Source organism: Dermacentor andersoni, chromosome 6, assembly GCF_023375885.2.
Source record: "Dermacentor andersoni chromosome 6, qqDerAnde1_hic_scaffold, whole genome shotgun sequence".
NCBI lineage: Eukaryota > Metazoa > Arthropoda > Arachnida > Ixodida > Ixodidae > Dermacentor > Dermacentor andersoni.
Window position 1 is genome coordinate 107,430,523 of NC_092819.1, and position 288,358 is coordinate 107,718,880.

At 47.3% G+C, this 288,358-nt stretch overlaps 3 protein-coding genes, 1 long non-coding RNA gene and 11 other non-coding genes across 16 annotated transcripts; 7 read left to right on the forward strand and 8 right to left on the reverse strand.

The window, feature by feature from the left end:
* Positions 1–38,380: 38,380 nt before the first annotated feature.
* LOC126522325 (glutathione S-transferase B-like) lies at positions 38,381–168,182 on the forward strand. 2 transcript variants are annotated; one of them, XM_050171054.3, is made up of 4 exons: positions 38,381–38,870; positions 96,769–96,982; positions 131,243–131,434; positions 167,849–168,182. In XM_050171054.3, exons 1-4 carry the CDS (start codon positions 38,773–38,775, stop codon positions 168,038–168,040), a joined length of 696 nt encoding a protein of 231 aa, XP_050027011.1. In that variant the 5' UTR covers positions 38,381–38,772; the 3' UTR covers positions 168,041–168,182. The 2 variants fall into 2 exon arrangements, with proteins under 2 accessions (XP_050027011.1, XP_050027012.1); XM_050171055.3 differs by lacking the exon at positions 167,849–168,182 and adding an exon at positions 135,024–135,368 and having other exon boundaries at positions 38,408–38,870.
* LOC140219000 (uncharacterized) lies at positions 58,515–63,222 on the forward strand. Its single transcript, XR_011895253.1, has 3 exons — positions 58,515–58,584; positions 60,185–60,313; positions 63,118–63,222. It is a non-coding gene; the product is annotated as an uncharacterized lncRNA (long non-coding RNA).
* Positions 83,141–87,921, reverse strand: LOC129382430 (uncharacterized). The gene is made up of 3 exons (XM_055066346.1): positions 87,208–87,921; positions 84,471–84,678; positions 83,141–83,620 (listed from the first exon to the last, which is right to left on the reverse strand). Exons 1-3 carry the CDS (start codon positions 87,664–87,666, stop codon positions 83,229–83,231), a joined length of 1,059 nt encoding a protein of 352 aa, XP_054922321.1. The 5' UTR covers positions 87,667–87,921; the 3' UTR covers positions 83,141–83,228.
* On the reverse strand, positions 145,705–145,794 carry TRNAY-GUA (transfer RNA tyrosine (anticodon GUA)). Its single transcript is given in 2 exon segments — positions 145,705–145,740; positions 145,758–145,794. It is a non-coding gene; the product is annotated as a tRNA-Tyr (tRNA).
* On the reverse strand, positions 156,542–156,633 carry TRNAY-GUA (transfer RNA tyrosine (anticodon GUA)). The gene is given in 2 exon segments: positions 156,542–156,577; positions 156,597–156,633. It is a non-coding gene; the product is annotated as a tRNA-Tyr (tRNA).
* Positions 168,183–170,934: 2,752 nt separating the features above from the next.
* Positions 170,935–171,026, reverse strand: TRNAF-GAA (transfer RNA phenylalanine (anticodon GAA)). Its single transcript is given in 2 exon segments — positions 170,935–170,970; positions 170,990–171,026. It is a non-coding gene; the product is annotated as a tRNA-Phe (tRNA).
* A 6,052-nt stretch (positions 171,027–177,078) lies between these two features.
* On the forward strand, positions 177,079–177,151 carry TRNAA-AGC (transfer RNA alanine (anticodon AGC)). The gene has a single exon. It is a non-coding gene; the product is annotated as a tRNA-Ala (tRNA).
* A 379-nt stretch (positions 177,152–177,530) lies between these two features.
* TRNAY-GUA (transfer RNA tyrosine (anticodon GUA)) lies at positions 177,531–177,620 on the reverse strand. The gene is given in 2 exon segments: positions 177,531–177,566; positions 177,584–177,620. It is a non-coding gene; the product is annotated as a tRNA-Tyr (tRNA).
* A 14,934-nt stretch (positions 177,621–192,554) lies between these two features.
* On the forward strand, positions 192,555–192,644 carry TRNAY-GUA (transfer RNA tyrosine (anticodon GUA)). The gene is given in 2 exon segments: positions 192,555–192,591; positions 192,609–192,644. It is a non-coding gene; the product is annotated as a tRNA-Tyr (tRNA).
* A 5,441-nt stretch (positions 192,645–198,085) lies between these two features.
* On the reverse strand, positions 198,086–198,158 carry TRNAA-AGC (transfer RNA alanine (anticodon AGC)). Its single transcript has one exon. It is a non-coding gene; the product is annotated as a tRNA-Ala (tRNA).
* Positions 198,159–240,111: 41,953 nt separating this feature from the next.
* Positions 240,112–240,184, forward strand: TRNAA-AGC (transfer RNA alanine (anticodon AGC)). Its single transcript has one exon. It is a non-coding gene; the product is annotated as a tRNA-Ala (tRNA).
* Positions 240,185–247,810: 7,626 nt separating this feature from the next.
* On the reverse strand, positions 247,811–247,900 carry TRNAY-GUA (transfer RNA tyrosine (anticodon GUA)). The gene is given in 2 exon segments: positions 247,811–247,846; positions 247,864–247,900. It is a non-coding gene; the product is annotated as a tRNA-Tyr (tRNA).
* A 3,003-nt stretch (positions 247,901–250,903) lies between these two features.
* Positions 250,904–253,002, forward strand: LOC140218783 (uncharacterized). Its single transcript, XM_072288542.1, has one exon. The coding sequence runs from the start codon at positions 250,933–250,935 to the stop codon at positions 252,298–252,300; it is 1,368 nt and encodes a 455-aa protein (XP_072144643.1). The 5' UTR covers positions 250,904–250,932; the 3' UTR covers positions 252,301–253,002.
* Positions 252,404–252,476, forward strand: TRNAA-AGC (transfer RNA alanine (anticodon AGC)). The gene has a single exon. It is a non-coding gene; the product is annotated as a tRNA-Ala (tRNA).
* Positions 253,003–255,979: 2,977 nt separating the features above from the next.
* Positions 255,980–256,069, reverse strand: TRNAY-GUA (transfer RNA tyrosine (anticodon GUA)). The gene is given in 2 exon segments: positions 255,980–256,015; positions 256,033–256,069. It is a non-coding gene; the product is annotated as a tRNA-Tyr (tRNA).
* Positions 256,070–288,358: the final 32,289 nt, after the last annotated feature.

Here is a 288,358-nt window from a genome sequence, read left to right on the forward strand (position 1 = left end):
TCTAGCACCGACAGCCGGCCCCGGAACTGCAGGCGCATGCCCTCGGGCAACAGCAGCATATAAGCGTACAGCCGTAACCCAGGCATCAGCCCCGGGGCACAGCGCGGCACCCGCCCGGGCCTGTGCCAGCTGTTCACGTAGCTGGTCAGCACGACCACACTGCCGCGCCGCCACCGCTCTCATGCCGAAACACTCCTGCATAGGCTGCCTCAGATGACCTAGAATTTGAGACCGGTAAACATTAGTCACTTTGCAATTAGTATCAAACAAAATGTCCGTAATCTGTTTCTGTACCGCGACGGCGCGATGAAACGACGCCGTCAGTGCGCTGTCTACCCGGCTGCACTTTCACAATTGCTGATAGGTACAAGAGGGCGTGGCGCTTTTCACGGCGCTCGACGTTTCTGTGCGGGCACGAGTAAAAGCGAGTGCGAGAAAGAAAACCTGGGGGCCTTTGCTCCTTGAATATGTGAGTCTGCCTAGGCACAGTGGATGAGGTTTCTTCGCGCGTGTTGTATGAGTTTGTTTTCAAGGCATGCCGGCATTGCGGAGTACGGTCCAGTTCGTTTACGCTCCGCCGCTGGCTGCCCACGCGGTGAGGCAGTGGACACGGATGCCCCATTTGGTGATCGCTGTGTCTGAAGGGGCAAAGTCTTGACTGGTGTTGTATAAGTCGCTGGTCGCTTTTTTAGTCGCGACAATATATTGCATTTTTACAAGCACTGCTCCAGGAGGGCACATGTAACCGGTAAACGGAGGTCTCAGGAGAGCACCTGAGTTTATATTAAAGCAGGCGGCGCACCCAACCACCCAAGTGGTAGCGGGGCACCCAAGCGGTAGCGGGGGAATCAAAGCTCGAAGCAGGACGGCCCGTGGGTTGGGGTCGCGGCGGCCGAGGCGTACCAGAGGGTGCTCGCATAACAAATTTGCTGTCCGCCATAGCGGACAGCCGATCTTATACTTCCCTGGAACGCGCAGGCCTCTGAGTGCCCCAACCCACGGACCAGTCCGGGTTCTAGCTTTGATGTCCCCGTTGCCGCTTTGGTGTTCTGGAGGCGCCGCCAATAATGCGAAATAATGACACGTTCTTTTAATTAGTAACAAACACGCTTGAATAAATATAATTGAGCCGAGCCGCCAGCTTGCGATGCTAAGTTCAGCACTACCGCTCCGCGAATTCTGCCAGCACGCCTAGGGACAAGCGCATACAACACACGCTAAGAAACTCCTCCGTGCCTAGGCACTGTCGTATATTCAGGGAGCAAAAGTCCCCGCATTTTCTCTCTCACACCCGCTCCTACTCGCGCATACACGCAAACGTCCGTCGTCGCCCAAAGTGCGACGCCCCGCTGTATCTACTACCAATTGGAAATACGCTACCCGTCTCTGCTCGGAGGAGGTCAGCTCTGCATCGCCCGGCCGCGCACCGCGATAGCAGCAGGGGGCCCCCAACGCCAGACTCAAGTACCCCATCGTGGATCACGCGATCCCCGTCCGAAGAAAAAACGGAGTCGTCCGAGCGCGGCGAAGACCTAGACGATGGGGAATCGCTCCCGGCGGGCAGTCCAGTGGCAGGAGGCCGATCAGCAGCCTCACCGCGCTTGTGGTTATGAGCCATGAGCCAAGCTGCCAATCGAAGGCCTGCTGCCAAACAGCGATTTTAAACAATGATACCGCCTCCGGGCGCGAAATTCCGCCACGGCCGCGAGCAGCGAACGCTTATGAGGGCTGGTCGACGGAAAAGTGCGCGGCGGAATAGGAAAAACCTGACGTTTTCGATGAAACAGCGGGGAACGAAGCGGCCAACAAACAGGAGCGCCTGGAGTCGGCTCGAGACATTCGAGGCACCAGATGGTGCGGTGAGCATTATTGTCTCCGCAAAGGACGAAGTCTTCGGTGATACGTTGGGCTAGCTGCAGCAGGCACTTGGGATCCCAGGGCCGGCACGTTCGAATATACACGCTGGCCACGGTGGAGTCAGTGCCTCTAAGACACACCCGGACAACAGAGCATTCGAGTGGTCCTCCAGTCAGATCTGCCACGTCGACCTCAGCTTGCAGCACGTACGCCCGCACGTACACCGCGCAGCGGGGAAGTCCCTGTGGATGTTCTTTGTTGAGACAAGGGGTCGCCGTGCAACGATGAAGCGTACACGAGGTGCGGCTGCTGTAGCCCACATAGCCAGGTAAACGCAAATCATCTGCAGTTGCGTACACCTCCTGCACAGCAAGTAAGTCGTAGTCGCTCTGCTGGAGGTGCAAGGACAGGTCTGCTTGCCACCGCCGCAACGAGTGAGTGTTCCGCTCAAGCACGCTTGGCCGCTGGCAATCGTTCCCAGCTGAGATGTTACCCAAGGTGGCTCTGCTGAGCAGGATGCCCACCTGCCTGGAGGCAGACTGAGCACAACTTGTTATCGGCTGGCAGCAGGTCAGCAACAGCCCCCAGAAGGAGCCTTAGGCTGGTGGTCTCAGAGTGCTGCTCAGAAGTGTGGCTAGGCGGCGCCATAGCAGTGGGGACTGGGGGTGCGCCTGCCCCCTGTGGGGGGCCGCTTTGCGCTCTAGCTTCTGACCGCGCTGGGTTACTTTCGACGAGCTGATTTTGGCGGAGCCGGTGGCCACAGCTGCATAGCCGGGGCGCGCCACCGTCTCCAGTGCATGGACCACCGAAGTGGTAAAGGAGGCTTGTGTCTTGTTGGAAGCACACATATGTGGGTCATATGTGGGCATGTGGTTCGGCGCTGTAGCCTTTATCGTTGCTATATGCCTCTGAGCCTGCGGCAGCTTACAGGGAGGGGCATCGGTAGCGCGTGCGCCTCCGTAGTTCAATCACGTCGGCTTGGCTGTGCACTGGTGATACCTCGCAGGATGACCACCACGCCGCAGGCACCGCTCTGGCCATTTGCACCGCGCGCGTCACGTGGCTATAACGCCCGCACCGCCGGCACTGCAAGGGCTATGGCCACGGCGGCCGCAAATCAAAAGACAACTAGAAATGGAGGATGCAGGCTGGGGGCCCTAGGGCGGCGAAGCGCAGGGTCAGGGTGTGACCATACCGCTTGACCGCCGTCACCGTCAAGCCCGAGGTCACTACGACCAACCGAGTCTAGTCGGAGGTCACCGTCAATGCCATGCACCGTTTCCGTGCTCTAGCAACTGTTTGAAGGGAGGCGAGCATTGACAGCGATCCCGGCGAGCTCGATCATAGCCAGCAGGATCTCTAGCCGCGCGGGTGCTCCGGCATCAACTGCCACAATGTTGGCCGCTGGCGCTTGTTTCCTCGACTCCAGGCAGTGCGGAGAGCGCTTGCGCAGTGGCGAGGCAAGAGGTTGGGTGAAGTGAAGCTGCCGCAGATGTTGCTTGAAGATGCCGGCTTGAAGTGGGCCGTGCCAGCGAAGCTGGGTGCAGGCGCGCCAGCTCCTGTGGTCCCAGCAGCAACAGTAACAGCTGGTAGGCGGGAACCAGCGTTGGCAGCAGGCACCCCGGTAGCAGGCATTGTTGCAGCAGCTGGTCCCGAGTGGTGCGCGGCAGAGACCGCACCAGCAACGATCCCTTCTCGTGTTGATGCGAGCAGGCGGCGTTTCTGCTTGCGTGAGATGACGTTTTTGAAGATCTCTTCATCCTGGAGCTCCGCGGCAGGCGGGCTGCTCTGGTTCTGCTTTGTATTGGCCGTGCCGTCGTCGGAATGTTCTACAGAGTCAGCCGCCGACATCACGGCATTTCCGTAGATGGGCGGCACTGGAGGGGGCAATGATTCTTCAGAAGCTGTCGCCGCTAGCTTTCGCGGGGCCTCGTCATCGCTGCATGAGTCGCTCGGGTGCGAGCGCTTGCGTTAAGGCGAGGTGTCTATTGTGTCATTATCGTCATCCGAATCCGGGAGTGGAGCGCTCGTTAGCTCGCTGGCTTCCGCAGCTGGGAAAGCGCTAACGGTAGCACTCACGATGACGGTGGTAGCTACAGAGTTCGTAGAAGCATGGGAGTGCTCGGCGTCTCACGGCAGTGCAATCACCGACGCAGCAGCAGGTTGGATCAGCGAAGCAGCGTCTGTAGTGGCGTCCGCAGCCGCGTTGCGAAAGTTGGCAGCCAGTGGTGCAGGTAGGCACTCAGTCGGTCAAGGCTTTCTTGACCTTTTTACGTGGCAGTGGCCTCTTAGAAAGACTAAAATGATCCCGTCCCTTTTTAACGCGACAGCGTTAAGGAGCTCGTGTCGCAGAAAAGCCGGTGTCGTCGGCGTCGGCGTCGTTGGCCGTGAGCGATAAATCTCAGCAGGCACTTCATGAATAAAAAACAACTTGCAAGGTGGGCTGGGTGGGAATCGAACCAGGGTCTCCGGAGTGTGAGACGGAGACGTTACCACTGAGCCACAAGTTTTTTTTTCTTTATTACCGGCTTGGCAAGTACATACAAATATTGTCAAATAAAATCGAATGTTAAAACGTCTAGTCGTTACTAAGACTGACGTGTCATGTTAAAATGGCTTCATCGAAGCCAAACTGTCCAACACTGAAAGCCAATTTGGCGGATCACTCAGCAGTTTCAACACTTCGCGTGTATAATTAACGTTCTCAGTAAAATAATACATTGCTGACCTTGCATCAACATCAGCATTGCGTACAGCCATACGAGTTCGCCACACACTTTTCATACACAATAGCATCAACATGTCCACCGGCACACCGTCAGGTTCAGCACATGCTAAAAACCTTATTCCGAACGCAGTGATAGGAAGCTCCTTTTTTAATGTTCTTTGCAGGATGTCCCAAAGAAAGCGGGCATCGTGGCAGTCAAGAAAAATATGTTCGACAGTTTCTTCCTTGTTACATATAAGACAGTTGTCTGACCATGAGACAAACAAGCCCTTGCTTCTTATCCATGGCTTAACAGGCAGTGTGCCGGTATGCAGTTCGAAAAAGAATGATTTTGTGTTAGCTCGTACAGGCATATTATTGACAAAACATCTCGTTCAGGCCCTAAGTAATACATAGAACGATACACTGGTGTAGGTACAAACACTTCAACAAGATCCTTATACAATTGTTTTTGTGAGACTGCAAACAAGCAGTCTTTCGAAAAACGAGCGTTTAGAAGACGTATCGCCATGGAAACTTCACGCAGATAGCCCTTTAGTGCCATCGGTTTTATTGCGTGCGACGATACAACAAAATCAGGCAAAGCATCGCGCAATCTCACTTGGATTACCGTCCGCAGAAACCCATCGCTTTGGTCTCGGAAGAAAACAAATCTCGATACAAGTTGCTTGAAAAACAAATGCGTTAAACCAAGTCCCCCATTGCGCAATGTGTGAAACAAATTACTTCTGCTCGTGCGTTCCCACACCGAACCCCAAATAAACTCTGCAAACACTCTGTGTATTTTTTGAATTGAAGATCGGCTCATGCATAGCACCTGCAGGACGTAGAACACTTTAGCTACTAAAAAGATATTACATACTTTGGCCCTAGCAAACATAGAAAAGTTGTGGCCTCCCCATTTGTTAGTTTGCTCTTTCATTCCGTCTCTCTCGCTCGTCCAATATTCGATTGGCTCACGGTAGGCACTGAGCGGAACCCCAAGATAAGTGCCGGGTAATACACTCCACTGCATTTTGCAAAAGACTTCTGGTGCTTCTGACCAATTCCCGTGCCAAAGCCCTAAACATTTTGACCAACTTATGGCACTACCGGAAGCATTGCAAAAAGCTTGGGCTTCTCTCACAGCTTCTGCAATGCTCTGTTTATCGCGACAGAACACTGCTATGTCGTCGGCATAAGCTAAACCTTTTATTTCTCTACCAAGGAATGTGTACCCGCGAATATTATGGCTATGTAGTAACTTTAAACAGAAAGGTTCTAAATAAAGTGCAAAGAGCAAGGCCGAGGTCGGACAGCCTTGCTTTATGCTAGACATTACTGCAATCCGCCTGCTCAGTTTGTTGTTAATAATTAGGTTTGTGGTACAACCATCACACATCATTTTTACCCCGTCCAAAACGACTGATCCGACATTAACATAATCAAGAAGCATAAACAGGATTTCGTGGGACACACTGTCAAAAGCTTTGGCCAAATCTAGTTGTAGCATAGCTACATGATCTCCCATCGTATCGCAACATTCAAGTATGCTTCGCGCTATATGTATATTTGTGAAAATAGTCCTGCCTTTTATACCGCATGTCTGATGTGTACCTACTAGGGATTTGACTACACTTTGAAGGCGATGGGCGAGCACCTTCATAAATACTTTATAATCAATATTTGCTAAGCTTATTGGCCGGTAGGCCTCTGCGGATTGAAGTTTAATGTGGTCTGTTGATTTAGATATCAGTACTACGTGTGTCTGTCGGAAAGAAGGAGGCGTCCATTTTTGTTCGTAACACTTGGTTATGACGCGGTGCAGAGCCTCAGCCATTTCAACCTTGAAAATTTTATATATTGGTGCCCCAAGTCCGTCCGGTGCAGGCGATTTCCTTACACTAAGGTCATCTATGGCCTTTTCAATTTCTCCTACAGAAATCGGCCTCTCAAGGGCATCCTTAAGTTCACCATCAATTTTCGGCATAAGAGGTAAATATTCACTCTTAAACGCAGAGATCTCGCTTGTCCTCTTGCTTAGCAGCGTGCTATAGTAGTCAACGAAAGCACGTTCTATCATTTCCCCGTCATTTGTAAGCTGCCCTTGATAAACGATTTCTTTTACTTCCTTGGTCATAGCGTACCGCTTCTCTTCACTTAAAGCTCGCTTGGTGGGCGTTTCACCCAGCCATACACGTTCAGCGCGTGCTCTTAAAACCGCGCCACGATATCTCTCTTCATAAATCACTTCAAGTTTCACTTTAAGTTCTTTAATATCATGTGCAAATATACCAGCCTCGCCGCTTTCCATGTTCAACAGGTATGCTAACGTGCATTGTAGTTGCTTTTCTTCTTGCTTTTGTTTCTGCCGCAACACGCATGCTCTCTCTAAAGCAATTGTTTTCGCTTCGGTTTTGAACATCTCCCAAGCTTCTACAACATTTTTTGCATCCTCAAGAAGAACAGCGTCTAATTTCTCTTTTATTCTTTTAAGAAATACTTCATCTTGCATAAGGTTGTCGTTAAGTTTCCATAGGTGCCAATTAAATTTCTGTTCTTTCTTTTTCATACCTACCGTAACCGTTACCAAACAATGATCACTGAAACTGATACATTCTACACCATATTCAGAAAGTAGCGGAACTAAGTGAACAGGAACATAGATGCGGTCTAACCTTGAGTGGCTGTCTCCTTGAAAATGCGTATATTGCACATGACTGTAAGAACCAAGAACACTCGCAACATCCTCTAGATCAACATCACACAAAATTTCATGCAGAAGTGCGGCACCTTTATCTTGGCTAAGTTGCTTTTTCGATCGATCTATCGGCCGGCGTACACAATTGAAGTCGCCAAACATTAGAACGTGTCTTTCACACCGCAAGAAAGACCTCAGATAAACGAAAAATTGTTCACGTTCTCGAGCATTAATAGGGGCGTATACACAAACCGCCCGCCACAGCAATCCAGAAAAAGAAAAATCACAAATAAGCAAACGCCCCCCTTCACATGAAGTAACTTGTTGCTCTATTATCCCAATGCTATTTCTAATAAACAAAAGGCAGCCCCCAGAAGTACCACTCGCGTGGCAAACGCATACATTGTACTTATTTCTGAAAATTTCAACCAATCGAGCCGTTTTTTCTTCAGATTCAATTTTTGTTTCTTGGACAGCCATCAAATCAATGTCTTTTTCTAGTAACATACGACTTATCTGACACTGTCTTCGCCTCTGCGACAACCCTCTGACGTTTAATGTCGCCAAACGAAGCGGACTGGTGAGGTTGATAGCGTCTGCCATTGTTTTAGTTAGATTTAGGGTACGCCCCTACACAATTTTTCTTAGGAAACATACGGACTCTGGTATGCAGTGATGCTCGTTGAACATGGCCCTCCCTTTCGAGCCGACGACTGCCAACCCACGTAGTCGCAGGCCCATTCCCGATCAAAGATCGGGTTTTGGAAGTTCTTTCCGGGACACTACCTCCGCTAAGGCGGAGGTGGCCCGTGCAGCAGCCGTCTGTCTGGCGGCACGTTGAGTTTGACCTTCAACGTCCACCTTCGGCCTATCTGGGTCTTCTGTGCCGGTCTTTCGGTACCCGCGACGTCGGTGTCTCGGCTGCGGCCCTCAACATCGTCGCGCAACCGCTTTCCGGCACCCTTAGCGTTGGAAGTCATGTCCGTGCTCTCGGAGATGCTGACTGTCTCGTCAACCGCGGTGGTTGGGGTTGCTTGGATAGTTGAAGACGCACTCGTCGCCTCAACACCACTTTCCTTGACTTGAACCTTGGCAGGTGGAGGCGCAGAATCGGGCACGTTGCCCTTATCAGTCCCCTCCGAGTTCACCTTTTCGGTCTTCATTTCCAGAGATGTAGACTGAGCACCCGCACCTTCAGCTGCTTCCTTAGCGGCCTCCTCGGCATCCTCTTGATCCATAAGGAGCTCCGATGCGTCTTCGCTCCTGCCTGGACCAGCAACGTTGGCGTACGTTCTCACGCACTGGGTCTCGTCGTGGCTGAAGCGACGACACAGCCCATGGCGTGGAACCCGGCATTCTCGTCTAATGTGTCCGGTGCCACGGCACCGGAGGCAGAGGGGTGCTCTGCCCGGGACAATGACGAGAGCCAGGTCTTCCGCGACCCGAAGCTGATGTGGTAGTAACTCAGTAGTAACTTCGTAAATAAACAGCAAAAGAACGTAAAAGACATACATTAAGTGGGTATGCATAAGCTAAAACGATCCACAGAGCATTTCTGAAAAAGGCTAGTGTGTTGCGAAAAATTGTAGTTTTTTACGTTTTCTATAAAAACCAAGGATGTTGATCCGTCTAATAAATATATTATACTAATATAGTTATTTAGGAGGTTCCAAATTTGAAACTCCAGTAAGTTGCCCCAGTTCTGTCTGCTTTCGGAAATTTGCGCAACTAAATTGATAACGGGGTAGCGTCAGTGCATATGAAAACAAAATAATTCGGGGTTACTTTTAGTTTGAGAAAATATTACTTCTGATAAGTACAGGGAATATAAAGTTTGAAAAGATAATATCCGCGGCACTCAAGTAAATCTGAAGTATTGTCATGCTTTGATTTTCGATTATTCTTAATGCCTATCTTTTAAAGTATATACATGCTGTGCAATGCAGCTGCAGATGATACTCCCCACGCTAATAAACAATACTTCAATTGGAACGCTGTCGTTTTAGATTCATTGGCAACAATGCCCGATATCTGTTCAATAAATCAATCGACCGTGCTGTTTTACATGTAAGGTGATTCATGTGTAATGCCCATTTGAGGTTATTATAAAACGTTGCTCAAGTCCATTGATTCTCATAAACGTTCTCTGCGATCTATGAATTAAACAAATGTGTTTCAGAAACATTCGCTGGCTTGTTAGTGTTATGTTTTAGCTACATCTAAAATAAATCAATGAGCGTCACGTCACTTAGATAAGTGTTCAAGCTACGCATTTGCAGTTCAATTAGTGACGACAGTTTCACGAACCGACCATTACATTTGTATAGTCAGCAAAAACGACCATGTTACGGGTTCGATGAATACAAACAAAATCGTTTAAATATTAGAGGAAGAGTAGAGGACCCTGCGGCACACTAAAAATAACTCGATTTTTATGACAATACGATTTATTAGTGACAGAATGTTACTGTTTAGATCAACAACTTTGGAGAAGGTTTAGAGGTGGTGTGTCTAATGATGTAGCATGGTAATTGTCTCAAGTACGGTACATTTGAGGCAATCGAATGTTCTCCTGGAATATAAAAGCACACTTTAACTGTAAAGGTGTTCAGAGTTGCTGGCTAATTTTGTGCGGATATTTGGCAGCGCCGTTCTGAAATCTGTATTGCTTTGGTGTTAATAACATGTGCTTCTGTATATGACATATTATTAGAACTTCGATCACTTTCTCAATTATTTCACAAAAATATTGGGAAAATCAATATCGGCCGATAATTATTAATGCAGTTGAAATCACTCCCTTTCGCAAAGCAGAAGCTCTTACTATGTCCCTTTGTTCTGGAAGTATTCCAGTAGACAGTATCGCATTTTTCCGAGAGCTGAGTAGCTCACAAATGAGGTCAGAGACTGCTTTTAATGGCGTGAGCAGAGTGCCATCGCAACAGCAAGAGCATTGAGCCTTAAGGCTCTTAATTGTTTTTTAGTAGGGAGGGTACGATATATCAAAATTAAATATGGTACACCCCACTCGATATAGTTGATGCAGTGATCACTTCCTGCTAATGAAGATGTCTCGAAATTAAAAAAATATACGCATTGAACTCATCGGAAAGGGACATCCCAAAATATTTCTAGCCTCTAATTTTATTACATCTGGCATCCAGGTTTCAGTCCTGCTTAGTAATTTCTTAACTGCGCGCTATGTTTTTTTGTGAATCATGATGAATGTTAGCAAAATTGTTGGCTTAAATAATGCCAGGTTTCTTGAGATAAAGGTTATGTTTTGTCATTCTTTATTTCTTTAATACATCTATATCTCTAGGTGTTATCAATCAGGTAAATAGTGCGTTAGGAGCTTTAATTATTTCCAATAGATCGTTACCCATCCCAGGTTTTCTTGATTGCTTATTTCTTTTTATCGTCTTTCTTCAAAACGCGTTATTATTTGTTTAACAAGGTCGCGTACGAAATGTTAATGCTGTAAATATCCAGTATTTCTCCCCGGTTCATTCAAGGTGTGCTAACTGCTCACTGGAATTGATTACGGATCCCCAATACCCGACGCGAACCGGCACGTCGGTAGTCCGAGACACCACTCCGGACCTGGCGTTCGTCAAGAACGCCCCCGGAGCAGGATGGCAAAATTTGCAAGAGAACCTAGGCAGCGACCACTTCATTGTGGAGATTACCCTAACGATTAGCACAGCCTCTACCAGGGAATTTCAAGTGACGGATTGGGATGCCTTCCGGAAAATACGGAAGGCGGACCAGACCGACTACGATAATCTCGATAGTCTGTTCACAAGACTACAGAAGGACGTACAAGCTGCGACCAAGGTGGTTAAGACCGACCTAAAGGCAGATCGTATGGACGCGCGCCTTGCGCACCTCCTAGAAGCCAAAAACTCCATCCTGCGCCGCTGGAGAACGCACAGACTCCACCGCCGGCTTCGTAAGAAAATTGCGGAGCTCAATCGTACAATTGAAACTCATTCCATCGAACTGTCCAAACAACAATGGAATGAAGTGTGCTCCTCGGTTGATAGGCAGATGAGAACGGGGGGCAAATGGAACCTGCTCAAACACTTACTCGACGATTCGCAAACCAAAAGCAATCAGAGACTAGCCATCGATCGCATAGTTCATAATCAAAAGGCGGCGGGCGTATTTGAACACGTCCTTTTGCAAGAGTTGGCCGAAAAGTATCTTCCGCTGGGCCACTCCGGTGACGGTGATTATCCTTGTTATCAGGGGGGAGCGGAAGGGGAGCTCGACGCCCCCTTCACGGAATCCGAAATCTGGGAGGTGCTGCAAACCCTCAACGGTCGCTCTGCACCGGGCCCGGATGGCATCTCCAATAAGCTCCTCCGGAACTTGGACGAACAATCAGTTGCGCTGCTCACCGGGGAGGTCAATAAAATTTGGGAAACGGGCCTAGTCCCCGAGTCCTGGAAGACAGCCTCAGTGGTGCTCATCCCGAAACCAGGCTACCTCTTGCGCCGGAGAACATGCGGCCCATCTCGCTCATGTCCTGCGTGGGCAAGGTGGCCGAACATGTCATTCACAACCGTATATCTAGGCATATAGAAAATAATGAGTTATTCCCTCACAACATGGTCGGCTTTCGGCCGGCACTCTCCACACAGGACGTCATGTTACTTATAAAGAGGCAAATCGTTGATGTCGACACTAGAGACACTCGGGGCATCCTTGCTCTAGACTTGTCCAAGGCTTTTGATAACATCTCGCGCCGGTTCGTCCTAGACGCCATCTCAGATCTGGGCCTGGGGCCACGATTCCATGCGTACGTTAGCTCCTTCTTCAGGGATCGCAAGGCCACTGTCAAAATAGGGCTAATCAAATCGAAGGAATTTACATTGGGAACGAGAGGCACCCTGCAAGGGGCGGTCATCTCTCCCCTACTGTTTAACATCGCCATGAAGGGCCTCTCGGACAGACTGGCCACAGTAAGAGGAACGGGTCACGCCCTCTACGCGGATGATATTACCGTGTGGTGCATGGGAGGGTCTGACGCTGCAGTTGAGAGTGCGCTCCAAGAGGCGCTCGACATCACAGAACACTTCCTACTAGACACGGGCCTGAGTCTGTCACCAACCAAGTCCGAACTTCTATTGTATAGGCCCACCCGACGGGGGGTTAAGTGCTCCACACCCTAAGATCAAGTTCCCATAGCCCTCTATACGAGGGACGGACAACAAATTCACAGAGTGGATACTATCAGGGTCCTCGGACTCTTGCTGGAATCTCGCGGGGGCAACTCGCAGACTATAGCCCGCATTACTTCAAAGACGGAGAATATGCTTCGGCTTATCCTCAGGGTCTCGAACCGGAGAGGGGGTTTAAGCGAGAGCAATCTACTCAGACTCTACCACGCGTTTCTGATGAGCCACGTTAACTATGTAGCCTCCGCGTTGCGCTGGTCTAAACGGCATGAGGCCAAAATCGACGCCCTCATGCGCAAAAGCATCAAGCGCGTGCTGGGTTTACCACTCACTACCAGCACCGCGCGTCTGATGCAACTAGGCATGCACAACACCCTATCACAGGTGATCGCGGCCCAACGAGTGGCTCAAATAATTCGACTATCATCATCGCGAGCGGAGAGACGCATCCTCGAATCCATTGGATGCGGTCACCAGGAAATCACGGAGCGCAACGTGACCCTATCACCCATGGTCCGAGATACGTTCAAGGTAGATCCCATGCCACGTAACGTCCACCCTCAATACAATGTAGGGCGCCGGGTAGCCAGGGCTCGTTGCCTGTTAAAAGCGGCTGCTGCCACTCCGAATCTGGCATGTTTCGTTGACGCCGCCCAGTACGAGTGCTCTGATCACTATGCCGTAGTTTCGGTTGACTTCAATGGCACTCTGATTAATTCAGCATCCGTGCGGAAGGTTTTTTCAACAGTAGCCGAGCAGGTTGCTATAGCTATAGCACTGAAGGACCCTCTACATTCCAATATCTATACAGACTCCAGATCGGCAGCCCGAGCTTTCGCCTCCGGCTCGATCTCAAAGGAGGCGGCGGCCATCCTCGGCAGTGAGGGGGCTGCTGGTTTTCATAGCATCAAATGGTTCCCGGCCAATATGGGAATCAATGTACACTCTGAGCTTGTTAACGCCAATGAGTTGGCCCATGACTGTGCGCGAGGTCTTAAACACCGCGGCGGTTCAGGTGGACTCACGGGCGGCGACTTAGGGCTGTACAGAGATTCGCTTCTCACCTTCCATGAAATCTTGAAACATTATCAACTTGCTCGGCGGGCCTTTCCGCTACCACAGCCTAAACTTAATAGACCACAATCGTCGGCGTTTCGCATGCTTCAAACGGGGTCATTTCCCTCCAGGGGCAGATTCAGTCACTTCGCGCCTAATGTAGAACCCCACTGTCCAGACTGTGGGGAGGCGTACTGCTCCTTGTCCCATATGCTCTGGCAATGCCCTGCGTTACGCAGCTCATCGCTAACCACTCTAACCGACTGGTTGGCAGCCCTTAAGAGCGGCGACCTCTCAGAGCAACTACGGGCTGTCCAGAGGGCCTGCGACAGGGCGGAGGACCACGATCTTCCGACCCCGACGTGGGTGCGGCCCGCGACGGCTACGGGGACTCCCTGAAAAGGGAGGTACCCTAACGCCGGTTCCTCAGGACCATTAATAAAGTTCCTTGTCTGTCTGTCTGTCTGTCTTTCATTTACAACTTGCGCTGCTGCATCTTCTTTCTTTAGTGAGTATGAATTGGAAGGCTTCTTGGAACGAAACAAATAAGTTATAAGTGGCCAGTTATATCACGTAATAATCTGTTGTCATAGTTAACTTGATATCACAGCTTGTCAGACACATGTGTATTAGCACTTCACTGGAAAGTGTAATATGTGCGTACAGTGAAAACGGTATAAAATCAAGATGAGAGCGCTATGAAGGGGCCCACGTAACCTGAGACGAGATCTTAAAAATGAAACTTGAACCGAACGCATACTCATCGCACTGGCCTACACTTACTCTGGCAATTTTTTGTTTACCCCATAAAGCAGTCATTAGGTTATTTTACCAAACTTTTTTAATTATTGGCTGAAGACCCCAACTGTGATACACAGGTTTTGTAGAGTCCCTTCAGAATCTCCTGTGTGTCGTGACGTCACTATCGCTAGGGGCAGGCGTGCGCCTCCTGATTGGCTCGCGTGCGTGACGTCACTGTCGTCAAGTGCCGGTGTCGGGATGGTTCGGCGCCGCGCGGGATGACTCATCACGTCGGCACGCGTGGCGCCCGTGTGTTCGACGACGGTGCGCCCTGACGTCACTGTCGTCAGGCGCTTGAGGTGACCTCCTGATTGGGCGCTGTGTGGCCTGACGTTACTGTCGCGAGGCGCGCGTGGCGACCGTCTGCTTGGTGTGGTGTGGCGGCGGCAGCAGTTTACTTTGCGATATCGTGTGGGAAGGATGCCTCGTCTCGCCAAACAAGTGTCTCCCAACACGCGACGTGCGACAGCCGCTGAACGCAAGCGGCGCTCAAGAGAAGCTGAGCGCATGCATCAGGGCTGCGTGGCGCGTTCGACACCAGAGAGTCCAGGGACGCGACGGGCCAACGCAAGAGAGGCAAATGCGTTTGAAGAGACTCGCCGCATCTCGGGGTACCAAGGCAAATGAAGCTCGGAAGTGCCGTGACCGCCATCTTGCCGCACCAAGCCGAGCAAGTAGAAGTCAGTCGAGCGAAGTGGATAATGAGGATGGCCAACTACGCCCCGACACCGCCATGGAAGACGCGTCTCCTCCCGATCCACAAACGGCGCTGCAAAGCAGCCATCCTGGATGTGGACCCACTAAAGCACAAGGAGTTCCCTGGCCATGAGTTGCAAGCCGACATCCTCCCAGAGGACAGGTTTGAAATGATGGACTCAGAAGACGTCGAAAGGATAGACTTAGGCGTTAACGACGTTGCAGGCATTTAATAAACAAACATACACATAACAGTGTATGAATAATGAATACCTTCTTCCGCAAGCGAGATAACCGAAAGTGGACGTGGAGGAGACCGAACGGCGAGGCTAGAAATGAAATAGACTTCATACTCTGCGCAAACCCTGGCATCATACAAGATGTGGACGTGCTCAGCAAGGTGCGCTGCAGTGACCATAGGATGGTAAGAACTCGAATTAGCCTAGACCTGAGGAGGGAACGGAAGAAACTGGTACATAACAAGCCAATCAATCAGTTAGCGGTAAAAGGGAAAATAGAGGAATTCCAGATCAAGCTACAGAACAGGTATTCGGCTTTAACTCAGGAAGAGGACCTTAGTGTTGAAGCAATGAACGACAATCTTGTGAGCATCATTAAGGAGTGTGCAATAGAAGTAAGTGGTAACTCCGTTAGACAGGATACCAGTAAGCTATCGCAGGAGACGAAACATCTGATCAAGAAACGCCAATGTATGAAAGCCTCTAACCCTACAGCTAGAATAGAACTGGCAGAACTTTCGAAGTTAATCAACAAGCGTAAGACAGCTGACATAAGGAAGTATAATATGGATAGAATTGAGCATGCTCTCAGGAACGGAGGAAGCCTAAAAGCACTGAAGAAGAAACTGGGAATTGGCAAGAATCAGATGTATGCGTTAAGAGACAAAGCCGGCAATATCATTACTAATATGGATGAGATAGTTCAAGTGGCTGAGGAGTTCTATAGAGATTTACACAGTACCAGTGGCACCCACGACGATAATGGAAGAGAGAATAGTCTAGAGGAATTCGAAATCCCACAGGTAACACCGGAAGAAGTAAAGAAAGCCTTGGGAGCTATGCAAAGGGGGAAGGCAGCTGGGGAGGATCAGGTAACAGCAGATTTGTTGAAGGATGGTGGGCAGATTGTTTTAGAGAAACTGGCCACCCTGTATACGCAATGCCTCATGCCTTCGAGCGTACCCGAATCTTGGGAAAATGCTAACATAATCCTAATCCATAAGAAAGGGGACGCCAAAGACTTGAAAAATTATAAAACGATCAGTTTACTGTCCGTTGCCTACAAAGTATTTACTAAGGTAATTGCAAATAGAATCAGGAACACCTTAGACTTCCGTCAACCAAAGGACCAAGCCGGATTCCGTAAAGGCTACTCAACAATAGACCATATTCACACTATCAATCAGGTGACAGAAAATTGTGCGGAATATAACCAACCTTTATATATAGCTTTCATTGATTACGAGAAAGCGTTTGATTCAGTCGAAACCTCAGCAGTCATGGAGGCATTGCGGAATCAGGGTGTAGACGAGCCGTATGTAAAAATACTGAAAGATATCTAATGCGGCTCCACAGCCACCGTAGTCCTCCATAAAGAAAGCAACAAAATCCCAATAAAGAAAGGCGTCAGGCAGGGAGATACGATCTCTCCGATGCTATTCACAGCGTGTTTACAGGAGGTATTCAGAGACCTGGATTGGGAAGAATTGGGGATAAGAGTTGATGGAGAATACCTTAGTAACTTGCGATTCGCTGATGATATTGCCTTGCTTAGTAACTCAGGGGACCAACTGCAATGCATGCTCACTGACCTGGAGAAGCAAAGCCGAAGGGTGGGTCTAAAAATTAATCTGCAGAAAACTAAAGTAATGTTTAACAGTCTCGGAAGGGAACAGCAGTTTACAATAGGTAGTGAGGCACTGGAAGTGGTAAGGGAATACATCTACTTAGGACAGGTAGTGACTGCGGATCCGGATCATGAGACTGAAATAATCAGAAGAATAAGAATGGGCTGGGGTGCATTTGGCAGGCATTCTAAGATCATGAACAGCAGGTTGCCATTATCCCTCAAGAGGAAAGTTTATAACAGCTGTGTCTTACCAGTACTCACGTACGGGGCAGACACCTGGAGGCTTACGAAAAGGGTTCTGCTTAAATTGAGGACGACGCAACGAGCTATGGAAAGAAGAATGATAGGTGTAACTTTAAGGGATAAGAAAAGAGCAGATTGGGTGAGGGAACAAACGCGAGTTAATGATATCTTAGTTGAAATCAAGAAAAAGAAATGGGCATGGGCAGGACACGTAATGAGGCGGGAAGATAACCGATGGTCATTAAGAGTTACGGAATGGATTCCAAGGGAAGGAAAGCGTAGCAGAGGGCGGCAGAAAGTTAGGTGGGCGGATGAGATTAAGAAGTTTGCAGGGACAACATGGCCACAATTAGTACATGACCGGGGTTGTTGAAGAAGTATGGGAGAGGCCTTTGCCCTGCAGAGGGCGTAACGAGGCTGATGATGATGATGATGATAACATAACAGTGTAGAAGTTGTGTGCTTCCGCGGTATTTCCGACGCAACAAATCGCCATTGACAATGGTGTCGGGCTTCCGCCATTTCACAGTTGAGTCTCGACAAAGTGTCTTCCATTTTTTTTATCACGTGCGGGTGAATAAAAACGCATCGTGAAAATATGCAGCGTGTAAAATATTTACGCTTCGTTTAGATACCGTACATTGTCTTTTCGGCAGTCAGAAATGTCTGCTATCTATGGTGCGGATAGCCGTCGTTTAGAATCTTGCAACCAACCATAGAAACTTCAGCAATTGCATGGTATATCTGAAGCGCAGAAACAAAATGGCGCTTGGCGCGTCACGGCGGTTGCAACGCCACCCTGAGGAAGTTCGTCTAGTATGACAGGAACGTTACAGTCGAAAGATGGCCAAAGATTATTTCTTACAGGACAAGACGCTATTTCAAATACCTAAATTACACTGTACTGCATAATATATGGTGTCGAGAGTACGCATTTGTCAGTATAATTTCTGGCGAAATTAATACGTATGAAATGTCATTAAGACAAATGACATTAGGCCTGTCCGTGTAGTAGCGCGTAAATGGCGTTGCAAGTTATAGAGGCACTTAGCTGTCCTCACATGCATTGAATGCAAAAGCATGCTGAGTCTTCCACCAATACTTTGTACATGTGCTCGAATTATACAAAGCCAGTTTTTGAGGGTGGGCCAGTTGTGGGTAAACTTAATTTTCGAATAAGGTAAATTCGATTTTTGTGGATGTGGGCCACGGCATCCGTCGGACACCGTGGCTGTTCACCGTGGGATTTCGCAGTGCGAGCCGCAGCAGGTCCATGGCCTGGAACTTGACGTCATCACTTGGTCACATGGGTTTCGGTACCATCGTATGTTAACGCCGGACGCTAGTCACATTTTCCGCTTCATGGTGCATATAATGCTTTCGCATTGAAATTTCAGGCAATAACAAGTTCATGTCAAATGCAAACGAAAAACGGCTCTCTGATGATAGTGAACTAAAAAGGGAAGGATGCTTGATTCGGCAACCCATGAGGGGCACGGTGAAAGGTCATCAGGGGAGAGGGAGTGGGAAGCGAAAGATGAGAGTGAAAGAGGGAGGATGAGACCTTATAGATTCCGCTATGCGCGACAGCTGGCAGTCCTCAGCAAAGCGGCCAGCGTAGTAGCGGGCGATCATAGGGCGGCCATTCCAGTGGAATCTATAAACTCCAGCAGGCTTCGCAGTGCAGGGAGCCGGGGTCACACCGGGCACAGCAGGTCAGTCTTTGTGGCCGCTGGAAGGCTGTGATGTCTGTATGGGGTGATGACTATGGTGCATCCCTGCGCTAAGGATAGGCAGGCACAGGGAGGATACTCCACAATCTCGGAGTCTCTGCACCTCTTGCAGGCAGGTGACGTGGCGCGGCCTTTGGTGTACAGCCAGGCCACCGTTTAGGTGCAGCCAGTCCGCAAGCGCAGGAGCGTGGAACGGTCTCTTCTGGAGAGGCCGTTCTCTGGAAGCTGCTTGGGGGGGCTGCCACTAGCCACTCGAGGCTCCGGGTGAATATGAGCAGCAGGCACCGTAGCAGACATCTGGTGTAGTCCGAAGCTACTACCGTTCTGGTAACCGGGACTACATCGCGGTGGGCAGCTTCGGCGTAGGTATCCGCCTCCTCGTTACCAGCGATCCCGACATGTGAAGGCAGCCAGTGGAAGGACATAGAGATTCTGGCGGTGGCTAGAGCCTATATCTCGTGTAGTCCGAAGCCACTACCGCTCTAACAGGGACTTCATCGTGGTGGGTAGCTTTGCCGTAGGTATCAGTCTGCTCTTTACCGGCTATCCGGACGTGTGAGGGCAGCCAGTGGAAGGATGTAGAGATTGTGGTGGTGGCTAGAGCCGATAGCTGGGCAAGTAGCAGCACCCCTGTAATTCCTGTCTGCCGTTGGTTGACGAGGGCATGGAACGCTGGATTAAAGTTACCGACCACCGCCACCGGCTGCTGAGGAGGATGCTCAACAAGGAGGTCGGCAGCTAGGTGTAGCCCCGTGAGCTCAGCTGCAGTCGAACTGGCTGTAAAGGGGAGCCGGAACTACCTCAGACAGAAGAGGGCTGGAACTGTGCAGGCCACTGCTGCCTACCCGCTGGGGAGGACTGAACCATTCGTGAATACCAGGAGGTGTCCATCAAGCTCCTCCTTGTGCTTGCAGGCGGCCGCCTGCTGCAGCGCTGAGGCTGGTCCACTCCGCTAGGCTATCCCCTGGAGGAAGAGGTGCATGTCCCGAGGTCGGTGATGGGGAGGAGGAAGAGCCACTGCCATTGACAGGTGGGGAATTGTCTCCTCATAGAGGCGGCCCAGGCTGCCCATGCGTAAACAGGGCACACTCCGGAGCCAGGCTAGGGGACGCTGGCCATCTGGTGCGTGGTGTAGCCGGTCAATGTGCCCCAGTGCGCGCTGCAACATGACCAGTGAAAGTGGCCCTTCACCAGCCTGTGCCACTATTGCGGCAGTCGTGGAGTGCCTTGCAAGCGCCAGTACATTTCTGGGGGCTGTCCTGTGCAGGACCTCTAGTTGTCCTTTCCTGGCATGCGTCAGGGAAACCAGTGGCAGGGCATACAACAAGGAGGATGTCGCTGCAGCCTTGTTCAGGTGCAAGGGCCACTTGGCGGAGCTTACTCGGCCTTGCTGAAGGAGTCGGCCCACAGCTGCATACACTCGGCGCACCTTGGTGCGGAGGGCCTTTGTAGCCTGGATCCACATTAGCCGGTGGTCTACGGTGAGGCCAAGGTAGGTCCCCGCCTGCTTCCACGGAAGGGGGTTGGTGGCGATTTTCCGCTAGTGGATTCTGAGGCGGGAGGCGGCCCTTGAATTTATCAGTAAGGTTTATCAGTCTTTGTAGAAGAGACGGTTAGGCCGATGCTCTCCACGAATGTGGTCACGGCGTCCAGGGCCCTTGCAGTGATTTCCGGAAAATGTGAAGCCACCGCCTTGGTCTCCGGTCTAAGAGTTCTACATCATCAGCGTAGATGTAGCAATGTGTGTGGTACCGGGAGTTTGCCGGTAGTGCGGCTGGCAGACCTGCCATGGCTGCACTGAGCAGGAAGGGGCTCAGCACCGATTCTTGCGGTACGCCGGTGGCGATGGCTCAAGGGGCACTGAGCGCCTGACCGCCATACATGGAACGTTCTTCCCGCCAAGAAGGCGTAGACGAAGCGCCTGAGGCTGCGAGTAATGCCGAGGACATCTAAGAAGGCCTCGATGACCATGTGGGGCCGCTGTCATTTGCATCCTCCAGTGCGACCACGATGTCCGCGATTGAGTCGGCAGTGGAGCGGTGGCGCCGGAAGCTGGTTTGTTGCTCCGGGAAGTAGTGCATCTGCGCGGCGATCCATTCCATGCGTGCCACGACAATCCTCTCCTTCACCTTAGAGGAGGCGGGCGTCAGGGAGATTGGCCTGTATGAAGAAGGTGCCGCTGCAGGTTTCCGTGGCTTAAGGAGTGGCGTCACCGCCACGGTGAGCCAGCTGTGCGGGAGAGCCCCGGTGCCCCAGATGGTGTTGAAGTACTCCAAGAGACGATCTTCCGCTGCATCTTGCAGGTTCCGAAGCATCCGGAACGTGATTATATCGGCTCATTGAGCGCTCCGTCGCTTGCTTTGTCCTAGGGCAGCCTTCAATTCATGCCTCCGGATGGGCTAGCGGCAAAGAGCATCAATCTGCTCGAGCAAACATTTCGGGTGGTAACAAGCGGGGGGAGGAGCCGAGGCCCAGTAGCTGGCGGAGGGTGCATCCGCTGTATCAGGGGTTGGGAGGTAAACCGGTCGGCTAGTAACTTCCAGAGTTACTAGCCGTACAACCTCGTGTGCAACGCCAGCGGCTGACAACAGCTGGCGTTGTACACGAGGCTCTATTAGCAAGGCCCTGAGCAGGCGCCAGGCTCGGGCTCTGTCTGGTGGCCTGATCGTGGCACAGATGCCCCGCCAGCTTTGGCGCCTCCATTGCTGGCAGTGTCGTCTGTAGGTGAGGTCGTAGCTGGAGGTGGCGAATGTCTGGCGCTGAGTGGCCCTTCTGCGCAATGGACCAGACTGTGGCTGCCCGGCCGCTGTCCGCCACAAACTGCAGGAAGTCTCCGGTACTGGTGTCCTGCTGGCACAGCTTACGGAAGGCACTCCATTTCACTGTGGCGTACACCCGCGTCCTGGAGGTCTGGACCTTGAACGGGGCCAGCACGATGGGGAAGTGGTCGCACCCCCAGGTGTCCGTCTGCGTTGTCTAAGCGTATCGGCAGCCCTCAGTGGCCAGGCTCACGTCAAATGCTGTGCTGACAGCACGCGCTGTGCGGCGGACGACATTGAGAGCCCCGGTTTTGAGAATATTCAGACCCAGCTGGTTAACAAACTCCACAACGCTGATAACTCGCCCGCAGCAGGGCGTCTTCCCCAGATGGTGCTTACTTAGTTTAGATTTTTCCCCCAGTACGAAAAAGAACACAATGAGAAATGTGGGAGTAAGCCCGCCCCACCAGAAGGTATAACGGGCGGATGAATCCAATCATAAGATTAAAGAATAGGGATCGTCAGTGCTGAACTTCAAAAAATATTTAGAAACAAAACCCAATAAAAGATAAAAAGAAGGTTTGCGGAGCGGTAGCCAAATATGGAAGACGGAAGGGAGTTAGAATAAGGAGCAGGACGGGAGAAAAGGGCAGCGCGGATCAACCGAATAACGCGCTCCAGGAGAAAGGTAAGCTTCGGCAGTGATGTGCATTCATTGTGATGCTGCAGGTTTATTGCAGATATGATTTCAGATGGGGATGAGCCCGCTTTAGTCCAGATAGAATAGAGCAGTGGGCGCGCTCCATGCCGCAGGGGTTCTATGTACATCGCAAGTCGCCATGAGGAGGTGACCTGGCCGTCAGCAGCATTCACTGGTAATATGCCTGCAGGCGCAGAGAGCACGAGTACCGGGGCAGCCGCCGAGCAGGTGGACATTAAAGATGCGTGACAACAAAGACCGTAAAGCAGTAAGAAACGCAGCAGCGGAGGGTAAGCAAAAGAAGGCAATGCAGAGGGGGAAAAGGAAGGGAAGGTAATAGAGATGTAGCATGCAGTTAGCGCCATGAGACATGGGGTAGTCACCCCACCACGGTAGGCATGAGCAGTGCAGATGGCAGGGAACAGGCATGCAAAATATGAAAAAAAATAAACATGAATAAAATATCGTGAGATAAAGGAGGGGGAGACAGAAAGAGCCCATGGGGTAACAAAAGGAGTTAGTAGCTATCCGGAAAATTAGAGATGGTAGGGCGCAATGGGACAGAACTGACGATGGCATGAGCTAACTGCAGTAGCAAGGCTCGCTTTCGTTTGTTTTGAAGAAAAGCGGGGTAAGCCGACGGCGTCACATGTTGAATTACGAAAGTCGGCACACAGTTGAGCCACTATGTGCGCAGTACGTGGGCACGCGGAAAAATAATGTTGCGCCCACTCCCACTCTGCGCCACACGCACACAGATTTGTGGCACTAAGGTGAAATCGGTGTAAGTAATAGCGGAAGTGCCCATGCCCGGTTTGGGCGGAACCATCAGGGTATAGAACGGACACTGTTCACCCAGTTGTAAAGGCAGGTGCTCTTCGCCTCCCTCTGCCAGTATTGATGCCACTGGTTCGTGGCAATAGCACAAAACCTCGTTCTTATCGATCGCATCGAGAGAGCGCTTGAGCGAAGAGCAGCTGTAGTGCACGGAGACAAAGCGGCACCATCGGCAAGCTCATTCCCCAGCACGCCCGGATGTCCTGGTACGTGAAATAACAGAACACCAGGACCATTTCTTGCCAGGGAATGCAGCGCTCTTCTGATCCGCCGTGCCTGCTCACCCGCACCGTGCAGCCGCGACAAAGTCAGCAGCAATGAAAAGTCAGAGTATAAGTAGACTGTGGTGTGCAAGGTAGCAATATATGCGAGGGCCTCCTCAAAAGCACACATCTCAGTGCCGAACGCACTAGACGCATTGAGAACTTTAAACTTGCTTACACGGACAATGCGACCACACCGATCAAATGCGACAAACGCGGCGCCCGCTGCGGTGGTGGTGAAGGCACCGTCCGTGTAAACATGATGGACGGAGACCCGGGAAAGCGATTAGCTTGATCAGCGGTAAGTCGCGTGAAGTGAAAACGGAATTTCTCGCTAGGGTGCTCATTCCAAGGGTCACAGGAGAAGTCGATTTCGTTGGGTGCGAAAGTTGGAGGGCGATAGTGCATCACTTGGCGAAGGGTGAATAAAGAAAATTCCGCCGCCAAGCGATCCAGTTCCACAGTTAATGGAGCGCAATTGGCTAAGACATGAAGAGCCAACGTAGGCGTCATGTGATAGGCACCCGTCATGGCGACGAGAAGGGACCGCTGGGCGGATAAGACACGTGTGGTAAGGTGGACAGAGGGGAGAGAGGCCACCAAACTATAGACGCGTATGCAACTACAGGTAGCAAAACCTGTCTGTACAGCCGAGGAATAATTGCCGGAGGGAGCATGCGATGTAATCGGATAAAATTTTGTAATCGAACAGCCAATACCTCAGCTTTAGATTTAATATATTGAACGTGGGCAAAAAATTAAGTTTATCAACAAAAACAACACTAAGTAATTTGATGAGGTCTTTGCACTCCAAGAAAGCGCCATCCAAGCGGATGGACGGCCGCCGTTTAGTCGTTCCAATGTGGCCGTTTTTAAAAAAGACAAAAAAAAAAAAAACGATTTTGGATGACTTATTTGGACCTTATTCTGCCGAGACCAATTACAGACCAAGGTAAGGACCGATTCACTAAGGCCTGCAGTTGCAAACGCGTAGTACCAGTAATAAGTATAACTGCGTCATCCACATAGGCTTGTATGTGTACGCCCTCAGGAAGGTCAAGATCAGGTAGCGAATGAATAACGACATTCCATAAGAGTGGGCTGATAGGTGATCCCTGAGGAGTGCCAAGCGATGAGCGTGCTGTCACCTCTCCTGCATGCGATCGAAACACAATCGTTCGACCCGGCAGGAGGACTGAAGCAGGAGGTAGTGGTTGACAGGTCAACGGTGTTTGCGGAGGAAAAATAGGACCGCGTCGTGCCACACGCTGTCGAAGGCTCCTGTGAAGTCGAGGGAGATCAAGATAGCGGAAGTCTTAGTAGATTTTAGGTCGCACAGCCACTGACGCAGCCTATATAGTGCCTGAATGGCAACACGTGCATGGGTGAAGTCAAATTGGCGAGGATGGAGGAGGTGCCAGGTGTGTAAAATATAGTGTAACCGGGAATTGAGCAAACGTTCTTGAACCTTCCCAAAAAGAGAGTTCATCACGAGAGGCCTGTAAGCGGAGGCTAGGTGAAGGGGATGACCAGGCTTATGAGTAAAAATGATGCTGCCAATTTTCCAACAGGAGGGGAAGTGGCCCAGATTAAGAGCGCCGTTAAACACAGCCAAAAAAAGTAAGGATGTTGCTGAAATAGATGACGGACAAACATGCCGGTAAGGCCGTCCAGCCCCGGCGCCACACGAGAGTTACTCAGCGAAATAGCATGTTCGACCTCCGTCATGCTAAACTGACGGTCTTTATGCTGCCAAGGGTACGAGCATGTGGGGAGCCGCCTAAGGCGTTGATGGAAGTCGCTGTGAGTAGTAGGGTCGTCAGCCGTCACATGCTCTTGCAAGAGCAACGTGGCGGAGTCGAGAACAGAGACTGTCGATTCGTGAGAAGAGATAGCGAGTGGGGGAAGAGGTGTCGCTGCTGCGAGTTCGCCGAACGCCAGCTGAAAAGGCTTGCAAGAGGTTTTTCGGAGTAAGATCGCGACAGAGGGTCTTTTCAAAGCCATCCTTCGCTAGTCGGATGTTGTGTTTGTATACCGCGAAGGCGATGGCATACTGCCGCCTGAAAACCTCTCGTAGGGCAGGGCCTCTTGCTTGCTTAACCCGGCGCCGCATAGCGTGCACCCTCGACCGCTCCTCACCCAAATGCGGAGTCCCCCATGCGTTCGCCCGCTCACCTCGCTGGCGCACTACACGCATGTACTTGCGACAAGAAGAATTATAAACGCCTCAGTCCTCCGCTAACACCAAGTGCAGCGACAGGGCTGAGGAAAAGGCACAGCGACTTACACGGGCGAACCAAGCGGAGTTCTGCAAAACCTCAAGAAGCTGGCAGCGTGCGAAATTTGTTAAAGGCTTGACTGCTATGCCGGGAATGGTGGAAAGGAAGAAGTCAATGTATCGATGGCCCGATAGCGTGCTTGCATCCGATACAGCCAAACAATGCCGTTTCTGCGCCAATGGAATGGACACCATCGTGACATCTATCCACGAGCTGGCGTAGGGTGTGTCAAAAGTAGGGGGCGATAACGGGTCGTTCAATATGTGTAAACCATTGGCACTGACAAATTGTACAAGCTGGACGCCTCGTACGTCGCCAGCAACAGGGTCCCAGAGTTCATGCTTGGCATTAAAGTCCCCAGCAGGAATAATGTTCCGGGAGGAATAGCGGGAGAAACATTGCCAGTGCTCGTCTAATATAGGCTCGGTTGGTCGGTACGAGAGGGCATAGGTAGCCACAAGGATGAAATCCTGCCCCGGGCAGTCGCAGCTAATCGCGACGACATGCTGCGAGATATAAACCGGAAACATGTCAAAGCCGGGAGCCCGTGCCAGCAGCATTACGCACGGATTCATTGGAGCATTGAAAGTGGTAAAAGTGTGCGGCAAGTTGGCAATTTTGCTCTCTCGTATGCATGGTTAGGATGCTAGGGCGAGCGCAAATCCACCCCGATCCATGTAATCTACCAACACCTTGGTCGCACCGAGGAAGTGGTCGATGTTGACTTGGAGAAATTTGATGGCAGGTGTAGAAGCCATGATCGTTTGAGAAACGCTTAAGCCAGGAAAGTAGATCTTACCACCAGAACCACACCCGAGAGCTTATGCTCACATAAGCCCCATTGAGGAGACGGCACAAATCATAGCGTAAAGCCAAAGGAGGGGTAAAGGCAGAAAAAAACCACGGAAGTGCATCGAGCACAAGCACAGGCAGAAGCGTGAAAGAAAAAAGGAGGACGGATGAACTAGTGAGGAGAAAGAAGCAAGATGAAGGATCGCACCAAACGCCGAGAGGAGAAACGAGTAGATAAAGCAAAGAGTCCTGCCCAAGACAGAGGGGGGGGAGAGGGAGGGGGAGGGGTCGACAGCCCCAACCGCGCACGCGATCTCAGCGGACGCATCCACCGAAGTACGCGTGCGCGGAATCCGCCAATCACCACCACCGCACCGAGACGGCCGCGCAGCGCTCCAGGAGCAATGTTGATAATTTAAATGTTGATAGAGCTATCCATAGTCCGTCCTAGTCCGCATGCGGGCGATTCGGCTAGCGAAAAGAGGGCAAAGGCGATCCCCAGTGGGATGGGAGCTTGGTCGACCAGCTCTCCCGCACTCATTGCAACACACTGCCGCATCGCCCATGCGGACAGTGCATTGCGCGCCAAGATGCGGACCCGCACACAACGTACATAGAGTCATAGCCGCCTGCTGTCGCACTGGACAAGCACGACGAGGATGGCCATACGTCGCACAGGACGTGCAAGTGGGGACATGTAGATTCTCAACCACAGCCGCTGACGTCCATCCCACCATGATTCGGCCGCGGCTCAGAAGCGAGCGGAATGCAGGAGGATCGACCTCCAACACGTGTGAGAAGTCCCGCGAGCACTCTTTAAAGGACACGCGCACGGAGCACAGGGAAGCATATAAATTTAAACCTGGATTGCGTGCATTCAGTTGTGCAATCAGGTTAGAGGCGGGGATATGCGGATCGACCCCCGTTAACTTAACATGCGGTTTCCTTTTTTGCGCCAGTGCAATATACATAGAGGTGTTGGTTACAGGGTTGATTTAAAGAGCAACCTTGAGGCTGTCAATAGAAGTCTTCTCGTTCGAGAGAATCATGAGTCCGTGGGGCAGTTCCTGACAGTTATGTCGCCTAAGAAGTTTCTTTTAGTGGGCCTATATTGGATTTTAACGCGGTGGTGAGGTGCTGCGTGGCGTTGGAGGTGGGTCCGAATGGTGTCAAAAACATGATACGGGCGTGCTCTCGCCTGACGGGAGCGTCGACGGCATCCTCGGCCGAGACGGGTGCCGTGACCGCCGCAGCTAGCACCGACGGTTCTAGCACCGACAGCCGGCCCCGGAACTGCAGGCGCATGCCCTCGGGCAACAGCAGCATATAAGCGTACAGCCGTAACCCAGGCATCAGCCCCGGGGCACAGCGCGGCACCCGCCCGGGCCTGTGCCAGCTGTTCACGTAGCTGGTCAGCACGACCACACTGCCGCGCCGCCACCGCTCTCATGCCGAAACACTCCTGCATAGGCTGCCTCAGATGACCTAGAATTTGAGACCGGTAAACATTAGTCACTTTGCAATTAGTATCAAACAAAATGTCCGTAATCTGTTTCTGTACCGCGACGGCGCGATGAAACGACGCCGTCAGTGCGCTGTCTACCCGGCTGCACTTTCACAATTGCTGATAGGTACAAGAGGGCGTGGCGCTTTTCACGGCGCTCGACGTTTCTGTGCGGGCACGAGTAAAAGCGAGTGCGAGAAAGAAAACCTGGGGGCCTTTGCTCCTTGAATATGTGAGTCTGCCTAGGCACAGTGGATGAGGTTTCTTCGCGCGTGTTGTATGAGTTTGTTTTCAAGGCATGCCGGCATTGCGGAGTACGGTCCAGTTCGTTTACGCTCCGCCGCTGGCTGCCCACGCGGTGAGGCAGTGGACACGGATGCCCCATTTGGTGATCGCTGTGTCTGAAGGGGCAAAGTCTTGACTGGTGTTGTATAAGTCGCTGGTCGCTTTTTTAGTCGCGACAATATATTGCATTTTTACAAGCACTGCTCCAGGAGGGCACATGTAACCGGTAAACGGAGGTCTCAGGAGAGCACCTGAGTTTATATTAAAGCAGGCGGCGCACCCAACCACCCAAGTGGTAGCGGGGCACCCAAGCGGTAGCGGGGGAATCAAAGCTCGAAGCAGGACGGCCCGTGGGTTGGGGTCGCGGCGGCCGAGGCGTACCAGAGGGTGCTCGCATAACAAATTTGCTGTCCGCGATAGCGGACAGCCGATCTTATACTTCCCTGGAACGCGCAGGCCTCTGAGTGCCCCAACCCACGGACCAGTCCGGGTTCTAGCTTTGATGTCCCCGTTGCCGCTTTGGTGTTCTGGAGGCGCCGCCAATAATGCGAAATAATGACACGTTCTTTTAATTAGTAACAAACACGCTTGAATAAATATAATTGAGCCGAGCCGCCAGCTTGCGATGCTAAGTTCAGCACTACCGCTCCGCGAATTCTGCCAGCACGCCTAGGGACAAGCGCATACAACACACGCTAAGAAACTCCTCCGTGCCTAGGCACTGTCGTATATTCAGGGAGCAAAAGTCCCCGCATTTTCTCTCTCACACCCGCTCCTACTCGCGCATACACGCAAACGTCCGTCGTCGCCCAAAGTGCGACGCCCCGCTGTATCTACTACCAATTGGAAATACGCTACCCGTCTCTGCTCGGAGGAGGTCAGCTCTGCATCGCCCGGCCGCGCACCGCGATAGCAGCAGGGGGCCCCCAACGCCAGACTCAAGTACCCCATCGTGGATCACGCGATCCCCGTCCGAAGAAAAAACGGAGTCGTCCGAGCGCGGCGAAGACCTAGACGATGGGGAATCGCTCCCGGCGGGCAGTCCAGTGGCAGGAGGCCGATCAGCAGCCTCACCGCGCTTGTGGTTATGAGCCATGAGCCAAGCTGCCAATCGAAGGCCTGCTGCCAAACAGCGATTTTAAACAATGATACCGCCTCCGGGCGCGAAATTCCGCCACGGCCGCGAGCAGCGAACGCTTATGAGGGCTGGTCGACGGAAAAGTGCGCGGCGGAATAGGAAAAACCTGACGTTTTCGATGAAACAGCGGGGAACGAAGCGGCCAACAAACAGGAGCGCCTGGAGTCGGCTCGAGACATTCGAGGCACCAGATGGTGCGGTGAGCATTATTGTCTCCGCAAAGGACGAAGTCTTCGGTGATACGTTGGGCTAGCTGCAGCAGGCACTTGGGATCCCAGGGCCGGCACGTTCGAATATACACGCTGGCCACGGTGGAGTCAGTGCCTCTAAGACACACCCGGACAACAGAGCATTCGAGTGGTCCTCCAGTCAGATCTGCCACGTCGACCTCAGCTTGCAGCACGTACGCCCGCACGTACACCGCGCAGCGGGGAAGTCCCTGTGGATGTTCTTTGTTGAGACAAGGGGTCGCCGTGCAACGATGAAGCGTACACGAGGTGCGGCTGCTGTAGCCCACATAGCCAGGTAAACGCAAATCATCTGCAGTTGCGTACACCTCCTGCACAGCAAGTAAGTCGTAGTCGCTCTGCTGGAGGTGCAAGGACAGGTCTGCTTGCCACCGCCGCAACGAGTGAGTGTTCCGCTCAAGCACGCTTGGCCGCTGGCAATCGTTCCCAGCTGAGATGTTACCCAAGGTGGCTCTGCTGAGCAGGATGCCCACCTGCCTGGAGGCAGACTGAGCACAACTTGTTATCGGCTGGCAGCAGGTCAGCAACAGCCCCCAGAAGGAGCCTTAGGCTGGTGGTCTCAGAGTGCTGCTCAGAAGTGTGGCTAGGCGGCGCCATAGCAGTGGGGACTGGGGGTGCGCCTGCCCCCTGTGGGGGGCCGCTTTGCGCTCTAGCTTCTGACCGCGCTGGGTTACTTTCGACGAGCTGATTTTGGCGGAGCCGGTGGCCACAGCTGCATAGCCGGGGCGCGCCACCGTCTCCAGTGCATGGACCACCGAAGTGGTAAAGGAGGCTTGTGTCTTGTTGGAAGCACACATATGTGGGTCATATGTGGGCATGTGGTTCGGCGCTGTAGCCTTTATCGTTGCTATATGCCTCTGAGCCTGCGGCAGCTTACAGGGAGGGGCATCGGTAGCGCGTGCGCCTCCGTAGTTCAATCACGTCGGCTTGGCTGTGCACTGGTGATACCTCGCAGGATGACCACCACGCCGCAGGCACCGCTCTGGCCATTTGCACCGCGCGCGTCACGTGGCTATAACGCCCGCACCGCCGGCACTGCAAGGGCTATGGCCACGGCGGCCGCAAATCAAAAGACAACTAGAAATGGAGGATGCAGGCTGGGGGCCCTAGGGCGGCGAAGCGCAGGGTCAGGGTGTGACCGTACCGCTTGACCGCCGTCACCGTCAAGCCCGAGGTCACTACGACCAACCGGGTCTAGTCGGAGGTCACCGTCAATGCCATGCACCGTTTCCGTGCTCTAGCAACTGTTTGAAGGGAGGCGAGCATTGACAGCGATCCCGGCGAGCTCGATCATAGCCAGCAGGATCTCTAGCCGCGCGGGTGCTGCGGCATCAACTGCCACAATGTTGGCCGCTGGCGCTTGTTTCCTCGACTCCAGGCAGTGCGGAGAGCGCTTGCGCAGTGGCGAGGCAAGAGGTTGGGTGAAGTGAAGCTGCCGCAGATGTTGCTTGAAGATGCCGGCTTGAAGTGGGCCGTGCCAGCGAAGCTGGGTGCAGGCGCGCCAGCTCCTGTGGTCCCAGCAGCAACAGTAACAGCTGGTAGGCGGGAACCAGCGTTGGCAGCAGGCACCCCGGTAGCAGGCATTGTTGCAGCAGCTGGTCCCGAGTGGTGCGCGGCAGAGACCGCACCAGCAACGATCCCTTCTCGTGTTGATGCGAGCAGGCGGCGTTTCTGCTTGCGTGAGATGACGTTTTTGAAGATCTCTTCATCCTGGAGCTCCGCGGCAGGCGGGCTGCTCTGGTTCTGCTTTGTATTGGCCGTGCCGTCGTCGGAATGTTCTACAGAGTCAGCCGCCGACATCACGGCATTTCCGTAGATGGGCGGCACTGGAGGGGGCAATGATTCTTCAGAAGCTGTCGCCGCTAGCTTTCGCGGGGCCTCGTCATCGCTGCATGAGTCGCTCGGGTGCGAGCGCTTGCGTTAAGGCGAGGTGTCTATTGTGTCATTATCGTCATCCGAATCCGGGAGTGGAGCGCTCGTTAGCTCGCTGGCTTCCGCAGCTGGGAAAGCGCTAACGGTAGCACTCACGATGACGGTGGTAGCTACAGAGTTCGTAGAAGCATGGGAGTGCTCGGCGTCTCACGGCAGTGCAATCACCGACGCAGCAGCAGGTTGGATCAGCGAAGCAGCGTCTGTAGTGGCGTCCGCAGCCGCGTTGCGAAAGTTGGCAGCCAGTGGTGCAGGTAGGCACTCAGTCGGTCAAGGCTTTCTTGACCTTTTTACGTGGCAGTCGCCTCTTAGAAAGACTAAAATGATCCCGTCCCTTTTTAACGCGACAGCGTTAAGGAGCTCGTGTCGCAGAAAAGCCGGTGTCGTCGGCGTCGGCGTCGTTGGCCGTGAGCGATAAATCTCAGCAGGCACTTCATGAATAAAAAACAACTTGCAAGGTGGGCTGGGTGGGAATCGAACCAGGGTCTCCGGAGTGTGAGACGGAGACGTTACCACTGAGCCACAAGTTTTTTTTTCTTTATTACCGGCTTGGCAAGTACATACAAATATTGTCAAATAAAATCGAATGTTAAAACGTCTAGTCGTTACTAAGACTGACGTGTCATGTTAAAATGGCTTCATCGAAGCCAAACTGTCCAACACTGAAAGCCAATTTGGCGGATCACTCAGCAGTTTCAACACTTCGCGTGTATAATTAACGTTCTCAGTAAAATAATACATTGCTGACCTTGCATCAACATCAGCATTGCGTACAGCCATACGAGTTCGCCACACACTTTTCATACACAATAGCATCAACATGTCCACCGGCACACCGTCAGGTTCAGCACATGCTAAAAACCTTATTCCGAACGCAGTGATAGGAAGCTCCTTTTTTAATGTTCTTTGCAGGATGTCCCAAAGAAAGCGGGCATCGTGGCAGTCAAGAAAAATATGTTCGACAGTTTCTTCCTTGTTACATATAAGACAGTTGTCTGACCATGGGACAAACAAGCCCTTGCTTCTTATCCATGGCTTAACAGGCAGTGTGCCGGTATGCAGTTCGAAAAAGAATGATTTTGTGTTAGCTCGTACAGGCATATTATTGACAAAACATCTCGTTCAGGCCCTAAGTAATACATAGAACGATACACTGGTGTAGGTACAAACACTTCAACAAGATCCTTATACAATTGTTTTTGTGAGACTGCAAACAAGCAGTCTTTCGAAAAACGAGCGTTTAGAAGACGTATCGCCATGGAAACTTCACGCAGATAGCCCTTTAGTGCCATCGGTTTTATTGCGTGCGACGATACAACAAAATCAGGCAAAGCATCGCGCAATCTCACTTGGATTACCGTCCGCAGAAACCCATCGCTTTGGTCTCGGAAGAAAACAAATCTCGATACAAGTTGCTTGAAAAACAAATGCGTTAAACCAAGTCCCCCATTGCGCAATGTGTGAAACAAATTACTTCTGCTCGTGCGTTCCCACACCGAACCCCAAATAAACTCTGCAAACACTCTGTGTATTTTTTGAATTGAAGATCGGCTCATGCATAGCACCTGCAGGACGTAGAACACTTTAGCTACTAAAAAGATATTACATACTTTGGCCCTAGCAAACATAGAAAAGTTGTGGCCTCCCCATTTGTTAGTTTGCTCTTTCATTCCGTCTCTCTCGCTCGTCCAATATTCGATTGGCTCACGGTAGGCACTGAGCGGAACCCCAAGATAAGTGCCGGGTAATACACTCCACTGCATTTTGCAAAAGACTTCTGGTGCATCTGACCAATTCCCGTGCCAAAGCCCTAAACATTTTGACCAACTTATGGCACTACCGGAAGCATTGCAAAAAGCTTGGGCTTCTCTCACAGCTTCTGCAATGCTCTGTTTATCGCGACAGAACACTGCTATGTCGTCGGCATAAGCTAAACCTTTTATTTCTCTACCAAGGAATGTGTACCCGCGAATATTATGGCTATGTAGTAACTTTAAACAGAAAGGTTCTAAATAAAGTGCAAAGAGCAAGGCCGAGGTCGGACAGCCTTGCTTTATGCTAGACATTACTGCAATCCGCCTGCTCAGTTTGTTGTTAATAATTAGGTTTGTGGTACAACCATCACACATCATTTTTACCCCGTCCAAAACGACTGATCCGACATTAACATAATCAAGAAGCATAAACAGGATTTCGTGGGACACACTGTCAAAAGCTTTGGCCAAATCTAGTTGTAGCATAGCTACATGATCTCCCATCGTATCGCAACATTCAAGTATGCTTCGCGCTATATGTATATTTGTGAAAATAGTCCTGCCTTTTATACCGCATGTCTGATGTGTACCTACTAGGGATTTGACTACACTTTGAAGGCGATGGGCGAGCACCTTCATAAATACTTTATAATCAATATTTGCTAAGCTTATTGGCCGGTAGGCCTCTGCGGATTGAAGTTTAATGTGGTCTGTTGATTTAGATATCAGTACTACGTGTGTCTGTCGGAAAGAAGGAGGCGTCCATTTTTGTTCGTAACACTTGGTTATGACGCGGTGCAGAGCCTCAGCCATTTCAACCTTGAAAATTTTATATATTGGTGCCCCAAGTCCGTCCGGTGCAGGCGATTTCCTTACACTAAGGTCATCTATGGCCTTTTCAATTTCTCCTACAGAAATCGGCCTCTCAAGGGCATCCTTAAGTTCACCATCAATTTTCGGCATAAGAGGTAAATATTCACTCTTAAACGCAGAGATCTCGCTTGTCCTCTTGCTTAGCAGCGTGCTATAGTAGTCAACGAAAGCACGTTCTATCATTTCCCCGTCATTTGTAAGCTGCCCTTGATAAACGATTTCTTTTACTTCCTTGGTCATAGCGTACCGCTTCTCTTCACTTAAAGCTCGCTTGGTGGGCGTTTCACCCAGCCATACACGTTCAGCGCGTGCTCTTAAAACCGCGCCACGATATCTCTCTTCATAAATCACTTCAAGTTTCACTTTAAGTTCTTTAATATCATGTGCAAATATACCAGCCTCGCCGCTTTCCATGTTCAACAGGTATGCTAACGTGCATTGTAGTTGCTTTTCTTCTTGCTTTTGTTTCTGCCGCAACACGCATGCTCTCTCTAAAGCAATTGTTTTCGCTTCGGTTTTGAACATCTCCCAAGCTTCTACAACATTTTTTGCATCCTCAAGAAGAACAGCGTCTAATTTCTCTTTTATTCTTTTAAGAAATACTTCATCTTGCATAAGGTTGTCGTTAAGTTTCCATAGGTGCCAATTAAATTTCTGTTCTTTCTTTTTCATACCTACCGTAACCGTTACCAAACAATGATCACTGAAACTGATACATTCTACACCATATTCAGAAAGTAGCGGAACTAAGTGAACAGGAACATAGATGCGGTCTAACCTTGAGTGGCTGTCTCCTTGAAAATGCGTATATTGCACATGACTGTAAGAACCAAGAACACTCGCAACATCCTCTAGATCAACATCACACAAAATTTCATGCAGAAGTGCGGCACCTTTATCTTGGCTAAGTTGCTTTTTCGATCGATCTATCGGCCGGCGTACACAATTGAAGTCGCCAAACATTAGAACGTGTCTTTCACACCGCAAGAAAGACCTCAGATAAACGAAAAATTGTTCACGTTCTCGAGCATTAATAGGGGCGTATACACAAACCGCCCGCCACAGCAATCCAGAAAAAGAAAAATCACAAATAAGCAAACGCCCCCCTTCACATGAAGTAACTTGTTGCTCTATTATCCCAATGCTATTTCTAATAAACAAAAGGCAGCCCCCAGAAGTACCACTCGCGTGGCAAACGCATACATTGTACTTATTTCTGAAAATTTCAACCAATCGAGCCGTTTTTTCTTCAGATTCAATTTTTGTTTCTTGGACAGCCATCAAATCAATGTCTTTTTCTAGTAACATACGACTTATCTGACACTGTCTTCGCCTCTGCGACAACCCTCTGACGTTTAATGTCGCCAAACGAAGCGGACTGGTGAGGTTGATAGCGTCTGCCATTGTTTTAGTTAGATTTAGGGTACGCCCCTACACAATTTTTCTTAGGAAACATACGGACTCTGGTATGCAGTGATGCTCGTTGAACATGGCCCTCCCTTTCGAGCCGACGACTGCCAACCCACGTAGTCGCAGGCCCATTCCCGATCAAAGATCGGGTTTTGGAAGTTCTTTCCGGGACACTACCTCCGCTAAGGCGGAGGTGGCCCGTGCAGCAGCCGTCTGTCTGGCGGCACGTTGAGTTTGACCTTCAACGTCCACCTTCGGCCTATCTGGGTCTTCTGTGCCGGTCTTTCGGTACCCGCGACGTCGGTGTCTCGGCTGCGGCCCTCAACATCGTCGCGCAACCGCTTTCCGGCACCCTTAGCGTTGGAAGTCATGTCCGTGCTCTCGGAGATGCTGACTGTCTCGTCAACCGCGGTGGTTGGGGTTGCTTGGATAGTTGAAGACGCACTCGTCGCCTCAACACCACTTTCCTTGACTTGAACCTTGGCAGGTGGAGGCGCAGAATCGGGCACGTTGCCCTTATCAGTCCCCTCCGAGTTCACCTTTTCGGTCTTCATTTCCAGAGATGTAGACTGAGCACCCGCACCTTCAGCTGCTTCCTTAGCGGCCTCCTCGGCATCCTCTTGATCCATAAGGAGCTCCGATGCGTCTTCGCTCCTGCCTGGACCAGCAACGTTGGCGTACGTTCTCACGCACTGGGTCTCGTCGTGGCTGAAGCGACGACACAGCCCATGGCGTGGAACCCGGCATTCTCGTCTAATGTGTCCGGTGCCACGGCACCGGAGGCAGAGGGGTGCTCTGCCCGGGACAATGACGAGAGCCAGGTCTTCCGCGACCCGAAGCTGATGTGGTAGGTCGTCCGCTGTCATTCCGGGCTTGAGTTTAAGGACCACAGACCGTGTCGTGGTTCCTTTGTCGTTGCAGCCTTGTACTTTCCACTTCTCCCTCGTCACTTCGGTCACTCTCCCGAACGGTGCCAACGCTGTTCGGACGTCTTCATCGAGAACACCGTGCAGCAGCCAGAAGAGCTTGAGCCTGACACCCTGATTGCACGGGTCAATGACCACGCATCGATGTTCTTTAACAAGAAATGCTTCAGCGTCAAGTATCTTCTTTTTTGCCGCCTCGTTCGACAAAGTTACGGCCCACACATGATTCATCTGATAAGCCCCGAGGGCCACCACTTCCGGCAGCAGCATCAGTCTTGAAAGCGCGTCTCTGAAGTGCTCAACACGGTAAGGCCGTGCTTTAACTTCGCCGTGGATAAAAATAGTGTTCAAAACACTAGCACCTGAAGGAAGGTGTGGTAGAACCATCTGGTAGTCCGGAGAAGGCTTTTCCGTTGACCGGGAACCGCGGCCAAGGGCCGCTGTAACCGCTCCTGGGGAGCAAGACATTCCGCGTCCGTTCACTGCGGTGGCCGGAAGTGGACTAACTGAGCCACGAGTTCGATGCTTCAAAGCGGTACAAAAGCGCCTCTAGTGAACGCGGTGTTGCCTTAGAAACGAGCTGTTTCTAAGGCTCAGGCGTGCGTCGCTTGCTCAGGCGCACATTTCGTTGTCGCGCCGAACGCTGCGTTGCTCGACGCTCACCGCGTCCAATGCGGGGCGCGTAGTCGCTGCGCCGTGGCGCGTCTTACACCCCTTGGCGGGTCGACGGGAACGCTGTCGGTTCCACTCTTGAAGGCGAAGCTTAAGCGTCCTCCAATTTTTTTTCACGCCATTCTTTTTGTACCCGCTCTTCTTTCCGTCTTCCCCTTTCCCTTCCCCCAATGCACAGTAGCGAATCGGAGGCTTTAGCTCCAACCCATTTCCGCGGCGTGCTGCTGTTTCTGGTGCTCTTTCTCTCCCCCTACTTTCATTCCCTACCCCCTGTGCAGCCCGGTTGAGGTGTCCTCTGCTGAGAGACAGTTACTGCGCTGCACTTTACCCCAACCTTTCCTCCCCATCATCTAGAATCTCCTTCTCTCTCTCTCTTTAACTCCGGTTAACCTCCCTGCCTTTCTCTCATTTGGATCTCTCTCTCTCTCAGTTGTGGCAGGCGTTCCTCATTTTTCGGTCTCGTCGGCCATCGACGCTGCTGGGGGCGGACGAGTCCGGCTCCATCGTTTTGGCTGAAGGGGTGGCGCTAAGCATAGAGTTTCTCACTATAACACCTAGAGGGTAATCTGGCACCACCGTCTATGGGAGGTTCTTAAGGGGGCACCGTGCCGTCATGGGAATGACGGTATATGTGTCTGCGAAGCTCAAGTTGGCTGGTGTTGTAAGAGGCTTCGTCTAAAATGTGGATATGGCTACGCAAATAACGCGTTCTCAAAGTAAAATCTTCATAAAATGTTTCCATTCACGCATATTGCATCGTTACTCACCCACGATGCATGACCAAGCGAAGAAAAGCAAGAACAGACGACCAACTGTTTCAAATCGAGCGCGAACCTTGTCGTCTGTGCTCCAACTTTAGCGGCCCGCTGATACATTTTACGTAACATGTAGTCGTACACACAATAACAAGTTCTCATAGTTAAACAAAACATGTTTTCGCGTAATAATAAAGCTGAAACAGCTTTTCACGTGCTGTTCTAGTAGAAAATAAATCATTGTGACAGACGGAACGGTACTTGCCAAGCGCGTCTTCAAGGTGTCCTGTCTCTACGAGAACGATGCCAATTCGAATCCGCAATATACCGGCATTCCCATGCATACCACAGCGCAGCAGCGCCAGATTTTCCTCTAGGTAATGTAGTGAGAAACTCTATGGCGCTAAGTAAGCCCTGGTGTCGGTTGAAGTTAAAACAACAGTATACGTGTGGTCGACTGTATTCCACCACTTGGCAGTCCGAAGAGTGCGGTGAAAACACTGCGCATAGAGGGAGCCAGGACGCGACTGGCGTTGCGCAGAGGAACGCAGAAACAGCAGAGCAGGCTCTGCCGTGACCTCTTCCATCGGTGGCTCAAACAAGACTGTAACGGCTCTCCATACGGGCTCTTTGTGACGGTGCCTGCAGAAAGGCGCGTGGGGCCGCTTCCGCCGATCGCTGAAAAGGGGGAGAGCACAGGAGCGCGGCGTCGACAGACAACGCAACGGGCGTCGGTTCCAGCTGTCATCTCGCGCGGAATATTTGCAGAAACCGACGTGACCGCGCCAGCGAGAAGGCAGTTATGGCGCCAAGCGTGCTCGGCTACTGGGACATCCGAGGCCTCGGCGAGCCCATCCGCTACTTGCTGGCCCACGCCGGAGTTCCCTACGAGGACAAGAGGTAAGGTACACATGGATGTTTATGGCTGTCTTATTTCGTAGTGGCAGCTAGAAGTGCTTTGTGCTTCGCGCGTTCCTCGCCCGCTTCTCTGCGAACCTGCCGTGAAGTTTGAAACGCTGACGATGTAGGCATCGATAATTTCGAAGTGTCATTATATCTTTGTGTTTTGCGCGTTTTTACCGTTTTATTGCCTGGTTTCCTGTTTCTCAAAATGCATTCTTCTTTATGGGCTATATGGGCACTTTTCCCGCCCCTCCACTCAATAATGTTCTCACGTGTACCGTGATAGTATTAAACATAATTAATGAATATAACTCACACCGTGCAAGCCCATAGCCGGAAGCTTTTGAGTAGATCGTGATTCAGCACGATGTTGTTTAGGCACACACGTAGCTTCTCTTAAAGGAGTTCTAAGGATGGCTATCAAGTTCAGCTGCAGTAGCATTTATGTATATGTCTGATCAGCTCACTCTTATCATTGGCCTAGGATTGACATGCACAAAACAGAAAAATACTAATTTAGGGAACCTCATTGCATGAAGGCTCTCTAAATAAATACGTGTGGCTAAAGCCTTTGAAGTTACCGAAACATTTTCTGGCGAAGTCACTCATTTTGAGAACATAATTCGGTTCAGGGAAGTGCGTATATAAAAACATTACATTCCGTTCGAAATGAACCAAAGAAACCTCCTGGGGAGGTTGAGCAACTATTTCCTCGACAATACGGCGTCATTGCAAGTTAATACAATGAATGCCATGATGTCACACTGATGTACCGGCGCTACGGTTTGGGCCCAAATTTGAAGAAAGGGAAGCCTGGCTTTCGTGTTCATTTTTAGTAATCAGTGTTCTCGCTCCTAAGAATGAAACATTGTTCTGGAGAACATCTTACCAAGCTAAACTATCTTATGCACACATTCTTTTTAGTATCCCTGCAAGGAGAATTCACGAGACGTACCGAAGAGTGGAATCCCTTCTGAGGTCGAGGTTGACGTTGTTCAGCGGCGCACAAAGTCATACCGAGCATCAGAACGCCTCAGCTTCGCGTAAACAGCGAGCGGTGCTGTGAGATGCCGCTAGGTCCAAGAAGAAATCGCAGATTAGCTCCGTCATATAGTTCGCCTTCTGACATACCATGACTAGGGCTATGCTGCGTGCAAGTATGCTGCATGCACGAAGTCTCAGAGACGAAAATTTGTAGGGAACCTCAATTTACAGGTTTTTCACCCGCTAGCTGCCCTACAAATTATATTAATTCCAGATGAATGACACTGAACTAGCTGTGGACCGAGCATAATGTTTCCGCTTGTTGCAAATTCACTGACCGTACCGCCGTGCCATAGGCAAGCGTATGTCAACGCCGAACTGCCTGTCAGAGAAGAGCGGCACATTCCCAGTTGCAAGTGCCCAGTGCGCCAAGTTGGCGTGAAAGACGGTCATTGTAAAACTGACGCATGTCGAATGGCACGTACTCTCTGACGCAAGTTGACGTCAAGCAGATTCGTCGAAGAGTGCCACATACCCCGAGTTACATACCCGGGGACCCAAGTTGGTCAGGCGATTGGTTTTGAACCCGATTCCCTCAGTACAGGAGTCGGATATTATTGCTTTGCCCATTTAAATTTTTTTGTTGTTGATAGAAGAAGTTTATTTTATTTACCACATAAGTACACTGATTTAACCATGACAATCCGGATAATCGCCACAGACTACATCAAAGATTGGAGCCTAATATGAAATTTAGTCTACGACCCAAGATTCCGCGCAGCTGTGCCAGCCTCCTGCACAGACTTAGGCTGGGGGTGGCGTTTATGCGCGGGTAGGTGCACTTCATGCAATGCACCCAGTCACCAGACTGTGAACTGTGCAATATGAAAGATACTATATATCATGTGGCTGTGTGACTGCCCTCAGTACGCGGAAGAGCGTGAAAAATTGAAGAATGTCCTCGCGCTCCTCGGCAACCCACCTCGGTCGGAGGCCCTTGGTCAGACGTTAAATCGAGTTTTAAGGCTATCCAGGCCTTACTTGATTTTTAAAAAGCGCGGGCCTGTACTGTAGGCTTCAAGTTGTCCAAAGAGCTTACCATATGCTTTACATCTTTCCTTAACATCATCACCCATCATGCGCCTTTCTTCCCTCGTTCTTTCCCGCTTCCCCTTCCCCCAACGCGGAGTAGCTGGTTAGAGGAATGTACCTCAGGCCGACCTCTCCACATTTTGTATTGTCACGTGGTGGTGACGTTGAATAACACAGTAGCAATACTGTGAACGACAAAACAAACTTTTATTGGGCGAACCTGTGCCCACAAAACAGGCTACACTTATAGCACAACGATAGCGGCGAACACGCTCGGCGATCGTCGAAAATCTGATCAGCGGGTCAAGCGCGTCGGCTTTTATACAACAGTCGCCGAATGTTCCAGACTAATCGTTGGGATTCACAAAGTTCTACAACATTCGCGTCAGGCGAATAAATCAGATAACACAAGGTTCGGCGACAACAGACTGCGGATAGAAGCATCGATAACTTTCCAGAAACGTCGGATACATGCAGGCGCGTCCCTCGCTGTGCGATTACAGTTGTTAAGCGGCGAAATGTGGTCGGCCGATAAAGATAAGCACACGTGTCAATACCCCCCTCTTAAAAAGCATCGACCCGATGCTGCAAACAAGCGAAGTTAATAAACAAAAGCACTCGTAGCAAAGAAAAGAACAAAAATAACGAAGTTCGTCAGCGTCCGTAAAAGGGTTTAAGGCGCACCACGTGGACCACTTCAGATCGTGCGCGGCGCCGCTGTGAATGCGAAATGCCGTCTGGCACGACCTCATAGTCCAGAGCGCCAATACGTCTGATGACCTTGTAGGGTCCGAAATAGCGTCGGAGTAGTTTCTCACTGAGTCCTCGTCGGCGTATCGGGGTCCAGACCCAAACACGGTCGCCAGGCTGGTACTCGACGAAGCGTCGTCGGAGGTTGTACTGTCGGCTGTCGGTCCTCTGCTGGCTCTTGATTCGCAGGCGGGCGAGCTGTCGGGCTTCTTCGGCGCGCTGGAGATAGCTAGCGACGTCAACATTCTCTTCGTCAGTTACGTGCGGCAGCATGGCGTCAAGCGTCGTCGTCGGGTTCCTGCCGTAAACCAGCTTAAACGGCGTGATCTGTGTTGTTTCTTGCACCGCCATGTTGTACGCAAAGGTTACGTACGGCAGGATCGCGTCCCTCGTCTTGTGTTCGACGTCGACGTACATTGCTAGCATGTCGGCGAGGGTCTTGTTCAGGCGCTCCGTGAGACCATTCGTCTGCGGATGGTAGGCAGTTGTCCTTCTGTGGCTTGTCTGGCTGTACTGCAGAATGGCTTGGGTGAGCTCTGCTGTAAAAGCCGTTCCTCTGTCCGTGATGAGGACTTCTGGGGCACCATGTCGCAGCAGGATGTTCTCGACGAAAAATTTCGCCACTTCGGCTGCGCTGCCTTTTGGTAGAGCTTTAGTTTCAGCAAAGCGGGTGAGATAGTCCGTCGCCACGACGATCCACTTATTCCCGGATGTTGATATCGGAAACGGCCCCAACAAATCCATCCTAATCTGCTGGAATGGTCGGCGAGGAGGTTCGATCGGCTGTAGTAATCCTGCTGGCCTTGTCGGTGGTGGCTTGCGTCGTTGACAGTCTTGGCATGCCTTGACGTAACGGGCGACGTCGGCGGTCAGACGCGGCCAGTAATACCTTTCCTGTATTCTCGACAGCGTCCGGGAGAATCCGAGGTGCCCAGCGGTTGGATCGTCGTGTAGGGCGTGCAGCATTTCTGGACGCAGCGCTGACGGTACAACAAGAAGGTAGCTGGCGCGGACTGGTGAGAAGTTCTTCTTCACGAGCAGGTTGTTTTGTAGCGTGAACGACGACAACCCGCGCTTAAATGCCCTAGGGACAACGTCGGTGTTTCCTTCCAAATACTCGACGAGGCCTTTTAGCTCCGGGTCTGCTCGTTGCTGTTTAGTGAAGTCTTCCGCGCTTATCATTCCAAGGAAGGCGTCGTCATTCTCGTCGTCTTGCGGCGGCGGGTCAATGGGGGCGCGTGATAGGCAATCGGCATCGGAGTGTTTTCGCCCGGACTTGTAGGTTACAGTGATGTCGTATTCTTGTAGTCTGAGGCTCCACCGCGCCAGTCGTCCTGAACGATCCTTTATATTCGCTAGCCAACACAACGCGTGATGGTCACTGACGACTTTGAATGGTCTGCCATAAAGATAAGGGCGAAATTTAGCTGTAGCCCAAACGATGGCGAGGCATTCCTTTTCGGTCGTAGAATAGTTGCCTTCCGCTCTTGACAGCGACCGGGTAGCGTAAGCTATCACCTGTTCGACTCCGTTTCTCCTCTGGATAAGAACGGCACCGAGGCCTAGGCTACTGGCGTCAGTATGGATTTCGGTATCGGCGTACTCGTCGAAGTGCGCAAGTAGCGGCGGTGACTGCATGCGTCGTTTCAGTTCTTCAAATGCATCGGCCTGCGGCGTTTCCCACTTGAACTCAACATCACATTTAGTTAGACGGGTCAACGGCTCGGCGATGCGTGAAAAGTCCTTGACAAAGCGCCTGTAGTAGGCACACATGCCAAGGAATCTACGCACTGCCTTCTTGTTGATGGGTTGCGGGAACTGTGCGATTGCAGCTGTCTTTTGCGGGTCTGGACGGACACCAGATTTGCTGATTACGTGGCCTAGAACCAGAAGCTCATCGTAAGCGAAGCGGCATTTTTCCGGCTTCAGAGTAAGCCCTGACGACTTGATGGCCTCTAGTACTGTCGCAAGCCGCTTGAGGTGATCGTCGAAATTTCCGGCGAAGACGTCGACGTCATCCAAGTAAACGAGACAGGTCTGCCACTTCAATCCTGCTAATACTGTGTCCATGACGCGCTGGAACGTTGAAGGCGCCGAGCACAGTCCGAATGGCATAACCTTGAACTCGTAGAGGCCGTCTGGGGTGATGAAGGCGGTCTTTTCGCGATCCCTTTCGTCGACTTCTATTTGCCAGTAGCCAGACTTGAGGTCCATCGATGAGAAGTATTTAGCATTGCAGAGCCGATCCAATGCGTCGTCTATCCGTGGGAGGGGGTATACGTCTTTCTTCGTGATTTTGTTCAATCGACGATAATCGACGCAGAAATGTAGAGTTCCGTCCTTTTTCTTCACTAAAACAACTGGAGACGCCCACGGGCTTTTCGACGGCTGGATGATGTCATCGCGCAGCATTTCGTCGACTTGGTGTCTTATAGCTTCGCGTTCTCGCGCCGAAACTCTGTAAGGGCTCTGGCGGAGTGGTCGAGCGCACTCGTCGGTTATTATGCGATGCTTTGCGACTGGTGTTTGTCGAATCCTCGATGACGTCGAAAAGCAGTCTTTGTATCGTCGAAGCAGACTTCTGAGCTGTTGCTGCTTAATCGCGGGGAGACTTGGATTTATGTAGAAGTCTGGCTCGGGAACGACGGTCGTCGGGGTAGATGCGACAGAATCCGAGAGGACAAACGCATCACTGGTTTCCTGAATTTCCTCGATGTATGCGATCGTCGTGCCCTTGTTGATGTGCTTGAACTCCTGGCTGAAGTTTGTCAGCAACACCTTTGTGTTTCCTCCGTGAAGTCGAGCGATCCCTCTTGCGACGCCAATTTCACGGTCGAGCAGTAGACGTCTGTTGCCTTCGATGACGCCTTCTACGTCAGCGGGTGTTTCGGTGCCGACCGAAATGACAATGCTGGAGCGAGGCGGGATGCTCACATGATCTTCGAGCACACTCAAGGCGTGGTGACTACGAGGGCTCTCCGGCGGTATCACTTGATCTTCCGACAGTGTTATCGATTTCGACTTCAGGTCGATGACTGCGACATGTTGATTCAGGAAGTCCATGCCGAGAATGACGTCTCGTGAACACTGTTGGAGGATAACGAAGGTGGCAGGGTAAGTCCGGTCATGAACGGTAATTCTTGCCGTGCAGATTCCAGTTGGCGTAATGAGGTGTCCTCCAGCAGTTCGAATTTGAGTCTGAACCTTCTTCAACTGGGCGGCGATGCGTCCACTCATTACGGAGTAATCGGCTCCTGTGTCGACTAAGGCAGTGACTGCGTGGCCGTCGAGAAGTACGTCGAGGTCGGTGGTTCTTTGTTTGGCGTTGCAGTTGGGTCTTGGCGTCGGATCACGGCTGCGTCGCGTTGAACTGAAGCTGGAACGTCGCGTCGTCAAGTCGTCTTTCGTCGGTGTAGTCTTGGCTTCCTAGCTTCGCCGGGACGGCGGCGTGTCGTCATTAGGTCGTCGAGATGGTTTCTTCGTCGTCTTCGTCGGCGGCGGAGGATCTTCGTCAGTTCGACGAACAGCAACCGCACCTCCATCGGTTGCTGCTTTTAGTTTTCCGGATACGGGCTCGCTGACCGGCCCCGGGCTGGGCCAGTGCATGGTCGGCGCTGCGGCGACAGGTAGCGGCCTGGTGATTGCGAACGCGACGGTCGTCGAGAGCTCCACTGAGTAGCGGCGAGGTAGTCGGCGATATCGCGAGGGCGTTCACCTCGCTGCGGGCGCGAAGCATTGACGGCGAAACCTCGCAGTCCCATCTCCCGGTATGGGCATCGGCGATACACATGGCCGGCTTCTCCGCAGTGATAGCAGAGCGGACGGTGGTCGGGGGCTCGCCAAATGTCCGTCTTCCTCGCGTAGGTGCGCTGGGCGACGGGTGGGCGTGCTGGCGGCGGCGGCGGCGGACGACGGAATTGCGTCGTTGCAGGGCCCTGGCGTGGTCGCCGAGGGGGCTGATGGCGTGCGACGGCGGCGTATGTCATCGCTTCTGGCTGGGGCTGCGGTAATTGTGGTTGCAGCTCGGGAACTCCAAGCGATCGGTGCACCTCTTCTTTCACAATGTCGGCGATCGAAGCCACTTGGGGCTGCGACGAAGGCAGGACCTTGCGCAGTTCTTCGCGCACAATGGCCCTGATGGTCTCCTGGAGGTTGTCGGAATCCAGTCCTTGGATGGCGTACTGCGGCCTGAGCCCGTGGCGGTTATATGGCCGGGTGCGCATCTCCACAGTTTTCTCGATCGTCGATGCCTCTGCAGAAAACTCAGCTACGGTCTTCGGCGGGTTACGAATAAGTCCTGCGAAAAGTTCTTGCTTGACGCCCCGCATCAGGAAGCGAACTTTTTTCTCCTCCGACATTTCCGGGTCGGCGTGCCGGAAAAGACGGGCCATCTCCTCCGTGAAGATCGCGATCGTCCCGTTTGGCAGCTGCACTCGGGTTTCTAGTAGTGCTTGGGCTCGCTCTTTTCGCACGACGCTGGTAAACGTGTGCAAGAAGCCGCTTCGGAAAAGGTCCACGTCGTTAAGGTGGCTTCCCGATTCTCGAACCACGTCCTGGCGGCGTCTTCCAATGCGAAATAGACATGCCGCAGCTTGTCGTCGGTGTCCCAACTGTTAAACTTAGCGACCCTCTCATACGTTTTGCGCCAGGTTTCCGGGTCCTCGAATGTTGATCCGCGGAACGTCGGAGGTTCCCTGGGCTGCTGCAGCACGATGGGGGACGCTGGGGCTGCCATTGGGGTTGCCTTGTCCACAATCTTCTTGGTCTTCTCAGGTAGAAGTCCGTGCTCCGGGGGCAGCTGTTGAAGACGGCGGCTTGCTCGATGCTCCGGGACTACGTTGGTGTTCTCTTTGCGGTCCGGGCTTGGATCATGGCTTGTCGGCGGCGTCCGGTACATGAATGAAAAGCACCTCCACCAGATGTCACGTGGTGGTGACGTTGAATAACACAGTAGCAATACTGTGAACGACAAAACAAACTTTTATTGGGCGAACCTGTGCCCACAAAACAGGCTACACTTATAGCACAACGATAGCGGCGAACACGCTCGGCGATCGTCGAAAATCTGATCAGCGGGTCAAGCGCGTCGGCTTTTATACAACAGTCGTCGAATGTTCCAGACTAATCGTTGGGACCCGCATGCCTTCCACAAAGTTCTACAACATTCGCGTCAGGTGAATAAATCAGATAACACAAGGTTCGGCGACAACAGACTGCGGATAGAAGCATCGATAACTTTCCAGAAACGTCGGATACATGCAGGCGCGTCCCTCGCTGTGCGATTGCAGTTGTTAAGCGGCGAAATGTGGTCGGCCGATAAAGATAAGCACACGTGTCAGTGTCATTAAACCTTTCTCTCACTCTATGTCATGGATTATTCAGTGATCCCAGTTGGCGGGAAAGAGGCTAGGCGTGAACATAATAGAAAATACAGCAAACTGATTGAAGTTTCCAAAGAAGGCAAATACCACTAATACTCAAACACATTGAACTCCAGCTGACATCTGCGTAATGCGAAACACTCAAGGTTTATTTAGAGAATGACTCTTATGAATCACATAACTCTTCTGTAGCGAACGGCAAATGCTTTTACGGCCTGTTGCGAACTGACGTGGAGGGTTGCCTATGGGGTTGTTCGTTGTGGTTGTCTTTTTTTTTTTAATTGCGATAAAGGCTTGCCCTTAAGGCATAATTCTTGGAGCGTATATGTGTATGATATGTGTGCTGTGAGGCCTGCGTTGTGTATGAATTGAAGCAGTGTTTTGTGGAATCTGTTGTCATGTATCCAGCGGTCATAGCTGGTTGTCCCACTGTAGCAGAGGCCGGCTTGCAGTAGGAGACGCGAGCGTTCCGATTGTAAACCCGTACATGTCCATATTAGGTGGTATGCATCTGATTCCACCACAGGAATGGAGCAGTATGGACACGTAGCACCCAGTGGTAAATGCGACCAGTTCCACCTTGAGACAACAGCCGGTGTAAGGGCCACCCCGGCCCGAAGCATCCTAAGCACAACTTCCTCCGCCCTAGTAAGATGAAGGGGGAGGCAGCAGACACACGGTGGGATAAGAGCGCGTGTGCCCTGCCGGAGAACATTTTTACGGGCTCGCAGCGAGTTACGGGGTTGGGGTGGGAGGGGAATAGGTGGAGGATCAGGATTAGGAGGGCAGTGTGCCTGCTGGTCAGCAGCAATGTTGTGAGGGTTTGCTGAATGGCCTTGAATCCAGTGTACCTTGACGCAAGTAGCTGTCTTACTATTCATAGTGTGTATTCTCTCGCAGATTTCCATCGCCTTATCAACCTTCTTGAGTTCCTGAATAGCCGCTAAAGAATCAGTGAAGATATCTAGTTGCTTGATGGTAGGCACCTTAGATGTCGCATCTTGCAGAGCGTCGTGGATGGCTTAAAGTTCCATTACTAGAGCGCTGGCTTCCGTAGATAAATAGCGGTGGTGGCCGCTGATGAAATTATGCGTAGTACTCAGGAATGATGTCCTTCCGCCGTCTGGGAGAATGGCAGCATCCGTATAGACTTTGCAGGTGTTAACGCATGATGCATCGACGTTGTTGTGTTCGTCAATAATACCTGTTGTATCGCTGCGTCGTAACTTCGTTGGCTTATTAGTTGTGATGCTGGTGAATTCCCAGGGAGGCATTGGATAGGGCTGATTGCCAATCCGAGAGCCGCGGTGAAAATGAGCATGCAACGCAGCGACAGCCGGAATAAGTTGCTTTTTTATTTCACGTGCTTTTTCACGTTGCAAAATTAGCTCTGCAATGGTGTTGAGCTGGGCATGTTCCTGTAAGGTTGGTATCGGAGTGATGCGGGGCAGTGCTGTGATTGTGCGCATAGCATCGCCATTAATCGTCTCCAACTGTGCCAGCTGTGCCAAAGTCAGCCGTTGAAATTGTGCTTGATATAAAATTCGTGGCTGCAAGACTGCACGCACCAACCGTCGAGCTACGTCAGTACGAGCTCCAGCTGCTTTTGCTGCAATGCGACGAATAAGGTGAAGTGTTTTTGTCGAACTCTGTCTGGTTTTACGGAGCCAGTGTGACCACTGCCGGATTGGTGATTATCGAGACCCAGTATGCGGACCTCAGAAGCCTCAGGGATTGTCACTGCGCCGAGTCTAAATGTGAAGGGGTGCTGCGTGATTCTTGTGATTCTAGTGTATGAGGTTGGCGTTGGAACGATTAATTCAAGAGCAGCACATAACCAGTAGCACCTGCCCAGGTCTTTCGAGACCGAGCCACGAAAACGTTGAAATAGTTGTTACAAAAAACTGGGTTGAACTCATCAAGAATGCTGCGCATTAGCAGATGTATTTAAGGCTGTACCTGCGAACGTCCTGATGGGACTTAGCGTGGAGTCTGCCTACCTTTTGCCGCCAAGGTTCTGCGACCGACTTTCGAGCATCACGTTGTGCTTGAGCTCAAGGGCACTCCGTATTCCCGTCTAGTTTCTTACCTTGCCATACTTATGCGTATAACGACAGAAGAAGAATAAACTTTAAGTAAAGGAATGGCTTAGTGACTCAAGCAAGGGGATGGACAGTGTTAACCACGTGCGCAGCAGCTTTCGCCTTCATGGGTTACAGGAGTCTAACATGTGGCCGAACTTTACAGCGGGGCTGTATATGGCTAAGGCAAATCCGTTGTCCGCCAACAACCCGCGAATCCGTCGTCAGCGAGCAACCCGCGAGCTGACTCATTCTGCGCCCCTCGGCGCAACCGCGCGAACGCGCTCGTGTCACTGCTCACGCGTTCGTCGTCGTTATCTCCTTCCTCAGCTGGCTCCGCTGCCGCTCATCATTCCAACGTAGAATTTCATCTTTATTCTATCGTCGTAATGGAGAGGTCGCCCACCCGCAATATATGTTCTCGCTGGCGACTCTCAACGTCAGGTCGCTGCGTCTGCACACGACAGGCGTGGTCCACGACGCCCTGCTCCGACGCGTATCCCTCTTGTCTCTCAGAGACGTGGTCCGATTTCTTCGTTCTTGTCGACGGCTACACCGGCATCGCATGCGCCCGTCGAGTTTCCTCGTGAGCTCGCGGAGTTGCCATACACGTGAGGAACGACGTAGCCGCCTCCATGGGGCCGTACGACGTTTCGTCCACCACCTAAGAACTACAAAGCGCGGCGTTATGTGCCGGCGTGTGTGCCGTGAAGACCACTGACCGGATGGTTGTTGCCGCCGTGTACGTTAGACCTGCCTCTTCCAAGCACGACGCAGAGGACTTTATGAACGACCACTTTGGATGGCTCCTCCATCCGACCGATGACGATGAAACTCGAGTCCTCGTCGTTGGCGACTTCAACATGGACGTGTCGCGGCCAGATGGCAATTGGCTGCCCTGTTTACGCTTGAACGGTTCGGGCTACAGTGCTGCACTTATCCCAATGTGCCAACGACCACGAGGTGCTCGTGTTTGGACTTAACCTTCATCAAGAACCTGTCTATCGTCGTCACCGAATCCTTGGCCGTCTACCATATCAACCAGAAAGATATATTAACTTGCGTGAAATAATAAACAACACAAGAATATTTATGCACCTCTGTGCTGTACATTTTGATATACCATCTATTTAGCTGCGCTAGTCATCCACCTTCACAGAGTGGAATGGCTGTCGTATTTTTTTCATTGTGAAGAAGCCGCCCATATGGATGCCGAAAAGTATTGTTATTATTAGTGTTTGTGTTCGGCGTCCATTTTATCTTTGACTACGTATAATGACGACCTGACGAGTTCTCGTCACACTTCACGTCAGAATACAACAGATTGTCTGGTCGTTCGTCACTGGCGACGATGTGTCAAGACCTGGTTTGGCCTAGGTTATGGATATATATCTCTTACTCTCCACATTGCAGAGTCGTCGATGCCGATAAAAGTTTGCCATGCCGTCTGTTGGTTCTTTGTGTCACTATATTTAGAAATCATCATATTTGGTACTGGAAGTACACAAGATACGTGCAGTAACAGAATGTATAACCGGGCTAGTTGATTTACTTGCATCTTGAAACTGTAAAAGCGCACAAAGACGAGAAACGAAGAGAGTGGACTGGACGAAGCGCTTTCTCAAAAGCACTTTCCCTCAAAGTTGTGAGAAAGCGCTTCGTCCTGTCCACTCTCTTCGTTTCTTGTCCGCTTTTGCAGTTTCAAGATGCAAGACATATGAAAAATAAAGTTTTTTGACTGCATTGTATTTCATTTTTAAGGAAGCACAGAGACAGCTAGGACAGCATGAAATGGGGACAGTTCGCGAGGCAATATTTGCTACCTTATGTTTTCAAATGAAGTGCTTTTGCATGTGTCATGCGCCTGTGCGATTTTTCTTTCGCGGCAAGAGAATGTAGCTGCACTATTTATTTTCTTACATTAGCGCAAGCTCTTGGGCCAGTTGGTGCATGATAAACTTGAAAAAAGGGGGTACCAGTGAAACACAGAGGACGCGCACACAAGGAAAAGGCGTCAGATACGGACGGACGCTGGACTTTCAACTGTACTTTGTTGAAATTTACACTGCCGCAACATAGCCTTCGACGCATGCGCACTGTCAACTCCTCCCAAGAAACGTGCATAGGTAACACCTCGAAGATAAATTACCATGTGAAACATGGCTATGTGCGGCAGTGTAGATTTCAATAAAGTACAGTTGAAAGCCCAGCGTCCGGCCGTGTCTAACGCCTTTTCCTTGTGCGCGCGTCCTTTGTGTTTCGCTGGTACTCCCTTCTTTCAAGTTATTTGCTTAGTCGTACAAAAGATATGCACATAACTGCGACGTTATCTGACCACAGTCACAGGAAGACGCAAAGTGTGCTTTTATTGTTTGTTTTTTGTGTATATTCCATATCGTTTCTCGTGCCTCAACGGCGTTCGCTTATCGCCTGGAGACCGTCGCATACGGCTGTTGTTAAATGATTTTAGACGGCCCCTTAGTGTCACGGAGCTATTTAGAGAACAAACCGCAAACAGAAGTGATAAGTTTCCCACTGGCACTTAAGCTTTGCGGGAAGATAAAAACGCCGGAATTTCGCTCGTCGAGGGCTTTATCTCGCATAGACGTCCTTGCAGACGCGTGACACAGCTGGTGACGCTGATAAGAGGACATCGGGACGCGAACTTATGCGGGAGGATGTGACGCGGTCGCAGTCCGTGGAAGGAAAATCTTTGCAGTGGCGACAAAATTCTTAAACATCGCAAGGCAGGTGCTCAGTTGTTTCGAAGGTTAACTTTTCGGATAAATTTATGAATGTCGCAGCATTATAATACCCACTGGAAATTTCATTTTTTAAAATGCAGTGGCATGCTCAACGTGTGACGGTGAGAATTGGTGAATTTGTCTAGAGAGTTTGAGGTCACTGCGTTATTTAACTTCCATCGAGCACACGAGCTTCCCAACAGACACATCAAACACATTCAGTTGCTTGGACAGTTCATTTTTCGAACCTTGTTCCTTCAGCACAGCAGCGCGGTGTTGTACGTTCTAGACCACGGACTATCTAGTGATTCAAGTTGGTGGAGAAACGGTAAGACAGACAGACAGACAGACAGACAGACAGACAGACAGACAGACAGACAGACAGACGGACGGACGGACGGACGGACGGACAGACATGCACGTCCCTCTTCCCGCGTTCTTATTGCCATTGGCGATGTGCGAGACTACCGTTGGTTGCATAGTCATTCCTGCAGCGGGGGCAAGACGAACCCTTTTATCGCGCCGTATAGCCCAGCTTCATTTTACGCCGGCATGCTACGTCACAGGAGAGTTGCTCCGAAATCTATGCCTTGCAGTGCTGCGTGCGTAATCAGGAAAATTTAATAAATGATTTAAAGCCAATTATTTGAGTTTACTTGGCCGTTTTGAAGTGCTGAAACACAAAACTGAGCTTCGACAATTTTCTTCCATAGTGCAATATAAACGTGCGCCGTAGAGTTTGCAACTAAGAAGTTACTGTATGTAAACTTTTTAATTAGTGAAGCGATTGCTTCGATTTTTCTTTCAAATGATGTGCATCTGCCACGGCTTGTCACACGCTCGTCGTCAGCGCGAAGTCGTCGATGGGGTATACAAGCCAGTTGGTGCTTGCGTACTCAAGCGATCACAGTGAAGGAGTCAGAGTCGGGAGAAGGGAAAAAAATATTTGTCCACTGACAACGATACTCAAATAAAAAGAAAGGGCAAAGGAACACTAGTACACAGGCGCTTAATAGACATCAATGACGACAAGAAAAAAAATACAACGAGCAATTAACGGTTGATATTGTCACGTGGTAGTGACGTTAAAGAACACAGTAGCAGTACTGTGAAAGACAAAACTAGCTTTTATTGGGCGAACCTGTGCCCACAAAACAGGCTACACTTAAAGCACAACGATAGCGGCGAACACAGTCGGCGATCGTCGAAAATCTGATCAGCGAGGCAAGCGCGTCGGCTTTTATACAGCAGTCGTCGAATGTTCCAGACTAATCGTTCGGACCCGCGTGCCTTCCACAATGTTCTACACCATTCGCGTCACGCGATGAAATCAGATAACACAACGTTCGGCGACAACAGACAGCCGGGTAGAAGCATCGATAACTTTCCAGAAACTTCGGATACATGCAGGCGCGTCCCGCACTGTGCGATTACATTTATTAGGTGGCGAAACGTGGTCCCCCGATAAAGATAAGTACACGTGTCAATACCCCCCTCTTAAAAAAAGCATCGACCCGATGCTGCATACAATGAAAGCAATAAAGAAAAACACCCGTAACAAAGAAAACAAAAATACGGAAGTTCATCAGCGTCCGTAAAAGGGTTTCAGACGCACCACGTGGACCACTTCAGATCGTGTGCGGCGCCGTTGTGAATGCGAAATTCCGTCTGGCACGACCTCATAGTCCAGTGCGCCAATACGTCGGATGATCTTGTACGGTCCGAAATAGCGACGCAAAAGCTTCTCGCTCAGTCCTCGTCGGCGTATAGGGGTCCAAACCCAAACACGGTCACCGGGCTGGTACTCGACGAAGCGTCGTCGGAGGTTGTAGTGTCGGCTGTCGGTCCTCTGCTGGCTCTTGATCCGTAGGCGGGCGAGCTGTCGGGCTTCTTCGGCGCGCTGCAGATAGCTAGCGACGTCAACATTCTCTTCGTCAGTGACGTGGGGCAGCATGGCGTCGAGCGTCGTTGTCGGGTTCCTGCCGTAAACCAGCTTAAACGGCGTGATCTGTGTTGTTTCTTGCACTGCCGTGTTGTAAGCGAAGGTTACACACGGCAGGACTGCGTCCCACGTCTTGTGCTCGACGTCGACGTACATTGCTAGCATGTCGGTGAGGGTCTTGTTTAGGCGCTCCGTGAGACCATTCGTCTGCGGATGGTAGGCAGTTGTCCTCCTGTGGCTTGTCTGGCTATACTGCAGAATGGCCTGGGTGAGCTCTGCTGTAAAAGCCCTTCCTCAGTCGGTGATGAGGACTTCTGGAGCACCATGTCGCAGCAGGATGTTCTCGACGAAAAATTTCGCCACTTCGGCTGCGCTGCCTTTTGGTAGAGCTTTAGTTTCGGCAAAGCGGGTGAGATAGTCCGTCGCCACGACGATCCACTTATTCCCGGATGCTGACATTGGAAATGGCCCCAACAAATCCATCCCAATCTGCTGGAATGGTCGGCGAGGAGGTTCGATCGGCTGTAGTAATCCTGCTGGCCTTGTCGGTGGTGTCTTGCGTCGTTGACAGTCTCGGCATGTCTTGACGTAACGGGCGACGTCGGCGGTCAGACGCGGCCAGTAATACCTTTCCTGTATTCTCGACAGCGTCCGGGAGAACCCCAGGTGCCCAGCGGTTGGATCGTCGTGTAGGGCGTGCAGTATTTCTGGACGCAGCGCTGAGGGTACAACAAGAAGGTAGCTGGCGCGGACTGGTGAGAAGTTCTTCTTTACGAGCAGGTTGTTTTGTAGCGTGAACGAAGACAACCCGCGCTTAAATGCCCTAGGTACAACGTCGGTGTTCCCTTCCAAATACTCGACGAGGCCTTTTAGCTCCGGGTCTGCTTGTTGCTGTTTAGTGAAGTCTTCCGCGCTTATTATCCCAAGGAAGGCGTCGTCGTCCTCGTCGTCTTGCGGCGGGGGATCGATGGGGGCGCGTGATAAGCAGTCGGCGTCGGAGTGTTTTCTTCCGGACTTGTATATTACCGTGACGTCATATCCTTGTAGTCTGAGGCTCCACCGCGCCAGCCGTCCTGAAGGGTCCTTTAAGTTAGCTAGCCAACACAACGCGTGGTGGTCGCTGACGACTTTGAATGGCCTGCCATAAAGATAAGGGCGGAATTTAGCTGTAGCCCAAATGATGGCGAGGCATTCCTTTTCAGTCGTAGAATAATTGCTTTCCGCTTTTGACAGCGACCGGCTAGCATACGATATCACTCGTTCAAGTCCTTCTTTCCTCTGAACTAGGACGGCACCGAGGCCTAGGCTACTGGCGTCAGTGTGGATTTCGGTATCGGCGTCCTCGTCGAAGTGTGCAAGTACCGGCGGCGACTGCATGCGTCGTTTGAGTTCTTGAAATGCCTTGGCCTGCGGCGTTTCCCACTTGAACTCGACATCACATTTGGTTAGATGTGTTAGCGGCTCCGCGATGCGTGAAAAGTCCTTGACAAAGCGCCTATAGTAGGCACACATGCCAAGGAATCTGCGCACTGCCTTCTTGTCGGTTGGCTGCGGGAACTTTGCGATGGCAGCTGTCTTCTGTGGGTCGGGGCGTACTCCTGATTTGCTGATGACGTGGCCTAGAAACAAAAGCTCATCGTAAGCGAATCGGCACTTTTCCGGCTTCAGAGTGAGCCCTGATGACTTGATGGCCTCTAGTACTGTCGCAAGCCGCCTCAGGTGATCGTCGCAATTTCCGGCGAAGACGACGACGTCATCCAAGTAAACGAGACAGGTCTGCCACTTCAATCCTGCTAAAACCGTGTCCATCACGCGCTGGAACGTTGCAGGCGCCGAGCACAGTCCGAATGGCATAACCTTGAACTCGTAGAGGCCGTCTGGGGTGATGAAGGCCGTCTTTTCGCGATCTCTTCGTCGACTTCTATTTGCCAATAGCCAGACTTGAGGTCCATTGACGAGAAGTATTTAGCGTTGCAGAGCCGATCCAGTGCGTCGTCTATCCGTGGGAGGGCGTATACGTCCTTCTTCGTGATCTTGTTCAGACGACGATAATCGACGCAGAAACGCAGGGTTCCGTCCTTTTTTTTCACCAAGACTACAGGAGATGCCCACGGGCTTTTGGACGGCTGGATGATGTCGTCGCGCAGCATTTCGTCGACTTGGTGCCTTATAGCTTCGCGTTCTCGCGTCGAAACTCGGTATGGGCTCTGGCGGAGAGGTCGAGCGCCCTCTTCGGTTATTAGGGAGGTTTAGCTTGTCCGGAAAGCCGCCCCGTTAGCGTCGGGGCGTTTTACCGGGTGCGAACTGCGCATGCGCATGACTTTACCGGATACCGTATTGCATTACCGGATTGCCGGATCCCGGTACCGTCCGCTCCGACCCAGGTGGCCAGACCGCGTCTACACCGACGACCAAATAAGCCGAGGGAAGACAAGCCAAAAAAACAAAACAAAGAAGTACAAAATGGCTGCCCCTCCTGTCGTTCGGTCGCGCAGGCGATTCATGCCGAGCGACGATATTATTATATTACAAGAAGTGCTAACACATAACCCGTTCGATGATCCCACGATGTGGGTGAAGATCACCGAGAAACTTTGCGAACTCACGCAAGTGGTTCGCAATCTCCGCAGCGTGAGAGAACGGCTGGACCTCCTCCTGGCGCAGTTCTTGCGGGACGACATAAAAAACAGGAAAAAGTAAGTGTTCCAGACGTTTATTACTCGTCGATATCCTAAGCTAACACGTTTCGGCCAAATTTTCTAAATGCGCCTGTTTGCTTTTCTAGATCAGGGACGGAGGAAGATTACGAGGTGGTGCACAGGCTGCTACAGCAGGTAGCAGACCTGGCACGTGAGTGCAGCTACCGACCACCAAGATCAGCGGTGCGGAGCCACCGCGGCACTAATAAGGGTAGGCCTGTCTGCGCTGCTGCGAGCGCCGCAGGGGCAAAGCAGCGCCAGCCCAGCACCCGCAAGACAGCTGCCATGGAGTGCTTCACTGCCTCTTCTACTGATTGTGGTAGGAGACTTAATACTTCACTTTCTTTTATTCTTCTTGGGGGGGAGGGGGGGGTGACGTGCATGAGTTGAGATGTTAGCACTCAACTCGATTGCTAAATACAATGCTGCATGCCCTTGTGCCATACCATATGTATTGCTGTCATTATTCATTTCACACCTAAGATTGGTCGCTATGTGGCTTCCTGAAAGCTTGCATTCAAGTATGCATACCATGTTCATTTAATTCAGCCGTGTAGCTGCAGTTTTGAATCATGAGAGCCAAGTAATTACTGTAATTACCATAATCTAAATGCCTCAAGCCTGCAATTTTTATGGGACCGCGTTTTAAAATGTGTAAATTATGTAGAACTGTGCTGCTGCTTCCTCTTCAAAGTGCAGTTTTCTCCCACAAATTCTTTAGGCAAACATTTCACCACGCGCGCCTCCCTATGATTGAACTGTTGGAAACCAGTACAAGGAACCTGCCCTAAGTGTTAGCAAAGCTACTGGTTTTGTTTTAAATTTCATGAAATTTTATGCTCTTTTCTATCTGTAGGGGAGAACAGCGACGTGCACGTATTCGTACCAGAGCCAGAAGAGGAGCCTGACGACCCAGGCAGGTGGGCCTCAAGTGGATGGCCCGCATCGCCTGAGCCATGTTGTCGTATGTAAAAGTACCTTATTCTCAGTGAATATGATAAAAGCTCAGTAAAATAGTGCCGCTTGTACTCTATTCTTCAAGTAATCTGTTAACTGTTGTCTTGAGGAAGAGATTGTTAATGTGCTCATATTATAGGCGCCACTTCGTGGGTTTCCGCAGAACTCATTTACTCTATCAGTATCCTGGTGCTTTGAATTGTCAATTAATTCTTCCTCATCTTGTTTTCTGCTGGTTAGCTCAGTCGGTGGAGGAACTCTCCTGGAAAGGCATTAGTCCAAGATTCAATCCCAAGGCCAGGATGAATTTTCTTCGAACTGTGCAGCTTTCTTTAAAGAAAAAAAAAGGGGGGGGTTCCTAGTCGCTGTAGGCTACTTTCAGATGGATAACACAATTCTTTCCTTTCATGAAACTTCCCCCACATTGCTGATTTCCATAGAACAGTGCATTTGCTCATACTGTGTTCTGAGTTCGTTGGATAGCAGCATTTCTTGAAGCTAGTCTGGATAATCTCCAGACTGACTTTATGGCCTGCGCGTCGAAGGAACTCCATTAGCTCATGAATATTGTTAGTTTTTTCACGAATGTAGATTAAAATTTTTTGCAATGAGTATGAGGCAATAGGTCATTTTGCATACCATTCCAGAAAATAAAGGGTGACCTATATTGAAATAAGTACGGTAGTCCTGCATAAATGAGAAAATATTGCCAGACACTGCAATTATTAGCTGTCAGTCAGTAACATAGAACTGCTGATGTGAGTGGCAGATTTGGGACTTCTGGAATATCGGGGAACAATTTTTTTTAGACCCTTAAACATGCAGATAACATTAAAATGTTAAAACACTAAACAATAGAAACAAATAACATCGATTATATTCCTGAATCTATGGAAGCCACATAGAGAGTTTGATTGTACTCTGCAGATTTGTCAATGACCTGATTCATGTGCAAATCTTATACTCCATTTTTTTACACCTCAAGGGCAGCCGGCAAGTCCCAATGACTCCACACGCGAAAACCCCACACAGAGGTCACCAGTGGGCACAGGTGGTAATGACGCCCGTTTGCCATTGCAAGGTAACTATCTGATTCGTTTCACTCCCTCTTGCACCATAAATAAGGTATATACAGTATATATATACTGTATATACAACTGCTTGTATGTATATACAAGCAGTTGTGTATACAGACTCCCTAAGTGTCGTGAAAACCTTGTTGTCAATCTGTAAGCATAAAAATCCCGTACTTATTTAGCTCTATTCCGAGCTGTGTAAAGCTTATCTTGCTAACCATCATATCATTATATGCTGTGTACCCAGCCATAGGGGAATCAAGGGTAACGTTCTGGCGGACCAGATGGCCACACCAATTGCATCACATGCTGTTAATCCTACCGCTGCTGTCCCTGTCACAGATCCGAAGCCTTTCTTACGAAGGAAACTGCGAAACCACTTGCAATGCATGTGGAACATAGAAACAAATAATAAACTGCAGGTGATAAAGCCACAATTAGGTTCTTGGCCCTCTGCAACAAAAACACGGCGAACAGATTTCCTATTCTGTCATCTCAGAATAGGACACACATTTGGAACCCATAATTTTATACTTTCTAGAAATGAACCTTCAACCTGTTGTAAATGCTGGGAGAGGGTGACCGTCCTCCACATCTTACTTGAGTGTCGGGAAGCCGAAGCTGAGAGAAAGAAACATTTTCCTCTGGCATAGCGCTATTGTATCCCGCTTCACCTGGCTATGTTTCTTGGCAAAGAACCGCTTTTTAACGCCAAAGCAGTCCTCAGTTTCTTCAATGATGTTGTCCTACATGTTATTAGTCCCATACATTCGTAGCGCTCCCTCTCTTCAGAGGATGCTGCTGTGATAGCAGCATTGCATAACACATGCCTCCAGGACCTTGTGTCTCAAGGGCTCTGGTGAGGCCATAGTGCTGTGGCCAGTCTTTGATTCTGACATGCTTTGTATATCATCATTTTCGTAATGTACTTGAAGGCTGATAGTACACGTCGTTAGCCATCGCCATAATCTTACTACATGTAGATTTTACAGCCTTTAGAGTGACTATTTTTTAGGCCCCTTTACAGCCACATCACATCAACTTAATAGAATGTATCACTCCACTGCGAAATCACTAACACTGGCATGGCACTCTTTGGCCATACCTGGCCCTTGCGCCAATAAAAACCACACATTCATTCATTCATTCATTTCCCTCTGGCACCACAGACACGCTGTATACATTGTGGTACTAGCAGTGCAGCCAGTAATAGTAAGGCCAGTATTTTATGCTTCAATAATATAACTGATTGGATGCTGCCAACTGCCTAGTTAACACATTCCGAATGCTTTCTGTCAGCACTTGCATAAATAATAATCATCAAGTGAGGCCACATTTTTAATGATGGTAGTTTTTAAACACACTATTGGTGTATGTCATATACTGTCCCCTTGCCTATAAAAGTATTGTCACACCTATATGGTCATACTGTTTGTAGCATGTACAATTCAGCAAAGCTGCATCAGTCCAGTGAATACTGCATGTCTGAAATTCAAGTGAAAAGCCAATTTTCAGCACTGCTTTACTGCAGTTAGCGCCAGTACTGCCTGATGTTATAGAATTCCTAAATGCACACTCAGGCAATATTAAATTTTGCATTTTAAGAGCTTCCTGCAAATGCAATGGGCACCTGCCATGGGACCGTGCATGGCAACAGCAGCAGCAGCAACAGACCATTGCCACCTGCTGCCCCTGTACTAGCGACCCCTCGTGTACGAAGGACACCACTGAGAGGTAAATAACTTTCTTCACAAAGAACCTGGTGTCACAAGCGCTTGTCCGCCTTACTGACCAAGTCTGGCAGTAGGGTGCAGTGGAATGCAGTGGAGGGCTTCGTGTTACGCTCATGTATGTTTTGCGCACTGTTGTTACCACAGTCTTCGGTTCTGGTGGCCACGGCAAACTCATCAGTTGGATTGGCGCATAGCGTAGGCTCGTGAATTGCGCAGTTCGGCACTTGTTTGCAGATAGTTGCATATTCCGACCATGGTCGAGCTTGTGGTTCTGCAGTGTTACACCGGGTGCGAACTGCGTGGTGCTTTCTTTTGCTTTCATTGTAGCAAGTGTGAAGTGTTATTCATGTATGAGTGGACAATTCTGAAAATTAGTGCGAATGCATTGAGGATTGGGCCAGTTCCATGACATGACTGTTTGGTTTTCTGCATGCTGTGCAAGGAGCTGTCACTAAAAAATTGGGAAGGAGAGAAGGACCGAGCCATGCAGCAAGCAAGGAACATAGAATCATCACGTAGTTAACGTTTGCGACCTTAAGAGGAAGGTTTAGCTCAGGAGCTTCAATCTAAATCCACAGAAAATGAGATATCATTTTTATTAGCAACCATTGCACCGAATTTGATGAAATTTGTTGCATCTCAAAAAAAAAAAAGATTAAATCTAATGACTGTTGGTAGTAAATGCTTTATTTACGCTGTCAATTTTAAAAATAAAAATGGCTTAAAATCCAAAATTTTCTGAAAAGGTTACTGTCAAGTTTACAGCGATGTAGCACAGTAAGGAAAAATGATATAACTCTGTGAATTGCATCTAACTGTACATTTAAAGCGGACATAGTTGACATAGTATGCATGGTTCTGAAATAGACCACTAACATGTGAGTAGGACTTTCGCAATACTCTTATAAACAGTGTAGCAAATTCACGCACAATATAAGTTGATGTCGAATTTGTTTTGAATGCTGTAATGGGCGTAGCTTACAGAATTGCGCATCTGTTCTTGGTGCAGTGCTACAAAGTTGTAAACTTCGTGCTTTTATTTTTTTGCAAACTTACGAAGTTCTCGAAAAAAAAAATTCAGGCCTTAAATCATAGTTTCGCTTCCAACAGTCACTAGACTTTTTTTCTCTCAAGTGCAACAAATTTCATAAAAATTGGCCTAGTGGCCGATTGTAATACATGGTTTCAATAAGCGTTTTGCATTTCACGTTCTGCGACCACGCTAAAACTTCTACTTTACATTTTTGGGTGAGCTTAACAGTGGTTACTGGCCCAATGTGGCTTCTGATGCATTCAGAAAGGGGTGTTGTATTTAGCATGCGACACAAGGAGGGTGGTGGGGGTTTGTACACCCTGATCAGGCTGTTCTATTATTATTTTCGATACGGCCATTTATTTGTTTTTAATGGTACCTTCAACAATGTTGCACGTTGATCCCTTAACGAACTGTACACGAGGCATCAATGCATCTGTTGTGCAGGTGCCAGTATGTCGTGAATATGTGGCACGGGGTACCTGTCGGGCATTGTGACACTGTTCAGCGCTCGATAGTACCCGCGAAGACGCCAGTCACCGGATGATTGCTTAGGAACCATGTGAAGGGGAGATGCCCAAGGACTGGAAGATGGTTGGAGATACCCAACTCCAACATATGGTCGAATTCCTGTTGTGCCTCCACCAGTTTCTCGGGCGACAATCGACATAGTCGAGCATAAACCGGTGGTCCAGTAGTGGTGATGTGGTGAAATACGTCGTGTATTACTGGGGATCCCACTTGGCGCTGGTGTGTCTGGTCAGAAAATTGGCTCATTATGGAAGTGAAACGAAGAGGGCCTGCTGGCTTGATCAGCATAGGGCTGAGCAGCATATGTCTTGAAGGCTTGCCTTTTACATCGCTTTGTGACACAGGGTCCTGTATCTTCTGGTTATGCACGTCGACTAACATTCCGAAGTGGCGCAGAAAATCCGCCCTGAGAATGGCGAATTTCACGTCGGCTACTATGAAAATCCATTCTAGCGTTCTCTGCAGGCCCAGACAGACAGATTCGCGTTGCAGCAGTCAGTAACCTACTGGAGCAAAGCTTCTTTGAGCTGGGGATAAGCTCCGGTTCGCAACCGCTTTCTTGATGCTTGAAACTCATCGCTTTCGAAGGCTTGAAGAATCTGTTCATTTTCACGTACGTTCCCAACGTGCTCTGCTTCACGTTGTACTTGGTCATCATGTGCTGTTGCAATTCGCCGTTCTTCAAAGCCTGCAAAACTCCCTCCTTAGTCGCCAAGTTGGTGGATTCGTACTTCTCCCGCTTTGCCGGCGTTGCCATCACCGTAGCACAGGATGGTGGTGGCATGCAAAACATGGTTACAACTCCGCAAGAAGAGATGATGCCGACTCGACAACACAAGGAAAATGGCATCGAAGGCGCAGTGGAGCAAAGAAAGAAGAAACTGACATTCAGCGACGCTGCGCTGCTTTACCACACTTTCGTGTAGCGGCAACCGTCAGCATTTGTCTGAATTAAGCGGTGCGGGGCCGAATTCTGACAAATTAACGAAGGTTTGGGCCCATAGACTACCATGCACTTTGGCCAGGACCAATAGAGCCATCCGAATTACCCAAATTTCCAAATTAACGGGTGTCGCAATGATGAGCTTTTACTGTAGTGTCCCTGAGTACAAGACACACGTGTGTGTCCTTGTACTCAATGCTGCGTTTGTCGCCTTCAAAAAAGCACTGCTTGTGCTTCAAAGCATGAAGTTCAGAAATGCTTCATAACATTTCTTATGTTCCTTGTTTGATTTGTGCAGGCACACGAGGGCATAATGAAGCCACCCTGGCGTATCTGGAGGCCCGGTCAGACCAAGAAATGCAGATGCGCATGCTCGGTCATGAACTTGACCGGGAGAGACTGGCCCTCCAGATACGCCAGCACGATGACAAGATGCAGCTCCACATCCGCCAGCATGACAACAACGTGAGGCTGAGGGAACAGGAGCTTGAGCTGCGAAAAACTGAGCTGGCCGCACTTCTTGAGCAAAGGCGGAGCAGCCAAGTGTACCAGACTGCCCAGCTGGAGCTGATCAAAGCTTTAGCGGAAAAGCTCCAAAAATAGTGTTAATTGTACCTGATGCTCCAGTTTCTTGTTCAGTGCTCTTTTTTCTTTCTTTTCTTACTCTCAATTCACATGCATGACGCTCCCATTTCTTGTTCACTGCTCTTTTTCTTTCTTTTCTTAATCTCGGTACATACAGATCATGGTGCACTATTTTAAAACAATTAAATTAGGGGGTTTTACGTGCCAGAACCAATATTTGATAGTGAGGCACACCGTAGTGTGGGACTCCGGAAATTTGCACCACCTGGGATTTTTTAACGTGTACCTAAATTTAACTACACAGTGTTTTCACATTGAGCGCACTGTTTTAGCATGCTCTGATGGGATAGTGAAGGGTACACTACCTTGCACAAGTTGAGGTGTAGTATCTTTGCTGTGAAGTTTTTAAGCCATGGGAATGAATGCTCGAGTTTTGTGTTTAATTCATGTGTTCCTCATCAGCCACACTAATTCTGCTTATTTAGCGATAATTTATTGAGCTGCCATAAGTGTTCAATGTTTTGCTCACGCATAGAGGATGCCTTGTCTTCAGAATGCACGATGCCCCAATTTTTATTCAATATTTATTTTCTTTTTCTTTTGTAAGTCAGTTCGTACAGATCATGGTGCACTGCTTTAACTGGTTTAGTTTTAATAGAAATCGCTGATGCGCCACTTTGTCAGACACTTTTCCATATTCTAAGAAAATGGCATCAGTTTGTATGTTGGTGTCAAAGTTAACATGCAAATCATGAATGAAAATGGACAGTTGTGTCTCACATAAGAAACCCCTTTTGAAAGCCACGCTGGGATGAATGAAAAGTATTTTTATCGAGAATTGCCACGATATAAGAGTAAATGACGTGCTGAATGATTTTGCACGGGACACTTAATGACAATCACCACCATCAATCAGCCTATTTGATGTCCAATACAGGACAAAGGCTTCTTTCTGTGATCTCCAATGACCCCTGTCCTTGCCAATAGATTCCAGCTATCACCTGCGAATTTCTTTTCGTCACCCCACCTAGTCTTCTGCCGGCCTCGGCTGCGCTTTCTTTCTTTTGGTGCCCATTCTTTAACCCTAATGGTCCACTGATTACCTAACCAACTCATTATATGGCCTGCCCAGCTCCATTTTTTCTCTTAATGCCAATTAGAGTATTGGCTACCCGTTTGCTCTCTTCCTGTCTCTTAACGTTGCACCTAACATTCTTCTTTCCATAGCTCTTTGTGCGGTACCTAACTTGTTTTTGAGCTTCTTTGTCAGTCTCAAGTTTCTGCCTCATATGTCAGCACTGGCAGAATGCACTGATTGTACAACTTTCTTTTTAATGATAATCGTAAGCTTCCAGTCAGTATCTGACAATGTGTGCTGAATGCGCTCCAGCCCATTTTTATTCTTCTATGAATTTCCTTCTCATGATCAGTGTCCCCTGAGTAATTGACCTAGGTGACCATACTCCTTCACAGACTCGAGAGGCTGACTGGCGATCCTGAACTCTTGTTCCCTTGCCCAACTATTTATTATCATCTTTGTCTTCTGCATATTAATCTTCAGCCCCACTCTTATACTTTCTCTGTTGAGGTCCTAAATCATTTCTTATAACTCGTCCCCAGTGTTGCTGAACGGGACGTTATCTGCAAATCGAAGGTTGCCGAGATATTTACCATTGATCCTTGCTTCTAAGCCTTCCTACTTTAATAGCTTGAATACTTCTTCCAAGCACGCAGAAAATAGCAATGGAGAGATTGTGTCTCCTTGTGTGACCCCACTCTTTATAGGTATCTTCCTACTTGTGTAGGATAAGGTAGCTGTGGAATCTCGGTAGATGTTTTCCAAGATATTTACATAAGCGGTCTGTACTCCTTTATTACGTAATGCCTCTGCGACTGCTGGTATCTCTATGGGATCAAACGCCTTTTCTTAATCTATGAAAGCCATATAGAGAAGCTGATTGTGCTCTGCGGATTTAACCTGATTGATGACATGGATACGATCCAATGTAGAGTATCCTTTCATGGAACCTGCCTGTTCCCTTGGTTGACTGAAGTCCAGTGTTGCCCTTATTCAATTGGAGATTATCTTGGCGATTACAAAATACTGGAAGTAAGCTAATGGGCCTATAATTTGTCAATTCTTTAATGTCTTGTTTTGTGGATTAGTATAATATTGCCATTCCTCCAGTTCTCTGGGACCCTTGAAGTCCATAGACAGTCAGATAAAGGGCCGCTAGTTTTTCAAGCATTATGTCTCCTTTATCGTTGATTAAATCGACTGGTAGTCCATCTTCTGCCGCTTTTCCCCGTTTTATGTCTTGCAAAGGCCTTTTTAACTTCTAATGATATGGAGCAGTACTTTAGTGGGCAATCTTCTTTTGCCAGATTTGAAGATAGGATCGACCTACCGCACTTTCCAATCATTTGGCATGTGACCTACAGAGAGTGAATGATAAAAGAAAATACACAGATATGTAGTAATGGTATGTCTGGTGTCCTTTAACAGCTTGGAATAAATATCAATGGTGCTTGTCGATGAAGAAAGCTTAGTCTTATATAACAAAGATAAAATTCCATCATGAAATATTGTGATAGCAGGCATAGCAGACGGAATTCTAGCTGGTGGCGTAGGCAAATATGTGCTAAAAACGATGTTAAAGGCGTTATCACATTTGAGATTTCCAGTGGTTTCTCCGAATTCGTTAGAGTGACGTGATTCAATAGGGTTGACGACCTTCCAAAATTTCCTCAGTTTATCATTCAACAATTTTGTCAAATCGCAGTCGAAAACGTTGTGCTTAGCATTGCGCAGGGCAATCAGGCCGGAATTCTCAGCAGTATAATACCACTGCTACGCATTAGACGAGGCTCTCAGCTTAGCAGCACAAAACAAGCGCTGTTTTTCTGCCTTCTAATCTCTTTAGTGCCTTAGTGTACCATAGCTTTTGGTGGTTTTCATAGAAAATAGATTTGGGAATGAATTTGTTGGATGCTCACATGTTAAGGATGCTTAGTCTTCAGAATGCACGATGCCCCAATTTCTTGTTCAATTTTTTTTTCTGAGTCTCGATTCATACAGATCATGATGCACACTTTCAGAATGCACGGACAGGGCAGCAAAGTGTACACTACCTTGCACAGGTTGAGGTACAATATCATTGCTGTGATGTTTTCAAGCCACGAGAATCACGCCACATTTTATGTTTAATTCACGTGTTCCTCGTCAACCACGCTATTGTAATTCTGCTTATTTAAAGATTATTTATGAGTCATCGTTAGTGTTCAGTTCGTTGCTCACGTGTTGAGGATGCCTAGTCTTCGGAATGCACGATGCATCAATTTTTCATTCCCTGCTTATTTTCCCCCCCTCTTTTCGTAATCTCAGTTCACGCAGATCATGGTGCACTGCGTTAGAATGTTATGGCAGTTAAGTGCACAAAGTGTTGCACAGGTTGAAGTACAATATCTTTGCTGTGATATTTTTCAAGCCATGAGAATGAATAGTCACATTTTATGTTCAATTTTAGGTTTATCAACTGTTGTTCTGTTTATTTAGGAATTGTTTATTGTGCCGTGTGTTCAGTGCTTTGTCCATGCAAATCATGGTACAATTCTTTAGAAGGCAGGGCAGTGAAGTGTACACTGCATTGCAGTTTGAAGTGCAATATTTTCACTGTTAATTACATCTCTATTAAAATATTTGTCTGAGTATTCTTGTCCGTTGTCGTGCTGCCATGTTGCTAGGAGGCTTAGTTTTCATGATATGCGAAGTCCATCTCGTGTTCTCTGGTTTTTCCCTTTATTTTGAGTTTGTACAACTAAATGTAAAACACTAACTTGTAGTCCTTGCATGTCACAGATGTACTAACATGTGGGGCACGAACCAAGTAGCTCATTAGCGAAAGTCATGTTGGAATCAGTCGTTATATTTTCCTCTGCAGATTAACATGTTACTATGCAGCCTTCTCTATGTTAACACGCCTGTGAACCTTAATTCTAATCAATTTCTGTGGACACAATACAAGCAACATACGGCATTCAGAACTTTCTTGCTACTTTTGTGTTGCAGATTATGCATGTTTCAGTAACTTGCCGACATTCACTCACCTAAATTCAATTTATCTTTATTTTCATTAGAGACAAAGGTTTCTGGACTAAAAGCTGCTTTTTAGCAGCTTCACTAGGTCCAGAAACACAGGCAATGCACAACACAAACGTCCAAAGAAAAGCCACACAGTAAACAGAGTAACACAAAAAAACATAATACGCAAAGGGTCTCGTGCTATACATGCCGAAGTACATCATACACAAACAACAAAGAAAAAATTGTACATATTGTTACGGGGTTAAAAGCAGTCAGACGTATATTTACAGGATATTTACGATAATCGTAGCGGCTGACAAGATGGTAGACAGCGCGCGAACTCCAGAGCATCGTCTTCCGACCAAGCTGACATCTTCGTCAGCGTGTCACATGACCCCCGGCGGCGGAAGCACCGGCTCGGTGCTGGTTAGGAGGCGGGCGAGTGACACAACTTAAGACGCGCGACATGGAGCACGTCGGAGCGATGCTGAGCCATGGTTGGCTCAAGAGGGGTGATTTTGTACGTGTCATCAGTTAATTCACGCAAGACATGGTAAGGGCCAGAGTAGCGTGAAAGTAACTTCTCAGAGAGGCCAATGCGTCGCGACGGCGACCAAAGGAAAACCAGGGTGCCCGGTGTGTAATGGACGTCACGATGGCGGGCGTCATATAAGCGCCGCTGATTGTCCTGCGACTCCACAAGTCGACGTCGGGCAATATGGCGTGCTTCTTGAGCTTTGAGTATGGCTTCACGGGCGTACTCGGATGTGGAATTCAGGCTAGTAGGCAGAATGGTGTCGAAAGATAGCGTAGGGTTGCGGCCAAACAAGAGGAAGAATGGACAGAAGCCAGCGGTATCATGGCGAGACATATTATAGGCGAAGGTAACGAACGGCAGCGCAACGTCCCAGTCGCGATGGTCAGCGCAGACATACATGGACAGCATGTCAGTAAGGGTGCGATTAAGGTGCTCGGTTATACCGTTCGTTTGTGGATGGTAAGCAGTAGCAAGTTTGTGTTTAGTCGCGCACAAGTGCAGAATGTCGTTGACAACTTTAAAAAGAAGGTAGCGGCCGCGGTCAGTGAGGAGCTGTCGAGGGGCGCTGTGGTGAAGGACGACATTCTCTAGGAGAAAGTCGGTGACATCGGTTGCACAGCTTGTCGGAAGAGCCCGTGTGATTTCATATCGGGTGGCGTAGTCTGTTACTACAGCGATCCACTTGTTTCCCGAATCAGACGTAGGAACAGGGCCTACAAGATAAACACCTACACGGAAGAATGGTTCTGATGGTACGTCAAGTGGTTGAAGGCGACCAGCAGAGAGTGTGGTCGACTTTTTTTCGTCGTTGACAAAGGTCACACACAGCGACATAATGGCAGATGTCAAGGGTATAGACCAGGCCAATAGAAGCACCGATGAACGCGGTCATAGGTCCGTGACACGCCCAGGTGACCGGCAGTCAGGACATCATGAAACTGGGCGAGAACAGTCTGACGCAGATGCTCAGGCACAACGAAGAGTCGGGCAGGGCCGTCCGGGCGCATGTTAGAGTGGTACAATATACCATCTTGGAGTTCAAACATGCGAAAGGAAGGATCGGGCGTCGTTGAAGTGAGCCGTTGAATAAGGTCTTGTAAGGAGGCGTCCCGACGTTGTTCGGCTCCAATATCGCAAAAAGCAGCCAGAGAGAGAACGGTGACAGGTATGCCAGCTGCAGAAACGTCAGGAGGATCGACAGGATGGCGCGACAAGCAGTCCGCATCTTGATGTAACCGGCCGGTCTTGTATACAACTGAGTAGTTGTATTCTTGAAGGCGCAGAGCCCAGCGGCCAAGGCGCCCTGAAGGATCTTTCAGGGACGAAAGCCAACACAGTGTGTGGTTATCAGTGATGACTGTGAATTGGCAGCCGTACAAATAGGGGCGGGCATTCAGGCTGCGGGTGCGTACGACAGTGCTGGATGGAGTGTAGTCAGGTCGATTAACTGAGCAGACGTTGGTCAAGCCAATGTTTGCCAATTCCTGGCGCACGACGGACTGTATCAGTGAGACGGTCGCCTGGCAATTCTCGGGGCCAAGGGTTGGGGTTGTCACTGGAGATGCGGCTTCTGTTTCACGTCGGATGACATGTAGGACGTCATCAGCACGATAAGACGTGGGTGGACTGCGGAGGTCTTCGCAGGTGGACGTAGCAGCCGTGTTGGGAGGGCAGGGAAATGGCTAGGCAATATGGCGACTCTTGGCTTCTTCAAACCGCCGGCATTAGGTAATAATGGCTTGCACAGTGGAAGAATTCTTCAAAACAAGGAGGTGGAAGGCATCATCAGCTATGCGCTTAATGACGTGCAACTTTATCAGGTTCAGACATCTACGGATCCACTTTGCAGCACAGAGTGACTACGTCCTGGATGTACGTGAAGTAGGGCTCACTGCACGTCTGGACACCCGAAGCGAGGTCTTCTTGGGCGGCGCGCTGACATCCAACAGGCTTGCCAAACAAATCTTTCAGCTTCTGTTTACAAATGTCCCACCTGGTAAGTCCCTCCTTGTGGGTCTAAAACCAGACGCGTGCCGTGCCCGCGAGGTAAAATATCAAATTAGCGAGCATGATGGTATGATCCCAGTGGTTGCTGGAGCTCGCCCGCTCATATAGTCGAAGCCAGTCTTTAACATCAGTGTCGTCGGTGCCAGAAGAGGTTCTTGGGTCGCGGGGTTGTGCTAGAATGACGGTGGGCGTGGGTGCCGACGGGCCCGAAGCATCCTCGCCTTGTGCTGGCATTGTAGATGCAGCCAAGGAGCGCCCGCTGCGTAAATCCGTCTTGATAATGATCCCGCAACCTCCACCAAAAACGTTACGGGGTGTTACGTTTCGCCTACGACGCGCGGTATAGCCGGCGCGGATGCAACGGACGCCGGGGCTTCGTTCAAAGCGGCGGACATTTTGGCCCGTTCGACGCCGCCGCAAAGCCTCCCCGCCAAGCGCGTCCAGGCGTGTTTCAGTGCCACGTGTCTTCGTGTGTGCGTGTGTGTGTGTGTGCCCACGCTTGTCAAAGCGCGGCAGCCGGGGAGGGGAGCTCCCCAAGTGTGAAGCGAGGAGGTCTGACCGGCGCCCGCCAGGCGGATGCGTCACTACACTCGTCCCAACGTGTCTCTCAGCGTGTCCGTGCCCCGCAGTCACGTGGCCTCTTCCTGAGACGTTCCCTCTTGCCCTCAACTCCGAGAGTATAAGAGCAGCTGCCCCCGGACGCCGAGAGAGAGGCTCCGATTTCTTCCGTTGAGTTACGTGCTCTCCCGTCTCTCCACTTCGGTCGACATGACCGGCCGCTCTTTTGCGATGCTAGAATAAACAAGTTGTTCTGTTACCAGTCTACTCATGCTTTGCCGGGACCTTCGGATGCTTCCAGTTGTGCCCCAGGCCGCCAGGCCAACGCTACCCTTGGGGCTTGCGACCCATTTGCAACATCGGGCGTCAGCACTGAGATTCCAACAACTGTTTGCCAGCGGTGAGATCGCGACAACGGAGGCCAGCAGCGAAGATATGCAGTTGACTGTATGCTGAGCAGCACAACGACCATCCGGGAGCAGTGCAACGAGCCCTGTGTGATGACTGGTTGCCTGCAGCGGAACGACTGCGCTGAATTCTTGGCTGCGAGGTTTGGTGAGTGCGGGACTTTCTTCTTCTGAGTTTTCCCAGGCTTTTGTTAGTGACAGAAACAGAGCTGGTAATTGTGGTTGTCGTTGCTGCCGGGTTAGTTTGCGGCAAGACAATAGTAGGCAGCAGAGAAAGCAGCATTCAGAGCAGCCATGGATTTGAAGTCGTTGCGCAAACCGATATTGCTGGAGCTTGCAAGAGAGTTGGGTCTGGATGGATGTCTCAGACAAACTCAGAAAACCAGAACTGCTAAGGGCTATTCTTGAGTTAGAAGCTGAGGATGACGAGCTGTTGGAATGCCTTGAGACCATTGAGGAGCGGGCAAAAAGACATGAGCGCGAACTTAAAGAGCAGAAAGAAAAAGAAGAGCGCGAACACGCTTTGGAAATGAAGCGTCTCGAGGTAGAGATGGAACGCGCTCGTAATGGAAGTCAGGCACACGGTGCAGGAGAACGAGTATCGTTAAAAATGACTGACCTGATGCGGCCGTTTAAGCTTGGAGAGGACATTGGTTTGTTCCTGGTTAACTTTGAGCGAACGTGCGAGAAGCAGGGGTTCTCTCGGGAAACGTGGCCACAGCGCTTGCTCACTTTGTTACCCGGCGAGGCGGCCGACGTAGTCGCTCGCTTGAAGAGAGAGGAGGCAGAGGATTTCGACAAAGTGAAATCGAGTCTGCTAAAAAAGTACAGGCTGTCAGCGGAGGCGTTCCGTCGGAAGTTTCGGGAAAATGAGAAAGGCAGAAGTGAGTCATATACAGAGTTTGCCTACAGGCTTATGTCAAACATGCAGGAGTGGCTCAAAGAAGAGAAAGCGTTTGGTGACCACGAGAAAGTTCTGCAGTGTTTCAGGCTGGAACAGTTTTATAGTCGGTTACCTGAGAACGTGCGGTACTGGGTCTTGGATAGGCCAGACGTTAGTACGGTGGCTAGAGCCGCTGAGCTAGCCGAGGAGTTTGTGACGCGTCGGGCTCGCGGAGCTAAGGACGGTCAAAAGGGTGAATTTGGCTCCAAGTTTGAGAGGCCGAAGTTCACGCCCATCAGAGCAAAGAGGGACAGACATAGTGCGGATGCGAGTGAAAGCAGTCCGACCGAACGTAAGGAGACGGCGGCAACCGAAGCCGAACGCAGAAAGCGGTTCGAGACGAGGCAAGCGCGCGTTTGTTATACGTGCCAGAAGCCGGGTCACTTTTCGGCGCAGTGTCCAGAAACAAAAACAAAAGTCGTGTTTTTGTCATTATGCAGCACTGACGAGAACATGAAGCTTCTCGAGCCTTACATGCGAGACCTCCTCGTGAACGGGAAAGAGTGCCGAGTGCTTCGCGATTCCGCAGCTACAATGGATGTAGTTCACCCCTCTTACGTAGAACCCGATATGTTCACGGGCGAGTGTGCATGGATCAAGCAAGCCGTGGAAGCTCATAACGTGTGTCTGCCCGTAGCAAAAGTGCTTATCGAAGGACCTTTCGGAGCACTTGAGACGGAGGCGGCAGTGTCATCTATGCTGCCCCCCCAGTACCCGTACCTATTTTCGAACAGGTCCGATCACCTCCTGCCCGTGAAGGGGCTTTTGTTTGGTGAGGCTAGTGTTCAGGCCTTAACCAGATCGAAGGTTCGGGAGCTCGCTGCAAAGGCGGTAGTTGCGGGGCCGACGTTGTCGAACGATGAGAAAGGGTCAGAGGCGCAGCAAGCTGATATTCAGAGCACGCCCGAACTGAATAAAATTGAGCCTGTAGCGTTAAAGGCACCAGATACTGGAGAGGAAATTCCCGATGCGGGAAAGTTAGAAGAGCTATCTGCAGATTTGCTCATCGCGCCTATGTCAGACGGACTTAATAGGTTGCTAAAAGTCAGCCGGTCGGCTTTGATAGCCGAGCAAAAGAAGGATGGCAGCCTAGAAAACATACGCTGGATTGTCAAGGAAGGTATCGCCAAGAAAAATGCTCGCTTTGTGGAAAGAGGTGGGGTCCTGTACCGGAAGTATCTAGACCGCAGGGGAGTGGAGTTCGATCAGCTGATCGTGCCTCAATGCTATCGTCAGGATCTGTTGCGCTTGTCGCATGGGGGTTCGTGGTCCGGACACCTAGGAGTTAAGAAAACTAAGGACCGTCTCTTGCAAGAGTACTATTGGCCAGGGTGTTTTCGGGACGCAGACCACTTTGTGAAGACATGTGACACCTGTCAGCGGGTGGGCAAACCAGGGGACAAATCGAGGGCGCCGTTGAAGTTGGTACCTATCATTACGGAGCCTTTCAGACGGCTCGTTATTGATACAGTGGGACCTCTGCCGGTAACAGCCACGGGGTACAGACACATTTTGACTGTGATCTGCCCAGCGACAAAGTTCCCTGAAGCAGTGCCGCTTAAAGAACTCAGCTCAGTTGAGATAGTCAATGCACTACTGTCCATATTTGCGCGAGTTGGTTTTCCTGCGGAAATCCAATCAGATCAGGGCACAGTGTTTACTAGCGCTTTGACGACAAATTTTCTCGAAAGGTGTGTGGTAAAGCTGTTACACAGCTCAGTGTACCACCCACAGTCGAATTCCGTTGAGAAGCTCCACTCCGTCAGGAAGCGCGTGTTGAGAGCATTGTGGTTTGAACAAACTGACTGGGAGCTGTGTCTGCCTGGGGTGACGTTTGCATTAAGGACCGCGCCGCATGCGGCTACGGGGTTTTCGCCAGGTGAGCTGGTGTACGGTCGCTCGCTGCGTTCTCCGCTTCGCATGCTTCGAGACGGATCACTGCCCTCTCCAATGGCTGCAGACCATCTCTTCCACAAATGGCCGCCTCCTGCGCTGGAGCCTCGCTTTGCAACAATATTCCTTTGAGGTGCGTTACAAAAAGGGGAGTCTCAACGGTAACGCCGATGGCTTAAGTCGAAGCCCCTAACGTAGGAATCAGCCTCAATGTTGTTAGTTACTGATGTTTTTCTTCCTGAGGCAGGATTTTTAACATATTGCTTTTGTGTAGTGTTTCAAAGTGATGATGTGTTTCTAGTGCAATTTTCCAATTTGTGGACGCGTTCTGGGTGCTGCTAAACTACTGTAAGGAACTAGGCAGTAGTATAAAAGGGGAAAGAGCCTGGCAGGGCTTAGTGAGGGTTGTGCCGTGCTTGCTGACTGAGCGGTTGAGTTTCGGCGTAGTTCTAACGCTTGCCGGGAACGAGAACAAAAATGTCAACTCTCCCGAAGTCACTTTGCAGTGTCCTGTGTGAACCTGAACGAGAGAACGAGGCCTTCTCTGTGCGCTGCGCTCAAGAAACGCCGAAGGACGACCGACTTCGGTTATGAGCATCATCAAGCGACATCCCTCCGGACAGCGGATGCAGTCCCCTGACCATCGGGATCTCCTTCCCCCGGCGGGGCGGTCTGTTACGTTTCGCCTACGACGCGCGGTATAGCCGGCGCGGATGCAACGGACGCCGGGGCTTCGTTCAAAGCGGCGGACATTTTGGCCCGTTCGACGCCGCCGCAAAGCCTCCCCGCCAAGCGCGTCCAGGCGTGTTTCAGTGCCACGTGTCTTCGTGTGTGCGTGTGTGCCCACGCTTGTCAAAGCGCGGCAGCCGGGGAGGGGAGCTCCCCAAGTTTGAAGCGAGGAGGTCTGACCGGCGCCCGCCAGGCGGATGCGTCACTACACTCGTCCCAACGTGTCTCTCAGCGTGTCCGTGCCCCGCAGTCACGTGGCCTCTTCGTGAGACGTTCCCTCTTGCCCTCAACTCCGAGAGTATAAGAGCAGCTGCCCCCGGACGCCGAGAGAGAGGCTCCGATTTCTTCCGTTGAGTTACGTGCTCTCCCGTCTCTCCACTTCGGTCGACATGACCGGCCGCTGTTTTGCGATGCTAGAATAAACAAGTTGTTCTGTTACCAGTCTACTCATGCTTTGCCGCGACCTTCGGATGCTTCCAGTTGTGCCCCAGGCCGCCAGGCCAACGCTACCCTTGGGGCTTGCGACCCATTTGCAACATCGGGCGTCAGCACTGAGATTCCAACAGGGGTTAAAAACAGTCGAGACGTATATTTACAGGATATTTACAATAATCGTAGCGGCTGACAAGATGGTAGACAGCGCGCGATTTCCACAGCTTCGTCTTCTTCCGACCAAGCTGACATCATCATCTTCGTCAGCGTGTCACAATATGTATGGTAAACGAACGTATTGACACTTTTCATGGAGCAGTTTGTTGTAGAGAAATGAGATGGCGCACCGCACGTCTCCTCAGTGACAGCACACGAATATGAAACCGTTACCGCTTCCCCCTTGCTTCTGTACAATCAGCTGTTGGAAATAGAACCGAGTTTTCGCTAGTGCACTGTGCTCCAATCATGTGGATTGAAGACGTGCAGTAGCTGGCTGTAAAAGTGGTGGCTGGCATACTAAGGAATGGAATGAATCTGTGCGGCGAAATTAGCGGACTGTTGCGGCAATTGTCCGCACATGTTACCGGCACTTCAAGATGTACGGCTTTCTTCGGGGATACAGAAATTCGCTCATCCACCAGCGTTGTATCGCTAACCTTCAAAGAAAGTGCTTCAGCCCCGGGATGTCGGCAAGAGTCAGTATCGCTCGTTAAACACAGACAAAGAGAGTAGCGCCGCTTCGTGTCATAGTACGTTCCTGCACAGTATCTACAAACATCTACCCCAACTGGCACGCAATCTTACACCCACTCTATTGCCAACGTGTTAATAAGTGAATGGGCACACACTTGAATATGCATGCCATACACGCACAATAAATAAGGGACTGCAATTATAACACACGAATGGTCGAAGCCGAATGCTTTGTGAAGATCCACAAGAGTAAGCGAGCTGCTAGCAATAAGACACTTTTGCTACAATATATTACAATGTACAAAACGGCCACGTTTCAAGCCTCGCGTGGAGCAAGAACAAATTTATCGGAAGTGAGCACACCCACAAGTGTTTAGGCAGAAATAATCAGATGGTGACCGTACCAAGGAAATTTGACCCAGAAATGTGACAAGCTGCTGCTCAAAAATTTGCCATATAAAGAACGAAGAGCAAAACAGTAATCCTGATTCAATTCATGAACGGAAAGTTTGGATAGCTTGGAATATGTATTTAGCCTTGCTTTTAAAACAAGCACCATATACGCTGTTTGGACATAGCATAATCAACTTCCAAAGCACTTTTGTATGTTCTCCGAAACTGGAGTCAAAGCTTCGTGTCATCCACCCAGTCACCATCTACGACACCTTCCAAAAAAGAGGTTTACTAAGCCACACCAGCCTCATACACACCCACTGTAAACGCGGAGGCAACGGACGCAGTTGAGGCAAGCAGTGGATGCGTCGCCACATGATCAAAACATGGCAGCGGCCACGGGACTGCCATGAAAAGGGTCAATAAAGGAAAGTCGCATCATTTAACATGCGAGCAATGCAACAATGGCAGGCACGTTACGTTTTCAAATTTACAAATATACTGCAGCAGTCATTCATTTTTGAAAACTATTGTGTGATCATACCTAGTCAGAATAAAGGAATATTATGTTGTAGTGACTGAAATTTGCAACTAATTTGAAAGTGGGTAACGAAAGTGGGGAACGTTCCTTGTTTATGCGCGCACAATTTACTGCTGTGGTGTTAAATTCAATATGGAAGCTAGGAATTTCATAAATTTGAGTCGCAAAAGAAAAAGTTCGCACAATACGAGAATAGAGAGGTTTAGCTTGTCCGGTATTTGGGTAAATGCAGGTGGGCGTTGGGGCGGAGGCGTAAACGTGAGCGGCCTGGATGGTGCAGAGCTCAAACAGACAAAACAGCTAATATTGCCTGAACCAAGTGTATTCCACTTCGCTGCTGGTGTAAATTTTGGGCACTGGCATAACCGTGTTGCTACCAAAAATTTACACCCGCAACAATGTAAAATACACTTGGTTGCTGCAATATTAGCCATTTTCGTCTGTTCGAGCTCTGCGCTACCAGGTGGCTACACCATGCAGGCCGCTCCCGTTTCCGCCTCCTCGCCAACACTCCGTCCACCTGCGTTTACCCGAATACCAGACAAGCTAAACCTCTCTAATAATATCACTGTTCTATTTTTGTAGAAAAAGAATAATTGTGCACCAACTAAACATGTGGGTAAAAAAAAAGGGCGTTGTAAACGCAAGGGAAAATGGCTCGGTGTCTGACTTCTTGTGTCAGCTCAGTTTCCTTATATTTTCGAGGTCGAATACCCCATGCACAACACTGTGTTTCTTCACACGATTCAAGGGACCTTATACTCGACCACTTCATGCTGCGGGTGAGAGGATCAAGAGACCGACGAACAATCCCAAGCATCACCAAGGAAGCCGGACGCCTGTGTACTCACAGCTGACGAGTTTCACTGATGGACCATCTAAAGAACAAGCGGGCAGCTTGACATGCCCAGAACAGCAAGAAGCTGCAGGGGGGTCCAAGTGCTGCTCAACAACTGCAACACTGACATTGCCAATCTCACACGTATTCTTGACTGCCTGAGTTGCAGCAATCTTGAAATTCAAGTCTTAATGCCAGTATTCAAGGGGACGTTCCTGACAACGAGCTTGAGGCAGAATACAGCACTGCAGCAGACTACAACAATCAGGTCATGGTATGCTGGCTGAATTGCTCTGCCAGATCGCCACTTTGGAACGACTTGAATGCGACCCGCAGTGCAGTTTCTGCTCAACCTTATCTGGCCGCAACTAACATGGCATTGTCGCATTTAGGATTATGACTGCTTAAGCTTAGCATTCCCATTTTTAGAGGAGACATTCCCCAATTAGCAGAATTTAGGAACAGTCTGAAGAAAACTGTCCAACGCAGTGCGACACTATTGCACAAGACCAAGTTCCACTACTTGTGGAATTACCTTGTAGATAAGGCAGCAGCGTCGATTGCTGGTTTACTGACCACTGAATGTTATGTGGATGCCGTCGAGTTTCTTACGTAAAGGTTCGGTGACCAAAAGAAGACTGAACAGTGTCATTTGTCAACCCAAGAAACTTTCCGCATGTCATGTCGGGAACACGATGTAAGGTCTCCAGAAGTTGTATGATGCCACGTAACTGCATATTCATTGCCTTACTGCATCGAACCTACCAGCCCTTAGTTTTTCGGAAATGCTGGCAGACGTCATGCGGAACGCCTTGTCATGTAACATGTACTTGATCTTGTGCAAGAGAAGTGCAGAGAGGCGCTAAGGGGACTTAGCATTGCCAACCCTCTGGGAAATGTTTCGGGACAAATGGTAGCAGCCAAGTTGAAAGAGCTGCTCAACTTTACCAGGGTAGAATTAGAAAGCCAGGTGAAGTGCTTCACATAAGCGGCATGCGTTCGGAAGGTGTACATACATCGAAAAGTCACGAGACCGCAGCACCACTTTTGCATAATGCGCCTTCGGTGTTAAGTGCATTTCTTCTGCTAATCAAAGAACCATTCCACACGAACCTGTGATGCTAAGCTCTCTCTGGCTGAGAAAAAGGAACAGCTAGTTTAGGACAATTGTTGTTTCAGATGTGTGTCACGAGTTCATCAGTCAAGATCTTGTCATGTAAAGCTCACTTAGTCTCGCAATAAGGTTACGACCGAAGGTTGTTGGTGAGACAAGAATCGCTTTCAACACAGGTCCGTGCGTTTCAGCACTCCATCAGGCACTGAAAGGCGTAGAATCGAGAAAGTTGCTTTGTGTAACTAGTACAATGCCTAAGTCTGCACAGTGCAAGCAATCATGGTGCCATATGCCACTACGTTTCTGCACCATCCATCGACAACAACTTTGCGGGACAACTAAGACTTAAAGGCAAATTTCTTGCAGATAAGCGGCGTTTCTTTGAAGCAAATGCCAAATCCGGACTTTGTTTGGTCATCGGGTCAGAACATCTCTGGAAGGTACTTATTGGAGAACTTGAATGGAGCACAGATATCCAAGGATTAGTCGTAGCAAATTCCACCTTTGGATGGACACTCCAAGAACCAAGTCAAAGCAAAGCATTCATCGAACGCAATACGAACTTGATGGTATGTGCACTGTAAGTGGCAAGTCTTTCTGATCACGAAACGTTACAGATTTTGCATTCCTTTTGGTGACTGACTCAAAGCAATGGGTAGCGCTCAGCAAAGCGACTCAATCACTTACAAGTCTCTAGAGTGATTTGACGAGACTAACAGCAAATCTAATGGGAATATATTGTCGCGCTACTGTGGGAAGAGGGCAAGCATTCAGAGATAACTGTGATACAGCTCTCACTTGCCTTAGTAAGCTGGTTAAAATGCTATCGCAACGTGACACAACTACAGCTTGAACAAGACCTCACATTGAAGAAAGCAGTACTTTGCGGCAAGCAGTTTGAGGAAGTCTTTAAGCAGCAACCGCACATTCATGCTGCCAGCTCATCGAAAACCATCGATCTCTGCATACAACTCGCCCAACGCGACGTGTCGACAGGAAACGCAAAACAGTTGAGCAACCTCAGACTAGCATTCCTGTCACTGGTGCGGTAGACAAGGAACACACCCCAAATAAAAGTCCAGCATCAAAAGTGCTGCAAAAAGGGACGTTTCACCACTGTATGCTGATCATCACGCATGCTTCATCATCTGCAATTAAAGGGACACTAAAGGTTACTATTAAGTCAACGTGAACTGTTGAAATACCATCCCAGAAACCTCGAAATGCTTGTTTCGTGCCAAGGAGAGACTTATTTTAAGAGAAAATACGTTCTGAAGCGTCCGCATACCTCTAGCGCAGTTCAAATCGCCTGCCCTCCGATCGAGGAGTACTGACATCATGGTCTCTTAGTGAGGTTGCGCCGTCGGTGAGTAGAACGACGTCCGCAGACGGTGCTACGGCTTTTCTGCGCAAAACGCAAACGGGCGGCCAGAAACAGAGCCAAGACAGAGCCGACAGCAGAGCGAAAGCGGGAGTATGGTGGCTGGCGGAAGGAGAAACGCGCGACCATAAACTGGTACTTCATTCTATGACGCAAACTTCGTCGCTCGTCGCAATGGACCCTGACGACAGATTGTCTCGCGATGCTGGGCTCAACTTCTGCTATTTGAGCACAGACGAGCGCGACCTGCTGCTGAGGGCTCGCGCTGCCGGCGTCGTTGCGTACTACGACGGTGGCCTTGACACCGGCTCTCCGGAGCGGGAAAGCAACGAGGGCTTCCCACGACATCACATGGACGTGGCATTCTCGCTGCTTGTTCCAAATGAAAGTTTCGCGAGCCAGCAGAACCCGCACAGCATGACGCGATAATGAAACTACTGAAACTCCAAAGCGTGCGCGGCGCAGAGTCGAGCGAAAACGAAACCGTTCGACCACCCATACTAGTGAAGGGCGTCAAAATGTAATTTTTTCTTAGAATCGTATAGACGTAGACAAGTAGCATTTTCTTCCGTCTTATAATCGAATGAAATATTTTTAATACAAGTAGTTGAGTATTAGTAACACAAATTATGAGGAGTGCTTTCGTCATCGGGCTAGTACCGGAATGTCGCTGGGGGTCTCAAATCGTGTCATGCATTTACCTCAATTTCTCGGTTGCTAAAGCTCTGTTCGCCATTATAGTGATGCCTTAGACGTTCTAGAACATTGCTCTACCACTTTAACTTGACTTTCTGGTAACCTTTAGTGTCCCTTTAAGCACATCTCCGGAAAGTACAAGCTTCCTGGAAGCGATCACAGACGGTGCAACAACTCCGTGGACATAGAAGCCATCGCTAAAATGACATGAAATGGTAGAGCTCAAGCACTTCCAGAGGAGGACCGACTTCGTATTGGTTCATTCCAAACTTCTGTGACACCGCACACCCGCTGATGGAGCGCTTGCATAAATCCAACTCTCATTTCATTTGGGATGCCACTCAAAAGCAGGCTTTTCAACAAATTAAGAAAGCCTTGACTTCACAACCTGTCTTAGCTCTCTATGACTCAAGGTGTTAACTAGACTAGACTTTGCAGGACCGCTCCACATAAAGCAAACAGACCATCAGCGCAAATGATGACACACACTACAGAGCGCTACTTATAACTATTGTTTTATTCCTCCGTCAATGGAATAAATGGGGCAAGATACTGGGGGGAGGGGGGGGGGGGTAGAGACTAAAAACAAATAAACAAAAAAAATTTTACAAACATGGCCATCTACCAATGCCAAGCCGGCTTTGTCATGTGATAATTCTTTCTGCAGTTAACATCCTAATAAAGGAACCAGGATACAAAATTTCAGATTAGCGCGTGAGGAAATCTATTTCCTTTGCACTAAGGGAGGCTGATGGCATGCTCACGCACATACTTCCCAAACGTGCAATCTCAGCGGCTTTGATTATCTCTTGCGTCATTTGGCTGCCATCTTTGCTCCCAATCTTGCATTTCTTAAAGAATGGCCGACATCTGCAATCTCTACAATGTATCCCAAGGTGTCTGGCGACTGCTTTTGAATGAAAGATTAAAAGAGCATGAATATAACTTTTCAAAAGCAGTAGCCGGACACCTTGGGATACATTGTAGAGACTGCGGATGTCGGCCATTCTTTAGGAAATGCAAGATTGTGAGCAAAGATGGCAGCCAAATGACGCAAGAGATAATCAAAGCTGCTGAGATTGTGCGTTTGGGAAGTATGTGCGTGAGCATGCCATCAGCCTCCCTTAGTGCAAAGGAAATAATTTCCTCACGCGCTAATCTGAAATTTTGTATCCTGGTTCCTTTATTAGGATGTTGACTGCAGAAAAAATTATCACATGACAAAGCTGGCTTGGCATTGGTTGATGGCCATGTTTGTAAATTTGTTTTAGAGCGCAGCTCTTTGGCGTCCGTTCCTGGGTTTCGCGTCGTCGTCGGCGTTGTCGTCGGCCTCGTAACCAGCTCCGCCCCCCTTTCATCCCCCCAGCGCTAGCAGCGACCGACTGATACCGCTGGATGCCGCTGACGCCGCTAGAGAGTCAAGATAACGTGACTGCATAGAACACCGTCGCCGCCATGCAGAAAGAGGAGGAAAGGGTCCCCCCCCCCTGTTCTTGTGTGGCGCATAGGGTGCTCTTCAGTTGCCGACGCGCCGGTTATTTCACGTAGGCCCCGGCACGTCGACGAATACGTGACCACCTTCCCACGGCTAGACCTGCTTCTTAGCGCTGCGGAAGCGAGGGTATCATATTGTTTGTGTCGGCATCGGCGGCGTTGTCCCTGAAACCAACTCCGCAGCTGGGGTTGACTCACTATCGGCGTCAGCGGCATCAGTCAGTCGCTGCTATCTCTTCCCACCTCCCTTTATCGTGTTGTCCGCTTGCTGCGCGCGCTTCTGCCCCCATCGTTTGCCGCTGGGTGTACACGCCGCCCCCCTCCCCCCTCTTCCTGCGAGTCTCCGGTTGTCAAAGCGCCGGCTCGAACTTAATTCCTTTCTTCGCTCCTCCTCCAATGCAACCCCTGTACGGTGGCAATCAGAGAGCCAGATCGGTGGCGGCGGATCTGTATATGTGCACCGCCCGAGCCGAAATTGCCGCTGCCGTTCGCCCTGTGCGGTGGCAATCAGAGAGCCAGATCGGTGGCGGCTTGACATAAAGACAAACAGCAATTTCCTAACACTTATGCGGGAGAACATCCCGTTCCTCTCGCTCGTAACGCGTCCCACGGCTGTGACAACCTCGCGAGGCACTTGTATAGATCTCGTCTTTGAGAATCAAGCATTGGTGTACCAAGTCGAACATATATCAGTCTATTTCTCCGACCACAAAGCTTCCTTCATGACTGTCAAGAACTGTTAGTGGAGTCTTTGTTAAAGGAATACGTGTGAAAAATAAAAAAAAAATTCTGTGATAGCGCATACATGTGTTGCTCGATTTCTTTGCCTCAATCTATCGAAAAGGTGAAACAGCTTATTTGCTGCGCTCAAATTTCGCATTAGGAAGTAACGTAATCGTCGGTAATTTTTTTATTTGTTTTTAGTCGCTACCCCCCCCCCTCCCCCCAGTATCTTGCCCCATTTATTCCATTGACAAGGGAATAAAACAATAGGTGCAAGTAGCGCTCTGTAGTGTGTTTCTCTTCTGTGTGTGCCGTCAAAATGTTGCGCAATCGAACCTGCATTACACTATCTCGGGCAACTTATTCGGAAGGTACCAGATATTCTCTGAAGGAGGGTGGTGCAATGCCAAAGTACGTAGACACTTGACTGCCATACATGCAAGTACGGCAGTTGGACAGCAGTGTTGCAACTTTATACATACGCCCCACCCTCTGGTGAGTCATTTTTTTATTTTTGTGGAAATCAACGAATGCGAAGTCTGCTGCCACCTTGCCAAACCCCCATTCTACAGCCTGCCGCACAGTGCTCATGCGCTTGTTGAAATGAGCCTCGTAGGGCTGCAATGATGCACCTCCAAAAGGCTTAAGGAGCAGGGGCCGGAGTGGATAGGCTGGGTCGCCATAGATAACACATTCATGGCCTTGGGCGACTTTTTCCAGGTTCCGGTAGAGGGCCGTCTTCTTCAAAATTCCTGAAACAAGGTTACAGATCTTGTGAGAGTAGAAGAAAAAGACTCATGCAAATGCACTTGTTTTGCACAAACAGAAGCAGTGCGTGAGCTAAAGAAAAGTTAAGGGACCTTATTAGGGTATACATTTTCACCATTAAGCATGCAAGGTGCTGGTAGCTTTGAAATGGGTGAGCAGAAGGCCTCTGTTCGAAAACAATTTGTTTGTGAAAAAGGTAACCTTGCAACCTGGTGAACTTCATGCGTCGTCCATGACTGAAAAATTTTGCTGAAATGTTCAGAGGAGTGTATGCTATCTGCTGAATGTGTTTTTTTCACAATGCGCGAGGGGTTAAAAAATTAAATTATGGGGTTTTACGTGCCAAAACCACTTTCTGATTATGAGGCACGCCGTAGTGGAGGACTCCGGAAATTTCGACCACCTGGGGATCTTTAACGTGCACCTAAATCTAAGTACACGGGTGTTTTCGCATTTCGCCCCCATCGAAATGCGGCCGCCATGGCCGGGATTCGATCCCGCGACCTCGTGCTCAGCAGCCCAACCACAGCAGCCACTGAGCAACCACAGCGGGTGTGCGAGGGGTGGTTCACAACCTCTTTAATTCTCGGTCAGACATACCTAAGTAAGCAAGAAAATCAAACAACACAAACATGTATAGTTTGATGTTTGGTGTAAGTGGTCCTGTAAGTGTAAAGTGGTTCTGAAAATATGGAACACGCCAGGGCAGGACATGCATAGGCAGCTTGGTAGCAATTATAACATTGAATATTACCATACTAGACTAGGTATTCGAGTTATTGAAGCTAATCGCCATGGCGCATTAGAGAAGCAATTAGAGGCAACCTCACGCACCAGTATCGTGGCGCCGACCATGAAATGGTCCATCCATTTGGCATACCAAGCCATTAGGGCACATCACGGCTTGATGTTTTTGCACGTGATGCCGTTTGTGGCCAGAAAAATGATCCTGCTGTCCAACTGATGGCCTGCAAATTCGTCGCGCTGTGCCATCAACGAAACCCCAGCAGTTCTTCAGTGGAGCGCCTTTCCTGTGAATGGCCTGATAAAAAAAGAAAAAGAAACAGCGGTAAACAGCTATCTATAGCCAGAAACTCTAACGTGTTGAGAAAAAGATCATAATAGGATTAGACCACAGTGTAAGATACACTCTTTAGGTGTGGACATTGTGCCTTGCAGGAAGAGCTAATTATGTCCCTGTTTCGAAATCGTGCCAGAAAATGTATCTCTGACCATACGTGTGTCACGTCAGAGGTGGCAATTCTTGTATAGTAGTAATGTCCGCTGTTGTGGCGTCGTTTCATGCATGCACTTGTGTGCAACAAACAAATTTACTTGACTGTTCTTTTGCCAAATCTTCGTCATCTGCACATGGTTACGTGCGAAGTACAAAAAGAACTATTTTAGAAGGTAATGAAACGACACACTTCTTCATAACTATTACACACAGCGTGCACTAAAAAACACGGATGAAGAATAGACAAACACGAGTGCTGACTCACAACTAAAAGTTTGTTGCATTTAAACACGTAAATATCTTCTTGGCTCACTATTTTGTTTTCCACAAGTAATGAATACCACCCTGCCACTGACCAGACAGAAATATCCACGTTGGTCTTGTGCGTGATAAGAGAGCGGACTGTGTACCAGTTACCATGGCAACAAGACCATTTCCTTTCATTCTTCTTTTTGCTCGTGCAATGTACCGGTTTCTCACCGGATGATGCCTTGACCGGTATGCACAAGCGCAACATGAAGGTACATTAGCTGGGAGCGCTCGTGACTACATTCCTTGTCATGTGCACACACCTAAAGAGTGTATATATGCCTTACAGCATGGATTAGACTTCATTGCTCAGCCAGCACTGCTGCTCAAGATGCAACAAGCATACCTCACTGCCTGCACTTTTGACATGACTTCAAAACTCTAGCACCATAACAGAATAAAGCAAGGTTCTCCCTCGCTCTCTTAAACACAAACCCATACAAGCACACAACATAGGTGAAAAAGCATGTATATCCCACATGCTATGGCAATCAGTTGAAGCAAAGCTTCCTTTAATTCTGGCACTGCCTGACCATTAATTAGTGCCGAATTTTTATGTTCACAGTTTTGTGAAGTATGACAGTGTTGAAATGATATTAAACATTATCTTGGGTGCAAAATGTGTTTGTCTACGCAGTAGAAAGAATACACAGTGAGATGTTTTATTGCAGTTTGTCCTGCACAATTTGTATCCAGTGGGAAGTTGTGTACTGTCACCACCTCACACAGCGCACTGCATCGTGGCACAACTGTTTATGTGCTGGACTGCACCTTGCACATTAGTGTCACCTTGATGTCATGGTCTGGTTGTGAGCAAGGGCTGTGTAATGGAAAAGTATGGAACATACTGTGTGAGGTTTAGCATTTAAGTACCCCTTGTGAAAACAATGATCATTACCACCACTAGCTCTGAATGTAGGCAAAGGTGTGTTCAAGTGTCAGCGCACAATGTTTACACCAATGGCCTCGTCCATAAAATTCGGCAGCCAGGACATTTCGGCTTTCCTTAAATACAATTTCCTTGCCGTCCATTAAGTTAGCACTGCCCAGTGCGCATCTTAAAATTAATACTCTCACAGCTCTCATTTCCGATGAAATGAGAGCTGTGTCGAATTCTGAAATTCCGTAAAGCACCTCCAGATGACACCCACATTCACTTGCTTTGAAGCATTAATACATTTGTAGTTTCGCCTTGCAAACTGCGATGAGCAAAGAGCAAAGAGGCTGTTCACTCATTTCATTACTACATAGTTGAAAGTGAGGACCACACTGATCACGTGGTGTGCCTGTTCGCGCCATAGTAGGACACGTGTTAGCGACAGTGGCAGGACAAGCGTAAGACACACACTGTTTCCCTGCAGCAGTCTCATACGGCTGGTTAAATCCTGTATGGAGGCAAAAGCTGTAGTGCAATGTTCTTTGGGATTACTATAGCGAAATTTAGAACAAGGCTTTCCTTTACATCCATAAGCTATCAGGTTCCTTTGCTGAGAAAGAACATGGCATACCTTATGAAGCTGTAATTTTTCTAGTTCTATATGGCATGTGGACAAGCCGCATTGTGCATTGGCACGACGACGTCGACTCGCGATGTATGCAGGCATACTTCTGCTCGTCGACAGCGAATTCGTCAAACCCTAAAGACTTCAGCCATATGTCCCCTAGTTGCTTGCTTCGAGAAGCTACCGCGTTGCATTTTCCAATGTTGTTGATTAGGTCGTTTCGTTACCCGTTTTCAGAACAGTAAAAGAAAATGCGTCGCTGGCCTAACTGAACATGCATATTTTTTTTTCCCCTTTAACTGAAGAGACCCCAAACAGGGCATGCTTCCTGGCGTCGCCTTTGCCCCTCTAGCCTGCTGCTCATATGTATTCTGCACGCTCTCGGCTATCCCCGCGGGAATGTCGAAGGAAGAGCAAAGGTGGCTTCGCTTAAATTAAAAAAAAAAGTACGCACAAAGGAAAGTGGGGGTGAGGGAACAGGAAGGATGTGTATTTTACACTTCTGCTGAAAGCGTGCTCTTACCTGGGAAAACAGCTCCAGGTTTTGTAGGTTGAGCCACCTGTGCTCCGTGAGGTCCGCTAGGAGGTGTCCAAAGTAGAATTCAATGTGAGATAAAACTTTAGACACCACACTCGATATCACCGAACTGTGGTGGCTGAAGAACACCTCAAGATCACACAGGCGGTTCGGATAGGCGAGACGCCGCAGCGTCATGCACAGCGCCTCGCGGCCTGGAACTCGAATCCATTGAGCGCTCTCTACCTCTTCTGGAATCAGGAGGCCGGTCAGAAGATCGTCCAGGTCAGATTTCTCGAACCTGAACGACCGGTAGAACACCGTGCTGTCCATGGCATCCAAATTAAGCAGGCCATGCTTCCGAAGATGCCGCCGTGGTTCCACTGGGAGCAAGTGCACATCTTCTATTTCGTCCCAGTGCAGAGATCCCAGCAGCAGTTCGTCGTGAAGCACGCTATACGGCATCGCTGATGAACGCAGACACAATTGTGCGCACAATTCAAAGGCAAATTACCGAGAGTGCTTGCTTATAGCCTGGGTAGGTCACAAAGAAGCACTCAGCGTTCAGACGTGGCTCAGGCTTGTCTTGGCAAGGCCTCACGTTGGCTACTTTGGCGCGTAGCAAACGCAAGACATATGTTTGTTTATTGCTTCGTTCAAATAATAAAGCAAGCAAATTACTTACTTCATAAAGAAAAAAACACGACTTAACATGGCTTATTGAGTGTCAGTTTTTGGCAGTAAATCTGAGCTAGGAACGTAGCTACGCGGGCGTTGGGGCGTGCGGGCGTACGGAAAGCATGCTATAACTCGATTGCTCGCTTTCCTCCGGCAACCCGGTAAAACGGTAACCGGGAATCCTGTAATACGCCCACGGGGCGGCTTTCCGGACAAGCTAAACCTCTCTATTATGCGATGCTTTGCGACTGGGGTTCGTCGAATCCTTGATGACGTCGAAAAGCACTCTTTGTGTCGTCGAAGTAGACTTCTGAGCTGTTGTTGCTTAATCGCGGGGAGACTTGGATTTATGTCGAAGTCTGGCTCGGGAACTAAGGTCGTCGGGGTAGATGCGGCGGAATCCGAGAGGACAAACGCATTGCTGTTTTCCAGAATTTCCTCGATGTATGCGATCGTCGTGCCCTTGTTGATGTGTTTGAACTCCTGGCTGAAGTTTGTCAGCAACACTTTCTTGTTTCCTCCGTGCAGTCGAGCGATCCCTCTTGCGACGCAAATTTGACGGTCTAGCAGTAGGCGTTGGTCGCCTTCGATGACGCCTTCTACGTCAGCGGGTGTTTCGGTGCCGACCGAAATAACAATGCTGGAGCGAGGCGGGATGCTCACTTGATGTTCGAGCACACTCAAGGCGTGGTGACTACGAGGGCTCTCCGGCGGTATCGCATGATCTTCCGACAGCGTTATTGACTTCGACTTCAGGTCGATGACTGCGCCGTGTTGGTTGAGGAAGTCCATGCCGAGAATGACGTCTCGTGAACACTGTTGGAGGATAACGAAGGTGACAGGGTAAGTCCGGTCGTGAATGGTAATTCTTGCCGTGCACATTCCTGTCGGCGTAATCAGGTGTCCTCCAGCGGTCCGAATTTGAGGGCCTTCCCATGCAGTCTTAACCTTCTTCAACTGGACGGCGATGTGTCCACTCATGACTGAGTAATCGGCGCCTGTGTCGACTAAGGCGGTGACTGCGTGGCCGTCTAGAAGCACGTCGAGGTCGGTGGTTCTTTGTCTTGCGTTGCAGTTGGGTCTTGGCGTCGGATCACGGCTGCGTCGTGTTGAACTGAAGCTGGTACGTCGCGTCGTCAAGTCGTCTTTCGTCGGTGTAGTCTTGGCTTCCTGACTTCCTCGGGACGGCGGCGTGTCGTTATTATGTCGTCGAGATGGTTTCTCGGCGTCTTCGTCGGCGGCGGAGGATCTTCGTCAGTTCGACGAACAGCAACCGCACCTCCATCGGTTGCTGCCTTTAGTTTTCCGGATATGGGCTCGCTGACCGGCCCCGGGCTGGGCCTGTGTATGGTCGGCGCTGCGGCGACAGGTAGCGGCCTGGTGATGGCGAACGCGACGGTCGTCGAGAGCTCCACTGAGTAGCGGCGAGGTAGTCGGCGATATCCCGGGGGCGTTCACCTTGCTGCGGGCGCGGAGCGTTCACGGCGAAACCTCGCAGTCCCATCTCCCGGTATGGACATCGTCGGTAGACGCGACCCGCTTCTCCGCAGTGGTAGCAGAGCGGGCGGTGGTCAGGAGCGCGCCAAATGTCCGTCTTCCTCGCGTAGGTGCGCTGGACGACGGGTGGTCGTGCTGGCTGCCGCGGCGGCGGACGACGGAACTGCGGCGTGACAGGGCCCTGGCGCGGTCGCGGAGGGGGGGACCTTGACGGCGCGCGACGGCGGCGTAGGTCATCGCTTGCGGCTCAGGCTGCGGCGATTCAAGGGCGACTCCAAGTTGTTGTTGGAGCTCCTCACGCACGGCGTCGGCAATCGAAGCCACTTGAGGCTGTGATGATGGGAACAGCTTTTGTAGCTCCTCCCGCACGACAGCTCGGATAGTCTCGCGTAGGTCGTCGGTGGCCAGTGATCGAACCCCGGCGTAGTTTGTATAGTTCGTGCGGCGATCGAATTGTCGGTTCCGGATCTCGAGTGTCTTCTCAACGTTCGTCATCTCACTAAGAAACTCTTCGACGGTCTTCGGTGGGCTTCTTACCATCCCGGCGAAAAGTTCCTCCTTTACACCACGCATCAGTAAGCGGACTTTCTTCTCCTCGGCCATATCCGGGTCGGCGTGGCGGAACAAACGGCTCATTTCTTCCGTAAAGATGGCGACGTTCTCGTTTGGCAGCTGCACTCGGGCGTCCAGCATAGCTTCAGCCCTTTCCTTGGGCACGACGCTTGTAAAGGTGCGTAGGAAGCCGGTACGGAACAGGTCCCACGTTGTCAAGGTCGATTCCCTGTTCTCAAACCAAGTTCTGGCGGTGTCTTCTAAGGCGAAGTAGACATGCCGCAGCTTGTCGTCGGAGTCCCAGTTGTTGAATGTTGCGATTCGTTCGTAGGTCTCCAGCCATGATTCCGGGTCTTCAGTCGCTGCTCCATGGAAGATTGGTGGGTCCCGAGGTTGTTGTAGGATAACGGGGGACGCTGGGACAGCCATTGGGGTTGTCTTGACCACGATCTTCTTTGTCGTCTCAGGTAGAAGTCCGTGCTCTGGGGGCAGTCCTTGCAGTCTGCGGCTAGCACGCTGGTCTTGGGCGATGTTGGTTCTGTCCTCGGGCTTCGGGCTTGGATCGCGGCTTTGCGGGGGCGTTCGGTACATGAACGCACAAGCACCTCCACGAGATGTCACGTGGTAGTGACGTTAAAGAACACAGTAGCAGTACTGTGAAAGACAAAACTAGCTTTTATTGGGCGAACCTGTGCCCACAAAACAGGCTACACTTAAAGCACAACGATAGCGGCGAACACAGTCGGCGATCGTCGAAAATCTGATCAGCGAGGCAAGCGCGTCGGCTTTTATACAGCAGTCGTCGAATGTTCCAGACTAATCGTTCGGACCCGCGTGCCTTCCACAATGTTCTACACCATTCGTGTCACGCGATGAAATCAGATAACACAACGTTCGGCGACAACAGACAGCCGGGTAGAAGCATCGATAACTTTCCAGAAACTTCGGATACATGCAGGCGCGTCCCGCGCTGTGCGATTACATTTGTTAGGTGGCGAAACGTGGTCGCCCGATACAGATAAGTACACGTGTCAATATAAAAGCTAACACTAACACTTAAACAGAGTTCAAAAGAAAACAAATGATGGCATACCGATGGCCGGGCAGCAGCAGCTATGAACCATGGAATCGACGGCATAGCTTTCTCGAAGAACGCTGGCGAGCCGATCTTGTTGAGGTGGATGCGATTGCTGTGCTGGGTTTCCCGGAAGTCTAGATCAGACGACTTCCGTTGAGTAGGTTGAGGTAAGTTGAGAAGAACTACCTTGAGCTTGGTTGTAGACGTTGGTTTGCTGCCTCTTACATCAACTAGTGACTCGGAGTGCACACACAGGTAGGCGTCCAGGCAATACTGGATGGCACGAGCCCCTGGACTGCTTCTCAGCAGATTGTAGGTTTGGCTTCTAGAATGCCTGGCTGGGACAAAAAAAAAACTGGGTTTAAATAACTTCTGCTTTCCCTAGCTCCCTGGATCGGGGAAGGGCAGATATTGGTGACGATCTAGTCAAGTTCCCCCAATTATATCATGACAACTCCCAACTCGTGTAGGCGCCCCTTTTAATTAGGGACGAAGAAACGGGTGATTCTCCGCCGCTGTTAGAGATCGCGCCCTTGCATGGCACCACACAGACACATGCGCATACCCTTGAGTCCATGAGGGACCTCTATTGCCCATTGACAAACACAGGAGAAACAACGACAGCCGGCCATATGGCGCCATACCCTCTGACAACACACACACTGTTAGCAATTCGTGGACTCGCGGGATTGCACAGAGACACTGCATATTTCGGGGTATTCGCAGCCCCTTTCGCATTAGCAACCTTCTCAATGCACACGTGGGGCAGAGAATGCACAGGGGTCCCTACAAAAGACTCTCGGGATGTCAAGGTCGGGCCAACAACAACAAAAATCTCTAAAGCCGATTTCGACATTTTCAGCCGCTTGCCCGAGTGGCCGGCAATACCCGCCTTGCTCTCCGGTTCTTGTAGCCCCAACCTTTGGCGCCCGTTGATCGGTGCTTCGCCGACTTGAACAATGCCCCGTCGTGACAGCATCTGAGCACTTCATTAATCTGTAGTTACGTCATTCGAGTAACTTTTGTGGGCTTTAAAAAAAGTGTTCGAAGTAAAAAGAAACACACGCGGTGCACTACGTTATTGTATTGCGCAACGCGAATTCTCATATGCGCGGAATCTTTACAGTTTTACATCGAAGCTGTTACGCGTAGCTCCGCAGCAATTTTTGTGTGGTGTCGCCAAAGACCGACGGCGGCGTTCAGCGGCGTGGTCGGTATCAAATGTAAGTAAGTAGCCAGCAACGCAGCTTACAGCGGCGCTTCGAATTTCTTTTGAAATGTAATTATCATTGGCGGTGAAATCATCGTTACCTTGCGTTACCTCCCTCGAATAGACGACAAGTTTTTCTGCGATGCTAATTTTGAACAGTAGTCCGTAAGTTTTACTTCTCACGTCGCGTTTCTGCAATGCCTTGATTTCGACGAGTTTGTTCATCTTGACAGTGTTCTTAAAGCAGTTGTTTGGAAGAGGACGAAAACTACAGATACAGCAGGATGGGCACTCAACTGTCACTTAGATGTTAATCCATCTGACTGGCTATTACAATGCGCACTAGGCATATGAGGCACAAATCATCATGCAAAGCATTGCACAAGTATATCGGTTCACGTATCGAAATAAATACCTGGAAAGGAATTACACTGCTTTTCATGCGGCGCCTAAGGTGAACAGCTCGCACACTTATTGCCTGCTTTGCTTAGATGATACCATTCGGTTATTTCACGTTTTGCCTCAGTTTTTCCTTTGCTTTAACATTGTGTCGGCAAACACAAGTATACTTGCCGACTTCTTGCAGTGTCGAACCAAGTGGCTTCCGTACCCTTTTCGAATGTCATTGTTGCGCTGTCTTGCCCTTTTGTGGAAGCACTTGCCCGTCTTTCCAATATAAACGCCTCCACAATTTAGGAAAGGGATTAACCGAGGGACCGGATTTTTTTTATTAGTCGTATCAGAAGAAGCGAACAAGCACTGACACCAAGGACAACATAGGAGAAATTATTTGTGCTTAATGAATGAAATAAAGATACCATAAATTAATGGAAATGAGAGTGGATGAAAAAGCAACTTGCCGCAGGTGGGAACCAAACCCACAACCTTCACATTTCGCGTCCGATGCTCTACCAATTGAGCTACCGCGGCGCCGTTTCCTCATCAAATTTCTTGGGTATTTATATTTCCTAGTAGAACCCTGGGAACATTAGCCATCGCCACTACTCACAGTTCGTGGTGGCGCACGTGGAACGTCCTTTCTGCCGCAGGCGTCACGAGAACCTGATCGTTTTGGGTGAAGGCGACTGGTCAATAAACCCACACATGCTACCTGAAGGCATCAATGTTGCCGAATTTTAGACCCTCGTTATGTAATGAACGAGAAGGTAGGGGATTAACCAAGGGGCCCGACCCCGGAGTATATCGTACAGAACATTTGACACGGATCCGATGTATTAGCCGGTTGATTAGTCTAGCATTACGTGCGTTTGCTGTTCTTTTAGAGATTACACACTTTCGACAAATTTCGAAGCGCGGGAGACACTACATTTACGTTGGGTCGGTTCCCGAATGTTCTTGATATTGTGTAAAGACTTTTGCAAGCCGCTTCCTTCCCCATTTTAAATTTTGAAGTAAAGTTTCACTAACACACGAGATAACAGATGCCGGAAAACCTGCGAAGTTGAATCTTTCCTCTGGGCTGGACATACTAGGCTCAATACAGGGATGACATGACCTTGTTATAACTTCCTGAAGGCATGTGGTGGTTATGCTCCTTTTTATCATTTTACAGTGTGCACTATCGAAAGGTAGACCAGTTTTATTTGATCTTAGATTTTATGTCTAGCACACGTGGCCATCCGATCAAAAGTAATTGTTCAGATATGAAAATTGAATAAAATTATCTTCCGGCATTTCAAATGTAAACCTGAACGCACGAGAACGGTTAGAGGGCAATTTAACCTACAGCACCGATCGAGCTGAAGTCAGACACAGACATGGTAAGATATTAAGGACTATAGATAATCGTCGACGTACCTATAGACCCGAATAATTGGTTTACTGGTTAGGTTTGCAATAACGTGGTTGTCAAAGGACGCTAAAAAATGTAACATGATATGGGGGTTATTGGTCAACCATAGGAAAGGTTGCTACACTTTAAATACAATAAGAACTAGTTTCACTAATGACAGTCGAAAGCAGGTAAAATTCCAATACAGCTATAAATCTGTCTTAGTTCATGACACTAATTCCTGCAATTTTCCTTCGCCCAATTCGTACTTTTTTTTCATGAAAAGCACGCAGAATGCTTTCACACGTCACAGAATAACGTAAGTCCTCAACGTATAGTGACAGTCACGTGGTGATGGCTCCCAGACCATCTTTTAGTTGTGTAATTAGACTGTCACAGCCCTTCTTCACGAAGGGGTCATCGATTCGTAATCGCTTGAAGCGTCCCACTTGAAGCTGCCACGACACCTTTTCTAAGACGATCACGCGCAAAAAGTAATCTGGTTGTTGGTTTTTGACGTGAAGAATACCTCTAGTGGATCCCATTCACCTGATTTTTCTCACTTTTTCAGAGTCCATTTACATGCCTTTTAACCATTTGAGAGCTGTTTTCTTTGGTTGCTTTGGGTTAAAGATGGTCACCTTCAAGTTCTTTTTGATTGCTCCATTAGCCTTCATATTGTTAAGTCGAGACGCAGCAGGGAAAATAGTTACAGGGTGTATTTACAACGGTAGCAAGCACTGGGAAATATTATTATTATTATTATTATTATTTATTTCGAACACAAATATATACTTAACAGGAACGGAAAGCGAGCAGCAGGCTGGCAACTGCCCTCGAAAGCGGCACAACGCCTGCCTACTCTTCAGAAGGGAGGTGACTGGCCAACATGGAAGCCCAATATCAAGCATGGAACGTCGTCATCATCAGATCAGGCAATAGCCGCTTGTGGCTGTGTCCCATTAAATAAAAGAGTCGACATCATCGTCTTCGAGTAGTATGCAGCAATATGCATCAAGTTTCCTGGTAGTCCCACAAATCCCACTTTATCCGCTTAGGGGATGGGCAGTTTTTGTATTTCAAAGATGCCGTGATTTTCTTAAATAGACGTCCTGGCGCTGTTTTACATTAATCTTGCATCAGTACGACGCCCACTGCATCACTTATGATGTGTTCACGATGGCGTTTTTGAGCTGTCACATATGTTTGTTGATAGTGCTTGAAGCTGATGTCTCCTCATGCCAGACTTGCAACATCATTTCGCGCCTCTCTCAAGGACCTTACTTACGACACCCGAAGACGAGCATATACCCAAATGGCAACTGTATTCGCTTGATAACTTTTGGCCGGCTTTTTAGGTAACGTGAGCCTGGTACGCTGCAATAAGAACTATGTCGTCATTACTGCTGTCTTTATGTAGTACCTCAAATTTATTTTGTCTTAGCTCAGGTAATTGTCTTTTTTCACCAACACCTTCAGATACCTTCAGCAAGTCACGACCTCCAGGCAATCAATGTACACTAGATTTTTTAAGCAAACAAAACGTGAATAGGTTTAATCGTACTACGTAGGGAAAGCAGGTGATAAGTGTGTCAGCTGTACATCTTTGGGGTTGCATGAAAAGAACTGGAAATTTCTTTCGAGGTATAGAGACACGTGAATCGACTAACTCTCTTTTGGTCCATATACCCCTACTCCCAGTGCAGGGTAGCAAACCGGACGTGCGTCTTTTAACCTACTCGCCTTTCCTCTGTTCCATCCTCTCTCTCTTTCTGTCATCAGCACTGCTATCTTCATGTAGTATCTCAGCTTTCTCATGGCTTCGCTCGGATCATTGCCCCCTTCCACCAACACCTACAGACACCTTCATCCAGTCATTGCACGCTCGATGTTTTAAGCAAAGGCAACGTGAAATTGGAGAATCGTGCTGCATAAGGAAAGGAGGCGATAAGGGTGTCAGCTGTACATTTTTGGCACTGCATGAGAAAGCAGTGTCATTTCTTTCCACGTATCTACACACAAAAATTGACTGACTGGTGCAATCTTTTGTATGATGATGTGTGCATCATTTGCCTTATTGTACATAAAATGTCCGGTCGTTTGAAGTAAACGCTAGGTGAAAGTTCAGCTCCCGTCCTGTCGCATGTGTACTTTTCATCCTCCTCCTTGGTGCTGTTTGACGTATTAAGTGAAGTTTCACTTTCACCACGATGGAGTACGCTAGGAAAGACCTAAACATACTAAAATTCTGTGGGTGTCACCTGCATTACGTCTGTTCACACTGGATAAATTAAAAATGTTTCGTTTACAAATTCATGTACACACATCCACTATCGATATTAAAATAAATTATCTAAAATGGCGTATTGGGTAATTTGTGTGATATTAAAAGCAAAAAGCATCGGTATCTGCAGAAAGCGTCGATATAGTAAAGTATAGGAAAAAATCCAGGTATTAAAAATAATTAGATCTGATGTATAGTGATGTGCTTGCAAGATATTCGGCAGATATTCTTTCTCGAACTGAACCGAACTGACAAATCATAATTTGTAGATGGTCTGCACAACTAGTTAGCGGTTGTACTTAACAATTTGCAGAATTTCCTGCAATACAGTAAGATCCTCATAGAGTAGTACAATTTGGATAGAGTAGGTCTTGAACGAATCCGTTTAGTTGAATAAGCGGATACACGTGTTCATGCATACCGCATCACTGCTTCCGGCGTGCAAAATTTTTGCTGCAGCTGCTGTCGCTGTGCAGGTACTCTGACGGCAAAGGCCCGGAGCCCAGTCGAGACGAGTGGCTGGCAGAGATGCACAAGCTGGGTCTTGACTTTCCCGACCTGCCTTACCTAATCGACGGCGACGTGCGGATGACGCAGTGCCAGGCCATCCTGCGCTACTTGGGACGCAAGCTAGGCCTGGTACCAAAGGAGGAAAGAGCGCTGCAGCGGGTTGAAATGCTCGAGCACCAGGTGACGTTGAGAAACCAATCAGGCAAGGCCGAATCATGGCTGTGCTTTGGCCGTTCTTAGTACGCGCTGTATGAAAAACTCGCCAAGCCAGGCGACCTCCAAGTGCCAAGGCCTGCATTATGATTAAGATCTGCTTCACGAGTATATACGCAGAAGACGCGCTGGCAAACAAGAAGATATTTATCCCATGTTTATTTCAGACTTGCTGTGGTTGCCTTGACTCTCATCTTCTCATCGACTTGGTACTCGAGTTTCAGCGTGCAATGTATCGAGGTAGTTTTATTTTTGAATAACAAAAAGTAAATATTAGCAGTTGACGGCTTCATAGAAAGGCTTTCACTATTTGCGACGTAAAAGATGAGTCGCTTAACCCTTTGACGATATGTCAATGATGGACTATTTTCCTTACTATATGCCTGAGCCCGAAATATCGAAAAGGACAAAACATACACCGTTTGTTTAGATTTTTTTCTGGTGTTATTACACAGCCTGATGGCAATAATTGTGAAATACTAGGAAATAAACTTCGCACACAAACGCAAATTTTATCATTTGCTCCACAGAGAGCATCCAACCGAGAGGAACTGTGCGGAAGCTGTAGTTTTGAACAGTAGGAAAGAATGTCTCCTGCTGCATTAAATTTTTGTCGGTCTAACTAACTACAACAACACGTAAAACCCCTTAATTAAACTAACTACAAGAAGCTGGTGAAGTTTTTGAATTCTACATTTTTCTTAAAGTGGAATTGCGATGGAGTGTAACTTTATGTTTGGGCCTATGGCATCGCCTGTGCTGACCATAAAAAGCGGCTTAGAAGGGAGGAAGAATCACCTCGAAATTGTGGCAGCGCAACTTTCTTTCTGCGTATATATATATATATATATATATATATATATATATATATATATATATATATATATATATATATACATAAGAAGACAGCGCGATAAACTTCCAGCGGAACTAGCACGAAGGAGCAGGCTTTCACAGTGGTTAGCAGGAAGCTTTAGCTCTGATGCTCCTATCTAAATACATGTAAAAGTAGAATTCGTTTTTCTCGGCAACCACTACACCAAACTTGGCGAGGTTTGTTGCATTTAAAAGAAAAATTTAAGATCTAGTGACTGATGGTTTTGAATTTTCGAGTTAAGTTGTCAATCTTTATTAAAAATTGGCAAAAATTGAAAGCTTTCAAAAACAAAGCTATCAAGTTTGCAACTCTGTAACTCGGCAACAAACAATGATAATACAATTCTGTCAATTTCATCTGATAGTACATCTAAAGCGGACAAAATTGGTATGTTACACATGAATATCAAAAATTTTATAATATGGAAATACACCTTTTGCTGAACCCTCGTAAACAACGTAACAAATTCACCTAAGATGTAAACTGACATATCGAATTTGTCCGCTTCGAATGATCTAATGGATACCATGCACAGAACCGCGATATCTGTCCTTGATGCAGAGATATTAATTTATGAACTTCGTGCGTCTATATTTTTCACACTTTCAAGTTCTTGAAAATCCTTTTCATAAAATTATGGCCCTAAATCTAAATTCCGCTTCCAACAGTCACTAGAATTTAAATTTCTTTCTGAAGTGCTACAAATTTCATTAAAATCGGTCCACGGGTTATTTCAGAAAGGCGTTCTTACGTTTTACATGTATTTGAATAGGCCGCTTCGGAGTTGAGCTCGAGATAAAGCTTCCTCTTAAAACATCTGTTCAATAATTCTTTATACTGCAGCATTACATAATGCCAGGAGAAAAGGGAGCAATAAATATTGTTAAAACGTTTTAGTGGAACGTTTTAGAAAGTGACGTTCATGCTTTAGCGTGACTATCGGAATTCAAAGTGCACTTGTATTGGTGAAGGTTGTCAATTACCTCAAGAGAATGCATCATCATCATCATCATCATCATCATCACCGTCATCATCATCATTATATTTACGCTACCATTTAGACAAAAGCTTCGCCGAGTGATCTAGAACTGCCGCTATCCCACCCCAGCTAACCACCATCCTGCAAGTTTTCTTATTAGAGTGCAACTCTTAAGCGCCCGTTCGTAGGTTGAGCGTCGGCGTGCCTCGTCTTCCCTCGGCGTAACTTAGCGAACGAGCGCAGCGAACGATGAAATAGCGAACGCGGAGGGTAGCGGTGGAAGAAAGACGGCGAGAGCAAAGAGAGCGCGAGGGGGAAAGCGGAGGAGGAGGGTGAAGCGGAATCATTACGAGGAAAGCGGAGGAAGCCGCCTTGAAGCACCACCACATGGCGCTCATGTCCGCGTATTTTCGTGGGCAGAGAATAATGGCATTTTGGAACTTCAGAATGGCTCGAGAATAGGCAGGCGTTTAGATGATATCTTATTTCTTCTTACTCAGTGTATTGAAATATCAAAAGTAGAAAGCAGACCGTTATATGTGGCCTTTTTAGACATTACAGGTGCCTATGACAACGCAAACCGCAACATTTTGTGGGAATTCTGGAAGGCGAAGGCTTAGGCGGCGGTTGTCTACAGCTTATGAGAGAGATTTACCTATAAAATACCGTTTCCGTTGAATGGGAAGGGATGAGGAGCGAGGAGAAAGTTCATATCAACAAGGGACTGAGGCAGGGGTGCCCTTTATCCCCAGTGCTGTTTACGATGCACATGGTGAGGATGGAGAGGGCGCTAGAAAGAAGTAATATCGGCTTTAATCTCTCATGCAAACAGTCGGGTGCAGTAGTATAGCAGCAGCGTCGAGGTTTATTTTATGCGGACGGCAATATGTAGCTAGATAACAAGCAAAGTGATTTCCAACGTCTGGCTAATATCTGTGGACAGGAAGGCAACGAAGTAGGTTTCAAATTTAATGTTAGAAAATCAGGTGTTATGGTATTCAGTGAAAACAGTGAACAGACATTGGCGATACAGGGCCAGGAAGTACCTCGGGTAACAGAATATAAATACCTTGGTATATGGATAAGCGAAGGCAATAGATATATGCAAACACAGGAAAAAACAATAACAGTGAAGGGGAACAGAAATGCAGCCATAATGAAGCACAGAGCGCTATGGGGATACAACAGGTACGAGGTGCTCCGAGGTATGTGGAAAGGTGTAATGGTTGCAGGACTTACTTTTGGAAATGCGATTGTTTGCTTTAAATCAGGGGTACACACAAAACTCGATGGGAACCAAAGGTCAGTGGGTCGCCCCGCATTGGGCGCTCACGGGAAGACTACAAATGAAGCCGTGCAGGGTTATATGGGCTGCACTAGTTTTGAAGTGAGGGAAGCTCGGAGTAAAATTGAGTATGAAGATCGACTGAGGAATATGGAAGAAAGTATTTGGGCTGGCAGAGTGTTCAGGTATCTGTACATGAAAGACATTGATTCACAGTGGAGGAAAAGAACTAGGAAGCTTAACAGCAAGTATGCGGCGAAGCATGAGGTGAAGTATGAGGTGAAGACTACGGTTGCATAAGCTGCAGTTGCCGAGAAGCAGCAGCTGCGTGAACAGCTTAAATACAGGGTGTCCCAGCTAAGTTTAGCCAGAGTTTAAAAACATGCGAGTGCCACGTAGCTGGACAGACCCAAAGTAATATTGTTTGCCGCCGATTGGAGATACATAAATTATTGTTTTCAGCCCACCTAATTAGATAATTAGTCTTAATTATTTATTATACTTCTCAAATATTATAATTAGATGAAAAGTGTCAAGCAGAAAATTGTAGAGAAACATGATAAACTCCCGATACAGCTTTCTATTGCTCAGCACGTGCTACATAAAATTGTTTTTCCGAGCAAGGAAGCCCGCGAATACGTGCAAAGTGCATCGAGCGGCAAGTCCAACGGCAATTTTTCATGCATTTGAGGGCTTCTTCTAGGCTCGAAAAAGCACTTCTATGTAGCAAGTATTGAGCAACAGAAAGCTGTATGGGGAGTTTATCATGTCGCTCTACAATTTTCTCATTGACACTTTTCATATAATATTTCACAAGGTGCCTAATTAATTAAAAGCTACTTATCTAATTAGGTGGAATTTAAAAAAATCTCTTGAGTAACTGGAAGCGGCGGCAAGCAATATTACCTTGGGTCTTTCCAACTACGTGGTATTAACATATTTTTAAACCCTGGCTAAACTTAGCTGGGACACCCTGAATAGCGCCGCGAGTCGCGGCTATGCCAGTCGGTGCGGTGATCGGTGCGATGCCGCAATAAATGGCGAAATGAAAACAGCGCTCCCATTTTGCATTAGGGAGTATCTTAATCATCGGTGAATTTTTTCATCAGGACGCCTAGTTCTCTTCGGTCCTCGACTGCGCTTCCCTTGTCTTGTCCCCAGTGGTCAGCTATCTGCGCTGCGCATTACATGGCCTACACAGCTCCATTTTTGTCAATCAGAACCTAGTCTACATATATCTGCCCTCTAATCCACACCTCTTGTCTTTGTGTCTCTGAATGTTAATAAGACTGAAAGGCGGGCTAGTTGGTTTGACTTCGTAATAAAACTTCTTCTTGGGCTGGTTGGTTAATGTGTATTTAAGCCATTGTAGCGCAAAGGAACGCGTACAATGAAGAGAAGAGGGCACCACAAGCACCCGCGGTTTCCTGTCCTCTTCGTTGTTCTTGTTGCTTCGCGCTGCGATCACTACAATATAAATTGGTTTGACTTCGTCGTGGAAAATTTTACGCACATTAAACGACAACAAGAAAAGGACACATAGACCAGCGCAGTATGTCTATTATTTCTCGTTCCATCACTCATCTAAAGAGTCAAGGGTTTTATATGCCAAAAGCGCGATCTTATTAGGAGGCACACCGTAGTTGGGGACTGCGGACAAAGTTTGACTACTTGGGGTTCTTTAACGGAAGCCAAATGGATGGTTCACATGTGCTTTCGCATTTCGCGTCCATCAGAACGCGACTGCTGCAGCTGGCATTTCATCTCGCGCCCTCGGTCTTTGCAAAAATGCCAGAAGTTGTGTCACGTCAACCCTTCGTTGGCGCACCTCCGGTCCCGCGACGTTGAACACTATCGCGAGAATTGCTTACAGTACGGTTTAGTACGGCTTTTGTCGTAGAGCACGGGGTGGTTCTTGATCTCGTCTGTCAGCGTCGCAACGGACACTTATGATGCCATGTTCAATTTTTCGACCGGATGTTTACATGCTAGAGCAGCTTCCGGCGGAGCCGAACAACTTTCCGCTCCGCTGTGACGAAAAAAACTGGTCCGAGACCGATAGGGCTCGCCGCCTGGTTTTCTGCCCATATTTCCGCCTAGGCGGGCGGATGTTTTGAAGTTTTGCCGCTTCCGCCTGCTTCGACGCCAGGTGTGAACCTAGCCCTACTTTTTGTCTGGTCAGGTTCTCAACCACATTTTACAATAACTGATCTCCAGTGTTTCCGAACATGAGCGCACTTCCAGTCCAATAGCTTGAATACTTTTGATCAGTGAATAGCACTGGAGAGCGTTTGTGTCCCTCCATGACATCGTTCTTGGTATTCTTCTGCTTTTCTTTTCAACAGTTAACCTAGCTTTAATATCTTTATGAATATTTGTGCAAATATTTGCGAAGTTATACAGAAAATTGTGACTACAATATTACCTACAAGAGTACAAGTACAATATACAGCAGTCAATTGCTGGCATCATCAACAGTACAGTATTCGACTATAAGGTTATAGCAATAAATACCATGCTCCCAGAGACAGTTATGTACGCGAAAACGTAAATAACTTTATCGTTGAAACAGGATAATCTGGAGTACTATATGAGAGCGTCAATAATTCTTGTGTTTATAATAATATTAAATAAAAAATTGTGCACACCTTATACAGCGGACTTACTAGATCAGACAGGTCTTTAGCATCGTAAATGCTAAGCTCCAATTTCCTATCACAGCTTGTCATAACTAAAACGTTGTACTGGTTTTTCTGCGTGCGTTTTGGCCCTGATGTTTCATAGGGGACACAATAATCGTCTGTGCAGAATACTAAATCTATAATACCATTCTTAGCGTCTACTCTTATGATTCCTGAAATATGTGACACACGACAAGGGAAATGGCATAAAACTGATAGACTTCGGATTTCCTGCCATTCACTTTGGTGACATCAAGATGAAAAAAAAATGACCAACCGTTTCCCTACCGGAACATGGGGGTAAGCGAAGCTTGTCTTCCGTGCACCTAACATTCGTCACGGTTAAGGAACACACAGGTAACGGTGCCGGATTGCTTCGGCCTCCCGCTCCCTCATATCGGGATTTTCTTTTGTTGGTGTCGGATTGCTTGGGCTTGGGCGGCTCTAACGTCTGGATCGGCGCGCTGATTAGTAATTCCATGGGCGAGTTCTCGCTGCCGTTCGTCGAAGGCTGTCTGTTCCTCAGGGGAACGCACAACGCGTGGCCGTCCCATCCGTTTTCCGAGACTGAACTGTACAGAAACGGAAACGGCTCAGCGCGCGGTAAACGGCTCGAAAAGGGCTACTAGAAATGCATCGTTTTAATGTGATTAGCATTTTCACGGAAACTTCACCCACAATACGGTATGTGTGATGTCCGTATCTGACCTCTTTCCGCCAACTTGGGTCACTCGGCATTTGCCACCGGACATGACAAATAGCCGGAAACTCCAGTAAGGGTGAGAGAGGCTAATTACAAACATCATGCTGAACCTTTAAAATTTCTGCGGTGCTTGGCGGAATGTAACCCGCATCACACAGGTTCCTCAAGCACAGCAGCCCGATGTTTTAGCGAGCTGTGCTACATATGTGCACGGCCAGCGAGGGAACAATTCTCAGCGTACGTGTGCGCCGTCGCGCCATGTATATCGGAAGCCATGCGGGCACTTCGTTGTGACGGCGCTAGAAGGCGCAGCGTGCCCAGGGGAAAGCGCGAGAAGGGAGCCCCACCAGTCCACATGCCCCGTGAAACTCTTTAATAAGCAATGTGCACTCGTGCACATCACAATTCTGTCTCATTACTTTCGACATTATTATGATCGCATAAAACATTACTTTAATCCTCACAACATATAACACATCATCACCAATTACACACCCATCATAGTAATTTTGCTAATCGCATTGACGTCACCAATTATCTCTGATGGATGCGCCACCAATTTTATTAAGCATGAATCGACACTCAGGTTACCTTTGCAGCGGCAGGAGAATGTCTTCTCAGAACGTTCCGGTAACAGGTGCTGACGAGGGAAGGCCAGACACCGCTTTCACACAATGTTCCTCGCTGAGCTAAGGAGTCGAAATTTTCTTCTGTGATCTAGATAAGGCTTTGTTTTAATTAAATATCACATATTCGAAACTCCCACGGCCATATCACTAGTTAATGTGTTTGAGTAACATCGTGAAATGGATAGCAACTATAAGGGGATGGAGTTGGCCACATATATGTCATGTATTTTAGCCGATGCAGATAACTTTTATTCAGGAATCATTGCGGCTAATAAGACGTTAGTTGTGGCGTACACCCAAATAGCAGCCCTCACTACAACTGCTCAGTTTCATCTCTAACAGTATGGACTTTTCCCAGTCTCTAGTACTAGATATATTCAACTTTGAAGCAACAGGCAATGAATGTATTGTGGAACAAAAACTGTTCAGTGAACAGTTGCAACTCTTTTACACGAAGCTCCCCAGGCTTGTTGACTAACCACTAGGAAAACATTTCTTCCTATCATTCTGAGCTGCTGAAATAAGGTACAGACATTCTAAGAAATAGACGTTCGTAGATTATTTAACGAAGTTCCTGCTACACTTCTCGAACTTAGTGAAAAAATATAGTCTGCAGATAGCATGCGCTTCTGTGAACATCTCAGCCTAGTTTTGCTGTCGAACGCGGCGCATGGTGCTCGCAAGTGGGGCGCAAAGTCACCTTTCTATCATACGCTGTTTTTTGAACAGAAGCCTGTCCCTCATTTTTTTCTTGGCGCTTTATTTCGTAATAATGCGTGCCATGCGCGGCTGGTATTGGCCAATAGCTGACGTCAATCGAGAAGGGTGTTTGGATCAGCCCTTACAAAATTTTTATAGAAAGTCTATAGACAGTCTATAGACATTTGTCTATGAAGTCTATAGACTGTCTATAGACATTTCTTTAGACTAGTCTATAGACAGTCTATAGACTTATGGCCATACACTTTTTATAGACTAGTCTATAAAAAATCTGAGTCTATTGACTTTCTATAGACTGTCTATAGACAATCTATGGACTTATGGCCATACACTTTTTTATAGACTAGTCTAAAAAGTATGAATCTGTGGACTGTCTACAGACTGTCTACAGACTGTCAATAGATTAATGAAAATTCATGTTTGCAGACAATTGTCTGCAGAACGTCTATAGACAAGTGTATAGGCTTGTAGTTCTACTTTTGTAGACTGAAGTCTATGGAATGCCTATAGAGAAATGTCTATAGACTATCTATAGACTATTTCTACAGACCAGTCTATAGACAGTCTATAGACTTATGGCCATACACTTTTTATAGACTAGTCTATAAAAAGCCTGAGTCGATAGGCTGTCTATAGATTAATAAATATTCCCGGTTGTAAACAAATGTCGGCAGAATGTTTATAGATAAGATTGTATTGGGTTACGCAGTTCTATTTTTGTAGACTAAAGTCTACAAAATGTCTATAGACTATCTATAGACATTTGATAGATTTAAGTCTAGAAAAGTATAAAAGTATAACAAGTATAAAAGTATTATATAATCCCATACACTTTTTTCTATGACCAGAAATTCGTCAACAAACATGAATTTTCATTAATCTACAGACAGTCTATAGACACAGACATTTTATAAACAAGTCTACAAAGAGTGCATAAAGCCATAAGTCCTTAGCCATCCGCTATCTACTAGGTACTTTACATTTTGTTTACATATGGTAGCAAAAAAATTTGAATTTATTTATGTATGTGCAGCTGTTGCTTTTCATCTGCATTTATGCATTAACGTTAATAGATTATTAATGCTCCTGAACCAGCTGTACTCTCATATATGTTGAATAAACAGAAAGAAGGGAAGTGCTGAATCATGCAGTGCAAAAAAGCAAGCAAGTGCACTGGCAATGAATTAACTGTTTTTATTGCACGATATAATAGATGAATTTCTTAAAATACATGTCTTATGCTATTATGGAAAGAGTGTAAATATTTACACTACTTCGCCTTGGCAAGCATGGTCGCCAAGCTGGCCTTGACTTCCGTGTCATTAGACCCAAAGGTGATGCAGGTGTATGCGCAAATAAGTACATGGAGCAATATGAAGCAAAAATAACAAGTGTGTATTGTATGTTCATTAAGCAGCTCAATATATTTGCTCAAACCATCTAAGTCAATACTTCATGCGGTTTCACCATGACTATTGGCTGCTTGTCAATACAAGTCAGTACCATTATACAATGTTTTATTTTATGGTATGGTGAACAATTAAACTGTCACAACTGCTGCTCGTGCCAGCAACAGTATGTTCCCTTTTATGGCAAGTTCATATATGATGCATTAATTTATCCCAAATGATCTCTATATTTATTGCTGAAACGTTACCCAGTTGCACTGTCTGTACATTTTTTGGCCGGTAGTTAAATATGACCGTGCAGAGGGATATGCTCACAAGACGTGACTGGAGTATTCACAGTATCATGTGAAATATTGCAATTTATTTTGCTTAATACACATGTAAATGTCTTTCTGATACCAATAAATGAATGGGTCATTGGCCATAACTTCAACAAAAGGCAGATGGATTGATTGTATTGATATGGTCACTTGGTTTCTTACAGGTAATGAGGCCTCTTGGGCATGCTAACAGGCTTCCAAGTTACGTACACCACATGAGCATCCAAAATACTACGCGAGCATTTTGTGTCATTAAATTAAATTAAATTATGGGGTTTTACGTGCCAAAACCACTTTCTGATTATGAGGCACGCCGTAGTGGAGGACTCCGGAAATTTCGACCACCTGGGGTTCTTTAACGTGCGCCTAAATCTAAGTACATGGGTGTTTTCGCATTTCGCCCCCATCGAAATGCGGCCGCCGTGGCCGAGATTCGATCCCGCGACCTCGTGCTCAGCAGCCTAACACCATAGCCACTGAGCAACCGCGGCGGGTACTTTGTGTCATGGCACGACAGGTATGCACCTCCTAGGAAACAAAACTGACACTATAGTTCGAATGAATTCTATCACATTAAATTATTTAAGGTGCTTTCAAAGATGAAATATTTTTCTAGGATTTCGAGGTCCAGGACTTTTAGTTAACGCAAAAAAACAAAAACAAATTGCGTAAGAAATGCCATGTCAGTATGCTTGATTTTCATTTTCCTTTCAATAACTGGCACCAATATCGCTCAACTTTTTATGAGGTGAAAGGTTTTAAAAATATATTTAACAGAGAGATTGTCTAGAAACGTTGTATGACATATAACAAGACAGCATACCTAATTGGTCGTTTTAAAATTCCCCGATCTTTTTCCAGCCTTCCCTGGCTGTTGTCATTAAAATTTTCTGGCAATCTATGACGCCCGCAGCTCAAGGGCAATAAAGAAAAAAATATTGTGGTTTAATGCTTGCCAAGTACTACAGGTCCATAATATTTAGATAAATAACACGTCAGTCACTTGACGTGCAGTATTAGATTCAACGGAATTGAATCCCTTGTTTAATAAAGCTGACAAGGGCTTGGGCAAGTTCGGAATTGATGGCCACACCAGTACAGCACGGAAGACAAGGACACAGAGATACACACGTAAAGCAAAGGCAACAATGTGAGGGAAAACTATTCAATGAGTTATTTTTAAGGTTCAATAGTAGTTTTCTATATAATTTGCTCTCATCACTTATGCCTCTAGTTAACCTTGTTTACCTCTGATTAAAGACTACATGGTAATATGAATCAGTACCATTATGATGTTTCGTTATGTTACAATATGATGAGCAGTTAGACAACCGTAATGGTCGCCGGTGCCAGCAACGGTAGGTTTCGTTTCAAGACAGGTGCATGTGACACACAGTGTACTTATAAAAATAAAAGAAATACGAGAATCCCAAACGATTCCTATAATAATAATTGTTGAAACAAGGGCACCCGGCTGGACTGTGCATATTTTCAGGTGTTAATGCAATATGCCCGTGCCGAACGAACATGCTCAGCATAGTGACTGCAGTTTTGAACAATAACGTTAAGAATTGCAATTTATTTCCGCTTAGGACAGTCTGCAATGTCTCTTTTCTCATACTTCAAGATGAATACATTTGCCACACTTTCAGTTGAATGCACATGAACGGGAGCTTATTGATAAGGTTACTTATAAACTAAAACATGTTATGACCTCTTAGGTGTGTTGATAGCAGTAGAACAAGTGCAATGTCCACTAAATTATTTTAATAATATGTCCCTTATCTAGTACGAAAACACCACCAAATGGATAATCTGGCTCTTTTTTCTTTTGTACAGCACCTATAGTACACAGTCTGTCCAAGACGACGGCACTAAATGCAACAGTAATGAAAACCGGAACGACAAGGGCTTCATACCATGCACGAATGGCACAATGCGAATCTGCGCCAGCAGCTCCCTATTGATTAACAGCACGTAAACTGCATAACGCCGAAGCATCGAAAGGCGCTTAACGCTTTTCATATAGCCCAAAAGATAACTTCTGCTGCTAAACAGTTTATAAAAGAAACACACAAAAGTCTTCCAACTACCGCCAAACGCAATGCCTTCAGTTTGAAACGTGTAAAGGTTCTTCACGGAGCGACTAATTTATTGTTCTCTAATTCTTTTGGCTAAGTTGCGAAGCTGCGAGTGACTGAGCTTATCGCATGTTTCATGCTCCAAAAGCGTTTGTGGCTGCATATATTTAGATTGGGTGAATGTAGATATTTCTTCTAGATATTTCTTCAAGTCTGCTGTTTTGCTTGCCGTAACTTCCCAAAATTATTTAGATTGGTTGCCAGGAGCCTTAAAAATACTGCTACTTTAACCTATACGAAAGTGGCAGCACGCACACTGCTGATGCATGGCCCGCAAACACGGCCTTTCATCCGAGTACGCTAGCAGTTATTCAACAATACGTCTCTGTTTGAAAATTATTCATGCTAACACCATTTCAAGATATATATGTAAAGCGTGTCACAAGAATTTCACTACACATGAGGCGCAGCATTCATCGCGGCCGGATCAAGCGCCACGAAATGAGATCTACCACACTGGCTGCCCAACACACAATCCGCTTAGTGGCAGCTCAGTATCAAGTTAAAACATGGTGTACTTCCTTTTTTACGCACATCACCTATCACGCTAAAATCAACAAGTGTGAGCGATCGCTTGCCGTAAAACATTCCGTATAGTAGAAGTGAGAACAAGGGCGCGTTACCAAATCATGAAAGCTACAAACCGATACTAATAGACCTCAGACTCTGCCCAGGCGGCGCTGCGGAAAAACCCGTCACCAGCGCCCCCATCGCAGCCTTGGCGCTAACTGAGTAGTGCAAGGAGAGCTGTCCGCAAGCGAATGTGCATAGGCCACAATGGACCCTTCTCTTTCGTTTGTGTTAAGGCACGGTTTCCTAAAAATCAAGGAGCTGGAAAGCGCTTTATGGCAGTTCAGCGGCGCGTCCGGCTAGCTTAGAAATTCATAGCTCTCCGTCTGGGTGTTAAATGCGCAAAACACTCGCAATATGGACCAAAATCTAGTTAAATCATTGTTTCGCAGTCGCTAGCTGCATAGGCAACTTAGCAAGAGAGTCGGGCTTCGCACTACTCAATTACGGCCTCTTCACAACGGCAGGTGGCGCTACGCATCTTGCAAAACTCCAGAGTCTGACGTCCATCCCGAGTCGCCTGCGCTACATGCAGCCGGTTTGCGCTACGAAATGCGCTCACCTGATCAAGAGCCATTGACGCAAAACATCTTTGCTAAGGGCCCGTACATGGTCGCTCCGCACGTCCGTTCCGCCCTCGTCCGGTCGCATGCGGATGGCTCTCTACTGGTGAGCGAGGAGCGGACGCAAGTTTCCCGTCCGTCCGTCTGCTCGTCTCTCATTGGCTGGTCCGAGGCGGATGGTTCGGCTGTCGTCACAGCAAACATGGCGCGTGCTCGAAGCGAAGCGAAGCGGGGACGCAAAGCCTAGGCTACAGCCGCGTCAGAAACAGTCTATTTTTTTCTCCTTTTTTTGATTTTTACCAGAGATATGTGGCACCCACGGAGATAGTCATCGGAAGAAGCAAGCCGGTGTACGCTTCCAGACCTCATCAGTGCGTGCGATCGCCAACAGAAACAGACGGAGCGCAGGAAGTGTGTGTTCTGTTTACGAGAGCGTCGGAAGAAATATTTGAAGCCGTCGACTTCGTGATATTTTGTTCCATGCTTCGCGTGCGTGTCGCAAACGAGAAGTCCATCACATACACGTGCATTCTGAGCAGCAGGACACATGTACAGTGCGTGGCGAAATAACTAGCGTCCGATTGGCGCACCCAGCGTACACGTTTGGTTTCTGCTCTGTGTATGCAGATCGTTGCCGCGAAGTGGTGAACGCCAGCCCTTCGCAACTTTCAGAAGTAATGATACGATCAGTAGCGATAAATGTTTATCGCCTTGTTATCGCTGCCGTTCCGCGTGAGCTATACTGCGCGTGAGCCGTTTTGCCGGCTGCGACGCGCCGAGGTTACCGCGACGTTCGAGCTGTGTTCTTGTTGTTATGAAGTGTGTCCTATACTGCGTGTGAGCCGTTTTGCCGGCTGCGACGCGTCGAGGTGACCGCGACGTTCGAGCTGTGTTCTTGCTGTTATGAAGTGCGTTTGCAAGCTACAAAGCGTGATATGTATGTGCGATGTGTCGCAGCGTTGCTGGGTGTAGAAGTGCTCGTTCTACGCGATGTGCGTTTGCTCAGAAGTGAACTGTGCAGAAGTGTTGCCGATCGCGTCTTCATATTTAGTACCCTTACAGATAAGTCCTATCACACCGGCCTTTTCTGCTTCGTACATCTATCTTTTCTTTCAAAGGTTGTTACTGCACAGTTGAAGACGCTTCTGTCGGTGGGGGGAAATTAGGGAACATCATAATAATTGCATACGTCAAGACGTTCAGCGCTGTCGTGAAATGTCGACGCACCTGAGAGTACTAATGTCATGAATGCAAATTTCTGGCAGCCTTGATTTTCATAATGTGGAAACTAGTGTGAAGATCAAGAATTTCTAGATTTCACGAAATTGCTTTATATATTGTGATGCAAGCGGCTTACATAGCCAAAAATCTGAGCTGCTTGTTTTTGACTAGTGACTAAGCACAGCGTCTGTTTGTGAAGACACCAGTGGCATGGTAGATGAATATGTTATAGGTAAGAACTGGATACTACCTTCTTATTAACTAAATATTTTACGCTTGCTGACAAAAAGCAATATGAATGTAAAAATGAACACGTAGGACGAGTAGTAACAAGTAAGTGCCACAGGTATGGTGTTATATAATATTCTGCTAGCAGCCAGCAGAACTGTGTGAAAGAAATTTTGCCCAGAGTTCTTCCTCACTAGCCAGCCATGGTCACATTACTAATGCAGGCAGAATTGGGTAAGCGAAAGTTTGTGGTTACTTTGTTTATCCACCCTATTTGATTATTTGGTTCGTGTCGCCTGTTTTGGCACGAGCCTTCAGTTTAAAGCGAACAATAGCACAAGTACCAGCATTATATGCCTGATAAGTGCTTTATTTTCTTTCCTCGTGTTCATTCTGCCAACAGTCATTAGCAAATAATGTGCATTAAACTGACTTGGGCCTGTAAAGTATGTCCATTAAATGTTTTTCCAGTGCACTTTCATCTGCCAGTAAGTTTACTGCTACCTATCATTCGTGGGTGTGGGATGTTGGACGCTATAAGTGGCTATCTGACTGATCTTTATTTTGAATAGGCCACGGTTCCACTCATTAACTGAACCGTTTTCAGCTGCGCTGCCAGACTATAGAAAGGGGGACCTCGCCTCTTGTCATTCTTTAGCATGTTCATGGCCACAGTGCATTGTCCCTGAGAAGTCAGCTGCTATCACAATATAAAACGTGCCCATTGGCTGCTATGAGTTTATCCTGAACACGAATTTTCACATTTATGTAAGCATTAGTTATGTGACCGAAGCCAGCCAATGAGCATGAACTGCTGGCAAAATTTTCTTCAAGTGACTCTGCAGGCAGAGTGTCTGCTCCCTATATTATGTTAGCCACACTGCTTTGTCAGTATGCTGAATTGTTCTTTTTTTGACAGAAATTTACTACCCAGCCAGACAAGATATTGCCAAACCATCAATTTTAGGCCCGTACACATGGTCACTTCTTTATTTTATGATATTCTGGACATGACACCCATGTCTAGCTTAGATTAGCAACATCAGCTTAACTTATGCACGGAGTTGAGTTGCTGCATGTGAGAAAAAAACCACTGCATAGCTAATAGGAATTAGACTGGTACGAAAAAATTTTGTCTTTATGGCTTGTAGTCTAAGTGGTGCTGTTCATTTGATGCACACAGTAACACGTGAACACAAATGTATGTGTACCTTGCATTTATGTGCATGTGTGTGTGAAAAAAACAGCACAACTTCTAATATCAAGGCACGTTGTACCAACTATACCCATTAAAGATGTTCTATGTGGTATTCAGCTGATCTTATTGAAATTTTATCACATGGTGCAGTTACAACATTTCATACCTTTATGTAAACCAATTTAAGACCTGTATTCACTGCATGTGAGAATGCATATTTAGGCCAATGCAGTACCTGGGGTAGCAGCTTTTTAGTTAGCTTTTGCCACAGCTTATTAGAGGGATCTTGTTGAATATGCCATCCAAACAACTCATATAAAGGTTTGTGTTTAGTATACCAGCAGTGAAATACTGAATGCAGCAGCAATTCTTTGTATACTAGTGAGATTAATTCCACTGCTCATTGTTCTGTAACGTGTTGTTCTTCAGTCACACATGGTGACAGTATTTGGCGTCATGAGTTCTAGGCTAATTTTCACATGGACCTTTCGATGAAGTGAAATCTGCCTCTTCAACAGTCAGTTTAGTGGAAAGCCACCACTGAACCAATAGCTCAAAGACCAATTCCTGCATGCTTTTCACCAGTTGGGTAGTGCGCAGAAACTATGTGTGATACATCCCTTCAGCTACACCAATAATCACACAGCTAAACCTGCCACATATAGTTAAGTCATTGATATAGGCAGAGGAAGATGATGCACGTATGTAACAGTTACTCATCCCTTGAAATGTGAATGACCCAAACCTTCGTGAGCATATCAGTCACAACCATCTAGCAGCACAAGTTCGAACACTTGTGCTATCACAAGCGAGAACAAGTAGAATAGTAGCACCGTCTCAGCTGGTTTGTCGTGATTACCTTACCTGCTAGTTTCTTGTTTATATTGGATAGGCTTCCTACTTTATGAATTAACAGCTTTCACAACATTTACTGCGCTAATGAAGGCACAGCACAGATACTAGTACTGAAGCAGTTATATACAAGTAGGGCAGAGAACTTGTGGGTAAGTTCAAAAATAAACGGGTAAGACTATGTCGAACAAACCATTTTTACAATAGAAGATATACCATCGGCAATTAATGCACATTCAGAACATGCAATAAGTGCCCTGTGTGGGAGACTGAGACCTGTGATGCCAAAAACTTGTTTGCCTTTTAAATATTGACATAAAGAAAAATTCCAGTCTCTACTTCTGTGTCGGAGGGTAGAATATCAAAGGAGAGGTGCAAAACGGATTTTGCATGTAGTAGTCCCTTATGAATGTGCTACTCAAGTTGTGCCAAGCATAGCTATCTGTGTGCAAAGCATTGCACAAGGTACCATATGTATGTCTGACACATTAAAAATCTTTTGCATTGAACATTCCGAGCTCTAAATGTGATGCATGCTGTTTTCAGCTACAAATGGTGTGTATACATATTTGACCTGCACCACAAAGAGCTGATGGGATAAAAAAATGTGTACACCTTAGTGTTATGTTGCTTTTCATGGTGTCTCAGTTTACTTAATACAGTTTTGAATTTACAGATTGCTTCACATGTTTATAGCTAAAAACCACAGAAAACTACTTGCATTGTGACTGCGAGGTCACAACACGAGCATTTGTGTGGTATCCTTCCTGTTCATTGGTGTGTCCTTGCACTATAAATGTAAAACGTGACACCTGCAAACCTGAGCATCCACCATTACATTTCAAACACTTTGTTGAATGCTCGGCAGTTATGCTTACAAGCACATTGTGACAGCAAATCTACACCACCTTAATTTAAGTGCGATGTAAAGGGTTGTTTGTGCATGGCCAAGCTGTTCTAACGTGCCTGCAGGGATACAGCATTGTCCAGTGGCACCGTATAGTTCAGGCGTAACAGTGAACTAGTAAACAAAGCGGCTGATAATACTAAGCTGACCCATATGTAGGAGCATTATATTAGCTAACCCACACGCAAAGTTGCTTTCAGTGTACTGAATAACCACAGCTTTCATTTACCAAGTTATATCGCTGCACACACACAGCGCTGAAACAAAGTCTGTACAATGGTGAGAACTGCGCCAAGGAATGAAAGATTACTTGTGATGTGCGGATTTGAATAGTAGATGTGAATGCATACCCAATTCACCAGTATGCATGTTTTCTTTTGGAACAATTTTACATTTGGCCCAGAGGCTGAGCCACTACTGCCTCTTGACTGCAAATTTCTGTGCTCTCACAGTGCTAATGGGAGTATCATTCATTTGGCTACCCGAATAGTGAATAGGTAATAGAACACTACAATCTTTCAGTTTTACGCAGAGCACCTTGTGCATTATTCAGAAAACTGAACCTAAGGAACTATTCGCTGCTCTGTTATGGAAATAAAAAGATGGCAATGAATGTTTCCTCACTTTTTGTGTGGCCCTGTCTTCTGCCCTATGTGCCTTCATTTCATTGTCATGTGCATGTTAAAACAGCAACTAATTAAGAAAGACAAACACAAAACTACTAACTACATCAACCCATCAACCTTTTCACACCACAAGAGGTCACTGAACTCACTGCTAAGCTACACTTGATAATCTCGGTTTGCTTTTAAATAAATACAGACACTGGCCAGCTGTTTATGTTATGCTATACATTTTTCATTTTCCTAAAATATGGCTGTGCATGAGCTAGCAAGGTTGTTACTACATAAATACATAAACAACATGCAGCCCATGCCCAACTAACTCGTATAACCTGAGTAGAGCTTATTTTTTATATGTAGAGCAATCAAAATAGAACACGCATGTATGATGCCGACAGTATCAAACAGTCTCAAGTCGAACATCCTTGTTTGGTGCCATGGGTGAGAGAGGGAGCATGCCTGTCAAGGTACTGCTTAATTTTGTGCGCTTTGGTAATGTTTGTACATTGTTAAAATGTTCAGTTAGGTATGTTAAGTAGTAAGGTGTCAACATATTGGCCACCCAGGCTGGCAAGAAAGAATGCAATTGTTTGATTTCACTCAAAATAAGTTTTCTTATCAGCAATGTAAATTATATGCTTTAAAATAAATACTCCCCTTGGAAACATCTCATGAGTATACCTATATCTGCATAAGGTCACTGCTATACATACATATTGCTTTAAGCCAGTCATAGTGAATCGTACACTCACTGCTTAACCTTCAATTCCTTGCTGCATGAAGTAACCACTTATGCACAACCTTCTTGCACACGGTGAGAACTTCATTCATCGCTGAGCACATCATTTAAGGTTATATTTTGTTTAGAAAGTTTACAAGCAGCAAGTATTAAATTTCTAAGGGGCATGTTTCATGCCTCATCTTTGGTGCCTTTATATCTGTAAAAAAGGAAAAGGCATTCCATGCATACAACTGCTTTAAGCACTCTCGTAAAATTGGCAGAGTGAAAAAAAAAAATGCACGAGCAAGCGTATCAGCAAGCTGTACTCTGAGCCTCACACGTGTGCTCTGAGCCGCTATTTTGTAGCAATGCCTTATTCTATCCTATTCATATTATCCACCACACACGGCCGCCTGATCGCGTTGATAATGTGGGCAGACCGTCGCTCTGACCAGTGGCCAAGCGCGAAAAGCCTGTAAAGGCATAGAATCGGAAAAGGCATCGCTAGAAAATACCGGCCCAGTAGCAAAAAGGTGCGTCTTGGCGACCTACGCAAATGCATTCCGCGACAGATGTGCGTGTGTTTCATATTCTTGCAAGCTGTCACTAGCACTCAGAAACCGCGCCACCGCGCTTCCGGCGACACTATCAGTTTCGCGTGACGCAGAACGCAGCACGTTGGATAATTAGAGAGGTTTTATTCAACCAGCCAAGGCAGCGCGCACTGAAAGTAATTATCCGAGAATACGTCGCGTGCTGCGACGTGATGCGATTGCAATACACCTGTAAAAGGTGGCGCAGATAAGACGACTGTGCAATGTTTCGAAGAAGGATGACGGTGCCAATGCAACACATACGGCTGCAGAACAGAATGTGGCAGCGTAGAGTCGCATTTTCACCGGAACGCGGAAACTTGAAATCACACCTGCAAAAATATGCCAGTGTCGTCTGCTGTCAAAGGTCGTTGCCAACCTTGAACACCTTTGCTCCGCCGAACGGTTGCCAGCTGTCAACAGGCCGCGTCGCCCAATAGGAGTGCGCGTGGGATCCGCTCGTGCGGATTGAGCGTGCATCGAATTTTGCGACACCTTCCGCCTTTTGGGCTTCCGCACGCGGGCGAACGAGGGCGGAACGGACGGGCGGACTGACCATGTACGGGCCCTAAAGCTTACCGTTCAGCGTAGTTGACGTGTGATGCCACAAAGAAGGCGCGCATACACAGACACCAACGTTCAGGCAGACACCGCACACCGCTACAAGCGTTTACGTGCCTGGCGCACTCGTCGGGAATTCAAATTGACGCGGACAGATGGCGCTCCACCATTGCGCAGGCGCAGGAGCACTGCGCACCAGGGCGCGCGCGCTGCGAGGAGTCTGAGCGCCTTTTCTTCTTTTTGTCCCTCTCTCTCTCTCTCTATCTGCGCGCCATGGGAGCCGGAACGGGTTGCTTTTCTTTTTTATTTTTCATCTTTTATTGCGAAAGCAATACTGCTCGCACTTTCGGCCCATCGGTGGTTGTGGCGCCTCCTTACACAGCTGCGCGTCACGTGACCGTGTGACGTTACGCCACACCAAGAGACGGGGCCCCAGCTCGCCGCATCGATGGTGGAGGCGGAGCCTTGGGCGCCGCTGCTGCGGCGCTACCGAGAGAGGACGCTCGCTGGTGTGACGTCACGCTAGGAGGATAAATGGGGCTACAGCTCGGCTCCTCGCAGTGGTCGGCGCGCTGCCTTGCGCTATGTCGGATGATGTATAGCCATAACTTTAACAAAGGGCAACCATGTCCACACCATCAGCCGAACCAAGGCGTAGCCAAGGGTATTGCTTTCGCAATCTTCCAGGTTTAACCCAGCTAAGCCTTCAGCCATTTTTTTTTTCATGGACGAAGGAAATGTGCTGGCAGGTTGTATTACAAACGCTGTCGGCTATCGTATGAGACTGGAACGCACACATGGATGACTGCGCTGTTACAGGGCCTTTCAGGCGCTTGCATTATCGGCAGCGACGGTGAGTCATACAGCGCATTTGTAGCATATCTTCCAGCGTACCGCCAAATGTGATGCCCGCACGTATGTTAGTACTAATTTTCCGTTCCGATGATAGCCCAAAGCAATCAGTACAGCAATGAGGTACTCATATGCGGGGCTGCGCAGGCATACCGCCTGCGAAATAGTGGGTGGGCTCAGAGAATTTGGCACATATTTTAAGTGAGTGAGAAACCTTGATGAGGCTGTAGTGCAGAATATCAGTCAACGAAAAACCGCCCGATGTTAGCATGCAGCTGAGATATGAAGACAATGTGAAAAGTATCTGAGAATCGGACGACACACGACGCGCACACCACACGCGCGACATCGGTTCATCGCACACTCGCAAAACCCGCGTTGTCAGCTACAGACATTACGGGTAACTGGGCTGCTAGCTTGATACCTGTTTGGAATCCACTTGTTGCTGAAGTTGGCGTTCATAACATCTATTATCACAATTGAATCGGCGTTTGGCTTTCTTTATTCTACTGCCGCAAAAGTCATGCTATGACAACTGTGAAGTCTGTCATGGGATTACCGAGAGCGACTACGTAGATCATATCATGTGGTGAACAAATGCGGAGGTAATCACTATGTGTATACTAAGGTCTACAAATAGGCTCTACAGCATTCTCAGCTGTGTACAACTTCAGTGGCTCCGTATTATCCACCGGTATCTGCCCTTGGTTACAGAGTACACGGGTTGGGCCCAGATTAACGATGTTTGTCTATTGTCAATCTATAGACGGCATGTAAATCTGAAGCAATAAGAATTTTACAGTATCGGTTGTATTACATTTAATCTCACGCCTTACCACAATCGGTGTACGGGCTGTTCGCACAAGTTAACATGACCTTTGGTGACGTGTTACCCTATGGCCTTCGCCGGCGGTGATATAGGAAACCGTGGAAAATAATTCGAATTGCAAAGAAGTTTCACCTAATTTTAGCCAGATTTTAAAATATGCAAATGAACGTAGCTGGAGATAACCAAGGTAATGTTGTTTGCCATCGCTTGGAGACACTCAGATTATTTTTTGCTTCGCCTGATTAGAAAATCAGGGTATATAATGTCTGAATTATTGTAATTAGATGAAAATTCTCAGTTATAAAAATTGTAGAGCAACATTAGAAACTCCCGATACAGCTTTCTGCTGCTCAACACGTGCTCCATGGAAGTGTTTTTCCGAGCGTGAAGAATCCCGCGATTACACGCAATGTGACTCGAGCGGCCGGTCCCGCAACAATATATATATATATATATATATATATATATATATATATATATATATATATACATTATAAAGGAGGTTTATTGGGGTTCGTAGCGACCGCCGGTCCTACGATGCACCGAGCACAGTCCCCGAGCTCGAGCCTCTGCTGCGCGCTTGATGCTGCCGATGCTGCTGACTGCGCGCACGTTCCTCATCTTCCTTACAATGGCCCCGCGGAAATAAAGGAGCCATCCTGGCGACTTAGTTTTCTGGAAGGATGGTAGAATCGTGATACGGCTTGAGGCGCTGAACGTGAATGACTTCGCGGTTACGACGTCGCATGTCGGGCGGTGGCGTTAGAGGCTCAACCAGATAATTAACGGGTGATGTTCTCTCGAGAACGCGGTATGGACCGTCGTACTTCGGAAGGAGTTTTGAAGCGAGCCCAGGCGTACGGTGTGGCACTAACAACCAGACGAGAGCGCCCGGGAGAAAAGTGGGAGTCGAGTTCTGGGCATCGTGAACGGCTTTTTGGCGGTTCTGGTCGTCCGAGGTGAATCGGCGGGCAAGCTGGCGACATTCCTCTGCTTGTCTGGCGGCTTCCGAGATCGGCAGGCATTCAGATGGGTCCGGCCGGTAGGGCAGAATGGTGTCGATGGTGCGCGAGGGATGACGGCCGTAAAGAAGGTAAAAGGGTAAGAATCCGGTAGTGGCCTGAGTCGCGGTGTTGTAGGCGTAGGTGACAAACGGAAGAACTAGGTCCCAATTAGAGTGATCAGGTGAGACATACATGGCGAGCATGTCACCAAGAGTTCGATTAAAGCGCTCCGTGGTACCGTTAGTCTGTGGATGATAAGCAGTGCATTTACGATGAACAATAGCGCATTCAGCAAGCAGTTGTTCGATGACTTCCGATAAAAAGGGGCGGCCTCGATCGCTTAAAAGTTCACGTGGACCTCCATGACGAAGGAGAAAACGACGAAGTAGGAAATTGGCGACCTCCTGCGCTGTAGCATTTGGTAGAGCAGCAGCCTCCGAAAAACGGGTTAAGTGGTCTACCGCAACGATTATCCACCTGTTGCCGGTAGGAGTCAACGGAAGCGGCCCGTAGAGATCTATGTCCACTCGATCAAAGGGTCGGGATGGGCAATGGTAAAGGCTGGAGTTCACCGGCGGTATTGTGCGGTGGCGCTTTCCGGCGTTGGCACTCATGACAAGAGCGGACGAACTTTCGAACGAAATTATACATTCCCCGCCAGTAATAGCGGTGGCGAAGTCTTTCGTAGGTCTTGAAGACTCCCGCATGGCCACACTGAGGGTCGACGTGGAACGAGGAGCAGAGCTCTGCTCGCAAGATTCTCGGAATGACGAGTAACCAGGTGCGTCCCTCTGGGGCATAGTTGCGTCGATACAGTAGCTGGTCGCGAATCACAAAATGAGGCACTTGGCGCCGAAGCGTACGTGACGCTGGAACTTTCGACGTATCCGAGAGAAGGTCGAGCAGAGATGCAGTCCAGGGATCATTACGCTGTGCAGCAGCGATAGTGTCAACGTCCAGAGAGGATAATGTGCACTCGCAGGGGAAGTCGTCACTGGCCTTCGGGGGAAGCGGTGATCGGGATAGCGCGTCAGCGTCGGAGTGCTTTCGCCCGGAACGGTACACCACGCTGATGTCGTATTCTTGGATTCGCAATGCCCAGCGGGCAAGGCGGCCCGATGGATCTTTGAGCGTCGACAGCCAACATAGTGCGTGGTGGTCGGTCACTACGTCAAAAGATCGGCCGTATAAATATGGGCGAAACTTGCCAAGCGCCCACACAATGGCCAAACACTCCTTTTCTGTAACGCTGTAATTGGTCTCCGCCTTGGTTAACGTGCGACTCGCGTATGCGACGACGTATTCTGGGTGGCCAGGTTGACGCTGTGCCAACACAGCGCCAAGGCCTACACCGCTTGCATCGGTATGGATTTCGGTTGGCGCTTGTGGGTCAAAATGGCGAAGAATGGGTGACGTCGTGAGAAGACGGCGCAAGGTTGTGAAGGCGTCGTCACACTCTGGAGACCATGATGAGAGATCTCTAGCGCCGCCAAGGAGCTGCGTGAGAGGCGATATAATTGACGCAAAGTTTCGAACGAATCGCCGGAAGTAAGAGCAGAGGCCGATAAAACTGCGTAGCTCTTTCATAGTAGTAGGTTTTGGGAACGCAGTAACAGCAAGTTCATACAAGCCGTCTGGTGTAACAAAGGCAGTTTTCGGGCGATCGGCCTCTGCCATCGGAACCTGCCAGTAGCCTGACCGCAAATCCAGCGAAGAAAAGAACTCGGCTCCCTGCAAAGAGTCCAGAGCATCATCGATGCATGGTAATGGGTAGACGTCCTTCAGCGTGATCTTGTTCAACCGCCGAAAGTCAACACAGAAGCGGATGGAAACGTCTTTCTTTGTGACGAGGACCACGGGAGAGGCCCATGGGCTTTGGGAAGGTTGAATGACGCCTCGACGGAGCATGTCATCGACCTGGTCTGCAATGACGCGACGTTCCGTAGCGGACACGCGATATGGTCTTTGTCGCAGGGGTGAGTGAGTGCCAGTGTCGATGTAATGCTTGACTGTCGATGCACGGCCAAGAGAGGTTTGCGCAACGTCGAAAGAAAGGCGGTATTGCTGAAGGATTGCGACAAGTTGAGATCGCTGCGAAGGCGTCAGATCTTCAGCGATGAATGGGCTGAACACACCAGTCGATGTTGAGTCTGGTACGGAGAGGGCACTCAGTTCATGGGCGGCAGTAGAAGACACTTCGTCGAGGACGGAGACAATTCGTGTTGAATCGACCGACTCGACGTAACCAAGGCATTCGCGGCGGAGCAGTGATAGCGGCGATGAAAGATGATTGTAAATGGGCATCGTGCTCACACCGGCGGCAAGGTCAAGAGCTGCAAAGAGCAAAGGAAGCGCTTTTCGGGTAACAAAGTGATGAGAGGGCATGAAGAAGACCGTCCCATCGGATATGGTACTACAGAAGACTGGTACGAATGCTGACGAGCACGGGGGGATACAGGTGTCTTCTTTCACGACAATTTTAGCGGCAGGATGAGCATCGACCGAGGCCATGTCACCAAGGTGGAAAAGTTCAATCTCAGCCCGAGCGCAATTGATGATGGCATTGTGACGTGACAGAAAATCCCATCCTAGAATAACGGCGTGGGAGCACGATGAAAGAACTATGAATTCAATCGTGTACAAAACGTCCTGTATGATCACACGGGCAGTACAAGCAGCGGTAGGGTGAATGGGTTGAGCACTCGCCGTTCGGAGCGACGATCCAGACAGAGACGTCGTCACTTTACGAAGCGAACGGCAAAACCTGGCATCCATAACTGAAATAGCGGCACCGGTATCGACTAAGGCGACTGTAGCGACATCTTGGATAAGCACGTCAATGACATTGGCAGGTAAAGGAGGAGGACTTCGGCATGTCGACACTTGCGCAGTTCTTGCCTCTGGAACTGCGTCGTCTAGTTTCCCTCTTCGTTAGAGACGGGTCGTCGACGCATAGGGGAAAGCGATCAACGACGTGGGGAGGGTGACCGGAGGCGTTCGAAGCGAGGACGGCGATCAGTCTGGGAGCGAGCTGGTGATGGGTCGAAAGGTCCGTAAGGCGCATTTGAATCAGGCGGCACATAGGGCGCTCGGCGATCGTCATCGAACGCCTGCGAGCGGCGGCGGCAGAACCTTGCGACATGACCGGGACACCTACATGCGAAGCATATAGGGCGATTGTCCGGCGTACGCCACGGGTTAGCGACGGCAGTGGTGGTCCAGGGGACGGGAGGTGGAGGGCGGTGCACAGGCTGCTGGAAGCGACGCACGGGCACAGTGCGAGGGGCCATTGCAGCAACCGTAGCATAAGTGACTGGTGTAGCTACGACATCCTGCTGGTGAACAGCCGGCAGCGCTTCCGCGACCTCTTCATGGATCACGTTACGGATATGAGACGGCAAAGTGCTGGCAGACTCCTGAGTGACGGACACCAGAGATAGCTGTCGCGCGACTTCTTCGCGGACGAAATCCTTGATTTGCGTTATCAGGGAGGCTTGTTCTGGGCCGGTGGTAAGGCTGCAGAGTGGTGCCGCATTTGGTGTGGGATGTCGCCTCGTGAGAGCTCGCTGCTTACGCAATTCATCATAGCTCTGGCACAAGCTGATGACGTCGCCAACAGTGCGCGGGTCCTTGGCCAGAAGCATTTGGAACGCGTCATCGTCGATTCCCTTCATGACGTGCTTGACCTTTTCCGCTTCCGTCATGGCAGCGTTCACGCGCCTGCACAAATCGAGAACGTCTTCTATATAGCTGGTGAATGTCTCACCCGTGTCCTGTGCGCGTGTACGCAAACGCTGCTCGGCTCGGAGTTTCCTGACGGCGGGTCGGTCAAATACTTCGGTAATCGACGTCTTGAACGCCGACCACGTTCGGATATCCCTCTCGTGATTTCTGAACCAAAGACTGGCCACGCCCGCGAGGTAGAATGACACGTAAGCCAGCTTGTCCGAGTCATTCCATTTGTTGTGAACGCTCACCCGTTCGTAGGACGACAGCCGCTCTTCAACGTCGTTGTCGTCGGTTCCGCTAAAGATGGGAGGCTCCCGCTGGTGAATGGTGCCAGCGCAAGGGACGGGTGGCGATGGAAGAGTCTGCTGGTAGGCGTTCGGCATGGCAGAGGGTAGCGTCCGAGAACGGAGTTCCAGGATGGTAGAGTGGAACGTTACCCCGCACGGCTCCACCACTTATAAAGGAGGTTTATTGGGGTTCGTAGCGACCGCCGGTCCTACGATGCACCGAGCACAGTTCCCGAGCTCGGGCCTCTGCTGCGCGCTTGATGCTGCCGATGCTGCTGACTGCGCGCACGTTCCTCATCTTCCTTACAATATATATATATATATATATATATATATATATGTATATATATAAATGTATGTGCGTGTGTGTGTGTGTGTGTGTGTGTGTGTGTGTGTGTGTGTGTGTGTGTGTGTGTGTGTGTTTGGGTGAGTAGGTGGGTGGGTGGGTGGGTGGGTGTACGTTAATGTGTGCATATGCGTGTTTGTGCAGAACTACGTAGAGTGGGAATAAACAACAAGAAAAATACACTTTATCGACTCTCGTCTATAGACAGTCTAAAGACGAAGAATGAACAACAATAAATAGAGACTGTATCGACTTTTTTCTGTAGACCGTCTGTAGACTGCAAATAGACAAACATAAATAGAAATCTTATCGACTTTCGTCAATAAAAAGTCCATAGACAAACAATAGACAAAAATAAATAGAGACTGTATCGACTTTCGTTTATAGGTGTCTGTTGTGGGGAAGTAGACAAAAAAGAACTAAACACCATATCGACTTTTTTCTACAAACCGTCTATAGACTGCGAATAGACAAAAAGAAATAGAAATCTTATCGACTTTCGTCTATAGACTGTGCTATAGACTTTGTATCAACAATAGTCCAAAGCTATAGAAAGGCAGCGTCGTCTAGAAAGCCCTTTCTATACACAGTCTAAAGTCTACGTGCTGTTACTTTTTATATTTATCGACGAAGTTCAATGAACAGGCTGTAGTAAGCGAAAATGTGCCTTGAAATTTCAAGAATGATTGCGTACTTCTTCAGGAGCCGGCTCACGCTCGGCCACGGCCAACAGCGTAGGAAGTAAATTTTGGCCATCGTGCTCATCGGTGTCGTAGCCGGCGGGTCTCGCTAATTTCGACCAGTTTACTCAACTAGCTTCCAACAACGCGAAACTTGAGGGCAGGGATGTTATAACGTAAAACTATTCCAAACTTTTCTATTCTAATTCTGAAATCAGCCCACCGCGATTGGTCTAACTTTTTTGAACCTCCCCCACTTCACCTGTCTCTCACGCGACGTCACCAAAACTGCGATAGCTCCCCATCTGATATCACGTGTACACACTGATTATGCATAATTTGACCGAACAAAACGAAAATAATTATTTCTTATTCGACGCCTTTTCGCCATTAACCCTCGGCTATTGGTCAAAAGTTATCGGGCTGCGCCCACTTCACCTGCCTCTCACGCGATGTCACAAAACTGCAAAAGCTTACCGCGTCAAAGTGACGCGTACGCGTTAAAGATGCATTATGCCGAACAAAGTTGAATTTTCTTTTGAATAGCCGCATGCTGCCCCGTTCCGAAAGGAATAAAAGGTGGCTGCCGCCGATCGCTCCGGCACTGGCTACTCGCCCCTGCCGGAGAGCATGGGTTTATTTGCGTGTAATAAAAGTTTTTTCGTGCCCGTGTAATGTTTTCTAGAACTTTCGGCACGTTTACGACCTCGTTGTGCCAACTCTTCGTTGGTGAGGATCCGTTTTAGCGTCATTCTTAAGCTTCCGTTGCATGACGGCGATTGTCGACGAGCCACCGCAAGCTAAGAGAAAGCGGACCAATCGCAGACGCCGGCACCACTCTCTTCATCAAATTATGGATATTCAATGCGGTGGCTCGGCCCCATCGAATCCCTCTCCACTTGAGCATGCTCCTCGCCTCTTGTGAGCCAATTATATAAGACAAGCCGCTCAGTGCAGCCAATCTTATTCCTTTTTCAAGCAAGCAAAAGTGGTCTCCTATGAACGAGGGTCGCATTTGATTGGTTTGTTCAGACAACCCTGCGGGTGACCGCTCGATGCTTGCATCGGCGTTTACGCAAATTTGACGTCAAGAGGTTGGAATAAAAACTTATTGGAATAGTTTTACGTTATACGGCCCCAGATTATACGCGGGCTTGCCAGCTCGCACTCCCTCCTGGCCGCTCCTGGTTATACGCCTTGGCAGACTAATTGTAGCACTTCAAAAATGCGCAAGTTGGATGTGGCTATTATCAGTGGGTCGAACTGGCGAAGGGCAAAGCCGGTGCGCACTACGTAGCGTGGTCAGACTGTAGCGTATGACCGCTAGCACGCAGCCAAGCCCTGTCGTGCAGGAAGCAAACGCTGCGCATGCGTACTACACTTGCATGTAGCGGCTGTCCGCTACGTTGCGTAGGTACCGCGGCTGCCGCGGGGTGCCAGCGACGAGTCCAGTGGCTCGCTGATGGCAAACGCGTTTGCGTTACGCCCGGCGCATCGTAGGCGACAAATCGGCATAGTCGCGTCTACGCTAACATCGAAAATCAAATTTGAACTGCGTGCCACGATGACACTTAAAAGGCGGAGCGTTGTGGTGATGGCCCACTCCGACGTAGCCTTCGCAGTGCAAGGCACTGAAGAAGGAGCGGAAGCACCGCGAAGGGCGTATGTGCTTGCCAATAACTCCGCTTCTGCTGAACGCATTGAAGTACTTTTTCTGGCAAAGTATTTCCGAAATAGTCTATTTTAACATCAAATGCATTTCTCCTCTCGAATAAAAACTGGTTCGAGGCCCCTTTCAAATAAAAATGGGGGTTACTACGACAGTATAATGAACCGCGGACCAATTCATATCCCCCTTTGGTATTCACAAGCCTGGTGCGAATCTCTAGAAACAAGTTTCTTTTTTTCGATTTCCTCGGAGCTTTGCGTTTCTGGCTTTTTTTTCTCACCTCGTATGCAGCTTTGCCATTCCATGTGGCCCACGTGACTAGTCGACAGATACTGGTAACCGCGGAAGTTGTATTTCTGATCAAGCTCTTTCATTTTTGTAATCTTACCCACGTTCAATTTCTAGCCTCCGAACCAGAAAGAAAACAGTCTCCCTCTCGATATGGCGCTGAAGGAGCGCACTATCAAACAAATAACTTGGTAGAGGCGCGTTGAGGCAGCACGTAAACATTTCTTGGCTGTTAAACAGCTGCCTAGTTGCTGCAGCAACAAAAAATGGAAATCTGTCTACGGTTGCTATTCTCAATGCAGTAAAATCCTGCAAAGTTCTCAGATTCGACCGTGTTGCAGTTTTGAGCCAGTGAGAGAGGTCTTAGTAGTCATGTGAGCCAATAAGGTGGAAAAAGACCACAAATTCGACAATAACGCGGCATTTAACTGTGTACAGAATCACACACTAAATGTTTAAAACGTTGGCGCTCATTGCTTTTGTATTAGGCGTGAAATGCTTTTAGCTCCCGTTTTTGGCGGCCTTCAAGTGACTTTCAGTCAAAAGCAAGAGCATTTAGCCGGGCACTCAAACGAGAACATCGGGGCTAGCTTGCGAGAACAAAGCCAGACCATCCGGGCAACCATTCAAAACATAAAATAATGCGGTCTCTGGCCCCAACCCTTAGCACAGAACCGCATTACATACTCCTGGACTAGTTGCTGCCCCAACAAAATGCAAAAAAAAAAATATTGCTTCCGAGTTTTCATAATGTTTCTTCACAATATCGCTGAAGTGTAACTTCGAGTACGCTGAAGTTTTGTTTGTCATTTCAAGTAGCGACGTTAAAAAAGCAGATACAGGGCACACTTAGTTGTCATCTCATGGCGCTGAGCGTCGAACGCCAGCGGCCCGCGAGTTCCGTGGCGTGAGATTTGCGTCCTCTTGAGAGATGGCGCCACGCTGCGTGGCGCCTCCTTCAGGCGCTTCTATCCACCGCGGTGGCTCAGAGGTTATGGTGTTGCTCTGCTAAGCACGATGCCGCGGGATCAAATGCCAGCTGAGCCGGCTGCATTTCGGTGGAGGCGAAATGCAAAAACGCCCATGTCCCGTGCATTGGGAAACGTGAAAGATCCCTGGTGGTCAAAATTAATCCGGAGCCCCCCTACGGCGAGCCTCAAAATAAAATCGTGGGGTTGGCTCGTAATACCGCTGAATTCAATTCATTCTTCTTCTAGCCATGCAGTGCACTCTGTCTTCCCGGCGTCTTTCGCTGCCTGTCGTGCGGCCTCCAGCTGGTTTTCTTCCTCTAGCTCGGCAGCGTCCATATGGACCAGTGCACAGTATGGCGTGGGGCGGTGTGGTGGGGTGGGGTGTGCCGTGGCGAACAGGCTCTACACCCATTTTAAGATTGTGGCTAGTATCATCTCCAACCAATCTCCTTTGCCGATTGCCATTTCATGCTTACATCTACTCTAGTTTAAGGCAGAGCCAGCATCTTTTTTTCTTTATGTGTGGGGGTAGTGCATGGCCGGTCACCACTTGTTTTCACTATATACATTCCTACATTCTATCCGAATGTTGCGGTGGCGCGAGTAAGGTCAAATTTCTTGCTCAGGAAGGAAAGGCCGTTTCACATCGTCGATACATAAGTAGATAGAAACTTTATTGAAATGGAAAAGATTCGAAGGAGGGGCGGTTGGAGCCTCTCAGTCCAGGGCCCCGCTGGCCTCTGCGAAGAAATCAAAATTTTGCCAACCTTGTCCACGCAAGCCCGAAAGTAAATATTCTTTATACGCGGCGGTGAATGCTGCGCTCCGCTTTAAATCGGACAACAAAGTATGTGCTAAGCGCTCCTAGTCGGCGTGGCGCACTAAAGTATATAATCACATGGCCGGCTTTCTATCTACGCGATGACTGACTGTGCGTGAAGCACTCGAATGCAGGAGTAATTACCTACTGATCCATACCAATGAATGTGGGAACTATGACACTGTCAACAAAGGTGGGCGGCGATGAAGTCGCACGCTCTTTTGTCAGGTCTAAATGACTTCGATCAAGGACCCAGAATGGCAAGAACTTTTCGCACGGCCTATGACCTGCGCGCCGACGATGCCATGAATTCCCCAAAACGACAACAGCCTACTCGTCGAAACTCCAAGAGGCCGGCGTAGTGAAAACATATAATTCGCCAAAAAGTCTCTGTTTCGCCCGAATGGCGAAGTATTGATTGCGATAGCAAATTAGGAGACAGGCACACGAAGTAAGGATAGTCTTATTATCAGCCGTGTCAACTTGTAAACATTCGCTTGCAAGCTCAATTGAAAGCATGGTGTCAGCGCACACAGCAAACATGAACACATCACACTCAAATGGCTGTGGGTATTCGGGGTCAAAACGCTGGAGTGAGGAAACGCGGCAGCGGCAGCGAGCGCAATTATCATGCTGTCTATCACTTCAACGCAAAATGAGCGCCTAGAGAACACAGTGTGCACAAAGCTACGAGCCGCAGACGCACCTAGACTCTGCCCCCAATGCAGATCACTTTCAAGACACGGCCTCGCGACTGCGCGCAGCCGCCACATGCGCAGTTGCCGACGGAGTAGAACGCCGATCCCCTACCCTTGGTGCCACGCAGCGTTGGTTATTTGGTGCGCCACGCAAAACTGCGCGCTCCCGCTTCCGTCCCTCTCGCGCGAGCGAGATTGAGCCGCGATCGTCGTCTCCCCTCGCACTCTTTGACTGGCACATACAGCGTAGGGCATGCGGCGATGGTGTGATTGCGCTTGGACTTTATACAGAACCTGACGGTGACGGCGGCGCCGACGCCAACGGCAGAAATGCGCTTGGAGTGTCCATATAATTACTACTGCAGTAAAACTTCCTTTTGAGGGAGCGATTGTAAATTGTCGGTGCCCGTGTCACTTCTGGTGTTCTCTGAGAGCGGGCCTGCGGACAAATTCCACAGAAACGTGACGATAGAAATTAGAGGCGCCCATGAAGCGAGGAAACGCTATGAGCGTGGGAATAGGAGAAAGAGGGAGCCACGCTGGTAAATAGAGCCGTATGCGTGCCTAAAGTCTAACTCTGCTAAAGATAGGCGCAAGCCAGTAGATCGTGGCTTAAATTCCGTTGTAACCTCATTGGCTGGTGGAATGTCGACGCGTGCCAGCAGCTGCCCCTTCCCCTTTTTATTTCTTTACTGAAATGTATATAAATGATGTATGGAATGCATTCCTTTTAGTCTAGGCTGCAATAACTAAACTGGTAGGTCAGTAAGACTGTGGACCAAGCAAAGCAAGTCTGGGTCCTTACCAGCTTGTGGTCGAACAGCAAGACTCAGTTGGTTATTTGTAGGACAATTGTTGTTGGCTCTAACTAAAGAAAAGTAGAAGAGTAAGGCGCTGTTTACTTCTGTGTTTGTCATCAGTGTCTTTCTGCAAACTCTGCTTTGAAAGAACAATCTTTAGAGTGTGGAAAACGGATAATATTCAGTTCCTTTCGCAATACACAGAAAAAAAAAATATTGCAGCCGGTTTGGCTGTGCCGTCGAGAGAATATCGTGCGAAAGAACATGTTCTTGGATCAAATTAGCCAATTTCTTGCACAATGTGAGGCATTGCTGAACGGTTGATAATTAATTCCTTTGAAGTCATAATGTCGCTGTTAAACTATTGTTTTATTGCACATATGATACACATAGTCATGCACAGTGGGTTACATAATGCATATGGGTTAGTCGATGGATACAGGAGGAGGAGGAGGATTGCAGACTTGCACGATGACCGTTTTGAGGTTTCATGCCATACTGGCCAGTGTTGTAGAGCAGCCTTCCCACTTGCATGAAGAGTACGTGAGGGGAAATCATGCACTCCGCTATACAGTAGAGAGGAAGGAGATTGGCTGGCTTGGGCAGATATTTATACTCACTCCTCAGTGAGTACAGAGGTATTTTAAGTTGGGTGAGTGATGACTTACCCACTCGACAAACCCTAAACGAAGACAATATCTTCAAAGTCGGGAAAGGCCAACGCCAAGGTCGCGTACAGGGAGGCCACGATGCAGTCCAAGTCCCTGTGCCACAGCCTATCACGCAAGAACAGGCAAAGCTAAATGGGTTGTGGATGAAGTCCCGCCTGACGATAGCCGTGACAGCCATTTGCGATGCAACATGCGCAAATTGTCGGGCTTGTCGCTTTTCATCCATTTCGGCAGCGCGCTTGTTACGCTTGTGCAATCTGTCGTTTCCCAATCGCTTCTGTCGTTCTTTTGCAGTTTCGTTGGCACGTTTCAGCGCCATGAACTGTCTTTTAGTTCCAGCAGTCGCAATCGCTTGGCCATGTCTCCTTCGATGGTCAGCTGGTGCGGCCTCTGTCGCCGAGCTCTTTTTTATTCGCAACGCTTGGCGCAACGAATCTCTTCTTTAAATATTTTCGACAACGGTCGCAATTCACTTTTCATATTTATTTCACACATACGCACTCGGGAGTATGTGAGAAAAGATGATGAAGACGAAGCTCTGCACGCGAAACGCGTGTGAAAGAAACGGGCGTTTGAAGAGGCTTCACGCACACAGAAGCGAAGTACAATTTGGTAGGGTAGTAGTACATTCGCAATATGTTCAATTTTCGATAGCTGCACTCTGATTAAACACTACACCTATATATGTCCGCATTGTCATAGTAACTTCGTAAGAAATTTTGATTATATTGCTGCGTGTCATGGTTAATGGGGCGGGAAAGTAGGCTGACTTCGTTACGCTTCCTCTGTCTCCATTTTGCAGGCCTCTGACGTCATGTGGGCTACAATACGCCTATGCTATGATCCTGGATACACCGAGGACAAGCGGCGCCAGTTCTTGGTCGACATTGCGGAGAAGCTTCACGAGTTCGAGGCTTACCTAGACAAGCACGGGCCGTTCGGCGCAGGCAAGAACGTCACCTACGTCGACTTCCTGCTATACGAGAGCCTCCAGGTATACATGTGCACGCAATAAATGCGTCTTAGGCATGCGATTGTACGGTTTATTGAGGTGTGTGCGCGACAAATAGGACAGGAATATTAAGCATATTTGTTTGTACTTAAACAGGAGAACATATGCAGTAAGATACTAAGTTGTCGGGGTAAACATAAGTGTCTTAAGGCTTAATGAAAATGAAACTGGCGAACTTTGGTTGCAGCTGGTATCAGCAAATCGAGAATACTTTCCTAACACACGTTACCTTTGCAATGTTGGTGGGGGTTTTCACGGGGGTACAGCACCTGGGGTTAGCCCGGCATGCTTGGCCCGTAGTTATTCCACCTGAGCGTCTACCACGTTGGTAACAAAGTTTCACAAACTTGCAACTGAGCTCCTCGGAAGAAGCCAATGAACAAACGTAGAGATTTTTCCTCGCTTACTCCAGGCCCTTCAAAAACCGCCATGGCTGGTGAGCTTGCGTGGCAAAGACCCGTCGTCTGTAGGGTGCAGGCAGTGGAACACCTACTTTCCATGTCAATCTTTGGGTGGATCGAGGCCAAATGTTGCACGTCAATTCTACTTCACCGCATTGCGCCAAGAAGTGGGGACATACACTATGCCCCCTTAATTACCCAAACATGCGTGTCGGTAGAGCGAATTAGGACGTGTAACAAGAGGCCTGCGGTCACACTGGTTTAATGTGTATAATCCCGTCTGTGTGCGGGGTGTGGTAGCTGTGTTGTTGTGCTACAGAACACAGCTAAACGGGTGATGACTTCAAAGGACCACGTTAATGGCTAAAGTTATTCTAAAACTTTGGGGGAGCAAATGTTTCGTGTGCTCATCAGTGAGGGGGCTATCCTCTAATATGAGCGTAACTAGCGGACATGTGTTTTTATCACAAATGTTATTCGCTACTGCGAGATATTTGAGGTATGGAGGACTGTTTCAAATAAGTACTGTCAACGCGAACAAGGTCTAAAGTAGCTGGATTGGACTGATTGAAACTCTCTAGTTACTCTCTAGCAATATGCTGAGCAACATGTTGAACTCTCTAGCAATATGTATGTGAAGCGTCAACCACTTCACGAGGCTGAACTTGCGCGATTATTTCATGAACCTTCGTGAAAATGAATAGTGTACTTTGTTATGACAAATGAGCGTTCGCACTTGAGAGCGACGAATTGGGGGTTGCTGACAAATTACCATTCCTTTATTAAAGCCTTGTTAATTCCTAAATATATAATTTTGAATAAAGTGGAAAGTTTACGTGTATAGAGACGGAAGTCTGGAGTCTGTGGTTGTTGTAATCACCTTCAATATCATGCTTTTCTTTCGCATGACATTGGAGCCCTCGTCCTTCTTACCGGTCGACCAATCAGTCGGAGTTTAACCGATATTACCGATTGAATGTTTACAAGCTGCCGAATAGTGCTCCACGGGCTGCAACACAAAGCGTTACCGCTCTACTTAAGAAAGTGAGAAATGATGCGATGCGGATCTTGAAAAAGAGAAGGTCTTGCAATAACTAAATGTGGTGAAACAAATGGGACACATAGAGCATGTAAGTGAAAGCACGTGAACTAAGGTTTGACTACTCACGGCTCCATCTTTTTTTCAAAGAAAAAGGGTGTGCAACAAGGCTCAAGACCTTTTTCTTACGTTGTGCTAGTTGCGTTTTAATAATCTTTGCACGAGTAGGTAAATCAAGCTAACTCGTAATATTGTCAATAAAGCGGATGTGGGCATCTGCCCATGATGGAGAATTCACGCAGAAACTGAGCACAATCGATGCTGCAATGTACCAATATTTTTACGATATCCTGATCACTTCGCCATAACGGCCTCGCAGAAGCATTACGCTCATCCGCAGATCCACTTTGATGGAGATGGCAATTGCTTGAGTTTAGAGGTGGATATTTCCAGCAGCGACGAATAGCGTCGAAAGCTTCAGAAAAAAGCATAGTTTTGTTTTCCATCGTTTTCTGGGAAGGTCACCTAGAGAAAACAAAAACAGCCGATTCCGGTATCATTTTTCTCGTCGTTGTTTCTATTAACAAATATTCTGTAACATCAGGCATGCTGCAAAGAAGAATCTACCTAAGTCAAGCTGCAGTGAAGATAAATAAACTTCCGATCTTAGGGTTTGGTTTCACGGTAGCCTGTGATATGATTATTGACGTGTCCCCTGAGGCCGTTGATATTGCGAGAAAAGATCGTGAAAACACGAGCACATGCGAGCATGAAATCTCCTCACTGATATTCGTGATGTCCTTGGAGCACATGATTATTTTTGAGTATTCAACTAATCAGCAGTGTTCTTGAGCCTTTTTACATTTTATTTCGTCTTAGCTGTACCGCTGGTCCTCACTGAGGGCCACACTTATTTTGTCAAGGTACTTGGAACTGTACTGAAGCGTTCCACCCATTGGGCCCTCCTTATCCAGTGGAAACGTTGCAGTGCTGCTGTAAAGGGGTGCCACTTGACAGCTGTCACAAAGTCTTGAATGCCGCATATGGACTGAGACAAAATTGCATTTTACTCCAAGTTGCTGGATAGCTACGAATGGTATAGCATTTATTTGGGAAATGTATGACCATGCGTATCACCCGACGGGAAACCAGCGTTGGGCAGGAGGCGCTGCTGCAGTTGAAGTGTGCAAGTAAAATATTGGCAGCGTATTTTTTTGAGCTGTTTGGTACATCTTGTCATAGAGCACATTTTTCGAACAGTGCGAGACAGGACCGATAAAAGAGGCTCTGACTTGCAGCGAAATGCTTTATATTTTTGTACGAAATAAATAATTTAGCTGTATGTCAGCGCTTAGACTTGCGATTCTTTTCTTTGTTCTGTGTTACGTTCTTAAAAAATCTGTAGTTTGACAAGTAAAATATGCTGATGCCGTCTCGTAACGAGACCACAGAAAGCGACGACATTTATCTATGAATAGAGACGCGCTCTTGCATGAACCTTTGCTTTAGCCTGATGACAAGCTCTGTACATGGCTGCGCACGTTACGAGAACTACATGCGCCCCTATATATGTTCCAGCCCAAGGGTTCACAATCAGATCAGAAGATGTACATGTGTGTGTCAAGATGAGCGGTGAATTTTCTGAAGTACACATGCAAAATGTGCTGCTGAAAACTGTTTCCTCCCCTAGCCAGGCTGTGTGCCACGGTGATGCTGTTGATATGCAAAGTTCTAGCGCTGATCGCCCATACTACATTTCGATGGAACGTCTCGCCATTCGTAACCACTCCTTGAAGCAGGCACGTGGTCCGTAGTTCCCTGTTCGGCCATGCATCACTTCGCATATTGTCATGCACGCGTCATATCGCAGGGTGCCTGCTTAACAGCGCATGTTGCAGTTGTCATGCAAGTTGGACAGGGCACGAAGCAGAAAAGGTCTTGTCATTAACAGCTTGTTCATTTCGGCTGGTTCGTAAATCTTGTAAAACGGCATATGTTTAATAGCAATGTTCCTTTTATTATCCGGCGCTTACCAACAGGGTGCGATGCCACTTTTATTGAACTAATGAGATGCACTGCACAAATAGGGGACATCTAGTATAGCGCAGCCTGCCACTTTTGGTTTCCTTAGGTGGTCAAAACGCTCGGGCCGAGCACATTTCGGAAGGGCTACCCTGCTCTCCAGCAATATTGCCAGCGCGTCGCAGCTCTTCAGGGTCTGAAGGAGTACCTCGCTTCGGATCGCTTCAAGCCCTGGCCAATCTGGAGTCCCTACGCCAAGGCACTGTCTGCACACAGCAAGCCCCTTGCCGATGATTGTTGAGCCACAGCAGAGGATGCGATAGCATGAACACTGTCCGCCCAGAATGGCACTGTCTCATGCTGAAAACTATACTCTGTTAACATTGAACCGATGTATGTGAGCTCATTGGTCCTTCATTTTTCAATAAAAGCTACTTAGCACTTGCGGAATGAAGACCCGTGTCCTGCATTGATTCAGTTTAATTTCGTCTTGCGTATCTTAATAATTTGAGAGTAACCCGAGGAGTCCGAACATAAGAAAACAAAAACACGCGCTGAGCACAGAGGACGCTAAAAGGGAGATTGGCGAATATGGTAATTTGTACAAGATTAATAGAGCTAACCATAGTAGCTGGAAGTCTATGACACGTATGCGCGTTTAAGCATACCAAGCACCAAACATACCCTCCAAAAGCCATTTCTGTGCACGTGTGCCATCTAAATGTAACTGGGTTTCATATTCAGCCCATGCGCCACTTTGGATACCTGAAAGAAAAAAAAAGAATGCTTCAGGATTTTTTGATTAATCTCACTGTTAAATGTGACTCACAAATGAACGTTGTTCTATACTCGATTTGTGATAATGAAGCTATATGTTTTCTTTTGCATGGACCGTCGCGGAGTATACCTTTCCTTTTCCTTTGTCTCCTGCGCTTCCATTATGATATTTAACGCTCAAAACTGCCTGCAATTTGCCGACATTAGTAGTACACTTAGCGAAGGCGCCATTGTAAATAATTACCGCTGGACATCATTGGCAGCAGACTTCTTTGCTTGTGTGAAAGCAAATGGCGGCCCGAAATGCTATAGGACTGCCAGATCTCTCGACGCATCTTTTACTGCTTAGCATTCACTCTCGGACCTGTCAATTTTTTTCTTGCAGTTGTCTGTGGTTTCAACGAGAAGAGCCTACCTTTAGCTACCGTTGCGATAGCCTACGTTCGCGGAAGGAGGGGCATGCGCAGACTTTGCGAGGTAACCATTGAGCATTAAGATAGTGGAACATAGAATTTACCAAGGCTATACGCCTTTAAGCATTTGAAGTGAATACAAGAAGAGTTGCAGACAAGACCAAATCCTTGTGCGAGGTCTGCCTAAAGCATTACAAGTTGCTTGCAAAATCCGGACGAGTATTCAAGAATCGTGCTAGCGATGTACATGTTAGCATCTATATGGAGAGATTTTACGTCGCACAATTCATCAGCAAGAAGAACCAGCATTGCAGACATTGGCCAAAAAATTTTTTTGTGCATTCTGCTAAAGATAGAAAAACAAAGCTTAAAGAACCATAATCTCACCTACAAGATCTTCAAAAAAATGCCGTGTCACCATTTGAGAAGACGATTGGTACAACCCGCATCGCTAGTTTAGTGGCTATAGCATTGGGCTGCTAAGCACGAGGATGCCGGTTTTATTCCCGGCCAAAGCAGCGATATTTTGATGGGGGTGAAATGCGAAAACGCTCGTGAACTTCGACTTAGGTGCATGTTAAAGACCTTGAAATTGTCCAAATAAATTCGCTGCCAAAATAAACTACAGTAGCGTATAAGAATAGGCTTGTTGGTTGTACATCTCAGCAGTGCAAAACCAGGCAAATGACGAAAAAAAAAAAAAACGGAGGGGACGTAGACAAGCGCTGACTTCCAACTTTTTGACGTCCAACCACTGATTTCAACGACCGGAAGTGAGCGGTTGCTTACGTCCCCCTCTTACCGTCCCTTGTCTTGTGCCACGCCCTTTGACAAAAAGTCTACACCATGTCATGTTTTTGGAACATAAGAACGGATAATTTAATTCACTGATTGGTCTAAATCTTAAGAGAACCACTCATTCATTTCTATATATCCGCACTTAGAAGCAAAGGCCTCAGCCTCACTGATGAGTCGATTGACTCAGACCAACCCGTGAATGTGACTTTCACTCAAAGGTGAGCCAGAGTCATTTCGGTGAGTCCGAGTAAACGTGAGTTTAAAGAAATCTGAGTGAATGTGACTGAATTCCGCTCAGTTTATCGACCTCTGCTTAGGAGCGACATTTTACGGAAGGTCGCGGCAGATTCTGCACTGGCTGCCAATATATATTCAGGAATACAGCAGAAATAATCTGCTTAAACGGTGTGTAAAATGCAGCTAAAGTACCACCGGGACGAGATGTTTCATAAAAACGCAGGTAATCAGTGGCAAACTCCAAAATACTGATCTGACGCAGTAACCAAATCGCAAATTACTGGATGTTTACCTGTTTACGGGTAATTAAAGAAAGTGCTTTAGGCAATTAATGATTCAAAAATGCTTGAAAGGTGTTGCGTTAGGTATCTGGGGGCCATTGTGCAAGAACGTTATGAATCAGTCAAATACGGTCTTCAATTCGCTAATGGAGTGCCATGTACCCGAAGAAGTCGTTCGATTTATTTACCGTATTCACCAGGTAAAGCCTTGCTGATTAGATTGTCAATGACCTAAGTGGGGTTATTGCGTGAACGAACCAGGGCACCCGTGCCACTGTACTTGCGCTTGCCAGACACTGATACCGTATATGGGCCAACACTTTATACCCCATACAGGCTATCGAGCTTTTTAATCTATGATTAAGCCGATGCGTTAAGGTAGTGGCTAAAGCGAGATTGAAGCTATAGATTGACTCTGACACTGTGGTGAGCCAGAGTCTATATATATGTATATATATATATATATATATATATATATATATATATATGTAGCCAATGATACGATACCTCAAAGCCGTGTGATGTAAACCTCACGGATTTCTCTCGAATTTGCTGCTCAATCTGCACCTATATTTTTGATCAAGGCCTGATAGTGAACAAGCATTTTAAGTGGAAGTGCCCAAGAGATTGTGAAATGCAGTTCAAACAGCACGTCACCGTGTGTGGAGTCCAGGCGAGTCATTTGTGCAGAGCGACAGCGCTTCCGTCCACACAGCACTGAGCGGTGATCACTTTCTAGCGAAAATAGCCATTTTCGAACGGAAACAAAAGACCTGAGAAAAGAAAGAATTCGTCAATCCGGGTTCGAACCAGTGACCTATGGATGTCGGTGGCGGGCAAGCCTCTTCAGTCCACCGCTCTACTAACTGAGCTACCGACGGAAATAGCAATGCCGCTCTTGAAGACTCGATTAAGGTGTGGCTAACTATCGGCGCGAAACCGGTTCAGTGGACATGCGGCTTGTCCACTGAATATTCTCCGATGGTAACAAAGATGCTGTTGCAAAGGGCACTTGTGCATGTGCAGCCGAGTTGTGAGGGGCGTTCCCTGCCGAAATGCTGTTTGTATTTACACTCCTATGACGTCTACAAAACAAGTCGACCATAACACTTGCCGCCATCTACAAACACCGTTACCAGCTTCACAGTATAACTCAAAAGAATTGCAAGTGGCCCGGATCGCTCGGCTTCCGCAACACTTTTTTTCCGATGTCCGAATCAAAAATGGGTGAGAGTCGGCAGCGCATCTATTCTCAAATACACCGTTTCATCTTGCCAGCGCACCGGAGCGAACGATCTGCATGATTTTAAAGCTAATATTTGGAGGAGCGTCTGACATCCGAGGACTAAACGAGCGCGGGAGAAGGCGCAAACGCCGAGCCGTTGTCTTTATCGCCGTCCGCTGTCGTGATTCCGTTGTCACTGCGCCGTTTTTCTCATGCTAGCTTCGTCGTTGTGTCGTCATCATCTTTCCAGCTATCATTCCATCGTCGTCACGCACCTACTGTCGTCGTCGACATGCTACAATGCCGTGTACCAAACCAATTCGACCATAACTCTTGCCGCTGTCATCAAACGCCGTTCTCAACTTCAAGTTGTACTTGAGAATCATAAAGAATATTAAAATGTGGGGTGTTACGTGCCGAAACCATTATCTCATTATGAGGCACGCCATATTAGGGGACTCCGGAAATTTAGACCACCTGGGGTTCTTTAACAAGTACATAAATCTAAGTAGAAAAGTGATTTTACGTTTCGCCCCCATCGAAATGCGGTCGCCGTGACAGGAATGCGATCTCGCGACCTCGTGCTTGGCAGCCTAACACCGTAGCAACTAAGCAACTACTTAAAACAGACGTTTGGGCGAGTTGGTAAGACATATTTGAAACAAAATAGCGCGGTATTCATGGGGACAACAAGGGAGGAACGACACGGACGAGCGCTGGTCCGTGTCGCGTCTCCCTGCTCGTCCGCGTGAATACCGCGCTGTTCTGTTTCAAATAAGCAACTACGCCGGCTGCTTCAGAAGTATTTCAAGTGGCCCGGATCGCTAGGTTCCCACAACAATATTTTCGCGATGCCGGACCATCCGCTTGTGCTTAATGTGCCCTAATATGGTGGAAACACACTTACAGGCACTCCGAAACGATTTTGCCAACTGCGTACAAATGTAATGAGTCGGTAGGATAGATCTTTCGTATCATTGAGAGATGTTTAGACATTCCCCCGAATGCGTGCCACTTTTTATAAATATTTAAGGATATGCATCACTAACGATCGCCGCAGTGGCGCTTCCTTGAGATTTCAGCCGCCCTCTCCAAGCTACGTAGCGGGAGTAAATGATGCCACTCGGCCGATCGATCCCATTGGCTGCCCACGCTAGGTCATTGGGAATGTAATAAACATGTTGCTGCATTACGCTTAGTTTTAATACCATGCATATCCATAGTAATCTGTGTTGCCTGAAAAATAATTACACAAATGCAATAAACGTAGGCGTCTTTTTTTTCAAACAGATGGCCCACTTGCTTCTGAAAACAGCTCTGTTGACGGCAGCCGATTGACGTGGCGGAGTTGTCAATGAAAATAGGTGCAGTGACGTCGTTTTTGTCGTCAGGAGCATGAATGGTATTCGCGCTGTACTATGCTCGTGTTGCACTTTAAATGCGTCAGTAAAGTAAACTTCAGCGACAGAATGCTGTACAAGACGCGAGCGCTGCACGTCAATGTCTCATCACCAACCTCCTTGATCAACACAGCGGTTACCCGCAGTGTTGAGAATGAAGATGCATGAGGCGGCAGCCGCAGGTTCCGCATTTGTCAGACAGCCATGTGTTGTGTATAATGGGCTTATAATGGCCGCAGGAAAATATCCCAACAAGTCGAGATCGGGAAAAAGAAAGCACTGCGAAGGGTGCCTTACAAAGGGAGAAAATGTCGGTCAGATAGCCGTCATATTGAGTTGCACTTCAGTGTAGTGGTATGGTCTCTGCCTTGCACTCAGTGTGAGTTCGGTTACCGGGGTCAGTGTAGGTTTTGGTTTTCCTAAATCATTTTTCTTTATTTTTAGAGTAATGGAAAGGTTACATAGAGCGTACTTGAACAAATTTACTCGTTAGCCGAAGCTATAACCTAGCTGCGGTAGCGTTTATTTTTGTTTCTGACGTTTACCAAGATATCTTGCGAGCGTAATACAGAAAGAATCGTAAGCCTACGTGCTAGATATTTCCATGTCATCGGTCAGTTATCAAACTGTAATAATATAGGCAACAGGTAGCGTCTCCATAGCACATTCGGGCTTTCGCTGCAGCAACGCGCTGAATTCCCGGCCTGCCTCGTTTGGCTTCACGTTGCACATGCCGCGAACACTGCGCGTCGTGGCGCCACATCTCCGTTCGCCGTGCAAAGTTCATCTTGGAAGTTCGCGCCATGTAGCTTAGGCTTAACGAGAATAACCGCGTAGGAAAGAGACGCGCGAACACATTCGGTTTAAGTAAACCGGAAATAGACAAAGCTTGCGTCACTGCCCGAAGGACGCCGGACATAGTTGATGGTTAATACCATGGGTCGAGAGGAGAATTAAGTTTAGCCACTCGTGCCTGCTCTATCTTAGCGTGCTCACACGAAGTTCTTGTGAGGAAGCATCCCTTGAGAGATACCTTCTGTGTATTTGCACGAGGCAACACGGTTTCAGATACCCTTAAAGACAATAATGCTTCATTGAATATGCATTGCTATTACCTTTTGGCGAAATCGTTAGCGTAGGTGATGAGGCGGAGAGCGACAAATTCGAAATACAGAGGGCGCGCCGTCACCGCTGCCGTGCCCAGTATCTCCAGCTGCAGTTACCAGACGAAGTTGCCAAACAAGTACAGGGCAGTTGAAAATGAAACTGCGCAACCTGGAGTAATGAGAATGAAAGTGAGGAAAACAGAGTTAGTAAAGTGTATGCAAAGAACGAAAACAGAAAAAAAGACCTTGCAGATCTAAAAGAACGAAAAGAAACAAATTAGAAGGAAGAGTCTGCGCGACAACTCAAAGTGCAGTGCTTTGCTGTTTGAGGATCGAGCAGGTTGGTTAAGCAGACAAAGATACCGCAGAAAATATTTGCAACAAGATTACACATGTGCCTTCTGCAGGAAAAATCAGGCGACAAATAAGCACACCCTAATGGAATGCGATGGTATTCACCAGCGAGACTTTTATGTCACATACACCTTCCCGAAGTGCTTGGATTTAGAGTGTATGGAAGCATCCACCAGTAAGCAGAGACGTTTAGAGCCTTGGCGAAAGAGAACAGGGAGGAGGTTTAGAGGACGAGATATACGTAACAGGCGTAGGTAGCGATACAATGTATGTAGGCTGTAGAAGTTCTAAGAAAGAGAAAAAAAATTAAGGAGATGTGCCCAAAATCTTCAAATAAAAAACATCTTTAGCATACCGGATTAAATAAAGCCCGCTAGGTGACTATTTTTCATTGCAGCGTTTCTAATGGCATGCTAATAGATCATCGTCATCATCGTCGTCGTCGTCGTCGTCGCCAGCACTGGTCCCATCGCACAATCTAAAGAGCAGCTGCTTTCGGAGGCTTTAATCCCTCTTGATTGCTAATGGCTAGAAATATTTCTAACAACGCAGATTGTGTTATTGCCTCGAAATGCTTCCACACACAAAGCACTTAAACCAACTCTTACGAGAATTTCTGCAGTGACCTTTTCTAAACACCTAATGTTGTTTCACAGAGGCGTCAGATAAAAAAAGCATGGTATGTATTCTATCCGGACGAACAAAGTGTTTATATGAATTGGAGAATTATATGTGACAGGTCAATTCCCACCTCCCCCCCTCCCCCGTTTCCAGATTTACTAATTATCCTACCACAACGAAGAATTTAGCGCATCACGCGCTTCGGTACAGCTAACATATTTTCTGGTTTTGCTTTCCGTTTCAGTTCAGTCCGCACTTCGATAGGGCGGGGCTTTTTACATCTGGTACATCTAGTCCGACTATCTGTAATTCTTCCCATGGAACTTTTCTGCTTCGCCTACAAATATATCATAGTGGAGAATTCGCACAAGCACGCGCCTACGTGCCGAGATATTCTCCTGAATGAGCGTGGCCAAGGCAGCGAAGCCACGGTTACACGCAATGGATTACTTCAAGACGAAAATACTTTTGCCCATGAACGCCATCATACGTCGACATTATGAGGGGCTACTCCGTGAATAGCTCATCATATGTGTACCCTGTGTACCCTGTATATAGGAATAAAGTGGGGGCTCTTTTGGATGGTGTATTCATTTGCATTAGGGCACATGATTTTTACTACAGGCGCTGCAGAGAAGTTCTTGGCGTCATCGATTAGACAAACCTGCGGTCTCTGAAACGAAGTGTTTTGTCTTTCTAATCCTCGGTCACGCAGGTCGTTCTATAGAGATTGATCCAAAAGTAGGCGAAAATAAAACTTAGCTCGCGAAAGGCACTGCCGCTTGCGCTTTTGGCTTCGTTTAAATTTGGTCATTGATTGTTGTTTCGCTCTTTATACACAGTTGCTTTCTCACGAACGCTCATATATTTGGCAAATTAGTTTAATGACGAAGTTATGCGCAAGCGGTGCTTACTGCTTTAATGCACAACTAAGTAATGGCAGTGGTTGGCTTGAACGAACAGGCATGAATCGTAAGCAGACATTACATGTCTGTCTAAGGCAATAAAGTTTTGGTCGCAACAGTTTTCCTTCGAAGAAAATGATGAACAAGACCGACAAGTGTAATGTACTCCCCCGATCAAAGTATATAGAGCGGGTATTCTGCGATAGAGCCGATTTTGATATCAACGTTTGATTGTAACCTGTTATTAAGGACTGTATTACTATTTTGGCATTGCGAACCTTTTATTCCACTAATCAACTTAGGTTTGTGCGACTCTATTACGAACAAATTGAGTTTCTTTTCGCCGAATCTGTGACCCATCTAGTTTTGCTCGCAGGGTACCATGTTTTGACACTTACGACGTATAAATTTCTCACCTTAGCTCGACCAGAGTGCTTACGCTGAGCATTGAAAAAGTCGGTTGGGCCTTCTGGCAATGTCACGAAGTCTTCCCTTTACCGAATTTGTCTCTTATTTTATGCAGTAGGTTTGTCAAAGTCCAGCTGCCTGTCCTGCAGGTAAGTCGTGAGCTATGAAGGAGGGGTGCGGGGTTCAATGGTTCGCAATGAATGACATGCTGTTACGTGGTAGTTAGAAAAAATGTGATTGCGGCTGGTTTCAGCGGGTCCCCAACCAAGCCTTAAGAACCACAAAATCAAGCACGGTTCTTGACCAGCTCCATATCTGAGACCAAACCACTACATACAACAAAGGAAATAACCGCCCCTTGCAGTCCGTGAAGATGGTCGAACAGCCAAGTTGTGCTAGTTACACCGTGTGTTGCACCATGTACGTGAAACATCGCAAGCAGTATATGATCTTTTGTTTCACCATTCTTTCACCTCCTTTTTCCTTTTGCGTGCATCGCGTGGTGAGCATGCTTTGGGAGTGCTTCCTTTTTTTCGGTTCTCCCTGTGTTCTTTGTTTTGTTTTGGGCTCGTGAGGCAGGCAGTTGTAGCTGGGCAGGAATGTGCGGAATCACTAATACAAAGCTCCGTATATTGGGCGCAATGCTACCACAGGAGATGCGGGCGCTGCAATCGTTTTATCTAGTAAAGTTAACTAATATAAAACGGAGCTTCTCTCCTGCACAAAGCTTACTCTTTTTTTAGGATTCGGTGCCATTCGATTTAAAGTAAGCTAGAATGTAGTGACCTTCTTATAGCGAAGCTTGTAGGCTATAGTTAGTCTTTCATGTCCGTCTGTGAGCAGAAATTATCAAATCAGCAATGGCTCATACGTCCCTCACCAAATAAAAATGCAATGACTCATCCCTCTCGTATTGCAGAGGCGAGAAGCACTAAGCAATGCGATGCGAACAAAGCATACATTAATTGGAAACCGGCATGCGATGCACATAACAGCGCAGGTTTCCATAACGAACAAGCGGAAAACAAGCATGCGTATGCTAATTAAAACTTTGCATACTCCCATCAGCAGTTGTAGTGGTGTACTGGCACAGCTTCGCGGAATGTCCACTTTCGCAGAGCCGGGATGGCGAGTCAATGTTTCATTTATAGCCGTCACCAAACTAGCGGGAATAAGCTTCGATGAACTAGTGTCGTTAGACCTCAATTTTATATCAGACAAAAGTCATTTCTTCATTTGACACACTCCGCTAAAAAAAACAAGGGGTTCATTAGTCCGACCTTCCACACAGTGAAATGTGTAAACAACATTATCAGCTGCTTCTCTCCACCTGAAGATGAAATAACTTCTACTAGGTATTAGAAACAAATTGCTGTCTGATGCAAAGAAACATAGCAGAACGCCCTGAAAATACATCTGGCAATACATTTTTATATCCAAGCAAAAGAACTCACCGTGCAATATTGTTTGGTTACGTGACTGTACACCGATATACGACACTGTATCACCGTCAAGCGAAGCCACATGTTATTTTCGCACCCACATTCAGACCCAAGTTAACAATATATAACCAAGTTTATGAAATACAAGCATACTCGTTAAGTCAATGTGACAGACGATGGTCTGATCTCCACCGCAATCCAAAAACGTGTTCCGAGCGGTGGACAATCTTTTTAATATGCGAAACGAGATTCTTGAGGCAACCGGTCGCCGCCCATCCTCACCCCCCTCCCCTTCTCACCTCCGCCGTTCGCTTTCCTTCGACCTAGTTTCGCGCGAAAAGCACAATATGGTAGCCACTCGGTTACCGAGCGATGGTGTCGGGGGTGTAGCTCGGATGGTAGAGCGCTCGCTTAGCATGCGAGAGGTACTGGGATCGATACCTCCACGACTTTGTTTTTTCGCCCAGGAAAAATAGCTACTACTTTTTTTGTGTGTGTGAAGTGTCAGAATACTCATACGCTTTCTGTGCGCGTGGGCAGCGCCACGAGACTGCGATTGATATATGGGCATATAGGGGGGGGGGGGGGGGGGAAGGGGGCGCGTTGGAGTTGTAGTGAGTTGAACCGGGAAGAATATTGCACCAAGAGGCAGTCCGCTTTAAATATTGAGAATTAAGGATAGTCCGCAGTTTAGGAAGAGGGCCAGACGATTTTTTGCCCGGGAGAATATGACAACCTTTTTCTTATGAGGAGAGGCGACGTCTGCAATTCTTGCTGCATCACAAAGAAAAGTAACATTCAGTATACGTAGAGAGAAAAAAAATCCGTCGAGCCGGATTTGAACCAGCGACCTATGGATACCTGTGTTCAAAGCCTCTACAGTCCACCGCTCTACCGACTGAGCTATCGATGGAACGGCAACCTCAAATGTTGAAGAGCAGGCATTGCCTGCTGACGGCGTGACCTAATTAGCTGAAGGAAGATGCGGCTAAGGATTGGCGCGAAACTGGTTCACTGGTGCCGCCGTATTTTCGCCCGAGCGCAGATTAACTGAGCGTCGGCTGGCACTTAACGGGAGGCTAAGAAATTTCAACCAGATTTAAAGAAAAAAATAGAGCATTAGTTACGCATTATTGATGACTGTGGTCAAATATGTAACACCGGTGTATCGAAGGAGCGGCATTCAGTAAATAAGAAACAGGCGCTGCCGACGACCTCGCAGTGGTCTTACCGTGTATCGGTAGCCTAGCTTTATTCGCGATTTTCGTTCGTCCTGTTTGATAATCAGTTAGGCAGTTTCTAGGAACATGTAATATTACCTTGTTTTTATACGACTTCTCGTAGGCAATATCTGATAGAATGCTCTGTGGGCACAGACTTCATTAATTCCCATAAACAGGCTTGTCCTGTCTTTGTGTACGCCGGTTCAGTTCGCCTTTCACCGACCACGAATGATGTACAGAACTAAAAGGCTGCGTAAGCGCAGCACTGGCCGCCTGTAGCACACGATAGCTCTTCAGCACACGCGTGGGTTGATTTTGTACGGCCGGCCTACCATACGGTCCCGGCACTGTGTTTAAATATGTAATACAATTTACAGGCGGGAATCCTCCGCGCCATTTGGTTTTAAGCACTGCATTAAACATACCTCAATTTATTGCGAAGAATCCGCAGCCATGAAACCTGCAAAGCTTCAGCGGCAGAGTTGCAGCTAACAGACATCTGCCCAACACTGCAGACGGACGTCCCTTGGCAGCTTTCTGTCGCGTGAGTTAAGTGCGCGAGTACTAAGTAATGACTATTGCCGATGGTAAACTATTAAGCACATGTGTGGTGACTCAGCTAACAGAGAAGTTCCAAGCACACATGTGATCGGAGAAAAACAATGTTTGAGATGGCAAATTGACAGAGGTTCTTAAATGTGGGTACACGAGGTAAGAAACTGAAGGATGAGAAAAAGCACGGAAGATACCGTAGGCGAGTACGCAACACAATGGAAACGTACGCTGCGAGCAAGTTATCGAAATGAAGGAAACGCGTCGGAGGAGCTTAGAAATACCAAGTGCAAACTATACTTAAATCCAATAATGTGGAAGAAGGAGATATCTGAGCACCAATTTGTGGAAGTCAAAGTGCAGTGATTTAGCCACTTTATTGGTGAACTCATTGGATGATATTATGAGCTATTCTTTGCTCAAGCGTAGCGCGATCGAAGTGTCATAATCTGCACCGCCCCCAGCAGGACATGTGCAGAACGATATTCGCAAAGACAGCAAAGAAAACCATGGTTCCAACGGCTGCTCGCAGTAAAGACAATTAAATGCCGCATTAGGCGTCACTGTATTGGAAGGCAACTAATATTTAGTGTGTGCTAAATGAGGACTCTGTAATAGAGTAAATATGCTATGTAGAGTCTACAAGGAAACTAATAAAGCATGTGTTTAGGAAGCTTGAGCAGCTAGAAAGTTATACTTATTTTGTTGCTTCTGTTATTACGAATCTATTCCACTTTTCACAATGCGCACTATGATTTAGAGAGCATAGTTCCGCATAAGGACGTGTGGATTCGTGACATAGAATTAACATGCGGCGAGGTTAGAGTAAACTACGGACTTGTTTTTTTTTTTTATAGCTACTACGTCCCTGTACAATCAGATTACACTGCTTGCGGCCTACATTGAGACGGTGCACTAAATTGTTCAGTAGTGCCTTTGAGAGTAAACCATCCTTCGGGTGTAATCATGTAACGTTATTCCAATGAGCAGTCAAATGTACTTGGAAGCTTGGAAAGTGGAATTGTGTAAGCTAAGGCATTGGGTAGATTAGATAATAGATGCGCAATAAGGTATTCAGACATGCAGTTGGCACACAGACCACAAATACTGGATTTTTTGGTAACTAATTATTTAAGGTGGTACCTTGCGAAATTTTTTGAGACGGAATGTGTTCTGAACTATGTATACTTGAATAAAAGAGCGCTACGAAGACGCGGACTAAAAGAAGAACATGTACAACAGACAAGGCGCTTTTCTTCAAGTATGCAAAACCAACTCGCCCACATCAAGCTTCTGCGGAACTGTGTAGTTTCAGATCTCAAAACTACTAATATGTTTTACAGAGAGTGTACGATTAATGTTGCCAACCGGGGATGTTCAGTGTAAACCGGAAGCTCAGTGCACCTGAGCGTTCCTTGTGCGTCTGGATGGCGTCGCTGCAACCAGGTATTGAACCCGCGTCGTTCTGCTCATCAGGAGAACGCCATAGTAAATAAGCCAATCCTGTGGGGATATATATATGTATATATATATATGTATATATATATATATATATATATATATATATATATATATATATATATATATATATATATATATATATATATATATATATATATATATATATATATATATATATATATATACGGGTTCTCGGTCTCACCATCTCTACCAACGGCTCCAACGCCTTGGCTCTCAACAAGATCTGTGCCCAATCTCAAAACACCCTGCGACTTCTTAAACGTATATCTAAGCGACGCGGAGGACTCAATGACGAAAGCCTTCTCCGACTCGTCCAATATATATATATATATATATATATATATATATATATATATATATATATATATATATATATATCAAGTAAGGGGTTGCTCTTGTAAGGGTTTGACATGGTGCTAAGCTACAGTGATTAATATGCGAAAGGGGGAAGCATTAGGGCAGCATGTTGTTGACCAACCATCTTTGTCGGGGGTGTAGCTCACATTATAGAGTGCTAGCACAGCCTGCCAGATGTAGTGGAATTGATATCCGGCACCTTCTTGTATACAGTTATTTAGTCAGTCCAAGTTTAAGGAGAAGCACCATGAAGCTCGTATGTTCACATGTACGGGGTTATCTTCTCCATGGAGGTCAGTGAACTATCGTCTTGCGTACTGACGATGTTGCGTACTGATGATGCCACCCGCATAGGTGGTGAAACGTCTAAGTTTTTGTTACATTTTATTGCTGAGTAAAGCCAGTGACACCAACACGTTGAAGTAGTATTAAAGTAGCTACAGAAATTGGGGCTCGAGGAAAAAAAAAGAATAAATGTGTTGCAACTTCACGTGTGTTTTCGAAGTGCGCGCACCTTTTATCGCCTCATCTAGCGATCCTTCAGAGTTCGGACTATCACTACTAGCACGTTCTCCTTCCTATCTTCCTGCCACTCGGCTACCTATAAATACGCTCTACACCTTTGAATAAACGTTCATTTTGTTCTACTGACTATGCTGATGCTTCACTGGTCTGGCGTTACTGCGAGCACGCCGTGGCTATGCTACAGTGGCGACGAGGATGGACATCGCCCATGCAGTGAAAGTCGACGCTGAACCGGAACCCACGCAGAACCGAGAAACCAAGGCCATCATGGCTCACCTGCTTCCGGACTTCGAAGAAGGCAAAGATAAGTGGAAGCCGTACCTTATTAAAGTAGAAGCATACTTTGAAGCGAATGCGATTGAAGACTCGACTAAGAAAAGAGCATTGCTTGTTGCTGCTTTAAATACGCATACGATCCAAGTGCTAGCAGGGAAGCTGGCTCCGCGCAAGCCAAATGCGTTGAAGTATGAAGAAGTCGTCGAAGTTTAGAGTGAGCACTACAGTCCCAAGAGACACGAAATCGCCGAAAGCTACAAGTTCTTCAGTCGTTGTCAAGCGGAGGGCGAGCCGATTAATGAATTCCTGGTAGACATTCGCCGAATAGCTGACAATTGCAATTTTGGCAGTGCTTTGGATCGCATGCTACGAGATCGCATTGTCTGTGGTATACGGTCAGGTTCCCTGCAGAAGCAGCTACTGGCACAGCGGGAATTAACGCTACAAGACGCTGAAGCGATGGCCCTTGCAGCTGCGGATAGTGATGTAAAACAGAGGATCGGACCGGCAACGACACCCGTGTTAAAAGTACAGGCGTATCAGCAAGAAACTCTGGTGGATGAGAGGATGGTTGCCACACGTCAAGAATGCGCAAGGTGCGGTAGTACGAAACATAATGACGCATGTTGCCCCTGGTCTCACGCTCGCTGTTACCGCTGTTGACGACGGGGTCACCTTGCAAGGAAATGTCGAAGTCGCGGGGCTCGAGAACAAGGCACGGCAAGGACGGCACCAACTAATACCCTCTTGGGGACGGAAGCCTCAGCAGACGAGGAACACGAAGCCGCCCACATTTGGACTTTAGTATCACAACGAAAAAGCTGTCTGGAACCGCCGATTCGTCGGACGTTTGCTTGGTGCGGTGTGCAGCTTTGCATGGAAGTCGATACTGGGTCGCCCGTTTGTGTCATCCCGCGTCAACTGTATTATAAGCACCGTGAGCAATGCCCGAAACTGAAACCGTCCAGTCTCAATTTATCCTGCTACACAGGACGCCTTCCAGTACTTGGGGAGCTTGCGCTCCAGGTTTGTCATAAAGGGGTGACAGTGAAGTGTGCGCTGACCGTGTTGGACTGTGCGGGACCAAGCCTCTGCGGTCGCGATTAAATCCAGCAGCTGAACAGCGCTGGTGCTCCGGTGATTCGTTTTGTAGAGGAATCAGCGGCAACAAATGAATCAAGTGAATCCAGCGTGAACAGCATATTCAATGACTACTACGACGTGTTCTCCGAGGAACTGGGGCTAATCAATGGTCCTCCAGCCAGCCTGCACATGAAGGAAGGCGCCGTACCCAAGTTCTGTAAGGCCAGACCCATTCCATACGCGCTACGCGAGCGAGTGTCACTCGAACTAAACCGTTTAGTTTCTCTGGGAGTGCTGTCGCCGGTGGCACACGCTGACTGGGCAACGCCCATAGTCGTCATGCTTAAGAAAGACGGCGCAGTAAGAATTTGCGGCGATTTCAAGGCCACAGTAAATCCAGCGTGTGCAACTGAGCAGTACCCATTGCCAATCATTGAGGTTATGTTTGCCCACTTACACGATGGGGTCTATTTCAGCACTCTGGATATACGGGATGCATACAATCAAGCGGCGCTGGACCATAACGCGAAGAAAGTTTGTGTCATTAATACGCCAAAAGGGCTATTTTGCTACGATCGACTTCCTTTCGGTATAGCCTCTGCGCCCGCGATATTCCAAAGAAAAATGGCTAAGGTATTGGATGGCCTTCCAGGAGCACAGGCTTATCTTGATGTGCTCATTTCCGAAAAAGCGAGTGACGGCGGCGAAAGGCTGAAAAACATCTTAGAGCGCTTCCGAGAGCGCGGTGTAAAGCTAAGGTTCGAAAAATGCAGCTTTCGCAGCCCAGCAGTAACTTATCTAGGCCATCGGATCAATCGTGATGGGCTTCATCCGACAGAAAAAAACCTTGACGCTATCATGCAGGCACCGAGCCCCTGTAATGTCAGCGAGCTACGTTCGTTTTTGGGTATGATTACTTTTTACGCGAGGTTTTTTCCGAACATGTCAACCACGCTTGGTCCATTGTATGAACTGCTTGAAAAGAACGCACGTTGGCAATGGAAACAGCTTCAAGAGCTCGCGTTTCATCTTGCCAAGCAAAGCCTTAAAACAGCCAAGGTTCTTGTTCATTTCGACCCTTCGAAGGAACTTAAACTTGAATGTGACGCGTCTCCGTACGGTGTGGGAGCTGTCTTGTTTCACACGACCGGTAACGTTCACAGGCGCATCGGTTTCCGTTCGCGAACATTAACGCAGGCGGAGCGCAACTATTCGCAGCTGGAGCGAGAAGCACTGGCACTGGTATTCGGCGTCACGAAATTCTGTAACTACCTTCTAGGTCGGGAATTTACCTTGGTGACTGACCACCAGCCGTTGTTGGGCCAGCTGAGATCGGACAAGCAGACGCCCACAATGGCCGCCGCACGGGTACAACGTTGGGCACTCCACCTGGCGGCCTACCGCTACCGGCTACAGTACGCACCAAGACGACAGATGCTGAACGCTGACGCCCTGAGCCGACTTCCGCAGCGATCTCCGGAATCTGACGACGACGCTGAGCCACCCGAATATGTGCTGTCGCTAAACCAGCTGAACAATGGCGCCATAACAACGCGTGAGCTGAAGGCATTAACGTCTTGTGACCCTGTCCTGGTCGAGGTCAAACGGTACGTATTACATGGGTGGCCCAGAAACGCAAACCGAATGACCCGGGCCGTACTGCCGTTTTTTGACCGTAAGCTCGAACTATCTGTAGCACATAAACTGGTGTACTGGGGTAATAGGGTCATAATACCGACCGAAGCTAGGGAGCGAGTGCTGCATCTTCAACATGAAACGCACCAGGGTTCACCGGCAATGAAATCTGTCGTGCGTTCTTTGTTCTGGTGGCCAGGCCTCGACAAAAATATTGAAGACGTGTCTGCTCAGTGCCAGTACTGTGTACAAAATCTGCCGATGCCAACTGCAGCTCCCGTCGTCAACTGGCCTGTAACAGGCGAAAGGTGGTCCCGTATTAACATTGACTACGCGGGTCCGATCTGCGGAAAAATGATAGTCGCACCGATACCCAAGAATATGGACCGGAACGTGCACAAGGCGCGTAGAGAAGCAAGAGCGGAGTACGTGCAGAGAACCTTGGCGAACAAGGACAACACAAGGTATACGGACGCGGCAACGTTCGTCAAAGACGGAAGACAAAACAGCAGAGCAGTGGCGTCGGTGGTTAATTCGGACCCAAAGGAGATCACGAGCGCATCACTACAGGACTGCACGGTAGTCGAGGCCGAAGAGGCAGCTGTGGCTCTGGCAGCACTTGAGGGCTATCGATCTGGCAGGTCACTAACAATAATAACAGACTCTCAAGCAGCATGCGGTAATTATACAAACGGCAGAATTGGGCGCAGAGCACGCCACATACTCTGCTCATGCGACCCGGGAAACAAAGTTCACCATACCATAATCTGGGTACCAGGGCACACTGGCATAACAGGGAACCAAGAGGCGGATAGCATAGCTCGAGGGCATACCAACCGGGCGTCCGACACATCCAGCCTTGAGGAACCCGAGTCAGTACCCATGGCCTACTCAGATATCCTAAATTATTATAAAGGGGTCAGACTGAAGTACCCACCACCCGATAAGGATCTAAGCATAGAGGATGCTGTTGCATGGTGACAACTGCAGACGGGTACTTTCCCGAATCTAAACCTTCTGAGTAAAATTTTCCCTACACAGTATGAGGCTAAGTGCCCATGGTGCGGAGAGAAGCCAGATCTATACCACATATCATAGGCCTGTCAAAATATTGAGTCCCCAACTATCTACAAAATTAAAAACCCGAGTGCGGAACAGTGGGAGAGTATGCTTTCCAGCGTGAGCTTGAACGGCCAAAAGCGCCTGGTAGAGCGAGCTCGCGGGTTGGCCATACTCAGTGGAGCCTTGGACTAGGGCACTAACCCTGTGATTGCAGACAGAAGAATCCATCAGAAGATGGAGGAGGCCGTCTGAAGCCGCGAAGATCTCTTTTCTAGAGCCCAAATAAATGTTTTCCGATCCGATACTCGTAGTAGTCGACGCACACACCAAATGGCTCGAAGCAATACCTTTGTCGCATGCCTCAACGCAGACTACGAATAACTATCTACGTGGCATTTTCAGCCGGTTTGGAATACTACGCACGATCGTTTCTGACAACGGGACCCCGTTTGCCAGTGAAGACTTCGCGTTGTTCGTGGCAAACAACAACATTGTGCACCTTCGATGCGCTCCATACCATCCCCAGTCTAATGGTGCGGCGGAAAGGGCAGTGCGAACTTTAAAAGATGGCCTTCGAAAAATGAGGAAAGGAAAACTGGAAGAGAACCTAGTATGGTTGCTTTTTAACTACCGGAGGACTCCGCGAAAATCGGGTAAATTCCCAGCAGAGCTGCTTCTGGGCTATCAAATACGCTCACGCTTGGACACATGCTTTCCTCCAGCACATCCAGGACCAAAAGAGAACCAAGATGAGTGGCTGCCGCTGCCTGGAAGTGATCTGCATGCCCGCAATTCCAGTGCGGGGAGCAAGTGGACGCCCGGCCATGTAAAGGCGACGTCTGGAGCGAGAATGGTGACCGTGGAAACATCGGACGGAGTCATAAAGCTGCACGTAGACCAGATCCGCCCGCGACAAGAAGCACCAGGCGATAAACCGACAGTAACTACAACCACCACATATCGCAGCGAGCCAGAGCAAGCAACACAACTACAGCCTCCAGAAACGGTGAACCCGGATGAAGGCATAACTGCTCGGCGCATTCCAAATGGCACCCGTTCTCCAGATTTTGCGGCACCAGCCATTCCAGTGGCCCCGTTGAATACACGTGTCGCCCAACAAACTCTGAGACGTTCAACGAGAGAACGCAAGCCAGTGCAACGCTGTCATTTCTGAGGAGGAAGGAATGTTGCAACTTCACGAGTTTCCGAAGTGCGCGCACCTTTTATCGCCTCATCTGGCGATCCTTCAGAGTTCGGACGATCACTACTAGCACGTGCTCCTTCCTATCTTCCTGCCACTCGGCTACCTATAAATACGCTCTACACCTTTGAATAAACATTCATTTTGTTCTACTGACTACGCTGATGCTTCTCTGGTCTGGCGTTACTGCGAGCACGCCGTGGCTATGCTACAAAATGTATAACGAAAGAATGCAAGTAATGAATGAAAGGAAATGGACAACCCAACAAAAAAACAAACCGAAAAAGAACTAATCAACGCAGTTAAAAATATGTAAGTGATGCTGCCTATAGCTTGAAGTGTAGCATAGCGAATAGATTCTAACCCCCGTATTCTGAAATGCAACTTAAGTTGAAGCCCATGCTTGACTTGATCTAAGTGACGCCTATCGTGAACGCGCCGAACGAATCGCAGGGAGCGTCTTTGGGCATGTTAATGCCAGGCGTCACTTAAATCAAGTCAAGCATGGGCTTCGACTTAAGTTGTATCGCTGAATACGAGGGTAAAGCTTCCTTTGCAACGTTTATCCTTTTTGGTTGCAATGTCTTGAACCTATGGACGAGGTATGATTCTCTGTATTTGCTGTCTCAAGCAGAACGAAAATTTGAAGGCGCGTGATTACCAGCCTTCATAACAAGACATTCTCGTGTCTATATATATATATATATATATATATATATATATATATATATATATATATATATAGAGAGAGAGAGAGAGAGAGAGAGATACAACAGGGTTTTCAGCTAACTTAAGAGGGAGTTTAAAATTATGCCGATGCACTCGAAGACGAGGCAACCAAATGCATGTTGCTGACTTCTGTACGAAGTGTGTCACGCTGTATCTTTTGTATTTTGCTTAATTGGATAATTAGTTAAGATTAATGAACAAACTTAAATTATGGCGTTTTACGTACCAAAACCACTTTCTGATTATGAGGCACGCCGCAGTGGAGGACTCCGGAAATTTCGACCACCTGGGGTTCTTTAACGTGAACCTAAATCCAAGTACACGGGTGTTTTCGCATTTCGCCCCTATCGAAATGCGGCCGCCGTGGCGGGGATTCGATCCCGCGAATTAACAAACTTCTGAAGGAAAAAACTTAGACCAACAATTCCAATTAGAAGGTTGTTGCGCAATTTGCAAAACGTCCCATCAGACAGTTTCTAACTTTCTATCTATTAAGTAATAGTTTTCTTAAGCTTAATGCGGATGCCGGGGAAATAAAAACAAAAATTCCACGTGACATACCCGCTTGCGCGCCGTGATTGCAGCGGTCCTAAACTGTCCGCGTACAAACGAACATAGCATCCAAGAGTGCGTGGTGCCGATTAAAAGGTGACAGAGCAGCTACGAAGGCGTTGGCTGTGAGATTTACATCAGCGATTTACGTCATCCGTCGCGGCGGTTCATGAAAGCGATAATCAGACGCAGCGGCAGCACACCTTGGTTAAATGCTATGATCGCTTGCGCGCGGAACGCTTGGCAGCAGTGCAATCACGACGCGCAAACGAGCATGTGACGTGGTGTTCTTATTTTACTATCGCGGGTATCCGCAGTAAGCTGAAAAACACTAATACCTAAGAGATAAAGAGACAGAAACTGTTTATTCGGCCGTTTTGCAAACTACTCTGAAACACTCTAATGGCATTTGTTTTCCTAGCTTCGTTGCTTCAAAAGTTGGGGAGCTAACCTTGACTAATTAACTAATTAAGCAAAATACAAAATATAGCGTAAAACACTACATACGAAAGGTAGCAATAGTCACGTGGTCGCGTCGTCTTAGAGTGCAACGGCATATTTTTAAACTCTGGCTAAAGTCAGCTGAAACACCATAATATTACACAAATATATATATATATATATATATATATATATATATATATATATATATATATATATATATATATATATATATATATATATTTATATATATATATATATATTTATATATATATATTCAACTACCTATGCACCGGATCTAGAGAACGTGTCCTGGATTTATATATATATATATATATATATATATATATATATATATGTGTGTGTGTGTGTGTGAGCGTGTGTGACGCCAGCAGGAGTTTGCAGACGGAGACAAACACGGTCGCCCGAAGACTGCCTGTATTCTACGTCTTCCTCCTTTATTACAATGGTGCCGCACCGTCCTTATACAGTTCGCCATATATATTAAAAAATAGAAAACATGTATATAAAAAGAAAAACAGTCCGTCGAGCCGGATTCGAACCAGCGACCTATGGATGTCTGTGTCAGGCCAGCCTCTACAGTCCACCGCTCTACCAACTGAGCTATCGACGGAACGGTCAAACGAATTCTTAAACAGCTTGCAGCAGCTACCCACTTGTCGGCATGATCCAGTTAGCTGACAGAAGGTGCGGCTATGTGACTGAACGAAACTGGTTCAGCGGACACATGGTATGTTTCTTTATTTTTGTGATCTCAGAGAGGATGGAACAACGGCTGGCCCTTATAACGGTCCACGATGCCGCCAGGAAACTCAAACTCGCGGTTGCTTCGTGGGAGATGCCCACTCCATGAGAGCCCAAGCTCTCGTGGCCTGCAGGACCTTGCCTAAATTTCCTTTCCTTCCTTCTTTATAACGGGTCCCTGACATGGCAAAATAAATGTTAACTAATAAGAAAGCTGCACTGAGCGAGTTAGCTCATCGTACGGAAGTAAAAAGAGCAGAAGTGGTCAAGAAGTAGAACTGAACTGCTGGGCGTTTCTTTGTCTTCTCCATTTTTACTTTATTGTTATTCCATTGTGTATATGTTGTTAAAAGCTTTTGCCATATTCTTTAGTTCACGTCTGGCTCAGAGGGTGGATTAGTCCCACTAGCCAGCGTACTCTCACACACAGGCAGAGTACGTTCTACCCCACCATCTGAAGCATTCGTGATCTTAATGCTTCATATTAGATAATCACTGAAGATATATTCAAGAATGTAAGCCTTCACGTTATACATACCTTCTTGTGTGCACCATAAGAATAACGATTTTTTTGTTTGTTTTACGCACCGCCTCGTTCTGTCGTTGGTTGCAGGCGTGACGTCACAGCAGCTCGGCTTTAGTCGGAATGGACAGAAGTGCAAGGTTATCCGCCAACGCCACTGGCAGCCACTAACTTACGAGCCCGTTCTCAACACACGTGGTACATGGAGCCTATTGGGTGATGAGCCTTTTATGTGCCCCCAGCTCAATGTTCTTTGTAAAAAGTCTTATGCATGGTTGCAATGCCTCTCTTGTTGTCGTTAGCCATCGTACGGAACATTCCTCAATTTATTCCAAAGCTTGTGGCGCCATCAAGCATAGAAACTGAGAACACGATTTTGACGAAATATGCTCTGTACGACAGTGAAAACATAAGTGGGATAGCATGGAGCCGTCTTTCGCTCTATTTAGGTGCACATATACAAGGTGTTTTAGCTGATTTCGGCCAAGAATGAAAAAAAAGAAAACATAGGTGCAACGCGGGTCTTATTGACAAGTATTTTTTTGAACCTTATGAAACACGTCATGATACTTTTTCCACTCGGCGAAGCTGGCTAATTAACAAAGCTGGTAATTATCAAAGAGAAACCTTAGCTTCCACACAAAGCTGCGAGAGATCAGAACAAACATTAAAAACGAATTGAAGGCTGCGAAGAATGCATATCTATAGCCTTAGCAGAGAAATTCAAAACGAATCCCAAAGAGGTCGGGTGGTATAATAAGGGCAATAAGTAGGGTAACCCTCGCATCCCGGCTATCGCAAATGATGGTAACCTAATCAAAGGTGATAAAAGAAAAGAAGAGGTTTTCAACGTGTAGTTTTATTGAGTTTTTACATAGCCTTGCAGTATTGCAATTTCTGACACGCTGACACGATTACCGGAAATGGAGAACATTGCCGAGAGCGAGGTAGGTGTGGAGGCTGTGATGTTATTGGGTGCAGGATCACGCCAGAAAGAGGAGAAGCAGCACGCAGAAGGAAAAACGCACATCAAACTTGTATCGATGCACTTAACACATTGAAAACGGCACACACACGCGACAGTTCCCCAAAATACCATCTAGTCGACATGCAGCTATATATGTATTGGTCAAATGTAATCGGCCTACAGTTCAGGCGGAAGCACGTGTCGCCGTGTCGGAGACGTCGGGGAACCAATGTCGGCCACCAGGGTCGGACCACCTCGCGGGGCTCAGGTGGCCCTGCGCCACAGTCGCTATACCGGAGCCTCCGCGTGCACGGTTCTCCGCCGGCGGGGTTTGCGCTCGAGAGCCCACAGCAGCAGCCACCGGGTCACGTCCACAGATGGCGGGGTAGCAATGTGGCCGCTCACCGGAATGCTCGTTAACCCAGGTTCAGGACCGCCAGCCCTCCTGGACCAGTTGTTCAGTGGAATAACTGGGCAAGTTAGCCTCTGAGCTGGTGACGGCGTTGATTCGGCTGTGGCGTGGTGACGAGGGAGGCGATAGCTCCTATGGGGCGAATGCCCAGTGAGGAAGCTCTTTTCCCGCCACGGGCCTCCCTCCATCGCCCCACGCTATTCGAGGCGCCACCGTCGACGCTCACAAAATGGTGTCAATGATGATGATGATGGTCCTCACTCATGGGTATTTTCCAAGAGTCGGTGTCCTCTTCGCCACCGCACGGCGCACTGCCTTCACCTCCGCGTACCATATTATCACAATACTCCCCTTTTCGAGAAACGATTCTAATACATGGACGCAGGATGAAAAAAGAAAAAAAAAGGGAAAAAGTCATGTATGTTTGTCCGGTTGTTCAGATGAGCACAAGACACAGTGTTCACAGGGCATTGCGCCCAGTTAAAGTACGAACACACAAGTCTGTCCGCTTTCGAATAAAGACTAAGCACTTGAGTGGTCGCATTTGGTATATGAACATGCGATTACGCGCGACTCAAGTAGTCAGTTCCGACATTGTCGCGAGCTTTCTCCAGCTGTTCATGTGCGAACTTGCACGTCTCCTGCAGGCCACTGTGCAAATCAAAGACATAAGTCTATGTCTTTCGCGTTTCTCCATCTAGTTCCTCGTTCATCCACAGTTCCCTTAATACCGTCAACGGCATGTTACCCCGTGGAGCGACTCCTACTTTCCCCTTTAGGAGTTGTCCTTTGGCACTTGTCACACAACTTCACGAAGCGCTTTAGGTCTCCCTATACACCTGGCCAATAAAATTCTTGTAGGACACGATCGGTTGTTCTCCTGATACCTTGATGTCCTGCCATGATGCTTTCGTGTGCCACTTCTAATATGCCATGTCTAAATTCCTTTGGTGGGACCAGCTGCTAAAATGTTCTGCCAGTGGCCAGGCGGTAAAGGCGATACAACAATCCTTTTTCTTCGATGAATTCGTAGCTGTGACACGTTCCCGAGTTAAACGACTTGCTCACTTTGGCAAAAATATGTTTCAGCGTCGGGTCTTTCTCCTGTTCTTGAATGAGTTGTCCTTTAGTTACGTCACGTAAGACAATTCTTGGAACGCACAAGGGACGAATCTTGCCTTGATATTGTTCTTCAATTGTGGCTTTAGCCACGCTCAATACATGCTGAGGTTTCCTAGGCGCCTTAGCCAGCGTCATTTCTATCGACGACGACTCCTCGTTGGGAGCAGCGGGGTGTTTCCAGTCAGAGTCCGGATCGCATTCTCCTCTGGCGCCTGGAAGACTTCCCAGAACAAGGTCGTAGAGGAGCTCGGCCATACATACCACTGCTAACTGCTGGAGTGGGCTAGGCTGCAGCGGCACCGGCACCATGTTTAATCGCTGCTTGTCCTTCATGCAATTCTTCGGCTTCCTTGCTGTACCGCCCTTTACGGCGTCACATCGCTTAGAACTGCTTCGTGTGATTTGGCTCGCTTTGCGGTCGAGCACGTGGACGTCATCGAGTGCTTGCCCAGGAACTGCTCTATCGCTACCATATGCGATTACGTCGGCGTGTCCCACTTCAAGCTACTGCATACCAGTCACCCCGATGTCCTGTCCTTTGATCAGCCAATCATCGACAACTCTCGGTCTGTGACATCAGCAGCCGACGGTATAAATGTCCAGCGCGTGGATCGACTCTTCAGTGGGCTAGGCTGCAGCGGCACCGGCACCATGTTTAATCGCTGCTTGTTCTTCATGCAGGTATGTTACTATTCTGATGCCGAGTGTATCCGATCTGATGATCGCTTTCTGCTGCTGCTCCATTGCCCACAACGTCTTGTATCCTGCTGCTCGCATGCATTGTATTGCGCAAGTTGTCTACTATTGAGCGGAGATGTGGAAATCAACCCTGGCCCAGGCCCTCGGTCTAAGTCTAGGCGGGGATCCGGTTCCGCTCTCGATGAGAATGACGATGCTCGCCCTTCCTTTGATAGCCATGACAAAAACGACCATTCGGTATCCGAAATGTTCTCTAAATTATTGGAGGGGCAGACTCAGTTGGCACCAGATGTTGCGGAAATTAAGACATTTCAACAGTCAGTTGCGCGTCGCTTTGATGTTTTAGAGTCGCGTATTCATGTACTCGAATCCACTCCCATGTCCAATGACTCTAGTTTACTGCGTGATTTACCTGCTGAAATAAATGCCTTGCCTACTAAGGTAACGGACTTGGTCTTAAAAAATGACAGTCTTGAAAATCATTCTCGTAGAAACAATCTGATAATACACGGTATTTCTGAAGTAATGGATGAAAACGCTACCACCCTGGTGACTGCAGTTTCATCTGTGTTTACTGAGCACCTGAAGACTAGCTGCCCTCATATTGAGCGCTGCCACAGGCTCGGTAGAGCACGCACTGGTTACGTTCGTTCCGTCATTCTTAAGCTTTCTAACTTCTGTGACAGAACCGAGGTTCTTAGGAACGTTTCAAAATTCAAGGGCTCAAATTTCGCCATTAAAGAAGATTCCTCTTCTAGGGTTCGGTTAATTCGGAAGAAAATCTGGGACGCATCAGCCTCTTTTCGGGACAGCGGTTCTGTTGTGAAGGTGAGATATGATCATGCTTTCATTAACAAGGTTCGTTATAACTGGGATGACAGTTCAAACTCATTAGTAATGACACCCGCTCAACGTGCTTCTTCTGAGCCTGGCCATTTGTCTTCCGCTCCATCCACTTCCTGTATTCATCCTGGTCGTCTTGAGAACCTTGTTGTCTTGAATATAAACGCTCGTAGTATTGTTAAAAAATTTCCTGATTTATTGTCCCTTAAATATATTAATTCCCCCCATGTCGTCGGCATCACAGAGACTTGGCTGTCCAATGGTATTTACGAATCTGAGTTCACTCCACCCGGTTTTGCTGCCGTGCGCTTAGACATAATTAGCGGTACTGGTGGTGGCGTGGCACTGCTTATCTGGTTGGATCTACGATTCTCAGTCTTGCCTTCTCGTCCAGAAACAGAATCTGTGTGGTGTAAAATTTACCTTCATAATCGGTGTATTGTGATTAGTGTTATATATCGTCCCCCCGGCTCTACTCTTGATGTTCTTGATGCTGTTGCAAATTTCATGAGCGAGATCAACAATGTTTCGTCGAGCTTTATCTGTATGGGTGACTTCAACGGCCCTGGCATCCACTGGCCATCATTGTCTGCAGTCGGTCGTGACACAGCTATTTGTGAAGAACTAATCAACATTTCCTTGTCCTTTGGTCTCACCCAGGTTGTTCCTAGTGCAACCAGATTAAATTCCGTCCTTGACTTAGTTTTTTTAACCGCTAACCTAGCCGAACGTGACTTTTCTTGCGAGGTAATTGATGGTATTTCAGACCATAAAGGCGTTTTAGTGTCACTCTCCTGTCCAATTTCTAAATCCCCCTACACGTTTACTAGTTTCCCTGATTTCACTCGTGCGGACGACAACTCCATCACTGATGTCTTATCTCATCATTTCGATACGTTTAGTGCACTTGCAGACAACCAGGACGTCAACTGCCTTGCTAATTACTTTGAGCGTCTTGTCAAATCATGTATCGAACGTTTTGTGCCCATTAAAGCTAAGAAAAAAAATTCTGACATTCCATGGATGACTCGTGATATTTTGCACTTGTCTCGTTGCGTTCGAAGGTTAAGGCGTTCCAGAAGAGGCACTGATCCCATGGCGTTGGATAGATTTGTTTAAGGCAAAGAAAGCACACAATCTTAAGTTCTTAAGTGCCAAGGATTTCTTTTGTCGCGTTCGCCTGCACAATTTGTTAAGCACTAATCCATGAAAATTTTGGTCTTCTATTTTACCTTGCGATGCTTCATCCACTTCTTTCAGAATAGATAATGACGTCACCAACGACCCGGCAGTGATATCCGATGCATTCAACAAGTATTTCCAATTCGTGTTTGTTTCCGATAACAACTTTATCCCGACACTTACCAATATAGTTTCTTCTGAAGCAATCAGTGACATTGAGATAAACTGCGAAGGCATCCTCAACCTTATATTAAACCTGGATGTTAAGAAATGCACCGGTCCGGACGGGATACACAACGCGTTCCTTGTTCGTTATTCGTTGTGGTCATCAAAATATCTGTCAGTCATATTCAGAAAGTCCTTATCATCCTCTACTGTACCTTCTTCATGGAAGTTAGCCAAAGTGCTCCCTCTTTATAAATCTGGAGATAAGCAGTGTTTGTCGAACTACAGACAAATTTCACTGACGTCACAGTCATGCAAAATGTTAGAACACATCTTTCATAAGCACATCACCCTCTTTCTGGAATGAAATAATTTACTGTCTAACATGCAACATGGGTTTAGGCGCGGTTTTAGCACGTTAACACAGCTAGTTGAGTTCGGGCATGACATTTTACTTAACCTTGACGTAGGCAATCAGGTTGATGCCATTTTTATATATTTCTCGAAGGCATTTGACACCGTTTTACATTCTAAACTTAATGCTGTAATGAATCATCCTCATTTGGCTAATTGGATTTTAAGCTTTTTCTCATTTCGCTCCTTGTTCGTCTCTTACTGTTCGGCTGACTCCGCTACTGTTGATGTGACATCAGGTGTGCACCAAGGCTCCGTCCTTGGACCGCTTCTTTTTTTAATGTACATAAACGATGTGCCACTTCACTGCCCTTCTAACATCCGTCTCTATGCTGAAGACTGCGTTCTATATGAAGTGATTATATCTTCTAATGATCATTATCGCCTTCAAGAGTCGTTTTCTAGGTATTGCGATTGGTGTAACACTTGGCAAATTAACATTAATTTCAATAAAACCGTTCTGATGTCTTTCTGCAACAAATCTTCCCCCTCCCTTTTCAGTTACTCGTTCAATGGCCGTACTGTAGATAAGGTTTCTGAGTATAAGTATCTTGGTGTCATTTTTACGCATAACATGTCATAGTCCAAACACATTGATTACATATGCAGTAAAGCACTAAGAAAATAGGGTTACTTGAGGCGAACGCTAACCCAATCTCCTAAAGACACAAAGTTACTAATGTATAAATCTCTAATCCGCCCTGTTCTTGATTATGCATCTGTAGTTTGGAGCCCGCATATGCAGTTAGAGATTAGTAAACTAGAGGCTATACAGAAAAACGCTGTGCGATTTATATGTCATCGTTACGATCGTGACTTTTCGCCCTCTTCAACACTTTCTTCCTTGAACCTAAACAGGCTCTCTTCTCGCCGCCGTGTCGAATCATTAAAATTCTTGCATTGCATCGCCAATTCTTTAGTTAGGCTCTCGAATGATAATTACATTAACTTCGCGCCGGGATCATCAACGAGAAGACATCATGACCTAAACTTGATACCCTACAACGCACGTACTAACATTTTCAAATTCAGCTTTTTTCCCCGCTCAATCGAAGACTGGAATTCATTACCTGGGTCCATTCGCTCATGTTCATCCCAAATTTTTGCAACCGCCATCCCAGATGCATAATCGTGCTCACCCATGCCTGGCAGCATTTGTATAACTTCTTGTGTATTTTTCTTTAATCAGTGCTCTTTTGTAAAAGTGTTCACTAGTGTTTATCTGTGTATTTTCCTTTCATCAGTGCTCTTTAAAAGTGTTCACTTGTGTTTACCGCTGTATATTCCTATGAATTTTCTGTACCTTTTTCTTAACCCACTCCTGCTATAGCGCAAACTGCGCTGCAGTATGTATAATAAATAATAAAAAATAAAATAAAATAAATAAAACTTGCCTGTAAAGTACGGCGTGTTCACTTGTATGACAGCTTCAGGCAGGTAGCTTGTTGAACCGTCCATAAGAACAACGTTGCACGTTTTTCCCGTCATATACACCACTGGAACGAGTTCTCGTCTGTCAATGGCGGTATTAGAACCGGTATCTCGTAATACACGAACATTTCATCCTAGCAGTCGGCCTTCAACCACTGGCATCCCGTCGATGAGGGAAGTTACAGCGTTCCCAGGGTTGTCGTCGTCGCTGTCACTTGATCCGCGAATCTTCTTTCCTGGACGCTTTAATGCTTTCACTGGACGAGTCCGAACTGGTTGAGCTTGATTGAATGCACACGAAAAACTCGGTTTATTGTCCCCGTACTGATTTCGGCAATCTTCAGCTGTATATCCCGTTCTATCACATAACTTATATTTTAGCATATGTTTAGGTGGGTTACGGCAGTCAGGAGGTAAATGTCCAAACCGGTGACCAAGGATTCACATATGTTGCGGTTTCCTGGGACCGTAACCCTTCTGTTCCTTTTGCGTTTCTGTAACCTTTTCCTAGGTTTGTCCAGTTCTGCGCTTCAAGAAAGCGATTCGTCAAGCTATCAAGTTCGTCAAGGGATTTGCACTCTCGACGTTAGCCATCTCCATCCAATGATCAAAATAGGCTGAAATTCTTGCTGCTGTCTTCCAGTTTCGCCCTCTACTGCTCGTGCTTTCCGAAACTTCTCTTGGTAGCCTTGAGCCGCGACTTGGAACCTCTGTAGTAAAGCTTCCTTTACCTTCGGGTAATCTAATCAATCGGCGGCAGTCATGCGACCGATCACAGTTAAAGCTTCACCAGTTAGATACATGCTCACAGCAAGAGCCCATTTTTCTTGTGGCCAGTCCTGCCCTCTTGCTACGCGCTCAAATAGCTATAAATACGCGTGCAAGTCATTGCGTTCCTCGTCAAAAAAGGAAGTAATTTCTGTGGATTGAGGGATGACGAGAAAGTGCTGGGCGCAGTCAAAATTTCAGAAGCCGCTGCCGGCACAATCCGAGCTCCTTCCTCAAGCTGCAGCTTTAGCTGGAGGATCACTTGGTAGAGCATCGCACGCGAAATGCGAAGGGTGTGGGATCATTCCCCACCTGCGGCAAGTTCTTTTTTAATCCACTTTCATTTCCAATAATTTATTGTTTCCTTATTGCATTTATTAACGGAGAAGTTCTGTGGAAACCCGCAAGGTGGAGAGAAGACAATGAATAAAATGAATGCCGTTGTAGCAATTGCTACGAACGGGTGGATGTCTGATTTCCCTTTATTCACTTATTAAGCACAAGTAATTTCGCCTATGTTGACCTCGTTGTCTGTTTGTTGGCTTCTTATGATATGACTATATATATATATATATATATATATATATATACTATGGCGCACCATAGCACTGCGTATAAAAATCGAGGAAATGGCTCAGTTCCATGGCTCTGTAAAAAAGAAAAAATATGGCGCATACTAAATAAATGTGATGTAATTATTTCCTTTTGTGCATGAGGGTAGTACTGTGGCACATCTGTTCGTTCACTAATAGTACAAAATCTCTCACAGGCAGTGAAGCAGGTTAACACGCGATACCTAAAGGTTTAGTGGATTCCGCTGTTAGGAGGACGGTAAAGGGAAAAAGAGATGGCTAGGAAAACTCATAATGAAAGCTCAGTGCCCTTACAATCTGCGAAGTAGGATAACCAGCGAAGCTGTGTATGCGGGCACCTTAATGGCGAACTGCACTTCCATCGCGGGTCTGCCCGGCATTTCCCTATATTTGGGATCGTCCCACGCATGGGGAGTGTTTAACGCCTGCTTCACTTCCGACGCAGGTCGGACTGCATTGTACTGTCTTCGGGATTTTTTTTCGACACGTTGACACAATAGTGGAGAAGGCATTCTTTTACCAGCGCTGCTCTAATATGTGTCATTATACATCCTGCTGCCTAATTGGTGGCCTATCCTCCTTAGTGGTTAAGCGCCGTAAATGTGGAACCACCACCACCAGAACAACCACGAGACGAGCGTACTTTCGTCACGAAAGAGGTAGAGATACTACAATGCATAGAACGCAGCTCGCGAAGTAAACGACAAGGTGATGATCGCCGGGGCTCGTCAACAAAGTAGTACCTCTGCGTTGGTGCCATCCGTACATGTACATGGATGGATGGATGCAAAACTTTAATATACATGTAGATGTGCTGTCGATTTCTGTGCCCTTTGAGTGCATTTTTTATCCGTAAATGGCGAAACAAAGGAATGCGGCCATACCGAACGAGGCAGCTCAGGCAAATGTTGGCGTAAGCAGACATATACACATAGGGCCAACCGCGACAAGGGGGTCGTGACGCAGAGTTTCAAAATAAATAAAATAAAATAATAATAATAATTACGGCAGAACTCATCTCACTATGCCAGTCGAAGGTAATGTGAAGAGCAGTCAAACTATGCAGCTACAGACTATATTACTGAAGTGACGTTTAGTCAACATGTTTAATGGTAATTGTGATTTTATCGTTACTTCGGCCATATGCCACATACTCTGATATCGTCCCACTTTGCAATGGCATTCGCTTGCTAAGGATGCCAACGTCACGTACAATGAAGTGACGAAGGAATGATACTGATCGAACGACAAAGGCGTGTAGATGACACCATGATTACAATGAGATCTATATTCCCACGTTTTAGCAATTTCTAAATTATTGCAAAATTATAACGACGACGTAGGTTCAATGATATGAGGACGACTGTACGGCGACGATGACGTGACGACGGTGGTGTGACGACAACGGTATGAAGGCGTGGAAATGACGGCGATGCAAAGATCAAGATGGTATGGCGATGACGGTAAGACAAAGGATGCTTGAAAGCGTACATGTGAAGACAACACAATTACGACGATGGCATCTCGAATATGCGACGATGCTGTCGATACGCGAAGTTCTAGCTCTGATTGCCAGTACAACATTTCGATGGAACGTCTCGCCATTCGTAACCACTCCTTGAAGCAGGCACGTGGCCCGTAGTTTCCTGCACGGCCATGCATCACTTCGCATATTGCCATGCATGCGTCATATCGCAGGGTGCCTGCTTAACAACGCATGTTGCAGTTGTCGTCATGCAAGATGGACAGGGCACGAAGCAGAAAAGGTCTTGTAATTAACAGCTTGTTCATTTCGGCTGGTTCGTAAATCTTGTAAAACGGCATATGTTTAATAGCAATGTTCCTTCTTTTATTATCCGGCGCTTACCAAAAGCGTGCGATGCCAGTTTTATTGAACTAATGAGATGCACTGCACAAATAGGGGACATCTAGTATAGCGCAGCCTGCCACTTTTGGTTTCCTTAGGTGGTCAAAACGCTCGGGCCGAGCACATTCCGGAAGGGCTACCCTGCCCTCCAGGAATATTGCCAGCGCGTCGCAGCTCTGCAGGGTCTCAAGGAGTACCTGGTTTCGGATCGCTTCAAGCCCTGGCCAATCTGGAGTCCCTACGCCAAGGCACTGTCTGCACACAGCAAGCCCCCTGCCGATGATTGTTGAGCCACAGCAGAGGATGCGATAGCATGAACACCGCCCGCCCAGAAGGGCACTGTCTCATGCTGAAAACTGTACTCTATTAACATTGAACCGATGCATGCGAGCTCATTGTTCCTTCCTCTTTCAATAAAAGCTACTTAGCACTTGCGGAATGAAGACCCGTGTCCTGCATTGATTCAGTTTAATTTCGTCTTGCGCATCTTAATCATTTGAGTGTAAGCCGAGGAGTCTTAACATAAGAAAACAAAAACACGCGCTGAGCGCAGAGGACGCTAAAAGGGAGATTGGCAAAAATGGTAATTTGTACACGAATAATAGAGCTAACCACATCAGCTGGAAGTCTATGACACGTATGCGCGTTTAAGCATACCAAGCACCAAACATACCCTCGAAAAGCCATTTCTGTGCACGTGTGCCATCTAAATGTAACTGGGTTTCATATTCAGCCCATGCGCCGCTTTGGATACCTGAAAGAAAAAAAGGAAGGCTTCAGGATTTTTTGATTAATCTCGGTGTTAAATGTGACTCACAAATGAGCGTTGTTCTATACTCGATTCGTGATAATGAAGCGATATGTTTTCTTTTGCAAGGACCCTCGCGAAGTATGCCTCTCCTTTTCCTTTGTCTCCTGCGCTTCCATTATGATATTTAACGCTCAAAACTGCCTACAATTTGCCGACATTAGTAATACGCTTAGCGACGGCGCCATTGTAAATAATTACCGCTGGACATCATTGGCAGCAGACTTCTTTGTTTGTGTGAAAGCAAATGGCGGCCTGAAATGCTATAGGACTGCCAAATCTCTCAACGCATCTTTTACTGCTTAGCATTCACTCTCGGACCTGTCAATATTTTCTTACAGTTGTTTGTGGTTTCAACGAGAAGAGCCTAACTTTAGCTACCGTTGCGATAGCCTACGTTCGCGGTAGGAGGGGTAAGCGCAGACTTTGCGAGGCAACCATAGAGCATTAAGATAGTGGAACATTGAATTTACCAAGGGTATACGCCTTTAAGCATTTGAAGTGAAAACAAGAAGAGTTGCAGACAAGACCAAATTCTTGTGCGAGGTCTGCGTAAAGCATTACAAGTTACTTGTAAAATCTGGACGAATATTCAAGAATCGTGCTAGCCATAACATGTTAGTATATATAACATGTTAGTATGAAACAAAGCTTCAAGTACCAAAATTTCACCTACAAGATCTTCAAAAAAATGCCGTGTCACCATTTGAGAAGACGATTGGTACGACCCGCATCGCTAGTTCAGTGGCTATAGCGTTGTGCTGCTAAGAACGAGGATGCAGGTTTTATTCCCGGCCGAAGCGGTGGTATGTCGATGGGGTCGAAATGCAAAAACGCTCGTGAACTTCGACTTAGGTGCATGTTAAAGACCTTGAAATTGTTCAAATAAATTCGCTGCCAAAGTAAACTACAGTGGCGTATGAGAAAAGGCTTGTTGGTTGTACATCTTCCCAACAGTGCGAAACCAGACAAATGACAAAAAAAAAAAAAAACACGGAAGGGACGTAGACAAGCGCTGACTTCCAACTTTTTGACGTCAAACCACTGATTGCAATGACCGGAAGTGAGTGGTTGCTTACGTCCCCCTCTTACCGTTCCTTGTCTTGTACCACGCCCTTTGACAAAAAGTCTACATCATGTCATGTTTTTGGAACATAAGAACGGATAACTTAATTCACTGACTGGTCTAACTCTTAAGAGAACCACTCATTCATTTCTATATATCCGCACTTAGAAGCAAAGACCTCAGCCTCACTGATGAGTCGATTGACTCAGACCAACCCTTGAATGTGACTTTCACTCAAAGGTGAGCCAGAGTCATTTTGATGAGTCCGAGTAAACGTGATTTTAAAAAAAATCTGAGTGAATATGAGTGAATTCCGTTCAGTTTGTCGACATCTGCTTAAGAGCGACATTTTACGGAAGTTCGCGGCAAATTTTACACCGGCTGCCAATATATATTCAGGAATACAACAGAAATAATCTACTTAAACGCTGTGTAAAATGCGGCCAAAGTACCACCGAGACGAGATGTATCATAAAAACGCAGGTAGTCAGTTGCTAACTCCAAAATACTGAGCTGACGCAGTAACCAAACCGCTAATTACTATATGTTTACCTGTTTACGGATAATTAAAGAAAGTGCTTTCGACAATTAATGATTGAAAAATGCTTGAAAGGTTTTGCATTAGGTATCCGGGGGCCATTGTGCAAGAACGTTATGAATCAGTCAAATACGGTCTTCAATTCGCTAGTGGAGTGCCATGTACCCGAAGAAGTCTTTCAATTTCTTTACCGTGTTCACCAGGTAAAGCCTTGCTGATTAGATGGTCAATGACCTAAGTGGGGTTATTGCGTGAACGAACCTAGGCACCCGTGCCACTGTACTTGCGCTTGCCGGACACTGATACCATATATGGGCCAACACTTTATACCCCATACAGGCTATCGAGCTTTTTAAAAAAATCTATGATTAAGCCGATGCGTTAAGGTAGTGGCTAAAGCAAGATTGAAGCTATAGATTGACTCTGACATTGTGGTGAGTCAGAGTCTATATAAATATGACGTGTGTCGAGTGAGCCAATGATACGGGACCTCAAAGCGGTGTGATGTAATGCTAACGGATTTCTTTCGCATTTGCTGCTAAATCTGCACCTATATTTTTGATCAAGGCCTTATAGTCAACAAGCATTTTAAGTGCAAGTGCCCAAGAGATTGTGAAATGCAAGTCAAACAACACGTGACAGTGTGTGGTGTCCAGGCGGGTGGTTTGTGCAGAGCGACAGCGCTTCCGTCCACAGAGAACTGAGCGGTGATCACTTTCTAGCAAAAATAGTCATTTCCGAACGAAAACAAAAGACCTGAGAAAAGAAAGAACTCGTCGAGCCGGGTTCGAACCAGCGACCTATGAATGTCGGTGGCGGGCGAGCCTCTTCAGTCCACCGCTCTAGCAACTGAGCTATCGACGGAAATAGCCATGCGGCTCTTTAAGACGATGCAGTGGCCGCCATCTGTGTGACCCAGTCAACTCAATGAAGGTGTGGCTATATAAATATCGGCGCAAAACTGGTTCAGTGGACATGCCGCTTGCCCACTGAATATTCTCTGACGGTAACAAAGATGCTGTTGCAAAGGGCGACTTGTGCATGTGCAGCCGAGTTGTGAGGGGCCTTCTTTGTCGAAATGCTGTTTGTAGTTACACTCCTATGACGTCTACAAAACAAGTCAACCATAACACTTGCCGCCATCTACAAACACCGTTACCAGCTTCACAGTATAACTCAAAAGTATTGCAAGTGGCCCGAGTCGATCGGCTTCCGCAACACTTTATTTTTTCGTTGTCCGAATCAACAATGGGTGAGAGTCCGCTGCGAATCTCTTGGCAAATACACCGTTTCAACTTGCCAGTGCACCGGAGCGAACGATCTGCATGATTTTAAAGCTAATGTTTGGAGGAGCGTCTGGCATCCGCGGACTAAACGAGCGCGGGATAAGGCGCAAACGCCGAGCCGTTGTCTTTATCGCCGTCCGCTGTCGTGGGTCCGTTGTCCCTGCGCCGTTTTGGTCATACTGGCTTCGTCGTTGCGTCGTCATCATCTTTCCAGCTATCATTCCATCGTCGTCACGAAGCTACTGTCGTCGTCAGCATGCTACATGACGTGTACCAAACCAATTCGACCATAGCTCTTGCCGCTGTCATCAAACACCGTTCTCAACTTGAAGTTGTACTTCAGAATCATAAAGAATATTAAATTATGGGGTCTTACGGACCGAAACCATGATCTCATTATAAGGCACGCCATAGTAGGGGACTCCGGAAATTTAGACCGCCTGGAGTTCTTTAACATGTACATAAATCTAAGTAGAAAAGTGATTTTGCGTTTCGCCCCCATCGAAATGGGGTCGCCGTGACAGGAATCCGATCTCGCGACCTCATGCTTGGCAGCCTAACACCGTAGCAACTAAGCAACTACTTAAAACAGACGTTTGGGCGAGTTGGTAAGACTTATTTGAAACAAAACAGCGCGGTATTCATGGGGACAACAAGGGAGGAACGACACGGACGAGCGCTGGTCCATGTCGCGTCTCCCTGCTTGTCCGCGTGAATACCGCGCAGTTCTGTTTCAAATAAGCAACTACGCCGGCTGCTTCAGAAGTATTGCAAGTGGCCCGGATTGCTAGGTTCCCACAACAATATTTTCGCGATGCCGGGCCATCCGCTTTTGCTTAATATGCCTTAATATGTTTGAAGCACACTTACAGGCACTCCGAAACGATTCCACCAACTGCGTACAGATGTACTGAGTTGGTAGGGTAGGTCTTTCGTATCATTAGGAGATATTTAGACATTCCGCCGAAGGCGTGCCACTCTTTATAAATATTTAGCATGTTCATCACTAACGATCGCAGCAGTGGCGCTTCCTTGTGTTTTCAGCCGCCCTCTCCAAGCTACGTAGCGTGAGTAAGTGATGCCACGCGGCCGATCGATCCCATTGGCTGCCCACGCTAGGTCATTGGGAATGTAATAAACATGTTGCTGCATTACGCTTAGCTTTAATACCGTGCATATGCATAGTACTCTGTGTTACCTTAAAAATAATTACACCAATGCAATCATTATAGGCGTATTTTTTTTTTTCAAGTAGATGGCCCACTTGCTCCTGAAAACAGCTCTGGCGACGGCAGCCGATTGAGTGGCGGAGTTGTCAATGAAAATAGGTGCAGCGACGTTTTTTTTGTAGTCAGGAGCATGAATGGTATTCCCGCTATACCATGCTCGTGTTGCACTTCAAATGCGTTAGTAAAATAAACTTCAGCGACAGAATGCTGTACAAGACGCGAGCGCTGCACGTCTGTGTCTCATCACCAACCTCCTTGATCAACACAGCAGTTACCCGCAGTGTTGAGAATGAAGATGCATGAGGCGGCAGCCACAGGTTCCGCAATTGTCAGACAACCATGTGTTGTGTATAATGGGCTTATAATGGCCGCAGGAAAATACCCTAACAGGTCGAGATCGGGAAAAAGAAAGCACTGCCAAGGGTGCCTTACAAAGGGAGAAAACGTCGGTCAGATAGCCGTCATGTTGAGTTGTACTTCAGTGTAGTGGGATGGTCTCTGCCTTGCACTCAGTGTGAGTTCGCTTACCGGGGTCACTGTAGGTTTTCGTTTTTCTAAATCACTTTTCTTCATTTTTAGAGTAAAGGAAAGGTTACAAAGAGCGTATTTGAACACATTTACTCGTTAGCCGAAGCTGTAACCTAGCTGCGGTAGCGTTTATTTTTGTTTCTGACGGCTACCAAGAAATATTGCGAGCGTAATACAGAAAGAACCGTAAACCTGCGTGCTAGATATTTACATGTCATCGGTCAGTTATCAAACCGAAATAACATAGGCAACAGCTAACTTCTGCACTGCACATTCGGGCATTCGCTGCAGCAACGCGCTGAATTCCCGGCCTGCCTCGTTTGGCTTCACGTTGCGCATGCCGGGAACACTACGCGTCGTGCCGCCACATCTCGGTTCGCCGTGCAAAGTTCGTCTTGAAAGTTCGCGCCATGTAGCTTAGCCCTAACGAGAATAACTGCGTAGGAAAGAGACGCGCGAACACATTCGGTTTAAGTAAACCGGAAATAGACAAGGCTTGTGTGACTGCCCGAAGGACGCCGGACATAGTTGATGGGGAATACCATGGGTCCAGAGGAGAATTAAGTTTAGCCACTCGTACCTGTTCTATCTTAGCGTGCTGACACGAAGTTCTTGTGAAGAAGCATGCCTTTAGAGATACCTTCTGTGTCTTTGCGCGCGGCAAAACGGTTTCAGAGACCCTTAAAGACAATAATGCTTTAAATCGTTAACATAGGTGACGAGGCGGAGAGCGACAAATTCAAAATACAGAGGGCGCGCCGTCACCTTTACCGTGCCCAGTATCTCCAGCTGCAGTTACCAGACAAAGTTGCCAAACAAGTACAGGGCAGTTGAAAATGAAACGACGCAACCTGGAGTCATGAGAATGAAAGTGAGGAAAACAGAGTTAGTAGATTGTAGGCAAAGAACGGAAACAGAAAAAAAGACCTTGCAGATCTAAAAGAACGAAAAGAAAGAAATTAGAAGGAAAAGTCTGCATGATAACTCAAAGTGCAGGGATTTGCTGTTTGAGGATCGAGCAGGTTGGTTAAGCAGACAAAGATACCGCACAAAATATTTCCAGCAAGATTAGACATGTGCCTTCTGCAGGAAAAATCAGGCAACAAATAAGCACACCTTAATGGAATGCGATGGTATTCACCAGCGAGACTCGAATGTTACATACACCTTCCCGACGTGTATGGATTTAGAGTGTATGGAAGCATCCACCAGTAAGCAGAGACGTTTGGAGCCTTGGCGAAAGAGAAGAGGGAGGAGATTTAGAGGACGGGATATACGTAACAGGCGTAGGTAGCGATACAATGTATGTAGGCTGTAGAAGTTCTAAGGAAGAGAAAAAAAAAATAAGGAGATGTGCACAAAATGCTCAAATAAAAAACATCTTTAGTATACCGGATTAAATAAAGCCCGCTAGGTGACTATTTTTCATTGCACCGTTTCTAATGGCATGCTAATAGATCATCGTCATCATCGTCGTCGTCGTCGTCGCCAGCACTGGTCCCATCGCACAATCTAAAGAGGAGCTGCTTTAGGAGGCTTTAATCCCTCTTGATTGCTAATGGCTAGAAATATTTCTAACAACGTAGATTGTGATATTGCCTCGAAATGCTTCCATACACAAACCACTTAAACCAACTCATACGACAATTTCTGCAGTGACCTTTTCTAAACACCTAATGTTGTTTCAGACAGAGCGTCAGATAAAAAAAGCATGGTATGTATTCTATCCGGACGAACAAAGTGTTTATATGAATCGGAGAATTATATGTGACAGGTCAATCCCGCCCCCCCCCCCCCCCCCCCCGTATCCAGATTTACTAATTGTCCTACCACCATATTTTGTTGTTTTGCTTTCCTTTTCAGTTCAGTCCGCACTTCGATAGGGTGGGGCTTTTTATATCTGGTACATCTAGTCCGACTATCTATAATTCTTCCCACGGACCTTTTTTGCTTCGCCTACAAATATATCCTCGTGGAGAAGTCGCACAAACAGGCGCCTACGTGCCGAGATATTCTCCTGAATGAGCGTGGCCAAGGCAGCGAAGCCACGGTTACACGCAGTGGATTACTTCAAGACGAAAATACTTTTGCCCGTGAACGCCATGTCGACATTATGAGGGGCTACTCCGTGAATAGCTCATCATATGTGTACCCTGTGTACCCAGTATAAAGGAAGAAACTGGGGGCTCTTTTGGATGGTGTGTTCATTTGCAGTATGGCACATGATGGCCCAACCAAACCTTAAGAACCACAATATCAAGCACGGTTCTTGACCAACTCCATATTTGAGACCAAGTTAACCATTACATACAACAAAAAAATGACCGCTCCGACCAGTTCGCGAAGATGGTCAAACAGCCAAGCTGTGTTAGACCGTGTGTTGCACCATGTACGTGAAACATCGCAAGCAGTATATAATCTTTTGTTTCACCATTCTTTCACCTCATTTTTCCTTTTGCGTGCATGGCGTGGTGAGCATGCTTTGGGAGTGCTTTCTTTTTTTCGGTTCTCCCAGTGTTTTTTGTTTTGTTTTGGGCTCGTGAGGCAGGCTTGTGTCTGTGTATTGCCGTGCTTTTTATTTTTTCGCGTGCAAGTGTCTCCACCCCGTAGTCTTCCCATAGTTGTAGCTGGACGGGAACGTGCGGAATCACTAATACAAAGCTCCGTATATTGGGCGCAATGCTACCACTGGAGATGCGGGCGCTGCAATCGTTTTATCTAGTGAAGTTAACTAATATAAAACAGAGCTTCTCTCCTGCACAAAGCTTACACTTTTTTTAGGATGCGGTGCCATTCGATTTAAAGTAAGCTAGAATGTAGTGACCTTCTTATAGTGAAGCTTGTAGCCTATAGTTAGCCTATCGTGTCCGTCTGTGAGCAGAAATTATCAAAATCAGCAATGGCTCATACGCCCCTAACCAAAGAAAAGTGCAATGACTCATCCCTATCATAATGCAGAGACGAGAAGCACTAAGCAATGCGATGCGAACAATGCATACATTAATTGGTATCCCGCATAGGATGCACAGAACAGCGCAGGTTTCCATAACGAACAAGCGGAAAACGAGCATGCGTATGCTAATTAAAACTTTGCATACTCCCTTCAGCAGTTGTAGTGGTGGTACTGGCACAGCCTCGCTGAATGCCCACATTCGCAAAGCCAGGATGGGGAGTCAACGTTTCATTTATAGCAGTCACAAAACTACCGGGAATTAAGCTTCGATGAATTAGTGTCGTTAGACCTCACGTTTATTTCAGGCGAAAGTCATTTCTTCATTTGACATACTCCGCTAAAAAAAATAACAAAAGACAAAGGGTTCATTAGTCCGATCTTCCAAACAGTCAACTGTGTAAACAACATTATCACCTGCTTCTCACCACCTGAAGATGAAATAACTTCAACTAGGTATTAGAAACAAATTGCTGTCTGATTCAAAGAAACTTAGCAGAACGCCCTGAAAATACATCAGGCAATACATTTTTTTATCCAAGCAAAAGAACTCACCCTGCAATAGTGTTTGGTTGCGTGACTCTACACCGATATACGAAACTGTTTCACCGTCAAACGAAGCCACATGTTATTTTTGCACCCACATTCAGACCCAAGTTAAGAATATATAAACAAGTCTATGAAATACAAGCATACTCGTTAAGTCAATGTGGCAGACGATGGTCTGATCTCCACCGCAATCCAAAAACGTGTTCCGAGCGGTGGACAATCCCTTTAATATGCGAAGCGAGATTCTTGCGGCAACCGGTCACCGCCCCTCCTCACCCCCCTCCCCTTCTCACCTCCGCCGTTCGCTTTCCCTCGACCTAGTTTCACGCGAAAAGCACAATATGGTAGCCACTCGGTTACCGACGGATGACGTCGGGGGTGTAGCTCAGATGGTAGAGCGCTCGCTTAGCATGCGAGAGGTACTGGGATCGATACCCAGCACCTCCACGAATTTCTTTTTTCGCCAAGAAAAAATAGCTACAACTTTTTTTTTTGTGCGTGAAGTGTCACAATACTCCTACGCTTTCTGTGCGCGTGGGCTGCGCCACGACACTGCGATTGATATATCGGCATATAGGTGGGGGGGGGGGGGGGGAGGGGTCGCGTTGGAGTTGTAGTGAGTTGAACCGGGAAGAACATTGCACCAAGAGGCAGTCCGCTTTAAATATTGAGAATTAAGGATAGTCCGAGGTTTAGGAAGAGGGCCAGACGATTTTTTGCCCAGGAGAATATGACAACCTTTACTTATGAGGAGAGACGACGCCTGCAATTCTTGCTGCATCACAAAGAAAAATAACATTCAGTATACGTAGAGAGAAAAAAGAAATCCGTCGAGCCGGATTTGAACCAGCGACCTATGGATGCCTGTGTTCAATGCCTCTACAGTCCACCGCTCTACCAACTGAGCTATCGACGGAGCGGCATCCTCAAATCCTAAAGAGCAGGCACTGCCTGCTGACGGCGTGACCTAATTAGCTGAAGGAAGATGCGGCTTAGTATTGGCGCGAAACTGGTTCACTGGTCCCGCCGAATTGTTTCCCGAGCGCAGATTAACTGAACTTTGGCTGGCACTTAACCGGAGGCTAAGAAATTTCAACCAGATTTAAAGAAAAAAATAGAGCATTAGCTACGGAGTATTGATGACTGTGGTCAAATATGTAACCCCGGTGTAACGAAGGAGCGGCATTCAGTAAATAAGAAACAGGAGCTGTCGACGACCTCCCAGCGATCTTACCGTCTATCGGTAGCTTAGCTTTATTCACGATTTTCGTTCTTCGTGTTTGATAATCAGTTGGGCAGTTTCTACGAACATGTAATATTACCTTGTTTTTATACGACTCCTCGTAGGCAATATTTGATAGCATGCTCTGTGTGCACAGACTTCATTAATTTCTCTGAATAGGCTTTTCCTGTCTTTGTGTACGCCGGTTCAGTTCGCCTTTCACCGACCCCGAATAAAGTACAGAACTAAAAGGCCGCGTGAGCGCAGCACTGGCTGCCTGTAGCACACGACAGCTCTTCTGCACACGCGTGGCGTGTTGTTGTACGGCCGGCCTACCATATGGTCCCGGTGCTGTGTATAAATATGTAATACAATTTACAGTCGGGAATCCTCCGTGCCGTTTGGTTTTAAGCACTGCAATAAACATACCTCAATTTATTGCGAAGAATCCGCAGCCATGAGACCTGCAAAGCTCCAGCGGCAAAGTTGCAGCTAAGAGACATCTGCCCAGCACTGCAGACGGACGTCCCTTGGCAGTTCTCTGTCGCGTGAGTTAAGTGCGCGAGTACTAACTAATGACTATTGCCGATGGTAAACTATAGGGCACTTGTGCGGTGACTCAGCTAATAGAGAAGTTCCAAGCACACATGTCATCGGAGAAAAAAAATTGTTTGAGGTCGCAAATCGACAGAGGTTCTTAAATGTGGGCACACGAGGTAAGAAACTGAAGGATGAGAAAAAGCATGGAAGATAGCGTAGGCGAGTACGCAATACAATGGAAACGTACGCTGCGAGCAAGTTATCGAAATGAAGGAAACGCGTCGTAGGAGCTTAGAAATACCAAGGGCAAACTATACTTAAATCCAATTATGTGGAAGAAGGAGATATCTGAGCACCAACTTGTGGAAGTCAAAGTGCAGTGATTTAGCCACTTTATAGGAGAACTCATTGGATCATATTATGAGCTATTATTTGCTCAAACGTAGCGCGATCGAATTGTCATAATCTGCACCACCCCCAGCAGGACATTGCGCAGGACGATATGCGGAAAGACAGCAAAGAAAGCCATGGTTCCAACGGCTGTTCGGAATAAAGACAATTAAATGCCGCATTAGGCGTCACTGTATTGGAAGGCAACTAATATTTAGTATGTGCTAAATGAGGACTCTGTAATAGAGTAAATATACTATGCAGAGTCTACGAGGAAAGTAATAAAACATGTGTTTAGGAGGCTTGAGCAGCTAGAAAGTTATGCTTATTTTGTTGCTTCTGTTATTACAAATATATTCCACTTTTCACAATGCGCACTATGATTTAGAGAGCATAGTTCCACATAAGGACGTGTGGATTCGTGACATACAATTAACATGCGGCGAGGTTAGAGTAAACTACGGACTTTTCTTTAAATTTATAGCTACTACGTACTTGTACAATCATATTACACTGCTTGCGGCCTACATTGATACGGTGCGCTAAATTTTTCAGTAGTGCTTTTGAGAGTAAACCATCCTTCGAGTGTCACCATGTAACGTTATTCCAATGAGCAGTCAAATGTACTTGGAAGCTTGGAATGGTGAAGTTTGTCAGCTAGGGCATTGGGCGGATTAGATTATAGATGCGCAATAAGGTATTCAGACATCCAGTTGGCACACAGACCACAAATACTGTGTTTTTTCGTAACTAAATCATTTAAGGCGGTACCTTGCGAAATTTTTTTGAGACGAAATGTGTGCTGAACTATCTATACTTGAATAAAAGAGCGCTACGAAGACGCGGAACTAAAAGAAGAACTTGTACGACAGACAAGGCGCTTTTCTTCAAGTGTGCAAAACCAACTCGACTTCATCAAGCTTCTGCTGAACTGTGTAGTTTTAGATCTCAAAACTACTAATATGTTTTACAGAGGGTGTACGATTAATGTTGCCAACCGAGGATGTTCAGTGTAAACTGGAAGCTCAGTGCACCTCAGCGTTCCTTGTGCGTCTGGATGGTGCCGCTGTAACCAGGTATCGAACGCGCGTCTTTCTGCTCAACAGCAGAACGCCATAGTAAATAAGCCAATGCTGAGGATATATATATATATATATATATATACGTCAAATAAGGAGTTGCGGTTGTAAGGGTTTGACATGGTGCTAAGCTACAGAGATTAATATGCGAAAGGGGGAGGCATTAGGGCAGCCTTTTATTGACCAACCATCTTTGTCGTCGGTGTAGCTCACGTGATAGAGTGCTAGCTTAGACTGCGAGAAGTAGTGGAATTGACACCCGGCACCTTCTTGTATGCAATTATTTAGTCAATCCAATTTTAAAGAGAAGCACCATGAAGCTCGTACGTTGACATAGACGGGGTTATCTGCTCCATGGAGGTCAGTGAACTATCGTCTTGCATACTGACGATCTAGCGTACTGACGATGCCGCCCGCATAGGTGGCGAAACGTCTGTGTTTTTGTTACAATTTATTGTTGAGTAAATCTAGTGATAAGAACACGTTGAAGTAGAATTAAAGTAGCGACAGAAATTGGGGCTCGAGGAAAGAAAAGGAATAAATATATAAAAAGGAATGAAAGTAATGAATGAAAGGAAATGGACAACCAAATAACAAAACAAACCAAATTATACTAACCAACTCAATGAAGAATATGTATGTGCTGCTGCCTATAGTTTGAAATTTAGCACAGCGTAGAGATTCTAAAGCTTCCTTTGCTTATTGGTTGCAATGTCTTGAACCTATGGATGAGGTATGATTCTCTGTATTTTCTGTCTCGTGCAGAACGAAAATTTGAAGGCGGGTGATTAACAGCCTTTATAACAAGATATTCCCATATATATAGAGAGAGAAACAACAGGGTTTCCAGCTAACTTTAGCCAGAGTTTAAAATTAGGCCGATGCACTCGAAGACGATGCGACTAAATGCACGTTGCTGACTTTTGTACGCAGTGTGTCACGCTGTTTCTTGTATTTTGGGTAATTAGATAATTACTCATGATTCATTAACCAACTTCTGAAGGAAAAAACTTAGACCAACAATTCCAATTAGAAGGTTGTTGCGCAATTTGCAAAACGTTCCATCAGACAGTTTCTAACTTTCTATCTATTAAGTAATAGTTTTCTTCAGCTTAATGCGGATGCCGGGGAAATTAAAAAAAAAATTCACCGTGACATACCCGCTTGCGCGCCGCGATTGCAGCGCTCCTAAACTGTCCGCGTACAAACGAACATAGCATCTAAGAGTGCGTGGCGCCGCTTAAAAGGCGACAGAGCAGCTACGAAGGCGTTGGCTTTAGCGAGTTACATCAGCGATGTGCTCCCCTCGCGACGATTCATGAAAGCGATAAGCAGACGCAGCGGCAGCACACCCGCCTAAATGATATGTTCGTTTGTGCGCGGAACGCTTGACACCAGTGCAATCACGACGCGCAAGCGAGAATGTCTCGTGTTTTTCTTTTTTTTTATATATATCGCGGGCATACGGGCGTCAGCTGAAAAACACTAACACCTAACAGATAAAAAGACAGAAACTGTTTATTCCATCATTTTGCCAACCGTTCTGCAACTTTCTAATAGCATTTTTTTCCTAGCTTCGTTGCTTCAGAAGTTGGCGAGGTAGTCTTGACTAGTTATCTGATTAAGCAAAATACAAAATGTAGCGTGAAACACTACATACAACTGTTATCAACATTGACTCCGTGGCGTCGTCTTAGAGTGCCAATCGTCCCTTACAGCGCATACATGGACGAGGGACAAAAAAGGACGACGAAGTGAAGCGCTGACTTCCAACTGATTGTTATATTGAGAAACAAACATATATATACTGTATATATATATATATTCTTTAACTACCTATGCTCCGGATCTACAGAACGTTTCCTTGAATTATATATATATATGTGCGTGTGTGTGAAGCGAGCAGGGGTTCGCAGACGAAGGCAAACACGGTCGCCCAAGGACTGCCTTTATTCTACGTCTTCGTCCTTCACAACTATGGCACCGCACCGTCCCTATGCATTTCGCCATACATATAAAAATAGAAAACATATATAAAAAGATATCAGTCTCACTAGCCGGATTCGAACGAGCGACCTATGGATGTCTGTGTCAGGCCAACCTCTACAATCTACCGCTCTACCAACTCAGCTACCGACGGAACGATAAACAGATCTCTTAAACAGCATGCAGCGGCTACCCACTTGTCGGCATGATCCAGTTAGCTGACAGAAGGTGCGGCTAGGTGACTGCGCGAAACTGGTTCAGCGGACACGTGGGATTTATTTTATTTTTGTGATCTCAGAGAGGATCGAACAACGGCTGGCCCTTACAACGGTCCACGATGCCTCCAGGAAACTCAAACTCCCGGTTCCGTCGTGGGACACGCCCACTCCATGAGAGCCCAAGCTCTCGTGGCCTGCAGGACCTTGCCTAAATTTCATTTCCTTCCTTCTTTATGACAGGTCCCTGACATGGCTAAATTAATGTTAACGAATAAGAATGCTGCATTGAGCGAGTTAGCTGATCATACGGAAGTAAAAAGAGCAGAAGTGGTCAAGAAGTAGAACTGAACAGCTGGGCGTTGCTGTGTCTTCTCCGTGTTTCTTTCGTGGGCATTTTTACTTTGTTATTCCACTGCGTATATGCCGTTAATAACTTTTGCCGTATTCTGTAGTTCACGTTTGGCTCAGAGGGTGGATTAGTCCCACTAGCCCGCGTACTCTCACACACTGGCAGAGTACGTTCTGCCCTACCACCTGAAGCATTCGTGAACTTAATGCTTCATATTAGATAATCACTGAAGATATATTCAAGAATGTAAGCCTTCACGTTATACGTACCTTTTTGTGTGCACCATAAGAATAACGAATTTTTGTTTTTGTTTTACGCACCGCCTCGTTCTGTTGTTGGTTGCAGGCGTGACGTCACAGCAGCTCGCCTTGAGTCGGAACGGACAGAAGTGCAAGGTTATCCGCCAACGCCACTGGCAGCCGGTACTTACGAGCCAGTTATCAACACACATGGCACAGTGAGCCTATTGTGTGATGAGCCTATCGTGCGCACATAGCACAATGTTCTTCTTTATAAAATGTCTTATGCATGGTTGCAGTTCCTCTCTTGTCGTCATTAGCCGTCGTACGGAACACTCCTCAATTTATCCAAAAGATTGTGACGCCATCAAGCATAGACACTGAGAACACGATTTTGACGGAATATACTCTGTACGACGGTGACAACAAAAGTGCGATGGCATAGAGCCGTCTTTAGTTCTATTTAGGTGCCCATATACAGGGTGTTTCTGCTTATTTCGGCCAAGAATTAAAGAAAAAAAACATAGGTGCAACGCAGGTCTTACTGACGTAGTATTCTTTTTTTAACCTTATGAAACACGCCATGATACTTTTTACACTCCGCGAAGCTGGCTAATTAACAAAGCTGGTAATTAACAATAAAACCTTAGCTTGTACACAAAGCTGCGAGAGATCAGAACAAACATTAAAAGCGAATTGAAGGCTGCGAAGAATGCATATCTGTCAGCCTTAGCAGATAAATTTAAAACAAATCGCAAAGAGGTCGGGCGGCATATTAAGAGCAATAAGAAGGGTAACCCTCGCATCGCGGCTACTGCAAATGATGGTAACCTAATCAAACGTGATAAAAGAAAAGAATAGGTTTTCAACGTGTATGTTCATTGAGTTTTTACATAGCCTTGCAGTATTGCAATTTCTGACACGCCGACACGATTACCGGAAATGGAGAACATCGCTGGGACCGAAGAAGGTGTGGAGGCTGTGATGTTATTGGGTGCAGGATCACTCCAGAAAGAGGCAGAAGGAGCACGCTGAAGCAAAAACACACATCAGACTTGTATCGACGCACTTCACACAATGAAAACGGCACCCACACGCGACAGTTCCCTAAAATACCTTCTGGACCACATGCAACTATATATATATTGGTCAACAAATGTAATCGGCCTACAGTTCAGGCGGAAGCACTTGTCGCCGTGTCGGAGACGTCGGGGAACCGATGTCGACCAGCAGGGCCGGACAGCAGTATCAGACAGCAGGGTCGAACCGCTTCGCGGGGCTCAGGCGGCCCTGCGCCACAGTGGATATACCGGAGCGTCCGCGTGCCCGGTTCCCTTCGGCGCTGTTAGCGCACGGGAGCCCAGAGCAGCCCACAGCAGCAGTCACCGGGTCGCGTCCACAGCTGGCGGGGTAGCCCTGTGGCCACTCACGCGAACGCTCGTTCACCCAGGTTCAGTTCCGCCAGTCCTCCTGGACCAGTTGCGCAGTGGAGTAACTGGGCGAGGTAGCCTCTCAGCGGGTGACAGCGTTGATTTGGCTGTGGCGTGGTGACGCGGGCGGCGATAGCTCCTATGGGCGGAATGCCCAGCGAGGAAGCTCTTCTGCCTCGACCGCCGTACCTCGCGCACTGCTCACGTCACGGGTCACACTCTCTCTTGCGCCACGCTTTTCGAGGTGACACCGTCGACGCTCACAACTAGGTGTCGATGATGATGATGTGTGCCCTTTCGCAGGTACCAACACGTCGGTATTTGCCAAGAGTCGGTGTCCTCTTCGCCACCGCACGGCACACTGCCTTCACATGTTTAATTTTCTACTTCCGCGTACCTTATTATCACAATACCCCCTTTTCGAGAAAGTCGTTCACAACTATTCTAATACAAGGAAGTGAAATGAAAAAAGAAAAAGGACAATTGTCATGTACGTTTGTCCGATTGTTCAGATAAGCACAAGATGCACATTGTTGACAGGGCATTGCGCCCAGGTGAAGTACGAACGCACAAATATGTTCGCTTTCAAATAAAGACTAAGCACTTGAGTGGTCGCATTGTCCAATCGCATTTTGGTATCATCATCATCAGCCTGATTACGCCCACTGCAGGGCAAAGGCCTCTCCCATACTTCTCCAACTACCCCGGTCATGTACTAATTGTGGCCATGTTGACCCTCCAAACTTCCTAATCTCATCTGCCCACCTAACTTTCTGCCGCCCTCTGCTACGCTTCCCTTCTATTGGAATCCATTCCGTAACACTTAATGACCATCGGTTATCTTCCCTCCTCATTACGTGTCCTGCCCATGCCCATTTATTTTTCTTGATTTCAACTAAGATATCATTAACTCGCGTTTGTTCCCTCACCCAATCTACTCTTTTCTTATCCCTTAACGTTACACCTATCATTCTTCTTTCCTCAATTTAAGTAGAACCCTTTTCGAAAGCCTCCAGGTTTCTGCCCCGTACGTGGGTACTGGTAAGACACAGCTGTTATAAACTTTTCTCTTGAGGGATAATGCCAACCTGCTGTTCATGATCCGAGAATGCCTGCCAAACGCACCCCAGCCCATTCTTATACTTCTGATTATTTCAGTCTCATGATCCGGATCCGCAGTCACTACCTGTCCTAAGTAGATGTATTCCCTTACAACTTCCAGTGCCTCACTACCTATTGTAAACTGCTGCTCTCTTCCGAGGCTGTTAAACATTACTTTAGTTTTCTGCAGATTAATTTTTAGACCCACCCTTGGGCTTTGCCTCTCCAGGTCAGTGAGCATGCATTGCAGTTGGTCCCCTGAGTTACTAAGCAAGGCAATATCATCAGCGAATCGCAAGTTACTTAGGTATTCTCCATTAACTCTTATCCCCAATTCTTCCCAATCCAGGTCTCTGAATACCTCCAGTAAACTCGCTGTGAATAGCATTGGAGAGATCGTATCTCCCTGCCTGACGCCTTTCTTTATTGGGATTTTGTTGCTTTCTTTTTGGATGACTATGGTGGCTGTGGAGCCGCTATAGATATCTTTCAGTATTTTTACATACGGCTCGTCTACACCCTGATTCCGCAATGCCTCCATGACTGCTGAGGTTTCGACTGAATCAAACGCTTTCTCGTAATCAATGAAAGCTATATATAAGGGTTAGTTATATTCCGCACATTTTTCTATCACTTGATTGATAGTGTGAATATGGTCTATTGTTGAGTTGCCCTTACGGAATCCTGCCTGGTCCTTTGGTTGACGGAAGTCTAATGTGTTCCTGATTCTATTTGCAATTACCTTAGTAAATGCTTTATAGGCAACGGACAGTAAACTGATCGGTCTATAATTTTTCAAGTCCTTGGCGTCCGCTTTCTTATGGATTAGGATTATGTTAGCGTTTTTCCAAGATTCGGGTACGCTCGAAGTCATGAGGCATTGCGTATACAGGGTGGCCAGTTTCTCTAGAACAATCTGCCCACCATCCTTCAACAAATCTGCTCTTACCTGATCCTCCCCAGCTGCCTTCCCCCTTTGCATAGCTCCCAAGGCTTTCTTCACTTCTTCCGGCGTTACCTGTGGGATTTCTAATTCCTCTAGACTATTCTCTAGTCTATTAATTCCTCTAGACTATTAATTTTGGTATATGAACATGTCATTACGCGCAACTGAAGTAGTCAGCTCCGACATTGTCACGAGCTTTCTCCAGCTGTTCATGTGCGATCTTGCATGTCTACTCCAGGCGATTGCGCCAATCAAAGACATAAGTGTATGTCTTTCGCGTTTCTTCATCTAGTTCCTCGTTCGTCCACAGCTTCCCTAATACCTTCAACAGCATGTTACCCCGTGGAGGGACTCCTACTTTCCCTTTACGGGTGGTCATTTGGTACTTGTCGCACAACTTCACGAAACGTTTTACGTCTCCGTGTACATCTGGCCAATAAAATTCTTGTAGGACACGATTGGCTGTTCTCCTGATACCTTGATATCCGGCCATGATGCTTTCGTGTGCCACTTCTAATATGCCAAGTCTAAATGTTTTTGGTATGATCACCTGCTTAATTCTTCTGCCAGTGGCCAGGCGGTAAAAGGGATACAACAATCCTCTTTCTTCGACGAATTCGTCGCTGTGACCTTTTCCAGAGTTAAACGACTTGCTCACTTTGACGAAAATATGTTTTAGCGCCGAGTCTTTCTGCTGTTCTTCAATGAGTTGTCCTTTAGTTACGTCACATAAGAAAGTTGTCGGAACGCACAAGGGACGAATCTTGCCTTGTTGTTCTTCAGTTTTGGCTTTTGTACGCTCGATACATGCTGAGACTTCCTAGGCGCCTTAGTCAGCTTTATCGAGGACGAGTCCTCGTTGGGAGTAGAGGGATGGTTCCAGTCATAATCCGGATCGTATGGTCCTCTGAAACGTGGAAGATTTCCCAGAACAAGGTCGTTGAGGGGCTCGTGCATACATGCCACTGTTAACCTGCCTGTAAAGTACGGCGTGTTTACTTGTATGACAGCTTCAGGCATGTAGCTTGTTTAACCGTCCAAAACAACAACGTTGCACGTTTTTCCCGTCATATACACATTTGGGACGAGTTTTCGTCTGACAATTGCAGTATTACAACCGGCACCTCGTAATGCACGAACATTTATTACTTGCAGTCGGCCTTCAACCACTGGCATCCCGTCGATGGAAAAAGTTACAGCATTCCCAGGGTTCTTGTCGTCGCTGTCACTTGATCGGCGAGTCTTCTTTCCTGGACGCTTTGATGCTTTCACTGGACGAATCCGAACTGGTTGAGCTTGATTGAATGCACACGAAAAACTCGGTTTATTGTCCCCGTACTGATTTCGGCAATTTTCAGCTGTATGTCCCCTTCTCTCACATAACTTACACTTTAGTATATGTTTGGTGGGTTACGGCAGGGAGGAGCCAAATGTCCAAACCGGTGACAGAGGAAGCACGTGAGTTGCGGTTTCCTGGGACCGTAACCCTTTTGTTCCTTTTGCGTTTCTTTAACCTTTTTCTAGGTTTGTCCAGTTCTGCGCTTCAAGAAAGCGATCCGTCAATCTAGCAAGTTCGTCAAGGGATTTGCACTCTCGCTCCATTAAGAAATGACTAGCTTTGGTTCGCAACAGCGCCGAAACTATTCAGAGATCATGTGATCTCGTAGACCTCCATACGTTTTAGGCACGTTAGCTATCTCAATCCAATGATCAAAATAGGCTGAAATTCTTGCTGCTGTCTTCCAGTTTCGCCCTCTACTGCTCGTGCTTTCCGAAACTTCTCTTGGTAGCCTTGAGCCCTGAATTGGAACCTGTGTAGTAAATCTTTCTCTACCTTCGATTAATCTAATGAATCGGCGGCAGTCATCCAACCGATCACAGTCAAAGCTTCACCAGTTAGACACATGATCACAGCAAGAGCCCATTTTTCTTGTGGCTAGTCCTGCCCTGTTACTACGCGCTCAAATCGCTGTAGATACGCGTGCAAGTCATAGCGTTTCTCGTCAAACACAGGAAGTAACTTCTGTGGATTGAGGGATGACGAGGAAGCGCTGGGTGCAGTAAAAATTTCAGAAGCCGCTTACGGCACATTCCAAGCTCCTCCCTGAAGCTGCAGCTTTAGCTGGAGGATCACTTGGTAGAGCATCGCATGCGAATTGCAAATGTTGTGGCATCGGTCCCGACCTGCGGCAAGTAATTTTTTCATCCACGTTCACTTGCATTAATTTACCGTTTCTTTATTTCATTTACTAAGCAGAAGTAATTTCCCCTATGTTGCCCTTACTATCTGTGTTTGTTGGATTCTAATGATGTGACTATATATATATATATATATATATATATATATATATATCATGATACACCGCAGAAATGTGTAAAAAATCGAGGACATGGCTCAGTTCCATGGCTTTGTAAAAACAAACATGGCGAATAATAAATACATGTTATGTAATTATTTCCTTTTGTGCATGAGGGTAGTACGGTAGCACAGCTGTTCATTCTCTGATAGTACAACATGGCTCACAGGCAATAAAGGTTAAAACGCGATACCTAAACTTTTAGTGCATTACGTTGCTAGGAGGAAGGCAAAGGGAAAGTGTAATGCTTAGGAATACTCCTAATGACAGATCAGTGGCCTTACAATCTGTGAAGTAGGATGACCAGCGAAGCTATCTATGTGGGTACCTTAATGACGAACTGCACCTCCACCACGGGTCGGCCTGCCATATCACTATCATTGGGATCGGCCCACGCATGGGGAGTGTTTAACGCCTGCTTCACTTCCGACGCAGGTCGGCCTGCATTGTACTCTCTTCGGGAATTCTTTTTCTACACACAGACACAATAGTGGGGAAGGCATTCCTTTATCAGCGCTGCTGTAATATGTATCACGATCCCTCCTGCTGACTAATTCATCGCCTATCCTCTTTAGTGGCTAAGCGCCGTAAATATGGAACCACCACCACCAGAACAACAACGAGACGAGTGTACGACGATGAATAGACGTCCTAAAGAGCATGACAAGGTTTAATAAATGTTAACGAATAAGAGTACTGCATTGAGTGAGTTAGCTGATCGTACGGAAGTAAAAAAAAGCAGAAGTTGTCAAGAAGTACAACTGAACAGCTGGGCATTTCTGTCACTTCGTGTTTTTTCTTGCGCATATTTACCTTATTGTGATTCCATTGTGTATATACTGTTAATAGCGTTTGCCGTATTTTGTAGTTCACGTCTGGCTTAGAGGGTGGATTAGTCCAACTAGCCAGCGTGCTCTCACAGACACGGGTATGGTACATTCTGCCCTACCATCTGAAGCATTCGTGATCTTAATGATTCATATTAGATAATCACTCAAGATATTTCGACACGCTCACGACGAGAATGTTTTAATCATCGTCGGAAGAAGACGACGTTCTGGTCTTCGCGCGCTGTCTACCATCTTGTCAGCTGCTATAATTATTGTAAATATTCTGTAAACACACGTCTGACTGTTTTTAACCCCGGAACATTTTTGGTGGAGGTTGTGGGATCATTATCAAGACGGATTTATGCAGCGGTTGCTCCTTGGCTGCATCTACAATGCCAGCTTTGCGACCTTTGCATAAAGGTCGCAAAGGGAGCTTTACAATCTATCCGCTACGCTAAATTTTAAACAATAGGCAGCAGCCCTTACATATTCTTCATTGAGTTGCTTAGACCTTGTTCGGCTTTCTTTTGTTATTGGGTTGTCCATTTCATTTCATTCATTACTTTCATTCTTATATATTTATACATTTTTTTCTTCGAGCCCCAATTTCTGCTGCCAAATTAATTCTCTCTTTCAGAGACAATAGTTCACTGATCTCCAGTGGAGCAGATAACCCCGTCCATGCCCACATACGAGCTTCATGGCGCTTCTCCTTAAAATTGCACTGAATAAATAATTGTGTACAAGAAGGCGCCGGGTATCAATCCCACTACTTCTCGCAGGCTAAGTTGCGCTCTGTCATGTGAGCTACACCGCCGACAAAGATGGTTGGCCAACAATATGCTTCCCTAATCCTTCCCCGTTTCGCATATTAATCACAGTAGTTTAGCACCATGTCATACCCTTACAAGAGCAACCCCTTAATTAAGTTACATATATAAAGCCCCCACAGCATTGGCTTATTTACTATGGTATTCTGCTACTGAGCACAAGGACGCGGGTTCGATACCTAGTTGCAGCGACATCATTCAGAGGCACAAGGGACGCTGAGGTGCACTGAGCTTCCGGTTTACACTGAACATCCCCGGTTGGCAACATTAATGATACACACTCCGTAAAACATATTTGTAGTTTTGAGATCTAAAACTACATAGTTCAGCATTCATTGTCTCCAGAAAATTTCGCAAGGTACTGCCATAAATGATTTAATTACAAAAACACTCAATATTTGTGCTCTGTGTGCCAACTGGATGTCTCAATAACTTAGTGCGCAGCAATAATCCAATCCCCCCAATGCCCCTAGCTTACACACTTACACTTTCCAAGCTTCCAAGTGGATTTCACTGCTCACTGGAATAACGTTACACGATGATACTCGAAGGATGGTTGACTCTCAAAAGCACTACTGAACAATTTAGCGTACCGTACAATATAGGCCGCAATGTAATATGATTTTACATGTACATAGTGCCACTAAATAAAAAAAAAAGACATCCGTACTTTATTCCAACCTCGTCGCATGTTAATTATATTTCACCAATCCACGCATCCTTATGTGGAACCATGGCCTCTAAATCATAGTGCGCATTGTGAAAAGCGGAATGGATTCGTAATAACAGAAGGAACAAAATAACTGTAACTGTCTAGCTGCTCAATCTTCCTAAACACATGCTTTATTAGTTTCCTCGTAGACTCTGCATAGCATATTTACTCTATTACAGAGTCCTCATTTAGCACATACTAAATATTAGTTGCCTTCCAATACAGTGACGCCTAATGTGGCATTTAATTGTCTTTACTGCGAACAGCCACTTGAACCATGGCTTTCTTTGCTGTTTTTGCGAATATCTTTCTGCACAATGGCCTGCTGGGGTCGGGGCAGATTATGACACTTCGATCACGCTACGATCATACTATGATTTAATAAGTTCACCAATAAAGCACCCAAATCACTGCACTTCGACTTCCACAAGTTGGTCCTCAGATATCTCCTTCTTCCACATTATTGCATTTAAGTATAGTTTCTACCCCAAAAGCAACCGGCACTTGCTATATGTAAGCTCCAACGACGCGGTTCCTTCATTTCGATAACTTGCTCACAGCGTACGTTTCCATTGTGGTGCCTACTCGCCTACGCTCTCTCCGTGCTTTTTCTCATCTTGCAGTTTCTTGCCTCGTGTAACCACACTTAAGAACCTCTGTCAATTTGCGTCCTCAAACTATATTTTTCACCTCTCGCATGTATGCTTGGAAATTCTCTGTCAGTTTACGATCGGTAGTAGTCATTAGTTAGTACCCGCCCACTTACATCATGTGACAGAAAGCTGCCAAGGGGCGTCTGTCAGCAACATTGGGCAGATGTATGTTAGCTGCAACATTGCCACTGAAGCTTTGCAGGATCATGGCTGGGGATTCTTCGCAATAAATTCAGGTATACGTTTAATGCGGTGGCTGAAACCAAATGGCACGGAGGATTCGCGGCTGTAACTTGTGTTACATATTTAAATATAGCGCCACGGCCGTATGCTAGGCAGGCCGTACAAAATCAAGCCACGAATGTCGAGAAGAGCTAGCGTGTGCTACAGGTGGCCAGTGCTGCGCTCACGCGGCCCTGTAGTTCTGTACGCTTTTCGCGATCGTTGCAAAGCGAACGGAGCAGGCTTACCCTATAGACAGCAAAATCCTATGCAGATGAATTCATGGAGTGCGTGCCCACGGAGTATTCTAGGAAGTACTGCCTTCGATGAGTCGTATAGACAACGTAATATTACACGTTCCTAGAAACTCCCCAACTGAATGTCAAACACGACGAACGAGAATGACGAATCGAGCAAGGCTGCCGATAGACGGTAACACCACTGCAAGGTCGTCCACAGCGCCTCTTTCCTATTTACTGAATGTCGCTCCACCGATACACCGGTGTTACGTATTTGACCACAGTCATCAATACTGCGGAACCATGCCATTTTTTCCTTAAATCTGGTTAGAATTGCTTAGCGTCCCCTTTAGTGCCAGCCGATGTTCAAGTTAATCTGCGCTCGGGAAAAATTCGACGACGCCGGTGAACCAGTTTCGCGCCAATCCTTAGCTGCATCTTCCTTCAGCTAATTAGGTCACGCCGTCCGCAGGTACTGCCTGCTCTTTAAGGTTTGCGGTTGCCGTTCCGTCGATAGCTCAGTTGGTAGAGCGGTGGACTGTAGAGGCATTGAACACAGGCATCCATAGGTCGCTGGTTCAAATCCGGCTCGACGGATATTTTTTTCTCTCTACGTCCACTGAATGTTACTTTTCTTTGTGATGTAGCAACAAATGCAGACGTCGTCTCTCCTCATAAGAAAAAGGTGGTCATATTCTCCGGGCGAAAAAGAAGGTGTGGCCCTCTTCACGAACTGCGGAGCATCTTTAATTCTCAATAATTAAAGCGGACTGCCTATTGGGCAATATTGTTCCGGTTCAACTCCCTCGAACTCCAACGCGATCCCTTCCCCCCTCCGCGCCCCCACGCCTACACCCATATATCACTCGCAGTCTCGTGGCTCTGCGCACGCGCACAGAAAGAGCCAGCACAAAGCAATTATTTATTTATTTATCCAATTATTTATTTATTTATTTATTTATTTATTTATTTATTTATTTATTTATTTGCAACAACAGTTCGGGGTCCCTCAGGGGGGGAGTGGTTGCAAACAACATGACATTTCCTGAGGGATTATTTACATGGCAATGGTTTTGCAGACCGGATATGTACAGTCTCGTCCACTCTTAGAGTGAACACGGCTCACCGTGGCCGCACTGCACGGACCCAGGGGAGGCGCTTCGCGTCGTCTGCTACAGCGCTGGAGCGCGCCGCCTCTTGCTTTGCTGTAAAGTACACTTCGCTAGACCCAGGTGACTGAGCAGCGCCCGAGGCTCCATTGCGGGAAGGCGCACTTCACTAGCTGGAGCATCTTCCAGCTCTTTCAGTCTACAGCTTGTGAACAGCCTGCTTAATCAATATACATAAACAGAAACAAGCTTCTCACCACATAATCGACTTAAGGAATCGACTTAAGGAAACGACCGCAACCCGCTATAAATTTCGCAGAAAGTTAGAGAGTGATTGTTCAATCACGCATCATGATGTTGCCATGGATTTTACGATTGAGGAGGGCAATATTGTTACTTCAACAGCAACTAAGAAGTGATATCCGCTGCTTCGCATTCTCTTATTGACGCGTTAATGTCGCTGGTAGGAGAGCATGGAGCGCTTTTCGCGATGTAGGAAAGTGCTCTCCCAGGCATAGCAACTGATTTGGCGGCAATTTTACTCCCCCTTTCCCTCTTTCTACATCCTATAAAAAAACTAAATTCATTTTTGTTGTCACAGTTTGGGTAACATCACCGAAGCGTTTCGGGTCTTCTGACGGCTCACTGACGCGAGAAGTCGCATTCTCATGAAGAGGAATCGTCGGTCAATTATTTCGTTACATTGATTAGGTGAAGTAATGCATGTGGCGCCGTCGTTTTTTTTTTTTTGGTTGTTCGTTTTTTTCTCCTTGGAGTCAATGCACGCCGCATGCGAATGCTGTTTCTGTCCGTTTTGAATAGGTAATTGGAGTGGAAAATCTATAATCTAAATGCCTATTGTCTAGCTTAAATTACGTCTTGCCGGGTAATTAAGTCGTTATTTGCTTCTATTTCATTTCAGTACTTCCTCGGAATGGGCCATATGCATATTCTCACCAGCATATAATAATTTGTTAATTGTGCGGTATACGCCCCGAAGCGACACATGGCATCTGCGTTACGCCATAGAGGTGGGCATCGGATAAATTTGGAGATTAGGAGGAATTGATTTCCTTTTTTTTTAGGGGGTAGGTTGGGGTGGGCTGGGCTGAGTGGGTAAAACCCAAATATGAATACGGCACACGAACCCTTGCCGCGGACAAGCGATGCTGTTGCCGTCGTGGGGAAGTGGCCGGTCCGTGTTTTGGGCGAACGGTGTCACGATATTTAAACCGGCGGTCATGAGGCCGGCCCGGTGTCGTCTGCCCACAGCATGCCGGTGGTCGGTAAACGAACTCGCCATTTGCAAAAGCTAAGGCCGGCCCAAGCCAGATTGCTGTGGTCGGGCCAGTCTACTTTTTAACTGACCATGGGCGTCAGCCCGATCAACCGCCGAGCCCCCCCACCCTTCTTTATTTTGCTTAGGTCATGCTATCCCGTCTTAGCTTAATATTATGATGCGGTACAGCCAACGACTAGTCAACTGAGAGACTGGCCGCTCAGGAGTTAAAGATTCTGGGATGACTCGCCAAATCGAAAGGCACGAGAGGTGTTTCCATTAAACGCATTTCCGTCGACTTGCATGATGAATTGCATTTTGTTCGGTAGCTGGTTGCCATGGCACTTCGATAAAAACGCTGTAACAGTGAAGGATAATTTCATTTCCCCGGTGCATTATGAAAACTAGCCATGTCGCGGGTACTGGAAAAAGAAAGACGACGCATTGTAGATCTGTGCCTACAAAACTATTCTCAACGCGTTATATGGGAGATGACAAAAAGGTCACTGAAAACTGTAAATAGAATCGTCCAGGCTTACAAGAAGGATGGAAGAATAGGGGATGCTCCCCGTAAAGCCCGGCAAAGAGGGACCATTGTTGCGGCGGCTGCTGCTCCAAACCCGACCTCCACCGTTCGAGAAATTAAGAACAGCCTCAGGCTTGCTGGCGTCCCTGACATGACTATTAAGCGTCGCCTCTACGCCTCAGCCTAATAAAGAGCGCGAAAAAATGACTGTATTTTTACCCTCATCACTTATAAAAAACATGCTAAGTGATTTATGTGGTTAGAAGCTTGTTTCTGTTCCTGTATATTGATTCAGTTCAGTTCAGTTTAGTTTCAGTTTTATTCGTCATTCCAAAACAATAAGTAAACAACAAATAGTATGCAGACGAGGGTCCCAAAGTCAATGACTGCAACGGGACCCTCGGTTCTAAAAAGAAAAAAAGAAAGATGTATACAAAACGTAGGTTAACGCAGCAAATATAAAAGAGTACAAGGAAAACAAATGAATGAATGCAGGCTATTCACAATCTGCAGATGGAACCACCTGGAAAATGCTCCAGGTAGTACACAGTTTTAGTATAGCGTAAAGCAGCAAACGGAAAGAGTTAGCGTTAGCGTTAGCGTTGCGTGCACCACACTGCGCATGCGCTGTACGTAAACGCTGCTGGTGCTCTTACGTAGGTACGCTATTTTCAGGATAGCGGTGAACGCTAACGCACGCAAGGGGAGTCTTACGTACGGCGACATGGCAGCGCCAGTCGAAGTGAGAGCTGCCCGCTTCGGATCTATCGAGTCGTCGGCCTGCACTGTTCGGCTCATTCATTCCCAACTAATGCTCGTGTTCGCTTTAGATTTGTGTGATGATGCTTCGACAGTGGCGTACAGGTGACAAATGGACGCTGTTTACTATATACGTTCTCGTTTAGCGGCGCAGTAGGCTTAACGAGTAGGTTTGCTCTTGTTTGCTCATGTTTGCTGTATCCGCCTCGAGATGGCGCCCAAGTGAATTTCGCTCGTTCGCTTGGTGTAAAGTCGCATGTCAAGCCGATGCACGTCACATTTTCCGCGGCAAAACAAAGTAGTGTGGTCGATGCAGTGGTCCCAATGCGTGTGCGCTTTACTAACGACGACGACATGAACCTCCTGAACGAGGTTTTCGCCTTGAACCCATTCGGACAGACGTCAAAATGGGCGTCTGTTGCGAAAAAGTGGAAAGAAGTGGGAAATCCGCTATCTGAAAGCGAAATTGCCGGCGAAACATCTCCTCCGGAATACACCTCGATATTGAGCAGGCCGCCTCTTGAGAACACGTACAACCTGCGCGGTCGCTCTCGTTCCCGAAGCATGAGGACGTCTATGTCATCCCAACTTAGAAAGTACAGGTAATATGGGTCCCACAGAACACTCGATCGCGGCATGCTAAGAATAATCAGTGTGTTTCGCGACTCTCGACAAAACAACACTGAAACCAAACACCTGCATGCGTAATTAACGCAGCGACTGTGGCTTTGGGCAAGCTTGACTTAGGGACACACTTGCGGATTCGGCATTGGATTAGCTCGACATTTCTTGTGGATTTGGCTTGCCTGTATTTCGTGTTTTTACATCTAGATGGCGCCGTATATGTTTGCGTTAACGTTAGCGCTTTTCTCTGTTCCGCTAACGCACGCTAACGCTAACGCTAACGCAAGCGTTTTACGCTATACTAAAACTGTCTAGTGAAGTGCGCCTTCCCGCAATGCCGCCTCCGGCACTCAGTCACCTGGGTCTAGCGAAGTGTACTTTACAGCAAAACAAGAGGCGGCGCGCGCCAGCGCTGTAGCAGACGACGCGAAGCACGGCGCTTGGGTCCGTGTGCGACTGCGCCGCTTCGCTTCGATGCGCCGCCGCGCCGGACGCACTGGCGCCCCGCGGAGCACGGCCACGGTGAACCGTGTTCACCCTAAGAGTGGCCGAGACTGTACAAATGTACACTAGCGCAATACAGTAATAAAGTCAATGTAAAACATAAGGTAATAAATATTAGGGCTTATAAAAAGTACAACGAAGTTTGTATGTATTCAATCAATAGATAGATAAAGGAAATCTTTAATACAATAAGCTAACGCGAAATGTTTCACGTGAAGCCAATTCCCAAAATAACGCAAATTACAATAAACACAATACTCACAGCTTACAATCATCATTGTAATGGCAATACAAAGACTTAAAGTAAGAACATTAATCAAAAGTTGAAAAACAATCTTTCATTTGCCTTCTGCTGTATGTAGCCAAGCCAATGTTTCTCTGTTCACGTTTGTTGAGCAAGAATGGCAATGTAAACCTGAGAGATTGCACGCAATGGCCTGTGCACGAAAGCATAATCATCCACCCTCCCGACTTCAAACATCTTGATTATTGGCTCACTGTACTACGCGCGGCAACAAAGCAGCTCCTATGCGCTGTGTCGTGTGGCACGTGGAATAAGTGTTTGGAAGAGCTAGCAACACCCGTATAGCCTTTGATTGGGGAATGTGCCAAGTAAAGTTTTTTTCTTCTCAACAGTCAGTGACGTGGCGTCGTCATGTCACCGCCGTCGCTTCATCCCCATAATGCAGTCACTGCTGTTGTCGTCGTTTTCATTGAACCATTGTCGATCTGAAGTCGTTGTTGCCTAGAGTTTAACAACACTGCACTATGTTGGGGGCAGTGTAAGCTCGACGATTTGGCTATATTGTAAGCGGTTATCTTTCAGATGGAGGCGCTGTGTTAAAATTATAAGTTGGGGACCTTGAACTAAGTTGCAAATTAAATGCTCTCGCAGTAAATGCGTTCAGAGACACAGGATTCGCTGATCTGAATGCGTTTGTACAATATCTCACCGAAGGTTTGTCAAAAATGTCTGGATAAATTTTTATAATGCATAAAGCACCGCTAATGCAGTGAACTATTCGAACTAAGCGTATCTTATATGAATGTTACTTTTATCCAAGTGCACAAAATTGCAAAAAGCTTTTCTGGTGAGTGCACATAAAGGCACCATTTTGCAGTTCACTCCAACTGCACAAAACTGAGCGCTTACATCGACTTTCTCACAACTCGGTATTGCGGCACAATCAAAAAAAAAAAAATGTTGTAGCTAATTTTTATTAGGAAAAAAAAGTCGTGGAGGTGCTGGGTATCGATCCCAGTACCTCTCGCATGCTAAGCGAGCGCTCTACCATCTGAGCTACACCCCCGACACATTTACTCGGTAACCGAGTCGCTGCTGTATTGTGCTTTTCGCGGGAAACTAGGTCGAAGGAAAGCGAACGGCGGTGGTGAGAAGGGGAGGGGGTTAGGAGGGGCGGCGACCGGTTGCCGCAAGAATCTCGCTTCGCATATTAAAGGGATTGTCCAGCGCTCGGAACACGTTTTTGGATTGCGGTGGAGAATAAACCATCGTCTGTCACATTGACTTAACGAGAATGCTTGTATTTAATGAACCTGGAGATGTATATTCTTAACTTGGCTCTGAATGTGGGTGCAAAAATAACACGTGGCTTAGCTTGACGGTGAAACAGTTTCGTCTATCAGTGTACAGTCACGTAACCAAACACTATTGCAGGGTGAGTTCTTGTGCTTGTATATAAAGATGTATTGCCAGATGTATTTTCAGGGCGCTCTGCTAAGTTTCTTTGCATCAGACAGCAATTTGTTTCTAATACCTAGTAGAAGTTATTTCATCTTCAGGTGGAGAGAAGCAGGTGATAATGTTGCTTACACAGTTGACTGTGTGGAAGATCGGACTAATGAGCCTCTTGTTCTTTTTTTTTTTTTAGCGGAGTATGTCAAATGAAGAAATGACTTTTGCCTGAAGTAAACGTGAGGTCTTACAACACTACTTCATCGAAGCTTAATTCCCGCTAGTTTGGTGAGTGCTATAAATGAAACGTTGACTCACCATCCCGGCTCTGCGAAAGTGGACATTCAGCGAAGTTGTGCCAGTACCACCACTACAACTGCTGAAGGGAGTATGCAAAGTTTTAATAGCATACGCATGCTTGTTTTCCGCTTGTTCGTTATGGAAACCTGCGCTGTTCTGTGCATTGTATGCGGGATTCCGATTAATGTATGCATTGTTCGCATCGCATTGCTGAGTGCTTGCAGCCTCTGCGTTACGAGAGGAATGAGTCATTGCACTTTTCTGAGTTTTGCACTTTTCATTGCACTTTTCCATTGCTGAGTTTGATCAGTTCTGCTCACAGACGGACACGAAAGACTACCGACTGGCTAAGAGCTTCGCTGTAAAACGTAACTATATTCTAGCTTAGTTTAAATTCAACGGCACCGAATCTTAAAAAACGAGCAAGCTTTATGCAGTACAGCAGCGTCGTTTTATCGTAGTTAACTTCAATCGTCAAAACAATTGCAACGCCCGCATCTCCTATGGTCACCTTGTGCCCGATATATATATATATATCTTCCCAATGTTGTAGCTGGGACGGAAAGTGTGAAACGACTAATCCATAGCTGCGTATATATATATATATATATATATATATATATATATATATATATATATATATATATATATATATATACGGAGCTATGGATTAGTCGTTTCACACATTCCGTCCCAGCTACAACTATGGGAAGACTACGGGCAGAGGCACTTGCACGCGAAGGCAAGAAAGCACGGCAAAACACAGACACAAGCCTCAAGCGCACAAAAAAAAAGAACACTGGGAGAACCGCAAAAAAAAAAAAAATTATAATGCACTCCGAAAACATCCTGACCACGCGAAGCACGCAAAACTGAAAATGACGTGAAACAATGGTAAAACAAAAGATTTACCATACCGACTGCTTGCGAAGTTTGACTTGCATGGTGTAACACACGGTGTGACTAACACAGCTTCGCTGTTCGACGATCTTCACGGACTAGAAGGGGCGGCCATTTTTTTCTGTGTTTAATGGTTTCGTCTCGAATATGGAGCTGGTCGAGGATCGTGCTTGACTCTGTGGTTCTTAAGTTTGGTTGGGGGCCTGCTGAAACCAGGCGCAATCACATATTTGTTTTATCCACCGCGTGTCAGCATGTCATTCATTGCGAACCGTTGAAAACCTCATCCCTCCTATGTAGCTCACGATATACCTGCAGGGCAGGCAGCAGGATTTTATCATACCTATTGCATAAAGAAGAGACATAAATTTGGTCAAGAGAAGAGTGCGTGACATTACCAGGAGACCCAACCGACTTTTTCAATGCTGAGCCTTAGCACTCTGGTCGAGCTAAGGTGAGAAATTTATACGACGTAAGTGTCGAAACATGGTACCCAGTGGGCAAAACTAGATGGGTCACAGGCTTGCCAAAAAAAAAAAACTCGAATTGTTCGTAATATAGTCGCACAAACTGAAATTTATGAGTGGACTAAAAGGTTGGCAATGCCAAAATAGTACTACAGTCCTTAATATGAGGTTTCAATCAAAAGTGGATATGGAAATCGGCTCTATCACAAGATCCCTACTCTATATAGTTTGGCTTAGGGGAGTACGTCACACTTCTCTGTCTTATTCATCGTTTTCTTCGAAGGAAAACTGTTGTGACCAAAATTTCATTGCAATAGAAGGACATGTAATGTATGCTTACGCTTCACGCTTGTTCGTTGAAGCCAACCACTGTCATTACTTAGTGGTACATTAAATCAGTAAACGCCACTTGCGCATAACTTTGTCACTAAACTAAATCTGCACATATATGACCGTTTGTTAGAAAGCAGCTATGTATAAAGAGCGAAATAACAATCAATGGGAAAATTTAAACGAAGCCAAGAGTGTAATCGGCAGTTTCTTACCCGAGCCTCGTTTTCTTCTCAGCTACTTTCGGATCAATCTCTCTAGAAAAACCACTGGGACCATAGTTTAGAAAGACAAAGCACTTACTTCCTTTCAGAGACCGCAGGTTGGTCTAACCGATGATGCCTAGAACTCCACTGCAGCGCCTGTAGTAAAAATCATGCGCCATACTGCAAATGAACACACCATCGAAAAGAGCCCCCTGTTTTTCCCGATTTACAGGGTACACAGGGCACACGCATGAGGAGCTATTCACGGAATGGCTCTTCATAAGGTCGACATATGACAGCGTTCATGGGCAAAATCGTTTTCGTTGTGGACTAATCCATTGCGTGCAACCGTGCCTTCGCTGCCGTCGCCGCGCTTATTCAGGAGTATATATCGGGACGTAGGCACGTGTTTGTGCGAATTCTCCACCATGATATATTTGTAGGCAAAGCAAAAAAGGTCCATGGGAAGAGTTACAGCTAGTCGGACTAGATGTACCAGATGTAAAAAGCTTGACCACATCAAAGTGCGGACTGAAGAAAACAACAAAATATGTGACCTGTACCGAAGCGCGTTATGCGCTTAATTTTTCGTTGTTGTAGGAAAATTTTAAATTTGGAAGGGAAAAAAACTAACCTATCACATCTAATTCTCCGATTCTTTGAACTATTTCAGCCATTTTGAGCCTGCCTATCTATCTATCTATCTATCTATCTATCTATCTATCTATCTATCTATCTATCTATCTATCTATCTATCTATCTATCTATCTATCTATCTATCTATCTATCTATCTGTCTGTCTGTCTGTCTGTCTGTCTGTCTGTCTGTCTGTCTGTCTGTGTCTGTCTGTCTGTCTGTCTGTCTGTCTGTCTGTCTGTCTGTCTGTCTGTCTGTCTGTCTGTCTGTCTGTCTGTCTGTCTGTCTGTCTGTCTGTCTGTCTGTCTGTCTGTCTGTGTCTGGCTGGCTGGCTGGCTGGCTGGCTGGCTGGCTGGCTGGCTGGCTGGTTGGTGGGCTGGCTGGCTAGCTGGCTTGCTGGTTGGCTACCTAGCTAGTTAGCGAACCAGTCAGCCAGCCAGCCTTTTATGCCCGACCGAGTGCCCAAATTAATCTACCTGCTTTAGCCACTATGTATGTGCTCCGGGTTGTGATGCTGTCGTGGTCGTGCCGGAGTTGTAATTGCGTCTTCTTGATAAATTACAATCGTCATGCCTTCGTCATCACGTCTTCTAGACAGACTCACTGCACCAAGTTGTTCAATAGCTTGGGCCAGATGGTATGGGCTCGTGGTCACCATGATTTCATGGTCGTTGCACCACCAACATTCCAGCTTTGTACTCCGACACTTGCCATGCTGTAGTCGTCACTCTATGTCATACAGTTGTCATGTATTTTATGTCACACTGCCAAAGTAATACTGTCGTGTTCATGCGATAGCCTTCATTCTAGCTTCTTTATATGCCGGTCGTCGTGCTGTCATTGCAACGGCTACAACTCTGACCAAGTGGTCCAAGTTGCCTGATACTTTAAGCCACTAGGTATGTGTTCGGCGTCGAGATGCCGTCGTGGTCATTACATCGTCTTCATTCCAGCTTTCTTATCCGACTCTCGTCATGAGGACATCATCACGCCATGGTCGTCAAACAGTCGTCGCCGTGCCGTAGTCATCACGCGGTAATTTGTCATTGTGATCACTTAAGTACCATTATCTTATCGTCATGCCGTCGTCGTCATTCCCCATTTGTCTTTCCATCGACGTCAATCTTTCTTTGTCGTGCTATTGTAATCATACTGTCATCAGTCAATCGTGATTATTCAATCCTTGTCATGTCGTCATAGTCAGCTAGTCGTTATTGTGCCTCCATTGCCAGGTTCTTGTAATATCGTCATGTTCGTGTTCCAATCATCATTGCAGCTTCTCCGTCTGACTCTCGTCATGCGTTCGTAATCACGTCATCGTCGTCATAGAGGTTCAGTGATACATTCATCGTTCCGCCATTGCGATTATACATTAGTGATTATCCCATTGTCCTCATGCCGCTGTCTTCCCATCATCGTCAGGCATTCGTTGTCATATCGTCATATCGTCGTTTGCATGCCGTCGCGGTCAGTCGTCATCCTTCTAACTTCGACATCCGGCACACACAATGCCATCGTCATCAGGATATCGTTTCACCGTCGTCATCATTTCAGTATTGTCATCCGATAGTCGTCAAGCCACTGTCGTCATACAACTATCATGAATCTAACGACGTCATTCCAAGTTCGTAATTATATCGTAATCATTCAGTCGCGATTATGCTACCGTTGACATGCCGTCGTTACAATTTCGTCTTCGTCACATATACGGTATCACGCATCCTTTGTGATACCGTCCTCGTCCTACCATCTAGGTAGTTGCATAACCATCATTCCCCCTTCCTCCATCCTGCTGTCGTCCTAGAAATCTCATCACGGCATCGTCGCCATACCATCGTCATCTCGTTTGCCCTACGACGTCGTCGTCACGTTGTCGCCCTTATTCTATCGCTATAATTTAGGAATCTAGATCTTATTGTCCTCATGCTGTCGTCGTTACACGCGTTTATCGTTCGATCAATACCATTCCTTCATTTTATGGTCCCTACATCTGCGTCATACTGAGTCATTGTCATGCCTTCATACTGATGGCAACCTTGTCAAACGAATGCCAGTGGGACGATATCGGGGTAGGTGGCATATAGCCGAAGTAGCGAAACTCTCACAACTGCCATTAGTCATGTTAAAATAACATGGCTCCAAGAATATTGTCTGTAGCTACATTCCTCGACAGCTATTCGCATTACCCTCGACAGTCATCGTGAGATGAGTTCTACCGTAACTTATGTTATCTATATTATTTGGAAACTCAATGCCTCAATTCTGGCGTAATGCGGACACGTGCGATCGTTCCCCACCTGCAGCACGTTTTTTTCATCCACTTTCATTGCCATTAATTTAAAATTTATTTAATTCAATTAGTGAGTACGAGTAGTTTCCCCTGTTTTCTCCTTGGTGTCTGTGTTGGCTTCTCGTGATATGATTAACAAAGATTGGGCCTCTCAATTAACCCCCTTTCTTCTTGTCCAATATATATATATATATATATATATATCTTACCGCGACGCCGTCTGTGCCCAACATCGTTGACGATGAAGACGACGACCTCGTGTGTGCAAGCGAGGGTGCTAGAGAAGCAGAAGCTTAAACTGAACGCTTGTTATAATTGCCTGGATTAAATACTGCTCTCCGCCTTTGTCTCAAGTGAGCCGTGACACAGGTGGACGTGCTTGGTATCGCATCATCGTCTAATGATAGGAACGACTCCTGCGAGTAGCCCTGCATCAAGCCCTTCAAGACATCATCCACGTGTCGAGACACCTGTGCACCGCGCAAGCCGCCGCCTGCAAGGCCTGTGCCCGGAATTCGGTCTCTTGCAACGAACTTCGTCAGCGACCTGACCGACTCAGGAAATGGACTACAGAAGCTTGTCGCATCGCACAATTTCAGTGCACTTCTGTTGTCATCATTGGGTACATGTTGCGACGATAGGTTTCCGTTGTAGAACAGTTCTCTGTAGTACAACAGAAGTTTGTCGCATTACTTCAGGAACACTTCTGTTATGACAATTGGGGGCCTGTTGGAATGATAGGTTTCTGTCGTACAACAACATTTTTCTGTAGTACAACAGAAGTTGGTCGCATTACTTCAGGAACACTTCTGTTGTGACAATTGCGGGCCTGTTGCCACAATAGGTTTCTGTAGTATTTCAACAGCTCTCTTTAGCACTACAGAAGTTTGTCGGGTTACCTGAGGAATATTTCTGTTGGGAAAACAGGGTGCCTGTAGTGATGACAAATTTTTCTGTGGGACTACAAACATCTGTTGTAGAGCTTCAGCTTTCTGTTGTAACAACAGACATACGACAGAGTGTACTTCTGTAGTCACAACAAGAAATGTCTGTTGTACATCAGAAAAGTCTGTCGCTCCATCAGGGATCTGTGGTTACTACAGAAAAATCCTATTGTACATCAGAAATTTCTGTAGTACTGAACACAACCTATGTTGTCATTTTCAACGGGGGGTGCTTGCAAGTACAATACAAGTGACTGTCCAAAACAATCTAGTCCCCACAAGCTTCCACGGTGACGCGTACGAAGACGCCGAAGACTGGCTGGACCAGTACGAACGCGTAGCGAAGGTCAATCAGTGGCGTCCGGACCAGAAGCTTTCCAATGTGTACTTTGCTCTTGAAGGTAGCACAAGGACGTGGTTCCAAAACCGCAAGGCACATTTGACAACGTGGGACGAATTTTGCCGTCTGCTACTTGACAGTTTCGGAAGCACTGATCACCGGGATAATGCACAACGCCTTCTCGAGTTGCGCATTCAGAAGCCCAAGGAAAGTGTCTCCATGTTTGCCGAGGACATGTCTCGTTTGTTTCGCCGCGCGGATCCCAACATGCCGGATTCGAAGAAGCTGAGCCATCTCATGCGCGGCGTCAAAGAACAGCTATTCGCTGGTATCGTGCGTAACCCGCCTACAACAGTGGGAGAGTTCATTAAGGAAGCCACAGCAATCGAGCGGGCGCTCCAGCTGCGTTGTCGGCAATACGAACGCCCGACTAATACGAACGCCTGCAGGAGCCGCAGTACTCACAGTGACAGACGAGACCTCGCTGCGTCAACTGATAAGAGACATTGTGTGCGAGGAGATTGCGAAGCAAACTGTGACACCGAAGGAGTTTACTGTTGCTCCGGTCGCTGAAGTTGTTCGCCAAGAAATTTGGCAAGCATTAGCTTCTCCTGAGCCACTACCTGAACCATGTCCCGAGCCGCGCTTCGAGCCACGCGCATATAGCTAAGCAGACGCTGTCCGTCGCCCGCTTTCCACCGTGCCGGTACAGCAGTACCACCAGCAGCCACCTATGGCTGCCTGGATACAGAGGGAGCATTTCAGGCGACCCCAGCTTCGCAGGACCGACGTATGGCGCACTGTTTCCTATGTGGGAAACCAGGGCACATTTATCGTTTTTGCCCTCATCGCCAGGGTGGCATCCAGGAAATGTCACCTGCCACTCCACGACAGTTTCCAGAGAGACATCGACGCTTCGACGACACTGTCACTCGGGAACAAGGCAGCCCAGCTAACCTCCGGTCGCGCTTGCCGTCTCCGTTGCGTTATTCTTCGCCGAACAATCGCAGTTTCGCCGACGTAGTGAGAGGCCACTCTCCAAGCCCACGGCGGGGAAACTGAAATCGGCGACCTCCGGGGGGAAGGTTGCAAGTCGTCGAACCGCCGAAAGTCCCCCAACATTACAGAGAAACGAGTAGAGCAACCCGGAGCAACGGAACGCCGACGAATTTGTGAGTGCCGACCTACTCTTAGGGATTGATGGGCACGACGTGACAGCTTTAGTTGATACTGGCGCAGACTTTTCGATAATGAGTGAGAGGTTGGCAGAGCGGCTTAAGAAAGTCGAAATGCAATGGACAGGCCCTTATATTCGAAATCCGGGGGCCATATAATGACACCTACAGGAATATGTACTGCACGACTCCAGATAGGAAATACAGATTTTGTCGCCACGTTTATGATTTTAAAAGAGTGCTGCAGATCACTCATCCTTGGTATGGACTTCTTGCCGGAGTACGGTGCCGTGGTTAACATACGGGACGGCGAGATAACCTTGTCAACTTGTACAGAGACGAGCCACGACGAAGAGCACCAACGTACATCGCTACGTGTCGCTGACGACGACGTCTGCATACCACCACTTTCATGCAGTCTTGTCTCCGTCAGTTGCCGAGAACAGTTTAACAAGGACGGTGTAGCCGAGCAACTAACTGCACTTCAGTTCTCAAGGTGTTGCCATTGCGCGCGGTATCGTCAGCCTAATCGGTGGTCGCACAGAGGTACTTCTCACAAATTTCACCAATGAACGCCGGCAGATCAGTAAAGGCAGCGCTGTGGCATACTTTGATGAAATTGACCACGTTCAACACTGCTTTGCTGTAAAAGACGAATCGACCACCGATACGATACCACATGAACCCGTCGTCGACGTTGACCCAGGTTTAGCGCCGCAACAGAAACAAAGTGTCAGGCAACTGCTTGACGATATTACGGACTGCTTCTCTACAACGTCCCGAGTGCGTCAAACACCACTGACGAAACACCGCATTATTACGGAGGAAACAGCAGTACCCATCCGACAGCATCCGTATCGCGTGGCTGAGAAAGAGTGTGAAGCAATAGAGCAGCAAGTCAATAAAATGCTAGAAGATGTCATCCAGCCGTCAAAAAACTCTTGGGCATCGCCCGTGGTACTCGTTAAGAAGGATGGTGGCCTGAGGTTTTGTATCGATTATCGCAAGCTCAATCGGGTTACAAAAAAGGATGTGTAGCCCTTACCACGCATCGACGATTCCCTCGACAGCAAGCAGGCCATCGGCAATTTCGTCCGTGGTAGGATTTGCAAACAGGCGTTCCATGTCCTCACACGACGCCCCCTAAGCGGCTTGAAAACCCTCGTGTGGACCCCCGCTCACGCGGCTGTGCCCGGCAACGCGTCGGCTCACAGTTTGGCTCGAGATCTCGCGCGCCGAGCCTCGTCCGCGGATGCGGACGGCGTGAATGAGGAGGAGAGACACGAGGAACCCTGCGAGACCTATTATGAAATAGCTCATCGGTATCGCTTGAGGCGTCGCGCGCTTCCACCACCGGCCAAGCAACTCGACAAAACGCAAGCGGTCGCGTTTCGGCGACTTCAGACAAATACATACCCACACCCAAAATACATTAACAAAATCACGGGGGGCAGGGAAAGCGACAAATGTAGGCTATGTTCAGAAACAGGAACACTAACACACATAATGTGGGAATGCACCTCGCTCCCGTTCTCTCATCCCCCCGTCAGCAGCGAGACTGACTGGACAGCCTGGCTCAGTTCCGGGGACGTCGACCGACAACTTGAGCTGGTGGACTGGGCGGAAAAGGCCAAGCAGGCCCAGGGCCTTACTTGAGCTCTAACCCTCAGCCACGTCCCTCTTTACCCTTCCCCCTTTCAATAAAGTTTATTACCACCACCACCACCACCCTCGACAGGTTACGGCACGCACGGTACTTCTCATCGATGGACTTAAAAAGTGCATACTGGCAAATAGAGGTCGATGAGCGGGATCGCGAAAAGAGTGCTTTTATAACGCCTGATGGGCTATATGAATTCAAAGTTCTCCCTTTTAGTTAGTGTTCCGCCCCAGCCACGTTCCAAAGAATGGATGCTGTTCTCTCAGACCTTAAGTGGGAGACTTGCTTAGTCTACCTAGACGATGCCATTGTTTATTCTGCCACATTTGATGAACATCTCAGACGGCTACGGTCGGTTCTTCAAGCCATACGGTCCGCTGGGCTTACCTTAAAAGCTGAAAATTGCCACTTTGGCTATGAAGAACTACAGTTTTTGGGCCCCGTAGTAAGTCACACAGGTGTCAAACCTGATCCTGATAAAATCGCAGTTGTCGCAAAGTTTTCAAGGCCTACAGACAAAAAGGCAGTCAGACGCTTCGTGGGCCTATGCGCATATTACCGGTGATTTATTGCGGTTTTTGCACGCATCGCCTCACCACTCACCTGCTTAACCAGAGAAGATGTCACGTTTGTGTGGGGCGAGGAGCAGGAGGCGGTATTTAACGAGTTGCAGCACCGCCTACAAATTCCGCCTGTTCTTGCCCACTTTGACATGGATGCGGCGACAATGATCCACACCGATGCCAGCAACGTAGGTCTTGGCGCGCTCCTTGTTCAGCGGCAAGACGGCGCTGAGCGAGTCATCGCTTACGCGAGCAGAACATTGTCACGTGCCGTGTCGAACCACTCCACCACAGAGAAGGAATGCTTGGCTGTAGTATGGGCAGTTACCAAGTTCCGCCCGTACATATACGGTCACCCATTTCAAGTTATAAGTGACCACCATTCTCTCTGTTGGTTGACCAACGTGAAAGATCCATCTGCACGTTTGGCACGCTGGAGCCTACGGCTTCAAGAGTACGACATGACAGTGGTCTATAAATCGGGAAGGCAGCACTTAGACGCTGACTGCCTTTCCAGATCGCCGATCGAGTCGTCAGGCGGAGATTACGAATCCGCGGGCTCTTTAGGAGTTGTTGATGCGGCCACCATCTCTCAAGAACAGCAGGAGGACCAGGAGCTCGCGTCACTAATTGATTTCTTAGAAGGCCGCACCACAAACAAGCCCAGATTGTTCTCAAGGCACCTGTCATCATTATGCCTACGAAACAGTGTTCTTTTTAGGAGGAACTTCTCTTCAACAGGGAAGAGATATCTACTAGTCGTCCCTAAAACTCTCCGCAATAAAATTTTGCAGGCCTCTCACGATGAAGCTACCTCAGGTCACGTAGGCTGCACAAGAACATTAGCACGGATAAAAGAAAGGTATTACTGGCCACGGCTCGCAGCACAGGTGAAGCACTACGTTCGAACGCGCCTTGACTGTCAGCGACGAAAAGTGCCACCTACGAAACCTGCCGAACTATTACATCCCGTTCCAGTGCCGGAAACACCGTTTGCACAAATTTTGATGGACCTTTTGGGCCCATTCCCAATGTCTGCTGGCGGAAATAAGTGGATCATAGTTGCGACAGATTACCTCACGCGATATGCTGAAACCAAGGCACTTGCTAGCGGCACAGCCGCCGAGGTCGCACAGTTCTTCATCGAGAACGTCGTCCTGAGGCACGGTGCTCAAGCGGTCATCGTAACCGAGAGGGGAACCGTGTTCACGGCTGAACTTTTGCGAACTGTACTCACCCTCAGTGGCACAGAAGGACGACAGCCTATCACCCGCAAAGCAATGGACTTACGGAGCGCCTCAACAAGACTCTCGCAGACATGCTGTGCATCTATGTCGACGTGGAACGCAAGAACTGGGACCAAATATTACCCTCCGTAACGTTTGCTTATAATACGGCTCGGCAAGAAACAACAAGAATGACGCCCTTCAGTCTACTACAAGGTCGAGAATTGACTACAATTCCGGATGCTATGCTTCCTCATGATTCCAGCGATTCCGAGACTGACGCCGCAGATTTTACAGAGCGCGCTGAAGACGCAAGACAGCTCGGGCGCATTCGCATAGCTAGCCAACAAGACCGTGATGTCCTCTGCTGTTCTTTGTGCAGTTCAGCCTCCTGCGCACTGCGTACTGCCTGGAGCACAACGTGGTCACGGCGGCTACGTACGAGCACGGCGATATCATCTGCCATCAGCTTGCTGATCAGCTTCTGTTGCCACCCATCAGACCACCTCATCATACAACGACAGCAAGCACAGAGGGCGCCACGCTGCTTCTGCATGTGGCGACATCGTGCGGAACCAGTATAAAGGGCCACCCGTTGGAATACGCGACCACTGGGCACGGTGGAACCGAAAGAATGCGGTTAAACCCTCTGTTGTTCTTTGTGCAGGTGAGAAAGGATTACGGCAAGTGTTACCGTTCAAGTGATCCGTTTCTACTAGTGCTGCCGTGCCCATGGCTGTGTTGCTTGCTTGATGTTTTTTGCCTCCGGAAGTTACTGCTTTTAGGAGAGGACATTGAAACTAACCCCGGGCCCGAATTTTCTCAAATCTTGAAACAACTTAAAGAAATCGCAGCTGATATTAAGGATATCAAAGAAAACCGCCTGGTAGAAGTTGAAAAAAAGGTAGACTCTTTATCGAAACTTGAACACAAGGTCACTTTATGCCAAAATCGGCTTTCACATGTTAACGAAGTTGTTCTGACCCTAGAAAAGAAAATAGAAGAATTGGAGAACCACAGTAGAAGACGTAATTTGATTATTTTTGGTCTAAAAGAACCAGAGAGTGAAAACGACGAATCATTGGAAACAGCCGTAAATAAAGGTATCTTTCAAGAACTTCTCAAACTGGAACCCGATAGCTATTGAACGAATACATAGATTGGGTCGTCCGTCCACAAATAAGAAACGACCTGTTATCCTAAGACGCGTCCACATAGCAACAGTACGACGGTTGTGAATCGACCGTCTTGGCTTGGATGCGTTTGGCACGAGGCACCAGACAGCGCCCTGTTTTATAACGTTTTCTTTACGTTTGAGTTTCCGTAAACTAAAAGCCTTCAAAGGACACGCACCGTAACGTCCAGCAATGCTGCTTACGTTTAACGTACGTAAGGCGACAAACGCTATTCTGAAACTGTCTAGTATCTACGCGCTGATACTTCAAGCAGAAAAGCAGAACAGCATATGCTGGCCGTACGGATCTGCCAAAGCGCATTAGATGGATATAGCCTGCGCAAGGTATGTTTCTATTGCTAAAGGAAATAAAAGGAACCTACGTTCCGGGCATGTCTATCTACAAATCAAGATGAGTGCGCAAAATTACAGTCCCAGGTGCGCCGTCACGGTTACCCGGCTCTTCTTTGGAGGTAAAATGACTTTACTAGGTCGTTGCATTTTGTGAGGGGGTCACGTCCTGCGGGTGCACCTGCACAGTCTCCGGCATGGTTGACCAGTCCTCGTGCCATGGAGTGTGTAACCTCGTTGAGGTTGGCGAGGCTCGGATGGACATCGCCGGCGTGTGCCGAGATGCAGACGAGGGTGATTTGATTTTCAGGCGAATGCGTGGCTTGGTGTAGGATACGGAGTGGTGGTTGAGAAATATGACCCTTGATGTAGTTCTTGATTGCTGTGCGAGAATCACTCAGTATGGTTTGACAGGCTGGGTCAGGAGTAACCAGGGCAATGGCCACTTCCTCGGCCGTCTCGGTATTTTGGGTAACGATGCTGACAGCATGTCGAAGCAATCCGCCTGCTGTGGTAACCGCCGCCAAGCGACGTCCATCTTGGTATTCGGCTACGTCGACGAAGGTGGCGCCCCCGGTGTTGGCATAAGCTTTGATGAGGGAGTTAGCTGGTGCCTTCCTGCGTTCTTTGTTGTGGTCTGGGTGCATATGTTTGGGAATAGAGTCGGCGTGTACCCATTTCTGAATGTCGCGTGGTATTGGGTATTTGTCTTCATCTTGGCGGTAGCAGGTGATATCAAGCTTGGTTAAAATGCTGCCATACCCAGGAATTCTGGACATGCGTTTAGTTTCTTTTTTCGCCACCACGTGGCGTATCAACCTTAAAGATTTGAAATTCGCGCCGTGACGCATGCAATGACGCACAACTAAAGAAAACACAATAAAAAGAAGCACACCCTGAGACTGTTGCTTCCCCTCGGCACTTGGAAACGAGCGCGCTTATGTATCAGCGTTATCTTGAAGACAACCTGCTACTTGCTCGACTTGCAATGAATCCACGATTTTCTAGACACCTTGCCAGATAGCTCGTCGACATTCCGGGTGAGATGTCTGGCCGAGATAACAGCTCCCGCAAAGCTTGCGTTGGGTTCCCTTTCTTCATTGTTTTTCTGTTTATTTGTGCACAACTGCGGCCGCGGGCTTCTGTATAGTCAGCGTTAGTTTTCTTGTGTTTTCTAAGAACCAGTGTGATTCAATAAGAGGAAGCTTTAGCTCGGGCCCTTCTTCGATGCCGGCTGCTCAAATACATGTAAAACGCATAAATGATTTGATGAGAAAATCGCTCAACCGATATGAATGAGAATTGTTGCATTCAAGAGAGCACGTTAGATCACAGTGATCGCTGCAATAATAATTTTGATCTAGGCCATGGCATTACTGACAAGAATTATCGGAAATCGGCAAATTTGAAAAAGAAGTACAAAATTTACAAATCCGTTAGTGCGGATGAAAACTGATATCGCATCCCTCTAAACTGCATCCCTTGGAGCATTTCAATCGGACAAATTCGATGTATGAATTTATAACTTATGTGAAGTTACAATGCCTGTTAAGATTTTGCGAATACCATATTCAGTAGTTGGTGGTGTATTTCAGGGTGGCATATGATATATCATTTTTGTCTGCATTAAATGAAATATTAGGTGCCGCTTAGCGAATTCCGACATCATCTTTAGTTGCTGAGGTACAGAGTCGTATACTTCGAGTATTGTTTCTTGAGATTTCGCAATTTTTTTGAATTTAGAAAACTGGTAGCTAAATAAAAATTGGGTTTCTGAAATCTAATTTTAACTGTTTCTTTTAAGTTCAACATAACTCATGAATTGCGGTGCAGTGGTCGTAAGAAGAAAGGATTGATGATTTCACAGGTAGGAGCTAAAGCTTCCCGTTAAGTTAGGTTTAGACTAACACTTTTGTATTAGTCTAAACTTGTATTTGTAGAGAAGAAGCAAGACGAGTAGCGCATATAGATTGTGGCGGCCGCAGTTAGATGGGGGCGAAATGCGAAGACACACGTGTACTTAGATTTAGGTGTACGTTAAGGATGCCCAGGTGGTCTAAATTTTCCAGATTCCCCAACTACGCCATGCCTCACAATCAGATCATGGTCTTGTCACGTAATACCGCATATTTTTTTTTATTTACAGAATGTACAGTTTTTTACAGTAATTGACAAAGCAGGCTAGTCATTAAACCGTTCACTTGTTCAGACCTAAGCTCGTGCTCATGTTCCTCAGCTTTGTTCAGAGCTGCGTAACATATTTCCACTTGGCGTGGAAGCGCCGTCCCGCTGCTTTTTAGGCAGAAAAGGACTGGTAGCGTTTTAGGCGGCTGACCTGAAAGACGTCATGGGAAGTCTGGATGAAGCGAGTAGTAGGTGTGGCCGGAGACATATCGTAGGTTACGTAGGTTACCTGACAGAGGAGCCGGTAAGCGCCGGAGTAGCGGGATACAAGTTTTTCCGAGAGGCCGAAACGGCGGGTGGGAGATCGAAGAGGGACAAGATCCCCGAGAATATAATGGGCGTCCTGGTGACTACTGTCGCAAATGCTTTTACTCTTGTTCTGAGAAGCACAAAGGCGACGGTGAGCAACTTGGCGTGTTTCTTGGGCTCGAGCAATGGCATCGCTTGTATACTAAGACACGGACTCTTGAGGGGTAGGCAGTATTGTATTAAAAAGCAATACTGAATCTCGGCCGCATAACAAATAAAACGGCGAGTAACGTGCAGTGTCGTGGCGTGATGAATTGTATGTTAATATGACAAACGGGCGAGCAGTATCCCAGTCACGATGGTCATCAGAAACATATATGAAGAGCATGTCTGTTATTATTCGATGAAGCCGCTCCGTAAGACTATTGGTCTGCGGATGACATGCATTAGTAAATTTGTGCTTGGTAGAATAAGGACGTAATAAGGAATGTGACTCGAGCAGCTCGTCGCGCAGCAATATGTATATATATATATATATATATATATATATATATATATATATATATATATATATATGTGTGTGTGTGTGTGTGTGTGTATGTGTTTGTGTATGTGTGTGTATGTGTGTGTATGTATGTGTATGTGTGTATGTATGTGTATGTGTGTATGTATGTGTGTATGTGCGTGTGTGCATGTGCATGTTTGAAGAACTACGTAGAGTGGGAATAGACACGAAGAAATATACACCTTATTGACTCTCGTCTATAGACAGTCTAAAGACGAAGAATGAACAACAATAAAAAGAGACTGTATCGACTTTTTTCTATAGACTGTCTATAGACTGCGAGTAGACAAAAAGAAATAGAATTCTTATCGACATTCGTCTATAGAAAGTCTATAGACAAATAACAGAGAAAAATAAATAGAGGCTGTATAGACTTTCGTCTATATGTAGTGTATAGAGAGGAAGTAGACAAAAAAGGAAGGAACACCGTATCGACTTTTTTCTATAGACTGTCTATAGACAGCGAATAGACAAAACGAAATACAAATCTTATCGACTTTTGTCTATAGAAAGTATATAGACAAATGATAGAGAAAAATAAATAGAGGCAGTATCGACTTTTGTCTATAGGTGTCTGTTGTGGGAAAGCAGACAAAAAAGAAACGAACACCATATTGACACGTGTACTTATCTTTATCGGGCGACCACGTTTCGCAGCTTAACAACTGTTATCGCACAGCGCGGGACGCGCCTGCATGTATCCGAAGTTTCTGGAAAGTTATCGATGCTTCTATACGCTCTCTGTTGTCGCCGAACTTTATGTTATCTGATTTCATCGCCTGACGCGAATGGTGTAGAACTTTGTGGAAGGCACGCAGGTCCGAACGATCAGTCTGGAACATTCGACGACTGCTCTATAAAAGCCGACGCTCTTGACCCGCTGATCAGATTTTCGACGATCGCCGAGCGTGTTCGCCGCTATCGTTGTGCTATAAGTGTAGCCTGTTTTGTGGGCACAGGTTCGCCCAATAAAAGTTAGTTTTGTCGTTCACAGTACTGCTACTGTGTTATTCAACGTCACGACCACGTGACATCTGGTGGAGGTGCTTGTGCGTTCATGTACCGAACGCCCCCGCAAAGCCGCGATCCAAGCCCGAAGCCCGAGGACAAAACCAACGTCGCCCAAGACCAGCGAGCTAGCCGCCGGCTGCAAGGACTACCCCCAGAGCACGGACTCCTACCTGAGACGTGCAGGAAGATTGCCACCAAGTCCTCCCCAATGGCAGCCCCAGCATCCCCCGTCGTGCTGCAGCAGCCCAGGGAGGCCCCCACGTTCCGCGGTTCAACATTCGAGGACCCGGAAACCTGGCTCGAGACGTACGAGAGGGTCGCTGCATTTAACAGCTGGAACAGCGACGACAAACTGCGACATGTCTTCTTCGCATTGGAAGACGCTGCCAGGACGTGGTTCGAGAACAGAGAAGCCACGTTAACGACCTGGGACCTTTCCCGAAGTGGCTTCCTGCAGACATTCACAAGCGTCGTACGCCGAGAACGAGCCCAAGCACTACTGGAAACCCGAGTGCAGCTGCCCAACGAGACCACCGCGATTTTTACAGAAGAAATGAGCCGCCTATTCCGCCACGCCGACCCGGAAATGTCCGAGGAAAAGAAAGTCCGGCTACTAATGCGTGGTGTTAAGGAGGAACTTTTCGCCGGTATGGTACGAAACCCACCGAAGACTGTCGACGAGTTTCTTCGCGAGGCCACTAGCATCGAGAAGACACTCGAGATGCGAAACCGGCAATTCGACCGCCGCACCAACGCTACAAACTATGCCGGAGTTCAATCACTGGCCTCCGAAGACCTGCGCGAGGCTATCAGGGCAGTCGTACGAGAGGAGCTTCAGAAGATCTTCCCGTCGTCGCAGCCTCAAGTGGCCTCGATCGCTGACATCGTCAAAGATGAGGTTCAGCGGTCGCTTGGAGTTCCGGAGGTGCAGCCTCAATTACCGCAACCCCAACCCGAAGCGATGACCTACGCCGCCGTCGTACGCCGTCAAGGCCCTCCTCAGCGACCGCGCCAGGGCCCTGTAACGCCGCAATTCCGTCGACCAGCGCCGCCGCCGCCGACAGCGCGCCCACCCGTCGCCCAGCGGAGCTACCCGAGGAAGACCGACGTTTGGCGCGCTCCTGACCACCGCCCGCTCTGCTACCACTGCGGGGAAGCGGGTCACGTCTACCGACGATGTCCATACCGGGAAATGGGACTGCGAGGTTTCGCCGTCAACGCTCCGCGCCCGCAGCAAGGTGAACGCCCTCGCGATATCGCTGACTACCTCGCGACTACTCAGTGGAGTTCTCGACGACCGTCGCGTTCACCATCACCAGGCCGCTACCTGTCGCCGCAGCGCCGACCATACACTGGCCCAGCTCGGGGCCGGTCAGCGAGCCCGTATCCGGAAAACTAAAAGCAGCAACCGATGGAGGTGCGGTTGCTGTCCGTCGAACTGTCGAAGATCCTCCGCCGCCGACGAAGACGCCGAAGAAACTACCTCGACGACATAACGACACGCCGCCGTCCCGACGAAGTCTGGAAGGAAAGAATGCGACGACGAAAGACGACCTGACGACGTCACATACCAGCCACAAGTCAACGCGACGCAGTCGTGATCCGACGCCAAGACCGAACTGTAATGCAAGACAAAGAGCCACCGACCTCGACGTGCTTCTCGACGGCCACGCAGTCACCGCCTTAGTCGACACAGGGGCTGATTACTCCGTCATGAGTGGACACATCGCCGCCCAGTTGAAGAAAGTTAAGACTACGTGGGAAGGCCCTCAAATTCGTACCGCCGGAGGACACCTCATAACGCCGACTGGAATGTGCACGGCAAGAATTACCATTCACGACCGGACTTACCCTGTCACCTTCGTTATCCTCCAACAGTGTTCACGAGACGTCATTCTCGGCATGGACTTCCTCAACCAACACGGCGCAGTCATCGACCTGAAGTCGAAGTCAATAACTCTGTCGGAAGACCATGCGATACCGTCGGAGAACCCTCGTAGTCACCACGCCTTGAGTGTGCTCGAAGATGAGGTGAGCATCCCGCCTCGCTCCAGCATTGTTATTTCGGTCGGCACCGAAACACCCGCTGACTTAGAAGGTGTCATCGAAGGCGACCAACGTCTACTGCTAGACCGTGAAATTTGCGTCGCAAGAGGGATCGCTCGACTGCACGGAGGAAACACGAAAGTGTTGCTGACAAACTTCAGCCAGGAGTACAAGCACATCAACAAGGGCACGACGATCGCATACATCGAGGAAATTCTGGAAAACAGCAATGCGTTTGTCCTCTCGGATTCCGCCGCATCTACCCCGACGACCATGGTTGCCGAACCAGACTACGACATTAATTCAAGTCTCCCCGTGATTAAGCAACAGCAGCTCAGAAGTCTGCTCCGGCGATACAAAGGCTGCTTTTCGACGTCATCGAGGATTCGACAAACACCAGTCGCCAAGCATCGCATAATCACCGAGGAGTACGCTCGACCACTTCGCCAGAGCCCTTACCGAGTTTCGCCGCGAGAACGTGAAGCTATAAGAGAACAAGTCGACGAAATGCTGCGCGACGACATCATCCAGCCGTCGAAAAGCCCGTGGGCATCTCCTGTTGTGCTGGTGAAGAAAAAGGACGGAACCCTTCGTTTCTGCGTCGATTATCGTCGTCTGAACAAGATCACGAAGAAGGACGTATACCCTCTCCCACGGATAGACGACGCATTGGATCGGCTCTGCAACGCTAAATACTTCTCCTCGATGGACCTCAAGTCTGGCTATTGGCAAATAGAAGTCGACGAAAGAGATCGTGAAAAGACCGCCTTCATCACCCCAGACGGCCTCTACGAGTTCAAGGTTATGCCATTTGGACTGTGCTCGGCGCCTGCAACGTTCCAGCGCGTGATGGACACGGTTTTAGCAGGATTGAAGTGGCAGACCTGTCTCGTTTACTTGGATGACGTCGTTGTATTCGCCGAAAATTTTGACGATCACCTTAGGCGGCTAGCCACAGTACTAGAGGCCATCAAGTCATCAGGGCTCACTCTGAAGCCAGAAAAGTGCCGCTTCGCTTACGATGAGCTTCTATTCCTAGGCCACGTCATCAGCAAATCCGGAGTACGCCCCGACCCGCAGAAAACAGCTGCCATTGCAAAGTTCCCGCAGCCCACCGACAAGAAGGCAGTGCGTAGATTTCTTGGCATGTGTGCCTACTACAGGCGATTTGTCAAGAACTTTTCACGCATCGCTGAGCCGCTGACACAGCTAACTAAATGTGACGTCGAGTTCAAGTGGGAAACGCCACAGGGCGACGCATTTCAAGAACTCAAACGACGCATGCAGTCGCCGCCCGTACTTGCGCACTTCGACGAGCACGCCGATACCGAAATACACACTGACGCCAGTAGCCTAGGCCTCGGTGCCGTCCTAGTCCAGAGAAAAGATGGACATGAACACGTGATAGCTTACGCTAGCCGATCATTGTCAAAAGCAGAAGGCAATTATTCTACAACCGAAAAGGAATGCCTCGCCATCGTTTGGGCCACAGCGAAATTTCGCCCTTACCTATATGGCAGGCCATTCAAGGTGGTCAGCGATCATCACGCGTTGTGTTGGCTAGCTAACCTAAAAGACCCCTCAGGACGGCTGGCACGGTGGAGCCTCAGGCTACAAGAATACGACATCACTGTAACCTACAAGTCCGGACGAAAACACTCAGATGCCGATTGCCTATCCCGCGCCCCCATTGACCCGCCGCCGCAAGATGACGAGGATGACGACGCCTTCCTTGGAATAATAAGCACGGAAGACTTCGCCGAACAGCAACGAGGAGACTCGGAGCTAAAAGCCCTGATCGAGTATTTGGAAGGGCACACCGACGTTGTCCCAAGGGCATTTAAGCGTGGATTATCTTCGTTCACGCTTCAAAACAACCTACTCGTGAAGAAGAACTTCTCACCAGTCCGCGCCAACCACCTTCTTGTTGTTCCGTCGGCGCTACGTCCAGAATTACTGCACGCCCTACATGACGATCCGACCGCTGGGCACCTCGGTTTCTCCCGGACGCTATCGAGGATACACGAAAGGTATTACTGGCCGCGCCTAACCACCGATGTCGCCCGTTACGTCAAGACATGCCGCGACTGTCAGCGACGCAAGACACCACCGACAAGACCAGCGGGATTACTACAGCCGATCCAGCCTCCTTACCGACCTTTTCAGCAGATCGGGATGGACTTGTTGGGACCGTTTCCGACATCAGCTTCCGGAAATAGGTGGATTGTCGTAGCGACGGACTATCTCACCCGCTTCGCTGAAACTAAAGCTCTACCGAAAGGCAGCGCAGCCGAAGTGGCTAAATTTTTCGTCGAGAACATCCTGTTGCGACATGGTGCTCCAGAAGTCCTCATCACCGACAGAGGAACGGCCTTTACAGCGGAGCTCACTCAAGCCATTCTTAACTACAGTCAGACAAGGCACAGGAGGACAACGGCCTACCATCCGCAGACGAATGGTCTTACGGAGCGGCTGAATAAGACCCTCGCCGACATGCTAGCGATGTACGTCGACGTCGAGCACAAGACGTGGGACGCGGTCCTGCCGTATGTCACCTTCGCCTACAACACGGCGGTGCAAGAAACAACACAGATCACGCCATTCAAGTTGGTTTACGGCAGGAACCCGACGACGACGCTCGACGCCATGCTGCCGCACGTCACTGACGAGGAGAATCTTGACGTCGCTACCTATCTCCAGCGCGCCGAAGAAGCCCGACAGCTCGCCCGCCTACGGATCAAGACCCAGCAGCGTACCGACAGCCGACACTACAACCTCCGACGACGCTTCGTCGAGTACCAGCCCGGCGACCGTGTTTGGGTATGGACCCCGATACGCCGGCGAGGACTCAGTGAGAAGCTGCTGCGACGCTATTTCGGACCCTACAAGGTCATCCGACGTATTGGCGCACTAGACTATGAGGTCGTGCCAGACGGCATTTCGCACTCACAGCGGCGCCGCGCACGATCTGAAGTGGTCCACGTGGTGCGCCTTAAACCATTTTACGGACGCTGATGAACTTCCTTAGTTTGTTGTTTTCTTTGCTACGAGTGCTTTTCTTTGTTACTTTCGTTTGTTAGCAGCATCGGGGCGATGCTTTTTAAGAGGGGGGGTAATGACACGTGTACTTATCTTTATCGGGCGACCACGTTTCGCAGCTTAACAACTGTTATCGCACAGCGCGGGACGCGCCTGCATGTATCCGAAGTTTCTGGAAAGTTATCGATGCTTCTATACGCTCTCTGTTGTCGCCGAACTTTATGTTATCTGATTTCATCGCCTGACGCGAATGGTGTAGAACTTTGTGGAAGGCACGCAGGTCCGAACGATCAGTCTGGAACATTCGACGACTGCTCTATAAAAGCCGACGCTCTTGACCCGCTGATCAGATTTTCGACGATCGCCGAGCGTGTTCGCCGCTATCGTTGTGCTATAAGTGTAGCCTGTTTTGTGGGCACAGGTTCGCCCAATAAAAGTTAGTTTTGTCGTTCACAGTACTGCTACTGTGTTATTCAACGTCACGACCACGTGACAATATCAACTTTTTTCTATACACTGTCTATAGACTGCGCATAGACAAAAAGAAATAGAAACTTTATCGACTTTTGTCTATAGACAGTCTATAGACTTTGTATCAACAAAAGTCCAAATCTATAGATTCTATATTAAAGGCAAGGTCGTCTATAAAAAGTCTATAGACTTTCTATAGACAGTCTAAAGTCATTTTTGTAAGGGTTAGCAGCCCAACACCACACACACTAAGCAAGCACGGCGCGGATATAGAGTTTACTTGAATCTTATTTATATCCACAGAGACAAGATTGAATGGCACTGCCTTTATACCATTATCACTTTCTGAAAGCGAAACCAACGCACAAAAAAAAAAATATATATTAGGAGCCATTCCACTTTGTGGAGATGGATGACCAGTTAAGCTGTAGCACATCAGACAGGATTAGACAAGGGGTCATGTATTTATTTTCACCATTTGGTAATGGTAGTGACGATAGCCTTGTGGTTACTGTGATATATGCGGGTTGGCCCGGTTGCAACCTTAGACAGACTCTTGGCCAAAGTAGAATCTATGCACGACCGTTGCTACCTAATTGAGTTACTTCGATTGGTCTAGCACTTCAAACCCAATTCTTGTTGCACAAGCTCAGTGAACCATTTCTTTTCTGGTTTTGAAATGCCCACATTGAAGCCTCCAATGGTGATCACAAGGGTAGTGTCATCGCGGCTAACCAATGCAAAGTGCGTGGTCATGAACTTCTTAATACTACAGTTGGGGGTGCCTGAATATATATAGACAGTGGATATCATAATTCCGTCTTTCGTTTGTACAGCACACACAACTCCACAGTCGGTGCCCCTCTCCTCTTACGAGTTAAGGTTGTATGGTAGTATACATACATTTCCTCCTCTGCATATATGGCAATACCTTCTGCGCGTGAAGCCATGTGCGATTCCAGCATACCCATCGACGGAAAACAATGCATCTTCATTATTATTATTATTATTATTATTATTATTATTATTATTATTATTATTATTATTATTGGCGGAGCACTCGAAGCCTGCTTCACCTCCGCCGCATGACAGTCCGATACTCCGCAACCTCCGGGATCGGCCGGTATTTTCGCTCCCTGACACAACAAATGCATTTCGGGCCAAAGGTACATAGCTTCGCTGTGAACGCGCCTGTGCAGTTAGTACTGCCGCCCTGTATTTTGTCTCGACGGCACTATCACCATCGGCACGGTCTCGCGAGGAGCTGCTAGCGGTTCGCGTTCGTTATCTCCCTTGCCTCTTGACGGCGATGACGCGATAAATCTGCACCATCATTGCGTCGTGCATCCCTCCTTCGACCAAGCAAGTTTTCGGCGGCACACGTTCGCTTTTGTATTGACATTAAAGCTTTAAACTGCTCGATTTCGAGAGAAAAAACGAATGTAGTACATAGAAAGCGGACGGGCCGCAAGGAATGTACAGTACTCACGGAGCGATGCCATTGATCAGATTATCACAAAAGACTGGGCTCGGTCAGGTCGCCCTTATAAACGTTCTTTTTCAGCATCAGTTATGCTTTCAAATAGATTACTTCTAAAACATTTGTGCAATACAGACGCACGTTTAATAATTATTCGCTCAGCTAGATAATCTCGAGGACTGGCTCCAAGCTAATCATGTCCGTTAGCTGCCTAAGATCAATTATTGACAATTTAATTATCGTACCTTCGTTTATTACGCAAACAACTAATCAACTTACACCGTATCTAGAGGCTAGCAATTTCAACACTCGAATGATAACAATAATGTCAGCAAGATTTATATTGCTCTATTAAAGTTTGGCGCCGTGAAAAAATAACTGCCTTGATATTCATGGTGCAGTAGGCTTCTTAAAAAGCAGGTGCGATTGCTTCGATGGGTCTTCTTGGCGCAATTCAACTTCATCAACTTAAGCACCTGTGCCCAACAGTGCACTTCTGCTTCTGCTCCTACGCTATACAAGAAACACTTGAGCGCTACGGTATATCACACAAGGTGTGCGAGAACATTGTGCGTGCTCCCGATTACTATATAAGCGTTGGTGGCATCAGGGTCGGTTTTCTGGCGTCATTAAGCTGCCGGGTGGAGAGCAACGGATAATTTTTAGTACATTGTATCAAATAGAGTAGCGCGCACGTGTGTGTTAGAACAAAAAGTACTGAAGTATTGGGGTGAGTTCCTTGCGGAATATATTTTAAGTGTCTATTGTGAACACAGAAAGAAAGAAAATACCGGATTTTTTAAAGAATTAATGTTGACATAAGTATGCTAGTCAAGGGAAACATGAGTTCCGACCCTAGTGCCCGAGGTGGAAGCAGCCCCAAACCGCACGGCTACATTGGCACATGGTTTATTAAGGCGAAGGGCTCAAGTGGCTCGTAGCAATTGCTCATACACCCCCCCCCCTCCCCCAATAAGCGGTGTCTAGTCCAGTGATACAAAGTAGAAGAGTGATACAAGAAAAGTAGAGGAATGGTACAAAAAATACCAGCAGCAATGGCTCCTTCCCGAAAAAAGAACGACATAATCAGGAATGGCTAATACCTTCGTAAGGAAGCAAAGATGCAGTGGCTGAATATGAATGAAGAAACCAAAGGAAAAAAAGAACGAAGGAAAGAAAGAAGGAACAAAAGAATGAAAGAGAGAACAAAGAAATAAACGAAAAAAGAAAGACAAAGAGAAAGTAAAAAAAAAATCATGAGCCATTCCACTCTGTGAAGGCGGTTGACGAGCGAAGCTATTTAGCACATGATTCGGAGGTGACACATAATTGTGAACAAAAGGTACAAACTCATTTATTCTCCTGAGGGTCGTCATAATTTCACTCGCAACTGCAATCACATTCTTTGAGAATGTCAAATCGGTGCACGTACGCCGCTGGATGGACGGTTGGGCCGGATCAGTGTGGCATCGCAAGGGGTATGTCTGCAACACGGAACGCGTAAACCGCTCCCTTTTCGATATCCACACATACACATTGAAATCACCGACAACAACAACAGAGATAGTGTCATCGCAGCTAATTCACGCAAAGTGAGTAGCCATGAAACTTACGGGACTATGAGTCATTGCATTTTTTGCTTGCTTACTGGGGTATGAGCCATTGATGATGACATTCCTCGACATGCTGCTTTGTATGTTGTATGCGTGATTAGGAAGAATTTAAGTACTGTTCGCTTGACTTTACTGAGGGCTCGTAGCCTCTGTCTTAGGGGGCTATGAGGCATTGCATTTTTTGTTTGATTGGGAGTATTCGTGTTGCTATACTGTTTTTTCATTGACACTTTTAACCGAATTATAATATTTGAGAGGCTGAATAATTAATTAGGGCTAGTTATTTAATTAGGCCAAATAAAAATATTAATCTGAGTATCTCCAAGCGATGGCAAACAACATTACCTTGAGTCTGTTCAGCTACGTTGTATTTGCATATTTTTAATGTTTCTCTCAAGTTACGTGGGACACCCTGTATATACGCATAGGTATATACAGTGCTTGACTATGCGTATAACTTGCTGTTGAATTGACACCATGTAATTATTCGTCCTTTCATTACAGATTATAAGTCCCGATTTCTCTGTGTAAACTGAAGGTCTAGGTTTGTCGCTGCCTTGCCACAAACATTCGCAAGTGTCTAAATCACATGCGTTGTCCGTTAGTGGCAGAATGTCGTCATCCTACATCAGTCCGGGGACCTTCTGTTGCGCGATTTGTCTATTACTCATGCAAGATAAATCAGACCCTAATTAACTGTTTTCCAGTCGCCCCCCCCCCCCCCCCCCCCCCGCCTTCGACAACAGTGCCACATTGAAGGGATCGCGCATCGCGACAAGCTTGGAGAGGTCGGTTTTCACGCCTCCCATTTCCAGCCACCCTAAAGCTGTGACTTGGGCGTTGCACCGCTAAGTCAGAGGGTGTGGGTTGGAATGCCAGCTGAGGCGAGCGCATTTCCACGGCAACGAAATGCAAGAAGTGTAGCGTACCGTGCATTGTGTGTAAGTTGAAAGAACGCTCAGGTAGGCAAAATTAATCGGGAGTCTGCGACTACGATGTGCCTGATAATTATATCGTCGTTTTTGCTCGTAAAACCGAAGGATTTATTATAATTCACTTTAAACAATCAATCTATTCGCGGCAAAGCACTCAACTTAAAATTCCGATATTTTCCGTCCCAACCCAGATCTAATCGGGTCCGCACTGCCCCATCTGTTACGAATTACGGAAAAATATTATCCAATGCTTTCCCCGAGAGAGTTGCTATTAAGGTAAATAGCATTATTTGCCTTTATTCAGCTATTTCGAACATATCTGTCCGTCCGTCCGTCCGTCCGTCCGTCCGTCCGTCCGTCCGTCCGTCTGTCCGTCTGTCTGTCTGTAATCTTACGCCGACCCAGTGGCGGAAGTAGTCTATCTGCTTGGGCCCCTAGCTATGTGATCCTTTCATTCCTGATGACGCAAGGAAACCAAGCCTGATGCCACCAATGCTCAGAAATCTATTAGCGCAAATAATGCTCTCGCACACCTTTTTTGATGTACCATGGCGCGGAGGCGTTTCTTGTAAAATGTAGGAGAAAACATTGTAAAGACAGAGGTGCACGGTTGGGTGCATCTGTTCTAAGTTCAACTTGAATTGCATCAAGAAAACCTGTCCGAGTATTCGCACCTGCTTTATTAGGTGCCTACTGCACCAACAATATGCAGGCGGTCTTCTTTAACGGCACCGAATATTTAGGAATAGATCAATGTAAATCTTCCTGACATTATTGTTATCATTCGAGCGTTCAGATAGTAACCTCCGGATACGTATCAAGTTGAGCAGTTGTGTTCGCAATTTACGAATGTATGTTAATTACCATTTAAATAATTGTTTTGGGTGGCTAAAGCAAATTAGCAGTCTGGAGCCTGTCTTAGACATCTTGTAGTTGAGCGAATATATGCTTATTAATCATGCTTCCCTAAGAGCTAAGAACAAATATTTTGTAATTAAGCGTTCTCTGAAAGCCTACTGACGCGGAAAACGATCGTGGGTAGCATCGACCTGACCGCTTCCAGCCTTTCGAGATATTGCGATGAATGGCACGGCTCCGTGAGCATTTTCCTTGCGGCCAGGTGACTGTCGATATTTATTCACATCGTTTTTCCGAAGGCAAGCCGTTTAAAGTTTAAATGTCAATGTAGCAACGAACGTGTGCTGCCGAAAGCGTGCTTGGTCGCAGAAACGATGCACGATTGAATGATAGTGCAGATTTAGCGCGTCATTGCTCTCAAGGCATTGCGCTGCCGCCAACGGAAGCAAGATAACGAAGTTGAACTGCTTGGCTGCTTCTTACGGGGCCGCGCCAGCCAAGGGCGGCAATACTGACGTCACAGGCGCATTTTTTTGTCGGTTTCGCTTTAACAAAGAGATAATGCTACAAATGCAGTGTCATTCGTTCTTGTCTCGAGGATTTAAACACGGGTTTTAATGCTCTCCACACCGCGTTTGTTTTCAAGAGTAGGTGTAAGCAGGAAAATGTTCACTCACACCCGAAAACACACAAACACCCTCGCACGCACACATACGCACTCTCTCTCCCTCGCACGAGCACACACTCTCTTCCTCACAAGCACTCGCACGCTCTCTCCATCGCACGCACATATATGCATGCGCGCACAAACACGCACTTTTGTCCGCAGGCATGCATGCTGAGGGTGCAGCGGTGGCGTAGAGGTAGAACACCCGCCTCGCGTGCAAGAGGTCCGTGGTTCGAATCCCGGTGCCGCGCAATTTTCCACCGGATTAAAAAAAAAAAAAAATTCCGCGTGTTGATAAAATTGCGTAAACAGGCCTGGAGTGTGGCCTGATCCCGTTGACCAGAACCGGTAACGCACTCCCTCACCAGAGCAGGATTGGCCACCCTGGTGCAGTACTTGGCCACAACCTCCTATATGAACACACCAATCAAACCCCGGCCCTCAGTCCCCAGCAGCTGCGAAGCAACTGACCACGGCGGCGGTCAGACCTGCGACGCTGCAGAGGGTGCTAAGAATCCCTGGCTCCGGACAGGCCGCCATTGGAATATGAACCTGGCAACGTTTAACGCTAGAACGTTATCTAGTGAGGCGAGTCTAGCAGTGCTACTGGAAGAATTAGAGGGCAGTAAATGGGATATAATAGGGCTCAGTGAAGTTAGGAGGCCAAAAGAAGCATATACAGTGCTCAGAAGCGGGCACGTCCTGTGCTACCGGGGCTTAGCGGAGAGACGAGAACTAGGAGTCGGATTCCTGATTAATAAGAATATAGCTGGTAACATACAGGAATTCTATAGCATTAACGAGAGGGTGGCATGTCTTGTTCTGAAACTTAATAAGAGGTACAAAATGAAGGTTGTACAGGTCCACGCCCCTACATCCAGTCATGATGACCAGGAAGTCGAAAGCTTCTATGAAGACGTGGAATCGGTGATGGGTAGAGTGAAAACAAAATACACTATACTGATGGGCGATTTCAATGCCAAAGTAGGCAAGAAGCAGGCTGGAGACAAGGCAGTGGGGGAATACGGCATAGGCACTAGGAATAGCAGGGGAGAGTTACTAGTAGAGTTTGCGGAACAGAATAATATGCGTATAATGAATACCTTCTTCCGCAAGCGGGATAGCCGAAAGTGGACGTGGAGGAGCCCGAACGGCGAGACTAGAAATGAAATAGACCTCATACTCTGCGCTAACCCTGGCATCATACAAGATGTGGACATGCTCGGTAAGGTGCGCTGCAGTGACCACAGGATGGTAAGAACTCGAATTAGCCTAGACTTGAGGAGGGAACGGAAGAAACTGGTACATAAGAAGCCGATCAATGAGTTAGCGGTAAGAGGGAAAATAGAGGACTTCCAGATCAAGCTACAGAACAGGTATTCGGCTTTAACTCAGGAAGAGGAAATTAGTGTTGAAGCAATGAACGACAATCTTGTGGGCATCATTAAGGAATGTGCAATAGAAGTCGGCGGTAACTCTGTTAGACAGGATACCAGTAAGCTGTCGCAGGAGACGAAAGATCTGATCAAGAAACGCCAATGTATGAAAGCCTCTAACCCTACAGCCAGAATAGAACTGGCAGAACTTTCGAAGTTAATCAACAAGCGTAAGACAGCTGACATAAGGAAGTATAATATGGATAGAATTGAACAAGCTCTCAGGAACGGAGGAAGCCTAAAAGCAGAGAAGAAGAAACTAGGAATTGGCAAGAATCAGATGTATGCGTTAAGAGACAAAGCCGGCAATATCATTGCTAATATGGATGAGATAGTTCAGGTGGCTGAGGAGTTCTATAGAGATTTATACAGTACGAGTGGAACCCACGATGATAATAGCAGAGAGAATAGTCTAGAGGAATTCGAAATCCCACAAGTAACGCCGGAAGAAGTAAGGAAAGCCTTGGGAGCTATGCAAAGGGGGAAGGCAGCTGGGGAGGATCAGGTAACAGCAGATTTGTTGAAGGACGGTGGGCAGATTGTTCTAGAAAAACTGGCCACCCTGTATACACAATGCCTCATGACCTCGAGCGTACCGGAATCTTGGAAGACCGCTAACATAATCCTAATCCATAAGAAAGGGGACGCCAAAGACTTGAAAAATTATAGACCGATCAGCTTACTGTCCGTTGCCTACAAAGTATTTACTAAGGTAATCGCAAATAGAATCAGGAACACCTTAGACTTCCGTCAACCAAAGGACCAGGCAGGATTCCGTAAAGGCTACTCAACAATAGATCATATTCACACTATCAATCAGGTGATAGAGAAATGTGCGGAATATAACCAACCACTATATGTAGCTTTCATTGATTATGAGAAAGCGTTTGATTCAGTCGAAACCTCAGCAGTCATGGAGGCATTGCGGAATCAGGGTGTAGACGAGCCGTACGTAAAAATACTGAAAGATATCTATAGCGGCTCCACAGCCACTGTAGTCCTCCATAAAGAAAGCAACAAAATCCCTATAAAGAAAGGCGTCAGGCAGGGAGATACGATCTCTCCAATGCTATTCACAGCATGTTTACAGGAGGTATTCAGAGACCTGGATTGGGAAGAATTGGGGATAAGAGTAAATGGAGAATACCTTCGTAACTTGCGCTTCGCTGATGATATTGCCTTGCTTAGTAACTCAGGGGACCAACTGCAATGCATGCTCACTGACCTGGAGAGGCAGAGCAGAAGGGTGGGACTAAAAATTAATCTGCAGAAAACTAAAGTAATGTTTAACAGTCTCGGAAGGGAACAGCAGTTTACGATAGGTAGCGAGGCACTGGAAGTGGTAAGGGAATACATCTACTTAGGACAGGTAGTGACTGCTGATCCGGATCATGAGAGTGAAATAATCAGAAGAATAAGAATGGGCTGGGGTGCGTTTGGCAGGCATTCTGAGATCATGAACAGCAGGTTGCCATTATCCCTCAAGAGAAAAGTTTATAACAGCTGTGTCTTACCAGTACTCACGTACGGGGCAGAAACCTGGAGGCTTACGAAAAGGGTTCTACTTAAATTGAGGACGACGCAACGGGCTATGGAAAGAAGAATGATAGGTGTAACATTAAGGGATAAGAAAAGAGCAGATTGGGTGAGGGAACAAACGCGCGTTAATGACATCTTAGTTGAAATCAAGAAAAAGAAATGGGCATGGGCAGGACATGTAATGAGGAGGGAAGATAACCGATGGTCATTAAGGGTTACGGACTGGATTCCGAGGGAAGGGAAGCGTAGCAGGGGGCGACAGAAAGTTAGGTGGGCAGATGAGATTAGGAAGTTTGGAGGGTCAACATGGCCACAATTAGCACATGACCGGGGCAGTTGGAGAAGTATGGGAGAGGCCTTTGCCCTGCAGTGGGCGTAACCAGGCTGATGATGATGATGATGATGCATGCTGAAAGACGAATACGCACGGTCGCACACGTGCACATTCACACGCCGCCATGCATGCGCCGCAAGCACGCAAGCGCACGCACACATGCACTAACACGCAGATCCAGGCATGCACACACACCGCGAACACTCACACACGCATACACGTACTCGCGTGCATGCATTTGCAAATATGGAGGCACTAGCACGCACACACACTCTCCCCTTGCACGCACACACACGCAGTCTCTCTCTCCCTCGCGCATACACACGCTCTTTCTCCCTCGCACACAAACACACTTTCTGTCTCCCCCGCACACAAACGCACTCTCCCTCACACGCACGTACTCTCTCTCCATCCGTCATACGCACGCACGCACGAACGCTCGCACACACACACACACAAACACACACACACACACACACTATACGCACGCACAGGCATCCACACAAACACGCACACATTTCTTCGCAATCGTGCATGCTGAAATTCGAAAACCCGTTGGCCCGCGTACACGTTCACACGCGGCCACGCATGCACCGTAAGCGCGCGCACATGCGCACGCACACACGCTGCGAACGCTCACATACGCTGCGAACGCTCACACACGTCGCGAACGCTGACACACGCATACATGCACTCGCGCGCATGCAAACGCAAATACGGAGGCACACGCCCGCACACTCATACACAGAGCGAACTTGCGCATACAACCATGCATACCCAGGCACGCTCAAGACATGCACATGCATAACCACTCTGTACCATCTCGGCTGCTTATCAAAATCCTGCACGTGCCAACAGGCTGCATAACACTCCCGCTACCAATACCTTCTCAATGCCAACTGTAATAAATCGCTTTATGGTTTAAATTTGGCGCTTTTTCAAGCCAATGTGCCCTCTGGCGGGAGGGTGCAAAACGATTTTCTCCTGTCGTTGGACTTCACCTCCCCTGTCTGACTTTCTTTAACTGCTTTAACGTACCACCAATGTTCCGACTAAGTGCCAAAATGCATATGTTGCTAGAAGGGACTACCCTCTTGTTGTAATCATTTGAAACTTTTTGACCCTCGCCCTATATTCTGAAATATAAATTCGAAAAAAAATTTCCCCATTGAGTTACACTTGTGCGTTGCTGTGAAGTTCCGAAGGAAAATGTCCAGAATTCCTGGACATGGGCCCGTTTCCGTGAGGGTAAGCCGCTCCAGTTGGGATCGACGTTGCGCTTCGATTAACTTATTTAAGGTGTTGTGGATACATAATGTAGTGGAAGCTCCGTGCTGGTGTGGTTGGGTAGTCCGAAGGCCTGCTTATAGGCTCTTCGGATGATGATGTCAAGTTTAGTCTTTTCAGCTTTGTACCAGTTGAGAAAGGGCGCAACGTAAGTAATCTAACAGATGATAAAAGACTCGACAAGGCAAATGAGGCTTCCTTCGGTCATACCCCCTCGTCGATTGGTCACTCTTTTCAGTAGTCTGGATGTGTTAGCGGTCTGTCGAAGGATCTTGCAGATAGCCGAGAGTTGGCTCCATTGCCTTCTATGGTGATACCAAGAACGCGGATGCTAGGGACCACGTGGAGCCACGCGGGGGGCGTCCATGGAGTGTGGAGCGGTATAGGAGAAGTGCCGACTTTTCAGGGGAACAGCAGAGTCCCGTGCCTTGAAGATAATTTTCTACGGCGTCATTGGCGTCTTGTAGGGCAGTTTCGATTTGGCCGTCACTGCCTTTTGCAGCCCAGATTGTAATGTCGTCCACGTGTGTGGTGTGTTCAATGCCATCGAGTTTTTGTAGTTCTTGTGCTAATTCGAGCATCACCAGATACAACCGAATAAAAAAGAGTAAAAAAAAAATTAAGAAAATGGATACAAAATGCGAAAATGCAAAACAGGTATAGCATATATGATTAACTCAAGCCGGCTAGGTGACTATTTGTCGCCATCCCGCTTGAAAAGGAAGGCCAATAAATCATCATAATCATCGCCGCCGGCAATGGTCCCAACCCACTATCTCAAGACAAGCAGTATTCTGAGACTTTGATCCGTCTTGTTCGTTAATAATTAGGAGTATTTCTTGCAACGGAGGTTCTTGTGTTACCTGGTAATGCTTACATACACAGAGCACTCAAACGAGATCTTACGAGAGTTTCTGCAGTAACCTTTTCTAAACAACTAATATTGTTTCATCCAGGCGTCAGATAAAAAAGCGTGTTCTACATTCTATCCAGAACGAACAAAATATTTGTGTGAATAAGAGGATTAGCTTTGATGGGAATATTTTTTTCCTTTCGAGACTTACTGATTTCGATGCAACAACGAAGAAATATTGGGATAACGCACTTCGGTACCGCTAACATATTTTCCTGTTTTGCTTCCTGTTCCGGTTAAATCCGCGCCTTGATAAGGTGGGGCTTTTTACATCCGAAACCTGTAGTCCAGCTTTTTGTAATTCATCCCATGGACCTCTCTTGCTTCGCCTACAAATATATTCTAGTGGAGGAGCCGCACAAACACAGACCAACCAACATGCAAGATATACTCCTGAATTAGCGGGACCAACGCAGCGAAGCTACGGTTGCACGCAGCGGATTTCTTCAAGACGAAAACACTTTTGTCCATGAACGTCATCATCAGTCTACGTTTTAGCATGGGAGTGTAGTTAATTTCAGTGAATAGCTCCGCATACCTTTCCCCTGTATATCGGAGAAAAATATGGTCTCTTTTCCTACAGGCGCTGCGTTTGATTTCTGGGCGCCATCGGTTAGACCAACCTGCGCTTTTTGAGAGGAGGTAAGTGTTTTGCCTTTCTAAACTATGCATATGCTGGTCATTCTATATAGATTGATCCTAAAGTTGCCGAGAAGAAAACTTACCTCCGAAAAAGCACGGCCGATTGCGCTCTTGGCTTCGTTTAAATTTGTCAATTGATTGTTGTTTCACTCTTTATAAACAGTTGCTTTCTCACAAACTGTAATATTCTCGGCGATTGAGTTTATTGACGAAGTTACAAGCAAGTGGTGTTTACTGGTTTGATGGGAAACTAAGTATTGGCAATGGTTGGTATGAACGAACGGGCATGAAGCCTAAACAAAGATTGCATGTGCCTGGGTCGTAATGAAGTTTTCGTATCGATAATTTTTTTTTTCGCAGAAAGTGATCAACAAGGCGGACAAGCGTGATGTACTCCGAGCGAAAGTATGCAGAGTAGGGATCCTGTGACATGGCCGATATTTATGTCCGCCTTTGAATGTAACCTTACTTTAAGAACTGCAGTACTATTTTGGCATTGCGAACTTTTTAGTAAACACATCACTTTCAGTCCGTGCGACTGTATTACGAAAGAACCGAGGTTTTCTTTTCGAGCTTCTTGACGATATACCTTTGCTCGCGGGGTACCATGTTATGTAAATAACGTCGTAAAAATTTCTCACTTTAGCTGGAGCAGAGTGCTAAGGCTCAGCATGGAAAAAGTCGTTTAGGTCTCCTGGTAATGTCACGGAGCCTTCCCTTTACCGAATTTGTCTCTTTTATATGCAGCAGGTATGTCAAAGTCCAGCGGCCTGCCGTGCAGGCATATCGTGAGCTATACAGGAGGGGTCAGGTGTTCAACAGTTCGCAATGAATGACATGCTGACATGCGGTAGTTAAAAAAATGTTATTGCGCCTGCTTTCAGCTGGTCCCCAACCAAACTTAAAAAACCACAGAGTCAAGCACGATCCTCGACCAGCTCGATATTCGAGACCAAGCCATTAAATGCAACAAAATGTTCCCTGTCATTTATCTAGTATTACATTGCCTCGTGAACTTGTTCATATTTTTCGGGTGATCACTCCTCACCATATAACAAGTGTTATCTTTCAGCGCTGGACGCGCCGCCATGGATCGGAAGTTTCTCGAATGTTATAGATGGTTCTATCTGCTGCATGTTGTCATCGAAGCTTCTGTAATCCGATTGTATGTGCGACACGAATTGTGTAGAGCTTTCTGGAAGACCCGCGAGTACCAGCGATTACTCCGGAACATGCTGGAATCTTCGATGTATCATGAGTAAAAATCGACGCGGTGGACCGGCAGATCAGATTTCGACGATCGTCGACTGTGTTCGCCGCTATCGATGTGTTTTGAGTGTAACTTACTTTTGTGGGAACAAGTTCGCAAAATAAAAGTTAGTTTCATCATTCACAGATTTGCCGCTGTATTATTCACCGTCACTACTACTTGATAGGATAGGATAGAAATAAATTTTATTTGTCCAACGGTCATTGCTCTTGGTGACCGGGGCTAGGCTGCCACGGGTACATCGCCCGAGGAAAATCTTCCGAGATCCTCGGCAATGGCCCTGGCCCGCTGGACGGCCCACTCCTTGTCTTCGGGTGCCTCACTGAGGAGGGCGGCTTGCCATCTCTCAGCGATAATATCACAAATGTTCTAACACCCACTTGGGTTTCTTGAACGCTCTAATGTTGTCCTATCCTTCAAGCACACAAACTCTTAGACAAAGAGGTTTTAAAATGAAACTATTCTGGCCCTATACTTCTGTGCTGCTTAAAGGATGTCAGTTTCTTTTTTAGGATTCGATGCCATTCGAGTTTAATTTAAATAGAAAATAGTCATGTTTTACTACAGCAACGCTGCTAGCCTTTCGGTGCTTTTCTTCTCCGTACGTGGGCAAAAATTATCAACATGAGCAATGGCTCATGTCTCCCAAAGCAAGCAAGAAATGCAATGGCTCATCCCCCACGTAATGCAGAGGCTGCAAGCACTCAGTAATGTGAAAGGAAGAGTACATACATTCAACGTACATGAATACACGCATACAATACACGTACACGCATACAACGTACAGAACAGCGTACGCTTCAATAAAAGCTCAAAAGAAGCAGCTATCATCATCAGTAAAGGCACATAGCCCCGAAAGCAAGACAAAATGCAATGGCTCATATCTCCGTATGCGAGCAAAAATACTATGGCGCATACTCCTGTAAGGCAGAGGCTACTAGCGCCCAGTAAAGTGATACGAACATTGCATACATTCATTGAAACCGCACATACAACGAACAGAACAGCATACCTTTCAATAAAGAACCAGCAGAAAACAAATATCCTAACCATCAAGAAAGCCTTGCATACCCCTTCAGCAGTTGTAGTACTGGTTTTGAGGCAGCTTCGCGGAACATTGTTGTGCCATTACCACCAGCCCGGATTCCGAATCTACAAGATGCAGAATTTATCCTGCGAGCGCCCTTTGGACAAACCCGGGGCTGCGCCGAAAGGCACAGCGCCCTAATTCTCCCTTGACAAGTCAAGATGCTGAGCCGTCAGGCAGCGGTGTCCTGCGGAGAAGTGTCGGCGAGCAACGTGTCCGAACGTGCCACCAAGTGCCAGACAGCCCGGCGCCGCACCTCCTTTTCCTGGAGGTCACCGCGCGCGCGAACTTTGAACCGGGTGGCCAGCGCGGTCGCTGGTTGGACCTCTCGGACGACCGTCGAGTGCTGGCTTTGTATTGGGCCGTTTGAGTGACAATGGTTTGTCGGGGCTTATAAGCCGCGGCGCGCCGCCTGGAAAAGCCGATCCGCCGACCCACCGGGAGCGAGTGCCGCTCTCGACTGGAGTGAGAGGTGTCACGCGTTTTCGCGGTACGTCGTCGTGCGGGAACAGTCGCGTTTGCTGTGAGCTCTCGGCCCCAGTGCCGATCCCTTCATGTCCTGTATAATGACCTGTATATAGTGTATAAAGTCCCTTTTGTTATTCTCAACGACGCCTGACTCAGAGTCTTCGCTACCAAGGCCCTGTCACGAAACGGGTGACGAGCGCTACGGGACCACCTCAAAGTCGAAATAGTGGTGGCACCGATGCAAAGTCGTAACAGTGGTGGCAGTGGTGGGATGTCGTAACAGTGGATGGCAGCTACGGGATTGACCGGCATCGGCTACCTCGGCGCGGTGAGTGCCTGAAGTTTACCTCAAACACCAGACTTTCTCTGACACAGGTTATAGTAGCTTAGGGAAGGATTTGGTGTTGCATTGTGTTAACCTTGTGTGTTTCAAGCCTAGTGAGAGTGTTTTGAAAACCGGGGGATGTTGAGGGGGGTAAACAGGGCAGTGTGTGAAATACTTGCATATGTCTTACTAGTAGCATTATAGTAGCGTACGGCAGGTATATTCAAAAAGGGTAAACAGCAGGAGAACAGTGTGAACGATGGAGAAGTACAAAGTCAAGGAACTTCTCCAAATTTGTGAGGAGTTGGGCATTGAGTTGGGCTCAACCAAAAGAAAGAATGCGATCCTTGAGGTCATGAGGACTGGGGACGTAACGGCTGAGGAAGCCGAAGAGGCCTGGGCGGATATCAATGAACGTCGGGAAAGGGAAGAAAGGAAAGAAAAGGAACGTCCCGAGGAGGAAAAGAGGGAGAAGGAACGTTGCGAGGAGGGAAGGAAAGAAAAGGAACGTCGCGAGGAGGAAAAGAGGGAGAAGGAACGTTGCGAGGAGGAAAGGAAAGAAAAGGAACGTCGGGAGTGGCAGGCAGAAAAGGAACGCCGGGAGTGGCAGGCAGAAAAGGAACGTCGCGAGCACGAGCTTAAAATGAAAGAGTTGGAGACCCGAAATAGCTCGCCGGCGCCTAGTCTCACTTCTAACGTTCCAAGAATACGCGATCAACTTGCACCCTTTGTCGTCGGAGAGGATATGGCCAAATATCTCGTGAAATTCGAGCACGTGTGCGAACGGAATAGCATTGAGCGATCCCTCTGGGCACAGAATCTGTTAGCCTTGCTTCCTGGGGAGGCATCGAACATAATAACTTGCTTATCGAAAGAGGCGTTTGAGAGCTACAGTGATGTGAAGGAAGCGCTACTGCGGAAGTACAAATTGTCGCCCGAAGCTTTCCGGCAGAGGTTCCGGTATGCAAAAAAGGGCAGGGAGTCGAATGTTACTTCGCGTTTCGTCTAAAAGCCGACCTGGTGGAATGGCTGAAGGGCGAAGAGGTTTACGACGACCGCGACAAAATCGTCGAATGCATCGCGTTGGAGCAGTTCTACCGTTGCATTGATGAGGATGTCCGGCTCTGGCTGCAAGATAGGCTAAAGGAGGTTAAGCTAAACAAGGCAGCAGAGTTAGCGGAAGAGTATTACACCCGCCGCAGCTTGCACAGCAAGGCAGTGCGCGTAGAAAAAGCAGATAGGAGAGATGGGTTTTCCGGGAAGCCCGACGAACGGAAGCAAATCACGCGTCGCGAGTTTCGGGAAAACGAGTCCCTTACCAAAGAAACTGTAAGGGAAGGACAGAATGCATCTCAGAATGATAGCGATGGTCCCACACAGCGAAACGATAGGACGCGTTCTTTTGAAAAACGGAAACCGTTAACCTGCCACAATTGCAAAGAGCAAGGGCACATCGCTGCGAGCTGCCCAGAGAAAATTGCTTTTGCAGCAATACAGGAAACTCACAAAAACATACGACTATTGGAGCCCTATGTGCAGGAAATTAAGGTAAACGATAAGAAATGCCGTGCACTTAGGGACTCTGCAGCAACTATGGACGTTGTCCACCCGTCTTTCATCTCCTCGAGTGATTTTACGGGAGAGTGCGCTAGGATACGGCAAGTGGCCGAGGAGGAGAGTGTCTGTTTACCGATCGCAACGGTTATCATTGAAGGAGAGTTTGGGAAACTTAACACAGAAGCCGCTGTGTCTGCCGCCCTCCCGGAGCATTTTCCCTACCTCTTCTCAAATAGCTCGGAGCAGCTGCTGAAGGATCAGGGCAAATCATTCTTTGCCGACGTGGCGTACATGGCCCTCACGCGATCCAAAGCGCGCCCGCTGTCGAGGGAACTTGACTTTGCGTCGGTGAGCGGACAGCGGTGCGGCACACAGACCGATCAAGGTAACTTGAGTGGCGAGCAGGCACGGGAGATGCCGAGCTCGGAGGCTGGCCTGGGCGAGCGGGTCCTGGAAGTGAGTGGGAGTGACACGTGCAGTGCTAGCCGCGATATGGACGCGACGCCGCAGTTAGGCGACGCGGGCTCCACACTCGCTCCGGTTTCCGCCAGCTGGCAGGAGCTAGCTGCAGTTGAAAGAGAAACTGATTCGCGAGCAACAGGAAGACTGTTCACTAGCCGATCTGAGGAATAGCGTCAAACGGGGAGTGAAAAAAAAGAGGGTTTCATTTTGCGAGGAATCTGGCTTATTGTACCGCCGCTACACGGATAAGCAGGGTCGCAAATATAAGCAGCTTCTGATTCCACGAAAATATCACCGGGAAATATGAATGACCTCACTTGCTTCCTCAGCAGTGTGTTTTCGGTCCAAGTGATTTCAAGGGGACCATTCTATTTGTCATTATTATTGCTGATTAATAATTGTTTCTGATATTTTGGTGTGTTGTTAATTTGAAAACTGGTTGTTTGAGCCTTGGGTACCAGTTCGTACACCTGCCTCTTGTTGCAGCAGGAGCAAAAAAGGGGGATAGCAATTCAGTTAGGTTGATTTGGATTATGGCCTTGTCTGGTGCTTGACGGGAGACAGAGGGAACTTTTTCGTGTTGGGTGTTGCCTTTTGCGGGTCGGTTTTGCAAGCTGCGGAACGACCAACCGGGACCAGTGGCGAGAAGCAAGGGCTTAGGAACGACCCGAGCGGAGCTGGTCGAGGTGCCTTGGCGACAACGCGGTGAGCAGAGCTCCTGTCCTGGCGAGTCGGACCTGCGCACGTGAAGTTACCTGGCGTCCCGACACTGGACGTGAACTTGGACGAGCCTGACGAACGTGCGCGCCTGGCATCCGAGCCACGTGGAGGCAGCTCGTCTTCCCGGCGCCTTATCTGAGGGCGGGGATGCTGTTGTGCCATTACCACCAGCCCGGATTCCGAATCTACAAGATGCAGAATTTATCCTGCGAGTGCCCTTTGGACAAACCCGGGGCTGCGCCGAAAGGCACAGCGCCCTAATTCTCCCTTGACAAGTCAAGATGCTGAGCCGTCAGACAGCGGTGTCCTGCAGAGAAGTGTCGGCGAGCAACGTGCCCAAACGTGCCACCAAGTGCCAGACAGCCCGGCGCCGCACCTCCTTTTCCTGGAGGTCACCGTGCGCGCGAACTTTGAACCGGGTGGCCAGCGCGGTCGCTGGTTAGACCTCTCGGACGACCGTCGAGTGCTGGCTTTGTATTGGGCCGTTTGAGTGACAATGGTTTCTCGGGGCTTATAAGCCGCGACGCGCCGCCTGGAAAACCGGGTCCGCCGACCCACCGGGAGCGAGTGCCGCTCTCGACTGGAGTGAGAGGTGTCACGCGTTTTCGCCGGACGTCGCCGTGCGGGAACAGTCGCGTTTGCTGTGAGCTCTCGGCCCCAGTGCCGATCCCTTCATGTCCTGTATAATGACCTGTATATAGTGTATAAAGTCCCTTTTGTTATTCTCACCGACGCCTGACTCGGAGTCTTCGCTACCAAGGCTCTGTCACGAAACGGGTGACGAGCGCTACGGGACCACCTCAAGGTCGAAATAGTGGTGGCACCGATGCAAAGTCGTAACAACATCCACTTCCGCATGGCCGCGATGGCGAGTCAACGTCTTGTTACTAGCAGTCACCAACTAGCACAAGTTAAGCATCTCTGAATTAGTGTCCTTAGACTTCCCATTTATTTTAGGCTACAAACATTTGTTCATTTGAAAAATTAGCTTAGAAAAGCGGAGGGGTTCATTAGTTTGTGCTTGTAAACAGTCATCTGTGTCACAACCATCATTATCGCCTGCTTACCTCCACTTCAAGACGAAGTAGGTATAAGAAAGAAATTACTCTCGTATGCGAAGGAGCTTCGCAGAAGCACTGGAAATACATTAGGAAATACATTGTTATATCCGACCATATTAACTCTCCCTGCGCTGGTGTTTGGTTGCGTGACTGTACACTGATTACTGTACCAGCTTCGTCCTAGCGCCTCTATGTTTAAGTTCACTTGAATTGGTGACCACAGACTTGATGCGGAACCTGACAGTGGCTTCATGGATGACATTGGCTAATGTTTATCATCAGAGTATTGAACTTGCTTTCGCCGCTGCGCATCCCTCTTTCGATGTCATCATCATCCCTCATCACACCTTTATGTCCCCATTCGCCCTACCCCTGTGCAGAGTAGCAGGCTAGAGCGCTGTAGCTCAGGCCGACCTCTCTGCCTTCTTTCAATTAAATTATATCTGTTATGTACACTGATTCTTCGACACTGCTTTATCGTCAAGCGACACCACATGCTATTTATGCACCCACATTCAGAGCCAAGTTATGGTCTGGTCCTGGTTTATTAAATACAAGCACGCTCGTTTACGTTAATGTGGCAGACGATGTTCTGATCTCCACCGCAATCAAAAGTGGTGTTCCGAGCGGTAGACTGTGCCTTTAATATGCGAAGCGAGATTCTCGCGCGAACCGGTCGGCGCCCCCCCCCCCCCCTCTCGTCACCTCTGTCGTTCGCTTTCCTTCGACCTAGTTTCCCGAGAAAAGCACAATACAGCAGCGACTCGGTTACCGAGTAAATGTGTCGGGGGTGTAGCTCAGATGGTAGAGCGCTCGCTTAGCATGCGAGAGGTACTGGGATCGATACCCAGCACCTCCACGACTTTTTTTTCCGCCAACAAAAAAAAAACGAAAAACGATATTTTTTTTTCAAACTGCCTCAGTACTCAGTTGTGAGAAATACGATGTAGACACTTTTGCGCAGATCGGGTGAGCTTCAATATAGCTCCTTTATATGCACTCACCAGAATAGCTTTCTGCATTTTTGTGAGCTTGGACAAAATTATTGTTAGTAAGCTTGCTTAGTCCGTATAGTTGGCTGTATTAGAGGTGCTTCAAGCATTATAAACGTTTATCCTGACATTTTTGCCAAGCCTCTTGTCAGATGTGTAGAAGTCGACGCCCAAGCACTCCGTAAAGCTCGTTAACCAGAGAAGCTGAAACGTGCCACCCCGGTGTTTATCACTGAGTTAATCCCGATGTTTCAATAAACGGCTGCTCGGTACACTGCCGCATCCTCGATACGCAGTTGCTTCTTGTGCTCAGCTGCACGAGCTCACTTCTTTAATGATATGATATAATGAGATGTTGACGCACAATTTAGGCGCCAGCTACTCCTTAGCTCTTGAATGGGTCCAACCTACAACATGCAGGGTTCAAGATTACATGTGAAACAACCTTCTCATGCAAGCACCAGAAGTTGCCAAGTAACGTGTTCTTCGTAACACTGTGACGTAAGATAAATGTGGTACATACAATATACATCTAGAATAACTCCACAGGACTGTACAAGAAAGTTTCAGAAATACAAATAACAATGTCGCCAAATATACAGTGTTTAGTCAGCGGGTGGCGCATACGTCGTGTGAATGCAAATAATAGTCAACTAACAGTACAGTGTCTAGTCAGTGGGTGGTGCATAAATCGTGTAAATGCATTATCACATATATTAAGAACAGAACATGCAATATAACATAATCAACAAACACATACATATGTACAGCGACACTGAAATAAAAAGAATATTAAAAGCATTAATACCTGCCAACAATGCCGCTGTCCTTGAGAAAAATTTTAGAGCTTTTAAGCCGCTCTTCTGCAAGGCTGTTCTTGGCCAAAGGACCAAATTTCTCTCTAAACTAAAAGGTCGAAGATCTAATGTCATTAGAGTTGATTTAACGTGGCGTCTTGGTGTGTCGTGATGTGGGCAATCCAGAAGGAGGTGATGTGGATCTTCATCTACAAATCCAGAATTACATTCGGGGGTTTCCGCACTGCCAATGCTATGTAAGAAATCTTTTATGCACGCAGTTGCTAGCCTTACTCGATGAATTGGCGTTTCCATATTTCTGTCCAATGACAATGGAAATTTGAATTCAATAAACGGATCGATATGATACAAATCAGAGCTCTTAGAATTCTGGCCAAGCCAAGTATTCCTCCACATTTTGAAAGATTTTGCCCACATAACGCAGCGTAAACCATTATTCGATATTGGGAAGGAACCACATCACCTTTTAGGTGTGCTTGTCGTACTGCTTCATAGGCTGATGTCTTGCCAGAGATGTTGTAACGTCCTGGTATCCAATGAAATGCTATTTCATGCTTCGCTTGGCTTGCCTTTGTGAGGTCTTTAAGCGTTTCGTATATTATGCTATCACTGATGTTTCTTTTTTTTTCATATTGTGGTGCAGAGTGCTGTTATTTCTGCCTGTTAATCGCTGAAAATTACCCATTTTTGCGCATCTCTAATTGAAGTTATAAATTGTATCGCACATAGCGTTGGGAATTGTTCAGCCGTTGGGGATGAAGTCGCGCGCGCTAACCTAAATGATTCTTGTTTATTGAGGTGCCCTATTAGGAATCCTGAAGTTGAAGAGGTTGCTCCACTGAAGCCATCTGTATAGACGTGTCTGTATCCTGAATATCGCATATTTATCTGTTGAAGTGCTAGCTGTTGAGCAGCTTGAATGAACATGTCTCTTTTTCTTAATATCCCGTCGACCGACAATTCGATTTTAGGAAGCGTAAGCAGCTATGAATAATACTCGACGTCTGAGTTCCAAAATTCATTGCTTTGTAATATATAGAAATTTTCCTTGAATTTCTTTATAAACATAGCTTCTATCTCGTTTCGTTATCTCTAAAGCCAATGGGTGGCTGTTATTCTGTGTTTGCAGGGAAAATAATGTCGGCATGTTCCTGTAGTTCTCATAACTGGAAACGGTCATTGGCGAGCCTCCACTATGACAAGCTAGAAGTCACTTGTGGAACTCATAGACATATGCGTAGTCCTCTAGCTAAGAGTAATAAAAGTCGCTCTTCGGACGTATAGTGAAGTCCGTGTAAGATGGGCGTGGAATACGCAATTTTTGTTCTATTAACGCACTGTAAGCCGTCAGAATGAACGACGCTGATCCACCGCATGATGTACCTGCAAGTCTGCGAAGTACAGTCGCTATCGCATTGACCTCGTTTTCGAGTTCTTTATGTGAGTTGCGCAAGATTGCTGCCCATTCAGAATTATTCCAAGAAATCGATGTTGTGTGACAAACGTTAGAGGTTGTCCTTCCAGATTAAGGGTGAAATCTTTAACTGCCTCCGAGTGAAGGTCAATACAGCTGTCTTTGCATGTAATAGAACGATTCCTGTCTCTCTCTCTCTTCATCTCAAACTAATGGTTAATAATATTTATGCCATCTTGCATTGCCATCTGAAGTAACTGAACATTAGTCCCAGATGTCCAAATCCACACATAATCTGCATACAGTGAGAATCGTAACTGTGATAGCGGTCTTCTTGTTAAATCAGCCTGTTGTTGTGCCCGGGCTGCAGCATTGCAACGACGTAGATGAGCTCACTCCCGCTTCTGGCCGTGGCGTTGCTGATCGAAGGCTGTCTGCTATGACGCATGGCGTACCCATATCGAAACCGGAGAGAAACTGCTGCGCGCGCGCTCTGCTGCGACAAAGAGCAACGACGCCACTAGTGGCGCAACTAATCCAGCACCACCTAGATATAATATAATCGGGATGCTACCAATTAGGCAACAGTGAGTTTGACATCATCGCTTTCATCACGCCAGCCTTGTTAAACGAAATTGCGGGTCAGGTAGCACGACGTCGTGGTTCGAAGTAAACAGTACTTGGGGTATCTTCGCTAATCGAGCGCCTTCTTTCTCTGTTTTCCCCTCCATGAGCATGGGGTTGAGCTGGAGGAGCTTTCGGGCAACATGCGACTGACAGATGGATGTACGGACAAACGTATAGACGAATCGGCTAGCCATAAACAGTTTCTCTCTAAAACGCATAACAGAGTTAGGCGAATCGTGTATCTCCGAACGCATTTCCTGCCAGAGCATTTGCTCCGGAACTTCGTTTAATGTCCCCAACCTGTCATCTATTAAAGAGGCCGCCCTCTTAAACATGACTGGTTACAATATAGCCAAAGTGTCGACCTTAATCTGCCCCCAGCGTGTTGTAGTGTTGTTTAACTCTACGCAACAACGACTACAGATCGACAACGCCTGAATGAAAGCGACGACAACGGCAGTGACTGCACGATTGCGATGAAATGACGACAGCGACGTGACGACACCGCATCACTGACTGTTGAGAAAAAAGAACTCCATTTTGCACATTCCCGAATTAAGTGCTATACGGGACTCGCTAGCTCTTCCAAACACTTATTGCACGGGCCACATGACACAGCCTATAGGAGCTCTTTTGCCGCCGCGTGTGGTGGAGTGAGCCAGTGTTCAAGAGAGTTCAAATCGGTGGGTTGATGATTATGCTATCGTGCGCAGGCCGTTTAGTGCAATCTGTCAGGTTTTCATTGTCATCCTTGCTCAACAAATGCTCACAGAGAAACGCTGTCTTCGATACATACAGCAGAAGACAAATGAGGCTATTTTATTTACTGTTGGTTAATGTTCTTATGTTATGTTGTTTTATTACCATTAAAATTATTATGGTTAGCTTGTGTTTTCATTGTGCTTATTGTTCTTTGGGCTATTTTCGAAATGTTATTCGCGTTGAACGTTTCGCGTTAGCTTAACGTGGTAAACATTTCCTGAATGTACGTATTGCTTGAATACCTGCCCACATTGGGCTCGTTATTAGTTTTAATTTTATTGCGTTATTATTTATATTCACTCTCCTAATTTCTGTGTTGCGCCAGTGCACATTTGTATGCATCCAGTCTGGAAACCCGCTGGCATGCATGTACGTGGGCCCTCAGAGACTTTCGTGTTGTTTTGAACCACTCTTCTTATGATGGAGCCCCAAATGCTGTTGGAAATAAAGAGAGAGAGAGAGAGCGAGAGAGAGAGACACTCAGAGGAAGAGATAATGAGGTTAACCGAGGAAGTTCCCGGTTGGCTAACCTACCCTTGGGGAGTGGAAAAAGGGACGTACAGATAAAAAGAGAAGAGAAAATATATTCGTCAGTTATTGACAGCCAGTCGCGGAAGAATTTCCACTGTCACAAGCGTTCATAAAATCCAGGCACGTACCTAGGGGCGAGGGGCGCCGAAATTAAGCGGTATACCCCCGCTCCTCTATCCGCCCACGCCACCACTCCTCACACACATTCCTAAAGCCCCGACAAACCAATCTACTCGGCGGTCAACATTTTGCTACCTTTTACAGCGAAAGAAGTGTATGATTACCTTCCGTAGTTTTTTTTCGGCGTCATTTAACAGGAAAAATCATCATGTGGGCCGATCCTGATGATAGTGCAAAAAGGGTCCAAGATAAATGGCACATACCCATGTGGGCTTGGGAACCTATAACGCGCCCTTCGGAATCTTCGGGATGGGCCCACGTATGGGGAGTGCTTAACGCCTGCTTCACCTCCGCCGCGGGTCTGCCCGGCATTGCACTACCTTCGGGATGGAACCACGTATCCACGTATGGGGAGTGCTTAACGCCTGCTTCACCTCCGCCGCGGGTCTGCCCGGCATTGCACTACCTTCGGGATGGATCACGTATCCACGTATGGGGAGTGCTTAACGCCTGCTTCACCTCCGCCGCGGGTCTGCCCGGCATTGCACTACCTTCGGGATGGAACCACGTATCCACGTATGGGGAGTGCTTAACGCCTGCTTCACCTCCGCCGCGGGTCTGCCCGGCATTGCACTACCTTCGGGATGGAACCACGTATCCACGTATGGGGAGTGCTTAACGCCTCCTTACCCTCCACCGCGGTTGGGCCCGGTATTGCACGATCTTCCGGATCGTCCCACGTATGGGGAGTGCTTCCGCCTGCTTCACCTCCACCGAGGGTCGGCCCGGTGTTGCAGTATCTTCGGGAGTGGCCCACGTATGGGGAGTGCTTAACGCCTGCATCACCTTTGCCGTGGGTCACCCCGGCGTTCGACTACTTTCGGGATTGGCCCACGTATGCGGGTTGATTACCACCTGCTTTACCTGCACCGAGGGTCGGCCCGGTGTTGCACTATCTTCGGCAGTGGCCCACGTATGGGGAGTGCTTAACGCCAGCATCACCTTTGCCGCGGGTCGGCCCGGCTTTGTACTATTTTCGGGATTGGCCCACGTATTCGGGATGCTTACCGCCTGCTTCACCTCCGCCGCGGGGCGGCCCGATATTGCACTACCTTCAGGCCGACCCGCAGCGGAGGTGAAACACTTTGCATTTCGTTTGAAAGCTTTGACTGTCGTCAGCTTTCGCTGCCATTCCATCTTCCCAAAGTGGAATGGTTGTCAAGTTTTTCACTCCTTTTGGATGGCGGTAGTTATCGGCATCTCCTGGGGTGTGGAGGCCAGTTTTCTCAACGATTCGGTGCCCGCGCGATTAACTCAAGATTAATTCAGTTGTCACCATCTATTGCAGCAGGAAGGGCGTAGTTTATTGTATTAATTATAATATCTTATTTTAATTATAATTCACAACACAATTTTTACGTCACGATCTATTCAGCGATCACGCGCATCGCTGTTGCTTCGTTAATTCAACCATTTTTGTTTAGACTGATCCAGGTGCGAGGAAAGGGACTCGGTTCATAGTCAGCTGGTCTGTATGCCCGTGGAATGAGTCGTGGCCCGAGAAAGCGCCAGTTGCGTCTAACTTTTCCTTTTGCTTCATTTCCTCGAGTGGCGGCTCGCCGCGACGCTGGCAGATCCTCGGAACCATATATCCGCGATATGGTTTAGATAAGCTGGAAAATAAAATATTGTGAAACAGCGTCCATCATCAGACCCTGCAATAACCGTTCAACCCATAAGCCTTTACCAAGACGAGGTAAGGTCACCCCTTACCTCGTCTGGTTCTTTTACCGATTGTACAGCACTTTTCGCGCAAGATTGGCAACTGGGAAAAAGAGTCGCAAGGAGATGAGAAATCAAGCGATATACTAATTCAGAAAGCCAAGGCAACAGGGAGGGAAAGCGAAAATTGTTTGTGAAAATATTTATGGAACATCTTATTATTTAAATATGACGCACAGAAAATGCCTCCCGTAGTGGTGAATAATTACGTGTGTTTTGAATAACTCTTCTACACTTATCAGTCGAGCAGCCTGACGTGGCCACTTCCCTACTGTGATAATGAGGGTGCTTTTCTAACCTTCCGCGGTGGGCGAAGTACGTCTAGAACCGCAGCGTCCTGCACTCTACGCGGTTGTACGGGACTGATGATCATGCATCATTACGCAACTTCCCAAATAACAACACCAGTCGGTTTTCGCACTTGGTAGAGCAGTAAAGAAGGGATCAAAAAGAACTGTGATTGTTCCGCAAATATACATTTCTCTGTAATTCTTCCAAAGGTAATTCAAAAAACGATACTAGAAATCTTTATTTTGCCGTTTCGCTGGTTAACTTGTTCTTGATAAGGTTCTTCCTGCGCACCTTTCATGAGCGAGTCCATTTGATATGGTTCTTTGTTTGCCAAGTAAACAAAAGGTGTATCTCACCGGCGTACCTGTGAGATGCGCGTTATTTGAATTCTCTTCTACGGGTTTACGCGTCTTTATGGTGAATGGTGGGCATTATTCACATTTGTACTAGTAAATGTTCTCTCCCCCTTATTTGCATAGAAAAGTTACCGTGGGTTGCCACCCCTCCCCCCGGAATGAAATCGTGCGTACGTGCCTGATGCAATCCAGTCTCCTTCAAGAAGTGCAGAAGGGCTTTTGTGGCCTTTTGCATGCAAGAATGCATAAGCCATGGTCCAAGAATATTTCCGTCTGAGAGCGCTCTTTTATCTAGCAGGTTGACCTTCGCTTGTAAAATACGTTGTTGAATGTCAAAGAACATGCAGTGACGCAGAAGCTGCTCTAGAGTCTTATCGCACCCGCACAAATTGCACGCCGCCATTATGGCCATACGTATCAGGAATACAAAGGAATTTGTGAATGTGACACCCAACCACATAAAGGAGGCTTTGTGGTGGCGCTTTCTGTGACCGTGGGCAGAACCAGGAGACTGCGATTCATACATGGGTATGGTTGTGGGGGGAGGGGTCAGGGGTCGCGTTGGAGTTGTAGCGAGTTGGACCGGAAACAATATTGGCTCAATACGCAGTCCGCTTTAATTATTGAAAATTAAAGCTGCTCCACAGTTCATGAAGAGGGCCAGACCTTCTTTTGGCGCGGGGAATATGACCACCTTTTTCTTATGAGGAGAGGCAACGTCTGCATTTGTTGCTACATCTCAAAGAAAAGAGACATTCAGTTGTCTTGACCAGTGGAGAGGAAAAAAAAATATCCGTCGAGCCGGATTTGAACCAGCGGCCTATGGATGCCTGCGTTCAATGCCTCTACAGTCCACCGCTCTACCAACTGAGCTATCGACGGAACGGCAGTCGCAAACCTTAAAGAGCAGGCACTGCCTGGGGAGGGCGTGACCTAATTAGCTGAATGAATATGCGGCTAAGGATTGGCGCGAATCTGGTTCATTGGTGTCGTGAATATTTCCGAGTGCAGATTAACTTGAACGTCGTTTGGCACTTAGGGGACGCTAAGAAATTCTAGCCACATTGAAGGAAAAAATAGCGCATTCGTTACGCAGTATTGATGACTGTGGTCAAATATTTAACACCGGTGTATATTGTGTTTGCTTACGTGACTGTACAGCGATTGGTTGACACCGTGTCACCGTCAAGCGACGCCACAAGTTATTTTTGCACCCACATTCAGAGCCAAGTTAAGCATATATATCCAGGTTTATGAAATACAAGAGTTCTCGTTAAGTCAATGTGACAGACGATGGTTTGATCTCCAGCGCAATCCAAAAACATGTTCCGAGCGGTAGAGAATCCCTTTGATATGCGAAGCGAGATTCTTGCGGCAACCGGTCGCCGCCCCTCCCCCACTCCCCCCTCTCACCTCTGCCGCTCGCTTTCCTTCGACTTAGTTTCACGCGAAAATCACAGTACAGTAGTGACTCGGTTACCGCAAGAAGGTGTCGGGGGTGTAGCTCAGATGGTAGAGCACTCGCTTAGCATGCGAGAGGTACTGGGATCGATACCCAGCAGCTGCCATTTTTTTTCCAATGAAATATAGCTACAACTTTTTTTTTTTTGCAATGTGCCGCAATACTCAGTTGTGAGAAAGTTGATGTAAACACTCAGTTTTCTGCAGTTGGGGTAAACTCTAAAATGGTGCCTTTATGTGCACTCACCAGTAAAGCTTGTTGCATTTTTGTGCACTTGGATATAAGTAACATTCACATAAGATAAGCTTAGTTCGAATAGTTCGCTGTATTAGAGGTGCTTTATGCATTATAAAAACTTATCCAGACATTTTTGACAATTATATACGGTTTTCTTTTATGCCTACCTTTCCCGCTTATTAACAATGGATTTGAAGAGGGGAATACGAGTTGCTACTATTAATGTACGCGGCCTCGCTTCAAGACGGAGGCAGTACCAGCTCAGCCGACTATGCGTTGAAAATGAACTCGATATTATAGCTATACAAGAGACGAAAGTTGAAAGCGAGGAGCAAACAAACAAAATGGTAACACCTTTCAGAACATATTATAACGTATGCACATGTCACGCTATCGGCACGTCTGGTGGATGCGCTGTCTTGGTTCGAAGGGGTATTGGTATAAATGAAGATATGGTTACTGTGAGCGAAAGTGGGCGTTTTATTGTTCTTGATTTTTCTTTTAATGGATCACAATGGAGGATTATATGTGTGTATGCGCCAAATGATATCAATGAAAGATGTCTTTTCTTCTCGAATCTAGAAGAGTACCTTCGTTGTGACAAGTACATCATCTTTCTTGGTGACTTTAATTGTGTGTGTCATGCAGAAGATCGTGCTAAACGTAAATTCCCACAGGACAAGAGTGCAGTGATATTGAACACCTTAGTAAATGACTACTACCTAGAAGACGTTGGTCGCCTTTTGGCCAGTACTTTTCAGCCGCAATTTACACACTATCAACGAGATAGCCAAGCACGACTTGACAGAGCTTACATCTCGTTAGATCTTGTGCCTCTATGCGATAACTATGTCGTGAAGCCGATGTCTTTAGCGATCACAGTATAGTGTGGTTTGCACTCGGTGCCAAGCCAAAAAAGCCGCGGTTCGATTGGGCACTTTGGAAATTCAACGAAAAACACTTAAGTGATGACAAATTTATAAACGATGTAAAGCACGAAATTCAAAGCATGTTGAGTAATGAGAGTGTACCTTGGGCAGAAGTATGGGAAGACTTTAAGGTTCGCGTGAAAATGGTTGCGATTGAAGTAGGAACTGTTAGAAGACACAATGAAAAAATTAAAGAAAATGAGCTCCAGAAGGAACTAAATTATCTGATTTCTATGGACAGTGCGGAACCTGGAAAATTTAGTGATGAAATCAGAACAGTTAAAAACGCGATGGAAGCTATTGACACGGAAAAATATAGAGCAGCAGTTATTCGGGCACGGACGGAAAGACTGTGGGTTGATGGAACGCCGAACAAACGCGCCATTGCCGATGAAAAGAGGTACGCAAGGAAAAATGAAATAAGACAGATTAATTATCGGGATGAGGTTACTTCCGACTCGAATATGATTGAACAGGCCTTTACTGAACACTACCGCAAGTTGTTCGGCGTCCCAATCCACGTGGGAGCTGAATTTGAAGCAAGTTTCGTGAATTTTATGCCGCGCGTTGATGACGACGTAAAAGCCAGTCTCGAGGAACCGATCAGCGTCCGAGAAATAGAACACGCGATCGAAGAACTTCCTGCAGGCAAATCACCGGGTCCCGATGGCTTAGGAGCCGCCTTTTATAAGGCATTTGCACCTGGGCTTGCTCAAGTGTTGGAGCATGTATACTCTGAGGCACATAAATATAAGCGACTGCCACCTTCTTTCAGAAGTGCACACATGGTTTTAATACCGAAAACAGATGACCACAAGGCGCTTTTATCGGTTGGGTCATACAGGCCAATTAGCCTTACAAATACCGATTATAAGATACTCATGAAGGTATTGGCAAAGAGACTTCAAACAGTCATTACAAATCTTGTCGGTCCGCATCAAACTTGCGGCATAAAAGGCCGCGCTATTACTACAAACAGCCACGTAGCCCGAAGCGTTCTAGAGTGTTGCGACGTCTTCGCTAGACGCGTCGCTTTGTTGCAACTCGACCTGGCGAAAGCCTTCGACCGTGTGTCCCACGATGCTCTTCTTCTTGTTTTGGAATATGTTAACGTAGGGAAAGTAATCTTAGATGGCGTCAAAATGGCCTACGACCAATGCACGACACAGATTATAATTAATAAGTCCCTCAGCGAGAAGCTGTCACTCAGATCTTCCCTTAGACAAGGGTGTCCACTAAGTCCATTGATTTTTGCATTGTACCTCGAGCCTTTCTGTTTAGCAGTGATGCGCAATGAAAACGTCCGAGGATTTCGGCTACAGCTTTCTGAAGTCAAGGTACTGGCATACGCTGATGACATCGCAGTCTTCTGCGAGGATCGTGATAGCGTACTTGAAGTTGTACATCTTGTAAAGAAGTACTGTGAACAATCTGGGTCCCAGATCAATTGGCAAAAAAGCATCGGTATATGGCACGGTCATTGGGACATTATACCAGCTCACTTTGCAAACATCCGGTGGTCAACAACGCCAACTAAGTACTTGGGTGTGCCGCTCGAGCACTATAATGATACCGCACAGTACTGGTCCGATGAAGCTGATAGAATGAGTGAAAAATCAAAGGGTTGGCTTGGCCGAGATTTGTCAATGTTTGGACGTGCATCTGTGTGCAATCTCTTTTTAGTAGCGAAAGTGTGGTATATTATGCAAGTGTTATCAATGTGTCGTTCAAGTGTGCAAAAAATGCATCGTGTTTTTGCCGTATTCATATGGGCTTCCAGTTGGGAGAGGATAAGCAGAACCAATTTGTTTCGTTCAGCTCGAAGTGGTGGGCTAGGTCTGTCGCATTTGTTTATCAGACAAATTGTGTCGCGTTTTCTTTTTTTTCGGGATCAGAGAAATGATTTTCTACGCACAGTAATTCAAGTTCGTTTGGGAAAAGCACTGCCGCAATATGTTGTAACGACCAGTGATGTGAAGGGAGGAAGTATTAGGGGGTATCTGCGTGAAGTGGTTGATTCACTTCGTATGTTGAGTGTGCGGTTTTCCATGGAATATCTGTGCTCTGTGACAAGAAAAACACTGTATAAAGACTTAGTTGATACAATGTTGCCAATACCATTGTACAGGTCTGTAAACTGGGGAGGCCAAGGAGATGATGTACTGAAACGGGTGAAAAAAATGCCAGTTAGACCCTCTCAAAAAACGTTTTTCTTTAAGCTACACACAAACACGCTACCTGTAAAAACATGGTTAGACGAAAAAGGAATATATGTGCCATGGACAGTAAACTGCTTACTTTGTAAAAAGCCAGAGACCATTGAACACGTTTTCATCGATTGCTGGGACCCAACATTTCATTGGGATATCTTACAACGTACACTTAAAAAAGAACTACCGATCACACCTCTTGGTATTCGATATTTGCCAACCGATAACGAAGGAGGAGTTCCGTACGATATGTTTATGCTCCTTGGCCTCCACAGTCTGTGGAAAACGAGAATGGCAGTGCGACACTCGGATGTCGATACCCGTCCGACGAGAATAAACTTCATCGAAAGTGTCGCGTATATTCGGGCAATATATCGTGCCCAGAGTGAGCCCCCCGAGTGGGTGGCTATTCTTGATGAACTGATCAAGCTGAAGCGATTTTAATATACAATGTTAGCCAAAGTGTGGTTGACATGTTTTGGCATTTGAATGTGTTCTTGGTTTGTGCTGCAAACAGGCAATAAAGAAAAAAAAATAAAAAAAAAAAGGGGGTGTAGCTCAGATGGTAGAGCACTCGCTTAGCATGCGAGAGGTACTGGGATCGATACCCAGCACCTCCACGGCTGCCATTTTTTTTCCAATGAAATATAGCTACAACTTCTTTTTTTTTTTGCAATGTGCCGCAATACTCAGTTGTGAGAAAGTTGATGTAAACACTCAGTTTTCTGCAGTTGGGGTAAACTCCAAAATGGTGCCTTTATGTGCACTCACAAGTAAAGCTTGTTGCATTTTTGTGCACTTGGATATAAGTAACATTCACATAAGATAAGCTTAGTTCGAATAGTTCGCTGTATTAGAGGTGCTTTATGCATTATAAAAACTTATCCAGACATTTTTGACAAATCTTCGGTAAGATATTCTGATATCAAGGATAAAATAATTGAGAACATCGAAAAACAGAAGGTTACTCTTGGCCTTTTTCTAGATTTGCGGAAGGCTTTCGACTCGATCGATCATAAAATATTATTCCATAAACTAGAAATCTACGGAATACGCGGCGTCGCTAATGATTTAATAAGAAGTTACCTAACGAATCGAAGACAATTTGTTCAGATAAATTCTATTACCTCTGACATTTTGCCTATAAAACAGGTGTACCTCAGGTCTCAAAACTTGGCCCACTATTGTTCTTAATTTACGTAAATGATATAGTACGAATACCCGACTCACCTGACTTGGCAATGTATGCCGATGATACCAACGTGTTTTTTACATCCAGTGACACTTCTGAATTTTCTGTCAGTGTTAATGCGTATCTAAATCGCTTATCAGTTTGGTTGAGTGCAAATAGTCTTGAATTAAATACTGCAAAAACAACATACATCTTATTCAGGGCTCACAACAAGAACATACCTAATGACATTAACATTAATTACAATGGTACAGCAATTAACCATGTCCAAAAATAAAAATTCTTAGGCGTTTGGTTTGACGAACACTTATCTTGGAGTTCGCAGATAAGGATGTTATGCAATGACCTTTCTAAATCTGTCGGTATCATTAACAGGATAACCCAGCTGATTCCGCTTTGGCTCAAACAACAGTTATACAATACTCTCCTTTACTCTAAACTCTGTTACGGGGTCCTGGTTTAGGGTACAACTTCAAAAACAAACTACAACAAATTAATTCTTTTACAGAAACGAATCCTTCGTATATACTGCAATTACCATGGCCGTTTTGTAGACCTTGAAACAGCTCCATTATTTTAACCCTCACTCCGATTTAAACAGCGAACAGGAGAGGGACTGGCGTCGTATTCGGACGAATACATACCCCAACCTGCAGCAGCTACACAGAATACACCCCACGGGGTTCACTGACGAGTGCCCGTGGTGCACAGACACACCCACACTAAAACACATCACATGGGAGTGCCCCAGGAGGCCTCCGCACATAGACAGTCCCATATTACACCAACATCCACTAATGAGGAATAGGCAGTGGCTTGCGGACGAGGGTCGGGAGAGCCAGTTGGCTCTTCTGGACCAAGCCCAGCGAGCCGCTCGTGCCAGTGGGGCCCTGGAATAGGGGCTCCAACCATCGTGCCTTATTTTATTTACATTGAATAAAGTTTTACTCTCTCTCTCTCTCCCTTCTTCGAGCAGACAGAATATATTATAAAAAACTTCTGATGACCATACACAAACAAAAATTATTCACCAAAATAGACAACGATGAAATACTTCGTTATTCAGTGCGCCGGAATACCAGACACTTACTGAAAACAATAACAAATTATGGTAAACAAACATTCATGTATCAGTCGACAGAAACAGTAAACAAGGTAGGAGAACTGTTAAACTTTAGTGCTTCAGAAAGCTCCTACAAAAGACAGCTTAATGCATTATTACTCGCCAATGACATTTGCTTTCACTAATTATTACCATTTTCATATTATTGCATCTGTGTGTAGGCATGCATGACCTAACAAAGAGTGCATACTGATAGAATTTGTACTAATTTTTATGCGGCTTACTGGTTCTAACGAACAAATATTGTAATCATTTTTGTTACTGAAATTATGATCTCTTGTGCGAAATGTATGTACATTATATGTGTATTCATTCGTACTTATTTTATCCGCTGTTGTAACCGTGGGGTCTGGGACCTCTGTCAGGCCTTCGTACCGTTAGTCCCAGTCTCCCTTCGCTCGGACGAGAAATAAAGTACATATGATGATGATGATGATGATGACGATGATGATGAAACGCATTCAGAATTCAGCGAATCATGTGTCTCCGAACGCACATACTGCCAGAGCATTTAATTTGCCACTTCGTTCAACGTCCCCAACCTATTATCTTTAAACAGCGGCTTCCCTCTTAAAGGTAACCGGTTACAATATAGCCAAATCGTCGACCATAATCGGCCCCCATCATAGTGCAGTGTTGTTAAACTCTAGGCAACAACGACTTCAGATCGACAACGGTTCAATGAAAACGACGACAACTGCAGTGACTGCACAATGCGGCTGCAATGACGACGGTGACATGACGACGACACATCACTGACTGTTGAGAAGAAAAAAAAAACTTTATTTGGCACATTCCCTAATCAAGGGCTACACGGGACTCGCTAGCTCTTCCTTCCAAACGCTTATTCAACGTGCCACACGACACAGCGCATAGGAGCTGCTTTGTTGCCGCGCGTGGTACAGTGAGCCGATGTTCAAAAGATCTCAAATCGGGGGGGGATGATTATGCTCTCGTGCTCAGGCCATTACGTGCAATCTCTCAGGTTTACATTGTCATTCTTGCTCAACAAACGTGAACAGAGAAGCATTGGCTTCGCTACGCACAGCAGAAGACAATTGAGAGATTGTTTTTCAACTCTTGATTAATGTTCTTGCTTCAGGTCTTTGTATTGCCACTACACTGATGATTGTAAGCTCTGTGTATTGTATATATTGTAATTTGCGTTATTTTGGGAATTGGATTCACGTGAAACATCTTGCGTTAGCTTAATGTATTAGATATTTCCTTTATCTCTGCATTGATTCAATACATACAAACTTCGTCGTACTTTTTATAAGCCTTAATTTTTATAACCTTATTCTTTACAATGACTTTATTACTGTACTGCACTAGTGTACATTTGTAAACATCCGGTCTGTAAATCCACTGTCATGTAAATGGACCCTCAGGAAATTTCATGTTGTTTGCAACCGCTTCTTGTCTGAGGCACCCCCAACTGATATTGGAAAAAAAGAAATAATAGAGAGGCTTTGCGGTGGCGCTTTCTGTGCGCGTGAGCAGAACCACGAGACTGCGATTCATATATGAGTGGAGGTGTGGAGGGGGGGCGATGGGGGAGGGGTTAGGGGTCGCGTTGGAGTTTTAGTGAGTTGATCCGGAAACAATATTGCCCCAAGAGGCGGTCAGCTTTAATTTTTGAGAATAAAAGATGCTCCGCAGTTCATAAGGAGGGCCAGACCTATTTTTTTTTGGCCAGCAAAATATGACCAGCTTTTTCATATGAGGAAAGGCGACGTCTGCATTTGTTGCGACATCACAAAGAAAAGTAACATTCAGTGTACTTGACCCATAGAGAAAAAAAAATATCCGTCGAGCCGGATTTGAACCAGCGACCTATGGATACCTGTGTTCAATGCCTCTACAGTCCACCGCTCTACCAACTGAGCTATCGACGGAACAGAAACGCCGAGCCTTAAAGAGCAGGCCCTACCAACGGACGGCATGACCTAATTAGCTGAAGGAAGATGCGGCTAAGGATTGGCTGAAACTGGTTCACCGGTGTTGTCGAATTTTTTGCCGAGCGCAGATTAACTTGAATGTCGGCTGACACTTAAGGGGACACTAAGAAATTCTAACCAAATTTAAGGAAAATATTGCGTATTCGTTCAGCAGAATTGATGACTGTGGGCAAATGCGTATCACCGGGGTATCGGTGGCGTGATATTCAGTGAATAAGAAACAGGCACTGTCGATGACCTTACAGTGGTGTTACCGTCTATCGGTAGCCTTGTTCTATTCGGGATTTTCGTTCGTCGTGTTTGACAATCAGTTGGGGAGTTTCTAGGAACGTGTAATATTACCTGGTTTTTATACGACTCCTCGTAGGCAATATATGATAGAATGCTCTGTGGGCACAGGCTTCATTAATTTTTAATTTCTCTGAACAGGCTTTTCCTGCCTTTGGGTACGCCGGTTCATTTCGCCTTCCACCGACCCCGAATGATGTACAGAACTAAAATGCCGCGTGAGCGCAGCACTGACCACCTGTAGCGCACGCTAGCTCTTCTGCGCACGCGTGGCGTGGCTTTGTACGGCCTGCCTACCATACGGTCCCGGGGCTGTGTTTGAATATGTAATACAATTTACAATTTACAATTGACAATGACTCTGGTGAGTCCTTGTCACCGCAAGACAATGACTTATCAGAGTCATTGTTGGGATGACAATGACTACGGTGAGAAAAGAAAAGTGTAAAAAGAAAAGTAGTTTAGAAAAGCATAAAAAGATACAGTCCGTCGCAACACCCGAGTCCAAAACCCATGCAAGTCATTAGTAAATGTTAATAGTTGTGTTTCACAAGAATATGATTTCCTGAACCCGTGTTGATAACAGCTCAAAAATTTGTTGATTCAAGGAAATTCGCAAGGTGAGATATGTTCGAAGATTTTGCAGGTTCTCGTGTGAAGGATAGAGTTTAGTTTTTGAGTTCGAGTGCACCTTTCTCTGTCGTTCGCCGATACATGCTATGTTTTGCCCGCCGTCGTTGCTTAGTGGCTATGGTGTTGGACTGCTAAGCACGAGATCGCGAGATCGAATCCTGACAACGGCGGCCGCATTTCGACGGGGACGAAATGCAAGAGCACCCGTATACTTAGATTTAGGTGCACGTTAAAGAACTCCCGGTAAACCAAATTATTTCAGAGTCCTCTACTACGGCGTGCCTCATAATGGGATTATGGTTTTGGCACGTAAAACCTCATAATTTTTTGTGATAAGATCATGTGCGTCCGATGTTTTAACACTTGTCCGTGTTCGCAGTATGCAGTTTTCAAAGCAGGGTCAGTGCTTAAGAACATAGCGGAGACCGCATGACCCGGCCGTATGTGGATCTCAAACTCCAAAAGCTGGAACAAGCTTTGTTTGCTGCTTTTCTTGGGAGCAAATAAATTGACAACGCACCACGTTTCGCGAGAAAACAGCATAGCATGTACGTAGCAATTGCAACTAACCGTTTCTTGCGGGAGTCAGCGTCATCTGACGCAATAAGCTTTATCGCGTTTGACCTGCAATGATGACTCCGCTCCCGCAACGGGAGCAATCGCATGCGTGCCAACCCTCATGCGTAAGATGCCATTGATCCAACGACAATGCTAATCAATAAAGCTGATAACAGGGCAATGTACACACATCGATTCTTATCGCTCACAACGGTCTGTTTACTTCGGCCGAAGTATACCTGTAGCCTAATTGCGCTCACGTACGTTGGATTGTGAACCTCTCGCAACTCGCCCAACGTGCGGAACACATGCCTTGCAGGAAACGACCGAAGCGGAACAAGCATCCACAGAAAAAGAATTGGAGGACGCTTGAGCTTCGCCTTCAAGAGTGGAACGCGACTGCGTTCCCGTCGACCCGCCAAGGTGTGTAAGACAATGCGCTACGGTGGATCACTTATGAGGCGCCCCACATCGGACTTTGCACCCACCAATCACGCGGTGAGCACCGAGCAACGTAGCGTTCGGCGCGGCAACGAAACGTGCGCCTGAGCAAGCGGAACGAACCAAATAACTCGGTGTCTCGGAGGGGGAAACGATGTACGCCAGCCAAACGTCGTGAGCCGCACGGGCAGAGAGATATATAGATAGTGATCTAAAGAAAGGAAGGACGCTTGATTCTGCAACCCGTGAGAGAGCACGGCAAAGCGTCGTCAGGGGAGGGGAGTCCGGGCCGCGACTTTCTCGAGTTCGTTACAAAGAAAGTTGGAAATTTTTTTATCGGCTAGCGAAATTGCCCTTAAATGGCCATATTTCTTTTTTCTTTAATACCTATTGTCGTTTGCGCGCAACAAGGCTACAAGCTTATCTGGCAGTGAAGGATTGTGTGGTGTCGCAATTTTTTTTTGCATTTGGCTTCGTGGGTGTGGCGTTCAACATACGATTTCAGTGCAGATAAAAAGAAAGAGAAGGGGGTTTGTGGATCTTTTGTATCTGCTATAGCAGACCAATAAGCTTCTGAGTGAATCAATGAAAGCTTCTTTGTCAAGTGTTAGCTTAGTGTAAGTGGCTTTGACAGTCTTCATTACTCGTAAAGCTTAAGAATATTGGAAAGTGATCAGTCAGATTTTGGAATAGAACGCCTGCGTCCGGTGAAGGCAACAAATCTGAAAGCACTTGATCGAAAAATGTACCATCTTGATAGTTAATGCACTGTGTAGGCACATTTATCAATCATTTGTAAACGAATCTATTGAAGTAATTTGAAAAGTGTACGGCGGAAGTAGACGAGATGTCTGCAAGGTTAATGTTAATATCGCCTACGCTTATTACGTTTTTATTCTCGTTTGCGGGGCTACTCAGCATGTCATGAAGCACGGCGCAGGAATAATTCACAGACGATGAATTAGATTTTTGTTGTCCACTTTAAGAAAGCCACTTTAAGTCCAACCCATACCGTTTCAGAGGTACCTAGGCTGAGAACAAGGCCGTGCCTTGTTGTGTAGGTGAGAGTACTTGAAATATAGATTGCAGCACCGCAATGAAAGCTGAACTCACGATTCGAGTATTGTGCTTCATAGTTATGGAAGCAAAACAGGTCCATATCATGTTCACCTAACCAAGTTTCCGAGTTACCAATAACTGAGCATATGAAATGAAGTGTCGCAATCGGATTTGAAAAGTGACCATAGTGTCTGCGTTGACTTCATGTGTTGAAGTCCAGGGTAGATTTATGATTATTAGATATATTTTGTTCGTCCCCGTTCGTCGCCGTAAAATTCGATGGCACTGCGAATTTGCCTGGTGATGCGATTTGTCAAAGGCGATGGCAGCTAAGTTATCACAGAAAGGTCTGTCTCGGTGATGATTAAAAAAACGCAGCTGTCTGCTCTTTTCTCAGGCTTGATTTGGCATTTGTCAGTCCATAAAAATGGCTATTTCTTCGATGTCTCCAGAAATAAGCCTTTATAAAATAGGGTCTTATTTTCCGATGTTAGCTGCTAATTTACGCAAAGTGGCGTTTCTTTAGTTGCTGATATACCAATGTATCCTGGAGCTAGCCGTGCTTTTTTTGCGTTTTTGAAGAGGACAGTCTTTTTCGTTCGGGTGATAAAACAGGCAATGTATTTTTGTTGGTAGGTACGCAGTGAACAACGTCGCGAACCTCTAGTGGTAATGGGCAACCAATTTTGTTGCCAAGGATATGCATCACCACCAAGCGGTCTTCTCCTTGTGTAGGAGGAGCACCTTTCACCTCGACGTTGTTCAGCCTCGAATTGTGTTCTAGATCCTTCATATTTTTGTGAAGGTGCTGTTGCTATCTTCAACAGCGCTATTTTTGGCTACAAGCGTAGCCTTCTCCTTCTTCACTTTTTCTACCAGATTGTTGAGGAATTCAGCACTGGTCGCCAAACTATTCATTCTTCTAGGCAGGGCCATTTTTTATTATTTCAACTATACGTAAGACAGAGTTGCTCATTTTTAGTAATAATTTTCCATAGATGGTCATTGAAAATCTCGGCAGTAAAATTTTAAAGCTTGGGTTCTAGTTGCTCCACTCGTTTTGCGAGTTGTGCGTTTGTAGGTATTACGCTCTGGAAAAGAAACCAAGGTTCAGGCGTCACAAGAAAATAAAAATAAAAGCACTAATGTGGGTTGTTACGCTGATCAATGCAGTACGCAGAATTCTGGCATCGGCTGAGGCAGTACAGGCGATATTACTAAGATAAAATAATAAGCTCATGGCAAACCTGCAGATGTGAAGTAGCTTCATTATTTCGTGTGCTTGCTGCCGCAACCGCTGCCAGAATTAGCGCCCGGCATCCTAATGGCTGCGCTTGCCCTCCTCGTTGTATGGTAAGCGCAGGCGCAGCAATGCCTACGGTAGGCCCGGTAAGCCGACTTGGCCCAGGTACTTGCCCAGCTTTGATGACTTGTATCTTGATTTAGCGACGGCTCTGCTCAAGCTTTTAAGGGCTTGTGAATTGTGCGACTGTCTCTGAATGTTGTAGCGAGCAGCATTGCGTTATTGTGTGAATGTTTCTGAATTTTTTTTATTCTATCACATTTTATTTCCTTTACCCCTTTCCCCTGCACGGGGTAGCCAGCCAGTACTTACACTGGTTTATTTATTTATTTATTTATTTATTTATTTATTTACAGTACGCTCAGGGTCCAGAAGAGCGTTACAGAGGGGGTGGGTACAATAATAATAATAAAATATACATGCTCAAACAATTATTAGTATTAAGGTGATAAATTCAAAACATAATCAGTTATTGCAGTCTTGAAAGATGGTGCCTCCTCGATGCAGGCGATGGAGGGGGGAAGGCGGTTCCACTCGGCACTGGTTTTCGGCAGAAATGAGTCAGAGAAAACATTTGTGCGACAGAAAGGAATGAACACGTTAAACCGATGATCAAGACGCGACGACATGTACGAAGGCTCTGAAATTAAGTCTTGTTTAAGCGAGCTGTTTTGTTCAAAGATTTTTTGAAAAAGGCAGAGACGGGAAATTTTTCTTCGAATGTGCAAGTTAATGAGGCCAAGGTTTGACTTCATTAAAGAAACGCTAGATGTGCGGGAATAAATAGAAAGGATGAAACGTGCTGACCTGTTCTGAACTGACTCAATGGTATCTGCTAATGTTTTTTGACCAGGGTCCCAGACAGATGACGTGTGCTCTAGCTTCTGTCTAATTAGTGTTTTGTAGAGCAGTAACTTCAAATGGGATGGAGCTTTTGAGAAATTCCTGCGAATGTAGCCAAGAGATCTGTTTGCATTGTTCGTGATATATTCGATGTGCGCATGCCACGAAAGATTACTGTTTAGCTGGATTCCAAGATATTTATAGGAAGTCACGTGCTCAAGGTTGGTTTCATTGATAATATAGCCGAAAGGAGTTGGTGAGTTCGAGCGACGTGAGACAGACATAATTTTGCATTTAGTCGGATTTAAGAACATTAGCCATTGTTAGCACCACCTTGAAATGTTATCTAGATCTTTCTGAAGCATAAAGTTATGATGCTGATTAGTTATTTCATGGTATAGAACGCAATCGTCGGCAAAAAGTTTAATAGAACTATTAACTATGGCAGGTAAGTCGTTTATATAAATTAGGAATAATAACGGTCCCAAGACGGAACACCTGCGGAACACCTGACTTCACGGTGCAGTGCGGGGATGCGGAATCGTTAGCTGTTACAAACTGGGTACGGTTGTCAACAACCGTACCCAGTTAGGGTACGGTTGGGTCAATATTAAGAGTACTAAGTTTAAGAAGCAGTAAGTGATGAGACACCTTGTCAAACGCTTTCGCAAAATCTAGAAAGATACAGTCAATGACTTGGCCTTTGTCTAAAGAGGAAGAAATGTTATGTATGAACGATATTAGTTGTGTTTCGCAGGAGTAGTTTTTGCGAAACCAATGCTGAGATGAAGCGAAGAAAGAGTTGGATTCAAGAAATGAGACAAGATTGGAAAATATTACGTGTTCAAGGATTTTGCAAGCCACGCTGGTAAGTGAAATGGGTCTGTAAATGAGAGGAGAATGCGGGTTACCTGATTTCAGCAGAGGGACCACCTTCCCCACCTTCCAGTCTGCTGGCAAAGTTGAGCACTCAATAGATTGGGTGAAAAGGTACATAAAAAATATAGAGGAGTAGACAGCAGTATTCCTAAAAAATTTAGAATTAATTTCGTCGGCACCACAGGAAGACGATAGTTTTAAATCTTCAATTAACTTCAAAATCCCCGCAAAATTAACAAGTGGATCCATGGGAAAAAAATCTTCTTTGCGCATGTGCGGCACTGTATCAACACAGCAAATAGAAAAAGATTTCGCGAAAGTGTCATTTAGGACATTGCAACATTCTGCATTGCTCATGGTGTTACCATCCGTATCTGCAAGAGATATGATATTTTTCTTTTTTATTTGAACAGTGCTCCAAAATTTTGACGGATTTGTAGAAACGAGTGAAGGTAGATAGGTATTTAAAAAAAACATCCTTCGCTTCTTTTAATGCGGTAGGATAAGCATGCAGCGCACTAGAATAATCATTCCAACGAGTAGATGTTCGACTGCGTTTGCAACACGGAAAAGGCGTTTTTTCTTGTTTGACAGTCTTGTTAGTTTCGTGGAAAACCAAGGAGAGCGTTTTTTTTTTTTTCGGGAATGTTTGCGCATTGGTACATATTTAACCTCCCTGTCTTTCCTCCCCTTTTGTCTCGCTCTCTCTCTTTCTCTTGATGCATTCTTCAGCAAAGGGTCGTGGCACGTGGTACTTGACTGCACGAAACCCGAATCACCGAAACACACAGAGGTGACCGACGCTGCTAACCTGCAAGCGAAAAGTAACTGGATTATTGCGCGTGCGTGCTGCCGCGACCGTTGCCAGAATAAAACATGCCACAGTTTCGCCGCAAGGCCGAAGCAATGAATGCGATAGCAGCACATTGGAATGTTATACGAATTCAGGCCAGCAGCTCAAGGAGCAATATGAACTATGGTATATATTAGTTTCGTAAGTAAGCTGGCGTGCCGCGGAGTAGCGAGACCGATAGGAAGACAGAGCATCGATGACCCCGACAAGGAGCGTGCGAAAGGGCGGCGTTGATGCGAAGCGGCTCCCGTGGGCAGCGCGTGTAAGCATGGGCTATATACGTCCTGTGTTGGCGATCCGGGCAGCATTGCATGTGTGCCACGCGTCGGAAAATCAGCAGATGAGATAGCCATACGGTGTAGGGAAAGAGGGCGCACATAAAGGTAGAACGCGAGCAGCGGTGTCGGCTAGTTGTCGCCCTGGTGTGGCCGCCATCGCGCGCAGGTATGCGTTGGGACGCTCGCTCGAATGTGCTTAGAATTAAGTAAATTGAAAAGCAGGGTATCACTTGCGCATAGCAAACATAACCACATGTCACGCAATGACCTCGCAAACAAGCTGTCGAAACTCTGGGGTGAGTAAGCGCGGCAACAGCAGAGAGCCAATTGTCCTTCGTGCATCGGTCGCTTCAACGCGAACGAAACGTCGAAAGCACAGCGAAGCCACTGGCACTACGCGCACTCTGCAAACATCGCGCATCACTTTGAAGGTTAAGCACGCGCGGGCGCGCACTTTGGCCACGTCGCAGATCGCTTTCAAGATACGGCGGCCGCACGGCCGTGCCGTAAGCAGCAGCCGCCAGAGAAGAACCCTCTCTCGCCACGCCCTCGTGCCTCACGCGCGAAATGAGGGCGCGCTTCCGTGCGGCCTTCCTCGCCGGCGGACTAAAGATAGAGCCGCGTTCGCCGGCTCACCCTCGCCCGATTTCACTCATACAGTATATGGCCCGCGGCGACTTTATCGGCCTTGTATTTTATATGAAACCTCACGGCGACAGTGCAAGCTATATAGAACCTCACGGCGGCGGCGAGTGCCCGGAGTTATATAAGTTATATATTATATAATTGTTATCGCATTAATATAACAATGGGACCAGGAGACAAGCAAGTACGTATTTTACGACTTAAAAAGGATAGTCACACGTAGATTTATTGCAAAAATTGTCTGTCAGGATCAAATGTTAGAAATTTAACGGTGCAATAACGCGTTAGGTTTCGCAAACATAGCAAGGCTGAACGTGCATTGTTATTTGACGTAGAACATGAGATCTTTATCATTCCGCGTTATCGCTACTGAAAGGAGTGGCTATTTGTACTACGATTATTGCGCAGATTAGTATGCTTTTCCTTCAACATTCTGGGGGAAAAAGGTCCGACAAATCGCATACTCATCGTCTGTTTCACGCTATCTCGTACTCAGAGAGGTGAGCGAGTTGTGTACTTCAGAAAGCCGTAGGCTCAATGGTTTCACAACATTCTCGATTTCTTCGTGTGGCTGTTGAGAGACCCACTGTTGAGATAGCAGGTGATGATGCTTCTAACACTGCGCTTCCTATCCCCTTATACTTCTGTCCAACAATGAAGGATCTGGGCTGCTATTCTTTCTCACAGTTCGGCGCTTCAGCTTCCACAGCATAACACGGGGATAAACTATCTTCGTAGGATGTCTCAATACTTGGCCCACTTCTTGAAAAAATGACCCTCTCCGGTGTTTCCTGGCGTGGAACGTCTTCCCCAGGCTCATTTTGCAGCACCAAAGCCATGGACCTGTAACCTCGATGCTGCTGCGCGCGGCGTTGCTTCGGTGTGCCTGAGGGTGTGGGGCTGGTCAAAGCAGATGAGATGTATTCGGATGCTTCGGCCTCTTCTGTGATAACATTTAGCGACGGCGAATGGAACACTATCTCCGTAGTTGATTCTGCTGTTACCGGTTCTGCTTCGAACAAGCCGGTAACAAGCACCTCCGGCGGCAGGAGCTCCATATTTTCGGGCCGATGATTCTTGTTCGCTGATTTCCACTGCTAATTCTTCTCCGTTACTGCGGCATTTTTGCTTCCTATCCCATACATTTGCGGTGGCAGCGCCGCTTTTGGTGGCTGTTCGGAAACTATGGATTGCAGTCGCTGTCCCTCGCTTTTTTGTGTTAAGCCTTGGGGTAGTTCACTTAATTGAGGTATAGAGGCTCTTGACTTGAACTGATGGAGCTGTCGCGCTTGACCTGGAGGTGTCGCATGAACGGTGGTTGTAACCTTGGCGCTTAGACTGCTTGCAATGATCGGCCATTTCAGCGGGGAGCAAAGCAGTGCCTTGTCGCTTGCTCTGCAGACATGCTCCTTGGAACCGGATGGTAATTTCGGAGCCTTGCCGTTTTCATGTGCTTTGGAGCCCTGTGAGCTTGATGCATTTCTTGCATTTGACACGGACAGCGTGGATTTGTGGAAACTGGAACAACTCTGGCTGCGAGCTGTGAAGAAGCGGCATTTACTGTATTTTTTGAAGGTGGGTGTAGATACAAGTGAACGGGTGTCGGAGATCTCCACGTAGGGGCCCACTGTAGAACTGCAGCAAGTCTGTGCTTTTGAGCCAGCCTCAAGCAGGTCAGTTTTTTTCATAACGCTCGTCTTGAATATCGATGAAGAGTGCCCGCATGCAGGGGTTGGAATTTTGTCCTGACCGACTAGACCACATCCAAGGTGGGCGCGCAAGGAGCCCGCGCTGCTCTTGCGATTTTGGATAGCACACTTGCCGAATGCCGAAGCTCCACCTGGCACCTTGTTAGCTATCGAGTTCAGACGCCCAGGCGAAAACCGTCTACTCCCGCTAGGACTAGCACATTGCAAAGAATCCACGTGGACGCCGGAGATGGAGATGCCTTGCTGATGGATCGAATGCGGACTAGAAGGCGCGGACGGCCGGGACGGAGGCCTGCACATTGCTTCTTCTTCGTCTACTTTTGCAGAAATCACCTATTGAGAACCAGACACTGCCCATAGATTAGCGATGGAGAATACTCGAGAATATAAGTTTTCAGAAGGGAAAAGGAAGTAGCGAATTCCTGAGGACGCGTGTTTAACATAATATTATACATTTAGTGAAGAGGAATGCCCGGCGCTGCCGCCACATCGTCAGTCGTCCGGGAGGCGCGAGCTCGAGATTGCCTGGGCTGCTATGGTTGAGACGCTGCCAACGCTGCCTACTGCTCTCCTGTCCTGTCCTGGGGTCAGCCTGGTGTCGGTGGTTGGCTGGACCCCTTAGTGTGCCGGTGTAGTTAGGAAGGGGTGCGCAGGTCTGGTCAAAACCTACATCTGCCTTGAGAAGTACTCAGCCTTCTTTATAGATTGAGCCATTTCTGTGGCAGCCTTGGTACCATGGCTGCCCTCTTCTAGTTCTTTTAAGCAATTAGCATTCCTTGAGAGTTTTACCAACGCTGCAGTATAATTCTAGCCTCTTTAACATACGCGGGGACCGAAGTTGTCTGCTAGCTTCTGCCACTGGGTATGGGCTTGCTGCTTTTTTGCTGAGACCACGATATGTTCCTCTGGGTACGTGGCTTAAATGACAACTCGGCACACCTTTTAAAGAATGAATTAAAACCCCTATAATTCTAAATACGTACAGTGGTGTGCACTGTACGTATTCGGTAAACAACTAGCTTCTGTAAACAATTTTGTGCTTTCAGTTTGCCCAACATTATTATTTCGACATTAACAAGCTTCCCTAGTTTTGAGAGTACTTACAGAAATGTCCAGGAGGGCTGCCACGTGGTGTTTTTATTGAGCGCCCTAAACCAAAGCTATGAGGAGCGCCTCGTGTGATCCCTCGTAGTATAGGCACGGGAGACGCTTGCGACAGATGGCGACTCCGTAAGTCCTCGTCCCCGATAGTTGGAGCGTAGCAGCCGAAAAAGGCGGGTCTTCGGACTGACCTCATTGGAGCGTAAAGCCCCTCAGTTTTCAAAATTTAGCGCTATTCTTAGATCTTTCCGCCACCCCACTCTCCCCGAAGTTTCCTCCTCCACGCTTCCTGTCGCCCCTGCCTCCTCCGCTCCTCCATTGGCCAATCTGTGTCAAGTGGAAGGAGGCGCCGCGCTTTTGTATGTTTTTTTCTTTCCAGTGTGCTCCGACCGCCATTGTTGGCCCTGCGCGACGAAACTACGCGCAAACGGACTGATCGAGTGCGTTAGCGGAACAAATCGAGTGTATTGGGGACGAGAAACTAATGGTGATGCCGTGCTGCTGCGCATTCGGTTGCCGCAACCAACACAGCGACGGCAAAAGGTTTCTTTACCATACAGCGAGCGTAGGGCACAAAGAAGAAAAGTGTGGATAGATACGATTGAGCGGGCCGACTTCGAGGAAGTGGCAAAAACACACGGCTTTGAGATGTGCCACGGTTCCTCACAACCGCTTCTTTTAAATCTAGTTCACGCCTGCCGCATCGAAAAAGTGTGTGTGTTCATGCTGTGCATGCTTTTAGCGCGTTCTATGTTGAATTTTTTTCGAATGTGGTCTCTTTGTTTCATGTAGGTTCGTCTTACGGCGAAAGGGTACGCATCTGCAGCTGGCCTGTGACATAAAAGCGACTTTATTCATGCTATGTTTTGAGCTCCACCAGAAGTTAGCACATTCTCGACGCTTTTGCATGGGTCACTGTGACTTAGGAATGCAATCGTTTAGCTTAGAATGTACGCCCGCGTGTATTGATTTGGTTTGTAGTGATTGACGTTTTTAACGTCCTGAAGCGACTAAAGCTATAATAGAGGTCGTAGTGGATGGCTCCGGATAGCTTTATTTAGGTCGCCTGGGGATGTTTAACGTGCACTTTGATCGTAGTTGTACGGGGGCCTGTAAATTCTTTGTTGGCGATTCGTAATTCTCGAGCGGGCGCGGTAGCGCTGCGCCAGACGTTGGCGCCTCGGCGTGATTGCATTTATTTATTAGATTTTGTTTACTATTCATAACAACGTGTCATTATTTCGTATTACTTACGGCGTCTCCAGGGCACCAAAGCGGCAACGGGAACACTTGTAATGTCACGTGCTCTCCAGAGGCCTCTGTTAGCCGTTACATGTGCCCTCCTGGAACAGTATTTGTAAAAATTTAAAAAAAAAAACAATCTATAGTAAGGATTACCAAAGCACCCCGCAACTAAAAAAGCGCCCCGCGACTGCTGCAACATACCGCGCCCGTGCGAGGAGAATTGCGGAATACCAACGAGGAATCTCTCCACAGGCCTCTTGCATTTCACTTCCATCCCGGCTCGCTGCCGGACGCGTCCTCAATATTGCAGGCATGTGCAGCGGCTACTCGCACGTTTTGTGTGCAGGAATATAATGGTCGAGAAAGGGCGAAAGGGACCGCAGGTTCGCTGATAAGGATTAACATTTTTGCTGCTTAACGTTAACATTTTATGCGTCCATTTAAGTAAATGGGTACCGCATGCGTCACATGCACTGTATGTGAACCTACGAAACCACGCACGCATACTTTCACGCTGCAAAACCTGAAGCTCTGGCAATTACCCGCGCGTTTGAGAACACTTCGTGCATGCGTCGTGTTTGAGCAACACGAACTCTCAACGTGCGCGTTCTTTACGCTTTAAATAATGGTCCTTTTCTCTATGTTTTCCGCAATTCCAATACGACATCCTTAATGCCAGTTACCGACTGATGAGCAAGATCTCGGTTACAAAATCTTCTCCGCAGGGCTCGAACGAACTTTTCCGCGGATTTCTTCCGGTAGCGTGTTAGCCGTCGTCTGCTACGGCGGGGTAAGCATGGGCGGCGCCACCGTCTAGGCCCCGCCGAGCGGAGGAGGAGGGAAGTGGTGGGCGCTACTCATAGAGTTTCTCACATATAACATTTAGTGAGAAACTCTATGGTGCTACTGTTGGAGATTGAAGGGTTTTATTGCAGCGCCATTCGCAGCGCCGGCATCGGTAGCGTACGAAACTAGTTGGCGTTGGGCACTGCGAAGTGCGGGCGACCTTTTGCGCGCGAAGCTCGAAACCTATGCAGTGTGCGAGGCATTGAGGAAGAGGCATTGGGCGGAGTTAATTCTTCCGGCTAACGCCTGGGACCGCTGTTGTCTCGGTGCGCGTAAAATGCCTTGATAATTTGAAAGTAGCGGCACTCTTTGAACTCTGCCGCCGCCGCGCGACCTCCTCCCTCCTCCTCGCCCCTTGCGCGTTCCCCCGCGGCAACCAGTTTTGCCCCCGTTTTTCTGGACGACGATTGGCCTCCCGCCGTTGCCCTTGGAAACGCGTGGATCTTGGGTTTTGCTTGTGTTTTTCTTTTTCGTTCGCGCCATTTTCCTCCTGAGCACGGCTGGCTCGGCGTAGCGAGCGTTGTACGCTGTGTTTCCTGCTCTATGTGCTAGCGCTATGCCGGGCTGTTGCGCATATAACTGCAGCAAGAAGCCTGAAGATGGTTATGCCATTTTTATGATACCACAAGGAAAGCGTGACGGCTTGCGCAGGAAGCAGTGGCTGCATGACATTGGACGAAACAACTTTTTTCCGAGAAAGAACAGCGTTGTTTGCGAGCTGAGGTGTCTTTCTTATAGCTCGTAGCAAAGCATCCCGTAATGCTGCATTTTTCTTTTCATTCTTCCGGCCTGCTCACCAGCGTTTTTATTGCGGTTGTCCTCAGTATGCTTAATATTCTGGGGCGGCTCCATCACCTCGCACGTCGCTAACTGTTGTTATTCAGTCGGAAGTGGCCCATTATAGATTCTGCTTTGCGCCCTGCAAAAATTATTGGCAAGTATACCCATGGTATTGCAGGTGATGAGCATTAGCTAGTCAACATTGAGGTTTTTCTTTTTAAGTTTTCAGGCGAAAGCCTTTAGATCTCTATGTTTCAAGGTCGCGTTGTAAACTGGAAGTATCACGTGACCCAAGGAAGGCCAAAGGTGACCCGAAGTACGTCCACCCCTGTATAAGAGAATGATTACCCAAGTTAAATAATGAATCATTTGTGATTCACATAAAGTGGATTAGGGAGGATTAAGGTTGATTAGAGTGTTTTAAAGAAGATTCAGGTGGATTAGACTGCATTAAAAAGGATTACGATGCATGAATAAAGATTAAGGTGGGTGGAGGAGGATTGAGGCAGATTAAGGTGAAGGGTTAATGAAAGCGTATTAAAACCGATTAGGGTGCATGAACATGGATTAGGGTGGATTAAGGTGGATAAAGCAAGATCAAGGTCTATTCATGTGGATTAAGGTGAATTAAGGTTGAAAAAGATGGATTAGGACCGACTAGGATGGATTAGGGTACATTAAGCTGGATTAGGGACCATGGAGCTGGATTAGGTTTAATAGATGTGGATTAGGGTGTATTAAGGTAGATTGGGACTATTAGGCAGGACTAAGTTGGATTAAGGTGCATGTATAAGGTTAAGCAGGAAAGCGCGGTGAGGAGAGTGTCGCTACTTTCAAATTATCAAGGGGTTTTAGGTGCGCGGACGCGTAATCATGCGGCTGTGTATATAAGTCCCCGCGTTTTTTTTTTTAACGCGGGAAAAAATAATTACGCGAGACGTAGCACACGAAAACAACGGATCGGGTGTTCTAAAACACAAATATTACTTTTTTATAAAAATTAACGCGCTCAATTCAGTTACAAGAAGGTAGTTAATAAATCTCATCTAATTCCAGGTCTCAATAATTTGTCTAGCCGTATTCGAGTGCTGATTGCCGTGTTATAGTTTGTTAACGAAGCCTTCCCTCAAGTCAAAATGTTTTAAGGCAGTTTGTCGTGTGCGTATCATGGCCACGCACGCTTATATCGCCTTGCGTTTCTCTACCACGCGTGCGCTTTAAAACCACGGCGCTGCAATATTGCTTTCCTTTCCTTCCTTCTTCTCCGCCCTTAAACTGGCTCTCTTAACTACTACACGCAGAGACAAAGCAACAGCGCGCGCATGCGATCCCATAGATGAGATGAATATATATATATATATATATATATATATATATATATATATATATATATATATATATAGATGAGATGAATATATATATATATATATATATATATATATATATATATATATATATATATATAGAGAGAGAGAGAGAGAGAGAGAGAGAGAGAGAGAATTATCAGTCATAGCTCTCGTAGTATAGCCCTCTGGGCCGTTTCCTTTTTTTCTTACGAAAGTAGTCCTATTAGGGTTATTATAATTACACGAAGGTATTTCGCCCTCGTCAGCAGCAGTCCTTGAGATAGTTACTCTGGCGGCTAGCTTCCCACGCTATGCGTGCCGGCCGCGCAGTTGGTTAAGCTGTTCCTAGACGCTAGAGTTATACTATGTCTACGCAACCTTGAGCGATCGGAAAGCGCGTTTTCCCCTCTTGGCCGGTGGAGAGGGGAGCCTTTGTGTCCGGCCCGCAGAGCCCTCCCCATCTCAGTAAGGTGCCTGGTGGTGGTCCCGTGCAGACGATACCCTCTCGGTGAGCGCATATTTCCGCCTCATCTTTTAAGAGGTTCAATACTTACAAGCATTTGTCTCGAAAACCATATTTATTTCAAGGAAATTTTCCACGTCTCAATAATTTGTCTAGTCGTATTCGAGTGCTGATTGCCGTGTTATAGTTTGTTAACGAAGCTTTCCCTCAAGTCTGAATGTTTTAAGGCAGTTTGTCGTGTGCGTATCATGGCCACGCACGCTTATGTCGCCTTCCGTTTCTCTACCACGGGTGCGCTTTAAAACCACGGCGCTGCAATATTGCTTTCCTTTCCTTCCTTCTTCTCCGCCCTTAAACTGGCTCTCTTAATTACTACACGCAGAGACAAAGCAACAGCACGCGCATGCGATCCCGTAGATGAGATGAATATATATATATATATATATATATATATATATATATATATATAGAGAGAGAGAGAGAGACAGAGAGACAGAGAGAGAGAGAGAGAATTATCAGTCATAGCTCTCGTAGTATAGCCCTCTGGGCCGTTTCCTTTTTTTCTTTCGAAAGTAGTCCTATTAGGGTTATTATAATTACACGAAGGTATTTCGCCCTCGTCAGCAGCAGTCCTTGAGATAGTTATTCTGGCGGCTAGCTTCCCACGCTATGCGTGCCGCCCGCGCACCTGGTTAAGCTGTTCCTAGACGCTAGAGTTATACTATGTCTGCGCAACCTTGAGCGATCGGAAAGCGCGTTTTCACCTCTTGACCGGCGGAGAGGGGAAGCTTTGTGTCCGGCCCGCAGAGCCCTCCCCATCTCAGTAAGGTGCCTGGTGGTGGCCCCTGCAGACGATGCCCTCTCGGTGTGCGCATATTTCCCCCTCATCTTTTATGAGGTTCAATACTTACAAGCATATGTCTCGCAAACCATATTTATTTCAAGGAAATTTTCCACGTCTCAATAATTTGTCTAGTCGTATTCGAGTGCTGATTGCCGTGTTATAGTTTGTTAACGAAGCTTTCCCTCAAGTCTAAATGTTTTAAGGCAGTTTGTCGTGTGCGTATCATGGCCACGCACGCTTATATCGTCTTCCGTTTCTCTACCACGGGTGCGCTTTAAAACCACGGCGCTGCAATATTTCTTTCCTTTCCTGCCTTCTTCTCCGCCCTTAAACTGGCTCTCTTAACTACTACACGCAGAGACAAAGCAACAGCGCGCGCATGCGATCCCATAGATGAGGTGAATATATATATATATATATATATATATATATATATATATATATATATATATATATATAGAGAGAGAGAGAGAGAGAGAGAGAGAGAGAGAGAGAGAGAGAGAATTATCAGTCATAGATCTCGTAGTATTGCCCTCTGGGCCGTTTCCTTTTTTTCTTACGAAAGTAGTCCTATTAGGGTTATTATAATTACACGAAGGTATTTCGCCCTCGTCAGCAGCAGTCCTTGAGATAGTTATTCTGGCGGCTAGCTTCCCACGCTATGCGTGCCGCCCGCGCACCTGGTTAAGCTGTTCCTAGACGCTAGAGTTATACTATGTCTGCGCAACCTTGAGCGATCGGAAAGCGCGTTTTCCCCTCTTGGCCGGCGGAGAGGGGAGGCTTTGTGTCCGGCCGGCAGAGCCCTCCCCATCTCAGTAAGGTGCCTGGTGGTGGTCCCGTGCAGACGATGCCCTTTCGGTGAGCGCATATTTCCCCCTCATCTTTTAAGAGGTTCAATACTTACAAGCATTTGTCTCGCAAACCATATTTATTTCAAGGAAATTTTCCACGTCTGAATAATTTGTCTAGTCGTATTCGAGTGCTGATTGACGTGTCATAGTTTGTTAACGAAGCTTTCCCTCAAGTCTAAATGTTTTAAGGCAGTTTGTCGTGTGCGTATCATGGCCACGCACGCTTATATCGCCTTCCGTTTCTCTACCACGGGTGCGCTTTAAAACCACGGCGCTGCAATATTGCTTTCCTTTCCTTCCTTCTTCTCCGCCCTTAAACTGGCTCTCTTAACTACTACACGCAGAGACAAAGCAACAGCACGCGCATGCGATCCCGTAGACGAGATGAATATATATATATATATATATATATATATATATATATATATATATATATATATATATATATATATATATATATATATATATATATATATATATATATATATATATATATAGAGAGAGAGAGAGAGAGAGAGCGAGAATTATCAGTCATAGCTCTCGTAGTATAGCCCTCTGGGCCGTTTCCTTTTTTTCTTACGAAAGTAGTCCTATTAGGGTTATTATAATTACACGAAGGTATTTCGCCCTCGTCAGCAGCAGTCCTTGAGATAGTTACTCTGGCGGCTAGCTTCCCACGCTATGCGTGCCGGCCGCGCACCTGGTTAAGCTGTTCCTAGACGCTAGAGTTATACTATGTCTACGCAACCTTGAGCGATCGGAAAGCGCGTTTTCCCCTCTTGGCCGGTGGAGAGGGGAGCCTTTGTGTCCGGCCCGCAGAGCCCTCCCCATCTCAGTAAGGTGCCTGGTGGTGGTCCCGTGCAGACGATACCCTCTCGGTGAGCGCATATTTCCGCCTCATCTTTTAAGAGGTTCAATACTTACAAGCATTTGTCTCGCAAACCATATTTATTTCAAGGAAATTTTCCACGTCTCAATAATTTGTCTAGTCGTATTCGAGTGCTGATTGCCGTGTTATAGTTTGTTAACGAAGCTTTCCCTCAAGTCTGAATGTTTTAAGGCAGTTTGTCGTGTGCGTATCATGGCCACGCACGCTTATGTCGCCTTCCGTTTCTCTACCACGGGTGCGCTTTAAAACCACGGCGCTGCAATATTGCTTTCCTTTCCTTCCTTCTTCTCCGCCCTTAAACTGGCTCTCTTAATTACTACACGCAGAGACAAAGCAACAGCGCGCGCATGCGATCCCATAGATGAGGTGAATATATATATATATATATATATATATATATATATATATATATATATATATATATATAGAGAGAGAGAGAGAGAGAGAGAGAGAGAGAATTATCAGTCATAGATCTCGTAGTATTGCCCTCTGGGCCGTTTCCTTTTTTTCTTTCGAAAGTAGTCCTATTAGGGTTATTATAATTACACGAAGGTATTTCGCCCTCGTCAGCAGCAGTCCTTGAGATAGTTATTCTGGCGGCTAGCTTCCCACGCTATGCGTGCCGCCCGCGCACCTGGTTAAGCTGTTCCTAGACGCTAGAGTTATACTATGTCTGCGCAACCTTGAGCGATCGGAAAGCGCGTTTTCCCCTCTTGGCCGGCGGAGAGGGGAGGCTTTGTGTCCGGCCGGCAGAGCCCTCCCCATCTCAGTAAGGTGCCTGGTGGTGGTCCCGTGCAGACGATGCCCTTTCGGTGAGCGCATATTTCCCCCTCATCTTTTAAGAGGTTCAATACTTACAAGCATTTGTCTCGCAAACCATATTTATTTCAAGGAAATTTTCCACGTCTGAATAATTTGTCTAGTCGTATTCGAGTGCTGATTGACGTGTCATAGTTTGTTAACGAAGCTTTCCCTCAAGTCTAAATGTTTTAAGGCAGTTTGTCGTGTGCGTATCATGGCCACGCACGCTTATATCGCCTTCCGTTTCTCTACCACGGGTGCGCTTTAAAACCACGGCGCTGCAATATTGCTTTCCTTTCCTTCCTTCTTCTCCGCCCTTAAACTGGCTCTCTTAACTACTACACGCAGAGACAAAGCAACAGCACGCGCATGCGATCCCGTAGACGAGATGAATATATATATATATATATATATATATATATATATATATATATATATATATATATATATAGAGAGAGAGAGAGAGAGAGAGAGAGACAGAGAGAGAGAGAGAGAATTATCAGTCAGAGCTCTCGTAGTATAGCCCTCTGGGCCGTTTCCTTTTTTTCTTACGAAAGTAGTCCTATTAGGGTTATTATAATTACACGAAGGTATTTCGCCCTCGTCAGCAGCAGTCCTTGAGATAGTTATTCTGGCGGCTAGCTTTCCACGCTATGCGTGCCGGCCGCGCACCTGGTTAAGCTGTTCCTAGACGCTAGAGTTATACTATGTCTGCGCAACCTTGAGCGATCGGAAAGCGCGTTTTCCCCTCTTGGCCGGCGGAGAGGGGAGGCTTTGTGTCCGGCCGGCAGAGCCCTCCCCATCTCAGTAAGGTGCCTGGTGGTGGTCCCGTGCAGACGATGCCCTTTCGGTGAGCGCATATTTCCCCCTCATCTTTTAAGAGGTTCAATACTTACAAGCATTTGTCTCGCAAACCATATTTATTTCAAGGAAATTTTCCACGTCTCAATAATTTGTCTAGTCGTATTCGAGTGCTGATTGACGTGTCATAGTTTGTTAACGAAGCTTTCCCTCAAGTCTAAATGTTTTAAGGCAGTTTGTCGTGTGCGTATCATGGCCACGCACGCTTATATCGCCTTCCGTTGCTCTACCACGGGTGCGCTTTAAAACCACGGCGCTGCAATATTGCTTTCCTTTCCTTCCTTCTCCGCCCTTAAACTGGCTCTCTTAACTACTACACGCAGAGGCAAAGCAACAGCACGCGCATGCGATCCCGTAGATGAGATGAATATATATATATATATATATATATATATATATATATATATATATATATATATATATATAGAGAGAGAGAGAGAGAGAGAGAGAGAGAGAGAGACAGAGAGAGAGAGAGAGAATTATCAGTCATAGCTCTCGTAGTATAGCCCTCTGGGCCGTTTCCTTTTTTTCTTTCGAAAGTAGTCCTATTAGGGTTATTATAATTACACGAAGGTATTTCGCCCTCGTCAGCAGCAGTCCTTGAGATAGTTATTCTGGCGGCTAGCTTCCCACGCTATGCGTGCCGCCCGCGCACCTGGTTAAGCTGTTCCTAGACGCTAGAGTTATACTATGTCTGCGCAACCTTGAGCGATCGGAAAGCGCGTTTTCACCTCTTGACCGGCGGAGAGGGGAAGCTTTGTGTCCGGCCCGCAGAGCCCTCCCCATCTCAGTAAGGTGCCTGGTGGTGGCCCCTGCAGACGATGCCCTCTCGGTGTGCGCATATTTCCCCCTCATCTTTTAAGAGGTTCAATACTTACAAGCATATGTCTCGCAAACCATATTTATTTCAAGGAAATTTTCCACGTCTCAATAATTTGTCTAGTCGTATTCGAGTGCTGATTGCCGTGTTATAGTTTGTTAACGAAGCTTTCCCTCAAGTCTAAATGTTTTAAGGCAGTTTGTCGTGTGCGTATCATGGCCACGCACGCTTATATCGTCTTCCGTTTCTCTACCACTGGTGCACTTTAAAACCACGGCGCTGCAATATTTCTTTCCTTTCCTTCCTTCTTCTCCGCCCTTAAACTGGCTCTCTTAACTACTACACGCAGAGACAAAGCAACAGCGCGCGCATGCGATCCCATAAATGAGATGAATATATATATATATATATATATATAGAGAGAGAGAGAGAGAGAATTATCAGTCATAGCTCTCGTAGTACAGCCCTCTGGGCCGTTTCCTTTTTTTCTTACGAAAGTAGTCCTATTAGGGTTATTATAATTACACGAAGGTATTTCGCCCTCGTCAGCAGCAGTCCTTGAGATAGTTATTCTGGCGGCTAGCTTTCCACGCTATGCGTGCCGGCCGCGCACCTGGTTAAGCTGTTCCTAGACGCTAGAGTTATACTATGTCTGCGCAACCTTGAGCGATCGGAAAGCGCGTTTTCACCTCTTGACCGGCGGAGAGGGGAGCCTTTGTGTCCGGCCCGCAGAGCCCTCCCCATCTCAGTAAGGTGCCTGGTGGTGGTCCCGTGCAGACGATGCCCTCTCGATGAGCGCATATTTCCGCCTCATCTTTTAAGAGGTTCAATACTTACAAGCATTTGTCTCGCAAACCATATTTATTTCAAGGAAATTTTCCACGTCTCAATAATTTGTCTAGTCGTATTCGAGTGCTGATTGCCGTGTTATAGTTTGTTAACGAAGCTTTCCCTCAAGTCTGAATGTTTTAAGGCAGTTTGTCGTGTGCGTATCATGGCCACGCAAGCTTATATCGCCTTCCGTTTCTCTACCACGGGTGCGCTTTAAAACCACGGCGCTGCAATATTGCTTTCCTTTCCTTCCTTCTTCTCCGCCCTTAAACTGGCTCTCTTAACTACTACACGCAGAGACAAAGCAACAGCACGCGGATGCGATCCCGTAGATGAGGTGAATATATATATATATATAGAGAGAGAGAGAGAGAGAATTATCAGTCATAGATCTCGTAGTATTGCCCTCTGGGCCGTTTCCTTTTTTTCTTACGAAAGTAGTCCTATTAGGGTTATTATAATTACACGAAGGTATTTCGCCCTCGTCAGCAGCAGTCCTTGAGATAGTTATTCTGGCGGCTAGCTTCCCACGCTATGCGTGCCGCCCGCGCACCTGGTTAAGCTGTTCCTAGACGCTAGAGTTATACTATGTCTGCGCAACCTTGAGCGATCGGAAAGCGCGTTTTCCCCTCTTGGCCGGCGGAGAGGGGAGGCTTTGTGTCCGGCCGGCAGAGCCCTCCCCATCTCAGTAAGGTGCCTGGTGGTGGTCCCGTGCAGACGATGCCCTTTCGGTGAGCGCATATTTCCCCCTCATCTTTTAAGAGGTTCAATACTTACAAGCATTTGTCTCGCAAACCATATTTATTTCAAGGAAATTTTCCACGTCTCAATAATTTGTCTAGTCGTATTCGAGTGCTGATTGACGTGTCATAGTTTGTTAACGAAGCTTTCCCTCAAGTCTAAATGTTTTAAGGCAGTTTGTCGTGTGCGTATCATGGCCACGCACGCTTATATCGCCTTCCGTTGCTCTACCACGGGTGCGCTTTAAAACCACGGCGCTGCAATATTGCTTTCCTTTCCTTACTTCTCCGCCATTAAACTGGCTCTCTTAACTACTACACGCAGAGACAAAGCAACAGCGCGCGCATGCGATCGCATAGATGAGATGAATATGTATATATATATATATATATATATATATATATATATATATACAGAGAGAGAGAGAGAGAGAGAATTATCAGTCATAGCTCTCGTGGTATAGCCCTCTGGGCCGTTTCCTTTTTTTCTTTCGAAAGTAGTCCTATTAGGGTTATTCTAATTACACGAAGGTATTTAGCCTTCGTCACCAGCAGTCCTTGACATAGTTATTCTGGCGGCTAGCTTCCCACGCTATGCGTGCCGCCCGCGCACCTGGTTAAGCTGTTCCTAGACGCTAGAGTTATACTATGTCTGCGCAACCTTGAGCGATCGGAAAGCGCGTTTTCCCCTCTTGGCCGTTGGAGAGGGGAGGCTTTGTGTCCGGCCCGCAGAGCCCTCCCCATCTCAGTAAGGTGCCTGGTGGTGGCCCCTGCAGACGATGCCCTCTCGGTGAGCGCATATTTCCCCCTCATCTTTTAAGAGGTTCAATACTTACAAGCATTTGTCTCGCAAACCATATTTATTTCAAGGAAATTTTCCACGTCTCAATAATTTGTCTAGTCGTATTCGAGTGCTGATTGCCGTGTTATTGTTTGTTAACGAAGCTTTCCCTCAAGTCTGAATGTTTTAAGGCAGTTTGTCGTGTGCGTATCATGGCCACGCACGCTTATATCGCCTTCCGTTTCTCTACCACGGGTGCGCTTTAAAACCACGGCGCTGCAATATTGCTTTCCTTTCCTTCCTTCTTCTCCGCCCTTAAACTGGCTCTCTTAACTACTACACGCAGAGACAAAGCAACAGCACGCGCATGCGATCCCGTAGATGAGATGAATATATATATATATATATATATATATATATATATATATATAGAGAGAGAGAGAGAGAGACAGAGAGAGAGAGAGAGAATTATCAGTCATAGCTCTCGTAGTATAGCCCTCTGGGCCGTTTCCTTTTTTTCTTTCGAAAGTAGTCCTATTAGGGTTATTATAATTACACGAAGGTATTTCGCCCTCGTCAGCAGCAGTCCTTGAGATAGTTATTCTGGCGGCTGGCTTCCCACGCTATGCGTGCCGCCCGCGCACCTGGTTAAGCTGTTCCTAGACGCTAGAGTTATACTATGTCTGCGCAACCTTGAGCGATCGGAAAGCGCGTTTTCACCTCTTGACCGGCGGAGAGGGGAAGCTTTGTGTCCGGCCCGCAGAGCCCTCCCCATCTCAGTAAGGTGCCTGGTGGTGGCCCCTGCAGACGATGCCGTCTCGGTGTGCGCATATTTCCCCCTCATCTTTTAAGAGGTTCAATACTTACAAGCATATGTCTCGCCAACCATATTTATTTCAAGGAAATTTTCCACGTCTCAATAATTTGTCTAGTCGTATTCGAGTGCTGATTGTGGTGTTATAGTTTGTTAACGAAGCTTTCCCTCAAGTCTAAATGTTTTAAGGCAGTGTGTCGTGTGCGTATCATGGCCACGCACGCTTATATCGTCTTCCGTTTCTCTACCACGGGTGCGCTTTAAAACCACGGCGCTGCAATATTTCTTTCCTTACCTTCCTTCTTCTCCGCCCTTACACTGGCTCTCTTAACTACGACACGCAGAGACAAAGCAACAGCGCGCGCATGCGATCCCATAGATGAGGTGAATATATATATATATATATATATATATATATATATATATATATATATATATATATATATATATATATATACAGAGAGAGAGAGAGAGAGCGAGAATTATCAGTCATAGCTCTCGTGGTATAGCCCCCTGGGCCGTTTCCTTTTTTTCTTTCGAAAGTAGTCCTATTAGGGTTATTCTAATTACACGAAGGTATTTAGCCTTCGTCAGCAGCAGTCCTTGACATAGTTATTCTGGCGGCTAGCTTCCCACGCTATGCGTGCCGCCCGCGCACCTGGTTAAGCTGTTCCTAGACACTAGAGTTATACTATGTCTGCGCAACCTTGAGCGATCGGAAAGCGCGTTTTCCCCTCTTGGCCGGCGGAGAGGGGAGGCTTTCTGTCCGGCCCGCAGAGCCCTCCCCATCTCAGTAAGGCGCCTGGTGGTGGCCCCTGCAGACGATGCCCTCTCGGTGAGCGCATATTTCCCCCTCATCTTTTAAGAGGTTCAATACTTACAAGCATTTGTGTCGCAAACCATATTTATTTCAAGGAAATTTACCACGTCTCAATAATGTGTCTAGTCGTATTCGAGTGCTGATAGCCGTGTTATAGTTTCTTAACGAAGCTTTCCCTGAAGTCTGAATGTTTTAAGGCAGTTTGTCGTGTGCGTATCATGGCCACGCACGCTTATGTTGCCTTCCGTTTCTCTACCACGGGTGTGCTTTAAAACCACGGCGCTGCAATATTGCTTTCCTTTCCTTCCTTCTTCTCCGCCCTTAAACTGGCTCTCTTAACTACTACACGCAGAGACAAAGCAACAGCGCGCGCATGCGATCCCATAGATGAGATGAATATATATATATATCTCTGTAAGGTGCCTTGTGGATGTCTCGTGCTGACGATGCCTTCTCGGTGAGCGCATATTTCCCCCCCTCATCTTTTAAGAGGTTCAATACATACAAGCATTTGTCTCGCAAACCAGATTTTTTTTTTCAAGGGAATTTTCCACGTCTCAGTAATTTCTCTCGTCGTATTCGAGTGCTGATTGCCGTGTTATAGTTTGTTAACGAAGCTTTCCCTCAAGTCTAAATATTTTAAGGCAGTTTGTCGTGTGCGTATCATGGCCACGCACGCTTATATCGCCTTCCGTTTCTCTACCACGGTTGCGCTTTAAAACCACGACGCTGCAAGTTTGCTTCAGAGACTATCCTTTCCTTCCCACTTCTTCGCCCTTAAACTGGCTCTCTCAACTACTACACGCAGAGACAAAGCAACAGCGCGCGCATTAGATCCCATAGATGAGATGAATATTTACAATTATTATTAGGGTTCTAATTATATTCGAGTGCTGATTGCCGTGCTATCGTTTGCTAACGAAACTTTCCCTCAAGTCTAAATATTTTAAGGCAGTTTGTCGTGTGCGTATCATGGCCACGCACGCTTATATCGCCTTCCGTTTCTCTACCACGGGATGGGCTTTAAAACCACGGCGCTGTAATTTTGCTTCAGAGACTTTCCTTTCCTCCCTTCTTCTCCGCCCTTAAACTGGCTCTCTTAACTACTACACACAGAACAAAGCAACAGCGCGCGCATTAGATCCCATAGATGAGATGAATATTTACAATTAGTATTAGGGTTATAATTATATTCGAGTGCTGATTGCTGTGCTATCGTTTGTTACCGAAGCTTTCCCTCAAGTCTAAATATTTTAAGGCAGTTTGTCGTGTGCGTATCATGGCTACGCACGCTTATATGTCATTCCGTTTCTCTACCACGGGTGCGCTTTAAAACCGCGGCGCTGCAGTTTTTGCTTTTCTTTTCTTTCTTCTTCTCCGCCCTTAAACTGGCTCTCTTAACTATACTACACGCAGAGACAAAGCAACAGCGCGCGCATGCGATCCCATAGATGAGATGAATATATATATATATATATATATATATATATATATATATATATATATAGAAAACTGTCAGTCATAGCTCTCGTAGTATAGCCCTCTGGGCCGTTTCCCTTTTTTTTTTTTCGAAAGTAGTCCTATTAGGGTTATTATAATTACACGAAGGTATTTCGCGCTCATCAGCAGCAGTCCTTGGTATAGTTATTCTGGCGGCTAGCTTCCCACGCTATGCGTGCCGCCATCGCACCTGGTTAAGCTTTTCCTAGACGCTAGAGTTATGCTTTGTCCGCGCAACCTTGAGCGATCGGAAAGCGCGTTTCCCCCTCTTGGCCGGCGGAGAAGGGAGGCTTCGTTCCGGCCGCGAAGCTCTCCACATCTCTGTAAGGTGCCTTGTGGATGTCTCGTGCTGACGATGCCTTCTCGGTGAGCGCATATTCCCCCCCCCCCCCCCCTCATCTTTTAAGAGGTTCAATACATACAAGCATTTGTCTCGCAAACCAGATTTTTTTTTTCAAGGGAATTTTCCACGTCTCAGTAATTTCTCTCGTCGTATTCGAGTGCTGATTGCCGTGTTATAGTTTGTTAACGAAGCTTTCCCTCAAGTCTAAATATTTTAAGGCAGTTTGTCGTGTGCGTATAATGGCCACGCACGCTTATATCGCCTTCCGTTTCTCTACCATGGTTGCGCTTTAAAACCACGACGCTGCAAGTTTGCTTCAGAGACTATCCTTTCCTTCCCACTTCTCCGCCCTTAAACTGGCTCTCTTAACTACTACACACATAACAAAGCAACAGCGCGCGCATTAGATCCCATAGATGAGATGAATATTTACAATTAGTATTAGGGTTATGATTATATTCGAGTGCTGATTGCTGTGCTATCGTTTGTTACCGAAGCTTTCACTCAAGTCTAAATATTTTAAGGCAGTTTGTCGTGTGCGTATCATGGCCACGCACGCTTATATCGCCTTCCGTTTCTCTACCACTGGTGCACTTTAAAACCACGGCGCTGCAATATTTCTTTCCTTTCCTTCCTTCTTCTCCGCCCTTAAACTGGCTCTCTTAACTACTACACGCAGAGACAAAGCAACAGCGCGCGCATGCGATCCCATAAATGAGATGAATATATATATATATATATATATATATAGAGAGAGAGAGAGAGAGAATTATCAGTCATAGCTCTCGTAGTACAGCCCTCTGGGCCGTTTCCTTTTTTTCTTACGAAAGTAGTCCTATTAGGGTTATTATAATTACACGAAGGTATTTCGCCCTCGTCAGCAGCAGTCCTTGAGATAGTTATTCTGGCGGCTAGCTTTCCACGCTATGCGTGCCGGCCGCGCACCTGGTTAAGCTGTTCCTAGACGCTAGAGTTATACTATGTCTGCGCAACCTTGAGCGATCGGAAAGCGCGTTTTCACCTCTTGACCGGCGGAGAGGGGAGCCTTTGTGTCCGGCCCGCAGAGCCCTCCCCATCTCAGTAATGTGCCTGGTGGTGGTCCCGTGCAGACGATGCCCTCTCGATGAGCGCATATTTCCGCCTCATCTTTTAAGAGGTTCAATACTTACAAGCATTTGTCTCGCAAACCATATTTATTTCAAGGAAATTTTCCACGTCTCAATAATTTGTCTAGTCGTATTCGAGTGCTGATTGCCGTGTTATAGTTTGTTAACGAAGCTTTCCCTCAAGTCTGAATGTTTTAAGGCAGTTTGTCGTGTGCGTATCATGGCCACGCAAGCTTATATCGCCTTCCGTTTCTCTACCACGGGTGCGCTTTAAAACCACGGCGCTGCAATATTGCTTTCCTTTCCTTCCTTCTTCTCCGCCCTTAAACTGGCTCTCTTAACTACTACACGCAGAGACAAAGCAACAGCACGCGGATGCGATCCCGTAGATGAGGTGAATATATATATATATATATATAGAGAGAGAGAGAGAATTATCAGTCATAGATCTCGTAGTATTGCCCTCTGGGCCGTTTCCTTTTTTTCTTACGAAAGTAGTCCTATTAGGGTTATTCTAATTACACGAAGGTATTTAGCCTTCGTCACCAGCAGTCCTTGACATAGTTATTCTGGCGGCTAGCTTCCCACGCTATGCGTGCCGCCCGCGCACCTGGTTAAGCTGTTCCTAGACGCTAGAGTTATACTATGTCTGCGCAACCTTGAGCGATCGGAAAGCGCGTTTTCCCCTCTTGGCCGTTGGAGAGGGGAGGCTTTGTGTCCGGCCCGCAGAGCCCTCCCCATCTCAGTAAGGTGCCTGGTGGTGGCCCCTGCAGACGATGCCCTCTCGGTGAGCGCATATTTCCCCCTCATCTTTTAAGAGGTTCAATACTTACAAGCATTTGTCTCGCAAACCATATTTATTTCAAGGAAATTTTCCACGTCTCAATAATTTGTCTAGTCGTATTCGAGTGCTGATTGCCGTGTTATTGTTTGTTAACGAAGCTTTCCCTCAAGTCTGAATGTTTTAAGGCAGTTTGTCGTGTGCGTATCATGGCCACGCACGCTTATATCGCCTTCCGTTTCTCTACCACGGGTGCGCTTTAAAACCACGGCGCTGCAATATTGCTTTCCTTTCCTTCCTTCTTCTCCGCCCTTAAACTGGCTCTCTTAACTACTACACGCAGAGACAAAGCAACAGCACGCGCATGCGATCCCGTAGATGAGATGAATATATATATATATATATATATATATATATATAGAGAGAGAGAGAGAGAGACAGAGAGAGAGAGAGAGAATTATCAGTCATAGCTCTCGTAGTATAGCCCTCTGGGCCGTTTCCTTTTTTTCTTTCGAAAGTAGTCCTATTAGGGTTATTATAATTACACGAAGGTATTTCGCGCTCATCAGCAGCAGTCCTTGGTATAGTTATTCTGGCGGCTAGCTTCCCACGCTATGCGTGCCGCCATCGCACCTGGTTAAGCTTTTCCTAGACGCTAGAGTTATGCTTTGTCCGCGCAACCTTGAGCGATCGGAAAGCGCGTTTCCCCCTCTTGGCCGGCGGAGAAGGGAGGCTTCGTTCCGGCCGCGAAGCTCTCCACATCTCTGTAAGGTGCCTTGTGGATGTCTCGTGCTGACGATGCCTTCTCGGTGAGCGCATATTCCCCCCCCCCCCCCCCTCATCTTTTAAGAGGTTCAATACATACAAGCATTTGTCTCGCAAACCAGATTTTTTTTTTCAAGGGAATTTTCCACGTCTCAGTAATTTCTCTCGTCGTATTCGAGTGCTGATTGCCGTGTTATAGTTTGTTAACGAAGCTTTCCCTCAAGTCTAAATATTTTAAGGCAGTTTGTCGTGTGCGTATAATGGCCACGCACGCTTATATCGCCTTCCGTTTCTCTACCATGGTTGCGCTTTAAAACCACGACGCTGCAAGTTTGCTTCAGAGACTATCCTTTCCTTCCCACTTCTCCGCCCTTAAACTGGCTCTCTTAACTACTACACACATAACAAAGCAACAGCGCGCGCATTAGATCCCATAGATGAGATGAATATTTACAATTAGTATTAGGGTTATGATTATATTCGAGTGCTGATTGCTGTGCTATCGTTTGTTACCGAAGCTTTCACTCAAGTCTAAATATTTTAAGGCAGTTTGTCGTGTGCGTATCATGGCCACGCACGCTTATATCGCCTTCCGTTTCTCTACCACTGGTGCACTTTAAAACCACGGCGCTGCAATATTTCTTTCCTTTCCTTCCTTCTTCTCCGCCCTTAAACTGGCTCTCTTAACTACTACACGCAGAGACAAAGCAACAGCGCGCGCATGCGATCCCATAAATGAGATGAATATATATATATATATATATATATATAGAGAGAGAGAGAGAGAGAATTATCAGTCATAGCTCTCGTAGTACAGCCCTCTGGGCCGTTTCCTTTTTTTCTTACGAAAGTAGTCCTATTAGGGTTATTATAATTACACGAAGGTATTTCGCCCTCGTCAGCAGCAGTCCTTGAGATAGTTATTCTGGCGGCTAGCTTTCCACGCTATGCGTGCCGGCCGCGCACCTGGTTAAGCTGTTCCTAGACGCTAGAGTTATACTATGTCTGCGCAACCTTGAGCGATCGGAAAGCGCGTTTTCACCTCTTGACCGGCGGAGAGGGGAGCCTTTGTGTCCGGCCCGCAGAGCCCTCCCCATCTCAGTAATGTGCCTGGTGGTGGTCCCGTGCAGACGATGCCCTCTCGATGAGCGCATATTTCCGCCTCATCTTTTAAGAGGTTCAATACTTACAAGCATTTGTCTCGCAAACCATATTTATTTCAAGGAAATTTTCCACGTCTCAATAATTTGTCTAGTCGTATTCGAGTGCTGATTGCCGTGTTATAGTTTGTTAACGAAGCTTTCCCTCAAGTCTGAATGTTTTAAGGCAGTTTGTCGTGTGCGTATCATGGCCACGCAAGCTTATATCGCCTTCCGTTTCTCTACCACGGGTGCGCTTTAAAACCACGGCGCTGCAATATTGCTTTCCTTTCCTTCCTTCTTCTCCGCCCTTAAACTGGCTCTCTTAACTACTACACGCAGAGACAAAGCAACAGCACGCGGATGCGATCCCGTAGATGAGGTGAATATATATATATATATATAGAGAGAGAGAGAGAGAATTATCAGTCATAGATCTCGTAGTATTGCCCTCTGGGCCGTTTCCTTTTTTTCTTACGAAAGTAGTCCTATTAGGGTTATTCTAATTACACGAAGGTATTTAGCCTTCGTCACCAGCAGTCCTTGACATAGTTATTCTGGCGGCTAGCTTCCCACGCTATGCGTGCCGCCCGCGCACCTGGTTAAGCTGTTCCTAGACGCTAGAGTTATACTATGTCTGCGCAACCTTGAGCGATCGGAAAGCGCGTTTTCCCCTCTTGGCCGTTGGAGAGGGGAGGCTTTGTGTCCGGCCCGCAGAGCCCTCCCCATCTCAGTAAGGTGCCTGGTGGTGGCCCCTGCAGACGATGCCCTCTCGGTGAGCGCATATTTCCCCCTCATCTTTTAAGAGGTTCAATACTTACAAGCATTTGTCTCGCAAACCATATTTATTTCAAGGAAATTTTCCACGTCTCAATAATTTGTCTAGTCGTATTCGAGTGCTGATTGCCGTGTTATTGTTTGTTAACGAAGCTTTCCCTCAAGTCTGAATGTTTTAAGGCAGTTTGTCGTGTGCGTATCATGGCCACGCACGCTTATATCGCCTTCCGTTTCTCTACCACGGGTGCGCTTTAAAACCACGGCGCTGCAATATTGCTTTCCTTTCCTTCCTTCTTCTCCGCCCTTAAACTGGCTCTCTTAACTACTACACGCAGAGACAAAGCAACAGCACGCGCATGCGATCCCGTAGATGAGATGAATATATATATATATATATATATATATATATATAGAGAGAGAGAGAGAGAGAGACAGAGAGAGAGAGAGAGAATTATCAGTCATAGCTCTCGTAGTATAGCCCTCTGGGCCGTTTCCTTTTTTTCTTTCGAAAGTAGTCCTATTAGGGTTATTATAATTACACGAAGGTATTTCGCCCTCGTCAGCAGCAGTCCTTGAGATAGTTATTCTGGCGGCTGGCTTCCCACGCTATGCGTGCCGCCCACGCACCTGGTTAAGCTGTTCCTAGACGCTAGAGTTATACTATGTCTGCGCAACCTTGAGCGATCGGAAAGCGCGTTTTCACCTCTTGACCGGCGGAGAGGGGAAGCTTTGTGTCCGGCCCGCAGAGCCCTCCCCATCTCAGTAAGGTGCCTGGTGGTGGCCCCTGCAGACGATGCCGTCTCGGTGTGCGCATATTTCACCCTCATCTTTTAAGAGGTTCAATACTTACAAGCATATGTCTCGCCAACCATATTTATTTTAAGGAAATTTTCCACGTCTCAATAATTTGTCTAGTCGTATTCGAGTGCTGATTGTGGTGTTATAGTTTGTTAACGAAGCTTTCCCTCAAGTCTAAATGTTTTAAGGCAGTTTGTCGTGTGCGTATCATGGCCACGCACGCTTATATCGTCTTCCGTTTCTCTACCACGGGTGCGCTTTAAAACCACGGCGCTGCAATATTTCTTTCCTTACCTTCCTTCTTCTCCGCCCTTACACTGGCTCTCTTAACTACGACACGCAGAGACAAAGCAACAGCGCGCGCATGCGATCCCATAGATGAGGTGAATATATATATATATATATATATATATATATATATATATATATATATATATATATATACAGAGAGAGAGAGAGAGAGCGAGAATTATCAGTCATAGCTCTCGTGGTATAGCCCCCTGGGCCGTTTCCTTTTTTTCTTTCGAAAGTAGTCCTATTAGGGTTATTCTAATTACACGAAGGTATTTAGCCTTCGTCAGCAGCAGTCCTTGACATAGTTATTCTGGCGGCTAGCTTTCCACGCTATGCGTGCCGCCCGCGCACCTGGTTAAGCTGTTCCTAGACACTAGAGTTATACTATGTCTGCGCAACCT

Coding starts and splice junctions, on each gene's coding strand:
- LOC126522325 (XM_050171054.3), top strand. CDS start 38,773: ATGGCGCCAAGCGTGCTCGGCTACTGGGACATCCGAGGCCTCGGCGAG. Junction 38,871..96,768: donor GTTCCCTACGAGGACAAGAG/GTAAGGTACACA, acceptor GTCGCTGTGCAG/GTACTCTGACGGCAAAGGCC. Junction 131,435..167,848: donor TGCTATACGAGAGCCTCCAG/GTATACATGTGC, acceptor TGGTTTCCTTAG/GTGGTCAAAACGCTCGGGCC.
- LOC140218783 (XM_072288542.1), top strand. CDS start 250,933: ATGCGCAATGAAAACGTCCGAGGATTTCGGCTACAGCTTTCTGAAGTC.
- LOC129382430 (XM_055066346.1), bottom strand. CDS start 87,666: ATGCCGTATAGCGTGCTTCACGACGAACTGCTGCTGGGATCTCTGCAC. Junction 84,679..87,207: donor ACCTGGAGCTGTTTTCCCAG/GTAAGAGCACGC, acceptor TTTTTTTATCAG/GCCATTCACAGGAAAGGCGC. Junction 83,621..84,470: donor TGGTCGGCGCCACGATACTG/GTGCGTGAGGTT, acceptor ACCTTGTTTCAG/GAATTTTGAAGAAGACGGCC.